We start from the raw sequence: 272,999 nt of genomic DNA on the forward strand, positions 1-272,999 counted from the left end.
ACCCAGCAATACTCGAGACACAAGCCGGTCTAAAGATCCAAAGTGCTTACAAACTGCCATAGTGCAACAAGAACAGTTAAGGTTACCATGTGCTTCTCCCTCAGGGCAGCTATTTTTTTTTTTATTTTTTATAAATATAATTAACTTTAAGTCTTAGAGCTATTAGTCATTTTTATGAGTTTGTCCTCCATTGGATGTTCAGTGATTGCATCTAAAGTTTGCATTAGATTAAAACTGGAAAACTTAATGGGATTTTTCTAAGGCCAAGCCAGATGTGCAAAAAAAGATGTTGAAACTGTAAGAATTTTGTGTTTTGTGCAGAAGTGAGAGTGCTTTTACATGCAAACAAAGGGTTAATGGACACAGCACCACTCATAAAGAAAAGGTACTGGAGTTATTGTCATGCTGATGAAGACTTTGAGGTGTAACATTTCATACAAAGGTTTCCCTCAAGTGTGTCAAAGGATTTGTTTTTTGTGATTTTGATGATGTTGCACCAGTCAACATTCCCAAGTCTGGCGCCTGACTGGTGACTGGAACACACTTGGGATGCCTTTGTCCAAAGGAATAGACAAACCTGGGTAATGCTTGAAAACCATTTAACTCTTGATAATGACTTGCATTGTTTTAAACATTTAATACTGTATTTTTGTATTAGTTGTAAGTGTTGTTGTCTTGACTCTTGTCACTGTGGCCAACACGTTTGGGATTATTTTGTTTTTTTCCCTGTTTTTCAAAGAGTATTTGCTACTGTCTTAGCTCCCTGATGCCAGATTTTGTTGGACTGGTGTATTCTGTTTGGTACAGTTGAGATAATATTGCAACACTTTTTTCTTTAATATTTAAATAATTTTGTTTTCTTATTTTATTAGGTACACATCATGTATGACCACAAGAAATGTTAACTTTTGGTTTTTTTTTTTTTGTTTGTTTTTTTCCTTTTGGTTAAGTGGGGATAAAACTGTATCTGTTTGATATCTGAAAGTGCTGATTGCTGGATGAGTGTTTTCACTGTTCCAGGATCTGTAATCAAATCAATGTGAATTTAATGCCTTGAACGCGCTCTGACGAGATGCCATCTTTTTCTATTCTGAATAATACCCACAGTGCCAATTCATATTTTCATCTCAAGTTATTTTTGAACAATGCTTTTTGTACTTTTTATACTTTTTGTATTGATAGAACTTTGTGGTTAGTTTTAAAATAAAAATCCAGCAAATTCAGATTTTTGGTCCTAGTTTTCCTTTGTTTACAAATATTGTTTTAGACAACATTGGACAATAGAGCATACCAGTAAAGGTAACGTAGACATTATCTCACGTCCCACAATCTTGGGTAAAATTTGGAAAGTGGTCCAGTTAAATAGATCCATCTTTGTATGTATTGAAAAAGGCCACAAGTATAACTCGGTTACTTTCCATCAGTGACCTGTACAGTGACTTGAATGATGTCTGTGAGGTCTAATACTTGCCAATTTCACCTGCAAATGACTAATCCAAGCTGATATGTCGGGTCACTTCTATCTACATTCACTGAATACCTGAGTAGCTACACTTACCGCTTTCAGAAGTGCACAGTCTGGCGACTGGAGGCCATTTGAGTGCACAGAAAACCAGTCAGAGGTGATCTGAGCTTTATGACACAGTGCTCTATCCTGCTGTCCATGCCACATTCAAAGTCAGTTAAACTACCTTTCTTCTCCATTTTGGTGCTCAGGTCTTGACCATGCCCAAACATTGAATTGGTATAATGTAACTGGCCAGTTAGATATTTGAGTGTGATCTAAAAAAAACCCCAAAAGGCCTCCAGTGAGGTTTTATCATTAAATAAATTATTTGGGGATTTGGCCATACATTTAATTTTCTATGAATAGGTTTTATTTGCAACTTAAATCAGACAGGGCACTGCCTCATAGCAAGAAGGTCCTGAGTTTGATTCCTCACTCGGGCCTTTCTGTGTGGAGTTTGCATGTTCTCCTCCCCGGGTACTCCAGCTTCCTCCAACAGTCCAAACACATGCGGTTGGTGGGGTTAGGTTAATTGGTGAATCTAAATTGCCCATAGGCGTGAATGTGAGTGCAAATGATTGTCTGTCTCTGTGTTAGCCCTGTGTCAGGCTGACGGCCTGTCCAGGGTGTATCCTGCCTCTCGCACCTATGGCCGCTGGGATAGGCTCCAACCTCCTGCGACACTGACAAGGATAATGTAAGACAATTGATGGTTGGACAGACACCATTATTGATGCTATACAGTATGGTATACATTTATTTTCAGTAAATCAGATTATTTTACTTTCTGGTACTGAACATTAGCGTAGTACATTTTATATGGCTACTTTAGACTTCTGCTACAACTCTGAATTATGCCACATTCAGAAGTTTGCAGACGACACAGCCATCATGGGGTGTATCTGGGATGATCAGGAAGAGGAGTACAGAAGTCTGGTGAGGAACTTTGTCGCATGGAGTCACACAAACCACCTGCAACTCAACACCTCAAAGACTAAGGAACTGGTTGTGGACTTCGGGAGGTCTAGAGCAGGTCCACTGCCGGTTCAGATAGAGGGGGAGGAGGTGGAGGTGGAGGTGGTCAACAAGTACAAGTACCTCGGGCTGTGGGTGGACAATAAACTGGACTGGTCATGCAACACAGAGCACCTGTATAAAAAAGCCCAAAGCCGACTGTACTTCCTCAGGAGGCTGAGGTCTTTTAACATCTGCAGGAAGCTCCTGAGGATGTTTTACCAGTCAGTGGTTGCTGGAGTACTTTTCTATGCTGTGGTGTGCTGGGGGAGCAGCACAGCAAAGAAGGACTCATCCAGGCTGGAGAAACTGATCAGGAGGGCTAGCTCTGTGGTCGGCATGAAGCTGGACACTCTGGTGACAGTGGCAGAGAAAAGGACACTAAAGAAACTGATGGACATTATGGACAATGCCAGGCATCCTCTGCACACGGCCATTAACAACCAGAAGAGTCTGTTCAGTGACAGGTTGCTTCTCCCCAAGACAAGAACTAACAGACTTAAAAACTCCTTTGTCCCACACGCCATCAGACTGTTTAACTCCTCTCTGGAGGGGAGAGGGAGGGGAGACAGGGGGACAAAGGAGGGGGGAACAACTAAGCTGTAGTGCCTCTTCACCTCACTGTGCAATACCTTTTTGTGCAATACTTTTGTAAATAGTCAACAGTGCAATAGACCTCAATACTCGAAATGTGCAATTCAGTTGTATTTATATTTTTTATTCCTATTTATTCTATTTATCCCCTTCATATATTTTATTTATATTGTCTCTGTATTTATATATGTGTGTGTGTGTGTGTGTGTGTGTGTGTGTGTGTGTGTATATATATATATATATATATAATGTTAAGATTCAATATTGAGGAAGGGTACAAGAGGTGATCGAAGAATAACCACACTGGTCCGGCCGGGTGAAGTCAAACGAAGATTTTAATGAATACACGCGTGGGAAGACACTCTGTACGCAGACAGCCAGTAGTCCTCACTTAATCAAAGCATGAACAGATATTTTATAGCATCAGGGTTTATTTACTGACGCCCCTTCATACGTCACAGATACATTTTATACATAGATCAGATCAACATCATCATTGACTTTTCACCTAGAAAATCATCTTCTATTTTCATGGCTAGCCCTTCCTGTCTACCTTTCAGTTCTTGTCTTGTTCCTCTTTCTTGCCGAGACACCAAGAAACGGTTCCTCTTTTACCAAGACAATTTTGCAGTTACAGCCAAACATAACTAACCTCTCCTCTAAATAAATCTAATTTAAAGTGTGTGTGTGTGTGTGTGTGTTGACCTCACATGCTCTTTGTGTCATCTCTTCACCTACTGTCTGTGTCTCGTCCTCAAATGCTCTTTCTCAATTCACCTGTTGCACTTCTGACCTTTTACCAGACCAGAAGCTCACTGAGACTATGTGTATGTCTTCTACTAAATAAATGTTTTAATCAAGAACCTCTCTTAAGGCCTTCTTAAAGCTATCTGTTATATTGTTAAAGCCTCGTCTTAGCCTGCGGCTCAAAATAACTTCCTGCTTCTTTCTGCATACAACTTCCTGTCAGCCTGCAACTCAGTCTTTCTGAAAGAGACACTGTTTAAACCTTGGAATGCAACATCCATGCTGCAGATTATATTATTAATGCAATGACAATTATTTAACAATAGCAGTAAAATAATTTCCCTCCTCGACACTCCCCCTTTTGACCTCTGGAACACCAGAGGTCACAATACATTGTGTCCTCACGCAGACCCTTCTCTGGTGGTCTCGAACCTCGAGATCTCCAGGATCCTCGCCCCTCCTGTGGTCGCCGAGATCAGTCTTCTGCAAAGGAAACAAAACACCTTTTCTTGCATCTCCCTAACTTATCCTATCTGGGACTCTTTAATTAAGAGCCTGATCCTAATTATCTTCTTAACTTATTGACTTGTATTTATGTATACTCTTCAACGTTACTCATCACTTTAAAATTCTTTTAAGCGCTGGTTTCACGTCCAGTTGCTCGCTCTACTTTCCCTTATCTGGTCATCAACATCCTATGCACAAGTTGTCGCTGCTGCAAGTTAATCTACTCCAAAAGAAAACAACCACTTCAATCAATTAAGTTTAAGCATATAAGCAATTACTCCTGTATACATTTCATCATAGCTAAATGCTGCCTTGAAACAACTCCTATGTGTTAACACTAACTTCATTTTAAAACCTCACATTTCCTATGTTATCACCTGTTTTGGTATAACCTTTTTATTTCATTTTGCTCCCTTAATGTAACAATACCTCCTAATTCTAGTTTATCAGACTTAACCAAAATATATGCTTTCCTTCCTCTTTGGTCCTTCTTTAAGTTCAGTTAAAAGCTAAATGAATTTAGGGCCTTTTGCCTGGAATCAATACTGTCATGTGTGTTTCTTAACTCTGTGTCTGTAAGCGTGTGCAATCCTTCATGAACTCATATTATCCTCACAGTAGATTGGCTAATCATAGCGCTAGCCAAAGGCTCATGACCCTCCAGAGACAAATTTGAGCCACAACTCCTTTAAAAGCACAAAATGCAATATGTATAAAATAGTTATAACTGCACCTGAAATACAAAGTTAACATCATCATAAACATCTTATGGTCATCAAAGCAATGGGCAGGGCTGCGACCCAATTTAGCCCTGTCTGCGCACAAATTTTAGCCAACTTGTTTTCCAAATTTAGGTTCATCCTCTCTACCTCTTGCAAATCTTTATTCTTGAAGTGAGTACCATTGTCTGATCTAATTCTCTTGGGAAACCCATGCCTTGGAATGTAATGATTAAGCACTTAATCACGCTTTTCGCGTCTTCACATTCGGTCGCCCATGCTTCGGGCCATCCAGTCAAAACATCCACACACACCAACAAATACCTCACCCCACCTGGGCCTGTATCAATCATGTCGGTATAATCAATCACGACCTCTTCTCCTGGCCTTTCTGGCATGAGAAACTTACCAGCTTCAGGTTTTACTGCTGGCTTTGGGTTGTGTGCCCCACAAATTAGGCACGTTCTGGCCTTTTCCAGTATCATCCTCCTCAAATCAGGATGCCACCATCGGCACAAATTTCTCTCCATCTGTTCCACTCCCACGTGACCAAGCCCGTGAGCCTCATTCACCTTTTGTTCCGCCATTTTGGCCGTTAAAGCGGGACGCCCATCTGGCCCCCTCCACAAACCGCCATCTTGCCAGGCTCCTTTGTTTTCCCACACCCCCTTTTCCTCTGGGGATGTCTCCTCCTGAGCCTGTCTAACTTCTTCCATGCTGTTAGTGCTAACCTCCTCTTCTGGGGTTACCTGCACCAGTTGTCTCTGTCCTTTGTAGCCCGCTGCTTCCTTTGCGGCTTCGTCAGCTTTCTGATTTCCTCTTGCCACCATACTGTCTGCTTGTGAGTGGCCTTTGCATTTTATAATACTTACCTCGTCTGGGTCCTCCAGGGCCTTTTTGTGACAGATGGGTGCATTAGTGGCCGTTCTGAACCCGGCTCTCTTCCACTGAGCCAGTTCCACATGAGCTGCTCCAAACGCATATGCTGAGTCAGTGTAGATGTTCACTCTCATGTTTTTAGCCAACCTCAGGGCTCGAGTTAGGGCTATCACTTCAGCTCTCTGGGCCGACTGTTGTCCCTCGATTTTTCCTTCAACCTGGGCTTTCTTAATACAGTCATATGGTTCTCCTGACCCCATTAGGTCTGCCATATTTATTCCTTCATGTGTGAATATCAGATTTGGCGCCTCTAAAATTTTGCTGAACCTTTGTTGCGTCAGTGGAGTCATTGTGAATGCCTGTGAGTTCACATAGGCCACTACACTGTGTGTAGTAAGCACTTTCAGTGGGTGTTCCCTCACTATATGTGCTGTTTTCTGAATTATCTTTGCTACTCCTGCTGCGTGTTGTGTGCATGTGGGATGCCTTGCTTCTGTTGAATTTAATCTTATGCTAACATACATAAGTACATCCCTACCTCCCCCTTTTTTCCGAAACAACACACCATTCACAACTCCCTTTGTTTCTGAAACATCAAGATAAAATGCCTCATCATAGTTAGGTGTGGCCAGATCTGTGGCTCTTAACAAATCCTATTTTAGTGAAATGAACGCTGTCTCTGTGTCCGGCGTCCAAGGCAATTCAGCCTTCAGATTTCGAACACCAACTTTCTTGATCAAGTCCCTTAAAGGGGCCGTTTTACCCGCATAGTTCGGAATGAACTGCCTGCTGTAACCTGTCAAGCCAAGAAAGGAAAGCAACTCCTTCACAGTTCTTGGTTTTGGATGTGTCAGAATTTGGTCTCTGTGTGTGTTCATTAACCCCACTGATCTGTGTGCGATCACCCGGCCCAGGAATGTTACCTCTGGCCGGACCAACTGCAGTTTTTCTTTGCTCACTTTGAAGCCACACTCCGCCAATCTGTTCAACACCACGAGCGATGCTGCCGTACAGGCCGCTGCTGACGGGGCTGCAATAAGAAGATCATCAACATACTCTATTAATGTACAGCCCCCTGGCAGTTGACATGGGGACAATGTCTCCTTCAACACCTGATTAAAAATTCCTGGTGAGAGTGCAAAGCCTTGTGGTAGGCGTGGGTACCTAAATTTGCGGCCTCTGTATGTGAATGAGAAAATGTCTCTGAGTGACTCGTGCAGTGGGAGACAAAAGAATGCATCCGCTAGGTCAATACATGTGAACCACTTTTGGTCTTCAGTTTTGTGCTTCTATTATGGTCTGTTAAATGGTATGTCAGACTTCAGCTGGAACAGGACAGGCGAACAGTTAGCTAGACCTACATCTGTGGGCCCTGCGGACCACAAAGTACCAGGCAATTTCGAGAGCTCAGCTACTGCATCAGGATGATCCATTCTTTCCCTGCCATATATTCTGGAGATTTCTTTATGTTCTAAGATCACTGCATCGTTGGACAAACAAGTTATGCGATATATTTTACATTTTGGTGCATACCAGACATTTGGAATTTGGGTGCTTTGCCAGCATGCGTTGTCCAGCGCCCGCTTGACCATTGGTCCCAGATCTCTTGGCCCATGACCCTCGTGGACCGCCAATGTAATGTGAGGGGCTGAATCCTCTCCCACATTGTACCAAGGCAGTTGTTCATCAGTAAATTTCACAGCCACGGCCACACCTTCTGGTCCAACATAAATGTTATGTGTTTGCACATTCCACGTCTGTCCCTCAAGATCAGACTGGAACTGTTCCCGATAGATATCGTTATCTTCCCTATCATAAAAGAGTGTAACGTGGAAAGGATCTCGCGGGGGAATAGACGGCCAGGCTCATTACCCAGGGTTTCCACAGCTGATAATGTCTCAAAATGCCTTCTTCCACTAGCCTCCCCCAGTAGATTTCGGCAGTGGGTTGTTCAGAGTTCTGGACTAGATATTGAGTCTTTGAAGGTGATCCCAGTTTCACAAGCAGGTCCCTGCCCATGAGATTTTCCAGGCACCTGTCAGGACACCACATATTGGTGCTTCAAAGTCTGTTTTCCCAGCTGTGTCAATGCTGGATCATCATCATTGACAGCATAGGTTCTGCCGTCCCCACGCTGTTCAGTTTCTCCGGGCTCCATCAGTATTGCTCCCCCTCCCAGCCCCAGTCGGCTACTGGGTACTGGGGGGCTGGTGCTGCATTCGGGTTTGGAGCCTGATGTGCTCCCCTGTAAGCAACTCTTTGTCTTGGGCCTCCTCGTGCCTGGGGTTGATAGCCTCGCCTCTGATAATTTCGCTGCGATTCAGGGCATTCTCGGGACCAGTGTCCTTCTGCTCCACAGCTGTAACAGCCAGTCCAAGACACACTGCCAGGATTCCCCGGATTCCGAGCCCTTTGTCCTCCCCTCACGGATCCACCACGCCCTCTCTGCGGTCCACCGGTCCCCCAATTCCCTACGGGTTGACGCTGCCTTGGTGCATTGGCGGGCCAACGGTCATCAGGGTAGAGACCCGGATCCTGAGATTAAGAGTCTCATGCTCTACCGACTGAGCTATGTATATATATATATATATATATATATATATATACAGTGGGGCAAAAAGTATTTAGTCAGCCATTGTGCAAGTTCCCCCACTTAAAATGATGACAGAGGTCAGTAATTTGCACCAGAGGTACACTTCAACTGTGAGAGACAGAATGTGAAAAAAAAATCCATGAATCCACATGGTAGGATTTGTAAAGAATTTATTCGTAAATTCGGGTGGAAAATAAGTATTTGGTCACCTCAAACAAGGAAAATCTCTGGCTCTCACAGACCTGTAACGTCTTCTGTAAGACGCTTTTCTGTCCCCCACTCGTTACCTGTATGAATGGCACCTGTTTGAACTCATCATCTGTATAAAAGACACCTGTCCACAGCCTCAAACAGTCAGACTCCAAACTCCGCCATGGCCAAGACCAAAGAGCTTTCGAAGGACACCAGGAAAAGTATTGTAGACCTGCACCAGACTGGGAAGAGTGAATCTACAATAGGCAAGCAGCTTGGTGTGAAAAAATCAACTGTGGGAGCAATCATCAGAAAATGGAAGACATACAAGACCACTGATAATCTCCCTCGATCTGGGGCTCCACGCAAGATCTCATCCCGTGGGGTCAAAATGATCATGAGAACGGTGAGCAAAGATCCCAGAACCACACGGGGGGACCTGGTGAATGACCTGCAGAGAGCTGGGACCAAAGTAACAAAGGTCACCATCAGTAACACACTACAACGGCAGGGAATCAAATCCCGCAGTGCCAGACGTGTTCCGCTGCTGAAGCCAGTGCATGTCCAGGCCCGTCTGAAGTTTGCCAGAGAGCACATGGATGATACAGCAGAGGATTGGGAGAATGTCATGTGGTCAGATGAAACCAAAGTAGAACTTTTTGGTATAAACTCAACTCGTCGTGTTTGGAGGAAGAAGAATACTGAGTTGCATCCCAAGAACACCATACCTACTGTGAAGCATGGGGGTGGAAACATCATGCTATGGTGCTGTTTTTCTGCCAAGGGGACAGGACGACTGATCCGTGTTAAGGACAGAATGAATGGGGCCATGTATCGTGAGATTTTGAGCCAAAACCTCCTTCCATCAGTGAGAACTTTGAAGATGAAACGAGGCTGGGTCTTCCAACATGACAATGATCCAAAACACACCGCCCGGGCAACAAAGGAGTGGCTCCGTAAGAAGCATTTGAAAGTCCTGGAGTGGCCTAGCCAGTCTCCAGACCTCAACCCCATAGAAAATCTGTGGCGGGAGTTGAAAGTCCGTGTTGCTCGGCGACAGCCCCAAAACATCACTGCTCTCGAGAAGATCTGCATGGAGGAATGGGCCAAAATACCAGCTACTGTGTGTGCAAACCTGGTAAAGACCTATAGTAAACGTTTGACCTCTGTTATTGCCAACAAAGGTTATGTTACAAAGTATTGAGTTGTATTTTTGTTATTGACCAAATACTTATTTTCCACCCTGATTTACGAATAAATTCTTTACAAATCCTACCATGTGGATTAATGGGTTTTTTTTTTCACATTCTGTCTCTCACAGTTGAAGTGTACCTCTGGTGCAAATTACTGACCTCTGTCATCATTTTAGGTGGGGGAACTTGCACAATCGGTGGCTGACTAAATACTTTTTTGCCCCACTGTGTGTGTGTGTGTGTGTGTGTGTGTATGTATGTGTATATATATATATATATATATATATATATATATATATATATATATATATATATATATATATATATATATATATATATATATATATATATATATATATATATATATATATATATATATATATATATATAATATTCTGTAACTCTGAAACTTCTGTCGGTGCTGTGCTTTTTGGAAATCGAATTTCCCAGAGGAACCCACCCGAGGGATTAATAAAGTTCTATCTAATCTAATCTAGACAGCCAGTGACCTCTAGAGGAATTAGGTGATACCTACACTCCATTTTTAAAAAGCTTTCTGAGAACAGAAAGTTGAAGAAACAACATAATATTCTAAATAGCACTTTTTAAACCCATTTTACAGCCATATAGACAAACTAATCCACCCTGGCTGACAAACTGATGATTTTTAACAGAAAATACTTGGCTTTGTTGACTAATACAGCAGGTAATAAGCTTTTGCAGGTCAGTCCTATATGTAGAAGTCTGAAAGTCTGATACTAAACAGCAAATGAAGAAATATTTTACTCAATTAGTCCCAAAACACACAAACATATTTTTACATGTACGCTTACGTGGTATCTCAAACTAAACGGACCACAGATCATTTTTAAAAATGATTTAAAATTGTAGTTTAACCTTGACAGTGACAGCAACATTATAGAAGAGGAAAAGAAATAATTTATATACCTGCAATTAAAATGCATCTGTCAATATGAGGGCTTTAATAATATGTCAAGTTATCTGCAATTAGAATGTTTTTCCACTTTTACAAATCTGATTTTTTGACTTAAAGAAGCAAAATGATGCACAAACAGCTCCAAACATTGCAACAATCAGAAGAGCAAATGTGACATTAAGTCCGGTCTCAGCATTGCGGACAGAGAGCTCCATACCAAGGAACCTCACAGTGGCATTGTTGTCAGTGATTGGTGGTGCAGCTGTTTCTGCAGAAAAGACACAGAAACCAAAGTTTTCGTATTATTTTTTAACATTTGCAGGCAGTAACTGTAAATCAAAGCCCTATTTTACCTGTTGTTAGAATTCCTCCACAGAAATTGCATTAAGGTTTAAATTTATTTGGTGTGGTGTAGCAGGTTTGACTACAACTACAGTTGCTAGCACTCTGCTAGCAACTGAACTGGACCTCTGAATTTTGTTCTCAGTATTCTGAGCACTTTTAATGCTATTATTTACAACAAGGTTTCTTGCATGTCTATACACCTCTAAGTAGCAGGTGTCTGTGAGCTGGTAAGAAAGACACTAACAAAATGAAAACATTAGCTTTCACTATGTCAGAGCATTATTTTTGCACCGTGTCTAATTATCATGCTAATTTTAGCTATTTGTTAGTAAGCTAGTGCTGTAAACTAACACACTTGCAAACATCTTACATCTGTCTAAATGATCTGCATTCATACAATACACAAGCTCAACTCTGCTATAATGCTTAAGCTCAACTTACAAAATGCTTGTATGCAGGAATAGATATTTAGGACCCCCTCAGTATCCCTGTTCCTTCTGATCATGGAACTGCATATCGTATTGCAGCTGTCCAGTTTAGGTGTCCTAAAAGGCTTGCTTTTGCACTGTGGAAGCACCTTGTTAGGTGGGAATTCCACTTCTCTTAACTTTAATGCATTTTGCAGTTTTTAGCAATGTAACTGTGTCAATGGAGAGCCAGCCTGGCTGGTTAGCATTAGCTGAAAACTTCCCACACAAATATATTGTGTTCTGACTTTAAAGTACCAAGTTGGTAATAGCCATAATGCTGAACTGATACAACTAAACATAGACTTTAAATATTTATGTTTACAGTAGGGTGGCCACGTACTTATCTTTTACGTACTATTTACAATCCATGGTGTCAATTTACCTTCCACAGGATTCAAGCACTCATGTCCTGACGCAGGGTGAGGGAATCCATTGCAGGTTATGATTTTAGAGTAGTCGGAAACAGATTTCTTAGCTACTCGAGAAATATTAGGGTCTGAATGATTCACGTAAAAAAACCCAAATCTCTCTGAAAAGCCTTTAGCCCACTCAAAGTTGTCCATCAGTGACCAAGCTGTGTAGCCACGGATGTCTACACCATCTAGTAAGTAAGCTGGGAAGAGAAAAGAGATAAGTTAACTTTTTTGCACTTAAAATCTAGTTTCTTAATGTTTCCACAAAAGAAAAGAAAAAAACAGCCACATTTTATCTGAGACATATTTATAGCCTTCTTCTCTAACTGTGCTGGTCCTAAATAGATTTAAAGATAAATTTTTCATACCTTTTAACGCCTGGTTGATGTATTTTTCGTAGTAGTGGCTCCTGTGAGTATCATTTAGATCAACAGTGCCCCGCTCTGAGATGCCATTCTCAGTGATAATAATTGGTGGATTTCCATATTCCTCCTTGATAAAATTAAGTATTCTGCGGAATCCAAATGGTGTGACTTTCAGCCAGCCTGAACCTGAATCCAGCCAGGTGAGATCAACAGTTGACCCTGCACCCCTGTGAAGATCAAAAAGGTTAGATTTTTGAGTTTGAGTAAAACAATGAAATAAGTTTCACATTTCAGTAAACGGCCACAGCAGAGAACAAAGTCAGCTGTGCTAAATCTGTTGGTTTCTTTTATTAGAAGAAAAATGAAAGATTACTCTATTAATATTTATCTAACGTTTGCTTACTTGTCTCCATCATAGTGCTGAAGGTTCTTATAGTCCACAGGGAATGTTAGGACAGTGGTGTAATAGTTGAACCCAAAATAATCATAAGTGCCTTTAATTCTTTTAACCTCCTCCGGAGTGAACTCAGGCAGCCTGGAAAATGGAAGTGAAACCAACAGGTTATGTGGTTGTTGAAAAAAGGACCAAACAACAAAAAAAGTGAAAATGTCCTGCTGCTTTTAAAGGTAACTTTATAGCAATTTTTTTTTTCCTTTTGGGGCCTAAATGTACTTTTTGAATACCTAGATTCTGACAGACCAGCAGCAAGGCTTCGCTCACGAATGACTGTCTTCATTATGTCATTGTAGTCGCCATTATATACAGGATGGGCAAACCAGCCAATGTAGAACTGCACAAAAAGACACACAAAAGACACTTGAAATAACCACTATGACATATTGCTTTAAAATATAAGAAGAACTGGTGTACCTGAATGGCGCGTATTGCAGCATCATAGTCCTCCTGCTTATAAGGATTTCTGGGTTCAGACCAGTCAGAGTTAATTGTGATGGAGATAATTCCATTCTGTTTGGCCCTGTACTTGTCATTGTAAATATGCCAGGCCTCAGCATGAGCTTTAAGCAGGTTGTGACCAACAACGTAGGGCAGAGTACCTGGTCGGAAACTGATCCCTGGAGACAAACAGACACATTTGCAGCCTCTTTATATTTTTTGTTGTTGAGGGTTTGGTCAAGGATTGCTTTATTGTTTTTACAGAAGACATATTGTTTGATGTTTGAAACAGTACATTTTGTTTTGAACAATTTTGGTGTCCTTATATACAGTTTTGCATGTTCAGTAACAGTACTATTCCTATTTGTTAAATAAAGCAGACAACCAGGAATACTAAAGCATAAAGCTCACCTGGGGCACCTACTCCATAACCATGTCCTATCATGGCTACATTGTAGGGTTCGTTAATAGTTATCCAAAATTTCACTTTGTGGCCAAGTCTGTCAAAGATGAAGTCAGCATAATCTCTGAATTTGGTAACAATAGTGTCATTTTCCCATCCCCCAATATCCTGCAGGGCTTGTGGAAGGTCCCAGTGGTACAGAGTGACCTGAAAGCAAAGGGAAAGGGTTTACTGACGTTATTGAATTTACCAATTCTAGTACAGTTCTTTTAGCTGTAATTATACATACATGAGGCTGAATGTTTGCAGCAATCAGTGCATCCACCAGTCTGTGGTAGTAATTGAGTCCAGCCTCATTAATGTAGTTGGTGGTACCATCAGGAAGGACCCTTGACCATGATATGGAGAATCGATAATGGGTCACCTTGAGTTGCTTTAATATGGCAACATCCTCTTCTACTTTATTGTAACTGTCACAAGCTATGTCCCCATTGTCATCATTGGAGATTCGGAGATGAGTGTGAGCAAACTTGTCCCAAATACTGAGACCTTTTCCATCAGCTCTCCACCCTCCTTCAATCTGAAAGGAATAAGTATAAAACAGTAATTTGAAACGAATGAAAATAGAGTAAGCATTGCAATATATGTGCAGTGGCCTTATCTAGGGTACCTGGTATGATGCTGTGGCAGTACTCCAAATGAAATCATCTTGAAAATGTCCATAAAGTACCTTCTCATCATCTGGCAATGGGAAACCATTATCCTTTATGATGTTATAATAGAAATGAGCTGAGTACTTGGGTGTTCTTGACCGATTTGGGTTACTGAAGTCCACGTGGTGCAGGCCAAATCCAACGTTGTACCCATTAAGCCACTCAAAAGAATCCATTAGAGAGGTTGCAGTGTATCCTTTCACAGTCACACCATCAACTTTATAGGCTGTAATGTAAACAAGCGCACAAAAAAATTAGGTACATTAAAAATACTTATAATGATCGTGCAATGTAGCTAATAAAATCACTTTGACAGTATACCTTTCAGAGCCTCATCAATATAGGCCTTGTAAAAAAACACTCTGGCAGAATCATCCCAAGTTGTCTGTGCTTCTGTAGCAACTCCGTTCTCAGTAATATAAATCTCTGGATCACCATACTCCTCCTTTATCCAGTTGAGGAGTCGCCTCAAGCCCCAGGCCACAACTTTTTGGTTAGGAATGGCTGTAGTTGGTGAATCATTTTCCTCTTCTTCCTTGAAGTCCCAGTCATATTCATAAGACGCAGGGCTAAGCCGAGCTGTAACATGGCTTACAATCTTTGTAGTGTAATGATTTACACAGAATACGTCAGCAGTTCCCTTGATGAAGTTCTTTTCTTCTTCAGTAAAGGAAGGAAGTCTTGACTGTGGAAGACTTTGGATTTCACTTTTGTTCCCAACTTGCCACTTCAGTGCATCAGGATAGTCACCATTCTTAAAAATAGGATGTGCAAACCATCCCAGTTGGAACTGCATCGCCCGGTCAGCAGCCACCACTTCACGGCGAACGCTGACATCTTTAGGTTCAGCCCAATCAGCATTGAGGGCTATGGAGATTAGACCACCCTGAGACTGGCGATACTTGTCATCATATGTATGGTAGGCCTTGGCATGGGCTTTAATGAGGTTGTGTGCAACTATGTATGGTCTATATCCTGGGTCCTTAACATTTGGTGGCATATTTCCAAGTCCATATCCAGACCATGCAATTGTCTGAGGCTGGTTAATGGTTATCCAGAATTTCACTCTGTCACCAAATGTAGCAAAGCAGAAGTCGCAATAGTCATTAAAAATGTCTATCATCTCTGCACTTTCCCAGCCATTGACCTTTTGCAAAGCTTCAGGAAGGTCCCAGTGGTACAGTGTTACCATGGGTTCGATATTGTACGCTATAAGACCATCAATGAGTCTGTTGTAGTAGTCAACACCTTTCTGGTTGAGGGACTTACGTGTGCCATCAGGAAAGATCCTGGACCAGGACAAAGAGAATCTGTATGACTTCACCCTCAGAGCCCGCAGCATGTAGAGATCTTCATTAAGTCTGTTGTAACTGTCACAGGCTACATTGCCGTTTGCATTATCAGGAATAGTGTTAGTTGTCTGAGTGAATGTATCCCATATACTAGGACCTTTGCCATCAGCATTCCAGCCACCTTCAATTTGGTAGGCCGACGAAGAAATTCCCCAACTGAAGCCCTCAGGAAAAGTGCCATAATGGTACATTTTTCTATCAAAGTTTGACTGTGAAGAGAATTTCTCCCAAACTACCTTTGCCTGAGATGGAACTTCTGAGGGTGGTAAAGCAGCTAAACGTCGAGTTAATGGCCTTTCTGCAGCTTTAAACTTCTTACTTTTTTGTGAACTGAAACCGTTTTGCTCGATAATCTCAGCGTACAAATATGCAGATTGCTTTGGGGTCCTTGGTCTGGATCCCACTTCAAAGTTGACATAGTGAAGACCAAATCTTTGGCTGTAGCCTTGGTTTGCCTCAAATCCATCCATGAGTGACTGCACTGTGAATCGCTGCACATCCACTCCATCTGTGAGTGTTGCTACAAAATGAACAAACAAAAACAAAATTAATATTTGAATTATTTTAACTCTCTCTCTAAAAAAAATGTGCCCTCAAATTGGGGAAATCTCCAACACTAACCTTTCAGGGCCTCATTGATGTAACTTTTCATATAGTCCATTCTGCTGGTGTCAGTGAGACTGTCAACACTGTAATCTGTTGGCATCCCATTTCCTGTTATGTATACAGGTAATTTGTTAGCACTCAGGTATTCTGTTGCAATGTAGTTCAGGAGCCTTCTAAGTCCCCAAGGAACAGGATAGATCCAGTCAGAAGCTGTGGAACTCCATGTGGGGTCCACAGTTGCATGGAAGTCACCCACACCGTCAGGACCAGGGGTGCACCCACCATCACTGTTGCTGACCAGCCGAGAAGTATAGTGATTTAAACCAAAAAAGTCAGCAGTACCAAGTATCCTCTTGCTCTCTGTGGGAGTGAAAACTGGGAGCTTTGCTGGTACAGAGTCAGGGCATGCTGTTTTCTTCTGTTCCACCTGATCTTTGAGTATTGCAGGATAATCTCCGTCTACAAATATGGGATGTGCAAACCAGCCCAGCATAAACTGCAGGTAACGGTCTGCAGCTGCTACGTCTTCAGGTTTAGCAGGGTCACTGGGCTCAGCCCAGTCAGAGTTCAAGGCAATGCCCACTTTTCCTCCTTGTGTTTTCCTGTAATTGTCATTATAGACATGCCAGGCCTCGGCATGGGACTTGAGAATATTGTGAGTGACCTGATAATGCAAAATCAAATGTTAAGTACATTAGTGCAATAATTACACTTGTAATAAAGTGATTAATTACAGTATTCTAATAACATCACTGTCACCTGATAGGAAGATTCCACATAGTCCTTTACTCCTGGGGCATGCACACCAGTACCATACCCGGCATGGCTCACTACCCAGGGACTATTGAATGTGTTCCAGATCTTGACTCTGTCTCCAAACCTGGAGAAGCAGAAATCTGCATAGTCTTTGAAGGCCTCTACAATGGAGGCATTGGTCCATCCACCATAATTCTGGAGTGCTTGAGGCAGATCCCAGTGGTACAGAGTGACAATGGGTTGTATGCCAGATGCAACGAGAGCATTTATCAGCTGGTCATAGTATTGAGCTCCTTTTTCTGATTGGCTCTGTCGGTACCCTGTGGGGAAAATACGGGCCCAAGAGATGGAAAACTGGTAGGTGTCGACCTGAAGACCTCGCAGAAGGTAGACATCATAATCTACCTTACGGTAACTGTCGCAAGCTAGGTCAGCTGTCTGATTTGCAAAGGCCAAGCCCTCATGACCAAACCGGTCCCAAATAGTCTCTCCTTTCCCACCTTCTGACCAGCCACCTTCAGTCTTAAAGGATACGCTGGAGGTGGCCCACTGGAAGCCAGAGAGGAATGATTCCTGAAGGAAAAGATCTCGTTCTGCTGTGGTCTGGGACTTAAATTTATCCCACACAGTCTGATAACTGTTTCTTAACCCTGTCACCCTGGTGTGGTGTGAACCTGCATGACTTTCAGAAAATAAAAAGACATAAATATCACACGTGAACTTAAAAAAAAATAGAATAACAATATATGTGAATCAGAAAATGAACTCTTACTTGACAAGAGCATCTTCCATGTCCAGCTTGCCTAACACGTCCTTCATGTCACACCCCACAATATTCAGGCCATTGTCCATCAGGACTGTGTTGTGGTCAAGAAACAGTTAAGTCTTGTCAGTTATAAAACAGTAAGTATAAAGAAATAAAAAATGCATTCCCTTTGGATGGGTTGCTACAGACGTCTGGTGAGAATGTCATGTTAACAACACCTTTAGAAATATATTTACTTAGAAACACACTTGGTAATGTGTTCAGTACTTATTTTACCCGCCCTATTTGTACATTTGGCAGCTCAATTGAGGACAAAATGCAGAATTTAATAGTATAGAATGTAATGTTATAATACATTATGTAATATCAGATTAGGATGGTGTATCCTAATAAAATGGGTCATAATATTTGCTTATATTTGCTAATACTTGGGTTACCAAAAGAAATTTTAGTCAACTAAAATCTACAGTGCAAACACTTTCTTCATTTAACCCAATATTCTTGGTACAATGCATCTGTCATAACAGTTATGCAGAGAGCATTGACTGTGGTCCAACATTTTCTATTAGCACTTTACTGGCTCATAATATGATGACATGACACTCATCACTTTCACTTGATAACTCTTCCACTTTTATGAGAGCAGTATTGTCAATTTTTACAGTGTTGACTAATGTTATATTAATGTGTTTTTTTCTTCAGTAAATACCAGAGGATTTCTTTATTTGACATAATATTTTTTTTATTTTTCCATGATTACCAGTGTGAGCACTGGTTTCAGTGGCGCTGGTCATTGTTTTGGTGTTAATATCTCTTAACAGTTCCACATATTATACGATATTAACTTCATCTTCTGGTTTAAGTGTAATACACTTCATCTACCTCCAGTCAGACGCAAAAGTTTGTATGGCAAATCACTGTCATATTTATGAAAGCTCATGGGGCTAGGAAACCTCACTGTCCACTTTTAGTCACCGGTGCTAGTTTCAGTCAGTATGCAAATGTACTCTTTATAAGGTTGGGGAAACCTGCATGCAGTTAAGACTGAAGAAGTCACTTGGATGAGTGATGAAACGTTACTCCAACTGAAAACTCTACATCCAGATGAACAGAATTAACTTTTTGAGATTATATGCTATATATCTGTAAATACAAATTTAGTTGTATAGCTCTTCATATTCATTGGTAATTTAATGGAAAATAACAGCATAAAATATAATTGTATTTACCATTTAAAAAATTTCCAAGAACCTGATAATTACTCTGGGAACAGTCATGAGCAGTCATCTTGTACAGCAGGATAGGCAAGTTCCCAATGGACATCTACAGTGTTACAGAATATGCAGATGCAGCAGTTTAACAGTAATGCAAAATCTGAAAAGCTAGGAATTTTTTCATCATGTGTTTACTCTACCTGTATCCTCCTTAGCTCGTTTTCAAAATTTGAGGAGATAACACAGTTATATTCAATGTGCACCGACAAGAAATCCATCTATTAAAAATAGAAGATACACAACGGCATACCATTACACTCAAGCCTCTTGATCAAAAAATAAACTGTATGTGATACTCTTTGATGTATATATAACACACTACTATTGTTTCAAAAATACACCATTACATAGTCATGTGAAACACAAAGTGCCAGAACATCATTGTTTAAAAAAAATTTATGGGGCGACCGTGGCTCAGGGGGTTGGGAAGCGCATCTGTAACCGGAAGGTCGCCGGTTCGATCCCCGGGCTCTCTGTCCTGGTCGTTGTGTCCTTGGGCAAGACACTTTACCCTACTTTACCCTTGGCCAGAGGGGCCGATGGTGCGATATGGCATCCTCGCTTCTGTCAGTCTCCCCCAGGGCAGCTGTGGCTACAACCGTAGCTCCCTCCACCAGTGTGTGAATGAACAGTGGCATTGTAAAGTGCTTTGGGTGCCTTGAAAAGTGCTATATAAATCCAATCCATTATTATTATAAAAATGTCTATTAAAAAAATTGTCAATTTGTCATATAAATGAATGTAAAGCTTCTTTTGTGAGTCACCACAATAGACAGTTCAGTATAATTAATTTGGCATGGATCTTTATGTTTTATGAACTGTCACAGAAATTTCTCTCAAACTGTGGACCTTTAACACATTGCTAAAACCGTATCAATTCATTTTCAACCATACCAAATTAGGTTGAAATATAATTTTTTATTTACATAGCATTAAACATGAAAATAGCACATTGCAACCCACAACCACCAAACATGTGGTCCTCTCGTTACATCAAACGGAAAACAGGCAACCATGTTTGAGAAAATATTCAAAGTGCACAAACCAGAGATAGCCATTTCTGAAAGTAGCATTAATACCATGCAGAAATATGAAACAGGAAAACAGGACAGCGCTGTTCACAACCACCAAACACGCAAACCAGGGGAAGTATGCTTCAAACGGTGATACAGCCTACTCTGAGCTGTCGCTTTCTTGTTCAAGTATCTGGCACTGGGTTCAGAGTAAAATCCTATCTGCCTCACATGAGAAGAATAAATGTGATGTTATTTTCCATCTTTTTTCATTGCATTGCAACTACATCTCTTATAAAGAAACCACACAATATCATATCTTAAGCCTTGGATTGTAGCCTCAGAGATGCTAAGCAACATCAACAAGCTTTTGATTTGGTTAAATCACAAGCTTTAACCATTGCCTGGTAGGCAAGACTGGCCTACCAGGCAATAAGAGTTTGGATTTAACAGCATGTCATTTTACCCCAATTCCTTTGGTCCCCCCTGATATATGAGGCATCTAGATCTTGGACAGAGAACTCACTTTGGTAAATGGCCTGCATTTGTATAGTGCTTTTCTAGTCCATAGGACCCCAAAGCGCTTTACACTACATTCAGTCATTCACACACTGGCGATAGCAAGCTACATTGTAGCCACAGCTGCCCTGGGACACACTGACAGAGGCGAGGCTGCCGGACACAGGCGCCACCGGGCCCTCTGACCACCACCAGTAGGCAAACACGGGGTTAGTATCTTGCCCAAGGATATTTGGCATGCAGCCAGGATGCAGCCTGGGATTGAACCACCGACCTTCTGATTAGTGGCTGACCTGCTCTGCCACCTGAGCTACAGCCACCCCCCACTTTCTTTATGCGCTGTTGCTTGAGTCTTCATGCAGGCTGAGCAGTGTTTCATACAGTGATCGAACAACTGTGATCAGGCTCATGGTTTAGGCTCAAGAAAAATCTGATGAGCAGAATGTGGGCATATGACAACAAGGTGAAAGGGTGTGTGATGGAGAAAGATCACTTGGAATTTAATCGGGCTGTTGGGTTGGGTTGCTGATCCAAGCTGTGTATGATTATCTTATCTAGGCAAGCTAATCTCCAATTCAAGGGTAAAGGTGATTCTCCCTGTACCCTCAAAAAGCTTTGCATATTTCTAATAGCTCTGGGCAAATAAGCATGTCTCATTGTTATTTTCAGATTGATTTTCTTTTCAATTTTAACAATAAAGGGACTTGGTCTTAATTAAAGCTTAAGGTATACATAACGTTTACATACATAATGAAATAGAGTATTTAACTTACTGCTGTTGAATCTTTAATGTGGGAGAGGGAAGTCATATCTGTTGCTCTCAACCCAATTGACAGACGTCTTCCTGTAAATGTAGAAGCATTTAAATCTTTTTTTAATATTTATTTTAATATAAAATGTCTGCTGTAAAAATGGCTTGTTGGGTCAAACTGTACAGTGACATACATACAAGATTATTTTAGTGAATTCAATTGCTGCTGAGATAATCATGATGGTAATATGTCTGATAAATAATGTTTTGAAGGCTTTCAGTATCAGTTGGCCATAAAGTATTTTTAACAGTATTTTAACTTCTTAAGACATACAGAAAATCTGATGTGTTGTGTAATATTACAAAAACGCCTAAAATACACATCTATGTGTTTATTTTATGACACCAAAATGTAACTTCTTGACATATATGAGAACTGGAAAACAGCAAATATGACATTTAATGGTCATTTATTTTTGTTTGTTTTATTTACCTTTTGATAGTAGTTTCCAATCAAACTTGATTTTTAAAATGCTTATTTTTTTTAGCAGTTTTCTCAAAATACTGATTTTGTGTTTTTAAAGGTGAAATTAAAAACTCCTTTTGTAAAAGCCTTTGCATCTGATTTCTCAGCAACATTTTTAAAATAGCTTATTTTAAGGAATGTTTTGGAGAAATTTCTCAAGATTTCTTACTTCTGATTTTTACTCTATTTGCTTAGTATCTCATCTTAATTGTCTCTTTTTCTTCTAACTCACCTTTGTCAGGAAAGCGCTGATGGTACATCTGGTAAATGTTCTTGTTTAGTTGAAGGAAGTTCTGCAGAAAACTGGGAGCATGTGCAGGCTGCCCGTCATGCCAAACACCATCCAGTGTCAACCATGAGTGTGCAAGTGGTGCAAACTCTTGGAAGGCAAACTCTGCATACTGCTGAAACATCTGTGCCAGCTCCTGGCTCTCCCAGCCTCCATACCTTGATTGCAGAGACTCTGGAACTGTCCATCCATGAAGGATGACCAGAGGCTGAAGACCTGCTTCCAGCAGCTGTTTCAGCAGGGTCTGGTAACATCTAACCACAGCCTGCTGGGGCTGGCTGGGGTGGCCTGTAGGAAGAAGTTGAGCCCATGACAGCAGTACTTTGAAGTGGGTCACCCCTCTGCTCTGCAGGTACTCAAAGTACTGCTTAGAGCCAGGAGGAACGAGATGACTGCAGTCAAAGGCATCATTTATGTTTCTGTCTGAGCTTCTGACCACCTGCTTTGTCAGAGGCCCTGCAAGAAGCATGAAGTCCACCCTTCCATTCACCTCACTGCTCTGACAACCACGGAGACAAAAAACGTACAGACAAAAGACCCACAACAACTTCTTCATTGTGGCTCAAAAGAAAGGAACGAAGTGAAAATATTCACTGGTTGCAGAGTTCTTTAAGGCAACTTTTGTTCCTTCTTATTGCATAATTACCCAATCAAGATCGTTATCTTGTGTAATTATTACAAGTGAACATGTTTATTGTAGCTGTGAAATATGGTCAGAAAGACTCTGGACTCAATCTACTGATAATTGAATCCCTATCTTGCAGTGATCTGAAAAGTCTCGAATTTGTGTAACAGAGTCATAAATAACATTGTTATAATTACACAAAATGTGTTCTAAACCCCCAAACTTCTCCTTTTATACCTGACTTTTAGGACCTCCAAGCCTGTAGTTGTGTTCATTATCAGTTAGAGCCCCTCCTCATTCTTTTCTTCTTCTTTGGTGCAATACTATAAATACAGTGTACCCCTTTTGCCTCTCCCGTTTTTCTACAATTCCCCTGTGGGAGAGGAGCTGGAGTGGGCAAATTATTTACTTGGAGGTCTTTCTTTCTTTTACCTTTTTTATCAGACACAACGCAGAATCACACCGGTTACACTTGGTGCCGCTGACCCGTCACATCGCCAATCCGCGATCCACCCCTCCTCCTTCTGCTGCCGCTGTTTTCCCGCCTCCTCTCTGCAGCTGTGTGCCAGAATCCTGTGCCCTGCGCTTTGACTCACAGGTTTTTATATAGCGTGTGTGATCGATGCCCCGTAATTTGGCTTGCAGGCATCTCTGTCACGTGTGAACTTAAAGGGCAAATACGTAGGTGATCATTTCTGTCACTGTTTCATATTGTTGCCTCAAATTATACAGGCACGGATTGTAATTTTTTTTTCTCTATTGATATTGGCTTTTACAGCCTGTTTTAATTGAGAGGAGAAAACAACATTTTATTTTCTATGGTGTTTTGATTCTTTGATGTTTTTTTTCTTCTCCCCACATTTCATTGTTTTGTGAAGTTTTGCATAATTGTGTGTGGGGGTTAGGCTCGTTTTTTTTTTGCTGTTGAACAGTGATATCTCACTTGGGCCAACATGTTAAGTGAGGAAACTGTGGATAGCGCTTTGCCTGATCTGTTCTCTGCGGGGAGTAATATGACCTTTGGTTTGGGGAGGGGTCATCAGATTGCTCCAAAGTTTTTTGGGAGGGGTAGGCCAGTAGTCCCGGGTATTGGTGCCCACACTGTAGACCAGCCAGTGATGCACTCACCATTAATGCCAGCAGCTAGCTCCACACCAGCTGCTTGCGAACGCCAAACACACACCCAGGCTGTCACTAGTGACATGTTGAGCAGCTTGATCACTGACTTAGCAAAGCAAATTGGGGAAAATATCACATCCTCTCTTGACTCTATGCACCAGCCAGCCCCCACCCAGCCACAGTCTCCCCAGAATGTGCCCTCGAGCTGCAATGACCAGTCCCAGCTGAAGGTTGTTGTTCAGTCAGACACCAAAGCTCCACCATACTTCAAGGGTGACAACACAGATCTATTTCCCATCGGTGAATGGGAGGACATGATGAGATGTTATCTGCACAGAATCAGCTGTGACACAGATGAAGAAATGTTTGCCATATTAATGTCTAGATTAACTGGCAAAGCCAGAGATGTGGTCAAGGTGTCACTTCGTTGCCGCCCTGAGTTGAATCGGAATGATCCTATTACTGCTGTGTTTGACATACTGAGGTCTAACTTCAGCGACTTGACATATTCCAGCCTGCCCATGAAAGATTTCTACAGTACTGTGCCACGTCCAGGTTTCATGCGGATGATGCTCAGCATCTTTGGTGATTTGAACTTTTCCAGCCTCCTGTGTTATCTTGATGACCTGCTGGTGTTTGCGCCTTCAGAAGAGGAGGCCCTAAGACGTCTTGAGATTGTTTTCTCTCGCCTGAGGACCAGCAATCTGAAGCTGGCGCAGAAAAAATGTCACTTTCTCAGACGCTCTGTGAGGTTTTTGGGTCATGTCGTGGATGCTGGTGGTGTCTCGGTTGATCAGGATAAAGTGAGGGTTATCGCCAATTTTCAGAAGACTGACCTTATGGATGGTGACGGTTGCACCCCTTCTCAGAGGAAAGTGAGATCCTTCCTTGGCATGGTGATGTTTTACCAGCATTTTATTCCAGGGTGCTCTCGTATTGCGAAGCCACTCTTTGCTCTAACTGCCGGTCAGAAGAGGACTAAAGGCTGCCATGGGAGTCGGAAACCTGGAACTTTTCGCAAGCTCACCCCTCAAGATTGGACTCCTGCTTGTGAGAAAGCATTTGAGGGACTCAAAGGTGCACTCCTCAGCTGTGCGGTGCTGGCACATCCTGATTTTGAGAGGCCATTCATCCTTTCAACTGACGCTTCCATGGATGGGCTGGGTGCTGTCTTATCCCAGGTGCCAGCTGGTGAGGAGAGAGCAAGACCTATAGCCTTTGCTAGTAAGTCTCTCAGCCGCAGTCAGGCCAAATACCCAGCACACCGGCTCGAATTTTTGGCTCTGAAGTGGGCTGTGTGCGATAAGTTCAGCCACTGGCTCAAGGGTCATCGGTTCACTGTCTGGACTGATAACAATCCTCTCACATACATTCTGACTAAGCCAAAGCTGGATGCCTGTGAACAGCGTTGGGTCTCTAAGCTTGCACCATACTGCTTTGAGATCAAATATGTTCCTGGAAAGCTGAACATTGTGGCAGACACCCTGAGCAGGGAACCGTTTGTGAGGCCGTTGGCCCAGCGGCTCCTGTCGGAGCCCTACTTTGAGCTGCTAGAGCAAGTCAGTGGTGTGAAAGATGCCAGTGTCCAAGATGCCTTCCGTTTGACCTGTCAACCTCAATCGATACGCAGTGCTCCACCCTCTGCTGTGCTTGATGTGTCTCTGTCAACTGATGACGTGTCTTCTCTCATGTCTTCGCTCTGTGAGTGGGAGTCTGCTTCTCGCCAGCGTGCAACATCCCTCGCTGGTCACCTAACCTCCATCAGTCCACCTGACTGTGATGTTACTCATGCGCTGTCCCGTGCTGATCTCCTGTCTCATCAAACAGGGGATCCTGTGATCTCCAGAGTAGCCCGCTATGTTGAGCGTAAGCGCAGACCCTCCAGACGTGAGCGCTGTCATGAGAACCAACATACGTTGCGGCTCCTGAAACAATGGGATAAGCTCACATTCCTCAATGGTGTCCTCTACAGAGTCGTGAGGGACCCACTGACCAAACACAAGAGATTCCAGTTTGTGGTACCTGACTCCCTAAAACAAGTGGTGCTGTCTGGCATACACGACAATGCTGGTCATCAAGGTCAACCTCGCACACTCTCCTTGGCTCGTCAGCGTTTTTTCTGGTATGATATGGAGAAGGATGTGCGCGGTCATGTGAGAAATTGCCGCAGGTGTGTTCTCAGCAAGACCCCAGAGCCAGCAGCTAGGGCCCCGTTGGAAAGCATTAAGACCTGTGCTCCACTGGAACTTGTGTGCATTGACTTCTGGTCAGCTGAGGACAGCAACAACAAGTCTGTGGATGTCCTTGTGATTACTGACCACTTCACAAAATTAGCACATGCATTCCAATGCCAGGATCAGACAGCTAAGAGAGTCGCTAAAAAGCTTTGGGATGGATTCTTCTGTGTGTATGGCTTCCCTCAGCGCATTCACTCTGACCAGGGAGCTAGTTTTGAGAGTGAGCTGCTTGCAGAGCTTCTGGTTTTGGGTGGCGTTGCCAAATCCCACACTTCACCATACCACCCCATGGGTAATGGTACCACAGAGAGATTTAATCGCACCCTTGGAAACATGTTACGGTCCCTCCCCCCCAGATGTAAGCAGAAATGGCCGCAGATGATACAGTCCATGACGTTTGTGTATAACTGTACGGCACACGAGACCACCGGCTTTGCGCCATTCTACCTGATGTTTGGGAGGGTGCCAAGGTTGCCAGTTGACCTCATGTTTCGGGATGTCCTTCATGATGACACCATTTGTGACTATGATACCTATGTCAAGTCACTGATGGATGACCTGCGCTCTGCCATGCTCCGAGCCCAGGAACACAGCACAATGGAGCAGAGACACCAGTCTGACCAGTACAACAGAAAAGTGAAGGGTCTGCCTCTTTCACTAGGGGACCAGGTGTTGTTGGCAAACAAGGGAGTCAGAGGAAAAAGGAAGCTCTCTGACAAATGGGAACCTGTTGTGTACACGGTAGTTGACTTGGATCCTGCTCTTCACATCTGCCGTATCAGAGACAAAGAAGGTCATGAGCGTGTGGTGCATCGCAACCTGCTCCTTCAAGTTAACTTTTTGCCCTTGGACACAACACTGAATGACGATGCTGCACATCCTGCTGTGAGCGTTGTCAGTGGCCCCGCTGAGTCTGACCTGGATGGGTCTGTGACATCTTTTGGGGGCACAGGAGCTGTACCTCCTGCCACCTGGACTGTGGATTCCGTCTCCAGCATTGGCGAGTGTGATGACCGCACACTATCATGGATCCATCAGCAATCTGCCGCTGACCCGGTCGAAGATGGCGTTCATGGGACCCCTCCCATAATGGGTGTTTCTGATCTTGGTGGGCTGGCTGGTGATGGAGCCTCCCCAGGCTCCCCTGCTGCTTTCCCGTCCCACACTTTTCATTCTCTTGAACCCAAAAATGTGGACGTGGATCAAGGACTTACCACACGTTTTGGTAGAATCATTAAACCAGTTCGTCGCTTGATTGAATCAATGGCTCAACTTGAAACACTCCTTGGTGTTGAACCTGTTCAAGCAGCGGTTATTGATGTGTGAATTTGCTTATTTCTGTATGTTTTTCATTGCTATTGTTTTTGGAAAAGAATAATACAGGCACAGAGTTCATTGTATTTTGTCAGTCTGTGCAGTCTGATAGTGACGCCCATAGATATTATGGCCTGTTTTGTGTGGTGTAAATGGCACCTCATTTTGTCTATAGAAAGTCCTGGGACCTTGCTAGGCGCCGAGCAGGTCTCAGGTCTCTTATCCTCCTTGGAGGAAGCTATGTTGCTGATCTAATTCATTGTATATGCGATGTGAATTTGTTTGAGGCCACTGTATCTGTTATTGTGGGTTTATATTTTTTTTTTGGTGTACCCTTTAGGATTTTGTGTAATTCTTGGGGGGTGAATGTAACAGAGTCATAAATAACATTGTTATAATTACACAAAATGTGTTCTAAACCCCCAAACTTCTCCTTTTATACCTGACTTTTAGGACCTCCAAGCCTGTAGTTGTGTTCATTATCAGTTAGAGCCCCTCCTCATTCTTTTCTTCTTCTTTGGTGCAATACTATAAATACAGTGTACCCCTTTTGCCTCTCCCGTTTTTCTACAATTCCCCTGTGGGAGAGGAGCTGGAGTGGGCAAATTATTTACTTGGAGGTCTTTCTTTCTTTTACCTTTTTTATCAGACACAACGCAGAATCACACCGGTTACATTTGCAGCTGCAATATACCTTTTAAAATGTATAATTTTTATATCAGTGTGAGTTACAGTATATCAGTTAAAAGGAAAAACCAGATAATTAGCAGAAAACAAGCATGAGAAGATATTTTAGTCAGTTAGTTCTGCAGTTCAAAAGACCAAGGGGAGTGAATTAAAACTGAGTATTTTTCTCACCAGCTTAATTTCTATGTAGATGAACTGGAGTATCAGCTACAGCTGTCAAAACAAAATATCCATCATAAACCACTATCAGCTTCTTGATACTCAACCTCCTGACTTGCATAAACAAGGCTATTAAAATCTCCCGAACTTTCAAGGTACAATGATAAGTAATGGTTATACAGCCAAAACTGTATTGCTCCGTAATACAGGCACGTGCAGAGGGGGGCTAGAGGGGCTTGAGCACCCGCCCCTTTCCTGATGAGTGCCCAAAGTGCCCTTTTGTTGAGGCAACTTTTTTAAAAAAAAATTTACTTTTTATTTTTATTTTTTTTATGTGTGTGTGCGTGCGTGCGGAGTCCTGTCTGTGCCCCTCAACAATAATATTTAACTATTAATCACAGTTTTGCTAAATAAAAGGATCTGGCTTGCATCAGTCACATGATCACATTTAACCAATGATCGCCCTTGACGGCAGAACGCGCTGGTTACGAGCCGGGAACGAGCTCACAAAGAGCACGCGCATTTTTAGCGGTCCGGAGCTGTAGGAGAAACACAAGTTAACTCAGAGACACAGACTGATGCGACAAACCCAGTAAGTAGGTGTACAGCGTACACTGTAGTGTGTAGCACCCAGGAGTATTAGCTTATTACGTACACGTTGGTAAGCTGTCTTGTGGCAACTGACGAACTGAAACAAACGAGCGTGCTGTGTGTGCAACAGCGCGACAAACATACCTGTCCTTTTATTAACTGCACAGGTAGTGCTGGTCATAGCTGCTGGCTACCTGGCTGTCATGGGTCTGTAGCTCTGTCACCGTTTTAGGGAACATATTTAGTTTTAAAGTATTTAGAAACATATTTAGTTTTAAAGTAAGTTTCCGGGCTTTTCCTGCCTTTCTGGAGGGATTATATTTCACTAAAAAACGATCTAATATGCATGACCACATAATTATGCATTATTATAATTATAATATATTAAAAAAGAACATACATTATATTTTAAAGAACATACATTAAGAAGCAGATTATATTAGATTTATATTTTAAATAAGACAAAATTTGGATTTTACAGCAGTAAAATTATTGTATTTCTACAGTTTAAAAATGTAATAACCCCTGCACAGAGTGGATAGTGAAACAAATGGAATCATCATAAATACATTATTTCATATTTATTACTTCCCCCTCCTCATTGCTTTATTATTGTAGCTCTAGTAATAAATAATAATGTAAGGATTCTGGATGAGCACCATGATGCCCATAGTATATACAGCAGGGCTCGCAAAATTTCAAAATCCCTGGTAGCCCTTCGGGCAGGGACGCTTCAGTTTTTGGTAGCCCAAAATAAATTTAAGTAGCCCAAATAAAAAAGAGAGCAATTTTTTGATTGATGTTTTGTTTCCTGTTTTGTTTCCATTACAATATTATACATTAAAGTATAATATTGTAATGGAAACAAAACATTAATCAAAAAATTATTGAAACACAAATTACAACATTGTATAAAAATTACAATCATCAACTCAAATATTTGGTTCTAATTGAACAGAAATTTCTATGAACTTGTAAGAACTGTAGAACATGAATCAGTCTGTGTCAGATCCTGAATATGAAATTTCCACTGAAGTCACGGGTAAGAGGCAAGTGGAACCAAGATCGAGGCCATTTGCTTTTTGAAGTTTGCAAAGACTGCTAAATTTTGCCAGAGGTAGTTCACTCTTTGCAACATAGTACGCTGTTCTAAACAGATTTTTCAGGTTTATTTTTAGTATGTTATTTGCAATTGGTGTTTGTTCTGGGAAAGATATTGCAGACTGAGCAATAATGCATTTCTTGCATTTCTCATGGGTTCTAATGGGGGCCTTTCTTAAAATGACTGGTCCCAGTAACAAAGGCGCTTGTCGACTCAGAAATCGAGGGAAAACCAACAACACACCCGGCAGAACATTAGGCCTATGTTATTTGCACGGGTGCACATAAGTGGTCCGCATGTGCGCATTCCCTGTCAAAATAAAAGACGCGCACCAGATAAGAAGTTTATATGGACGTTTGCGTCCATATAAAAGGCACTGTTTTTGTCCGCTAGAGTGGGATTTTCACGGCACATTCTGCATCACATCTCTGTGTGTTCATCATTTGTTTGAAGCCAGCTCACCTCCTGCAACCAGTTTTCCGAGAATACACGCTTCTTTTGTGGTTCTGACTCCTGACATTTCTTTGGAGGTAGAGGAACACCAAAGTAATTGCTTAAAGGAGCTTCTTCGACATCTTTAAGAGTTCTAAACAAATGTCTGTCCTCCTCCAGAAAATCTTATGTAAGCAAACAAGCGTTGCAACTTCTTATCTTGTGCACGTTTTTTATTTTGACAGCGAATGCGCACCTGCGGACCACTTATGTGCAGCCCTGGTTATTTAGCTCGTCATATTGCAGCCACAGAAATTCTTTTGTCCATGAAACCATAAAGCTGCACTTTCTTTTTGCCTTATAGTCTGATTTGTCATAACTTTTCCGTTTTGTGGTAAGCTTTTCTTTGGCTGTCACTTCTTCACCCTGACCTGTCTTATTTGGCTCAGCAGAACTGAAATATATATCCTGCTGCTTTTACACACGGACTCACATAAGCTCAGCGATTCTCTGCGCGATCAACCTCTCACATGTTTAAGCTGCGGGAGATTTCACTTGTCATGTTTGCATAGTAAGCTAACGATTAATAAGACGATGTCAGAGGAATTGGTGCACAAATTATCATCACTCACCAATCAGTACTGTCGCTCTCTCTGTATTACACTGCTTCATTCATTTACAGCTCCTGTTCATCTGTATTATTTTTTAAATGCAATATCTCAGTGAACTGGGAAATTTGGAGATCAATTTGGAATTAGAAACAGTATTCTCAGTTTGTTTGGATAAACAGTCCTTGAAATGGTTTAAGTACTATCTTTCTATTAGAACCTGAGTTTAAAGTCAAGTCCACTCACCAGTAATATACCAAAGGTGTTCCTCAGGGATCTATTTTTGGACCTCTTTTATGTATGTTTTTCCAAGTTTACAGTATTTTTAATGTAATGTAAACAGTCTGTGTGTGATTCAATTCGGCAATCACACACACGCACATAAAAGGACCCAGCCTACAGTTCATATTCAGTCCCTTCATGATCATAAAATTGAAACTGTTGATTGTTATAAATACTTTAGACTCTGGCTGGATGATAGACTCCTTTTAAAAACAATATGGAATGCCTTTCAAGAAAATTAAAGACAGAGATCAGATTTTTACATCTAAATCTTACTTCTCATTCACACGTTGTTGCATCTAATTCACAATTTTGTCTACATTGATTATGGTGATATATTTTATATGCATGCTTCTACATCCACTTTGAAGTAGATTTAGTGTATCACAGTGCATCATGATTGATCACAGATGATTCTTTTTTTACTCGCCCATGCATCTTATTTGACAGAGGGATTGTGCTGCTCAGCAATAGAGCGCAACATTTTATGATATTTATTTACAGTTCTGTACTGCATAGGACTGTACCTCTTCTTCACAGTGAACTTGGAAAAACCAGGTTTAAATACTTTGGTTCCTATAACAAGCCACAAAAAAATAACTACTCTTGCATGTGTTTTTTTTTCTTAATTTGTGATCATCTTTAATATGTTGTTTTATATTATATTTATAATTATTTTTTTACACAGGTCTCAGTCTTATTGAGACTACCTTCGTACATCATATTGATAATAATTCCAGTACTGTTCTGAACTGCTGCAAAATCCTACCTGTTACTAATTTCAGAGTTCATTAAAATCTTTTTAAGTGCGTTGTGCCTCTCAGTGTTTTGCACAAACAACTGTGACATTTTCTTTGATTAGACCCTGATGTGCCTTCTAAACCCCATTTCAAATTTTGCAGGATTTCCTTTACATAACAGTCTGGTTGTGGTTTCATGCAACAGAAGGTGAATGATGGATTTATTCACTTTATAACTCTTGCATAATAGCTCCTCATCGTGGCTAGCTGCTGCAATAACTAAAGTTGTGATACATTTTAAAACATGAACATGAGCAAAACAAATGAACAAACTGAAGGCACAGATGTTTATTATTGACTGCATTTTACTTACTTTTTACTTCATATTACTGAGCATATTTATGTCAGTGGGTTGGTGTGTTGTGAAAGATTCATTATAATTAAAAGTTATTGCTTTTATTTTTCTTTTAACTACCTTCAATAATTACCATCTTTAGTGAGCCTCGTCCTCCCGGTCAGTGATTGAACTGGTGGGGTAACAGACATCTCCGAAAATGTCAGAGCACTTTTACAAATATGAGTAATTAACAAGGGCCGGACAATTATGACCAGAAACACTAAAGTAGGGGCGGTGGGGATATGTGGTGTCTTGATAAACAGAGCAGATATTTGAAGTTTACTCAGCTACATTCTCACTTGAAAATATCTTAAAAGTTTTTTTTGTGACCTAGAAACAGTAATATTTCAAACTTTTTAGCCACTATCCTCCACCATTGCCACGTTTGAGTTTGGACAAAATGCATTCTGGGATATTTGGCTGCACGAAGTCCATGCTTGATAAAATAGGAGGAGCAAGAACACATTTGGCTTGATGCGTATTCTGAATTGGAACATTACTTTGTCTGTGACTGATGACGTATCACAAGTCCATGAGAATGCAAGTACACACAAGTACGCATATTGAGAATGGCCATTGTCACTGAAAGCTCCGTGTCAACTAATGAGAGAGAAGCCTATGAGGCAAGCTGCCAGTGCCTCAGCTTTTACTGTTCTGAGATCAGCCAGGACCTGCAGTTCATTTTGAAACATGGCTAGCATTAGCAAGTAAATGCACATAAGTGATTGAGCATCGTAACAGATGTCTTTCCTCTTGCTAACCACCTTGGCCAGTATGTGTGATACACAGAAGATGGTGTTTGAAAAAGTTATCAGTAACTGCTTTAGTGCATTAGCATTAGCAAGGAATCGCTCGGGCCCCTTTGGAGGTGGGGTGCCCCCGGCCTCTCGGCCTAGGGCTCGGTCACTCAGGCGCAGCTGGGGGCCGGCGGAGCTCACGGGCGCGTCACTGCAACTCCCCCTGACTTCTGCTCCGCGGCTGCTGGGCGAGCCCTCATCTGGGACTCTCCTCAGCTCTTACTGGGACAGTGGCGCGGCTGCCCCTCTGTTGGTCTTCCATGGTCTCTTGTGTTCTGGGGGCCTCTGGATGTCTGGAGTTTTGATCTCCTCCATACCCACTTCACACCCTGGAGGACGGGGCTGTGGCCCCCCCACACTCCCTAGCAGATCATTACATGGAGAAACCTTTGGAATGCAAGCATGCTGATCCACACAGGTATGCACACATGGGTATTCACAGACGCGGACTAAAGCTTTCTTGGCTGCTGCCTCAAAGCACACTGTGCGCTGTCTATCTTGCGTGCTGCACAATATCGTTTATTACTTAGTAAATACTGATATCTATGACTAGCTAGTTTATTGTGATGGTGCTTTGTTTTCTCTATTATTATGTTGCTCTTTGTTGTTTGCTGTCTCCTCTGTTTGTTTTTGTTTGTTTGTTTGTTTGTTTTTTTTCTCCATACAGGTGACCCAGGAGTTTTTTTTTTTTTTTTTTTGTCTCTCTTCCCCCCCCTTCTCACCGTCTCTTCTCCCCTTTGGTTTTCTTTCTTTCTCTCCCCCTCTCTCTCTCATTCATTCCCCCTGTCCTATTTATTAAAAAAAAAAAAAAAAAAAAAAAAATGACAAAGGATGAACTGAAGCTCTGCCATCACGTAATGTCGCATACTGCTGTTTCTGATGTCATTTAGACAAAAAAAAAAAAAAAAAAAAAAAAAGCATTAGCAAGGAATTAGCAAGGAAAGCTGAAATGATGAAGATGGAGACAGACAGCAGCTCTGACCATGTCCATCAAACAGGCAAGTTGAGCAGGTGCAGTCTCAGCAGCACTTTTAGATTAGCATCTATGAGAATGTCTGAATGGAATACATTTAACTAGCTGTTTTGTCAACACTCCACCTTCAGTTTTCATTCATATTTTAATTCTCTCTATAGATATTGATCGTTAACCTTATCATACCTCCCACCTACCTAGAGGTCATCACAGAAGAGCCACTACAAAAATATGTTTTATAGAATATGATGTTGAACATTAAAAAGCATCAAAAGTATTTAAAATCGGCTCAGTCTTAAACATGTGTAGCAATGGCATTGATTCATTTAACACTGATGGGGAACATGTTTTGAAGAATAATTATTTTAATTTTGATACTTAATGCACAATTTTCCAGTAATAGTTTGTGGTCTGAAGGGTTTTCGTACAATTGCACTGTTTGTTTTTCCAAAGGAATGGTTTAAAAAAATCCTCCACCACTTATCATTTTAAACTAATAACAAATAATTTTTAGTAATATATGATACTTACTTGTCTATAGTAGTAATTATATTTTACAATTCTTCAGCCAGGAAGGAGGGCAGAAAGATGAAGAGCCCATGTGGAGTGTACAGATGGTGTGTTTTATTTTAATCGTGTTAGATGAATGTAGTGGAGGAAGGGCAATCATCTCTGCTTGCCTTTCTGTAAAAGTCACGTCAGATATACTGGGCATATGATTGCTGACCAATGCAAGTGATGATGGACTTGGAGTAAACTGCATTTTGACTGACAATATAATTTTGTGTCACAGTTAGTTGAAGCTGACTGTGGAGGACCCAAGTGCTGACATGCGAAAAACAAAACTTTATCTTAACAGGAAGCGAGACGTTTATTTAAGGCTGGTTAACAGTAGAAAACAAAAAGGAAAAGGCAAAACTAAACAATAACCTAAACTGGGAGAACTAAGCCAAAACATAAAAAAATCTGAAAGATGAACATGGAAACCTGGCATGGAAAAACCTGGAACGTGAAGACTTGGCATGAGCAAATGAAGATCTTCATGGCAGACAAGCAACAAATGAAACCTTAGAGGCTAAATACACACAAGAGGTAATCAGGGGAAGTGCAAACACATGGGGAAACAGCTGATACGAATGAAAATAATGACGACACAGGGGAAGTAAAACTACAGGGAGTGCAGAATTATTAGGCAAGTTGTATTTTTGAGGAATAATCTTATTATTGAACAACAATCATGTTCTCAATGAACCCAAAAAACTCATTAATATCAAAGCTGAATGTTTTTGGAAGTAGTTTTTAGTTTGTTTTTAGTTTTAGCTATTTTAGGGGGATATCTGTGTGTGCAGGTGACTTATTACTGTGCATAATTATTAGGCAACTTAACAAAAAACAAATATATACCCATCCATCCATCCATCTTCATCCGCTTTGGCCGGGTCGCGGGGGCAGCAGCCTAAGCAAAGAGGCCCAGACCTCCCTCTCCCCAGCCACCTCCTCCAGCTTATCCGGGGGAATACCAAGGCGTTCCCAGGCCAGCCGAGAGATATAATCTCTCCAGCGTGTCCTGGGTCTGCCCCGGGGCCTCCTCCCGGTGGGACATGCCTGGAACACCTCACCCAGGAGGCGCCCAGGGGGCATCCTTGTCAGATGCCCGAACCACCTCAGCTGGCTCCTTTCGATGTGGAGCAGCAGCTGCTCTACTCTGAGCCCCTCCCGGATGGCCGAACTTCTCACCCTATCTCTAAGGGAGAGGCCAGCCACCCTTCGGAGGAAGCTCATACCCGTTTCAATTATTTCTTTTTACCAGTGAAACCAATATAACATCTCCACATTCACAAATATACATTTCTGACATTCAAAAACAAATCAAAAACAAATCAGCGACCAATATAGCCACCTTTCTTTGCAAGGACACTCAAAAGCCTGCCATCCATGGATTCTGTCAGTGTTTTGATCTGTTCACCATCAACATTGCGTGCAGCAGCAACCACAGCCTCCCAGACACTGTTCAGAGAGGTGTACTGTTTTCCCTCCTTGTAAATCTCACATTTGATGATGGACCACAGGTTCTCAATGGGGTTCAGATCAGGTGAACAAGGAGGCCATGTCATTAGTTTTTCTTCTTTTATACCCTTTCTTGCCAGCCACGCTGTGGAGTACTTGGACGCGTGTGATGGAGCATTGTCCTGCATGAAAATCATGTTTTTCTTGAAGGATGCAGACTTCTTCCTGTACCACTGCTTGAAGAAGGTGTCTTCCAGAAACTGGCAGTAGGACTGGGTGTTGAGCTTGACTCCATCCTCAACCCGAAAAGGCCCCACAAGCTCATCTTTGATGATACCAGCCCAAACCAGTACTCCACCTCCACCTTGCTGGCGTCTGAGTCGGACTGGAGCTCTCTGCCCTTTACCAATCCAGCCACGGGCCCATCCATCTGGCCCATCAAGACTCACTCTCATTTCATCAGTCCATAAAACCTTAGAAAAATCAGTCTTGAGATATTTCTTGGCCCAGTCTTGACGTTTCAGCTTGTGTGTCTTGTTCAGTGGTGGTCGTCTTTCAGCCTTTCTTACCTTGGCCATGTCTCTGAGTATTGCACACCTTGTGCAAAAAGCTAAACAATCCAATCCAATCCAATCCAACTTTATTTATATAGCACTTTTAAAAACAACAAAGTTGACCAAAGTGCTTTCCAATAATAAAACAGAGATAGCAGTTAAAACCATACTTTAAGCATACAATGAAATCAATAAACAAAACAAATATATAATTGAAAAAGAAGATAAAAATAAATCAATATGAGTAGAATAAACAATAAGATATACAATGAATAAGATTAACAAAGTAAAAAGATTAAGAATGACCAACAGCTGACTAAAAACTGACTACAAACTGGCTCTGATAACACTCCTAGAAGGCCTTTGAAAAAAAGTGTGTTTTTAAAAGTGATTTAAACATTTCAAGTGTTGGGGCCTGCCTAATATGGAGGGGCAGTTTGTTCCATAGTTTGGGGGCCACAACAGCGAAAGCTCGGTCTCCTCGGTGTTTCAGTCTCGACATGGGGACAGCAAGGAGTGACTGGTCAGATGATCTGAGAGACCTTTGTGGAGTGTATTGGTGTAAAAGGTCTGACAGGTAAGACGGAGCCAGGCCATTTAAAACTTTAAAAGCAAGCAATAAAATTTTAAAATGAATTCTAAAATGGACAGGCAACCAGTGTAAGGAGGCAAGAACAGGGGTAATGTGCTCACGTTTGCGTGTCCCTGTCAACAGGCGAGCAGCAGCATTCTGGACCATTTGCAAGCGTGATAGTGAAGCCTGATCAATACCAATATAAAGTCCATTACAATAATCAAGGCGAGTGGTCATAAATGCGTGCAAAACTCTCTCCAAGTCACAAAAAGAAATAAAAGGTTTTACTTTAGAGAGCTGCCTCAACTGAAAAAAGCTTTTTCTCACCACTGTATTTACTTGTTTGTCCATTTTAAGAGCTGTGTCAAATTTTACTCCAAGGTTGGTGACAATTGATTTGACACACGATGTAAGAGGACCCAAGTCAGATGGAGGGACACCAGGTCCATTCGGCCCAAATATAATGACTTCAGTCTTCTTTTCGTTAAAGTTTAAAAAATTCAGAGCCAACCATGCTCTGATATCCTTAAGACATTCTAAAATAGGCCTGAGGGGGTTAAGGTCATTGTGTTTCATCGGTAGATAAATTTGACAATCATCTGCATAAAAATGAAATGAGACTTTATGTTTTTTAATAATATGGCCAAGGGGAAGTAAATAAATACTAAAAAGAAGGGGCCCAAGGATGGATCCTTGAGGTACACCACATGGGAGGGGGGCGGAAGATGAATGAAATTTACCAAGTGAGACTGAAAAACTTCTATCAGAGAGGTATGACTTAAACCACTCCAAGGCAGTGCCTCTAATTCCAACATGATGTTCTAGACGATAAATCAAAATATTGTGATCTACTGTATCAAAAGCTGCTGTGAGATCCAAAAGCACAAGTAAGACAGACTTCCCAGAGTCAGCAGTTAATAAGATATCATTAAAAACTCTCAAAAGTGCAGTCTCTGTGCTGTGAAGTGCTTTAAAACCAGATTGAAATACCTCAAAAATGTTTTGACTCTCTAAAAAAGTCTGCAGCTGTGAGCACACTTCTTTTTCTAAAATTTTAGAAACAAAAGGAAGCTTTGAAATAGGTCTGAAATTACTCAACAAAGAGGCATCCAAGCCAGGGCGTTTCAGCAGAGGCTGGACCACTGCCTGTTTAAAAATTGCAGGTACATGGCCTAAAGTCAGGCTGCTGTTTATAAGCCTTTGAATATAAGGTCCAATAGTGCCCCAAACTTCTTTAAAAAAGCGAGGGGGAAGAACATCACTGGGAGAGCCAGACTTGATTTGGGTGACAATTTTACCCAGTTTAAATAGAGACACAGGTTCAAAATGGCTAAAAATTGCTAAAGGCGTAAAAATAACAGAAGGGTCATAAGAAGGGGGTAAAATATGTGCTCTAATAGATAAAATCTTCTCCACAAAGAAATTTAAAAAAGCTTCACAAGTTTCAGCAGAAGCTTCTATACAGTAGGATTGGGGAGGGTTAAGAACAGAGCTTAAAATACTAAATAAGACACGGGGCTTATGGCAGTTGTCATTAATAACACCTGCAAAATAGGCGGATTTCTGGTTCTTGACAATTTTCTGATATCTATGCCAGCTATCTCTTAAGATATCGTAAGACACTTGTAGCTTGTCTTTTTCCCATTTGCGTTCTGCTTTTCTGCACTCTCTTCGAGCAGCCCGAGTGATGTCGTTCAGCCACGGCTCAGACTTCAATTTAGGCCGCCTGACCTTCAGAGGAGCAACAGTATCCAGAATGATTTGACAAGTAGATAAGAATTTTGCAGTCAGCACCTCAGTGTCGGCACAGACTGAGAGCTCTGAGTCAACATTTAAGGCCTTATTAAAGGCGGTAGAGAACTGGACGGCACTTGATGGTTTAAACATGCGAGAAGCAGTAGGAGGGCCACAGGTAGTGATATTACAGGGAAGAGAAGTTTCAAACAATACAGGCATATGATCAGAAAAGACGACATCATAAATTTGAAGATTATAAACAGGTAAACCATAAGACAAAACCAGATCCAGAGTGTGTCCATATTTATGAGTGGGACCAGTGACAGACTGCAAAACATTAAAAGCATCAAGTAGGTTTAAAAAGTCCTTTGCCAATGGTTTAGTAGGACAACACACATGAATATTCATATCACCCAAGATTAAAACCTTGTCATACTTTGGCATTATTTCAGCCAAGAACTCAGAGAAGTCATTAACAAAGTTCCTATTATATTTTGGTGGACGGTAGATCACCGCACAAAGAACAGGATGACTGCTACCAAGCTCAAACATATTCAGTTCAAAACTGGAGAAAGTGACAGGTGACAGCTGGCGACAGTGAAAAGTAGATTTATAAACTGTGGCCACTCCTCCACCTCGGCCCGTAGTCCTTGGTGAGTTAAAATACGAACAATTTGGCGGTAACAAGGTCAAAATAGACTAAGACGTAATCATGATCAGGGGTATGCAATTCTGAATAATAATAATTATTATAATAATAATAATCAACAGTCTAGGTAAGGACAAAAATTGGCCTTATTTCACTCCAACATTTAATTCAACAACTTCCTAAGTATAAGAGCTTGCTGCATATTTTCAAGGCTGAAATAAAAGCATTAAAATGTAATTTAAAAATGCACACACACACACACACACACACACACACACACACACACACACACACACAGTCTTCTGGAATAATTCTTCTAGTCCCAAAGTTTATAACAGCCTACTATAAAAATTATCTTTGCTCCAGCCACAGGGAGTCGGATAAGCTAATTCAAGCTTTTATATGTTTGATGACAGTGGCAGAGACTCAGGACAAGCTGCTGTACATGGATGACGTCAGCCACACTCTGCATACTGTCATAAATGCACAGAGAAGCCTGATCAACGATGGGCTGCTCTTCCCCAGGAGTAGAACCAGCAGGCCTAAAAACACAAACTGCACAACTCAGCACTTGGGGTGAGGGGGAGGAGGAGGGGAGGGGTGTTGACCCAGTGAAATGACCAAACAAAACAAACACACTGCCAGTGTATTACACTTTACACTTTAATTCCTGGATTTGGTTTCGTTATTATCTTTCTAAATTCTGCTGCTGATTTTTTATTCTTAATATCCTATTAATTATTTGGTAGTACTTTATCTTACATCTCAGTAATAACGGGGTAATAGTAGGATTACAAGTGGGAGACAAGAGCATAATAATGTTGTTATTACCACTTAAGTTGTCGCTATACAACTACCAAAGTAAAAACCACTTAAGATCAAAGTAACATCATGGTAGCAACATTGGTTACAGTTGAATAATATTACAAAAAGTCTTATGAAGCTGGATATAAAGGGCCCCAAAACTGGTGGTAATAATGCGGAAATACAGCTCAGTAATAAAGTGCTAATAGTAGGGTAACAAGAAAATAATAATGAGGTAATTTCTAAGTTATTACCACTTATTTACCTCTGGTAGCTCTGTGAGGAAAAAGAGCTGCAAAATGCAAAACTGTTTGTTTCTATTTAATAACATATTAATAACCTATTAAAGCAAAGTGTTTGATTATTACCAGGAAACACCTGTGGTAGTTTCTTTGTAATAAGCCTAAATAGAAATAGCCTGACATGCCTCATATATCGATGCTTGCATAAAACAAAGTTTTATAACAATATATGTGGAATCAAACCCATATTCTAGGTACTGCTGTAGGACTGCAAGGTAAGTAATTACTACTAACTTTTTTAATTAGTTAAGTTGTATTTAAATTTCTCTTGTAGTTATTAACTTACACCAAATACTATCAACTTACATCACTAACAGAGTAGCTAACAGTAGGTTAGTAGCTAATGTTAGCTTAGCTAATAATACTCAGAGTAGCCATAAAAACTAAGGTTGCATAAAAGTAAGGTGGTCATGAAATAAGCTGACCATTTGTTATTGAAAATATAGACAGAGAATTAGATGTGGTTAGTTACAGGGCTTTGCAGTTGACGTCACGCCGCAATGTATTGTGGGAGCGCTGCGCCATTTTCCAGGTCCACAAATCAAAACAAACACAAGAAAGATGCTTAAAAGCAGCTCAAAAGAGAATGGACTGTATAGAGACCGATTGCGTCCAGAGCCGAAGCGGCGGTACTTGCAGAAAATAGCGTGTATATGAAATACGGCCGTGGAGTAGAAACCCTGAAGACCTACCTCTATTGACGTAGCCTGATATATTTTCGTACCTTGTCTGTGGAGTCAGCGTGTAAAAGTCATTATTCAAACAAAGTCAGCTTGAGTACTGCGAGTGAAATGCGTTTGATTTCCCTCTGAACATTCAGATTAGTGCAGCATAAATTCATTCATTCATGCAAATTACAGTGAGAACATGTGGAGGCTCTGTTAGAGGGATAACACAGTGCATTGATGTGACATTGTCCTGAAGGATTTAGTTATTTTTTATGGTTAAAGAAATTGCAATGATTTACTCATATTTATTATAAATAATTCTTATTATACATCTTGCTTCCATGTTTGTATCCTGTGTCACTAAAAATACATTTTTATTTTAGTTTTAGACATTGATTAATGACCTGCAGAATCTCCTTATCATATTAAGTGATTAATAATTGTCACTTTATGCTTTCTCCAGCTTGATAGTGATTACATCCTTGCATTACATACTTTAGGTTCATTTTCTGCAGGCAAGTTTCTGACAGAGAACAGGCAGATTTAGAATATAACATGCAGCGTTCTATAGATGGATACATAAAAAAATGAAAAATTACATGTATTGGCTAACTTTCTAAACACTTTGTTACATTTATGATAAAGTAGATAAAACACATTTGTGTCGGCCTTGTCTCATTAGTTCTTGTCTTTGAATTAACTTTGTCTGTGTGTGTTTCAGGTCCTGCACTCGCAAAGACTGAATGAACCAGCATTGTAGCCATGGGTCACTGTGAGCATCACAGGTAAGGTTGAAGCTGCCCACTGCACCTGTATGGCCGGAGTCGCGGAGACCTGCACCCATGTCGCTGCTCTTCTGTTTAAAGTAGAAGCAACAGTCCGGATCCGTGGCACAAGGACTGTTACAGATGAACCTGCATACTGGGTTTTGCTGGGTAATATGACCAAGATACAGCCAGAGGTTGGCCATAAGATAGACTTGTCCTCTTCAGCTGCCCAAAAAAAGGCTCCTGCTCAAAACATAAACAGACCACCCGTATTGAAAGGTAAAAGGAGCCATCCTCAAAAAAGAAAAATCCCACCTGCTACTGTGGAGGAGTTGTCACTGCTATTGGATACTTTGCTGGAACACAGTAAAGCTGTGGGTTGTGGGAATGACCCATAATGTTTTATCTAGGGGTCTAGATTTATGCCTGAAGTGCACTGCTGTGTAAATAATTTGCATTTACTGAATATCTACTGACTGAGTCCCACTGTTCAAAAGTTGAATAAAGAAACAAACTAATTTTTGACAGTTTTTTTTTAAAACCACTTTACAGAACATCACATCAGTTACAATGTAGAATCCATGTCATTTATAGTTTACAAATGACTAAACGTTTACACAAAGTCATGACAGTGTTTACATGATATCACTCACTACTAACATTACTTTAATTACTGTATCTTTTGAAAAAAGGCACAAGGCTTAAGAATATTTAACAGGAGCAAGTTTCATTTTTCCCCGGTTTTACTACCACACTGTTCACCAAACGCAGCAAACCTTCACCATCTTATCCAGAAGGGTCACCTCTTCACCCTCACATGGAAGAAGTAATCTGATTGGCATGGTGGTATGTTTGAAGCAGGTCTCTTGTGTAGCGCTGGAACCCAGTCATGATGTGTTTCATCCATTTCATAGATGTGAAATGGATGAAACAAACAATAATACCAATATTTGGCATTATTGTTTGTCTGCAATAATGCCAAATAATTAGCAACTCTATAAATAGAACGTAGTTCTGCAAAATCACTCGGTAGAATGCTTGTTCTAATTTGCTATGGCCTCAGAGTGCATCGAAAATAAAACTAATAGGCTATAAAGAGCGATATGAACATATTTAGAACTTACCGGAATGAGAGGAAGAAGGAGGTAAGTGACGGAAGTGACGGAAAAAGGTAAGCGACCCATGTTGTAGGTGACGTCAGAAGCCGGAGATTTGGTGGGAAAAAAGCAAATGGTAGCGTAGAATTTAACAAAGTTTCTTTAAGCTTCAGTATTGCCAAATAAACTAACCGATTGTCATATAACTAACAACATCTGTCCTATCATCTCTAACACCCTGGAAGACAACGAGGAGAGTTTAGACGCTCTCCAAGATTACATCGACCGGTGCTTCCAAGATTTAGTAATGAAGAAGGCCTAGAGGGCGTCTTCCCCGGCCAAAGTTGAGACGCCGTCATCTAAAAGATGTTGCCCGGCAGACTCCCCCGGCACAACATCGCCTGCCGGCAAAGACACCGTAGACATCCTGGAGTCAATCGATAAGCGATTGTCCAGTTTTGATGCGAGGCTGTCCCTGGTGGAGATCTTACACCGGAAATTTAAATCTCTAAAAGAATCCGTGGAGTTCAGCCAGCAGCAGGTGGAAACACTTGTATTAGAATTGCTACTGCTCACACTGTCTAGCAAATACACCGGACAATTACATCCACGCTCTTCGGTTCTGTCCACCAGTTCAGAAGTTTTGGCGCGAGATATGTGAAGACTTATCAAAGTGTCTGAAATGTAACATTCCAGCCTCCCCTTTAGTATGCTCGCTGGGCAACTTGGATGAGGTCACTGCAGAAATAAACACAGCCCACATTGTTTTTACGGCCCTATGCATTGCCAAGAAAATGGTCCTCATTAACTGGAAAAATAAAAATAATCTTAATTCTAACCAATATAAAAACCATCTAATAGATCACATTAGTCTTGATACAGCCTCTGCCATCACATTTGATCAATCCCTTGGGCTCCTTTGATCGGCTTCATCACCTAGTGGGGGTGGGGGGTCATGGTCTGGTCCTGCCTTCGCTATTGTGGTTGATATGGGGGTAGGGACGGCCTTAGGGCGTCTGGAGAGTCCCTAGGGACGTTTTCTCTGGAGGGCCTAACCCGGGGGATGTGGCCATGACCTGGTTAGGGGCTCTGGTGGCTCTTAGATGGTGTTTTCCTTGTGGCTGCGTACAGCGGAGATGGGGGAGGGTCTGTGCTGGCGGACGTTGGTTACTGGCCTGGTAGCCTGGCTGCCCCTGGGTGGGTCCAGGACGGGCGTGGAGGCTTGGGGGTCTGGGGGTGCGCCGCCCCCGGTCTGGGGTGCTGGCTGGGCCTTGGGGGCTTGGGTCCTGGTTGTTGTGTCGCCGGGGCTGTGGGCGGGTGGGTGCAGGGGGGCTCAGCCCCAGTGCAGGGGACCTCCGGTGCATCGGCCCAACTAGGGGGCTCTCTAACTGGTGGGGAGGCTGTTATATCTTTGCAGGTGGTCTCCTCTCTACAGGAGCTCACTCTGCAGGTGGGGGAGAGATATAGGAGAGGTAGAGAATGAACTCAACCTGGGTGTCTATTGTCTTGTGTAGTTTGGGAGATGATTGGATGATGGGGTGGGTGCAGTTTTCTCTGGGGTGGGCTGCCCTGGACTCTGTGGGGCTGGGCGGTGCTGCTGCTGTGGGCCCCGGTCCGGATGGGCCTGGGCCCCCTTGCCCTGGTGGGTTCCAGAGTGTGGGGGTGCCTACTGGGGTCAGCGGGGGAGCTGGCCCCAGGGAGGGGCCGCTTGCTCAATCTATTGACCTGGTTTTCCTGGGATCCAGGCCTGAAGGGTGGTTCTTCCCACCGTGACACCTGAGGCATAATCACACACACCTGCTGCTGATCAGCCTCATCTTGGGAGCTACTCAACAGAGTGGCTGTTGTGCTCCAGTCAACGCTGGATCGTTGTGATAAAATTCTTCAGTTTCGCAGTTAACTGTATGTTTGAGAGTTTACCACCAGTATGGAAGTTACTCTGTGGTTTCCAGGAGAGTTGCGGAAACGAGAAGATGAAGCGAGCACATTGTATATAGCCACCAAGAGAGTGGAAACACGGACCACGAACACTGGGAGAAGATACCACACGGGAATCGGGAATAGACACTCACCAGGAGCACACACAGGGATTTATCTGTATCTTGTTATCACTTCACTGTAAACACTGTAAAATGTTTACAGAGTCCACAGTGTTTACTGTAAACACTGTGTTCTATATCGAGAGTCCTGTGTTGGGGTCCTGACTACACAGCTGACAGTTTTACTTACAGAATTTTCAAGAATGGGTCACTGGGTCAAACCAGCAACTTTAAAGGCCGGCTTTTAGGCCAATGACCTCTGACTAAAATAATTATAGAGAAATACCTGTTTTTCAGGCATTTCTCGTTTGTGTGTAATCCACACATCCAGGAACAAACATACACCATTTCTTTGCTCACACCTGTGAAGATGCCTACATCTGGTCTCCAGGGTGACCCACCTCATCTCAACAGGATGTAGGCATTAACACACAGTAGGGGCCTGTCTCAATATGCGTACTTGTACGTACTTGCATTCTCGTGTACTCGTGATACGTCATCAGTCGGAGACCAAGTACTGTTCCAATTCAAAGTACGCATCAAGCTGAGAACGCGAAAAATTCCCAGACGTGTACTCGCTCCGCCGGTTTTATCAAGCATGCATCGGTGGTGACTTGTGTGTACTTAGTACAGCTAAATATCACAGACTGCATTTTGTCCAAAACCCAAACGTGGCAATGGCGGAGGAGCGCCGTTAAAAACCTTTAAATATTACTCTTTCTGGGTCACAAAATAAACTTTTATGTTATTTTCAAGCGAGAATGTAGCTGTGTAAGCTTCAAATATCTGCTCGATTTATCAAGATATCATATATTTCCAAATGTGCTCTGACGTTTTCAGAGACGTCTGTTACCCACCAGCTCCATAGCAGACCGCGAGGTCGAGGATCGCTAGAGCCAACGAGACCAGCGGACTCCCGGCACATCGTTTTCAACCCCCTGTGGTCTTTCACTACTCAGGTTAAACATGATATATAAGTCACTTAGATCACTTCTAAATGTTAATATTTGGTTTATTTCAGTGTATTTCATAACATATTAATCACAGTTAAATTAAGAGGGGATGGCAGTAAAAGTTCCGGACCTGTGACATCATCAAGTACGCTGGTGTTCCAATTGTACAAATCGCGTACTTGAGAATTGAGTAAGGGCCTAGGTGTCTTTTCTGCATGCTCCTCAGCAGCTCTTGTTAACAAGCAGTCGGTTTCTGATTCCACCCGTTCTCCATTTATAATGAGAGTGGAGTTTCATGGTTCGTGGGAGTGCCTGGGAGGTTTTCCACCTGTGGCAACTTGTCCTCCCCTTTTTATGTAGGACCTCCAGCACCTCACCTGCACTTCATAAACCTGTGCAACCTGCTTCCCCTCGCCTGTTCGCTAAGCTCTCCACGGCGAGGTGTTTGCTTGCACGGTTCATACTCACCTCAATATCTGTTTCTTCTCCCTGCCTGCTTGCCTGTTTGCCTGCCCTCCGGCCTTCCATTAGACCTCGGACTCTCTGGAAATTCCCACAGACCTCCCCTTCTCAGAGCTTGCAAACCTGGACCTGCAAATTAAGGAAAATCACTCACCAGCAAACATCTCTCACCTCCTGCCTCCCGTTCCTCTGTCTCTCACCATGACCATTTTAGTAACCCAGTTTTCTGGGACTATTCCCCATGGCAATTACTAACCTAAATCTCAAACTGTTAAACATTTTCTGTTATCAAAATAAACTTTCTTGTAAAGAGTTATTTTATGTGTTTTGGTGTCTGCATTTAGGTCCATTCCTTGAGTGAACCTTCAGTTCATGACAGGGAGTGGACCTGTCTGTGCTGTCTGAAGTCTATGAAAACTTCTTTTAAGGATGCCCAACCAACACAAACCTGATATTTGTCTGAAAAAAATAAAAGATTTCATTGTGGTGTGAGAAAGGGCTAAAAAATCTAGAACATGTTATACAAGATGGAAGGTTTATTTCATTTGAAGAACTTGTATCAACATATTGAATCAGCAACAATAAATTTCTTGAATACCTGCAACTGAAATCCATCATTCCATCATAACATCCATAAATTCAATTCTAGTCAAATGAAGCTTATGTGTAAGATCAATACGGAAGATCTATGGCCTCACATTTGTCCGCTCTTAGGTGGTGCTCTTAGTACTTCCAAACAGCAGGCCACCTGACCTTCTGGGTGTTTGAAGAGAGCAAGGTTAGGGAAACCTGGTCGGTGCAGCCGTTTTGTGAAGGGCAGTTGGTGGAGAGGCGGAGGGGCTGAGCAGAGCTGGTGTCAAAGCTGTGATGGACCAGTCCTGTCTGTCTGCAGTCTTTGTCACTGGCAGCGCACGCGTCTAGGAGGCACCTTAACCAGTGATGCTGGTCAGTGGTGAGACCTGCATTGCTGTGTTGCCATATGTCATGGACAGCTTGGGTTATTTCAGTCGAAGGAGGGTTATCAGACCCGGATGTTGGGGCTGACGTGAGCAGTGGTGGCAGCTGCCTGGTGACTGGCTTGTCTGTCCTTTTTCTTCCTCTAGCCACACTTGAGAGACAAATTCTCTGTGCCTAGGGTTATGACTGGCTTCAATGTGTCAACACAGGCCCTCCAGCAGGTCTGTGTTTACCAGAGATTGCAAGGCTGGTCATCAATACAGCTGTGCAGATAGAGCCCTTTGACGTGACAGAGTTGGCTAACTAGGGTGCATTGTTCTTGGAGGGGGGCAGGCAGCTGGAGTGGTGGCCACCTGACTCGACAACTCCACTGTTGTTTCCCTGTGGCTGAGTGGCTCTGGTCTTCACGGTTGGTGTTGGGCACTCATGTGGCCAGGCTCATCACACTGATAGTGACGGTTTACTGGTCGATGAGGAAGTCTTTAGAATGATGGAGGTCGAGGCTGGCAGACTTCAGCTATACAAATACAGGCCACAGGCCAGGCCAGTTTGTGAGGAGTCACCAACTAAGGAGATACAGTACCCTGACACTTACTCTCATCAGGTCTCTTTAACAAGAACAATTTAAAGTGCGTTATTCTGCTCCTTGTTTGTGAAACACTGCTCTACTTTGAAGACCGCTGAAGTCAAATGCACTGAAGTAAAAAACTGCAAAGGTTTAAGAGGCCACTGGATTTATAGCTAAATAACAAATGTTTAAACACAGTTTTAGACTTTTATTAACAAATGAATCAACCTACAACACTGATCATTATTTAGCTTAAATGCTGCACATGGCACACAGCAGCACAGGACATGATGGATGATGGATATATTGTTTAGATTTACATTCTAATTTTAATCACTTCAAGGTAACAGTATTAAAAATTGCTTATCACTGTACAAAAAAGTGAAGACAAAAAATCTGAAGAGGAAGAAGGTACTTACATTTAACAACAATCATGACATTATTCACTGGATTATTGTTTACAGTGTTTTATTTGATAAATTAGATTTTTTGATAAACATATACAAAAACATTATTCAAATATGAGGCTTATTATGCATCCTATACTATAACTGGAAAATTGTTTTTTATTACAAAAATCACTTTTATTTTTTAAATACAGGATAAAATGACACTTTAAATAATCTTGTTGGATTCTCAAGTGTTCATGTTGCAGCAGTGGTCAAGCAAATGATACATGATGGACAAGGATTTAATAACTGACTAAATCATGACAAACTTACAATTTTAGTTATAAGACATCTTACACATACTATGTCTGATGAGCCTAGGAGTTCAAGTATTGTTCAATTTTTAAGGGCCTGCAATCAAATACTGTTTACAGGGGCCTACACTGCACATCATCTTATTGGCAGTTACAGTTTTCACTACATTCGATACTGCCCCATGTTCACTATTCTTGGACCTTTTTTTTTCATCTTAAGGAAGAAAACAGAAACACAAATCATCCCTACTACTGCAACAATCATGTGGTGTAAAGTCCAGTCTCAGCATCATTGGTGGAGGGATCCAGACCAAGGAATTTCACGCTGTTAATGTTGACTGGTGGTGCAGCTGTTGGTGCAGAGAGACAGTGAAAACAATACTGTCATATTGTTTGTGAACATTTGCAGATAGTAACTTTAAATCCAACCTTTATTTTAACTGTTGCATGGCTTAGGAAATAGAGGGTTCATGAGAGAGTACTAACTAACCTGCTGAAAAGATATTTATTTGAACATTTAATTTAAAGGTCTATCATTCAAAGTAGGAATCTGAGCAAATCTTTTATCACTTTACCTTCAGACTATGGGTTCAGGCACTCATGTCCTGATTCAGGGTCGGGGAATCCGTTGCACTTAATCATTTTGGTGTAGAAGTTAACAGAGCTCTTAGGCACTCGAGGAAGATTAGGGTCTGTGCGATTAACGTAGAACAGACCAAATCTCTCTGAGAAGCCAGCAGTCCACTCTAGGTTGTCCAACAGTGACCATGCTGTGTAACCACGCACATCCACACCATCAAGCAAGTAAGCTGTGAAAAGAAAATAAGTACCTTCATATTCTTAAAATTCTTCTTTCTTTTAGAGAATGATCAGAACAATTTTTAAGCATCCATATTACACACAAAACATTATTTTCCTCTCCAGGACACTTGTGGCTTTAGATTTCATATAAGGGGAAGCTTTGATACCTTTCAACACCTCGTTGATGTATTGGTCATAGTAGTAAATCCTGTGAACATCATTTAGATCAACAGTCCCCCGCTCTGAAACTCCATTCTCAGTGATTACAATTGGTGGATTTCCATATTCATTCTTAATGAAGTTCAGCAATCTGCGGATACCAAATGGTGCGATCTTCAGCCAGGAGGAGCCTGTATCCAGCCAGGTACGATCAGAAACTCCCATGGCACCCCTGCAGGGGACAAAGTTAAGAGAAGTACAGAATAAAAAAATGAAGCTGTTCAGAAGAAGTAGTCCCAGCAGACATTTATTTTTCAAATGTTAACTTCTTACTTATCTGCCTCAATGCTTTGAGCATCTCCGTGGTCCACAGGGAATGCCAGCACAGATGTGTAATGGTTTAGTCCAAAGAAGTCATGAGTGCCCTTAATTCTCTTAATCTCCTCTGGAGTGAACTCAGGCAACCTGGAGAAATTGAAGTAAAACCAGACTTACTAATTTTAGTAGACTTAAAGTTAAATTATTCTACTATAAAGTTGTTTAGAAAATCGAATACAAAATTTTAAATATTTAATAACAGCGTTTTGATGGATGTTCAATCATCCAGATAAGGAAATCCCAAAAAGTTGATTCTGTTCATATGGAAGTAGTGTTTTCAGTAGGAGAAATGTTTTGTGAACAGAATTAGCTTTTTGTGATTTAATAATAGCCTTTGTAATACCGAGACTGTGGTAGACCAGCAGCTAGACTTCGGTCACGTATTCTTTTCTTCATAATTTCACTGTAGTCACCATTAAATATGGGATGGGCAAACCAGCCAAGGTAGAACTGCACAGAGAGAAACATAATAGTCATTTGAAACTAACTGCTGTCAATTTTTCTTTTGTCACATCTGAGAAGAAATGGCATACCTCCACCACACGTCTTGCAGCGTCATAGTCCTCCTGCCTATAAGGATTTCTGGGTTCAGACCAGTCAGAGTTGACAGTGATGGAGATTATGCCGTTCTGTTTGGCCCTGTACTTGTCATTGTAGAGATGCCAGGCCTCGGCATGAGCTTTAATCAGGTTGTGACCAACAATGTAGGGCAGAGTGTCTGGTCCTGAACTGATTCCTGGTGAGAAAAAAAAACAGAGCATATAGGCAGCAAATGTGTCATGTTTGTTTGCTTTTTTTCACTACGGTTTAGAAATTTGAAGAACTGCTATAAAGATTACAGCTTGTTTCAAAACAGTCAGAAATTTACCTGGACAACAATTTAACATTTTTTCTTTAACACTATATTACTCTGTAGCACTTATAGAACTTGGTTAATACCAGTGTAGTATTAGATGCAATGCATTACTTAAACCAGGGGTGTCGAACTCCAGGCCTCAAGAGCCCGTGTCCTGCAGGTTTTCGATGTGTCCTTGATCTAACCCAGGTGATTTAAATGGCTAAATGACTTCCTCAACATGTCTTGAAGTTCTCCAGAGGCCTGGTAACGAACTAATCATTTGTTTCCGGTGTGTTCCAGAGTGATATCTAAAACCTGCAGGACACCGGCCCTTGAGACCTGGCGTCAGAGATTCCTGACTTAAACCATACCTGGGGCAAAGCTTCCAAAGCCATATCCATGGTTGGCTGTCATGATTGGTTCATTAAAGGTGATCCAAATTTTCACCTTGTCACCAAGACGGTCAAACATGAGGTCAGCATAGTCCCTGAAAAGCTTAATAAAGTTCTCATTCAAAAAGCCTCCATAATCCTCTATAGCTTGTGGCAGGTCCCAGTGGTACAGAGTAACCTGAAGGGAAAAGGAAAAGAAAGGAAAGGAAAATGACTGTCTTACTAAATCTAATACATTTACATGTATCTTTTCTGGCACACAGGGAAATTAATACAATTATTCATACCTGTGGCTGGATATTTGCAGCATGCAGTGCGTCCAAAAGTCTTTGGTAGTACTTGATTCCAGCCTCGTTAATGTTATTAATGGTGCCATCAGGAAGGACTCTTGACCAGGATAAGGAGAAACGATAATGGCTGACTTTCAGCTGCTTTAATATCGCAACATCCTCTTCTATTTTATTGTAACTGTCACAGGCTATGTCCCCATTGTCATCATTTAATATTTTGGAAGGACTGTGAGCGAACTTGTCCCAGATGCTTAGACCTTTTCCATCTGCCCTCCATCCTCCTTCAATCTGGACACAATAAATGCAAAACAAAAATTTAAAGAGATGAAAACAAGGCAAGCAAGCCAGTATTGAGTAAAAGTAAAATTGCAGTAAAAGTATAAGTTACTTGGTATGATGCTGAAGCAGAACTCCACATGAAATCCTCTCGGAAGTGACCATAAAGCATCTTCTCATCATCTGGCAAGGGGAAACCATTATCCTTTATGATGTTGTAATAGTAATGAGCTGAGTACTTTGGTGTTCTTGGACGGTCTGGGTTTGTGAAGTCCACGTGGTGCAGCCCAAATAGAAATTTGTACCCGTGCAGCCACTCAAAAGAATCCATAAAAGCTGTTGCTGTGTATCCTCGCAACCGCACACCATCAAGGTTATTGGCTGTAATGTAACCACAAATGCAAACACATACATACAAAATAAATGAACAACCAGTCATGGCAGTGGTGGAAAATGTTAAATATCTTCTGAAATATTTTTATATCACTGCACCTTTGAGAGCCTCATCGATATAGGTCTTGTAGAACATTACTCTTTCAAAGTCATCCCATTCTACTGCTGCTCCATTCTCAGTAATATAAATCTCTGGATCACCATACTCCTCCTTGATCCAGTTGAGGAGTCTCCTCAAGCCCCAGGCCACAGCTTTTTGGTTAGGAATGGCTGTAGTTGGTGAACTGGGTTCCTCGGATTCTCTCATGTCTCGGTCCCATTCATAGGAGTGAGGCTGAAGTGCAGCTGTAAAGTAGCTCACTACCCTTGTAGTGTAATGATTTACACAGAATACGTCAGCAGTTCCCTTGATGAAGTTCTTTTCTTCTTCAGTAAAGGAAGGAAGTCTTGACTGTGGAAGACTTTGGATTTCACTTTTGTTCCCAACTTGCCACTTCAGTGCATCAGGATAGTCACCATTCTTAAAAATAGGATGTGCAAACCATCCCAGTTGGAACTGCATCGCCCGGTCAGCAGTCACCACTTCACGGACTACGTTGACATCAGCAGGTTCAAACCAATCAGCGTTGAGGGCTATGGAGATTAGACCACCCTGCAACTGACGATATTTATCATCATATGTATGGTAGGCCTTGGCATGGGCTTTAATGAGGTTGTGTGCAACTATGTATGGTCTATATCCTGGGTCCACAACATTTGGTGGCATATTTCCAAGTCCATATCCAGACCATGCAATTGTCTGAGGCTGGTTAATGGTTATCCAGAATTTCACTCTGTCACCAAAAGTAGCAAAGCAGAAGTCGCAATAGTCATTAAAAATGTCTATCATCTCTGCACTTTCCCAGCCATTGACCTTTTGCAAAGCTTCAGGAAGGTCCCAGTGGTACAGTGTTACCATGGGTTCGATATTGTACGCTATAAGACCATCAATGAGTCTGTTGTAGTAGTCAACACCTTTCTGGTTGAGGGACTTACGTGTGCCATCAGGAAAGATCCTGGACCAGGACAAAGAGAATCTATATGACTTCACCCTCAGAGCCCGCAGCATGTAGAGATCTTCATTAAGTCTGTTGTAACTGTCACAGGCTACATTGCCGTTTGCGTTATCAGGAATAGTGTTAGTTGTCTGAGTGAATCTATCCCATATACTAGGACCTTTGCCATCAGCATTCCAGCCACCTTCAATTTGGTAGGCCGACGAAGAAATTCCCCAACTGAAGCCTTCAGGAAAAGTGCCATAATGGTACATTTGTCTATCAAAGTTTGACTGTGAAGAGAATTTCTCCCAAACTACCTTTGCCTGAGATGGAACTTCTGAGGGTGGTAAAGCAGCTAAACGTCGAGTTAATGGCCTTTCTGCAGCTTTAAACTTCTTACTTTTTTGTGAACTGAAACCGTTTTGCTCGATAATCTCAGCGTACAGATATGCAGATTGCTTTGGGGTCCTTGGTCTGGATCCCACTTCAAAGTTGACATAGTGAAGACCAAATCTTTGACTGTAGCCTTGGTTTGCCTCAAATCCATCCATGAGTGACTGCACTGTGAATCGCTGCACATCCACTCCATCTGTGAGTGTTGCTACAAAATGAACAAACAAAAACAAAATTAATATTTGAATTATTTTAACTCTCTCTCTAAAAAAAATGTGCCCTCAAATTGGGGAAATCTCCAACACTAACCTTTCAGGGCCTCATTGATGTAACTTCTCATGTAGTCCATTCTGCTGGTGTCAGTGAGACTGTCAACACTGTAATCTGTTGGCATCCCATTTCCTGTTATGTATACAGGCAATTTGTTAACATTCAGGTATTCTGTTGCAATGTAGTTCAGGAGCCTTCTAAGTCCCCAAGGAACAGGATAGATCCAGTCAGAAGCTGTGGAACTCCATGTGGGGTCCACAGTTGCATGGAAGTCACCCACACCGTCAGGACCAGGGGTGCACCCACCATCACTGTTGCTGACCAGCCGAGAAGTATAGTGATTTAAACCAAAAAAGTCAGCAGTACCAAGTATCCTCTTGCTCTCTGTGGGAGTGAAAACTGGGAGCTTTGCTGGTACAGAGTCAGAGCATGCGGTTTTCTTCTGTTCCACCTGATCTTTGAGTATTGCAGGATAATCTCCGTCTACAAATATGGGATGTGCAAACCAGCCCAGCATAAACTGCAGGTAACGGTCTGCAGCTGCTACGTCTTCAGGTTTAGCAGGGTCACTGGGCTCAGCCCAGTCAGAGTTCAAGGCAATGCCCACTTTTCCTCCTTGTGTTTTTCTGTAATTGTCATTATAGACATGCCAGGCCTCGGCATGGGACTTGAGAATATTGTGAGTGACCTGATAATGCAAAATCAAATGTTAAGTACATTAGTGCAATAATTACACTTGTAATAAACTGATTAATTGTAGTATTCTAATAACATCACTGTCACCTGATAGGAAGATTCCACATAGTCCTTTACTCCTGGGGCATGCACACCAGTACCATACCCGGCATGGCTCACTACCCAGGGACTATTGAATGTGTTCCAGATCTTGACTCTGTCTCCAAACCTGGAGAAGCAGAAGTCTGCATAGTCTTTGAAGGCCTCTACAATGGAGGCATTGGTCCATCCACCATAATTCTGGAGTGCTTGAGGCAGATCCCAGTGGTACAGAGTGACAATGGGTTGTATGCCAGATGCAACGAGAGCATTTATCAGCTGGTCATAGTATTGAGCTCCTTTTTCTGATTGGCTCTGTCGGTACCCTGTGGGGAAAATACGGGCCCAAGAGATGGAAAACTGGTAGGTGTCGACCTGAAGACCTCGCAGAAGGTAGACATCATAATCTACCTTACGGTAACTGTCGCAAGCTAGGTCAGCTGTCTGATTTGCAAAGGCCAATCCCTCATGACCAAACCGGTCCCAAATAGTCTCTCCTTTCCCACCTTCTGACCAGCCACCTTCAGTCTTAAAGGATACGCTGGAGGTGGCCCACTGGAAGCCAGAGGGGAATGATTCCTGAAGGAAAAGATCTCGTTCTGCTGTGGTCTGGGACTTAAATTTATCCCACACAGTCTGATAACTGTTTCTTAACCCTGTCATCCTGGTGTGGTGTGAAATGCCATGGCTTTTGGAAAGAGAGAGACATGAAAAATATAAGCAAATCTTTAATACAATAAGAAGAAGAAAAAACAGAATTCCAGTACATATAAATCAGAAAATGAACTCTTACTTGACAAGAGCATCTTCCGTGTCCAGTTTGCCTAACATGTCCTTCATGTCACATCCCACAATATTCAGGCCATTGTCCATCAAGCCTGTGTTGTGTTCAAGAAATATGAATTGTTTTATGACTGATGATAAATAACTTATCTTGAAAAATATATTACTCTTAAAATAAAATTTTGTGTAATTAATCAGTTTATTTGTGAATTTCGCAATACTTCGCTTAGTTTATGTAAGGAATTTTATCTAACTAAATCTAGAAATAATCCTCTTTAATCTTAAATAAAAACCCACTTGCTGTTTCTTTGACACACCAGGGCTCTATTAGCTGTTTCAGTAACAATATGTATTCACTGTTACTGAAAAATAGTGAGCACAAGTCGTAAGCAAAGGCTAAGTCTACAGGTGCCTTATATAACATCACTGGCCCATAACAAGAAGATTTCATGACACAATAACACTCCCAAAATCTAGAACTTTATCTTAATGTATTCTGTTTGGGTAACAACACCAGAGGATTTGCCCAGATGTTGTGGCCTTTGGTTTTTCTTTATTCTGCCATCCCGTAATATCTTCAGATCGCTGTTTTACAAAGCCATTTTTTGACAGGATGTACACTGTACACATTATTTAGTGATGTTATATTCACAGAAACATTTAACATTACATGTATGAAGTATACATATTCATTTGGTATGTTCTTGGTAACTAGCTTATTAGGCACCATGAGTACGAATTTCATGTAGAAAAAAAACACAAATCTCTACTAAGACAGCCACTGGAAAGTCGTATTGTTTCTTTTATATATACAGCTGCACATTCATAAAATGAGGTATTGTTCTCATGTCTATTATGGGAAATTAGTTTTAATTAATTATTAATATCTTATATTTGCTAAGTCAAAAAGCTGTCATGACATTTACCATTTAGGAAATCTCCAAGAAGCTGGTAATCACTGGGAGAACAATCATGAGCACTCATCTCGTAAATCAGGATAGGCAAGTTCCTGCTCAAAATCTACAACATAAAATGAAACATATGCAGCTTTGCTGTATCAGCAAAATGTTAAATGCAACATTTTTAAAAAACCCCATCTTATTACAATTTCAATACCTGTAAGTTCCTCAGTTCATTTTCAAACTCTGAAGAGATGGCACAGTTGTAGTCAATGTGCACTGACAAGAAATCCATCTGTTTAAAACAGGAGATACACAACATGTTGTCACATCGTTATTCTGAGATGGGACATAATGAGAAGAGACTTAATGTGAAATGTATTACAGTAAACCTTTCCTTTTTTTGCACGACTGAATGTAATGCTCCATTTTTGTAGGAAATTGTTGTTTTTAACATAATTTTTTATATATTTTAAGGTGATTAAGCGGACTTATGTTGCCACTTCCATCCTTTAAATAAATACAAAAAAAACAAATTAATCATCTTTGAAACAAACAAAAAAAGTATATAATTATATGACCAATTAAAATCCATATAACAGCAATCAGTAGTTCCAGGTTTGGTGACAATGATTCCAATTTCCTTCGGGAATGATTAACCTCACGTTATTGCACATTAGTGCTGCTGTTCTTGTTACTTTCTTGTCACTAGAGTGTGTGGTGTAAAGAGGTGTTGAATGCCTTCAACAAAACCAAAATTAAAAATAAATGAAAAAATTGGATAATAATTAAAAATTTAAATACAAATTTAACAATTTATTTATTACATTTAATAATTATTATAATTGTTAATGATTATTTGATTCGTTAGAAATAGTTTAATAAAAGAGAAAAATCATCTACAAGAAGCAAATATGATTTCACAACAGCCATTTAATGTGCACATTATGTACATTTTTGACTCTAAGTGGCATAGTTTAACAGTTTCAATTTTCAGTTTTAAAATGGAAAAAATGTTTTATCCTCAGACAAATTTAAGATTTAATTGTTTGGCCACAGTAAAAATGGCCTCTGTGATACATGAAAGCTTTTTAATGTGGTCACTGATTGTGACCACACAAATTATGTGGTCACATAAATTGACCAAATAATTATATGTTCTCAGTCTTGTCAATTAGTGGTAAAGATCATATAAATGACCATCACTGGGGACGTTCATTGAAATAATCATAATAAGCAGATTAACAAATTCACCAGTGAATTGCTTAAAAAGCTGAATTTGAGGCTTGTAATATGTTGGAGAGATTTAAAAACAAGCTTTAAATGAACGAAAATCATGAAAAATCTCGCATCAGATGGAAATTTGCATGGTTACTTACGTGATTAAATTTCTGAAAGAAGTAGTCTATTACTGGCAGAAATTAACGCAACTTATTTCCTTCAAAGAGGACATTTGTCACTTTTGAGGCCATGGAAGAATTTTGTTTCTCATATATTTGGTAGGTTGGTTGCTACTATCAGGTCTCACATCTCCCCTCCAGCTTATGATTCCTCTATGAGCCCTCTATGTGTCACCTCGACATTATTATATTTCAAAGACACTATTGGACCCAACGTTTTAAACATTATTAACATCTCTTGCATTCAGTTCTTTAAAAACCTAATCTCAATGCATCAGTTCTGTCAAATTTTAGGCCAATCTCTAAACTCCCCTTCCTGTCCAAAATCCTGGAAAAAAATTGTTTTTCTTCAGCTCCAGGCTTTTCTGGAAATGAATGACATCTCAGTTTCAAAGCACTACATAGCACTGAAACTGTGCTTTTAAAAGTTCTTAATGATCCATCCATCCATCCATTCGCTTCCGCTTATCCACCCCCCTTACATATGGGGTCCCTCAAGGATCTATCCTGGGCCCAGTACTCTTTTCCCTTTACATGCTCCCATTAGACTCTATTTTCAGGAAACAAGGAATCTCATTTCACTATTATGCCAATGATTCTAAAATTTACTTTCCTCTTAAAAAGAATTCTACGGACTCTCTAAACGTTTTGCTAGACTGCCGTGATGACATTAAATCGTGGTTTGCATTACATTTTTTTAATGTAAACAACCAAAAAACTGAGATTGTACTATTTGAACCTTCTGACCCTTGCTTTTCTCTGAAGGTTGACCTTGGTCCTCTGGAAAAGACCAGAAATCCCTTTGCAGAGAATCTGGAAGTGTTCTTTGATAGCAGCTTTTTATTTGAGAAACAAATTCTGTTGTAAAAGCTTCTTCCAGCTCATCTCTCCAACACTTGACATTTTTAAAACTCATTTGAAAACACATTTTTTACTCTCTGGCTTTTAATTGTGACTAAGTGTGTGTGGTGTAAAGAGGTGTTGAATGCCTTCAACAAAACCAAAATTAAAAATAAATGAAAAAATTGGATAATAATTAAAAATTTAACTACAAATTTAACAATTTATTTATTAAATTTAATAATTATTATAATTGTTAATAATTATTTGATTGGTTAGAAATAGTTTAATAAAAAAGAAAAATCATCTACAAGAAGCAAATATGATTTCACAACAGCCAGTTAATGTGCATCGCTTTTCTCTGAAGGTTGACCTTGGTCCTCTGGAAAAGACCAGAAATCCCTTTGCAGAGAATCTGAGTTCTTTGATAGCAGCTTTTTATTTGAGAAACAAATAAATTCTGTAGTAAAAGCTTCTTCCAGCTCAGGGTCTTTGCAAAAACTAAGAACATTTTGTCATTTGCTGACTTCGAGAAAGTGATACATGCATTTATTTCATCCAGGCTTGACTACTGTAACAGTGTTTATTTTGGTATCAGCCAGGCTCTGCTCTCTTGTCTTGAGCTAGTTCAGAATGCTGAAGCCGAACTCTTGACAGGCACTCGTGAACATGGCCATATTTCCCCAGTCTTGGCTCATTTACACGGGCTTCCAGTATGTTGTAGAATTGGCTTTTATCCTCAAAATTAATTGTGACTAAGTTTTGTGTTGTTCTTTGTGTGTGTTTGATCTACTTGTTACTAGTGATGTGCGATACCACTGATTTCCTTTCCGATCCGATACCAAGTAAAATTCAGGGTGGTATCGACGATACTGATCCGATACTGATACTTTGTACAAAGACTGTTTCATTATATTTCATATATACTTGTATTATGTAATTGTAATAATATAATAATATAGCTTCATAATGATTACAGGACATCAGGACTATGAAAGGCGTAAGAGGAAGTAGTTCCTTCTAATTTAGACGATCCAAATGATATAGTTTCTTTCCATTGTGTTCCTGTTAATGATAAACTACAAATTTACCCCAAAGTACTAAAATATTGATATTTTAATATGAGAATCGATTCTAGAACATAAATTACTGGTATCAGAAGAATCGGTATTTCAATATCGATCCGCACCACTACTTGTTACTTTTTACTATGTGCAGCACTTTGGTAAACCTGTGTTGGTTTTAAATGTGCTTATAAATACATTGATTGATTGATTAATTGATTATTGCCAAAATAAGATCAACAACTGAAAATTTTATTAGGATCCTAAATAAAAATCATGCAAGGAGGTGAAATTCTGACTATACCTATATTATTGTATAGATTATGTATCTATAAAAGAAAAGAAAAAACTTACACTTGTTGAAGCTTTAATGTCGGAGAGAGAAGCCACATCTTTAGTTTTCAGTCCAAGTGACAGACGTCTACCTGTAAATATGCAAGCATGAAAGGCACTTTTACTGTTTGGAACTGCTGAACATGTGCTGAAGGATTTTATTAACTTAGTTTGGTTATACACTGATGGAAATTTATTTTTACAGGTGATTTCTCAAGACACTTACATATAAACAAAACCTTAAGTAAACTCAAGCCTCAGAGAAATAAGAACAAGTATTGACTTGTGAATAATTCTGAAAATATAAATTTAGTCATGTTCTTTTGTCTTTAATCTTCACTTTTTCCTGTTAATTTGACTCACCTTTGTCAGGAAAGCGCTGATGGTACATCTGGTAAATGTTCTTGTTTAGTTGAAGGATGTTCTGCAGAAAACTGGGAGCATGTGCAGGCTGCCCGTCATGCCAAACACCATCCAGTGTCAACCATGAGTGTGCAAGTGGTGCAAACTCTTGGAAGGCAAACTCTGCATACTGCTGAAACATCTGTGCCAGCTCCTGGCTCTCCCAGCCTCCATACCTTGATTGCAGAGACTCTGGAACTGTCCATCCTTGAAGGATGACCAGAGGCTGAAGACCTGCTTCCAGCAGCTGTTTCAGCAGGGTCTGGTAACATCTAACCACAGCCTGCTGGGGCTGGCTGGGGTGGCCTGTAGGAAGAAGTTGAGCCCATGACAGCAGTACTTTGAAGTGGGTCACCCCTCTGCTCTGCAGGTACTCAAAGTACTGCTTAGAGCCAGGAGGAACGGGATGACTGCAGTCAAAGGCATCATTTATGCTTCTGTCTGAGCTTCTGACCAACTGCTTTGTCAGAGGCCCTGCAAGAAACATGAAGTCCTCTCTTCCATTTACCTCACTGCTCTGACAACTACAGAGACAAAAAATGTACAGACTAAAGACCCACAACAGCTTCTTCATTGTGGCTCAAAAACAGAACAACTGATATTTTTCGAGTGTAGCCGAGCTATTTAACAGCAATATCTTTCCTTTTTTTTACATTGTTACACAATTATTGTTATTGGCACCTCATCTAGTTATCACAAGTGTTTTATTGTAGCTTTGAGAGATAGGCAGATAGACTCTGGACTCTAGAGATAACACCTTCCCCATCTTCTGTTCTTGAGCTCTGATATACTTTTTATTGCTGTAGAATCATATCATAGTCATTAATTTTACTACTCCTATCCTAGGTGCTTAATTTTAGTCTTTTAACTCTTTTATTTACTTTTGACTTATGTTGGTTTGTTTTTATGTTTAACATAGTTAACATTTTACTGTCGAAGTGTTGCAAAGGTGTTGAAAACATTATGTTGTTATAATTATTACCACTTTTATTATTGTTATCTGTGAAGCCTTTTTATGTGCAACAAGGTATCAAAAAGATTTATTTGATACAAGTTTAGTTTTGACATGTATTCATTTATTTGTATTAATAGTAGGGAAATCCTACCAGTGACTGGACAAAGATGGACTGAAAGACAGCACAGAGGCATTAATCATGGCAGTAGCAAGCCCTAAGCACAAGATCAACAGATGCTGGGGTCTACCACACCAGGCAAGACCCCAGGGGCAGGCTGTGTAAAGATGATGCTGAGACAATCTAGCACATAACAGCAGGGTGCAAGAGTCAGGACATACATGGAAGGCCATAACCAAGTGGCCGACATAGTAAACAGCAACATCTATACTGAGTATGGCCTGGAAGTCTTGATGTCAAATGAGTGGTTGAGAATTACCAACCAAATTAATATCCTTCCAGATATAAACAAACTGGTGATGGCTAACCAACTGGACATAGCAGTAACTACCATATTTTTCGCACTATAAGGCGCACTTAAAATACTTTTATTTTCTCAAAAATTGACAGTGCGCCATATAATCGGTACGCTTTATGTATGAATTCTGGTTGTGCTTACTGACCTCACACCGATTTTATGTGATAGACAGCGCTCAAAAAATGTTTTAGTATGACTTTGGTAAGCTACGAAACCGCACCGCTTGATGGATTGTCGGAGCATTACGGTTACAGTAGTCAGGAGCCTCACGCACTTGGAGTAATCTAGGTCCAAAATTCAGTCCGCTTCAAGTCCCAAAGTCAAACAAACACTGCGGCATCACTGAGAGTTAGCAAACTGTCTAAATTATTTCATCTTTAATAAAATGATCAGAGTTTCTCCTTTACCAGGTGTAACAATTAAGTTTAAATCCAGGCATCCATGAAAACAGAATTTAGTACATTTAATGGAGTTAAAAGTTAGCAGGAAGTTAGCTCGCTAGTTTCCAACTAAACATGACATACCATGTTCTGACTAGGAGATTTCTGAAAAGATTAAAACGTACACCTCTGCTATCACTTCCAACATAAGTGAAGACAGAAAACTAAACAGCAGTGGCGTTTGTAGGGTTACTGAAGTTGGTATATAATGTTGTGCTACATGATCGCTAGCGACACAGCTATGTTAGCATAACACTAGCACAGTGAAGCTGGAGGATGAACACCAACTTTTTTCCACTCGATAAAAGTTAACGTGAGGGTTCCCAGTGGTTAGGGTTGAGGGCATGGCAAGATGCTGTAAACAGACCAAACTTTAGTCAGGAGAACAACTGAGATAATACATAACACATATATGGTAAATGGTCTGTATTTCTATAGCACTTTACCAGTCCCTAAGGAGCCCAAAGCGCTTTACACATCCAGTCATCCACCCATTCAAACATTCACACAGTGGTGATGGCAAGCTACATTGTAGCCACAGCCACCCTGGGGCGCACTGGCAGAGGCGAGGCTGCCAGACACTGGCGCCACCAGGCCCGGGTGAAGTGTCTTGCCCAAGGACACAACAAACGAGACTGTCCAAGCCAGGGCTTGAACCGGCAACCTTCCGATTACAAGCCGACCTCCCAACTCTTGAGCCACGATCGCCCGTATATGTATACATATATACATAGCACACCATTGTTTTTCTTGTGACATTACCAATAAGTTTGATGTGTCACATGGCCCTCTTCCTATTGAAAAACCAAAAGTTGTATCCAAGATGGCCAACTTCTAAATGGCCACCATGGTCACCACCCATCTTGAGGAGTTTGCCCCCTCACATATACTAATGTGCCACAAACAGGACTTTAATATCACCAACCATTCCCATGTTATTACGGTGTATCCATATAAATGGCCCACCCTGTAGAATGGAACCAAAGGCACCCGCAGGTGATGATGTTTCGTCGACATTGTTGTGTTTGTTGTTATGTAAATTTGACAAGCTGAACGCATTCCTCGCTGTACAGGAGACACGGCACAAGATTGATTAACAATGGTCTACAGCCAATCAGGAAGCAGAACACAATGCGCTGAAAAAAAAGCATGCAAAATTGCACAAAAAAAAGCAGAAGGTGAACTGTGATATAGCAAGGGACCACTGTATTTTTATTTCTTCATTTGAACACAGTAACACACTTCAGTTTCCAATAAGTTTATTGATTGGTTTCAGTACATTTGTTCTATTTGTAAGGGCGCACATTTTGTTTACTTATATATTTATACTAGGGGTGGGCGATATAAACGATATACGATAGAAATGATATAAATTTGGCCAACGATAGAGATTTTGACTATACCGCTCTACCACGATAGCGCATGTTGATGATGTCATCAAGCTGCGCCTGTTTTGGTTGAAAGTATTGCAGCGGCTACAACCACTATCATCTGCAAATTATGCCAGGCGACAGTAATAACAAAGAGATGAAGCACTGTTGAAATATGGGGAAAGCCAACTACTGCGCTTCCTCCATTTACGTAACATTGATTCATTAATGTTGAATTCTCTCGCAGCTGTTCTATTCCCATGTTGTTGCAGTATATTAATAACTAACCTTGTATTGTGGATGAATTATCTGAGTTGTTCTCCTGACTGAAGTTTGGTCCATGTATAGCATCCTGCTTTGCGATTGCATGTGTCCCCAACCACCAGAAACCCTCACGTTAACTTTTATCGAGTTGGTGTTCATCCTCCAGCTTCACTGTGCTAGTGTTATGCTAACATAGCTGTGTCGCTAGCGATCACGTAGCACAACATTATATACCAGATTTCAGTAACCCTACAAACGCCACTGCTGTTTAGTTTTCTGTCTTCATTTAGGTTGGAAGTGGTAGCGGAGCTGTACGTTTTAATTTGTTTCAAAAATCTCTCAGTCAGAACATGTTTAGGTGGAAACTAGCGAGCTAACTTCCTGCTAACTTCTAACTCCGTTAAATTTAAATAAATTAAATTTAAATAAATTCTGTTTTTATGGATGCCTGGATGTTAAACTTAATTGTTACACCTGGTAAAGCAGCAACACTGATCATTTTATAGAAGATGAATGAATTTAGACAGTTTTTAACTCTCAGTGTTCGTTTGACTTTGGGACCTGAAGCGGACGGAGTTTTGGACCCAGATACTCCGCGAGGCTCCTTACTACGGCAGACGTAATGCTCCGACAGTCCATCAAGCAGTGCGGCTTTGTAGCTTACCAAAGTTGTACTAAAGCATTTTTTGACAGATTTCTGCACGCCGTGTATTACATAAAATCGGTTCGAGGTCAGTAAACACAACCAGAATTCATATATAAGGTGCACTCTCGATTTTTGAGAAAATTAAAGGATTTTTACGGTGGAAAATATGTTATACAGAAAAAAAAGAATATATCGCGATATATATCGTTACCGCACATGCTTCAAATTATACTGCAATATGGATTTTAGGTCATATCGCCCAGCCCTAATTCATACCAATTCATCTTATTCGTGGTTTGGTTTGTGACTAATCTTTGTTTCTTTCACCTGCTTCTTACCTTCTATGAACCCTATGAACCTGCTATTCCTGGAGTTACCAGACAAAAGCTGGGCTCAAAGCATCTAAAATACATAGAGGGGATGATTGGACTGCACCACCACTTCCTGCCGAAGGAGGAGAAAGTGTATTTTCAAAGATTTTGTATTTGATTAAATACTTGAGTTTAGGGTTTTAGTGGGTTTTGAGTTTCCTCTTTGGTGTTTAGTTTATTAATAAACCAGACTGTACTGCATCATTTATGTGGTTTATGATTGTGTTTTGTTTAGTTAGCCCTGTTGTGTCATAGTGATCTGATCAGCCATTATACATACCCCTGTGTGTCATTTCCTGTTTAGGTCAGTGATGTTCGTTTGGGCAGTTGTTTGGTTTGTTGAGTTCGCAGTTCTTTGCCTGAGTTTAGTTTTGTTTCTTTGACCTCTTTTATGAGCTCAACATTTATTACTTTTTTAAATATAATTTTTGGGGGTTAAATAAATAAAAACCGTACTTTTCTAATAATTCCTGTGACGACTCCTGCTTTTTCAACTCGGTCCATCACGCCCATATATAATTTACTTTATGCATGTATGTTGTCAATACAAATAATGGCAGTAAGAAACACAGCTTTTAATTGTTATATATAGCATTAATATCACTTTGACCTTCAGAGCAACCTGGTGATTTTGAGAGGTCAACAGTCAAATTTGAAATGATACTTTAAATCTTTATACACTAGTTTCTACATATTGACTAAACACCAAAGTTATAAAGCTTTTTGACCAGTTTTGACCAATAAAACATTAATTTGGCCTTGAAGTCCTTGATGCATGCAAGCCAAATTTTATCTCTACACCGCTACAAAGAAATTATTGCAAATTTTCAGAGCTCTTGTGTTTGCAGACAGAAAGACTCATACAAACACAAATGCTACCAAAAACGTAACCTCCTTGTTGGAGGTTACAAAGATCTGATCAGACTGAAACTAAACATTTACTTTCTCAATGTCAAATATAAGATAATTACATAATGTAACTAATGTAATCTTGCCATGATGTGTCCCAGATCACTTGAACTTTGATCCACACGTATAAAGTTATATCACTTTTTCTTATATAAAAAAGTAATCATCATAAATGCCTAATCTATACGGCTCAAATCAAAAGGCGACACCTGCACCCTAATCAATAAGATTCAGTTTATTGAACAGGGTTGACAAAAGAATGACTGAGAGATTTGAAACGACCTTGAGATTACAAGATTAAAAAAACAATAAAGCAAAACAACATGTCTTAATTATTCCTTATGTGTTTCACTTTTTGATTTGAATGTCCTAAAGTTTAGAATAACTTAGTATCAAACTGTCTTTGTTTGAGCCAAAACTTAGATGTACAAATCATTACATATCTTTCACACACTGAAATCAACAGAAATGTTTAAATATGAATATCTTTTAAAAAAAAATGTATTTCTTTATATTTCACTATAATGTAATATAAAAAAAAAGCATGTAGAATACTTCACATTCACAAGTAATGCATTTTTCAATCAACTTTCAGGTTGAAATGAGCAAACACATGTTGCAAAAATGAAAATATCAGTACATAGTCTACGCAATTCTGGAGTTTCTATATATTCGCTAAAAAAGGTGAGCTTCAGACCTTTTTTTCTACACATTGTTATAACGATTCCAGTTTGAAATGATGAAATAATTTTGTTAAATACGGGCATGTTTTGTCTCCAACTATATTTTAACCTGAATTAACTGACTTTTGCAGGACAGCACGTCTCAAAATCGTGGGTAGGTAAAGTAGGTGTTGAAAATAAAAAATGTGCACATATTTAACCAAATTATTTTCATAGATATCATTTGATCACCTCCTGGAAATTCCTACATTTGGTACTATGCGTGTTAATGAAAATAACATTTTCTTCACTTTTATGACTAAGAATTTATTTTTAAAACTATTCTGTCTCATTAGCATTATTATGAAATGTAGTTATATACTATTCAGAAATTGTTAGGTATAGGGTTAGGTTGGTCCCTACACAGCACCCTACACCTGTGACAAAGACAGGTAGAGCTATGTATGTTTTATTTATTTAGTTTTTTTCTTCATCATAGACACTAAAACATAGATACTGTTAAATTTGTAAGCGTAGTTATTTATTATCACCATAATTGTATTGGGTGTTACACTAGATTTCCTTTATCTTCTTTTGTTGACTTATCCACATTTATTTGATTGTTCAGAAATGATCACCCTGCTTTGTGAGATTATATCTTTCATGAACACCTGTCCCAAGGTCATGATAAGGAGTGTAGGTTATTCAAGCAGGAGAAAGAATATTGTAGAAAACTATATTTGTTTGTGTATATCTCAATCTCTCCGAGTGCATTTCAATCTGTGTGGAGATTTGTGTGAGCCTATTGAAAAGTGTGTGTCATCAGATCTCTATGTGTAGTATTAACTATATTTCAGTTCAATTACATTCAAATCACAACAACAGTCACCTCAAGGTGCTTTATATTATAAGGTAGACCCTACAATCATACATACAGAGAAAAACCCAACAATCATATGACCCCCTACACTGTAAAGAAATATGTATTATAAAAGTATTTTACTGTGTGCTTTACAGTTTTGTACTGTTCTTCTAGAATATCATTAAATTTACATAAATAGACTGTGATTTTACATTTCAAATGTAAATTAAGGTAAAATCACTGTAAATGTAATAAAACATAATTTTCTTGTTTTTTAAATGTATCTGTCTGTACATATGCATATTTAGATTGTTAAAATACATTCACAAATGTATCATAATTTCACAAATATTTATCCGTTATTTGAAAGATTGAACTGTTAAATTCAAATGTAATGCTATGGAAAAATATATAAAATGATTCTTATAAACTTTTTTTACATCGAATAATTATTATTATTACTGTTATTTAGGGCGATCATGGCTCAAGCGTTGGCAGTTTGCCTTGTAATCAGAAGGTTGCCGGTTCGAGCCCCGGCTCGGACACTCTCGGTTGTTGTGTTTTTAGGCAAGACACTTCACCTATACTGCCTACTGGTGATGGCCAGAGGGGAATTGTAAAGTGCTTTGAGGGTCTCAAAAAGCGCTATATGAATACAATCCATTATTATTTAAACCAACTGTTAACTGTATATTTCTGTACATTTAAGTATTATTATTCATATTGTCGCATTCATTGACCTTGTTTATAGGTAATTTCATTGTTTGATCACATTAAATGTACCTAATTTAAGGTTTAAAAGCAAAAAGAGATGAATAACAAGTATGATTGAATGCAGAGAGGTTTATTAACACATAGTGAGAAAGGTGACTGAAGTAGAAATACTCAATGCATCATGGGAATCCCCCAGCAGACTACACGTACTGCAGCATAGCTGAGGTTTCAGGGTCACGTGATTCACCCCTAACTATATGCTTTAGCAAAATGGAAAGTTTTTGACCTGTGAGTCATACAACGCTACTCAAGTCAAGTGGCTTTTATTGTCATTTCACTCTGTACCGTGGTACGGTACAGAGTGAAATGAGACAATGTTCCTCTGAGGCCCTGCTTAAAGTGCAATGTGCAAAAATTGCAAAAAACAAGATAAGACAGATGAGTGCTTGGTAGTGATGTGCATGAAGGTGTGTGTGTGTGTGTGTGTGTGTGTGTGTGTGTGTGTGTGTGTGTGTGTGTGTGTGTGTGTGTGTGTGTCATTCCAGTCACTGAGTGCTCAGGACTCTGACAGCTTGGGGGAAGAAACTGTTCCACAGTGTGGTAATGAGGGCCTGGATGCTCCATTACCTCTTTCCAGAAGGCAGCAGGGTGAAGAGTGTGTGTGAGGGGTGTGTGGGGTCCTCCACAATGATGCTGGTGGCTTTGCGGATGGAGCGGGTGCTATAAGTGTCCGTGATGGAGGGAACAGAGGCTCCAATGATCTTCTCAGCTGTTCTCACTATCCGTTGTAGGGTATTGAGATCTGATACGATGCAGTTACCATAGCAGAGTGATGCAGCTGCTCAGGACACTCTCGATAGTGCTACTGCAATAGAGTCTGAGAACAAAGAGCTGGAAATGGGCATGAAAGCTTCCCTTTAATTTATTTGAAAAGCAGTGGTCTGACAGCAAAGTGCATCTGTGTCAGTGCAACATGATCTGTACTAAACATTAATGCAACTGAGAAGAAGAAAATATATTTCCAATGGCAAAATACTTTCAGAAAGAAATGATGCTAGTTGATCAACAGGGCATGTGTTTGTGAAAGCCATAGCATAAAAATTTGCAGAATTTTTTATAATCATCAAACCATTCAATTCAATACATTTCAATTTTATTTGTATAGTGTATAGCAAAGTATAAGAGATTCCAGCATGGTATTTTCATAGCTAAAAAATACATTAAAATTTAATTTGAAAATACACACACACACACACACACACACTCACGTAGTCTTCTGGACAAATTCTTCTAGTCCCAAAGTTTATAACAGCCAGTAGCGGTTTTTGATACGGGCGACACGGGCGGTTGCCCGGGGCGGCATCGTGGTGGGGGGCGGAATCACGGGCATCGGCACAAAAAAGAAATGATCATACTCATGCCGCCCCGACATCAGCCAGTGCATAGTGGGAATGTCACCGTAGGCACGTATCGGCTTTCTATCGCCCATTTGCTGGGAGTAAGGGCGCCCTCCGTTTACGAGGTGCGCCTGCTGCTTCTGGCACAGGGAGGAGAGGACGGGGCGGCGGGGATTCTCTGGCTGGCTGTAGCTCGCAGAATAAAAGAAAAGAAAAACAAAACAACAAACACGAAAACAACAGACATCATGATACAGACTTATAATTTGCACCGATGTTTTTTCGAAATTCTGTACGCGAAAAGTGAGCGCGAGAGCCCTCGGTGCGCCTGCTCGCTGCTGGTCAAAGTAAACTTTATTGTCATCTCCGCTACAGTCCAGTATATAGAGAGACGAGACGACGAGGCTCCAGTTACAGCAGTAAACAAACAATAAATATAAGAAGGGTAAGAAAATAAATATACACTTTAGGACTCGGGGTAAAGGATCAATAACAATTTGAAATTTATAATTTACTTTGATGATTTAAAGTCTCACACACAACCCGTCGATGTTGCTTCCAAAAAGAGCACATTTCATTCATAATGTTGTAAATCCAAATCCATTATGTATTCATGAGTTGAATCCTGGGTTGTGCGAAATCCCAGAAATAAACCTTAGACAAAGTGAATTTGTGAACTAAGGTGTTGGTCTGTTAGGTTATTTTGTGGCGATCCTCGGGTTGGGGGATTTGTTTTCATACTGGAGTGCAAAATTAAAACCAGTGGAAGATGGACAAGAAAAGTTCAAAGTCATCAGGTGCTCAGTTTAGAAAAAAGATAAAAGAAGAGGAGGAGAAACGAGCAAAAGATGCAGGTAAGCAGATGTGTGATTGGATCCTGGCAGGTCATCCTGAAACAATCAGAATCAGAATACTTTATTAATCCCTAAAGAAATTATGTGGGTTACAGTTGCTCCAAGAAGAAATGGTAAAAAATAATAACAGTAACAAACTAAACTTCAAACATTATGTTGCAGATTTTAATATTAATTAGTCAGTGTCAATTGTTGATTTGTCCTGTTTTCATTGTATGACGAATTATGATGGCCGTTTGCATACTATGCATACTCTCTCTCTCTCTTCATATATGTGTGTGTGTGTTTCTCTGGTGAAATTCAGTATGGTTCCGACAACAGTTTTATGTTAATGTGTACAATCCTTAATATGTTTTACGTGTGTGTTTGGGGGGGGCAGAGGGAGTGTTCGCCCAGGGCGCCAAACAGGCTAGGACCGCCACTGATAACAGCCTACTATAAAAATTATCTTTATTCCATTCACTATTACTCAGATAAACTAATTAAAGCTTTTATATCTTTGATGACAGTGGAAGAAAACAGGACTGTTGCCAAACATGGATGACGTCAGCAACACTCTGCATACTGTCATCAAAGCCCAGAGATTCCCGATCAGCGATGGGCTGCTCCTCCCCAGCAGCAGAACCAGCAGGCCTAAAATCTCCTTTGTACCCTGAGCCATCAAACTGTACAACTCAGCACTCAGGGTGAGGGGGAAGAGGAGGGGAGGGGTGGATGATGTCAACCCAGTGAAATAACCAAACAAACACACTGCCAATGTATTACGCTTTACACTTTAATTCCTGGATTTCCTTTCATTATTACCATTTTAAATTCTGCTGTTGATTTTTTTATTCTTAATGTTCTATTCTTAATTATTTGTACCTGCTTGGTAATTTTGTTTTCTTATTTGTATTTCAGTTAGTGTTGTGTTGTGCTGCTGGAACCATAATTCCCCTCAGGGGAAATTAAAAAGGTATTAATAAGGTTCTATTCTGTTCTACAGCAAATAAAATCTACCGCCTGATACAGATAAAAGACAATTATAATAAGTGATGATTTTAAATCATCTTTAAAGGAAACAAGGTTCAAGGTTCAAGGTTCTTTATTTGTCACATGCATAGTTATACAAGTATAACACACAGTGAAATGTAGCCTGACACGCTCCTCGACATGTGCAAAAATTGGGGGGGGGGGTGTAGAGGAAGAACATTATATATATATATACATACATATAGTATATACATTGGGTGAATGTGCAGTAGTAGCAGCAAGCAGGTGAATTCTGTACATTAATATGAATAGACATCTGACTATTTTACAGGATAGACAATATAAACATATTTAAAATTTAAGGAATTGAAATGTACATTGTGCCTTGGTTTAGTGTCTGGAAGAGAGTCCTGTCTCAGTCAATTATAGATGATGTGAGAGGGCGGGTGTGTGTGTTTAGGGCACGGATGGCTTGGGGATAGAAGCTCCTCTTAAGTCTCTCTGTCCTTGCCCGGAAGATGCGGAACCTTCTACCAGATTGCAGAAGTTGGAACAGTTTGTTGCCAGGATGGGACGGGTCCTTCAGTATCTGCGCTGCTCTAGTCCGGCATCTCCTGGTGTAGGTGTCCTGAAGCGGGGGGAGAGCAATCCTGCAGCAGCGTTCTGCTGTACGGATCACTCTCTGGAGAGCTTTTTGGTCCTTCACACAGCTGTTCCCAAACCACGATGTCATGTTCTGTGTGAGGATGCTCTCCACAGCGCCTGTATAGAAAATCCCGAGGATCTTTGGAGAGACCCTGAACTTCCTCAGTTGTCCTCAGACACACATTTTCAGTTTGGTCGAGCTCAATATAAATGTTTCCTATTGCTGCTTTAGTTGACTGTGTTACCACTATTAGAATTTTTATATATAATATATTTATATTTTGGTTATATTTTGATTTTTATTTGACTTTTTTCAATTACTTCCAACTTTTTAACTGGGTTCTTGGAGACCCTGATTACAAATGAGGGTGACTGTAAAGCACTTTGTGTCAGTTTCTTTTGTTTTCAATTTCTTTGTTTAAGTATCTTTGCTTGTGTGTGTGTGTGCGCACGCACATGTTCTTTCAGGTTGTTCTTAGAAAATTTGATTACTTTGGTAATAAGAAATTAGATTACTCTGGGACACAGGTTTTATCTTTCTTGAAATGCAGCCCACAGTTGTTAGATGTGCAGAAAGTATGACGGTGCGTTTTCCTAATTGTTTACTACATGTCCCAAAGGTCATGATGACAAAGGACGATTAATGCAGCAGGAGGAAGGAGAAAGTGCTCTGTCATGGTGGAAAATATAAATAAACAAGAAGCACCTGGAGAGTACAAACCTCCAACAAGCTACTTCTCCACTCTCTGGACAATATTTACTTTTAAGGCAATAGTATAAAATTTTTGATATATTCATTCTATTTTGTCTCATTCTTAAACAAAGAAGTTATTTTCAAACTTCTTTGTTTAAGAAATTCATATCTCAAAGAAATAAATCCCACTGATAATGTCTGAGCCTAATGCCTCAAAACTCGAATGCCTTAAACTATAGTGATAATGTATGAATGTTAAAATGAGGTCAGAGGTCAAACGTGGCATGATATTTGTTGCAGACTATGATATTTAAAATCAATTAAGCTTTAATTTTATTTTCAGCTGGCTTCCTTTTATACTCTACCTGTTTCAGGTAAGCATCTGGAATAAGTTATAAGCAAACATGGACACATGGAAAAAAAAAAAAAAAAATATATATATATATATATATATATATATATATATATATATATATATATATATATATATATATATATGCTAGCAGGCAAGGCATACATGGAACGCCATAACCAAGTGGCCGGCATAGTGTACAGGAACATCTGTGCGGAGTATAACCTGGAAGTCCCGAGGTCAAAATGGGAGATGCCCCCAAGGGTGGTGGAGAATGACCGAGCTAAGATCCTGTGGGACTTCCAGATACAGACGGACAAAATGGTGGTGGCTAACCAACCGGACATAGTGGTGGTAGACAAACAGAAGAAGACGGCCGTAGTGATCGATGTAGCGGTTCCGAATGACAGCAATATCAGGAAGAAGGAACACGAGAAGCTGGAGAAATACCAAGGGCTCAGAGAAGAGCTCGAGAGGATGTGGAGGGTGAAGGTAACGGTGGTCCCCGTGGTAATCGGAGCACTAGGTGCGGTGACTCCCAAGATAGGCGAGTGGCTCCAGCAGATCCTGGGAACAACATCGGAGATCTCTGTCCAGAAGAGCGCAGTCCTGGGAACAGCTAAGATACTGCGCAGGACCCTCAAGCTCCCAGGCCTCTGGTAGAGGACCCGAGCTTGAAGGATAAACCGCCCGCAGGGGCGTGCTGGGTGTTTAGTTATATATATATATATATATATATATATATATATATATAACTATATATATATAATGTCTCTGGGAATTGGTGGTAAAATATATTTTATATTACTTTGTTAGTCTCAGGTGAGTAAAGCACAAATCATCAATACAAAACACTCTAAAAATGTGGGGGGGGGGGGTATTTGTTTGTTTTGTTCTGTATAAAACATGTGACTTCTCCACAGTGACCTATAGTGGGACTGTGATTTCTGCTGAACATAGCAACTCCAGTTTAAATCACAGCTTTTGAGATTAGCAGTGAGAAGCAGCATAAAAAAAAGGGTTTTCTATTTTAATTTTTGGAAATGTTTTTAAGAGATTGAAAGTAATCTTTTTTTTTTACTTTTTATTTTGTACTTTTTCCAAATTTATAGTACATGCAAACAAAAAATGTAAGTAATCTTTAATATAAAAATATAAATATATATATATATTTATACCCACACTCTAAACCCATACTTCATACTGGTACTCAGGTTGTTGCACTCTAGTTATAGTATTATTTATTGTAATGTCTTATTACTTGTCATTTCTGCTTGTTAAAAACAAACAAAAAAAACATAATAAACTTAACTATTTATTTATAACTTTAAAAAATGTAATAATTCTGTTTCTTCATTATTTTTGTTTCTTTTCACTCCGGGACTGTGTGTACATAATTTCATTCCACCTCATGTTAACATGTGATGCGCATGACAAATAAAGCTTTTTGACTCCTTCAGTCCTTGAAAATGATTTTAACGGAACACCAGATTCTTCAGAGTTCTCTCACTTCACTTCTCTCACTCTGATAAATATTAACATAATGATACCTTTACGTCGCCCATTTTTCCTCCTTTCGGTTCTGGCCTTGGCTGTAGAGTTTTTTGTTTTTTGGGGGGGGGGGTTTCCTATCCCCCGACAGACATGGCTGGAGGATTGGAAATGGAGAAAGAAAGAGAGGATGGAAAGAGAGAAGAAAAACAGATCTGCTAGAGGATGTAGGGAGCCATGGCCCTGTCCCCCAGGACATGAAGCAGGCATGCAGGAGATCCAGGCCCATGACATCCAGAGTGCAAAAGCCCAAGGAGGACCATTGGAGGGGCATCCGTGCCGCCCTCCTGGAAGGAGCTGAGAAGAGCCAGAGATATGGGGTCAACCAGCAGCCATGGAGCAGAAGCCAAAGGGGCCTGCAGTGATGTGCCCGCTGGCTCTGCCGGCACCCAGCTGCGCCAGAGTGAACCGAGCTGCAGGCCCAGAGGCCTAAGGGCCCCCAAGCAGCCACCAGGAGTGAGCCAGTACATACCTGAGCGCCCAGCCCCAGACACTTAGAACCACCAACGCACCGGCGCCTGGGGGCATCAGCCAGGGGCAGGGAGTGTGGTGAGGGCTGTAGAGTGCTGACTGAAGCTGGAAAACAAATACAAGTCCAAACCTTAGCAGATACAGTACCCTGACACTTACTCTCATCAGGTCTCTTTAACAAGAACAATTTAAAGTGTGTTACTCTGCTCCTTGTTTGTGAAACACTGCTGGAGACCGCTGAAGTCAAATGTATTGAAGTAAAAAACTGCAAAGATTTAAGAGATTTCAGAGGCCACTGGATTTATAGCTAAATAACAAATGTTTAAACAAATATAATAAATATAATGGATATATTGTTTTGATTCACAGTGTAATTTTGATTACTTCAAGATAACAGTATCACCATCAAAAATTGCTTATCACTGTACAAAAAAGTGAAGAAAAAAATCTGAAGATGAAGAAGGTACTTACATTTAACAGCAATCATGACATAATTCACTGGATGTTTTTGCAGTGTTTTATTTGATATATTTGATTATCTGATAAACATATACAAAAACATTATTCAAATTTGAGGCGTATGTTACATCCTGTACTATAACCTGAAAATTGTTTTTCTTATTACATAAATTACTTTTATGTTTTTTGAGTACAGGATAAAATGACACTTTTAATCATTTTGGGGGATTCTCAAATCTTCATGCTGCAGCAGTGGTAAAGCAAATTATAATGTACAAGGATTTAATAACTAAGTCATGAGAAACTTACAATTTTCTATGTCTGATGAGCCTAGTAGTATTTTTCAGTCTTTAAGGGTCTGCAATCAAATGCTGTTTACGGGGGCCTACACTGCACATCAGCTTATTTGCAGTTACAGTTTTTACTCCATTTTGATACTGTCCACATGTTCACTTTTCTTGGACTTTTTTTTTTTATCTTAAAGAGGAAAACAGAAACACAAATGACTCCTACTACTGCAACAATCAGTAGAGCAAATGTGGTGTAAAGTCCAGTCTCAGCATCATCGGCGGAGAGATCCAGACCAAGGAATTTCACGCTGTTAATGTTGACTGGTGGTGCAGCTGTTGGCGCGGTTGTTGCTGCAGAAGAGACACAGTAAAAACAATACTGTCGTATTAGTTGTGAAGATTTGCAGATAGTAATTAACCTGCTTTTCAGCAGGTAAGTTAGTTATTTATTTGAACATTTAATTTAAAGGTCTATCATTCAAAGTAGGCATCTAAGCAAATATTTCATTCTTTTACCTCCAGACTCTGGGTTCAGGCACTCCTGATTCAGGGAATCCGTTGCACTTTATGACTGTGGCATAGAAATTTACAGAGCTCTTAGGCACTCGAGGAAGATTAGGGTCTGAGCGATTAACGTAGAACAGACCAAATCTCTGTGAAAAGCCAGAAGCCCACTCTAGGTTGTCCAACAGTGACCACGCTGTGTAACCACGCACATCCACACCATCAAGCAAGTAAGCTGTGAAGAGAAAATAAGTACCTTCATATTCTTGAAATTCATAGTCTATTTTAAAGCATCCATATTACACACAAAACATGATTATGTTATTTTCCTCTCCAGGACATTCCTGGCTTTAGATTTTTTTTATAAAGGGAGGTTTTTGTTACCTTTCAACACCTGGTTAATGTACTGTTCATAGTAGTAGATCCTGTGAACATCATTTAGATCAATAGGTCCCTGCTCTGAGACTCCATTCTCAGTGACGATAATTGGTGGATTTCCATATTCATTTTTGATGAAGTTCAGCAATCTGCGGATACCAAATGGTGTGACCTTTAGCCAGACGGAGGCTGAATCCAACCAAGTGGGATCAGGAACTGTCGCTGCACCGCTGCGGAGGGCAAAATTTGGTAAATCACAGAATAAAGAAGCAAAGCTGTTCAGAAGAATTAGTTCCAGAAGACAGTTGTTTTTCAAATGTTAACTTCTTACATGTCTGCCTCAAGGCTTGCAATATTTCCATGGTCCACAGGGAATGCCAGGGCAGATGTGTACTGGTTCAATCCAAAGAAGTCATGAGTGCCCTTAATTCTCTTAATCTCCTCTTGAGTAAACTCAGGCAACCTGGAGAAATTTAAGTGAAACCAAACTTACTTATTATACTATAGAGCTACTTAGAAAATCACAGACAACTTTTAAAGATTTAATAATAGGGTCTTGATGGATGCTCAATCATCCAGGTAAGGAAATCCCAAAAAGTTGATTCTGTTCATATGGAAGTAGTGTTGTTAGTGAAAAATGCTTGTGAACAGAATTCGCTTTTTGTGATTTAATAATAGCCTTCATAATACCGAGACTGTGGTAGACCAGCAGCTAGACTTCGGTCTCTTATTCTTGTCTTCATAATTTCACTGTAGTCACCATTAAATATGGGATGGGAAAACCAGCCAAGAGTGAACTGCACAGAGAGAAACATAATAGTCACTAGAAACTAACTGCTGTTAATTTTTCTTTTGTCAAATCTGAAAGGAATTGGCATACCTCCACCACACGTCGTGCAGCATCATAGTCCTCCTGTCTATAAGGATTTCTGGGTTCAGACCAGTCAGAGCTGATTGTGATGGAGATTATGCCGTTCTGTTTGGCCCTGTACTTGTCATTGTAGAGATGCCAGGCCTCGGCATGAGCTTTAATCAGGTTGTGACCAACAATGTAGGGCAGAGTGTCTGGTCCTGAACTGATTCCTGGGGACAAACATAGACACATTTGCTGCCTATATGCTCTGTTTTTTTTGTTGTTATTGTTTTTATTGCAAGGTCGGGGGGGGGGGGGGGGGGGGTTGTCACTATGGTTTAGAAATGTGAAGAACTGCTGTACAGATTACAGCTTATTTCAAAATACTCCGATATTTACCTTGACCCCATATCCATATCACGGACAAACAGTAACAGTTGTTTATGTTTTAAACCCATTTTGCACAGAGAGGCATTTTTTTGGAAAATGTATTGATAGCAATGTTGAATATTCTTACACAATAAGACCAAAACAAAATAACTACACATAAAATAATTACACCATAAAGATGGTTTATTTTTCTACCTCCACACGTACATGGGTATTTCTGAAAACAGAGATTTTCTGTTTTTGTTGATAAAAAAAATCTCCACCATGGCAGGAGTTTTTAAAAATATACTTTTTCAGTGACCCAAACTGCAGTTTACGTGTGGACGAAAGGCCCACATGCATAGAATAAGCTGTGTTTTCAAAAATACCAGTGTAGGTGTGGACGTGGTGTAAAAGAGGTAGTAGTTGATGTTATTGCTACCTGTAATTTATTAGTTTACATTTATTTGTTTAATTCTTCACAAACAGTTTGAGGTGTGAAATAAACCGCAATTGAATTTGAAAACAAAATATGTGTGTGTGTGTGGATGGATCATGTGTTTGTGCCGGGAGGGGGCCTAGAAAAAAAAATTGGAAACCACTGGCTCAAACCATACCTGGGGCAAAGTCTCCAAAGCCATATCCATGGCGGGCTACAACGAGCGGCTCATTAAAGGTGATCCAAATTTTCACCTTGTCACCAAGACGGTCAAACATGAGGTCAGCATAGTCCCTGAAAAGCTTAACAAAGCTGTCATTCAAAAAGCCTCCATAATCCTCTATAGCTTGTGGTAGATCCCAGTGGTATAGAGTAACCTGAAAGGAAAGGAAAGGAAAATTGGCTGTACTTGCTGACTTGATCTACTTTCCATGTATATTTTCTGGCACAAAGATTTTCTGTTTGCCAGAAAGGAATTATTCATACCTGTGGCTGGATATTTGCAGCATGCAGTGCGTCCAAAAGTCTTTGGTAGTACTTGATTCCAGCCTCGTTAATGTTATTAATGGTGCCATCAGGAAGGACTCTCGGCCAGGATAAGGAGAAACGATAATGGCTTACTTTCAGCTGCTTTAATATCGCAACATCCTCTTCTATTTTATTGTAACTGTCACAGGCTATGTCCCCATTGTCATCATTTAATATTTTGGAAGGACTGTGAGCGAACTTGTCCCAGATGCTTAGACCTTTTCCATCTGCCCTCCATCCTCCTTCAATCTGGACACAATAAATGCAAAACAATAATTTAAAGAGATGAAAACAAGGGAAGCAAGACAGTATTGAGTAAAAGTAAAATTGCAGTAGAAGTATAAGTTACTTGGTATGATGCTGAAGCAGAACTCCACATAAAATCCTCTCGGAAGTGACCATAAAGCATCTTCTCATCATCTGGCAAGGGGAAACCATTATCCTTTATGATGTTGTAATAGTAATGAGCTGAGTACTTTGGTGTTCTTGGACGGTCTGGGTTTGTGAAGTCCACGTGGTGCAGCCCAAATAGAAATTTGTACCCGTGCAGCCACTCAAAAGAATCCATAAAAGCTGTTGCTGTGTATCCTCGCAACCGCACACCATCAAGGTTATTGGCTGTAATGTAACCACAAATGCAAACACATACATACAAAATAAATGAACAACCAGTCATGGCAGTGGTGGAAAATGTTAAATATCTTCTGAAATATTTTTATATCACTGCACCTTTGAGAGCCTCATCAATATAGGCCTTGTAAAACATTACTCTTTCAAAGTCATCCCATTCTACTGCTGCTCCATTCTCAGTAATATAAATCTCTGGATCACCATACTCCTCCTTGATCCAGTTGAGGAGTCTCCTCAAGCCCCAGGCCACAGCTTTTTGGTTAGGAATGGCTGTAGTTGGTGAATCAGGTTCCTCTGCTTCTCTCATGTCCCGGTCTGATTCATAGGAGTGAGGCTGAAGTGCAGCTGTAAAATAGCTCACTACCCTTGTAGTGTAATGATTTACACAGAATACGTCAGCAGTTCCCTTGATGAAGTTCTTTTCTTCTTCAGTAAAGGAAGGAAGTCTTGACTGTGGAAGACTTTGGATTTCACTTTTGTTCCCAACTTGCCACTTCAGTGCATCAGGATAGTCACCATTCTTAAAAATAGGATGTGCAAACCATCCCAGTTGGAACTGCATCGCCCGGTCAGCAGTCACCACTTCACGGACTACGTTGACATCAGCAGGTTCAAACCAATCAGCGTTGAGGGCTATGGAGATTAGACCACCCTGCAACTGACGATATTTGTCATCATATGTATGGTAGGCCTTGGCATGGGCTTTAATGAGGTTGTGTGCAACTATGTATGGTCTATATCCTGGGTCCACAACATTTGGTGGCATATTTCCAAGTCCATATCCAGACCATGCAATTGTCTGAGGCTGGTTAATGGTTATCCAGAATTTCACTCTGTCACCAAATGTAGCAAAGCAGAAGTCGCAATAGTCATTAAAAATGTCTATCATCTCTGCACTTTCCCAGCCATTGACCTTTTGCAAAGCTTCAGGAAGGTCCCAGTGGTACAGTGTTACCATGGGTTCGATATTGTACGCTATAAGACCATCAATGAGTCTGTTGTAGTAGTCAACACCTTTCTGGTTGAGGGACTTACGTGTGCCATCAGGAAAGATCCTGGACCAGGACAAAGAGAATCTGTATGACTTCACCCTCAGAGCCCGCAGCATGTAGAGATCTTCATTAAGTTTGTTGTAACTGTCACAGGCTACATTGCCGTTTGCGTTATCAGGAATAGTGTTAGTTGTCTGAGTGAATCTATCCCATATACTAGGACCTTTGCCATCAGCATTCCAGCCACCTTCAATTTGGTAGGCCGACGAAGAAATTCCCCAACTGAAGCCCTCAGGAAAAGTGCCATAATGGTACATTTTTCTATCAAAGTTTGACTGTGAAGAGAATTTCTCCCAAACTACCTTTGCCTGAGATGGAACTTCTGAGGGTGGTAAAGCAGCTAAACGTCGAGTTAATGGCCTTTCTGCAGCTTTAAACTTCTTACTTTTTTGTGAACTGAAACCGTTTTGCTCGATAATCTCAGCGTACAAATATGCAGATTGCTTTGGGGTCCTTGGTCTGGATCCCACTTCAAAGTTGACATAGTGAAGACCAAATCTTTGACTGTAGCCTTGGTTTGCCTCAAATCCATCCATGAGTGACTGCACTGTGAATCGCTGCACATCCACTCCATCTGTGAGTGTTGCTACAAAATGAACAAACAAAAACAAAATTAATATTTGAATTATTTTAACTCTCTCTCTAAAAAAAATGTGCCCTCAAATTGGGGAAATCTCCAACACTAACCTTTCAGGGCCTCATTGATGTAACTTTTCATATAGTCCATTCTGCTGGTGTCAGTGAGACTGTCAACACTGTAATCTGTTGGCATCCCATTTCCTGTTATGTATACAGGTAATTTGTTAGCACTCAGGTATTCTGTTGAAATGTAGTTCAGGAGCCTTCTAAGTCCCCAAGGAACAGGATAGATCCAGTCAGAAGCTGTGGAACTCCATGTGGGGTCCACAGTTGCATGGAAGTCACCCACACCGTCAGGACCAGGGGTGCACCCACCATCACTGTTGCTGACCAGCCGAGAAGTATAGTGATTTAAACCAAAAAAGTCAGCAGTACCAAGTATCCTCTTGCTCTCTGTGGGAGTGAAAACTGGGAGCTTTGCTGGTACAGAGTCAGGGCATGCTGTTTTCTTCTGTTCCACCTGATCTTTGAGTATTGCAGGATAATCTCCGTCTACAAATATGGGATGTGCAAACCAGCCCAGCATAAACTGCAGGTAACGGTCTGCAGCTGCTACGTCTTCAGGTTTGGCAGGGTCACTGGGCTCAGCCCAGTCAGAGTTCAAGGCAATGCCCACTTTTCCTCCTTGTGTTTTTCTGTAATTGTCATTATAGACATGCCAGGCCTCGGCATGGGACTTGAGAATATTGTGAGTGACCTGATAATGCAAAATCAAATGTTAAGTACATTAGTGCAATAATTACACTTGTAATAAAGTGATTAATTGTAGTATTCTAATAACATCACTGTCACCTGATAGGAAGATTCCACATAGTCCTTTACTCCTGGGGCATGCACACCAGTACCATACCCGGCATGGCTCACTACCCAGGGACTATTGAATGTGTTCCAGATCTTGACTCTGTCTCCAAACCTGGAGAAGCAGAAGTCTGCATAGTCTTTGAAGGCCTCTACAATGGAGGCATTGGTCCATCCACCATAATTCTGGAGTGCTTGAGGCAGATCCCAGTGGTACAGAGTGACAATGGGTTGTATGCCAGATGCAACGAGAGCATTTATCAGCTGGTCATAGTATTGAGCTCCTTTTTCTGATTGGCTCTGTCGGTACCCTGTGGGGAAAATACGGGCCCAAGAGATGGAAAACTGGTAGGTGTCGACCTGAAGACCTCGCAGAAGGTAGACATCATAATCTACCTTACGGTAACTGTCGCAAGCTAGGTCAGCTGTCTGATTTGCAAAGGCCAATCCCTCATGACCAAACCGGTCCCAAATAGTCTCTCCTTTCCCACCTTCTGACCAGCCACCTTCAGTCTTAAAGGATACGCTGGAGGTGGCCCACTGGAAGCCAGAGGGGAATGATTCCTGAAGGAAAAGATCTCGTTCTGCTGTGGTCTGGGACTTAAATTTATCCCACACAGTCTGATAACTGTTTCTTAACCCTGTCACCCTGGTGTGGTGTGAAATGCCATGACTTTTGGAAAGAGAGAGACATGAAAAATATAAGCAAATCTTTAATCAAATAAGAAAAAAAAAGATAACAGAATTCCAGTACATATAAATCAGAAAATGAACTCTTACTTGACAAGAGCATCTTCCGTGTCCAGCTTGCCTAACATGTCCTTCATGTCACATCCCATAATATTCAGGCCATTGTCCTTGTCCATCAAGACTGTGTTGTGTTCAAGAAATATGAATTGTTTTAAGTTCAGTTCTGATATAGTTCTGATATATGTTATTGTAACAATATGTATTCACTATTACTGAAAAACATCATAAGTGTGTGCTAAGTCTATGGGTGCCTTATATAACATCACTGGCCCATAACAAGAAGATTTCATGACATGATAACACTCCCAAGATTTAGAACTTTATCTTAATGTATTCTGTTTGGTTAATAACACCAGAGGATTTGCCCAGATTTTGTGGCCTTTGGTTTTTCTTTATTCTGCCATCCCGTAATATCTTCAGATAGCTGTTTTTTGAAAAGGATGTACACTGTACACAATAATAAGTGGTATCATAGTCACAGAAACATTTAACTGGTGTATTAGGCACCATGAGTACGTATTTCACAACACGAATCTCTACTACAACAGCTACCGGAAAGTAGTATTACATATACAGCTGCACATTCATAAAATTAGGTATTGTTCTCGTTTCTGTTATGGGAAATGATTATTAATATCTTAAATTTGGAAAGTCAAAAAGCTGTCATGACATTTACCATTTAGGAAATATCCAAGAAGCTGGTAATCATTGGGAGAACAATCATGAGCGCTCATCTCGTAAATCAGGATAGGCAAGTTCCCGCTCAAAATCTACAACATAAAATGAAACATATGCAGCTTTGCTGTATCAGCAAAATGTTAAATGCAACGTATAAAAAAAAATCTTATAATGCTTATTGTACCTGTAAGTTCCTCAGTTCATTTTCAAACTCTGAAGAGATGGCACAGTTGTAGTCAATGTGCACTGACAAGAAGTCCATCTGTTCCAAGCAGGAGATACACAACATCAGGTTGTCACATCATTCTGAGATGGGACTTTTTTGAACCGTTGCGTCATCATTTTTTAGAAATCTTAAGGTAATTAAAGTGACTTATTCTTTGTTTTCATTGGCATCATTTAAATAAATTGAATGTCATGGTTCAGGGTCAGTATGACCCAGCATTTTGAGTTTCTTGTGTTTTGGTAATATTTTGTAGTATGGTTTATGTTCTGATTCACTGATAGTCTTATATGCTGTTTTGAGTCCTGTATTCCCTGTTTAACTCCTTGTTTGGATTCTCTCTTGAGTCTTGTTTATTTGTTAGGTTCTCTGTGTATTTTATATTTCCTAGCCCAGTATTATTATACTCTTGACTTAGTCTGTATTTGTAGTCTTGGTCTTGCCTCTGTTAGGTCTGTTGTGTTTCCACGTCATAGTGTTTAGTCTGCGTCTTTGTGAACAGTCCCTTGTCTCTTGTCAGTGTTTCTACTTTTACTTCCCCTTGGTCGCGCCATGTTTGCTGACAAGACACAGCTGTGCTCTCCTCCTGTGTCTCATTCCTTCGTTATCCTTCAGTGTATTTAAGCCCCGTGTTTCTCTGTCAGTGTTGCGTTGTACTGTCACCGTGCTGTGTGGTTTTCTTGGTTTCTTAGTTTTTAGATTCAAGTGTGTCCAGTTTATTTCTAGTTTTCTAGTTTGAGGTTTTGGTTTGTTTTTTGTGACGTTTACTTTTTATGGAAGGTCTCCCTGATATAAACGCTGCCGCTTTAAGTTCAATCTGAAATATGAGTCCTGAAATTGGGTCCTATATCCTGCCTACCACACAGCACTCAACATGACATAAAAAACCAAATCAATCTTATTCTAAACAAACAAAAAATATATAATTATATGACCAATCCATATAAAATCCATATAACAACAGTCAGTAGTTCCAGATTATGAGAAAATGATTAAAATTTCCTTTGGGAATGATTAACCTCAGGTACGTTAGTGCTGCTGTTCTTGTCACTAGAGTGTGTGGAGTAAAGAGTTGTTGAATGCCTTCAACAAAACCAAAATAAAAAGAATAAAATATTAAAAAATTGGATCAAATAATTATTTAAATGGCTTGAAATAATTTTATAACAAGGGAACAATCCTCTACAAGACGCAACCCCCCGCAAAAACAGCCAGTTAACGTGCAATTTATGCACGTTACTTGGAATGGAAATAAAGTTTTGTCATGAGACAAATGTAAGATTTCATTGTTTGGCCACAGTAAAAATCGCCTGTGTGATACATGCAAACCTTTTAATGTGGACTGATTCATTTACAGACTTTAAGTTATCAATGAGTGGTAAACATCATGTAAGCGAACATCTGTGGGGACGTTCACTGGAATATTCATCCTAAGCAGATAAGCAAATTCCTTAAAAAGCTGAATTTGAGGTTTGTAATATTTTGGAGAGATTTAAAAACAAGCTTTAAATGCAAGAAAATCATTAAAGGGGATATTTGTCAATTCTGAGGCCGTGAAAGAATTTTGTTTCTCATATATTTGGTGAGTAAATAACTGGAGCTTATTGTAAATATAAAATATTTCATTGCCGATTATCAAAATAATATCAACAACCGAAAATATTATTAGGATCCTAAATAAAAATCATGCAAGGAGGTGAAATTCTGACTATACATATATTAGTGTTTAAAAGATATGTATATATAAAAGAAAAGAAAAAACTTACACTTGTTGAAGCTTTAATGTCGGAGAGAGAAACCACATCTTTAGTTTTCAGTCCAAGTGACAGACGTCTGCCTGCAAATATGCAAGCATGAAAGGCACTTTTACTGTTTGGAACTGCTGAACATGTGCTGAAGGATTTTATTAACTTAGTTGGTTATAAAATATGATTTATTTTTACAAGTGATTTCTCAAGACACTTGTCTATAAACAAAACCTTAAGTGAACTCAATCCTCAGAGAAAAAAGTATTTACTAGAGAAGAATTCTGAAAGCATAAATTTAGTCACGACACTTTTGTCATTAATCGTCATTTTTCCTGTTAATTTGACTCACCTTTGTCAGGAAAGCGCTGATGGTACATCTGGTAAATGTTCTTGTTTAGTTGAAGGATGTTCTGCAGAAAACTGGGAGCATGTGCAGGCTGCCCGTCATGCCAAACACCATCCAGTGTCAACCATGAGTGTGCAAGTGGTGCAAACTCTTGGAAGGCAAACTCTGCATACTGCTGAAACATCTGTGCCAGCTCCTGGCTCTCCCAGCCTCCATACCTTGATTGCAGAGACTCTGGAACTGTCCATCCATGAAGGATGACCAGAGGCTGAAGACCTGCTTCCAGCAGCTGTTTCAGCAGGGTCTGGTAACATCTAACCACAGCCTGCTGGGGCTGGCTGGGGTGGCCTGTAGGAAGAAGTTGAGCCCATGACAGCAGTACTTTGAAGTGGGTCACCCCTCTGCTCTGCAGGTACTCAAAGTACTGCTTAGAGCCAGGAGGAACGGGATGACTGCAGTCAAAGGCATCATTTATGCTTCTGTCTGAGCTTCTGACCACCTGCTTTGTCAGAGGCCCTGCAAGAAACATGAAGTCCTCTCTTCCATTTACCTCACTGCTCTGACAACTACAGAGACAAAAAATGTACAGACAAAAGACCCACAACAGCTTCTTCATTGTGGCTCAAAAACAGAACAACTGATATTTTTTGAATGTAGCCGAGCTATTTAACAGCAATATCTTTCCTTTTTTTTACATTGTTACACAATTATTGTTATTGGCACCTCATCTAGTTATCACAAGTGTTTTATTGTAGCTTTGAGAGATAGGCAGATAGACTCTGGACTCTAGAGATAACACCTTCCCCATCTTCTGTTCTTGAGCTCTGATATACTTTTTATTGCTGTAGAATCATATCATAGTCATTAATTTTACTACTCCTATCCTAGGTGCTTAATTTTAGTCTTTTAACTCTTTTATTTACTTTTGACTTATGTTGGTTTGTTTTTATGTTTAACATAGTTAACATTTTACTGTCGAAGTGTTGCAGAGATGTTGAAAGGTTTGTGTTGTTATAATTATTACCACTCTTATTATTGCTATTGTCTGTGAAGCCTTTTTATGTGCAACAAGGTATCAAAAAGATTTATTTGATACAAGTTTAGTTTTAACATGTATTTATTTACTTTTTATTAATAGTAATCATGTAGAATTCATATCCTGAGGTATTCACTAAGTGGGGAATTTATCCCCACTTAGTGAATACCTCAGTCAGCAGAAATCTAAGATGGATGAGGAGCAAGAAGAGGAACTATCATGGAAGGACCGTCCTCTCGACTAAAAGACAGCACAGAGGCACTAATGATGGCAGCACAGAAACAAAGACCTAAGCACAAGATCCATAGAGGCTGGTGACTACCACACCAGGCAAGACCCCAGGGGCAGGCTGTGTAAAGATGAGCCTGAGATGATCCAGCACATAACAGCAGGGTGCAAGAGTCCGGGCATATATGGAACGCCATAACCAAGTGGCCGGCACAGTAAAAAGCAACATCTATACCAAGTATCGCCTGGAAGTCCGGATATCTTCCAGGCCAAGGGAAGGTGATGCCTAACCAACTCAACATAGTAGTAACTAGTAGATGGAGCTATACTGAGGGATAGCAACATCAGGAAAAAGGAATACGTGAAGCTTAATAAGTACCAAGAGCTAAGACAAGATGTCAAGGGTGAAGGTAACAGTGGTCCCATTAATAACAGCACTCAGTGCAGTGACCCCCAAGCTGGGCGAGTGGCTCCAACACATCCCAGGAACAACATCCAAGATCTCTGTCCTGAAGAGTGCAGTCCTAGGAACAGCAAAGATGACCCTCAAACTCCCAGGACTCTGGTAAAGGCCCGAGCTTGAAGGACAAAGAATGAGAGCCGGAATTTTATATATTTCTTACAGAGAAAACTGTTATCGCAATTATATTCTTGTCAAAGTAAGTCTTTCAAGAATATAATTCTGATAAGAGTTTTGTCTGTAAGCAAAGTGCATGTAATATTACTTCTAAACTACAATGAAAATGATGTTATCACAATATCATTATCAATATTCAATTTTTCCTACATATATATATATATATATATATATATATTTTTTTTTTTTTTTTTTTTTTTAATGTAGGAGAGGGTAATGGGTCATAGGCATTATTTGTAAATAACTTATCATGAATACATTTTGCTTTTTATATATGACACATTTTGAGGTTCACTTGACAGTACACACTCAGAAATTAAAGTACAGAAATGTACCTATAGGGGTACAATGGCTTGTCACTGGGGTGGTACCCTCTAAGGTACCGTTCTGTACCCTAAACTGTGGGTACTGATTTGTACCCTTGTAATTTGTACCTTTTACACGTCAAACCTGTACTTTAAAGGGCAAAATTGTACCCTTAGTATAAAGTACAAAAAAGAACCCTTAAAAGGAGTACAAAAATGTCTTTCTAAAGGTTCAGTATCTACACACAGATTTCCTATATTTTTCCTCTCAAGATTTGAAAAATTGAAGATACAAAGTCAAAAATACTTGTCACATTTATTACCTTCTTAAATACATTGCTTAACTGTTACATACAAACTGTTATCAACAGAGTATGTGTCATAAGCTGCAACATCAATTTCCTGTCCAGGTTTTAGCAACGTCCATTCACTATCAACTCTAACACTGTATGAATGAAAATGGTTGTCATATAACAGAGGAATGAGAATTTTTCCACAAAAGACCCACATTGTGTCAATATTAACACAACACCTGTTCTCTGTGTTTCCTATACACATGTCGTCTGAAAGATTCATATTTTTTGAAGGAAGAACAGCAGTCACTGAGTCCACAGGTTATATCAAAATTGGCATCATGGGAATGAATAAGTCCTATGTGCTGCATAAGCTTTGTCAAACTAAAGGTTCTTCTGCCACATTTGGAGCACTGATATGGCTGAGGCATGGTGGTCAATACAGAAGATTTATTTGTCTGGTGACTGTGATTGGCAGAGGCCGGTCCTCACCCTCATCTATTTTCACAATGTACTTTTGGAGAAAAATCAGGGTGTTCTTCAGATGTTTTGGATAAGCAAGGTTGAAGACAAAATACAAGCAGAAAGAAAAGATGATTCCTTCAAAAATACACAAGCTTCTGCACACTTCACTGCCATCCAACTTCACAATGTTTGGAGCGCTTCTGGAGAACACTGGTTTCCAGTCTTCATGAAGTAGCTGAACAGTTGGATAGGGGGTTTTAGGATGAACCTTTGAAGTCAAAAGAGAAGGTAGAGGAAAGCAATATATTAGTCTCTTAACAAAAGATACATTTGTTTTCCTTTTATATAGACTAAATATTTTAATACACACACCTCTCCAAGTATGACAAAGAGATCCAGTTTCTCCTTGAAGACGTATGGCAGGAATAAAAGTGCAGCCCTTGTGTCAAGATCTGCCAAAAAAAACAACAAAACACAAGATCACCCATGCATTTTATCTGGCATTTCCAGTTACCTATAAAAATTATATAAAATGGAAGCCTTGAAGTTAAAAAAAAAAAAAAAAAAAGCAAATACCCGGTAGGTCATCAGTGAGAGCCTCCTCTCTTGCATCAAGGTAGAGCTGGTAGAGTGGGGTTTTCCCTTGTGTAAGGTCAATCACCTTTGCTGCAACACATGAGAGCCCTTCACGAAATCGCTGGCTTACATTACCCGTTGTTGGTTGGATCCACCCGAGTTCGTTGCACAGCTACAAGTAAAAAATTCATTTTCAGTACAAAATAACAGTGTATGAAAATGAAATAATCTAAAGTTGATATTAATTATGTATGGTGCTGCATAATTATTTTTTTTAATAGAATTTAACAACAATACTGTAAGAAGTTACATGAACATACAAAAAAAGGAAAGAGGGACAGATGAAGAAAACAAGGTCAAGGGCAAATAAAATTTACTACTATAAACATGTTAAATGTGACAGCTATTTCCAAGTTCAATTCAGCTTTCTGACTTACACCAGTAGGCATCCCTAAGAAGGGGTACTTCTTCAACACATCCTCCACAGGCATACCATTTGCAATTTCTTTCTGCCACCAAGCAAACGTTTACTGCACACGGTTATGAACCACCATGGTATCTGGTTGCATCTTCTGATATTGGCACTGTAAGACCTTTAAGTGGGCGTCTATGGATAATAAATCCTCTCCTTGGACGCATGGTCCCTTGAAAGAAAGCAAGAGTGAGAAGAGAAAGTCAAAACAGATTAGAAACCCAACATAAGACTAAATATACAATTAGAGCTGACACGATCTGTGCATCACAAAGAACTTGTATCGGTTAAAGTTAACCGATACCATGAACCAATATTTAAAATATGGAAACTCTGAAATAATTTCACATAAAATCTTAATTGTTAACTTGAAATTTTAGTTTTGGAGTCATATTTAAAATGTTTTTTGTTTTTTTTTAAATCTAGTTCACCCTCTTTTAGCGCCTTCTAATTAATAATATTTTGTGAGGTAGAAGTATTAGCACTGGTACTTTGTATTAGCAAGTGCTCTAATCCAAGTATTGGTATTGTTTCGGTTTGAAAAAAAAGGGGTACAGTTGCATCCCTAATCCTTAGTTTTAGATGTAATAACAGAGGCAAGAACATTTTATAGCTCAAGATGTCCCTCACACCAACCTGACAAACATTTCTCTGACTTGTTCATTGACATTTATTAGGCTGCCCTCTCCTCGTAGAACCAAACTTCTCCTTACAACGCCTCACTGCCTCACTGTCGACTAGTGGTGCCCGCTCTGATTTGAATTTACGTCTCAAAGACATATGCCATGTGTGCTTGTTGAACAGAAACATAAGTTACTGTAAAAACAATCTACACAAAATACACCCAACAAAGAATCAGTAAACATACTTCATACAAACCTACTGAGAGGCTACAGATTGTCTTACTAACAAAACAAGATTGAAAAAAGCTTCACTTTTACTTTGTAATCTTGAAGGAACCTTATGCAAATTTTAAATTTAACTTACATAACCATTTCCCTCACGATCCTTGAGGAAAGGATACTTCATTACCAGCGTCTTCACAGCTTGCACATATTCAGAATTTGTGGGATACCTGTAATATCAGAAGAAACATAAGTGTTAGAGCAACTGCTGACAAACAAACTTTATCAAGTGTCAGTTATTGTTTCTTAGTAATGTAGCGTTTATTTTCAATATGACAGATTCAGCTTTTTCTAAAGCAACAAGCTAACATTACCCTGATTAACTTACATAGTATACTGTGCCACAGCTTCATATAGAACTCTGATTATTGTGTGTCTGTCCCTTGGATTTTTATGGCACGGTTCTTTGTTGTCCAGTTTTAGTTGGAGATTTTTGGGAAATCTTGGAATTTCAAAAGAGGCTGGTAGTCTCAAAGTATTTTCATTGCTGTGAAAACAGTTAAGCGTTTGTTTTTATTGCATGAATTGAAGTATAAAACACTACAGTAACAATACATATGGTAGAAACAATGATCATATTAACTAAATCCTAAAAGTGCATAACGGCCAACATGTATGTTTCAGACATACTAACTTCATTATAAATAAGAAAATACCTTATTGAAGTTGACGAAGTAGATGGTTGCCAGTCTTCTGGAGAGACAGTCTGTAGAGTCAGCGTCACTGAAGATTCCTTCATCCTTGACACAAATTGGTTGAATTTAACCTGCATTTTGAAGGATCCTTGGAAAAGGTATGCAACCATAGTCTCAGTAAGACCGCAGTCAACTGTGTCACCATCAACCTCATTGTCTGCAAGATAAATGGTAGTACAAACTTTAAATTCAATGTAAGGATATTTATCACCACATTTTTACATGGGTAAAAACCATATATCACACACATTAAAACCTTTTGTACAACTTCTTTCAGTTCAAAGAAATATTCATTTAAAAAAATCAGTAAATTAAATAAAATAAAGCAAATCTTTAGAGTGAATCCTCTTGATATGCAAAGTTTTCATTTTTAAATTTAGATGTTTGTTTGGGACTACTGGACACAGGAGAGCAGAGTCTGAGCATGCTTTTGTGCCCTTTCAAGTTTGGAAGAAAAAAAAAAAAGACTAGAATGCTGTAATTTGTTAATATTCACTACTAAGGTGACTCCTTTCTCCAGATTTCCGACAGTTTCTGCCGTCTGTTCTTTCAGACCGATTACTTATAGCGATAACACCCGCAGGACCGTATTACAAGCTCAGATTACATGCTGAAAAAGTTCCCACATTGCTTAAAACGCGACTATCAAACCCCAGCTGCGACACCCTTGTTATATTTTAAACAAGTGCGGCGTCAAGATATTTCCTTTAAACGTTATATTCAGCCGCCCATGTGTGTTGATGGCCTTGGAATGGATGTAAAAACGTGATTTTATTAAACCATTAATACACTAACGGTAAACTGCATTCAGCTACCAGGGAATCAAATTTCGCGCCGTTCCGCTGCGCAGGGGTTACCGAACCCATAGACTGTGGCCGAACCACATATATAAGTTCAAACTTATACAAATACTATGTGTACACATTTTTCATTTTTCAGAACTGTGACCTCAACTTTACACATGAAACGTTTGTAAAAACGTTTGTAAAAAGACATAATTTGAGCTAAGAGAGTGCCGAAACTAGCTAAATTGCTAATATACGTTAAGCTAGGCTAAACCAATAATTAGTAATTACGCTACATTTTTCTTTAAATAAAACTTACCTCTGAAATGCTGAGCTTCAGCTTCGGTGACATCTAAGCCCCACTCTTGTATTTTTGTTAAGAGTTCCTCGGTTGAAAGTGAACAGAGCACACCAGGACTTGCAAGTTCGTAATCCATCTCCCTCCGTTGATAAAACAAAATGGCACCTGCTGCATTTACAGAAAATTCTAGAATCCACCAGCTATTCGTTGAGTTTCTTCTTCTACTTTTTGTTTGATGTTGTGAGGATGGGCTCAACTCGCACTCCGAGTTCAATAAGGGTGCTTTTTTGCAATTCATCCAAATAGTTATACTTTAAAAAAAACACTCTCTTAAAAAAATTTTTAAATGCATTTTTACTTTTTTTTCTTTCAAATAAATTCATTGTTCTTAAAGCAGCTTAAAAATAAGGGGGGGGGGGGGGGGGGGGTTCAGGGAATACAAAAACAACAACAGCAATGAAAATAATAAAAAATAAAAACACTAAAATATATGCTTATATCAATACAGTTGCAAATAAATTACTGTCAAAAAGAATAAAAAACAAAAAACCTCTAATCAAAAAGAGCTTAATCAACCTGTACTTTATCTTTTGAAAGAATGGGTACAAATAAGTACTTTTCACAATTAAGGAACATGTATGTACCTTTCAGACGCTAAAAAAGGTACAGATAGTTACCCCGAGGTCCAATATTTGTCCTTAGACTGTATTAATGTCATTTTTGTACCTTGGGGCACAGTAATGTACCCCTTCCGTACCCCTATTTCTGACTGTGTAAGGCAGATGTGAAATGTAACAGTAAGTCCACCTATGACCTGAAGTCCTGACCTGAATCCAATTGAGACGCTGTGGCACGACTTTAAAAAGGTTGTTTAATGCTCTAAAACCCAATTACAACAATTCTGCAAAGATAAGTGGGCCAAAATTCCTCCACAGTGCTGTAAAAGACTCATTGCCAGGTATTGCAAACACTTCTGTGCAGTTGTTGCTACCAAAGGTGGCCCAACCAGTTTAAAGAGAAATCACTTTTTCACACAGGACCATGTAGGCTTGGATTTTTTCCCCCTTAATCATAAAACTGTCATTTAAAAACAGCATTTTGTGATTCCTTGTGTTTTCTTTGTCTAATATTTAAATTCGTTTGATGATCTGAAACATTTAAATGTGACAAACATAGAAAAATTAGGAAATCAGAAAGGAGCAAAAACTTTTACACACTACTGTAAAAAAAACAAACTAAAGTGATTCTGAACTGTATCCAAATAATTGTCCTAAATGTTGCCAATACAAACAAAGACCGTTGAATTTTAAGCAGAGTTTAAAGATAAAATACATTTTGTGAAAGTTTGACCTTATATGACATTAAAGAAGTGCTCTATTTAGACTTATTATCACTTCAGTGTCATGGTCCGGAGTCTGTGACTCCGTGTTTATGTTAAGTTTATTATTATTCTGTGGTTTTGGTTATCTTGGGTTTTTGTACTCTTCTGTTTCACGTTTCATGTGCCGATGTCGGTGTCCTCCAGTCTGTGTTTAGTTGGTGTGTGTTGTGTTTAGGGTGTGTTTCCTGTTTTACTTTGAAGGTCTCTGTCTGATGTCAGTGTGTTCTGTTTATGTTTCCCCTGCCTCGTCAGCTGTTATGTCTCCCAGGTGTGTTTCCCTCCTGTTCCCCATCCCCTGATTACTGCTGTGTGTTTTTATAGTGTGTGTTCCCTCGTCCTCATTGCTGGTTTGTCTGCTTCTGTCCGTCTGTCTTCCGTGTATTTCCTCGTACCTCCCTGCGTCTTCGTTTCTGGCTTGTTTTGTTTTGCCCAGTTTAGGTTTGCCTGTTTCATGTTCGCCATTGCTGTTTGTATTTTCTTTTGTTATTAAACTCACTTGCACCAGAGCTGCCGCTTCCTGGGTCCTAACTAACTCGCACAACTTGCCCCGGCAACCCGTGACAATCAGAGGAACCTGCTGATTTTGAGAGGCCAGCGGTAACTGTTAGTTACAACATGATGTAACTAACGTTATCTTGCCATGATGTGTCCCATACCACTTGAACTTTGATCTACATATCACTTTTTGTTATGTAAAAAAAAAAATCATCATAAATGTTTAATCTGTACGGCTCAAATCAAAAGGTGACACCGTCACCAATAAAATTCTGACAAAAGAATGACTGAGAGGTTCAAAACAACCTTGAGATTACCAGCTTGAAAACCAATAAAGCAAAACAACTCGTCTTAATTATTCTTTGTTTCACTTTTTTAATTTTAATGTCCTAAAGTTTAGAATAAGTATGAAACTGTCTTTGTTTGAGCCAAAACTTAGAATCTTAGAAATCATTACATATCTTTCACACATTGAAAGATATGTAATGCCCAGTATGCCCGATGGCCAGTCCCGCTATGGTCTTGCATCAGTTAATCCTTGGCACATGTGCCCTGGGTTGCTGACCCCTGCTCTGGACAATATTAACTTTTAAAGAAATAGTATAAAATTTTCTATATATTCATTCTGTTTTGTTATTTTTTTTAACAAACTTCTTTGTTTAGCCTACTGCCTGAAAACTTGAGCAGGACACATGTTTGTTTTGATTACACAAACATGTAGGAGTAACTCATGGATAATAGATATTGATTTGTAAATAACTGATCATGAATAGCTTGAGCGTATTAGCTTATTAGCTATGATATTATACTACAGTGCAGCTCTCTGTCTCTTGAGTGGGGTCAGCTTGAAGGAAAGGCAGGATTGTAAAAGTGAGGTCAGAGGTCAAACATGACATTTTTTGCAAACTATAATGTGATTTTAAAATCAATTCATTTTAATTTTATTTTCAGCTGGCTTTCTTTTATACTCTACCTGATTCATGTAAGCATCTGGAATAACAGAAGTTATAAGCAAACATCAAACCGCAATACAACACATGGAAAAAATATATATATTCATAAAAAGTTCTATAAATAATTTAATAACACACACGCTTGAATCCGTCTTCGCCTTCCACAAACAGTCACTTAAATAGTAACCCAAATGTCAAACCTGATAAACCTAATAAACAATCACCAAGCCATGAATGTGTGTTTCTTTTTTTTATGCACCTTTTTAAATAGCAATCCCTCAAACTAATAAAAATATAGGTAAGGGTAGAGGAAGCCCTGGCCTGCATTACAGCCTGGTATAACAGCCACACCAACACCAACAGCTACGACTGATGAGCGCGTGGCCCAGTGGGTCTGACTAACTTCCAAGCAAAACTTTACTCCTCCTGGTCGTGGACATCTTCTGGAATCATCTGTTCTACACCTTTGAGTTCTGGAAATATTATGAACTCCTTCAGAATACTTGAATTTTAAATTTTAAGTTCTTTAAGTGGCCAGCTGATTACAGGTGGGGCAGTCTGAATGACACCAAGAGAATGGAGTACATGAGCAGTAACATCAATGAGGCATTAAAATGTTATGTATATGTTCAGAGTAAACAAAGTTGTTATCTTTAAAAAGTCATAAACGCACACAAATCATTAACTTGTGTGTGTGTGTGTGTGTGTGTGTGTGTGTGTGAACTCCTACACCATTCCTCACATCTATAAATTGTGTCTTCACATCTCACGTCATATTATCAATGTTTAAACCAGTCCAATCACTGTAGGATGAAGGAATTGCTGCATTTTCTGTTTAATATAAGCTTGTGGAACAAATGCACGTCTCTAACAGAGGAGAGAGACAGTGAAAAATATAGCTGAAAAAACAAATCGATATTTTTTTGTTTTGCTCCCTTTTGTAACAGTAGAATCCCAAAGTCATCACATTACACCTGTACACTGCCTCTCACCAAACTTACTGGCTTGTGGCTTCCTTCGTATTTGTGGCTCCTGCATAAATATGAAGGATGATCTTAAAATGTTGTTACCTCCTGAATGCAATAAATGAAATCTGTTAGGATGAAGAAAAATAAAGTCTTGATAATAAGCCACGTTTCGGGGCACCTCTTCTTTGTCCAGACTAGAAGAAATGTTTTTTTGTTTGTTTGTTCTCTGAGTTTCTTCTTATTTCTAACCAACTTATAACTTCCCTATTATGACAGCAGCTTTGCTAAAGCAGTAAAACAGGTTTGCTCACGTGTGCCCTGAATTTATCCAGCTGGCAGAAGAGCTTCACCTTTTCACATGCCAGTGTCAATGATTGACCTCTGGATGGCGCCAGTAAATTATTTTCTAACGAGGCTTTTGCTGTGACTCTCTACCTCTTACTACAATATCACGATTTTATAATAATATTTCACAAAAATCTGAGTTGAAGGTAAAAGGATGATAAGCTAATGAGGGCATTTTAAAAGGCATTTATGTGCTTGTGCAATAAAACATATTTCTTTGTTCTGAGCTGCACAACGTGGTATATTTCATTCCTCCACTGGTCTTTTATTGTCATTTTACTGAAATAACATGATGGGAAATTTTGATAAGGAGTAAATTTGTTCGAATTGATTTTTTGAAATGTGGAGTGAATGACCTACTTTGTTCTGATGCAATGCTTACTCACTTTCCCGAAGGGATCACTGAAGCACTTAATTCACATTACTGAGTGTACATCATCATTCTTAAACTGTTGAGCTGCTCCATGAGTTAGTTTTGCATTTCGTTTTACTTCCACTATTTTCAAGGATAGGTCACTGGGTCAAACCTGCACCTTTAAAGGTTTTTTGGTCAGTGACCTCTGGCTAAAACTATTGTGGAGAAATGCCTGTTTGTCGACTCAGTAATCCACACATCCAGGAACAAACAGAGCACATACACTGTTTCTTTGCTCCCACCTGTGAAGAAACCTACATCTGGTCTCCAGGGTGACCCACCTCATCTCAACAGGATGTAGGCATTAACACACAGTAGGTGTCTCTCTTCTGCATGCTCTTCAGCAGCTCTGGTTAACAAGCAGTCTGTTTCCTCTCTGAAACCTCAGTCACTCTTGATGGGGTATGGGTCAAACTGAGGAAACCATGTTGGCTCATAGTTTCATGAAATGTCTTTAGGTCAAGTAATTAATATACATAAAAGTTTGATGACATGTACATGTGCACCTGCTGATCTCTGTTTCATAAACACTTATTTAAGATACTAAATAATTACACTGCATGCATCTTTTCCTAGTTTTTCTCAAGCATGATGAAATGAGGACCAAGCCCCAGCATAAAATAAATATTATATTGTACATAGCAGTATATAGTAGTCCAGTATATTTGAACTGCGAGTCATGCAAAGCTGCTGTAAAGAAAAAAAAATATGCAGCTCGAGATGAGCGTCCAAAGTTCCCTTTAATAGCAATAATAATGCAGATGCTCGTTTTCACCACAACTTATATATTAAACACACTCAGAAGAAGAAAAGAATTGGCAAAATGGGGCGACCGTAGCTCAGGGGGGTAGGGAAGCGTATCTGTAACCGGAAGGTCGCCGGTTCGATCCCCGGGCTCTCTGTCCTGATCGTTGTGTCCTTGGGCAAGACACTTTACCTACCGCTTACTGGTGTTGGCCAGAGGGGCCGATGGCGCGATATGGCAGCCTCGCTTCTGTCAGTCTGCCCCAGGGCAGCTGTGGCTACAACTGTAGCTGCCTCCACCAGTGTGTGAATGAATAGTGGCATTGTAAAGCGCTTTGGGTGCCTTGAAAAGCGCTATATAAATCCAATCCATTATTATTTTTAAAAAGAAACCCTCTGGATCAAAAATATTCTTACTGCAAAATTCATAGCTTTGGATTCACTTGATTTGTATAATTACAAAGTATTTGGTATTCACTGTAGGTTCAAGGGTTTGGTTTTGATATCATCCCAGTTCAAATAAATCTGACAACAAGATCTTTTTGCTTCTTAGTGAATATCATCAGCTACAGTTACTCCACGAAAATACACTTACAGTCGGTCCAACATCACAATAAAAGTCAGGTATAGCTTTAGAATACAACACCCATCTGCTGCTGTGTACGACCTCTGCATGCTGTGTTTTGCAGCAATACAAAAAAGGAACTTGATGTTCTTCTGATGCTTTAATCAAATGCTTGCTGAGTGAAAGTCTCCCCTTTGTGTCATGAAGGGAGAGTGATGGTGATTGCAAACTGCTGTGTGCCATCTTTGCTTCCTGTTATAGCCTCAGCTGTGCGAGCGCATGACAACAGTTAATCTCTTTAAGAGTTTTACAGATTTTTTTTTAAAGTTAGTTTACCCTCCTGTGCCATTTGTTATTGCTGTATATATTAGCTATGTGTCATGTACTAATCCAATCTGACATACAAAAGTGATTAAATGATGCTCCACAAAGGCAAAGAACTGTGGGAGTCTTCAGCTCTGTCTCTCTTCCAGGACAGAGGCTGAGATCTTCCCATTTGAAACACTAGGAGAGGAAAACATTACTGTTGAAGAACAGTGTGGGATGAGACTCCGGAATGGAGGAGGAATATTTTCATTCCAGTAATAGCAATGTGATACTTTAAGAATGTTTCCAGCTGAGCAGTTGGAAGCAGCACCTCCTGCAAGACCGAGCTTTCTTTTGCAATTAATAAAATATATCGAAAATCACCTCGATGAGAAATTTGCAGCTACTGAACATCACCCAAAAATCCTACCAGTGATTTCCTTCATCTGCGTGAATCCAAACAAAGGTGCTTTGTATTTTATTTTGGCTTTAATTAAAAAAGACTGAGTGGCTAACACACATGTCCCATTAGAGATTTCTACTAATTTGTCTCTCCAATAACTCCACTGTTTTGGAAAATTTGAGTTATAGCAAAAAAGCCTCATAAATATTTACACTCATACAAACATACATCTGTAAAGAATAACACTAATTGTTGGGAGTTGTTTTGTCTGTTTCCTGTGGCAACCTGAGATTTGGAAATCCAGTTCTGTGTGTGTTACTTTTATGAGTCTAATTAGTGATGTACTTGCTCACTCTCTGCCTCACACACACACATTCCAGTATGAAACTCCCATTGCTATGTCTTAGTTTGTTGGTTGTTTTGAGGTTACCACGGCATCCAATGAATTACACAACATGCATACACATTTAAGCTGATAAACAGCTTGAACGTGCATGTTAAATTATGTCATTTGCCTGTACGAACAATAGCAACCTTGTTGTGTGTTTGCAGAGATTTTTCAGGCCACTTTGAGAACATAAAGGAAGTGCAGTTTGTTTTTATAGCTCAGTTCATTCTCACTGCCAATTCAAAGTGTTTTACATGTAGGCAGGTAGAAGAACAGAGCAAAGTGCATTAAAACAAGAAAAAGATTACAAGATTTAATAAGAAGAGAGCACTAGCTTTCATTTCACTTCACTTACGGAATAATAACTTTAGTGACGTGAATCCTGGAAAATATCATATACAGTGAAAGCAAGCAGGCCCCTCTGAGAAAGACTGTGATGTGACAGCGTGGAGGAAAAGCCTTTTAATGGAAATAGAGCTTCAGCAGATCCAGGATTAGGGTCAGTGACTGGTGGGGTGAGAGGAGTGTGAAGACAGGGAGAAAAAAGATCTGAGCAGGTTGATGTGGCCAATCATCTCAAATCAGGACTTCTCTTCAGCTCCTGAGTCAAAGATTTCTATGGAAAATTACAGGAAGAGGGCACAGATTGAGATAGCTGTATGAAGTATGCTGCAAATGCACAGAAAATGAAAGAAGGAAGTAGGAAGAAGAAGTGCTCAGCCCGTCATAGGGTTTTCCACAGTAGCCAAGGCTTATGGCAGTATAATTGTTCATTTACATCAGATTAATTATCAGAAGTTGAATAGGTCTGTTTTGCTTCTCCACGAACTCCTGATCGAACAGCAGTCATAAGCTTGGTGCTACACAGAAATGCATAAACATAATTTATTATCTTTGTTTCCCCAAATATGATCCTCTGCGAGCTGTAAAGTTGGGGTTTAATTGCAACTAAGTTGCAATCAAAATGTAGAAAAAAATAAAAATAAAAATAAGAAAGAGTTGCTCAAGACAAATCAAATCTTTCTTCGTTTGGTCTCATCGACTAATAAATGCTTCATATACAATACATATGTTATTCCTTACCAAGACCAAAACAACGGCATGTTTTCAATAAGGTTCCTTAATTAATAAGATTTCACGTAAAAACAAGCAGCGTGAATTGAATCACGTTGTAGTGTTCCATCCGAGAGCCTAATTGGGAAATAAGACCTTGGTGGTGAGGGTGGTCTGATTTTAGTTCCTTTTTGTTGCACTTTGTAGCTTGTCATCTTTCAGCGATACACAATCTTTTTAACATTTTATCACATTTTCTGTCCCTGTGTGTTTTTATGCAGTGAGCACAAAAAGGTGTGTATGGAAACCCACCAAACTAAACGCTCATACAAACATGACCAAAGTCTGAAAGACTGAGGTCAGCCGGTGTAAAATCTGGGATCCCAAAGCTCAGGCAGTTTTTTCTACTCAGGGCTTTATGGTGTCACTGAGAGGGGATATCCCTAATACAGTTTTCACAGCACAGGAGCCAGTGCCACCTGCTGTTTGAACCTTCTGTCTGCACCAGTAGAAAAAAAGAAGAAGGCTGGCCTAAAGGAAACGTGTCTTTAAAAGGAGAAATGCTAAAACAGTTAAAATAAAAGAATAAGGGGTTTTAAATGAGCAGAGTAGGTTTCCTCAGCCCTGTTACCTCAAATGCGTCATATTTGATTTGAGTTTTTATGCAAAATCTGAGTAAATGACATGATGAAATTAGCAACAAATTGTGCAATGTAATAGAAATTGGTACAAATTAGAATACAATTAAAACAAATTGGTAATCGTATCTTTAAGAACAATCGTCATAAGAAGGTTCAATAAACACTCCATTTTCCAAAAAACTGAATTTTCTGTGTATTTTTTAAAAATTTGATTTAAATGATAAATGGGTGTCAGATTGTCTTTGTTAGATCATTTCTTTCACTGCATGATAAAAATGTTGAAGGTAGCCTTTAAGGGATAGATGATGTTTTGTGATCTATCAATATTTTTATTAAAGTTGTCAAATGAACGAAATTGGTGTCAAGTGCGCGCAAAGATCTGTTTGCACGACGACATATATGCAAACAACTGTAAAATTTGCTTGTCTACATATTTGATAGACGGCATGGATCATTTAGATGCAACATTTTAAAAAAAGGTCTGGGCCTCTTGACTGTTTCAACTGTGTCGCTGCTAAAACAAGCAGAGGAAAAGCATGTATGTCAACAAGTCTTAACTCAGCTCTGATATCAAGCTTTACTGTGTTGAGGGAACTAGATTATACCTCAGGCACTTGTTTTAAAGCCTGTTAGAAACAACTGCTGCGCTAGGTGTGAAATCTCTATAGGGACTTGTGCTAACCCTGTTTGAAATCATCCTATGTTTTTATTGAGATCATTATCACAAATATTGCCTTTGACAGAATCAATTTCCTTGTTTTGTGCTCTGTGGTGCCATATCGGCTAAATGTTACATTCTGCATTAGCGAATCCCTCTTTACAGGTCCCTGCACGAAATAAAGCAGGAATGGAAACTGGTGCAGGAAATTGGAAAGAGGGTTCCCGTTGTGCTGCAGAGACTGCTGTGCCTACTGCTATTTCCTCGGAACATGCCGGCCGTGTACAGCTCACCAGATGTATGTGTGCCCTCCAATAATCCTCTCAGTCCTTGAGGGGGAAATTCTGGTCAGGCGTGTAATACAGCGTTACCCATAACTCTGCTGCTGCTTCAGAGCTCAATTACGCTTTATTGTTGGGACAATGACCTGGCAGTAGTCTGCCGTTTGGCACCTTCAGTCCATCTTGGCTCATTCATCATGAGGCCTGGTTGGCTTTGGCACTTCAAAGGACATGCGGCAGTATGCACACAGCAGCTGGTATACAGCTTGGTGTTTCTCTGAGGCTTACAGACTGCTCGCTAATGTTTACTGAGTGCCAAAACCAGTTTAGAGTCTCTGCTGATTATAACACTTAATTTTCAGAAGTGAAAAGGGAAACATGAGTTACCACAGTCTGGATTTATTTAGACTTTTCTTCTGAATTTGCTGTCAACAGACAGGGACACAGCCATAATATGAGAGCAGGACTTTTAATAAAAAGGGAATTACTGTAATATTGTACTTGTATGCAAATACAAAGTCTTCTCACAAGCCAGGACTCTATGTAGTAATCTGTGATGTCTCTACAAAAGTATAAACTCAACTTGTGAGTGTTGTGTACCTGCTCGAGGGTTTGTACAACTTTGTCGGGCAGGTTGGAGTCTTTGAAAATCCTAATTAGGTCTGTCTGTCTGGCGTGCCACTGGTCTCAGGGAAACAATTAGCAACAGCCCCAACATGACAGGATGTAGTGTGCCATTCTCCCACCAGGCTTACTCACCCTGCTGAGGAGAACCTGTGCAACTGCCTCCTCATTCTGCAAAACAAACTAGCAAACACTTTCAGGATCATCAGGTAGGAGAGTGATTTCATTAGTTCTATGAGAGCCTTCCTGCACAGAATAAAGGTATATACCAAATGCTGCACAGCTGTGTGCTGTAGTATCGCCTCCTTTTCCCAGTTATTGGAGGTTTGCACTGTGGCGCCAGGGAGCTCTGTTCATTTGAAATTCCGAAATGAAGCTATTATAAAAATGGTAACAGGTAACTGCAGAGCACCCCTGTATGTTTTTCTATAAGAATCGAGATTATAGAAGCTCGCAAACAAGTGGTTGTTTTGAATGAATCAATTCGTCCAAGAGCGAGTATCTGGGTAAATGAAGAGTGAGTTTGAAGAATCACCTTCCCCCTAAAAGTTGATAGAGTTTGGAGTAAAAAGGTTTTTGCCACTGATGCATGTATGTATGACTTCAATGCTTTAATTTGCTGTAATCACAGAGCTCAAGATTCAGCAAATGGTTACAAAGACAAATAATTACATGAAGGCCAAAACAAAATGTGATGGATATGACTAACACTGTCACTGCAGCGGCCGCCTTCACATGCCATTTAACCGCACCACTCCGGCTCCTGACCTTTGCTACTTGTCATCTCTCGCTAGTTCCCTTTCACAATGCAACAAAGACAAAAATGCAGAACGTGGAAAAAACTGAAACCCGGTTACACAAAGAGTTTTTATTTTAGAGCCGATTGAATCCAAATGACTCACAGACTGACTCATATACCATTCACTGCCTCCGCTGCTGCAAATGTAAGACAGAGTCAAATGAAGTTACTCAAAAGGACCTGTAGACATTTTCAATAGCTAGCCAAAACCTGATTATTTACACAACTTTAAACACAGACATTTAAGCCTAAATCCATCAACCCTTATTTGATCCATTATTGATACCTGCAGTATCAGTTAAACTATAAAATGACTAAACTTTGGTGTCCCGGGAAAAGCAAGTCTTATCATAGTTCTTTCTTTGCATAGACCTCCAACAGACTTCCAACAACAGAATGAGCTACTCCTTAGGTTAGCAAGTAAGCGCTTGTAACTTAGTAAACTGGCATCATCTGCCAGAAATATGCATGTCACGTTATTTAATCTCAAAGCATCAATTTCCCTTAATTCAACCTCACTGAACTTCTAGCACGGTTCTTTTGTTTTACTCTGACTCACAGGCAGTGCTTTGGTGCTTTGCTCTACCACAAACAGAAACAAAGCACCTACTGACACACATGCAAGAAAATACTGGAAATGAAGCATTTTGTCATCTGCCTCAACCAGTCATGCCAGATGGCTGCATTGAACCCAATTCTGACATTATTTCCTGTTAGAAGGGAGTTTTTCCTTCCCACTGTCGCCAAGTGCTTGATCATCTGATTTGGGGGATTTTCTGTGTATTACTTTAGAGTCTGTACTTTACAATATAAAGCGCCTTTAGGCAACTGCTGTTGTGATTTGCTATAAAAATACAACTGAACCGAAGTGAATCGAATCATTCAGCAGTTATTTTTGGTTTGTACTGAGAAATTATCTGAATTAACTCTAATTTAAGCAGTCACTAGGGCATCTGCATCAAAATCCTTAAAAGGTTTCCTGACTTTCTTACAATTTTTTTTACCTATTATTTATATTTCTACTATTTTATTTGCTACTGAGGAATTATTCTATAGATTTCAATTTTGAATTCTTTGAGAGTCTTTTGCTTATAATGTATTAAAACACACACACACAAACACACACAGCTAACAAGAGCTCAGCTGGACATTTTGACTAAAGCAACTGAACAAATAAAACTTCCTGTTGCAGCACGAAGTTTAACCCCACTGTGAGCAACAGCTTTCTGCTCAATTACCTTTACTTGTTTGAAAACACAATCAAAATGTTTCAAAAGGGCTTTAAGTTAAAAGTGTTTTTAGAGAACAATGACTTTAGATTTCTCCAGGGACCTTAGTAATTAGGAGGTAAGAGGTATGCCTGCCCAGGTGGATTTCACTGTTGACTCGATTGCATGGTGAAATTCCCAGTAGGCGTTTGCTGTTTGGCTCCCAGCATGTGCTGATTTCAATACAATATCTGTAAAAACCGCTACTTTGAAACGTATACTTATGCCTGCAGACTGTTTGACATTTGCCTGTCTGTTAAATCAGTGCACATACTTTGTAGTGAAGCACTTCTGTTATTAGCAAAGGAGGTGGATGATTCGGGCTCTTATTCGTAAAGGTCACCCCCTCAGGCAATCAGACATGATTTGTGTTTGAGTGCATAGATGTGTGCATCTGTGCAGGAGACTGTCTTTACTTTAATAATAGAGTTTTTGTTACACTCGAGATGACAGCTTACAAAAACACGGCTACAATTTAGTATTTTATTGATAAGCATAATGTCACCCCTCACCATGCAAAGACATCCATCTGTACATTGTCTTTACCAGTTATCCAGTTCAGGGTCGGGAAGAGACTCAAGTCTATCTAATGCTAACGATTGCACCACCATGCCAACCCTGTGCAGTAGAGTTTAACAACAGAGGGTTATATTTTACCTTCATCAGCCGAAGCAAAATTTAAGACATGCACATATTGGCTCTATAAGCAAATATCTTCATCTGCAAAATGCTGGTTGCTTTCTTGGTTTTTATTTGTAGACTCTTGTAGTCCATGTTGTATTCCCCAATCAGATTTCAGCAGGTCTGATTAGTATTTAAACAAGGGGAAGCAGAACAGTGCTTCTGGATCAGAGTATCTGCTGGCCACACTGGCAGCAGATTGTGCATATAGCATGATGGCAAGCTTAAAATGCAAGCTGGTTATATTTAGCGCACATACAATGAAAATGGACTCCAGGGTGTTGGTATAAGTCAGCAGGAGCAATCTCATCGTGAGCATTTTCAAACGTCCAACTTCATAAGCAGACGCAGATTGTGTTTCAAACCTGAATAATCCTAAATACACGATGTAGTGCATTTTAATTGGCTTTTGAAGTCAGATAATTTAAAATAATCATGATAAGGGGTAACTTTACAAACACAGATGCACTGAGAGTTCATGCCATTTGGTGTTTTTATGTTTTTCTGCCTGTCTTATCTCAGTGTGAATGGAGAAGTAGGACATAATTAGAGGGTACAATGAGAGCTTCCTCGCTGCAGAGTTTCTTCTTTGTTTAATCTTTAACATTTTAATTTTTTATTATTTTTTAATGAAGGATCCGTCTATATATTTAATAATGGAGTATTTTTGCAAGGTTATGAAAACAGGCATATTAGGCCTTGAACACTCAGTGATCTGTCTGTTCTTGAAATTCTTCTTCTCTGAACCATCAGGACCATATGTCCCACCCAGATCTGTACTGTACACACTAGCAACAAAGGCTGCACAATGTGACTGTTTATCGTGTGGGTTTAAGTGCACAGCCCCTGTTATGTAATCACTGATAATCCACTGTTACCACAGTAATGCTGCTCACATCTGGTGTGGAGATTGCACTGCACTGTGACAGCATCAAAGCGTCTTTCCCACTTCACTGTCATTCCTCGAGTTCTCTTTATAATGGATCAGTGTTGTTAGTAGCTTCTGTTTATCACACCGTCACAGGACGTTATCTGTGCCACAATGTTCTTGGTTCTTTTCAGATATTTCTTAGCAGCATTACTGTGCAGGCTGGCAAACAAGCATATAGTATGGAACAAGCCCTACAAAGCTTTGACTTAAAGCTTAAAAAAAGGCATTCTATATGTCATGTTTCACATTTTGCACTGGTATTGGGAGGGGGTGGAATTTGCAGGAATAAGCGTGGATGCGCCATTAGCGTGGATGAACACGAGGACAAAGAACTTAAAAGGGGAGGGTGTTTATGGAGGGATACACTACAAACCAAGCATCTATGTTACTGGTTAAAGCAGAAAGGATGGAGCCGGTGGTGACTCAGGATCATGGGTTCAGCATTTGTAGTCTGAAAGAGGAACTGGATTTGAGTTGGGGTTGTAAAATGGGATAAACTGGCGTGTACGCACCGTTACAGGAGAAAGCGTGTAGGGCGTGATCTCTGTCATCAGAGCCATCGTTGGTGTCAGGAGATGTACGAAGGATCGCCAAAGCCACACACATTTGCACTATTGCAACCATGCTCGGCTTGGATTACAGGATTGGCTGGTGTTTTAAGGTTTAGATACCATTAATCCCTCTTATCCACTTGCTGCACCTTAAACTGACGCAAAAAGATAAGCAGTATAGCAAGCAGTCAATATTTACTGGTGGTTATCCCTTCTTTAAACATCAAGCAACAGAAAAGCTACAACAACCAACAACACTTATGTGTGTAGAGCGAATTACGCTCTACACCTCCAGTCATTCAGCATCATGTTTTTAAGGCAGTAAACAGCAGTTTTGACTAAACATTTGAATGCCACGTACCGTGATTGACATTTCTATTGCATTGCACTGTATTATACTCTGCTCAGGGGTTTTTTGCATCTGTTATCTGCTCCCACACAGGAAAAAAAACCCTGAATGGATGGCTTTGTTACACATTTATACGACTCTGACATTTGGTTAAAAAGTGAAAGGTGAAGAGCTGCTCCTCTGGTCAAGATGTTGAGTAAAAGCATCATCACATCTAAATTTTGCTGAAAAGGGGAAAGAAACCCTTCCTCTTCAAGACCTCTGCAAACTCCTCGGGGGATTGGCGTATTTTAACCCAGATCCTTCTCGCTGTGATGCAACATTGCTTATTATTATTAGCACCTTACTGCCCTGATGTTGCACAAATAAGCGACACACAATGATGACTAAGCTTTTAAAAATAAAATCTACATCTACGTGTGTTTTTATAATGGGGAAAATGTTCTGTCCAGTAAGACGAGTTTGTTTACCCATTGTTGTGCAGCTATCTGATCACAACTGTTTCATAACCAACGAGATTTCAATCAAAAGAGCCAAAAATAATACAACGGAACAAAAGGATTTACATGTTTACATATTTGAGATGCCTTTCCAGTGTGTCATGGTCCCCCTTGTCCTCCAGGTGGAGACTTGGCTTGTGCTCTCTGTCCTCTACCTGTATGAATGTGGGCGTGGCTATGACTAACCAGTCTCTTACAGTGTCAGCGTGGTCTTCTGATTTCTAGAAAGCACAACTTTTCAGTGCAGCACCACCACTACTTGCTGGACTGTTGTCTGATGTGTGGTAGTGTAGCTTTTACATATCCGGGATATGGAGACCTGAACACAAAACACACAACCCCAGGTCTGAAGCACAAACGGAAGCCTAGGTATTTATATACTTGCTCTCTACGTCACACCACACTTAGTTGGTTTCCCTTTCTAGCTGGAAAAGCATGTAATTTCCCGTCAGCCTGCAGCCTAGTTTTACACTGAAGTCTGGGCCTCTCTTATATAAACCAATATAATCAGCATATAAGCATTTAAGATTATATATTTATTACCTAACACTGCTTTACATACCTTATATGAATCCTTACTACTCACCTGGCCTGAAACTCTGGGCAGCGGAGGTCAGCCCTGCAGAAAGAGAGGAGCAGCTGTGTTTCCTGCTGGATCCTGTTGTGACGTTCATTGTTACTGCTCATTTTGAAAATTCTGTTCATTAAAACTGATAAACTTGTCAGCTGTTTCCTACATCTGAATACTTTAGTGAAACCTTGACACAGTTACCTGAAGGGCCGCTTGACTGTGCCTGGCTGACAGGATGACTGCTTGGTGTTTTTTTTGGGGGGGGATACCATCATATTTGATAACAAAATAAGATGATATGTCACATAAAACTAATTCCTACAACTATTAAAAAAAAATCTGAGATGTAGCCAAAGCTATGAAAGCATGATATTTATCATCTAGACTCACAATGTGCCTCAGGACTGTTTCATCAATCACATGTTTATGCCCACGATTCATAAACTCCTTAAATGATGTGTTTTATCTCCTTTAGCATGCCTACGATGCTCCAACACCTGAGTAACAAATCACAGTCTGCAGACCTGTTTCATAAATCTTGCTTTTCACCGTCTTGGATTAAACTGAACATGCATCGTTTGACATTAATCGCTGACACAAATTGTCTGTGTGTTGGACCAAAGAGCTAAATCGATGGGCTGAACATTCAACAACAGAAAGAACTAAAAGTCGGGCTCTTAATCACATTAGCTAGATGCACAAACACACGCCCTGTTAGCTTTTTTTCCTTCTTCTGTGGGTGGAAGAAATCTTAAAATTAAATAAGATAATGGCAAAGAAGATCATTATTAGATTATTCCTACGCACAAAACCCTGTTCCCTGCACACCAGTTTACAGCAGTACCAGCAATTTCCCCACTCCATCATGTGTGCCCCATTTGCATTTGCAGGCATCTACACCAGATCCTCTATCCCACTTTGAATTGCATTAACCTACAGTGTGTGAATGTGCCAGCGTTAGCTTATCTCTTAAAAGATAATGCTGTGCTCTCTGGAGAATGCTCTGCTATCGTTGGATTGCGAGAATTGATCTTCCCGTCATAGCGGGCAGGAAATCCATCCGCTGCTGTCAAAGCAATATTACAATGAAGGCATACAGTGTGTATTTCCTCAAGATCTTGGGTGACTGCGGAGCTCAAACACAATTACCAGTCAATGTTTGGAAGAAAAGCAGCAAGATTTAATGAAGCAGGTATTTTGAAAGGCCCGCACTGGCATTTCTAAGGAGGGTTGTTGACAGTGATTGTGTGGGCAAGCTGCTTCTGTTAGCAGAGAGGGATTAGCTGTAGCTTATTAGGATTTTTATGTGATGAAGATGGAATACGTATGATTTTTACAGACAAAAATAGAATATAGTCATGCACTTTTGTTGCAGTAGATGATTTATGGATCATTTATGGAAACTCAGTGCTTCTGGGACTTCTTGTTAACTACTATAGCTCCACAGTTTTAAGGCTTTGTTTGAGTCATTTGCCACGAGTTGTTTTGTTGATCTGCTGGGGATTTTGAGCAATTACATTTTACAGACTTTATCTGAAGTGGTGAAGCGGTGTCTCCCTGTCAGCACCCTTATGTTTTAAATCCTATTACAAACCATTTTTCTGTTTTTTGGCATGCTATTAGATATCATACTTATGTCTCATATGATGCAATAAAATGCTGCACAAAAAATTTAAATTTGCAGACATGACATGCAAAATCTGCTTTGAGTTGTGAACAAAAAACTTACTGCGACGGGCATATAAAACTCCAGAACATTAGCTGATTCCCGTTCAAGATCATCTGCCAAGAAGAGCAAGTAAGGAAGCTAAATTGTGTTGGTGTGGCCCAAAAACTCCTGTTTTCAAATGAGCGGTTGTTTTGCTCGGTGAGATGGTGAGATGACAGAGGTTTCTTCCTGTTAACAGGAAGTTTTTCCTTCCCACTGTCACCAAGTGCTTGCTCATCACGGGTCATCTGATTTTTGGGGTTTACTCTAGGGTCTTTACCTTACAAAATAAAGCACCTTGAGGTAACTGTTGCTGTGACTTGGTGCTATATAAAAAATGCAATTAAACTGACCTGAATTGAATTGAATCATGAGAGCTAAAGTTTAAATGCAATGCCTTCCTTCCAGCCAAAATGTCACACAAACTTTAAGCGAATCCATAATACTCGGAGTTTGTATGAATTTCTCTGACAGGTCTCAGACAACAAGAAAGTGATATTACAAAGAATGTCACTTACGACAGTTTATGCTGACATTACTTTGTTGAATTAAAACTAAACATCAAGTTATGTCTCAAAGTAACAGGTTATTTATCATCACGATTCAGATTTGTCACACAGTATTTAGGAATCCTTTTACATTCAACAAGATTGAGAGCTAAGCTAAGGAAAACTCTTCTATTTTGTGTCATTCTCTTTTTCTGAAGCCCGCAGGCTGTTGTCTCTCGTCCTGACAAGGGTGACAAGATGAGTATCAACCCAAGTGAGAAAAATGTCTCTCTTGCCCCATTTTCGTGTCATTCAAACTCTTGAGAGAGTCTCTTATGTCACTTAACTATGTTGGATGGTGTCATTCTGACAGCAAAAACTTTCACAAAGACGTTGAAGGATCTCTGGTTTCTTTTCATGCTCTCACCCCGTAGTGCGTCATAACAAATATTGGATATGGTTACATTTTTGAGCACACTGTGGAATTAGATGTTATCTCAAGTAATGAGGTGAAATGCACATTATCCACCATGAATCTTGATTTTCTGTTTCAAGGCTAAGCACTCCAGTTATTGTTGAAATGTTTGAATGCAGACACAAAAAGGGGGCTGAAAAAGTCAGGGTTCATCCACAGGCACACAAACATGTGCAGCTTAAGTTTTTTATAAAAAAAAATAAAGAAAGAAACACTTTAATAGTTCAAAAAGTTCAAAGTTGGCGTTACACTCTTGTTTTTCATGCTCTGCACAAATTGCAGCTCTTCCAGACTCCTCTATAATCTTTTAACCTCTCCTTTTTCTTCCTGCACTCAAACACAGGAAGCTCCACTTTGTCAGCCGTCCATGTTCAGGAGAACTTAGCAAAGATTGATGGGTGAACAAGTTGACAAGGAATGAAGCTCTGGATATGATCAGAGGAAGGGAAACTCAAGATGAATCGTTGCCACAGAGAGGTGAAAAGCCACAGGAAGTCTTCACCTCATCCCTCTCTCGGGGAAGACGATGACCGTATGAGTTTTTCTAAAAGCCTAAGAAAGAGATGAAGCCCAAAAATGCACCCATGCCAAACATTTCATTTTTTTTCTGTAAAATCGCCATCATGCTAAAATACAAAAGCAGATAATTACTTCTATGCCTACTGTGTTTGCAAGCGGAAAGTTTCAGACACTGTGCATGATTTCAGTTTGTTTTTTGAATGCATTGTTTATTACAGCATGAGCATAATTTCACCAAGACATTCTTTTCACATATGTCTTTGTTACACAGTAAACAGAAAGCAATCTGTCTCTTTTGTCTGCTTGTAGTGAAACTGCTTTCAAGAGCACAAGATCCTCCTAATACACAACTTCATATCCTTCTGCTGAGGGATTCTATTCTTTGTACAGGCTGAAGATCTTGGCTCTGTGTGAGTATAAAATCAGCAAATCTGGAGACAATATGGCCAGGAGAGTCATGCAAAGTAAAAAAGATTTTGTTTGTTGACGAGCAATTGATAAACTGTATTCTGATTCTCTTTACCACCTACACTTAGATCCAAGCAGGAATCCTGTGACTACCACCTGTGGCCACAGAGGCTGCTATTGCTCCTGGTCAGAAAAAGCTGCATGTGTTGCTTGACATCAGCGTCCATGTGCACGAGCTTGAAAACAATGATGTCAGCCACCATCTGTTCTGCCATTAAAGGACAGCGTGCATATGCTGCTCCATCACACCGAGAAAAGAAACTCTGGTGTGAAGCAGCAGATCTCATCTCAGCACAAAATCAAAGTGAGTGTACTCAGAGAGCTAGGAGATGGAACAGGCCATCAATGACCCCAAAGGATGAAAGATGCTGCACTTGACAAGCTCGCAAACAAAGAGCATCGCAACACGCTGCTGGAATTGTTCCTTATTCTTACTTTTCAGTCAGTCTACCGATACATCAGTATAAAGAATATTTGAATGTGATCATGGCTAGAGGTACACTGCAGGAAATTCTTAGTGAGAAATGGACAAATCACTTCTTTCTTTATTTTTTTATTCCAAAATATGCAGAAGCCAGACTGACCCTCAGGCTACGGTGTCACTCAAGGCCAGATGTAGACCACATCTGGCCTTCTCAGAAAACCGTGTAGTGATGTCGGCTGTACTCTTTGGCAAAGGGCAACACTGAATATGGGTGCGAACTGGTCAGTTACTCAAGAAAAGTAATATATCGCACATTACTCATTACTTTTCCTTAAAATCATGCCAGGGATGGAAATTGATAAGTATTTAGCAATTCTGATTCCATTATCGATATCACCTATTGATTCCTTATTGATTCATATTGGATTCTCATTGGCTCCTCATTGAGTCACCAACATCGCTAAGCGCCATATCAAAGACATTACATTCATGCAAATTAATCATATGCGGTGGGTCAAATGTTTGTGCATGTTGGGAGTATTTCCCTTCTTCGTTCTGATCAGTTTTGTGATCATTACTCAAAAAGAAGTCATTATTATACATACTGCACTGAACACTTTTCTTAAAAGTAATGAAATACATAATTACTCGCAGGAGAAAGTAATTTGTTATACTACTTGTTACTTTACTTTTGCATTTCTCCATAAAATGATACGAAACACATTGTCTCATAATTATCATTTAACGATATAAACCTACATGATACAGTTTCACACACCAACACAAATACCTTTCATATTGAGGACACATATATCATCTTTCTCTTAGTATTTTGTAATGAACAAAAAGCCGACAACACAAATATCAAAGATGAAAACCAGCACAAAGAGACTTTAGTGCAATCGCCATGGCGATTCTACTATAGAAACATAAACAGGTAGAAACTGAGGCTGCAGCCTGACTGCCCATCAGTTTGTTGCCTAAATTCAGGGTCTGGCTGCTGGGCTGGGTCGGCATTCACTCAGCTTTAACTTCACTCTGGGTTCTTTACTAGCTTAGCGTTAGCATGCTGTCCCTGCAGATGCTTGAAAAGAGCCATTATGTTGGGTTAGCAACATAATGCAGTTTTTCTGTCCTGGATGCAGTTTCTGCATTACTATCACGCTCTTGTAGTTTTTCTGGAAAAACAAAACAAAACAAAAAACAAATGTTCATATCTCAAAAACTGTATCGCTGTACTGCATTTGATCAGCTCACTTTCTTTTAATGCAGTGCAGATTTAATGCAATCTATGTTGCTGTGGGTCAAAGAGTTGTGCCATTTCTATTCCATAGTGCTGAATGAATGAACATGATCCTAATGAGCTCTTTATAACTATCTAGCTATATCAAATAGCTTGGTGTGGCATCTTGTGTTGGCCCTATCTGCTTCCACTGCAGCAGATAAACTCTGGATGCATCCCATTCTTAAATGCCGTGGACGGGTTTCAAGAGAATACTTATTATGCTGTCAGTGGAGCTTGTGGCCGGGTTGAGCCATCCCATCGTTGTTCAAATCAGCTTCCTTGCTTATGTGGACAGGCCCGTGTGAGAGGATGCTCATTATGCTGTCAGTGTTGTTCTTTAGCGAGCAGCTCCACTGGGTCGAGTTGTTTCATTTCTCTTTGGGTGAGCCCACACTCTTAAAGCTGGAGTGTTTATGTAATCCCAGCCTTGTTGCTGCTACATCTGTGGCAGCATCAGGTGTCCTTTCAAGCCTGACAGTAATACAGTCCACTGTTGTGCAGTACTTGCATCAGTGCAACTGCTTATTATGACCACACACGGTGCACTGCTGGGTGTCGGTTATTTAAGGACAAAGTTACCACATAACAGCAATTCATCACATTTCTTTGACAGCCTGGCTACATTAGCGAGCATCTTCAAAACTTCTCTGTTTTGCTTCCAGCCTGCATGAGTACTTCCTAGTCAATTTGTCCTTTAAATGGAAGAAAAAAAGTCACAGGTTCTGTTTGCTCCATGAAAAATAAAGTACGCCTTTATCGCCTCATAGCCATAATCGCATCCAGACAATGTGTTTGGATAATAAGTAGATGAATGATGTTTAAAGGGGATGAGGTGATTTACAGCTCACTGTTCTATTTTATCCACCTAATTAAACCTGCTTTCCCACTGAGCGTTTTGTTTTTGCCGCTATTGTGTCATTTTTATTTTCATGCTGCCGCTTGTTATTGATGTCTTTGCTCCCTGTTTCAGCTGCTGATGTGTGTTAATTCCCCAAACGCTGGTAATTAATGGCACTCGTCAGAGTTACTGGCTGTGTACATTCATAATGTTGCTCTTCAAAGATAAGATAAGATAAGATAACCTTTATTAGTCCCACACGTGGGAAATTTGTTTTGTCACAGCAGGAAGTGGACAGTGCAAAAGTTATGAGGCAAAAATTAGAATACAATAAGAATAAATACAGTACACAACTGTACAGAATAGAATAAAATAAAATACTATATACAGTAGAATAAAATAAAATAAATATACAATAAGATAAAAATAGAATACAAATACAAATGCTATATACAACTGAGTAAAAATACAACGATGACAGAAAGGATTATTGCACTTAGTATTATTGCACATGTATGGATGTGTGTGCTTGATCAGTTAAAGTCTTTATTATGGAGTCTGACAGCAGTGGGGAGGAAAGACCTGCGAAATCTCTCCGTCCCACACCGTGGGTGCCGCAGTCTCCCACTGAAGGAGCTGCTCAGTGCTGTCACAGTCTGCTGCATGGGGTGGGAGACGTTGTCCATCAGGGATGACAGCTTAGCCGCCATTCTCCTGTCACTCACCACCTCCACTGGGTCCAGAGGGCATCCTAGAACAGAGCTGGCCCTTCGGATCACCCTGTTCAGTCTCTTCCTGTCCCCAGCAGAGATGCTGCCGCCCCAGCAGACCACACCATAAAAGATAGCAGAAGCCACCACAGAGTCATAGAATTTCTTCAGGAGTGGGAGTGACCCCCTCCCCCCTCCAAAAGAGTGAAAACATTAGATTGCACAATCAAAAGGGAACTAAGAATGGCACTTTTTCATGAATTGTGCAACATTTTAATCTACGCGCTGTGATTCATAGCGTCATTTTACTAGATAAATCAGGGAGTAAGCCCTATTGCTTAATACTGATACTGACTAAGGTACAGCGGAAGGAAAGAAGATTAATGGGAAAAAGAAGTGATAATAGTTCCTGGAGCACCTGGTGTGGTCTTCTGCTGCTGTAGCCCATTTGCCTCAAGATCTGAAGCGTGATGTATTCAGAGATGCTCTTCTGCATACTTTGTTTAGAACAAGTGATTATTTCAGTTCCTGATCCCTTCCTATCAGCCTAAAGCAGTCTGGATGTTCTCCTCTGACCTCTTATGTCATCAAGACATTTTCACCCAGAGAGCTAACAGTCACTGGGTTTGTTCTTTTCCACAGATATGGTTGGTCTCAACCATATCTGAATGCCTACATACACTGAGTTGCTTGGCTGATGAGATATTTACATGAACATGCAGTTGAATAGGTGCAAATACTGTAAAATAAAGGAAAATCCTTCCATGGCCTGTGTAGCTTTCCTGCTGTTGGCACACATGCTGTCTATAGCAGGCTATGAACTCATCTCTTTTGTGCTGTAGTTTCTTTTAAACATCACAGTAATGACTTTAAATAAACTAAACATCTGTTTGTAGTTAATATTATACACAAGATGAACTCACTGTTCGCTGACTTATTTTGGGATGCTGTGTAAAACTGACCGAGCCAATAAAGCTGTCACAGGGATTAATCGTGGCGACCAGAGATGGGCAGTAACGCGTTGTTACTGTAATCCGATTACTTTTTTCAAGTAACGAGTAAAGTAAGGGATTACTATTGCAACTTTCCCGTAGGAACGCTGCGTTACTGCGTTACTAAAACCGTGATTTTTTGCGAGAATGTCTCATGACAGTGACTTAGGCAAGTGCGACGTTCGTGACAACAGCTGTGTGCAGATCAACAATGGATCACATATCGAGTGCAGAGAGAGTATGAGCGTGCAGCGTTTAAAGCGTGGAAGTACTGACCTTACTTTGAGTTTGATTCCATAAAAAGTGACAAAAACATTAGCGTCCGCTGTGCGTGGGAAGAAAACTTCTTTTTACAGCGAAAAAAAACCCTAAACTTCCAAACAAGCACCGAGTAGCTACAACGTAATGGGAAATTCACAGAGAAACTCGTGGATTCTTCCACTGACTGCCGCGGCACACCTGCACCAGGGTAAACCTCCGCCTACCCTGCTCCTGCTTTACAGGTGAAAATAGAGCAAAAGGACCACTGAGTCTTTGACTTTATTTATTTTCTGCTGTGTTTTACTTGCATCTATTTGAAAGACTGAGTGTAAACACAAAAAATATTTTATTTTATGTGCTGGAATGTGCAGAAAATAGGTTTAAATGTTAAACTAATTAGAGAATGTTGCATATAATAAAATTTTTGCTTGATACATAAAGTTAAAAGATTAAAACTAATAAAACAAGTTTAAAAAAGAGACTTTTCCATTTGATTACATTTTGTATGATGGATTATGCAGAAAAAGTAGAATTGGGCTGAAAGAGCTATCGCTTTATCACCTACTCAGGTTGTAAATTGTGTTTTTAAAAAGTAATTGAGTAACTAAGTAATTAATTACTTTTGAAAATAAGTAATCAGTAAAGTAACTGGATTACTTTTTTGGGGAAGTAATCAGTAATTAGTTACTGATTACTTTTTTCAAGTAACTTGACCAACATTGGTGGCGACTGAAGAGGAAAAACTATGAGACAGATGTATGCCATGCTCCAGTTTGTTAGAGGAAGTTGGAGTTGCACTTCTCAGCTTACGGAAGTGTTCCTTTAACAAACAAGGGGAATCAAGAGCACTACCCCCTGGTGAGAATTAAGCCTTTTGGTGCTGTGCAGATATCAGTTACATATGTGGTTTTGTGGCTATTGAATGTCTCCTTGGACACTATAAGGCAGCTTTATACACACATACACACACACACACACACATATATATATATATATATGTGTGTGTAATTTGAAGTGTATATGGTTTTAGAAGGCTCACTTCCAGGAGGGCAACTGCAGTCCTCCAACCCCTTCTGGAAAATCTACTGTTGCCACATATCTCTCCACCTAAGTATTAAACCAGCTACTGCGTGTGACAAGTTGACACATGTTATCTGCAGTTTGGGAAAGTCGACCCGGAGTGGGAAGAACCAACTGAAACAGCAGACTGAGTTCGCACGGGGATTTCATTCTTCGGTACCAGTGGGTGCATTATTTTTCCTGATTAAAAAAAAGTACAGGCTTGTTTGTGTTATATATTAAAGTAAGAGGAGTGCCGAGCATTCCAGTGACATTAGAAACCTTGTTTCTTTAGTGCAGGCTGGGTTTTGCTTGGCCTGTACTTTGGTATTTGCCTAAAAATACCAAAGGTTTGAATCAGCACTCAGGAGCTGTTTTACTGTTTATTGTAATTTAAACAAAATTAGGACATATATATATTTGCTGAGCACATACTTGGATATCAAATGAATCCTCTATTGAATGTAAAATACATAAAAACCCCATTAAACAAGTTAAAAATAAAAAAAGCTTAATGTACTTGGTAGTAAAGGAGGATAAGGACGGGTGATGATACCTGTGTGTCAGAATGGTGGTCTTACCTCGTGTCCACTTAGAGATTTTCCCGTCAGCTGTCAATCATACTGCCCGCAGACCCCGCCTCCTACGGAAACACAGGGGGTTGTCTGACACGTGATTAATTCAGTATGGCGGATCTGTTGGATGACTGATTTTTTTTTTTAACGGCACCGACGGGTCCTAAAACCCTGCTCCGTGGATGCTGTTAAGCAGCGGGAGAACAGCAACAGCTCCCAGCCAGCACAGCTCGGTTCAGGTACTGTTTCTGTTCCGTGTTTGTGGAAAAATAAACAGTGTTTGCTTTGAACGTTTAAGGCACATGATTGAAAAAAAGTTAGCGATGTTTATCTCTGGGGTCGCTGCGCTTTGCGTCTCCCCGAAGTGAGCTGCAGTCGTGGGGCAACTCCACTTTACACTGTTTCGTGTGGGTTTGTGGGTGTTTTACAGTCAGCTGAAGGAAGCCGTGAGTGTTGCGCAATAGATGCGTTGTTGCTCACTTTCAGCAGTTTGTAGTAGGTTATCAAAAACAGTGTGTTGTGCAACATTGTTGCTCAGCTTTCAGTTCGGTAGAGGCAGACTGCGGTGAGAAGCGGACTGTTATTAAAGCGTATTCACTGTTTCTGCCTCGTGTTGGCACACTGCCTTCATGATGACTTTGAGGTTACAGCGAAGGGCTGCCAGATGTTCTGGGGAGGTTTCGGCGCAAACAGCCGCGCTTCCAGCGGAGCTGTTCGAGCTCACATAAAGTTTTGTTCTTGTAGTTAAACGCACCGCTTTGCTCCATAGTTCCTCAAGTAACACAGAGACAGCACGGGTGTCCGTGTGCGTGCGTGCGCGCGCGTGTGATGGAGGTTTCTGCTGAGGTCGGACCGCGCTGCCGCAGTTCTGGCTGTAAACTTTGTCTCGGTGAAGTGTAAACAGAGCGGAGCAGCAGCAGGGCTGTGCCTGTGCTCTGCTAAATCTCCTGTAAGCCTTCACTAGTGGAAACTATTCCCTCAGCATTACAAGCTCTGGAGCACTGCTGGCGCATGCTTGTAAACTCCAGGCCCCACGGGAACAAGGTCACAGCAGTCCACTAAAGAAATGTCTGAGTTGTCCTCCTAAAGGATGAGTCTGCCGAGAGCACAGGCCAGACTGGTGAAGATGTAAAACAGCATCATTGAATTATGGCAGGATCTCTTTCTACAGCCTGCTGCCTGTTATATTCTTACTCTTTAAGAGCTGATGTTCAGCAGTGTCTGTGACTGAGAACTCGTTAGGCATGTCTGATCTTCTGCAGCTTCAAAACGTCCTCATGTGGTCTCATTCAGTTGTTTGGTGATGACGGATGTCATTACATCATGATCTCAATCCTTTGAAGGTAACAGCATAGTGAAGATGATGGTGTAAAAGAAATAAATGTTTGTGAGCCAAACGCTCGGGCTTCTGGCATCTCTGAACGATCAGCTCTAGACTGTTTTTCACTCTTGGCTTCTCGTGATGTCATGCAATCTCAGACACGCCACACTGATTGTGAGCACAGCAGCTGCAAACTTGAACCTTCTGACTGAGACGGGCAGCCAACCAGAAGAAAGCTGATTTGGGGAGTGAGTTAAATGGGTTGTTAAGACAGTGGATAACCTGAGAGGTTACACCAAGGCCTACTGTAGGATAAAAAAAGGGTTATTTGAACGTTGGAAAAGTGACTTCTCTAAGGAGTTGAGTCCAAGTATTGAGCTGGAATAAGTGGGAGAATAAGATGGTTGGAGGATGGGTGTCCCCTTTAAGAAGCATATGCAAAGTCTTGTTGTACAAAACAAACTCTAAACATGCCTAATAAAACTCCACGGGGCTGGCAGCCTGTAATTATTCTTTGGCCACATGAAAAATTCCAGAGGAAGACCATATTATGGCGTTTTGGATTGCAACGCAAAGCCGCCACAAAAAATGTTTTTGTTTGAAATAAATGGTTTTGCATTTGCACAAAGTTTTTCTTTGTGGCGATTACTGCCATTTTGCATTCTACATGCAAAGAGGAAATGTTGACATGGTTGTAGTGCGTGGTAATGATTTCAGTTATTATTATCTAAGTCTCTTTCTTGTTTTCTTTGTAATGATCATGGGGTGTGAAATATCTTGCAGTTCCTCTGGATTTTAGTCTTTGTAGACCAGTGATGATGATTTGTGTGGGTTATTGTAGAATGTGAGTGCGAAACGGAGTCGGACCCTTTTGCTTTCTGGCAAGGACGACCCTACAAGAGTTGATCGACCCACCCAAGACAGTTCTTGGATTTTGACCAGATGCTCTGTATCCATCTGTATCTGCATCTCCGTGATGGGGGTGTACAGTAAGCTACAGGAGAAGCATAAATAATCTGGTCAGATTTCAAATGAAACACCTGTTGTATTGCTTGTATTGACTTTAAAAGACAAAAAGTCACCTGCACATTTGATTTTCCCCTTTCGACAGCTTTACGTGGACTAAGGACTTAAAGGATAACTGAGAGTTTTTAAATCACTGTAAATTAATTGTGAGTCCATCTAACAAAACATCTGCATGGCTTAAACACCTGCAGTAACTGTCTCACATTTTAGACTTTTGTGTTTGTGGAACTGAATTATTCCTAATTGTACTGTGCAATGTGGGATTTTGATGTGGGCAGCACAGTGGTGCAGTGGTAAGAACTGATGCCTCACAGCTGGTCAGCCGGGGCCTTTCTGTGTGGGATTTGGGTGTTCTCCCTGTGCAATCCAAAGACATGTGCATGTGTTAGCTCTGCGATAGACCAGCGCCCTTCCCAGGGCGTAACTCGCCTCTTGCCCAATATCTGCTGGAGGGTGTTGGATCTTAGGCGTTAGTGTTTAAGAAAATAGTTTTTTTTTCTTGTAATATTTAAGCTAAATGAGACTTAATAGCACAATACAGACTGGAAGTCCCGCTATTGTTATTATGTCAGCCATATTATGTCCACTTTAAAGGAATCTGTTGCAGTTAGTGCCATGTGCAAAAGGCTGTAATATTAGGAAGTCTGCATTTTCAAGCAGGACTTTGGGTTTGACAGTAAAGAAAAAGAGAACTTCTGTCTGTCTCTAACACTGGGCTGATTGGGGTAAATGCAAAGTAACCAGTCTTTTCATCTTTTCATCAGGGAAAAAGCTTTTATATGATGGCCTGCAAGTTGTGCTTTTGTTTGTTTGAGTATGAACCGAGAGTGCACTGTGAGATTGTTTTGTATTTCTATTAGGAGCTATTAGGCGGATTAAAATGCTGGTTTTGGGAAAGTACAAGGAAAAAGAGGTTTTTTTTGTTATTTTTCTTCAATCATCTAGTTGATTCAGCCTCTATTTTTTCCTGGAATTTCCCAGACAAAAGTTGACTAACAAGACAGGTGATATGTCATGCTGATATCTTTTGGTCGTTACTCCAAACTCATGGTACTAAGTCACGTAATAAGAGAGGTTCAAAGTTATATTGGTCTTTAAACCAACCAAGCCTGAGGCAAAATTCATAAAGTACCAGAAGTGTAGGATAAGCATTTCACAGTGTGACTGCTGACTACCAACTGACCAATAGGAATGCAGTGTGAAATGATGCACTGATCAACGAGCGCTTGTGAAAGAGCCAAAACAAACTCAAACAGTATAGATGGAAGTAAAGCATGCAGAACAAAATAGTTGAGATTCCAACAAAGAAGAAAATCTTGTTGAGAAGCTTTGTTTGTATGATTTGTCCCCCAGCTGGTATCATCACTGCGCCAAGGAGGGTGTAGCACGGAAAGATATAGTGGATGTATAACAGCTGTACATCTTGGCCCCAATTCAGTACTACGCATTAATATCATAGGGAGTACATGCATCAAACCTCTAAGTTCCATGTTGGCTTGTAGTATACTCAGAGGAGTACAGAAATCTCAAGATGTGTAGAATAGACTAGAATAGCCCTTTATTGTCATTGCACATGGACTATGAAAATGTAGGTGCTCCGCATCAACTGTGCTGGGATAAAATATAAATAGCAAACAGGAGAAATGTGTAAAGTCAAGAAACAAGAGAAATGTAGACAAAAATAGGAGAAAGGCGCACATAAGAGAAGTTGCAGTAAGTGACCTTAGACCAGTAAGCACACGGGCTACCTACATCATTACCTTACCAAAGTTCATGAGCACTTCTGTCCTAAGTTTGCCTCTTTTAATCTCTTTAATAAGCTCATTTATCTTGGTTCCATTGTGCTTTGTGAAATTCTGGGTCTGACTTTCCAATTTCCTTCTATTATTTAGGACAAGCTGGCGCTCAGAACGTTTGCTTGTTTGTGGACAGTTTGTGGACGTTGTTGGATTCTAATGGGTTCTATTAATGCGACTGTTGTGCTCGGAGACAAATAAAACCCAGCAATCCACAGTCACCCAGTAGGAATTTGTAAACTGGGAAGGTCGTTCCACCAGCTCACTGCCGTTCTGAATACTACTGTATCTTTGATTTCAGTCTGTATTCATTTATTCTTTTATTTTGTCCTTCTCTTGATTGCACAGTGTTTGAGAAGACACTAATATAGTTTGAATGACACTTGGGGAAATCGGCTGCACATGAATCCTTCAACTAAAGCAGCCAACCAGTCAACAGATGGTTACAGTACATTGTTTTTTCTCATTTGGCTTACTGTTATGCAAGTTTATAAAAAGAAAGGAAGCTGGATATTGGCCAGAAAAACAGCAAAAGTAAACAAGAGGAAGATTGAAGGCAGTAAAAAAAGGACTGTGAATTTTCAATGGCCAACTGTAAAGAAGCTCTCAGCCTCAATTGATGTGATTTGAAGCTTGATGAATCCTTGTGTTGACCCCCTTTGGGTGCTGTATGAGTTCATTGCTGTTGACTATTCTCCAACATTCAGCTCTATCCCCAGTTGGTGCCTCAAAACTCCAATAAAAAAACCCTGTTTAGCTCTTTTGTTCTTGTCCTGACTTTGAACCTCTAAAATCAGTTAGCATGTGGTTGGTATTTGGGACAGGCACCCCTGTTTGTTCACATGTTGTTTATGTTACACTGATTGGCTTTGTAAATGGCATTGGAGCTTTGGTTTCATACTCAAGCAGCATGGTCCAAATAGTAATTTGTCTATCGAACCAAAACTGCAGTTGACAGTTGCTTTTCAAATGAGTGTAGTTTAGATTTTAATTCCTCTTAATCACCATATGTTGGTTTTAGTCTCACTTCAATAACCTTCATTGTGCCATGTGTATTTAGAAAACTAGATGCAGATGGCAAAAGTTGCTTCTCGGTATCTGACAGTGTTAAAGTTGGCACATGCTAACCATTCAGTGTTTTCCACATGTAAACTTGCGCGGCTGTAGGTCTAACGGCCTCAGTATATTAGCAGTATATTTTTCATTATAATTTCTTTAGCTGTCTGTTGGAATGACACCATCACTTTACTAGTAGATGATCCCTTTGCGTTTTTTCTCATTCTTCTGCTGCTAGCCGCCTTGTTGCTGCCCTTAACAGTTTGGGTTTTCCGCACAGGTCGGGCTGGCTGGCTGTTATAGCGGTCCTCAATGCCATTCACCTGCTTATGCACCAAGAGTCTTCTACATCTGTATTTACTTCAATATCACCATCTGGGACTGACGCTGGCAGTGGTGGTCTTTCTTCGTCAGCAGTTGTAACCTTTTTCTGTAACCATGACCTGGAGCACATGGACAACCGGTTCACCTGCTGCTGTGCCAGGCTTACTGATTTAAAGTCAGAGTTGGAGTTACTTGCGTGAAGTATATTTGAATGAATGAATGAATCAATGAATTTTAGAAAGCAAGCATGCACACACAATACTTGCAGACTACTCCCTCCCTCCACAATACCTCCTACCTCTGTTACGGTTGTCAAAAAAATAGATTCTCAGATACTAACTTGACTGATAATACTGCAAATTACTTTGTGATTATGTTATCATTTGCAGCAGTACCAATACAAATGACAGCATCTTGGCCTCCTCCAGTTGACACAAAACATCACACAGAGCAGTTGCAGACAGGTAGGTACACAGCTCCTCCCCTTACCAGCAGCTGAAGTATTTGATGTCCACAACACTGAACAATTTTGAGAGGTCATGAACCATCATAAATGTTAACTTGGCCACCAAACAATAATTTTAGTTGCTTAACTATTAGGAGTTACAAACCCAGCCTCAGGGGATCACAAACTAGTGTACGCCTAGTGTTGGTGTTGGTCCCATGCCTCCTTAATTGGGAGCGCTGCTTTAGGAATTGCATCTGGTATTAAAATCTTTGCCAAATCAAAGGTGGATCTTTCAGCTGAAGGTATTTTCATTTGATAGCAATGTTAGCCATCTGTTAAGTTATTAATTATGATGTTACAGACAGACAAAATTGATAACATTTGTCTCCTGGCTTAAAATTGTCATTAAGGTAGCGGGCTAAGAATGAAATCATAGCATTATCGTTCTTGCCTGTCTGTAACATTATAATGACCACTGTCATGTTTTAGTGTTTTGGTGCTCCCTAAGACAATCTTAAAATATTTGTCACATACATATTTTACAATTACTTTTTTGCACTATATACTATATATAGTCCAATCAAAAATGGTGTTGTCACTGTTTGCACGATTCTAACATTTCTTTAAAAAACAAATGGCTGTATAAATGCTATAGAAGAATCCGCCCATTTACCATTTACAGTATCAGTGTGCTAATGTTTGGATTTTCTAAACCAGTAAGAATGTAGGGAAACGTGCAACCTGATAAAATCAGCACACATTGCTTATATTTTGATCCAGAAAACTTTCAGTACAGGTATGTTGATGTTAACCTTCCAGGAAAGACAGCTGTGCATGCTAGGACTTTTCTATTATTAGCAGAAGAGTGCTTTGTTACGTTCAGACTTGTTCATTAGTATAGATTGAAATTTCACTTTAATCAAAGAAAATGGATTTTGGCCCGAAAAGAAGACAAAGATTGAAAGCAGCAAGAAGGATGCTGGGATTTTAATGGGCGGCTATACAGAAGCTCTCATCCTCAACTGATGTGATTTTGAGGTTTGATGAGTTCTTGTGGTCACCCACATTATTCTCCCACAGTTCAGCCCCTTACACCCTGTTGGTGCCTCGCAACTCTAATAATAACCCGTATTAGCTCTTTGTGTTTTTCCAGGACCTCCTCCTGACTTGGAACCCGTCCTAGCGCTCTGAAATCGGTTATCAATAGGTTTGCAGTTTGGAAAGACATCCTTATTAGTGCCCATTTTGTTTTCCTTTCACTGATTGTGTCTATTAATAGCACAGCTGTGTTGGGTTAGAGCTTGGCACCTGTGATGGACAGGCCTGCACACTCAGCCATTGTGCAAATAGCCATTTTTTTAATAGGCAAAAGAAAGACCATTTCAGGTAATCTGTCTGTTCTTGTGATGGGAATTTTGGTTCATATTCCCTTCCTAGTTGCATTAATATTCTCAAACTATTAATTTAAAAAAATAACTCAACATAAAAAGTTGCATCTGGTTGAGTCAACCATCAGCTGAGGATGCAGGAAAAGTGAATTTTCGGGCATTTAGCTGGTGTGCTTCACCCACGTCGGGATATTTTATTTGACATTTAGATGAATTCCAGCATTTTGTGACGTTAACCCAGTAATAAAAACTGTGACTGAAGATGAGTCAGTACATGAACAGAAGTAATGCTAAAATGGTATGTTGTTGAGAAATAAAACACGACCTCCACCACTTTAGGCTTGAATGTTTAGTAATGATTTGCCTTCACCGTAGCTGCATTTAAAACATTTTAAAGTCGCTTAATTTAAAAGACTTTTAATGCAATATCCGTGATGTTATTTGAATTTGTGTAGAACTCCGGTACCAGGTCTCGAGGCTGGTCTCATGATTTTTATCTCCAGTCATTTCATTAACATGTACTCGGTTACTGTTTTGCATTTTGATGTGGAACATTGTGTGCTGTATTGAAGTTGATATGAAGGGAAAGGTGTCAGTAAAATGAGGACTTTAAAGAAAAGATGATTTAAAGAACTTCAAGTGGCCGAGGCTTGTGTCATTGAATAGACTTCATCCAAATATCCACCCGCTCCTGAACCAGAAACACTGTCAGAAGTGTCTTACCTGGACTGTTCCTCAGTAGTCTAGCTGCTCTTTTCAGATAAAAGTACATTTTGGAGTAAAGAGGCACAGAATCCAATGGATTTGAAGTCCAGCGTGACGTTTCTGTGATGCTTTGGGGTGTGATCTGCTGGAGTTGGCTGCTGTTGGTCAGCTGTGCTTCATCAAGTCCAAAGTCAGTGCAGCCTTCTACCACGAGATTGTGGTAGAAGCTCTTCATGCTTCCATCTGCTGATGAGCTTCATGGAAATCCTGATTTACTTTCCAGCAGGACTAAGCTCTTGTCCACTGTGCCAAAACTACTGTCAAAATAAGAGCAGTCATTTCTGTGAAGGTGCACGCAGGCAGATATAATGCAAGACCTGTTTTAGGGTTTACGCACCCAAAAGTGATGGAGTACAGGTTCTAATTCTTATGACCACAATCTACCTTTTCAAAGCAATGACGGTTTCAGGCTTTTTGGAAGCAGTGGTGGTGCAGTGATTCAGCTGTTCTCGTAGGTCTTTGGCATGTACAATCTAAAACTATGAGATTTGAATCTTTTTTGTTGTTGTTGAGTATTTTGGCTTTGAAAAGAGCAGTTTTGTTCTTAGTGTCTCGTTTAAATAAAGCAGGAAACCTCATCAGCTTCAGTCACAAATGCAATTTTAACATTCAGTTAACGAATGCCTCAAACTTTAGTTATCACTCACGTCAGGAGAAACTGCAGAAAGTGAGAGTCTGCATAGAGAGCTTTATCTAGGGCACACTTTATATACCTCAGCATCAAAGGACATTCTTATATAAACAGGACTGTCTCATTCGGTATATGTTTTGAAATTATATCAGCTGTACATTACCCAGCCCTTGTTTTACACCCTGAACTTCACAGTAGAGCTGGGCGATAGAACGATAACGATATGTATCGCGATATAACTTTTACTCGATAGAGAAATTAAACTATCGCGATAGACCTCGCCGCTCTTGTCCTCTTTAAAAAAGAAAAAAAAAAAAAAGTCAGCCAATCCAAATTAAGTAGCGCAGAGCCGAACCAATCACAGCCGCAGCGTCACGTCGCGTTACTTGTTACGTACAGCACAAGTGCCAAGCCGCACGTGTGTTTGTTTGGGAAGCAGCCAGCGCGTAATGGAGGAAATGAGTGCGCCGACTAGAAAAATCAACCGAGCGTGACCGAAGAGAAAACAGATGATGGTTCCAACGCCGGAGAGATTGTCGAACGGAAGAGCCATAGAAGTTCCGTAGTGTGAAGGTATTTCGGCTATTTCAAGTCTGACAAAAAACAGAGTAGCGTTCACTGTAAATTGTGCCGAAAGCAAGTCTGGAAATACAATAAACTGGTGCATGCGTCACACTGTGCGCCACGTTATTGTTTCGGTGAAATGAATTTCTACAATACTGTTAATTCTACTCTCTGCAGTGTTTAAATGCTTACATATACACACAGTTACTGTCCCTCCACACATACGACTCGGTTCTGCTTCTATGCCCCAGCTTTGTTTACTTTTCCCCACCGAGGCTTCTAGACTTCTGATTGGCCAACATTTCTGCACGGTTAGGAATCTAGCGCCACCTGCTGCTTTGGCATGTTCATAGCAGCGTTTTCCTTCATTTCTGCCTTTATGTGTGGACGGGATTATTTTTTAAAACGAAAACGGAAAATCTCCGTTTTCAAAAATACCCGTGTACGTGTGGACGTAGCCTCAGTCTCTGACTGGAAGCGCTAATTCGTCATTCGGCTTTTGTCAGACTAAAGTAACTGTTAAAACTGTTTGAAAAGCTAAGCTATACAACAAGGAGAGATTGAGAATTTCCTTTTAGTTCTCAGTTTATTTGATATTGACAAAAGTTAGTCAGTTTTGTCTGTTCTTCTGTAAAACAAACTAAGATTTATTTTTAGAATTAATATTTTGTTTCTAAGTGGAATTGACAATTTAGTCTGTTTTGTTTGTTCTATTTTGAAACTTAAACGCTTTGTGTAGTTTGCAATATTTGCCTTTATCTATCTGAAAAAGTCTCATGTTCCTTAAGTACATCTACCCTGTTGAACTTATTATGGGAAATAAATATTTAAATAAAAACAAGCTGCTGATTATTTCACATTTTACTTGTGAGCAACGGCACATTTAAATCTTACAAATATAGTTATTTGGCTTATATCGTGATAGATATCGTTATCGCCTGAAATGAAAAAAACATATCGTGATATGAAAAAACCTTATATCGCCCAGCTCTACTTCACAGATGGACCGACCAGCTCCTGTCAGACACACTACAATATTCTACTTTTGTCTTGGTGGTAATAATAAAGCAAAAAGCTTCCTGTTGGGCCATCCACATCTATTTCAAGAATACTGAGCTGCTATCACACTGTAAAGACTCTACACCTCAGAAACATGTCAGTCCATGGCATACAAGGCACTAATCCCATCGCCAGCTGAATAATTCATAGTCAATTAGGGCTGAGAGGCTGAGGCGGTCTTCATGGAGCAAATGCATTTTCAATGATTCATTTCATGAGCTATGCAAGGGGTCTCTTAATTGTTGTTTACTGCTCACTATCCAACCACATGTTATTTTTATGCTATCGTGATTACTCCCGGCAGTGCTCAGAGTGCTTGGGAAATGAAGTCCATTAAGGGGTCCTGAGAGCTGTTTTCCTGTCAAGCGCCATGAAACGTTTCCAGATCCAAACTTCACTGCATGAGAATAATAAATCTTATCCAGACGAGTTAGCCGGTGAAAATGAGATGCTTGAAGAGATGCAGGTGATGTGTTTTATGGTGCCACAGTGCAGGAAAAAGAAATATCTGCAGTGTTGTACAAAGATCCATTTTTAATGGGATCCCCGTAGAGTAATTAAGATTCCAGGAGAAAAAAAATGAAGTCATGTGGAAGTAGCATCACAACTGACAACAGATCAGCTTTACAATCTGCAACTGGCTGGAGTCGGTAAAGGCCTGTCTTTGAGCTCCATGGTGTATGTGTTTGGCAACAGAGAGAGCAGGAGGAGAAAATGCCTAAAGTCACTGCTGTCACACTATAACAGACTGTAAAAGCACATTGTGTGTGTACGTGTACGTGTACGTGTGTGTGTGTGTGTGTGCGCGTGTGTGTGTGCGCGTGTGTGTGAGACAACTCGTCTGACAAAAATAGGTGGTTTGAGCTGAGAATAGCTCCACTGCCCTCCAGTTGGCACCCTGGCGACTTTTTCTGACACCCCATGCCTCAGCAAATCCATCAACACCCATTTTCGGTGTCCCTCACGGTCATCCAAGTGTCACCAGTGTACATGTAACTAAACACACACCCTTATCAGGAATTCAGACTGACATCTAAACCTCTTCCATTGTTGTTTTGCCCAATGGCTTGAAAGATGCTATGAAGAGCACACTCAACACAAAGAGTGGAAATACTGTGTTTTGACTTTTGTCAGAGCAACACATTCATCTTTTTCTCAAAGTCACAAGTGGCAGTTATCCCATCAGTACTCTGACACTTTTTCCCCTCACATTTGACGGCAATTAATAATCTGGTTTCTCAGATTTTGTTCTAGACTTAAGGGACCGTTATGGTGTTTATGGTAATTCCTGATAGCTGAGGTAAGAGCCTGGAGACTGTTGGCAGGAATACGTTTCCATGAAGTTTTATTTTTCTGCGCAACAGAACTGAACGTAGGTATGTGACAGTAATTCAGTTTAGCAGCTTTAAAGAGCGAGCGTGTCTGTTTGAGAAAGAGAAGGGAGCGCAGACGCACTTTGCTGCGGCCGCTGTGGGGTTTAAACGGACTGATTGCAGCTCTCATTACCACATGTTTGTTTTCAGCTCTGCCGACACCTGTTAGACGTGACAGAGGTGAGTTTTAGTTTCTGCCGGTTAAAGTTGAAGAGCCAGAGGCCTCTCTGTGTGTTTGTTTGCGCACCGCTTGCAGTTTTGATTGCATAAGACACACAAACACCAGGCAGTATGAAAAGTTTTCTTCCCCTCTTTCTTCTGCTGTTGACTCAGAGGTGAGTCTAAGCCTTCATGAAGCCTCTGTTTGCATTTCATTTGGGGCTCTACTACAGCCTTTCATTTAGGCAGTGACTTTCCCAGGCCGACCATGCAAACTGTGGGAGCAAACACGGTAACAGTGTAACAGTAATAGATGTGATCAAATCTTAAAATGCTTGCAAAGGCGTGTGCCCCGGTAAGCTCTGATGCATAAATGTGAAAAATGCGGTGTATTATTGTTGCAGTGCTTAATCACCGATGTACACCTGCTCAATCTCTTTGCTGGGTGTGGCTCAGGCAGTGTTGTGATGACAGTTCTGATAGTGACTCGCATTACTCTGTAAACATGCTGTGATTTTACGTAAAGCCAGATGGTTCAAATGAATCATTTTGATTTGATAAAAAAATAAACATCTTATACAACTTGCCAGTTTGCTTTCACTCCGTTCTCTTTCTTTTAGTCTCCGTTTTAAATTTGCTCGTGCACTGAAAGTTTGGAAGACCCACATGGACATGTTGTAGCCGCCTCCTGTCACTTGAGGGCAGTGTCAAAAATATGTGGACCAACCCGCCCTGTGGGCTACTCTTGTTGCTGTTTGCTGTGTTGTTGGTCCTTTGGTTTAGCCCCTGCTGTGGAGAAGAGATGCCAAAATATACAACAGAGTGTTAAAAATGAAAACGAATGTCCAGTCTGCCTTTTTTGTACTTTTTCCCTCTTCGTAGTTAGCCCCACTGTTGCTCCCTTGGCTGTTCAACCATCAGCATTGGAGAACATCAGTCCTGTAAGCCCACAAGCTGTTGTGGAAGTTCATCTTCACAGCCCCTGCATAGACTGAATTCCCACTCCTGCTTTTCTCCACCAAATCCAAGCTGTCTAACACCTGCACTGCTGCCCTGAACTTTTCTCTGTATAACTGAGCAGAGTTTTATGTCAAAATGAAAATCTCCAAGCCAGTTGGATTGAATATTAAAGAGTATTTACTGAAGCAGCTCCCCAGAGCAAAGGCTGCGTGATGTCCGATTGTGAGAATGGAGAGGGTATTTGTCCGGGAAATTCTCTGCAAGCCATGTGTGTTGCCTGCCGAACACACTCTCACCTAAACTGAACTCTGTGTTTCCAGCATTGTTGCAGACCGTCTCCTGCTGTGTGCTGCATGTGAGAAAGTGCGACTCAGGACCGTGTCCTAACTTGATTCTTGCCACATTTTCTTCACCTTATTTCTCACTTTTAGCAACAATTGTAATTGTAAGACTGTTTATAACAGATTTACAACAATTAGGAAGTTGCTGTTGAATATTAAACACTTGGCTTTGTTTTGTAACAGCAATAGCAGAAATTGCAGTGCAGTTTATTTTCTAATTGTCAGTGGTTTTCACCAACTATGTGTCAGAATGTCCTGGACAGTTTTGTGCAAGAGACTTAACTGGGGCTGAAGAGAGGCAGAAACTTTGAACTGGGGTCATCAGTTCTTTGAAAGCTGGTTGGCATGCAGGGCTGTCTGTGCTTTGTTGCCTGTGCAGGGAGGAATAAATGAATGGCAAAAACCATAAACGTGTTTGTTTTAAGTTTGTTTAAAAATTTGGAGCATATTGCAGTGATAAATGAGCGCCTGCATGAAATCCCCCGCTTTTTTTTGTATCTCCTCCTCACAGGCTGTTTGGTGAAGCAGTCCAACGAGGTCTTCTTCTGTGGCACAGTGTGATGAATCCATGTTCCTCTTTGGTCGAGCTGGGTAGCGAACGATGGTGACCATGACAGAGGCGCACTGACGCCCTCGCTCCTCTCTTTCCACATCAAGTCTGCACGAGCAACAGCAGCCATAACAATGAGCTCTCACAGTTGCCAAGGTAAGAAATAAGAAATGTAAAATTTAAACACGGCAGTTTATTTTGAATAGATTTATAGCTGCTGTGTTATGGGAAAAGTATATATTCTTTTCCTCCTTAGCACAGGTCTGGATTTTCTATTTTACTTAACTGGACAAAAGGTCCATTGTGTCCTCACTTCCCATCAAGCTCTGCTTGTGTTGGTCATGTTCAGCAAATTGATTTCACAGGCATTTATTAATTGTTGCAGTACTAAAGATTCTGTGTGACACAATGTAGCTTGCTGGCATCACCTTCTATTCTTTTGAAAAGTGTTTGGAGAAATGGTTGAGTCCCTGCCAAAAGGCTTTTCAAAGGGGTTTGCGTCAGAGGGGATTCATGTCGTCACATTACGGGGAAAACTGGCACAGGCCAAAGATATTTACTGATTTCTTTCTTGGTCTTCTTCCTCTTTTTTCTTTTTCTTAAATACGCTGCGTTATGCAAGTGATCGTTGGAGTGGGCCGTGTTTTCCTGTTTCATTTCCTTTTTATTTTGGTCATTTCTGTTCCCTGCTCATGCTCAGAATATATGACATAAATGTAACTTAGCAGTTTTGGTTTTTTTCACATAATAAATCTGAATTGATGACGTTTCTCCAGTGTTTAGTTAAAGGAAGAGTTGTATTCGTCGCATGTTTTTCATTTCATTTGGGGAGGTGGAATTTTTACGTCACAGCTAACAATCTGCTGATGGACAAATCTTTTGAAAAACAAGTGTCAGCTGTTATGAAATGAAATAAAAAATAGGTGAGGGATGATTGTGTTTGCATTAGGCCAGAGCATTCATCCAGTGCCAGACGTTCCTTCTCTTTGGGGAGCTCAGAAATTAAGCTCTCATTGCTCAGTTTCACTTCATGTTAGCAGTTCATTTTCTCCTTGTCGTCCTTCAGTTTGTGCAGTTCTGGTAAAGCCTTTTTCCACGTATGACAGATCATCATTTCCTATTTTTTCAGACCACCACTTAGAGGACTAAAGAGCCTTTTGTCTGATTTAAACTTGGGTGGCAAAGACTGGCATGTTGACATGCTACTTGGCATTTTGGAACTGGGTTTATGGCCTTGGAGGCAGAGCTAGAACACACACACAGAAAAACTCTCTTATCCCTGCAAGACCTTCCCCTTCTGTCTACCCCCCTCTCCCTGCCCTCGTCTCCTCTCTCCAGCAGCAGTAATCGGTGGCAGTCCTGGCTGAGGGGGATCTTGCGTCAATAAATCGTCATGCATAGCGACTCGCCGGCCTGGAACACAAACAGAGAGAGGGGCCGTCTGGTGCTGGAGGCCTTGTATAGCTGGTTAAAAAAGCTTTGAGACCTCTAGAGTCTAACCAGAAAAAATCCTGGATGTTTTATGCACTTGGGTCAGAGTGTATTGTGCAGTCTCAGTCTTGTTCTTGCCTCTTGGACTGGCCCCAGCCTCCTCTTCTGTGATGATATGGATGCTGCTGTTTAGTACTTATGCTTTATGTTTGCAGTCTGGACAGAATGTGTAAACAAAGCAGCCACAAACTTTGACAAAGTGAGACCAAGAAAACTCCCCGCTGGATTTTTTTCTTGCCTTGAAACCATGAAATGCTGGCGGCATCTTAACGGGTCTGCTTCATGTCCGCAAAAGCACCTTAGTCACTTTAACGTAGTAGGTGTGATGACATTCTTGACTAACATATCACTTTCAACATGACAACCACTTGCTTTAAAGTAACTGATAGTTGGAGCTCTGAAGATCGCTTTTTATGGTGTGGAGCTTCAGTGCTAATCAGCAGTGAGGCTTTAACAGCCTTTAAAAAGTTGGGGGAGATAAAATGATCGCAGCGTTGTTTAACAGACCATTCACATGGTTAAAGGTGAGGTTGTTGCTGTTGTCTTAGGCTTAGTTGTGAGTAAAATAATCACTCGGCCCCAAATTTGAGAACCAGCAGCCTTACTGATAATTACACACGTGATCATTTTGGAGACTTCCACTAACCTCATACAACAGTCACCTGTACATAATAACATTTTACATCTAACATTTCATTTCTAATTTACTGCAGACATTGGCTTAAATTGTCGAGAAGGTAGAGACGTGTTTACGTCTCCTGCTACTCTGGCTTTCTCCCACAGTGCAAAGATATGCATGGGTTGGGTTAACTGCGAATTCTAAATTGCTAATTATTTAAATCTGTAGGTGTGAACGTGAGTCCGTCTCGCTTCCTGTGACGACGTAATAAAGTGAATCAAAAGCAGACCCACACTTCCTTTCTGTGACACACACAAACACACACAAAATAAAAGAAGTGATCACAATAAAGGAATCGCACCTCCTCGGTCTTTTTTTAATTTAGACTGTTGGTTTATGGCAGATGGCTGTGAATTATTCATGTTTTTGGGATGACCACAGCCATGTGTAGATTTTATCCCAGAGATTATTCAGTATCAGGGAGGAAGGACGGCACAATAAGCGCCTCATAAATGATGCTGGAGTTGAAACCAGATAAGACTGTTTTGTTTTGTTTTCTCTACTGATCGAGGCAGTGCGTTCTTCATGATCTTAATGATTTTTTTTTTTCCCTTGGCTCTCGTCAATTTTGTCTGGTTCTAGCATTTCAGTAGTGGTGCTAATGTCGCAGTTTTAAACTAAAAATGCAGGGTTTCATTCTGTAGTCTTTCCTGGAGGGTCTGTTTCCTGTCAGAATATGAGATACGTGTTTAGGCCTTTGGGGTCAGCTCATTCCTCTAACAAAATTTAAGCCCAAGTATTAGATTTAAAGGTAATCAAAGGCAGCTGCTCTGCAGTTTACGCTCCTGCATTTGAAATAGGAGTAATTTTTAATTCTTTCACTTGCCCTTCCTTCTCCTCTGTCACTCTAATTTCTCAGTCTGTCTCGTTTTCTCTCTGGCTCCAGGTTTTAATCAGAAATTGTAATAAAGACTCTCAGTGGGAGCTATCAAAAGCTTGCAGTGGTGGATTAGAAGAGAGTGGCTAGCCTGGGCCAGGCCACTGCAAGTGAAGTATAATCTTCAAAAAGGGAGCTTAACACCTGCCGGTCCACGCCGATGATTCCTCATTTACAGAGGCCGGTGTCGCTGTATTGGAGAAGGCTCTGGTGTTAATTGATGGTTTAAGTCTGAACGTTTTGAAAGTTGTCTAAAGATGACTGAAGTCGACAGAGTCGAGAGGCAGAGTGAATTAAGCAGGAGCTTAATCAGAGGAAGTTATCAGGGAAGTCGAACACAGAGCGAGGTGGTTCAATTCATCTGGGCTTGATTGCAGCCGTGCACAGAGCAGCTACTGCTATCTAGTAAGAGCTGGAGGAGCACAACGGTACTCTCTCCTATCTGAGCCTGATTGCTGCATTCAAATCGCGCAGCGCGGTTATTGTTCTAATTTATCCTTGGCTCTGCAGAATATTTCTCAATGGAGTGATGGATTGGAATGAGAGCTGAACCGGACTAAACAGAAGCATTTTTAGGAGAACAATGGGAGCTGCTGTGGAGAAATAAGATTACTGCTTCATGATTGTGTTCCCCTCTACAGTTTTCCAGACTATTCCATTCAAGTAGTCTCATTGTCAGATGAAACAAGCGTGCGGTGCAGCCTTCAGAAGAATTTATTAAGCATTCAGAGCTTTGCTGCTGCCGCTGCTGGAACAAGAAGCTCGGTACTGAATTGCGGTTTTGTGTTTTTTGTTATGCATAGTGTTCTTTCACGTAATTAAAGATCATTTCATAATTAGATTATTTTTAGGGCTGTTTTTGGTAGCAGTGACAATGTGGTAATGGATTTTTAACGTCCTCTCATACCCGGCCTTTTGTGTTGATTTTTTTTCTTTTCTTATTTAATCTTTCAGCAGCCGTGCTAGTAAACGAGGCTGTCCTGAAACTTAATACTTGCTGCATGTGACGTTGCTTTGTGGGGAAAAGAAATGAAATGACAGCATGAGCTGACCTTGTATGTAGTTATGGGGTTTTTCCCAGATGTCCGGTCTGGCATAAGTAGTGAAATGAAGAAAATGATTGACCTCTAAGATTAACATCTAGAAGTGAAATGCAAGAGGGCCCCATTGTCTTTAAGACCTCTGCCCAGCAGAAAGCTCTGAAAAGAATATCCGTGTACTGCTGTATTTCCCATCTGGCTGTGGGATGAAGTCCGCTGAGTTCAGCAGGGGACAGCCGAGAAGAGGGAGGTGGGTCAGGTGGGTCTCTGAGGATGTAATCCTCCTGCTTCTATGAACAAAACAAAATCAAAAGTTCCAGCAGTTACACAATCCCTTTTAGGAAGGACTCGGTGCACCCTGGATCTCTCAGGGCAGAATGAACTTTTCCAGGCATTAATCCGAGGATAAGCCCCGAGTCCCTCTAACTCTGTGTGCCACGGCGTGCTAAAAATGCATGAAATACCCCACGGAGCCGCCACGCTCGCTATGATTGGCATTCCCCTGCAGATTTGTACTTGTGGCACCAATTTGGTGGTTTGAAAAAGCAGGTCTTGCCTTGCAGGAAAGTTGCTTTAAAAATAGAAACTGCGTGTTTCAGAAACAGTTGGGTGGTTTTGCAGCGACTCAGTTCCATAGATTAAGATTAACTGATAAGCAGTCATCCACTCAGACCACAGTCTAAACACTCTTATCTCAACTCTGCCTCTTAAGGTTTTAATGCAGGTCTGATAAAACTGACATTTAACAAGGTTTCTATTTGCTTTGCTGATTAATCTCATGGATGATGAATAAACTTTTAGAAATGACTAATTCATTTAGCAGAGGAAGGTTTATTTTTAGATTGAAACGTTTATTTTAATACTAAACCGATATTTAGAGACTGTCGCTGATATTAGAATACTCTCATACTTTTGTAAACTTGTTTGTAATAGTCTTGGTTTATCTAATGGAGCTTTTATTTTATTTTTAGTGGATCAGTTATGGTTTTTTTTTTCCCCCCAGAAATATACTCTATTACAGTTATGCATATCAAACATGGTCAAGATATGTACGAGCAATCTCAGGGAGCTAAAAGCTCGGCTTTCAGACTCTAAATGCTTGCACTGCTTTATCAGTTGCTTAAAGTCAGTCTGTCAGTAATTTTTGAGGTTATTAAATACATAAAAAGGTTTGTATTCTTAATTATAGTGTGTAGTTACATTTTCCAGCAAACATATGCATTCTCATGAGCTTGTAATTAATCTCTTAAAAATACATAGGAGTTGGGTTTGTAGTTTGTGGAAGCTATCATCTTGCCCCACCATATTTAAATGCAGTGGCTGGGACAGAGATTAATGCAAATAGTTGTGTTTTTCGTATGTAGCTAAAACTGACCACATACATGGAACACCAAAGGTGGAGGAGAAGAGAACTCAATGGCCAAAGGGCAACAACAGGTTATAAGCCAGTGGTCCCCAACCTTTTTTGCGCCACGGACCGGTTTATGCCTGACAATATTTTCACGGACCGGCCTTTAAGGTGTCGCGGATAAATACAACAAAATAAAACTAGTACCGGTACCGAAAAAAAGAAGATTTATTCATAACACACGTGAAAAGACCCAGGAAAACCAAGTTAACGATAAAAACGATAACAAAATAACGCTGAAAACCGATAGAAACCCTGAAAACCATACATTTCACACCTGAGCCTCAACTCTCGCGGCCCGGTACCAAACGACTCACGAACCGGTCCCAGTCCGAGGCCCGGGAGTTGGGGACCGCTGTTATAAGCTAACGGTGCCAGCTAGTATTATGCTCAGGTATCCTAAAAATCACACTTTAGCTCCCACAGTTTGATTACATCCTCACATCATATGAGAGTTTATTCACTTAGCATCAGAGCCCAACAATGTTACGTTCACTTTATTAAAGACAGTTTTATTAACGCTGGCTAACAGCAGCTAATGGGGACTAACAGCAGCTAACTGAGGCTAATGGCAGATAAAAGCAGCGCTTATTGACAGAAAACAGCATATTGCCATCAAAACATCACTCATCGACTTCTTTCACAAAGTTTAAATGTGGATGTTTGTCACCAGAAATTGAGAGCTGAGGTATAAAATGATCACTTCAAATGTTTTGTTTGTGAGAGACAGCCAATCAGATGAAGGTAGGGGTTAAAGGGAAGAGAAGGAGGTATATTTAGAGATTCAGGATATGACTAATAATGATTTTTGTAATGTGAATCCTGCATGGAAGAATACCAAAACTATGGAACTGGAAATGAGTGTAGCACATGCCCTTTAAATTATTTTTTTCCCCCTCTGTGTTTGTGGAACTTTTGACTGTTCTTGTCTTCTCATTGTGATACTCCCCAAACAATCTGATCCTGGTTAACATCATTTAAAGTAGCAGCCTAATCTTCAGAGTTTTGCTAGCTGACATCATTTCACGGCATCTTATTCATGATTAATTCACAGAAACCTCCTTCTCTCTCATTCCTTTCCTCTGTGAGAAGATAATGTCTCTATCAGCACCAGCCAGCAGCAGTAGGGCGTTGTGCCACGATTCTGCCATGTGACAGCTCTACTTTGAGTGGGGCCTTGGTGCTTCTAGCCTGCTCAGAAGGTCATAATGGAAACAAATTGGCCCTAAACCTTCCTGCCTGTTGCTTTTACTGAACAGTACTACAAACCAACCCATTCCAAGAGGGACTTGACATTTTTTTAAGCAGCACTACTCAACCAGTTCTCCAGTTAACTGATGAAATTCAGTCTGCAGCAAGAGATGATTCCTAATATGGCACAAGTGACTTTGTTGAGGTAGAGGAAGACGATTTCAGACGTGGAGGTTTCTGGCTTTATAACTCAGATTCATCTGGGGAAATCAGGGTTGTTTAAGTGAGTGTATTATGTTCCTCCTTCTGAACCGTGTGCTCACCAAGCCTTTTGAACTCCTACTGCTCCAATGGAGCTGCTCAGCTGCCAAGAGTCGACTCCTGTGGTTGCACTTGGCAGCTTGCATGTGTGAATGTGTGCAATCTGAAGCCTTTTTTGAGACATACTGGCTTCTTATTAAGAATTTCTTAAATAAATAGCAGGTAAGATTGCTTTTCATAAAATTTCTTCCGTATGACATTGCAATGATGTTGCTGGTCAAATTAAAAGCAAAGCTATATTTAGATATCTTGTTTCCATTGCCATTCGTGTGTGTGTGTGTGTGTGTGTGTGTGTGTGTGTGTGTGTGTGTTCCATCTTTTAATGTAATATAAAAAACAGATCTTTGTGGAATGGAAAGATCCTCGATTTGTGATATTTTTGTTAGCATCAAGCTGCTTGTTGGCTGCAGCGCACAAAGCCACAGTAGTGCTGCTGCATTATCTGTGTTTTGGATAAACACACTTGCTATTTTGGATGTGGAGTGATACATGAGTGGGTGGTTGATATGCAAAATGTCAAGTTTATGTTTTCAGGTATATTTAGCCGCACAGAGTGAACTGAGTGAACATTAAGGCTACGTTCACACAGAGTGACCTGTGAACTTTTAAAGAGTCAGATAAAGATGAAAACGCGACCTTAGTCCGATCATTGGCGAGCTGAGGGGAAAAATGGGAGGAAGACACTTTGAAATTAGTCTGGTGTGTCACTGCTTGATTTCATATGCTATAACAGCATTTTAAAATGTATTATACTAATGATATTAAGCTGTCTTCTCTTCTCATCTTTGGTCAACTGCCACTAATTTCACTATATGAAATGAAATTATATTGGCTGTGGTTAATCTGGCTATAACTTGGAATAGAAACTAAACTCTTGGGTGCTGTCTGGTTGTGTTTTAGTGCTCTAGGTTGAGTTGATAATGATAATTCAGAAAGAACAATGGATTGGCTGATTTTTTTTTTTTTTTTTTTATTGATTTATTTGATGAAGTCCTACTTTTAAAAGCAGAACCTCATCAAGAGCAGCAATATCTTGTTCAGCATTTCTTGACCAAACAGGAGAAAGGACAAATAACGCAAAAATATTGCTCTTATGAAATATATTCCAGCAGGCGATCTTTGAAAACTTTAGCCAAGTCTTTGAGAAGCAACAACTGGCTTCCTAATGTGATAGAAGTGGGATTTTCTTTTTTTTACATAGGTTAAGACAGGAAGCCTTGGTGTCTCGGACTAGCCACAGCCCAGTTTTCATCCAAATATATTATCATAAACTCATAAGATCGTAAAACTCTGCATTATCTAGAATACCCATATCACCAGAGGCTACATGAAGCCTTTACTCTGGGGAACAAGGAAACTTCCTGAATTAATCTATGCGAGATCACCGAGTTCAGCCACACTCGTCATCAGTCAAATTGCATGTAAATGAGGTTTGTCGTCCTCCCACTTCGTAATTTACCAGATTTCTCTTACATCCATTACCACAGCGTAGCACGCTCATTTCTCCAGCTTTCAGAGGCAGCAGCCTATTAGATGAATGAAGCAGCAAGAGTCTGCTTAGACTTGGTGTTGGCTAGATAAATGAGCTAGTTGGGTAAGAAATATGACTCGCTGTGACCCGTGAGTTTGGAAGCTTGTTAACTGGAGTTAACTCCAACTATGAGAAAGATTGTAGTTTATGAAAGGTGTATTTGCTGTGAGTGTGTCTGTGTACGCATATATCGAATATAAGGACTCCTCTGCTGTAGCTCAGTGAAATGTCACTGATTGTTGACCTCATGCTAAACTATCTCCTCTTTGTCAGGCCGACAATGCTTTTGTCTTTGTGTCTGCGTCTATCAGGCTCTCTGTCATTCTCACACGATTGCAACGGGAGCTAAAACTCTATTAATGAGCATCCGTGCAATGACAAGCCACTTGGCAAGCATTTCAATGCAGAGGAAGATGCTGACACAACATGTAACGCACACAAACATTTTTTGGTGGGACTGAACAGTTGGTTAACACAGAAACTAACACTTGGACAGTGAAGACTGCTGTGGGTGTTAGAAAGTTAAATATGCAGGTGTTTTAAGGATTTTAAGAGGGTATTTCTGAGTTCTGATGCTGTGACTTGTCCTTCTTCTAAAATATTTTATTTTTGAACCATTGGAGATGTCACTTGGATGAGTGACATAATGTTTCTCCCACTGAAAACGCGGTGTTCAGATGAACAGAATCAACCTTTAGGCATTTCCTTTGTTGAGCATGGTCCAAGACAGATCTATCGAGAGCTGTGCAGAGCAGCTCATCCTTTCAAGATTGAAATATTTGACATGTAAGACATTTGAACCTAATATGAAAAGTAATTCCTCCTTTATCATTAGGCTAACCATATTCATCTAAATTCGCTCTAATGAAGTAATCACAAGTTTATGTTAGTGCAGGGTGCCTTGAGGATTATTAGTGGCAGGGCTAAAAAACAAAACAAAAAAACAGGGAAATATGCTTTTGATCTATTTATAGACCCTATTACTAGACACCAGTTATCCACCCTCCCCAGTGTTTTCCTCTCCCACAACTGTATTTTATTTGGAGAACAAAGGACATTTTGTTGGGAGCACAGATCTAATGGAGCTCTTATTCCTTTTTGTTCACACCAGAAACACACAGTAGGCTCATACCAAAACATAAACAAGCCACATCAGAGCCCAGTCCCACTGCCGTCTTCGCGGTGGTAGTTTTCCATCATAGAATTGATTTAATTGCACTGCCAGCACCTTTGAATACCGCTTTAAGGTCCAGGTGCACAGTGTTGCTCTGGTCTCACCCCGATGATGTTATGAGCTTGGTGTTATGTCTTTATAGGCGGATCAAGGCAGCCTGTTGCATTACCCAGTGAGGTGAAGCCCTGTAATAATGTTGGCAGCAATCTAAAAGCAGCCCTAGATTACAGTGCCTGAATGACATCATTACTCAGCCTTAGTTGCCGGCGAAGTGTCACTTAATGTGCTGCAGGTAAGACAGATGGCTACAAATATTTGCACACGGTGAATCATAGATTCTTAACCATTTTCTGGCTTTCATGTATTGTTGTTGTTGTAGATATGTATATGTTTGTTTAAATATCCAAATAAAGGTCAGGGCCAGATAGACTTTAAAAGTCTTTAAAAATGTACATTTGCTCCTAGAAACTTGTGGTCATTTGGAAATCTTCTAGAGCTTCCTGATAAAATAGTTTTGGTCCTGAGCTCTTAATTAGAAGATGTAAGGCTGTACTTACTTTTTCACATGACTGCAAACTTTCTGTGAAAATTTCTTCATCATGTGACGTAGGGCTGTTCGATATAACGATATAAAAACGTCTATCGCTTCATTTTACGCTATCGTTTGTTTTGTGGTGTCGCAAAATAAACTGTTTACGGCAATATTTTTTTCACCGTTTTGATGGTCACTGTAGTGGCTATATTAATTTCTTAAAGTTGTCTCATTCTCTTATATTTAATATAACCACACTACAGACGGACAAGCGCCTGTTTTTATGCGTTGTCGTTGGCAACAACGCCGGTAAAACCATCGCGTGTCCGCTGGTTTAGTTTCCACAAACCTTTCACAATAAAGCTCAAGATCCTGTTGAGACTTTTCAAAATAAATTGAATCACATGAAAGATGCAGAGTGTTTACGGATGAGAAGCAAAAAAAGAGCCGCCAGGTGCTAAAAAATAAACCTTAGACTCAAATGTTAGAACAGGCTTTTCCCCGCAGCACATTGTGTAATAAATACAAAGAAAACGGCGGGCGTCACAGCTTATGTCTAAAAATGTATAGTTTCAAGCATCGGTTAAAACACTCAACCCCAGGTACACGACGCCCAGCTGGAAACACTTCACGCAAGTCGAGCTGCCCGAGATTCACCGAATTTACAGAAAATGTTCAATTTTTGTGATTTATATCGTTATCGGGACGATAGATGTCTTATATCGGGATATGAGATTTTGGTGTGACGACGCATTCGTCCTTAAAGTTGTTAGATGTGACGATTTGGTGTCCTGGATTGTGTGGCGTTGGAAATACATTTCCTAAAATGGGTTTGAACCAATAACCTTTTATCCCCTAGATAGATTGCCTCTGAATGTCATATTCAGAGGCAATCTACCGGTACTAATATTCAGGTCAGAGAAAATAGACAGCTTTCCATCTCTGCTGGCAAAGGTCAGGCTGGACACAGGCCTCCGCTATTGAAGGCCCTTTTGTTGCGACCACAACAAACAAGCAAGCCATTCTCAGCTCTGTGCTGGTGTAATTATGCTGCATAAAAACAAGCGTGACGATTTTAATTGTAATTAGAGGGGGAAAATTGGTGAAGGGACTGAGCCAACGGTAAGCAACGCATTACTGTATGTGTGCGTTAGTGTGTCGGTGTGGGTCTATTAGTATTTGAGGACATACTCCTTGTGTTTTTGCCCCGGGCAAGCACAGTCACAGGCCCTTTCATTTTTCCCTTTTATGTGAATAATGAATCCATCGCGGCTGACACTTATTGAAATGGTGCTTCAAAATCAAGCGGTCAAAGGCTGTAATTGTAGCATGTTTAGTCATACTGTGGTTAGAGCAATGACTGTGTAAAAGATGGATGACGTGACACCGCCTCCTCCCATTGTGCAAAAATGAAGCCAAAATATCCCACTTGTGGAGGCTGCCATCTTGCAAATTTGGAGCCAGAGTCTGCGCAGTAGTGACTTGAGGTGGAGCAACTGTGTAACGCTCCCGCCATCACACCCGCTGGACGTGACCGCAAACACGTCCCTCTACACTTTTTACGTAGCCCGGTGGCGTGAGTTTTTTGCTGGTTTACCGCGACTGACGACTCGTTTAATTAAGGTGTCACTGTTATAAAAATAAGAAACACAGCTTATCATCTTATAGTTCTAAAATCACTCTGTTGTTAATTCGTTCGCTAGATTAGCCGCTAGCATACGCACTGTGTTGGAGGCTTGTTGCTAGCTAGTTAGTGATGCTACACACCTGTTACTCTAATAGTCCGTGTTATTGAAGGATTCAGCACTTCTTGTGTTTTTTTTGTTTTGTTTTGTTTTTTTTAAATCCATTTTTAGACAGCGGTGAGATCAGCTGCACACTCCACAGAGGCCCAGAGTTACTGTTAATATCAAAAATATAACGGTGTCCTTTGAGATTTTAACATAAGACTGTGAGTGCAATGGATCTAACACTGTTTAAATCTCTACATCCTGGTAACATGGAAACTTTAAAAACATCAGCAGAACGTTTCAGTAGTGTAGTCTAATTTGTTCTTTTCATTACAGGGAGTGCAGAATTATTAGGCAAATGAGTATTTTGTCCACATCATCCTCTTCGTGCATGTTGTCTTACTCCAAGCTGTATAGGCTCGAAAGCCTACTACCAATTAAGCATATTAGGTGATGTGCATCTCTGTAATGAGAAGGGGTGTGGTCTAATGACATCAACACCCTATATCAGGTGTGCATAATTATTAGGCAACGTCCTTTCCTTTGGCAAAATGGGTCAAAAGAAGGACTTGACGGGCACAGAAAAGTCAAAAATAGTGAGATATCTTGCAGAGGGATGCAGCAGTCTCAAAACTGCAAAGCTTCTGAAGCGTGATCATCGAACAATCAAGCGTTTCATTCAAAATAGTCAACAGGGTCGCAAGAAGCGTGTGGAAAAACCAAGGCGCAAAATAACTGCCCATGAACTGAGAAAAGTCAAGCGTGCAGCTGCCAAGATGCCACTTGCCACCAGTTTGGCCATATTTCAGAGCTGCAACATCACTGGAGTGCCCAAAAGCACAAGGTGTGCAATACTCAGAGACATGGCCAAGGTAAGAAAGGCTGAAAGACGACCACCACTGAACAAGACACACAAGCTGAAACGTCAAGACTGGGCCAAGAAATATCTCAAGACTGGTTTTTCTAAGGTTTTATGGACTGATGAAATGAGAGTGAGTCTTGATGGGCCAGATGGATGGGCCCGTGGCTGGATTGGTAAAGGGCAGAGAGCTCCAGTCCGACTCAGACGCCAGCAAGGTGGAGGTGGAGTACTGGTTTGGGCTGGTATCATCAAAGATGAGCTTGTGGGGCCTTTTCGGGTTGAGGATGGAGTCAAGCTCAACTCCCAGTCCTACTGCCAGTTTCTGGAAGACACCTTCTTCAAGCAGTGGTACAGGAAGAAGTCTGCATCCTTCAAGAAAAACATGATTTTCATGCAGGACAATGCTCCATCACACGCGTCCAAGTACTCCACAGCGTGGCTGGCAAGAAAGGGTATAAAAGAAGAAAAACTAATGACATGGCCTCCTTGTTCACCTGATCTGAACCCCATTGAGAACCTGTGGTCCATCATCAAATGTGAGATTTACAAGGAGGGAAAACAGTACACCTCTCTGAACAGTGTCTGGGAGGCTGTGGTTGCTGCTGCACGCAATGTTGATGGTGAACAGATCAAAACACTGACAGAATCCATGGATGGCAGGCTTTTGAGTATATATTTGTTTTTTGTTAAGTTGCCTAATAGGGCAGCACGGTGGCACGGTGGTTAGCACTGTTGCCTCACAGCAAGAAGGTCCTGAGTTCAATTCCACCATCAGGCCGGGGTCTTTCTGTGTGGAGTTTGCTTGTTCTCCCCGTGTTTGCGTGGGTTCTCTCCGGGTACTCCAGCTTCCTCCCACCGTCCAAAGACATGCAGCTTGTGGGGATAGGTTAATTGGATAATACAAATTGCCACTAGGTGTGAATGTGAGTGTGAATGGTTGTCTGTCCTTGTGTGTTGGCCCTGCGACAGACTGGCGACCTGTCCAGGGTGTACCCTGCCTCTCGCCCTATGACAGCTGGGATAGGCTCCAGCGCCCCCCGCGACCCTGAAAAGGATAAGCGGAAGCGAATGGATGGATGGATGCCTAATAATTATGCACAGTAATAGTCACCTGCACACACAGATATCCCCCTAAAATAGCTAAAACTAAAAACAAACTAAAAACTACTTCCAAAAACATTCAGCTTTGATATTAATGAGTTTTTTGGGTTCATTGAGAACATGGTTGTTGTTCAATAATAAAATTATTCCTCAAAAATACAACTTGCCTAATAATTCTGCACTCCCTGTATAAATAGAGTCCATATTATATCAACAGCTACATTCATCCTGGAGAGAAACTAGTGAAGGAGACCATCAGGACCAAGCTGGGTTTCTGGGTCCAGAGGTTTGGAGAAACTTCTTCCCTTTCTTTCATCACAGCTGTCCTGTGCCAGAAGTTCTGTTGACCCACTGAAAGAGGCATCATTTAAGAAACACCAGGAACACTGAAGCTCATGGCATTGATCAAGCAGGACTCATGATCTTCACCAGCAGCTCCCTCACAGGGAAATCTTCAGTGCTCCTCCGTAGGCCCGCCCCAGGAGATGGATAAACCCAGCATTTCATGAACACTGTGATGGAGACCTTTGCTTTGTGTAATGTTATAAATACTCGTATACTCCCCAGAGGCTCCAGGTTTTTACATAAAGATATTATATTCAGTCCTGTAGAAAGTTATATATTTAAAAATATACGATCCTCTCTGGTTACTCTGGTATGAATAACTCTGCATCACTTTATGGTAAATAACACTATCTGCAAAAAACTGAGAAAGAACTCCAGACCACAAGTTTGTAGTTAAACATACAAGTGACGACCTTTGACCTTCATCAGGTTTTATTTGATTGTGTTAGAGAAAATTTCATATGCTCTTCATGCAGCTGAGTACATCAAGCGTTTAAAACGGAAGCTGTGCAGGTCTGAGATCAGCAGCTTTGTGAAACACCAAACTGAGGTCCTGTTAATGCTGATATATAGTGACACAGTTACATGAGTGATTAATCCTTTTGTTTTTTTGTCTTTAACTTTATCAATAAAACAGCTGCAGCTTTCACTACAGCACATGTGGTATTTTAACCTTTGCACTGTTTTCATCAGTTCATTTTGCAGTTAACATGTGAACATGTTGGATGATCTGTCTGCTGTCACTGGGTGGTGCTGAGGTCTGAATCTGAGGGCAGCTCCTGTAATCACAAAGAGAACAGAACCATCACAAACTCAAATATAAATTGTATCCCTCAAAATTGAAATAAAGCTGATTCTTCTGTCCTCACACACTCAGGATCTGAAGTTATTCTCTTACATTTTTTTCAGTATTACAGTACACTACAGTACTTTAATCCATAGTTCCTGATTAATGAGGAGTTACTGAAGTACAAGCTTTTAAAAAAATGTTACTGTCTTTACAGATGTAGCAAGAGACTGAAAACATGCTGTTGTTTGCACATATTTAGTATTCAGCTCTGCACAGGAGCTGAAGCAGGGTGCAGCCTCTTGCTTTTACAGTATAATACTTGTAATAAAAGTACAGTAACGGTAATTAGTGACTGAGTAGCCCGGGGCGTTTCTCTTGATTTCTTTAGTCAGGGTAAATTCATTCACCTGCATGGGTTAGCTAAACGAACTCTGACAGCCGAGTGCTCATTTTAGCTAGCTAAGGTCTCAGGAGCTAGCTAAGGACAGTAGTTATGGAGTAGCTTACAAACACATTTAACTTACCGAAAAAGTGCAGCGGGGGCCTCGGGTCCTTCAGTCGGGTAGTCCAGTTTAGTCAGTAGGGCTGGGCGATATATCGAGTTTTTAAAAAAATATCGATATATTTTTATACGAGATATAAGATGTGACAATATCTTTTATATCGATATAGTCTATGTTACGTTATAATTATAGTTGTGGAGCCACAAGTTTGCCTCTCTTTCGTCCGCTTTTGTCTTTCCACAACGTTACTCGGCCTCGCCCCTCCTTCACTGAACACAACTCCCCCTCCTCCCCCATCGCTTCACCTGCAGGCAGCGACAAGATGGACACGGCAAATCTCCGTTAACGAGTTACTGCGCATGGCCCCGTGCGTGGGGCTGGACGGCGTCAACGTGTTAACGAGCTAACCACGCTAACGAGCTAACCACGCTAACGCCATGCACGGCCTGAAATCCTTTCATTTTCTCAAAAATCGACAGCGCGCCTTATGTATGAATTCTGATGTGCTTGATGGCCGCGAACTGATTTTATGTGGAACACGGCGCTCAGCAATCTGTCAAAAAATGTTTTAGTACGACTTTGGTAATTTACGGAGCTGCATCGGCTTGATGCCTTGTCGGAGCATTACGGCTACCGAGGAGCCTCGCGGAGTGATACGTACTGTGCTTCAACGTAATATTACCGTATTGTGTGTGTATAAGGACCATAAATGGCACCTGTTAAGAGACACGGTTACGAAGCGGATTTCAAACTCCAGGCTGTCAGTCACAAACTTGGGAACAGAGCAGCTGTGAAATCTGCCCTTGTTATTATGCTCAGCGTCTTTTAGTTTACATTTTGACTGCACAATTGTGAGCTCTTTGTTATGCACAAAAACAAAATAGTTTTCTTTTATTTATGGAGCACTTTTATTATATAATAAATGCTCATAATTTATTTTTGAGTAGTTTTTTTCATGTACATCTATGCTGTATCAGAATCAGAATCAGATCAGAATCAGAATCAGAATGGGTTTATTGCCAGATGTTGAGGTTTACAACATTAGGAATTTGCTGCGGTGCTTCAGTGCAAACAATAAGAATTAAAGTGCTATGTAGAAAGAAAGATATGTGCATGAGATATACATGAGATATATACATGAGAATAAGAATTAAGAGTGCTACGTAGAAAGATATATACATGAGTGCAGGTGGTGATCAGTGCCAGACATGAAATGATGCAGTGACACAGCGTAGGGTCATGTGTTAGTGGCGGGGACAGTCATGTGGTTATTGTTCATGTGTCCAACAGCAGAGGGGAAGAAACTGTTCTTGTGGCGAGAGGTTCTGGTGCGAATGGACCGGAGCCTCCTGCCTGAGGGGAGCAGGTCAAACAGACTGTGTCCAGGGTGAGAAGGGTCAGCTGAGATCCGGGCTGCACGCCGCAGTGTCCTGGAGGTGTACAGGTCCTGCAGAGATGGGAGTCTGCAGCCAATCACCTTCTCAGCAGAGCGCACAACACGCTGCAGTCTCTGTTTGTCCCTGATAGTGGCTCCAGCGTACCACACGGTGATGGAGGAGGTGAGGATGGACTCGATGATTGCAGTGTAGAATTGCATCATCGTCCATGTTGGCAGGTTGAATTTCTTCAGCTGCCTCAGGAAGTACATCCTCTGCTGGGCTTTCTTGATGACGGAGGTGATGGTGGGCTCCCACTTCAGGTCCTGGGTGATGGTGGTACCCAGGAAGCGGAATGAGTCCACAGAGGTGATGGGGGTGTCAGTCAGGATGATGGGGGGGAGTGGGGCTGTGTGCTTCCTGAAGTCCACAATAATCTCCACTGTCTTCTGGGCATTCAGCACCAGGTTGTTGTGGCTGCACCAGGACACCAGACGTTCAACCTCCCTCCTGTAGGCAGACTCATCCCCGTCAGAGATGAGCCCAATGACGGTGGTGTCATCTGCGAACTTGATTAGCTTGACAGACTGGTGGGTGGAGGTGCAGCAGTTGGTGTACAGGGAGAAGAGCAGAGGAGAAAGAACACAGCCCTGAGGGGAGCCGGTGCTGATGGTCCGGGAGTCCGAGACATTCTTCCCCAGCCTCACGTGCTGCTTCCTGTCCGTCAGGAAGTCAGTGATCCACCGGCAGATGGGATCAGGCACATTCATCTGGGAAAGCTTGCCTCGGAGATGGTCTGGAAGGATGGTGTTGAAGGCAGAGCTGAAGTCCACAAACAGGATCCTGGCGTAGGTTCCTGGGGAGTCCAGATGCTGCAGGATGAAGTGTAGGGCCATGTTGATGGCGTCGTCTACAGACCTGTTGGCTCTATATGCAAACTGCAGGGGGTCCAGGAGGGGGGCCGTGAGGGTCTTGAGATGGGAGAGAACTAGGCGCTCAAATGACTTCATGACCACAGATGTCAGAGCCACGGGTCTGTAGTCATTTAGTCCAGTGATCCTAGGTTTCTTGGGGACAGGGATTATGGTGGAGGACTTGAAGCAGGCAGGCACATGACATGCCTGCAGTGAGGAGTTGAAGATGCCAGAAAACACTGGGGCCAGCTCGTTTGCACAGTGTTTGAGGGTGGCAGGAGACACGCCGTCTGGGCCGGGAGCTTTCCGAGCAAGGCCGGGAGCTTTCCGAGCAATCTTTCCGAGTATGTTAATAAAAGTGCCCGTGTGACATCTGGGACACAGCTTTGACTAAGAACTCTCTTTTTGTTCTTACCTTATGGCTTTAAAAAAATATCTAGATATAAATCTTCTATCGCCATCCAGCTAAAAAATATCGAGATATGAATTTTGGGTCATATCGCCCAGCCCTAGCTGTCAGGTTAAAACACTCGGTCTTGTTTTTGTAACGTAAACGCTGGCCCTCCTCTCAGAGCCTACGCTCTATCTACTATTCCCGGACAGAGATACGCAAGTTTCTCCGTGACTGCAGCTGCCAGTCAAAGCTGCTATGATGACGTTTCACCCCAATTTAACATCACCGCGGTAGGAATTAGAATCAAACTTATGGGAAAGGAGACCCCTAGGACATAAATCAGCGTGATGAGAACTATTGAAAACAAAAGAAAGAATCTTTGGATAAAAATTATCTGAGGAGAATAAATTTATTTTAGTCTGACCCCAGTCCCATCCGCTAACATGGAGGAGGCGGGGTTTATGACCTATACTGCAGCCAGGCACCAGGGGGCGATAGAGAGATTTGGCTTCATTTTTGGGGTGCTGTCGCGTCGTCCATCTTTTATACAGTCATTGGGTTAGAGTGAAAGTGTTCCAGAGAGGTCTTTCTACCTTTTATTCAGCCAGTTGTTCATTGGTATTGGTACATTCTAACATTTCATCGTGAGCGTGTTTTCTTTCTGTCATAAAATCTGTAGTGAACTGAGGTGAACTAGTTGTTAAGTTGGTGTTGTGCATGGACACACGGGGAATAGTCAGTCATTCACTACATTGTGTATTTTGGGACCAGATCCAGCGGTAAGGCAGCACTTTTATCAAGCGCACGTTGGCAGTACGATTGATTAAAGATGTCTGATAGCGGGAGAAAATGGAGCGCCCAGATGAGACTAGAGCCAGCTCTTGGCAATAGTGGGAAGGGAAACTCCCTTTTAGCTTAGATTCTTAACCATTTTCTGGCTTTCATGTGTTGTTGTTGTTGTTGTTGTTGTTGTTGTTGTTGTTGTTTGTTGTTGTTGTAGATATGTATATGTTTGTTTAAATATCCAAATAAAGGTCAGGGCCAGATAGACTTTAAAAGACTTTAAAAACATACATTTGCTCCTAGAAACTTGTGGTCATTTGGAAATCTTCTAGAGCTTCCTGATAAAATATTTTTGGTCCTGTGCTGATTTATGTATTTGAATAGTTTGGTGGTTCGTATGAAACCTTTGTGCTGTTTGGGTTTTTTCATCAGACGTGGTGCCGTGCACGATGGCCAAACATCAACACTTTGGTCTCATCTGTTAAAGCGACATAGTTCTAGAAGTCTTCTGGTTTGATCTGAGGCAACCTTGCAAAACTAAGCTGTGATGCTATCGTCTTTTATTAGACAGAAGAATCTTTCTCATTGCAACAATTGCAAACAAGCTATATGTACAATTTTTTTTCTTTTTTTTAAACATCGTATTGTCATGAATTTTAACCTGCTGATTTTCTGCTTTTGCAGAGTTGATCATACGTGGTAATAACCAGTTAATAAAGTGATTTATTAGCAGCACCAGGCTGCTGCTCACACTCTTAATTAGAAGATGTAAGGCTGTACTTACTTTTTCACATGACTGCAAACTTTCTGTGAAAATTTCTTTATCATGTGACGTAGGGCTGTTCGATATAACGATATAAAAACGTCTATCACTTCATTTTACGCTATCATTTGTTTTGTGGTGTTGCAAAATAAACTGTTTACGACAATATTTTTCATCATTTTGATGGTCACTGTAGTGGCTATATTAATTTCTTAAAGTTCTCTCATTCTCTTATATTTAATATAACCACACTACAGACGGAAAAGCGGCTGTTTTTATGCGTTGTCGTTAGCAACAACGCTGGTAAAACCATCGCGTGTCCGCTGGTTTAGTTTCCACAAACCTTTCACAATAAAGCTCAAGATCCTGTTGAGACTTTTCAAAATAAATTGAATCACGTGAAAGATGCAGTGTTTACGGATGAGAAGCAAAAAAAGAGCCGCCAGGTGCTAAAATATAAACCTTAGACTCAAACGTTAGAACAGGCTTTTCCCCGTAGCACGCCGTGTAATAAATACTCACAAAGAAAACGGCGGGCGTTACAACTTACGTCTAAAAATGTATAGTTTCAAGCATCGGTTAAAACACTCAACCCCAGGTACACGACGCCTAGCTGGAAACACTTCACGCAAGTCGAGCTGCCCGAGATTCACCGAATTTACAGAAAATGTTCAATTTTTGTGATTTATATCGTTATCGGGACGATAGATGTCTTCTATCGGGATATGAGATTTTGGTCATATCGCACAGCCCTAATGTGACGACGCATTCGTCCTTAAAGTTGTTAGATGTGACGATTTGGTGTCCTGGATTGTGTGGCGTTGGAAATACATTTCCTAAAATGGGTTTGAACCAATAACCTTTTATCCCCTAGATGACATTCAGAGGCAATCTACTAATATTCAGGTCAGAGAAAATAGACAGCTTTCCATCTCTGCTGGCAAAGGTCAGGCTGGACACAGGCCTCCGCTATTGAAGGCCCTTTTGTTGCGACCACAACAAACAAGCAAGCCATTCTCAGCTCTGTGCTGGTGTAATTATGCTGCATAAAAACAAGCGTGACGATTTTAATTGTAATTAGAGGGGGAAAATTGGTGAAGGGACTGAGCCAACGGTAAGCAACGCATTACTGTATGTGTGCGTTAGTGTGTCGGTGTGGGTCTATTAGTATTTGAGGACATACTCCTTGTGTTTTTGCCCCGGGCAAGCACAGTCACAGGCCCTTTCATTTTTCCCTTTTATGTGAATAATGAATCCATCGCGGCTGACACTTATTGAAATGGTGCTTCAAAATCAAGCGGTCAAAGGCTGTAATTGTAGCATGTTTAGTCATACTGTGGTTAGAGTGAGAGTGTTCAGAGAGGTCTTTCTACCTTTATTCAGCCAGTTGTTCATTGGTATTGGTACATTCTAACATTTCATCGTGAGCGTGTTTTCTTTCTGTCATAAAATCTGTAGTGAACTGAGGTGAACTAGTTGTTAAGTTGGTGTTGTGCATGGACACACGGGGAATAGTCAGTCATTCACTACGTTGTGTATTTTGGGACCAGATCCAGCGGTAAGGCAGCACTTTTATCAAGCGCACGTTGGCAGTACGATTGATTAAAGATGTCTGATAGCGGGAGAAAATGGAGCGCCCAGATGAGACTAGAACCAGCTCTTGGCAATAGTGGGAAGGAAAACTCCCTTTTAGCAGGAAGAAACATTTTCCAAAACAAGGCTCGGGAGGGGCAAGCATCTGCTGCCATGTAAAGAGAAGTCAAGGGAAGTAGTCAAGGTTTATAGTTCTGGACAGATGCAGATATTTCAGTTTAGACCAAAGTAGTAAGAGAAAGGCAAGGCAAGGCAAATTTATTTGTATAGCACAATTCAACAACAAGGTGATTCAAAGTGCTTTACAGAGACATTAGAAACAAAAACAAATAAAAAGCATGATTTAAAATTGATTAAAACAAACAAACTAACTAAACACACATATTTCACACCTGTTCGCGCGATCTGAACCCTTATCGTAAGGGGAGCTACCAGTCCTTCTGTGGACGAGCTACTTTCTATTTTAAATTCCCTGAATTTAAAATACTCTCTAGACCCAGTCTAGACCCAGTTGGCACATTTTCAAATCATGGCGTATATTTACTTGGTTTACGGCACAATAACACCTAATGAAATTGAAAGGAAACAAACTATCCTAAATGGCTGTGTGTGTAGTTTTCTGTCAGTATACAAAATAGACCATGAGATAGATTTAAGGTCCTACTGCATCACCTTACAATGAACATGTTCTTAAACCTGTGTGCAAAACTCAGCTTGTGTTTCCATGGGATTGTATTTTCTCCTCCTTGCCACAGACAAAGCATGATCTTACTCAACCCACCCCCTCCTCCACATCCCCACATTTGCTTCAGTCAAACGATTTATGTCTAATTACCGGGTATAAGCTCTCCACTTCCTCTGAAAGGCTTCATATTAGAAACCAAATCTTATAATTAACCCATCCTTTCACATGAAAGTAATGGCAATGCTCTGCCTTGTCAGAGGCCCATGTTGACAGTTCTGTGATCTCAGCACAGCCCTTCCGAACACTGCCTCTCTAAATATGCCAGGCGTTTAGGGAAAGATGAGCTGGCTAATGGACTGCTTACTAGTGGAATGGAGTGAAGAGATTGACCTTGAAGGTTTTTGTTTAGTTAAGTTGTCTGAACAGAGAAAATCTCCTCCGAGTAGGAAAGTAAAGGAATATGATCCACATACGCTTTCATATGTGCCTAAATGTCTGTTTAGTTTAGATTAATTACACATTCTATACAGCTGCTGACTTATGGGGCAGAAAAATGAAGCCACCTTGCATGTGCCAAAAACTGCAGTTCCTGAAATGTCCACTTGAGGCTAAACCTTGTTAATATCCATAAACAAGGATATTAACAAGTTTGCAACCGTACTCAACAAAAGAAAAAACAAGTTACTTGCTGATTTTTCACTTTCTGCAAACCAACATGGAGGATGGTGCAGCCGTTAACATTGTTGCCCTGCACTGTCACAGTAAGACGATTCTGGGTTTGAACCTTCTGATCACCGCGCCAGGGTTGTGTTTGCAGTTTGCACGTCATCCTGTCCTTCCTCCCACAGTCCAGAGATATACATGCTAGCTTAAACGGTGATTCTAAATTAGCTGTAGGCACGGATGCAAGCAGGTAAAGCACTTAATGCATGGGGTAAAGTGGTGTACAATTGCCTCACTAATTTAGTAGGTTAATATGAATTGGGAACCTTTATTATATAAAAGCCAAAGTTTCCATCTCAGTAAATTGTATTAAGAATTAAAGTGTGTATTATTAGAGGTGGTGCTACTTTGAGTGGTGTTTTAGCCACAGATCTACACCCTTTCAAACATGTTTATGCTGTTTGTGCCATTTTCAAGCATTTATAGTACAATTATAATTATCTGACAATTAATTATGACTTGATGTGTCGATATTTTGGACTAACAGTCTGTCTGTGTTCTACGTTTGGTGAGCAATACTCTCCTATTTTGTACTAATTAGCAGACGTCTGTCTCTGAGTGTAGACTCGTACCGTCTATGTGCTGCATGCTGCTAACCAAGCTTGCTTGAATTAACTGATATTTTGGCACGCTACCCTCTTGTCTAAATATAGCCTTGTCTGGCTTAGAAAAACCAACATGGAAATGGCCATAAAGATAAAGTTTAGACTTCAGAAAAGCAACTTTTATAGGCTGTGCATATTTTATGTTTCTGAAGTAATGTTTTAAATTTCATTCGGAATTTAATCATAAATGTGTCTATGGTTTTTTGTTTGTCCCCCATGTCTTCTTTGACAGGTGGACCAATCTGAGTGAAACATGAACTTCATCATAAATACACTGACTATTCTATTTTTTTGAAAGAAAAAAATGTGATTTATTATTAAAAAAATTATGTTCATTCATCATCCCTCTGCAAATGCGACTTTACTTTCTTTTGCGTGAATTCGTTTTTTGGGTCATGTTCACCGTACGTAGCTTGTATTTAACTCAACGGTCACAAACGTGTATCTGACTGTGACAGAATTTTATTTGACTCATAACTAAACATGGAATGAAGAGTTTGAAAGAACACCACAGTTGATCTAAACCGATGAACACCGGCATAAATTTTGGCTATTTTTACACCAGTTTAACTTTTCTGCTTCTTGATTTATTGTCATCCTCTAAATTTTGGTGGTTTTTTTCTTGTTTTTTTTAACCTCATTCGTTCCTGTTTACATACACAAATGTGATTGGCAGCACAGCATGTGAGATGAGTCCCAAGTTATTTACATTTTTATGAGGTGATTTCTCGAGTTCTAAACAACACTTGTGTGAAAGTTGGCTCTCCTTCAGTTTGTTTCCATTGCTAACTGATCTAGGGGAGTTTCAGGAGTGGATTAGTGTTGCTGAAGGAGCTTGTTGACATCAGATGGCATGGGAACTATGAATCCACACACAAGGCTCAGTGAAGGAGCTCAAGCAATCCTGCACCGGGCACGTAGAGAGAGGGGGGAAAAACAAATAAACTAAGCCTAAAGTAAGTATCTCCACAGTTGGCTTGTTCCCATAGACATTTGGTAGAGGAAGAAGATGGATACAAGGACATTCTGGTTGTCAGTGATAGACTTGGTTAAAAAATTCCCAGTAATTCCCAACAATCCGAGTGGCTTTAATATAAGCTATTGAGATATCAAACTGATAATTTGATTATTAAAAGTTTATCAAATAAACTGGACAAATTATATCATTAAACATTTTTAAAACCAACTGTGATCAGTCACACCCTCTACATGCTGCAGAACAATCCAAAGATAAGCCAGTTATGACCCATCTGTGTTATCTTAGATACAAAAGAATGAAGTTACTTGTGTATCAAGACGTGAAGTTCAAGTGTAGTGCGTTATTTGGTGCTCGTGCAATCAGAACACTCAATGAAAGAAACATACAGTGTAAGTATGAGCCCAGTATGAATATTAATAATTGTAATGACAGTGCAATTCACTCAGCATCAGACTGGTCTGTAATCCTATAGTAAACTCTTCTAAAACCCAAGTGAGTCACTATTATTACAGATAATCCCCTAGTCTGGTTTTGTGTGACATGCTGGTGAATGCAGAAGTAAACTACACACACACACACACACACACACACACACACACACACCATTCTGTTTACAAACTGATTGCATTTCAGCTATTATCTTAGTTGAACAGAAAACAGCACAAAGCAGATGGCTGCTGTGTATAATGTTACAAGATTGCTTTTATCTTATTTATGTTGTGCTGCATGAATGCTGTCAGCGGACTGTCATCAGCAGAATGTATGTCCCAGTATGCACTCGTGCTTAAGCAGATCAGGTTATTACACAGAGATCCACGATGCAGATATTCTAGTTTAGAACTTGAGCACAACAGGAGAATCTTGTTGCTTTTAAGCGGTTTCCACACGTGGAGTCTGGACAATGTCAGGAGGATCAGGTTGGGAAATTGTCCTGATTTGCCCTTTTTCTTACCTGTAGCATCAACAGTAGGTAGTCCACATGAGATGTGTTTTTCTGACAGTTAATGCCGTGTTTTGTTAAGTGGAGGGTTAGCAGGAGTTCAGACTCATTGTAACCTGCTACATTAATAGACTTTGTATCATAGAGCTCCCTGGATAAAGGATATTCAATGTTGAGTCCAGATGATTGGAGTCAATGTCCCACATACATGTCTTCATGTCCTCCACGTGATCTCTAGAAGAAGCCAGGACTGTAATAAAACTATTACAGTTAAACAAGCTGTGAAGAAAGATTTGTAATAAAAATGAAAACTAACTGAAATTATTTTGTGAACTTGGAAAATTAAAGTATTTTAGTATTTGTTAGTTTGGTAAAAATGTTAATTCAGTTTGCCTGATGAGGTATTGATGGACAAATTTATTCAGACTTTGGGTCAGCTGCTTTCAAAAAGTTCTCTGTTTTTATTCTAATACTTGAACTTCATTTCCTCACAATAAGTCCAATTTATTTTATTTTCAGGAATAGGGTAAAGTATCAGGGAATCTAATCTGGCAAACATGGAAAGAATGAGATTAAAGATTTTGTTGAGGAAAAGCTAAGAAAAGCTCTTGGGTTTTCAAACTGCTGTATGTTCGTGCACAATAACAAGTGCTGCAGTTCAATTCATTATCACCAAATGTTCTCCCTTAAATACCTCAGGACGTCACACTAGAACTGTGCTGACAGCATGGTTTCATGGGGAACTGTTGTTGCACCTGGCTGCATGCACCTTACCGAATGGTCCACTTAGAGCTTGGACACTTTGGACTCTTAAACTGTTGATTGGTGTTTTGTGAAGCTAGGGAATCAGGTTAGTTTGACATGGAAATTAATGTTTGGGCTCTGTGCATGGCAGAAAACGCAGATCTGCACATGCAAGTGTTCAGAATGTCACTTACAGTGAACGTCTCATAAATATCAACTCCATTTAAAAAAAACAAAAATGAAAAAAACAAAATCGACAAGTGGAGATCAGCCAAATTTAAATCAGCTGTGTTTTTTGATTTTTAAAAGCAGAGCAACAGGATTTTATGATTGCAGGCAGTCCAGAATGAATTTACATAATTACTGTTGGATGAATGGACTGTAAATTTTCCCTAAAGAGGACTTTAAGCAGAATCAAAAATCTAAACCTTCTCACAGGCTGGGGCCAAACGAACACTTCACATGGACTTTATATAAGAGTGTTTGAACACACCAGTCCAGTATTTATTGGTTCTCATGTCTACAGATTTTTTGCACTCTGCTTGAAATATCTGAACTTTTTGAGTTTGTTAAGATGTACTTATTTAGCAATCGCCAACATACACAATAACAGTGCATTAGCACAGGAGAGCCAAATACTTGAACTGGGGTTACCTTGCTCATCTCTGCTTGCTATTCAAACAAGCAGAGAAACCCCACCCTTCCCCCTAAACCTCTCTAGCACCCAAGTCCAGGAGGTTTGCCAAAAGCAGCCTAACACTAAACATTCACAGCACCGGGGAAGAGAAAGCAAACTCTGGGAAGGTACAGGATTGACGTCAGAGAGAGCCACATGTAAGAAATTCCTTCCTAATTACTGGGAATGCACAGGCTTTTTGTATAAAAATGTTCCAGTTCATATTCATGTTTTAAAACTTGTCTCTTTGTTTTGTCTTTTCGGTGTTGTGTTAGTTCTCTCTGGTAGTATACATTAGCCAGCCCTAAAAATGAACTACCTCCTTGTTGATTCCCCCTTTATTTTTTTTCCCTGCACTGTGGTTGCACTTAATTATTCTCTCCTTCAAACTGCTTTATTTCTTATGCTCCTCTTCCTTCCTTCCTTTCTTCCTTACTGGTGTTGCAGCGAGTCTTCTTTTCAGGAATGTACTGAAAGGTCATCGAGTGTGTTTAATGCTCATGTTCCCATAATTGCATGAAACTAGACTCAGACAATTAGTTGTAGTGTTGTTGCTTACTTTTACCTATAAAGTCTTTGTACAGTAATGGATATAATCAGTGTCACAAATGTCATTGTGAGAACATGAATTAAGAAAAGTATTAACTATTAATTGCGTTCCCAGTTTCAGAAAATGTATGAAACTTTACTAAACAATCAATGATTTATGCAGCAGGACACTAAGACACAAAAGACCTGTGTGCATCCTGTTTTTACAGGATTACATTGGTTCATTTATAAAGTTTAATTTACTTTAATCTTACTGTAGCTGTAGATCTTTGTCTTCTGTGAAATCACATATTTTTGCTAAAGCCCGACAGAGTTGAGGCGGGGCAAAAAGTGGAACACGATGTGTCTCTAAAATCGATTTCCTTTTCAGGGTCCTTGATAGAGTTATACTATAGTGCTTTAGTTTAAAGAGGAAGGAGATGGGCTGAGTGGCGAGAGTTGATTTAGGAGAAAGGAGTTTGATGGCGAGGTGCGAGTAGGTTTCACACACTCACAGGGAGGATTTGTGCTGAAAATGGAGACTGTAGGAAGCTCGGGGATTTATGGAGGATCGCATATCGACTGGAGGATGACTTTGAAGCTTCTTCTTTCTCCCCCAGGAAGCATTTTATTAGTAGGGGAGAGCTACTGATCAGACACATTTTGGTGGACGATATATGTTGGAGCCAAAATGAATGTTAGGGACTTTCCTTTCCTTACAGGCTCCATATTTGGTTTCAGTTTCGGTGTTTTATCTTAGAACAATTTGTGAAAATGGACAGATTATTTGTTTTTAATAGTCAACATCAGCCCAATAATACAGCAGGCTTGTATATTTCTTTGCATCCAGTGTGATCATGTGACATCTGTGAGCTGTAGTCTCAGGGCTGCTTAATGTTTTGGGCATGACACACACACACACACACACACACACACAATTCCTGAAGGATGTGTAGTGTGTCACCCTAACCCCTGACCCTGCCTTATAACTCTACGCTGTTGCCAACAGCACCTGAGGCTATGGGACAGTGGGATCACTCGCTCCGTCCCTGTGTGCCTTACTGCTCTTCCTTTCACCATCTCACTCTCCTTTCCCTTCTAAAGCCTTTCTTAAATTGTGGTTTTATTGCTTTTATGATGAAAGTGTTAAAAGGATTTGTTGGTGGATATGAAAGTTGATAATATTGTTAATTTTGGTTTAACTTGCCCTCAAATGGAACTACAACGTAAATGAATTTAAATGATTTTAATCAAATTACATTTAGCAGATAACCCCCCCCCCCCCGTTAGCATCTCTTTGGTTCATTCTGGATTGGGTTTCAAATGTTTTGTACAAAGTTTGTGGTTGTTTGATTTATTAAGGCGTAATGACTTAATTAAATTTCACCGTGATTAACAATAAATGATCACATCACCAAGGTTGCTCATCCGACCGAGCCTTCTAGACTCCTTTTTTGCTCATTATATTGTTTTTAGCAGTCATTTTATAATTGAGTTTGACTTGCGCTCATCAACAGTTGAGAGGCATCTGGAGGTCTGATTAATATAGTAATTTACAATATGTGAGAAGCATCAAAGTTCGGATCATTAAACCCAGATGTGAGAATGTGTGTTTTACGCCATAGCTATGAAATAAGCACAAATACCCTCTGAAAGCCTGAGCTGTAACCTGACGTGCACGGCCCTGTAAGTGGAACTTCACATCACAACCTGCTGATTGGCCTGTTGAGTACAATTCATTCCTCATGTGCATTTCCGGATACATTTGTGCCACAGTTCTTTAATTTATCACTGAGAGAACAACAATCATAGCCTCAGTATGATGAATAATAGTCAAAGCATCAATGTAAGGACTCACAAATGTCAGCAAATTCCTGGAGGAAACTGTTGGAATGGACTTGAGGGAATGTGCAAACATAAAAACTGACCGCAACAAAGAGCAGGCAGTCGGGAAGGAAAGAAGTCCTAGCGTTGATTTGTTTGTCTCGACTGACACTGTACATAAAACACTGCGACATGACCACGCAGTAATTAACACATAAGTTAATTTAATAAGTTTGCGGACGACACTACAGTGGTGGGTCTTATCACCAACGGTGATGAGACGGCTTACAGGGAGGAGGTCAGCGCCCTGACCCACTGGTGTCAAGACAACCATCTCACCCTCAACGTCGCAAAGACAAAGGAGTTGATAGTGGACTTCCGGAGGTGCAGAGAAGTACACACCCCCATCACCATCAACGGCGCTGCTGTGGAGAGAGTGAGCAGCTTCCGGTTCCTTGGCGTACACCTGGCTGAGGATCTTACGTGGTCAGTACACACAAACAAAACAGTGAAGAAGGCGCAACAGCGCCTCTTCTTTCTCAGGAGACTGAAAAGATTCGGCATGAGCCCCCGCATCCTCAGGACCTTCTATCGCTGTGCCATTGAGAGCATCCTCACTGGATGCATCACCACCTGGTATGGCAACAGCACCGCCTACAACTGCAAAGCTCTCCAGCGAGTAGTGCGGTGCTCTGAACGGATAATTGGAGGTGAGCTTCCCTCCCTCCAAGACATCTACAGGAAGCGCTGCCTGAGGAAAGCGGGGAGGATCATCAAGGACTCCAGTCACCCCAGCCATAAACTGTTCAGACTGCTTCCATCAGGAAGGAGGTTCTGCAGCATCCGGTCCCGTACCAGCAGACTGAGAGACAGCTTTTTCCATCAGGCCATCAGACTGCTGAACACGTCATAGACACCTCAGCTTCACTACTGGAACTTCAACATTATGCACTCCACACTGTATATAAATGCCACTTGTTTTGCACATATTCAACTCTGTATATTTTATATATTTTATTATTATTATTATTATTATTATTATTATTTTATTTTATTTTTTTACTATTTAATTTGTAAAAATGTGTGTACACACACACACACACACACACACACACACACACACACACACACAAACACACACACGTAGGAAAATATTTAGTATACACATCCAGAAATGCATACACTATTATATATTGTACATATATTTATTAGTTTCAGGTTGGCCATTCTTGTATTTTGCTCGTTTGTGTTGTTGTGTTTGCACATCTCTGTTGCTTGTGGGGCTCGCACACAAGAATTTCACTCGCATGTGCTGTGCCAGTGTGCCTGCACATGTGATGTGACAATAAAAAGTGATTTGATTTGATTTGATTTGACATAATTCACCAGCACAAACATTAATGTTGGCAACAGTGTCAGCTTCTTGTGCTGGTTACGTCGTAGGCTCTACAAAGATTCCCCACAGAGGTCTAAATGAGGCCTAAGGTCTTAGTTTCTAACTGTGACCTGAGATTGTAGTGCTGAGACAAATAAAAATCATTCAAAGTCTAATGTGAATGCAGTATCTGTGATACCACAGTAAAAACTGCAGCAGGGTAGAATTTTGGCTGTCCAGATGTCCTGGATGTTTCCAGGTTCAGTAGCTTGTGGGTTATTATAGGCCTAAAAATGTAAATGATAATACAGGATAGGGCGGAAAAAATCCCCTCCAGCTTTTTAACCAGCGTTAAACATCGGGTTTCTTTTAAGTTTACCTATTAACATAATGTAAAGAGAATCAGGGGCATGCTATTGACTTTCACTATATCTACATATGTAAACGCACAGCCTATAGAGAGACTAATAACAGGTCTCAGCAGCATACACACAAAATCAACAGGAGTCAACATGACTTTACATGCTGAGAATCACACCCATATTCCCGGCATCAACACACACAGTGAATACAGTTCTTGTAAAAACAAACTCTGATACACAAAAGGTGCAATTAACTCCAGCGGTTTACAGCCTGCTGGTGTAGCTAGCTTGTCATGACGGGTCTCTGTTCGTCTCACTCTTTTGTCTTCATCATGGTGGCTTCAGTCCTGCATTTTAAACTGGTGGTGCCTGCATTCAGCGTAGGAGAACTTATCAAGCCTCTATTGTCCTTATCGTAAGAAAAAGTCATTTGTCTCTTTCACAATAGAATGGTATGACAAATGAGTTGAGGTTAGAGGGTAAACATGGTACTGTGTAGAGTTGTGATGAAACCTTGGGATTTCTCTCAGTGTTACATCCTTTGGATTTCCTGCTCTTTAGTCCTTTGTGGCTCTCAAGGCTAATAAAGCACAAACGTGTTTTGAAGTCAAGTTTAATCGCCACAAAGCTGGTTATAACATTTTAGACAAATATCAGCGAGGTACGGCAGATACCGCGGTTAAAATAGTTTGCCTTCTTTCTTGTTGGTGCAGCTTGGAGCACACATGGTAATGACGCAACATCTCTAAAGTTAGAAATATCCTGTCTCAGAGTGACGCTGAAAAGCTAATTCATACATTTATTACTTCTTGGCTGGACTCCTGTAATTCAATATTATCAGAGTGTGCTTAAAAACTCCCTGCAAAACTTTCAGCTGATCCAAAATGCTGCAGCAAGAGTCCTGACAGGGACTAGAAAGAGAGAGCAGATTTCTCCTGTTTTGGCTTCCCTTCATTGGCTTCCTGTTAAATCCAGAGTTGAATTCAAAATCCTGCTCCTCACATACAAGGTCTTAAATAATCAGGCCCCATCTTATCTTAATGACCTTGTAGTACCATATCACCCTATTAGAGCACTTCGCTCTCGCTCTGCAGGCCTACTTGTTGTTCCTAGAGTATTTAAAAGTAGAATGGGAGGCGGAGCCTTCAGTTTTCAGTGGAACCAGCTTCCAGTTTGGATTCAGGAGACAGACACTATCTCTACTTTCAAGATTAGGCTTCAAACTTTCCTTTTTGCTAAAGCATATAGTTAGGGCTGGACCAGGTGACCCTGAATCCTCCCTTAGTTATGCTGCAATAGACGTAGGCTGCTGGGAGATTCCCATGATGCACTGAGGTTTTCTTTTCCAGTCACCTTTCTCACTCATGTGTTAATAGACCTCTCTGCGTTGAACCGTACTTAAATCTCTGGTTTTCTTCAACAGCGTCTTTTGTCTCATCTTCCCCTCCTTACTCCAACTGGTCGAGGCAGATGGCCGCCCCTTGTCTGTGGGTCTATGTTACAATATAAAGCACCTCGAGGTGACTGTTGTTGTGATTTGGCGCAGTATAAATAAAATAGAATTGAAGTGAATGACATAGCCTCCCTGATGATAGCACACTATAACAGTAGTATATATATATTCATTTTCAATGTTTACATTTTTTTTTAGTTAAAGTGGATATTTTATACGCTTCCTTATTTCTTTATTTTCTGTCAGACAGAGGAGGATAAAATTATTTCAAAAATTATCTTCAAGTTTACACACAGTGTAAATATTTCAGCAGAGGTTTGAGCTGTCACTGTTAAAGCATCATGCCCAAAACAGAAAAAAGAAATGTTGATGTTCACAAAGCAGGAGGTGAATATACAAAATTATCACAGAGTTTCCAAAGTGGATAGAACTGGAGTGAGGAGTATAATCGGGACATTCAAAGAGGGCCATTCAGCACAGAAGGAGGAAGTGAAGGTTTCAAAGATCGACTCTGCTAGAAATGTTTAAAGACCCCACAAGGACTCCTAAGACACTCAGGAAAGACTTAGCCAAGTTGTAGATTGTAGAAATTTTAGCCTCAAAGAAGACAATCACATCAGAATCAAAATCCTGCACGGGGACGGACTGTGATGCCACAGACCAAGACAAGCTTATAGTCTGGCTTGATGTCTTCTGCAGGAGAGACACATCAAGTTGAAAACTACAACAATTTGTTGCTGTGTGTAAAATTATCATTCATATTAAATATGAATAAGCACTCTGGGAAAAATCTGTCAGAAACAATCTTGGGGTCTGTATGATGTCAGCGAGAGAGGAAAGCCTTAATAAGGTAAACTCGGGAGCAGCTCGGACTGCAAAGCTCACAGAAGCCCCACCTAGTTTAGATTTTCTGCTCGTGAGGAGCAGCAAACCAGCAAAACAACACTTAAAGTTTCAGATAGTGAATGGACTGAGCACAGTATAATGCAGAGTATAAGATGAATTCAGACTATTTGAAGTGTAACTGCTTTAATGAAAGAAAAACATGTATTAACACTTGTGTCTGTGGGACTGTATTAACTTCTTTTTACTTAAAATTCAGCAGAAATGATCTGTTTTGTTGGAGTCCACACTCTTTCCTCCACACCTGTATATTTTACAATCTTGTGGACTCTGCCGAGTGCTGTGCACATGTTGTAATGCTCTTACAAACACAAAGGTCCTTCTCTCTTCCCAGTGACCCCTTCAATCCTGGACAGATGTCACTCTCTCTCTTTTTTTAAATTCCTTTAAATGCCTTTCTCGAACATGCGCACAATCTGCTGTCTCTCAGTGGACTTACTTCATGTTGCCTGCATGCTGCCAGCCCACATGGACTCTGTTTGTGGATAGTTGGTGTGTGTGTGAGTGAGACACAGTAAGAGTGGTAGATTGGATCAGACCGTTTGACCTAAAATCCGAATTGTTACTTTTTTAGCTACAAATATCCTGTCGAGGATATCTGGATGCTCACGCGTGCTCCTGGTTAAATGTGTACACAGCCCTTGTTTCACTGAGCACTGAGTCTTTGTGATGAGTTGCACCTAAAATGTAATGAGAAACATGGGCCCGAGTGTCACCGATGCTCTTTGTCATTGTTGATGGCACAAAAACGTGTAGTAATTAACCTCTTTTCCAGGAGCATCTTTACAGAAAAGCAGGCCTCGCACACATACGCAGATCACTTCTTTCTGTGTTTTCAGCTGTGACGCTGCTGCATTTTACCACAAATCTGTTTTCCTGTTAATGAATTTGAGAAGGTGGCTTTGTTTCTGTGGAGGTTTTAAGACAGTTGCAATGAAAATAGGAGTATATAGTACATCATATTGAAACTATATAAGTTTTTTAAAAAATATATTAGGACAAGCATTTGGCTATTCCTCTCTGCAAAAACTGCTTCTTAATTAAAGCAGCGTACTTGGACAAAACAATGATGAAAATAAGCTTTTTTAACTTTTTATTGTATATAAATATCAGAAGCTCTGTTATTCTTCTGTTTAACAAGTAAATATACTTTGGCCTTAGAAACTAGTATTTAAGTCTTAACGTGATTGTAGTACATACACATAAATGCATATTGTGTGTACTATAAATACCTAAATTATGTTGTTTAATAGCAGCCAAGCCACACAAATGTATGTGTACACAAACAGTACACACATGTGAGTGCAGTCAGACAAATGTAAAAAGGCTCAGCAGTAAAAATAAAGTCAAAGTCTGTGGTTTGTCTCGTAGGTTTAAAATGCCCAGAGGAAGGGCTGAGTAGTTGGTAAACATGGCCACAACACCAACAAGTGGTTTGCAGCATTGCAGTGGTGAGAAGTTTTTCATGGATTTAGCCTGCACATAGATGGATTCAACAAGCAATACAAGGATTTGCTGTTCTGTGCATTGCTAATTATTAAAGCATGAATGAATAATGTAGAGGTCAGTCTCTAGAAAGTTCCAGTAGGTTTGATTAGAATCTGTCAGAGGGGCACCATCTCAGAGTTAGCTGAAACTCTATCAGGCATGCTCTGTAATTGATCTGTTATTATATACAAAAGTCTGCATCAGTGTGAGTGATTAATCTGTGCGACTTTAATTTATAGACTGTGATTGTTGGAACTGTTGAACTTTTATTAGAATATGATATATTTGTACACAATTTTTCTCTTTATCTTAGTTGATATAGTCTTCAGTGGTAATAATATCTTACTGAGGCTAAACCTCGGCAGACATGGGGTCAGGGAGAGACGCCCATCTACTGCGACCGGTTGGTGGTGATGGGACGGAGACGGGACAAAAGACACGCGGTGGAAGAGAGCCAGATATTAATAATAACTGATGACTGAATAAAGAGAGGTGTGAACACGTAGTGAGTGAAGACGAAACACCCAGTGCATCATGGGAGTCCCCCGGCAGCCTACGTCTATTGCAGCATAACTAAGGGAGGATTCAGGGTCACCTGGTCCAGCCCTAACTATATGCTTTAGCAAAAAGGAAAGTTTGAAGCCTAATCTTGAAAGTAGAGATAGTGTCTGTCTCCTGTATCCAAACTGGAAGCTGCTTCCACAGAAGAGGGGCCTGAAAACTGAAGGCTCTGCCTCCCATTCTACTTTTAAATACTCTAGGAACAACAAGTAGGCCTGCAGAGCGAGAGCAAAGTGCTCTAATGGGGAGATATGGTACTATATTAAGATAATATGGGGCCTGATTATTCAAGACCCTTGAATAATCAGGCCCCATATTATCAGGATGTTTTTCCACACAGAAGTGGCTGATTCTACAGCTGGTGACTTCTTGTTAAGCTCAGGAGTCATGTTGGTTTGACCTGTCCTGTGACTCTTTAATTATACAGGTCATTTTAGACAGTATGAGCAAACAACAGATAAAACCCTTTAGCTGGAGACTGCTTCACATACACTATAAGCTAATCTCCTAAATAAAGCTGATGTCAAGGAAAGGGGGAAGAAAAGAAGCTTCCTTACCAAATACAGAAACTGCAAGTTTCCATGGAAAGTCATTTTTTCAGTCACATGATTGAGATCTCATTTTGGATTGAGTCTCCTCATATGTTGGCTTCCCAGCAGATTATCTTGCGGTTTAGAGTGGCGATGACAGGTTGGCGTTGCTGGCACCCTCTCGGACTGGCTCGGAGTTTGGTTGTAGCAGAAGGGCAGTTTTGGTGGAGCCTCGGCAGACAGAATGGCATAGTTGGCAGAGTAGAGGGTGGCAGGGCTCAGAATACACCAGACTGAGTTGTAGTGGACTAGACAGGTTGGCGTGTATGGTAATGGTGCAGAGAAGCGGCCCTGAACAAGGCAGGTTTGACACCTTCGGTCTAGCGGGAGGAAAGGTGTGTGCGAGATGGGTGTGTAAATGTCATCACATTGTCTTATGTGTTCTTATGAATGTTCATGTATTCTTTGTGCTTCTCTTATTACGCTGTGGAAGGGCTCTCCCCTTAGCTTAGTACACCGGGTGTGTATCCACTGAACCAGGCACTCCTGCTTCCTGTTGGCCTCGGAGCCAACTTGTCGTTCTGCCAGCCATCGGTAACTTGGCACTCCTCCTCTTCCTTTTCCATGTGGCGATCACGTATGTCTGTCCACAAGGAAGGCTGTTAGGCTTTTACAAAAGGAATATGACATAAGGAAAGAGAGCGAATCATTTTCCTGCCTGAGCTTACGGGCACACATGTATTTTTTAAATTTTATGTCAGATTTATTTTTACATACCGTATGTACTCTGTATTCCTACTTGTCTCTGAGGAGTATGGTCAGTCTTTGTTAGGAGGTATGCATATGGCAAAGGTCACAGGTCTGCACATTAAAATAATCCATTACATACACATAACACATATAACTTATGCACAGCATTAACACCCCGCAGGACATTACTTACTTTAATAACGCTTTGTGCATTATGCTGCACAACAAGCACATCCTCTAAATACTGGTGACACAAAATGTGTCATAACAAAATAAATAATTAAGCCGTTTCGAGTGCTCCTCTTCCCATTTGTTCAGCAGCTGAGCCAGAGCTCGGACCACCGAATGAGCTGTGAGTGGTGGCGAACCTCTTTGCCTCGTCTCTCTTGAACTTTAGCTCTTTTCACCACCGTAAATGCAGATAATAGTTGTACTGTAGAGAGGACAACTGTTCAATAAAACTCTGACACAACTGATGTGTTATTTGGACAGTATGGATAAGTGCCCTCCTTAAAATGAATTAAAGGGCTTGGCAGGCAATTTTGCAGGTAGCACTTGGTATCTTCTCCAATGGACTCGATGTAGGTACTCGATTGATTAATGCTGGCCTTTGGAGAAAGTAAATCAGGAGCAAAGTAGGACATATTGGACCTGGTTAGCTAGAACACTGGCGTTCCAATTTTTGTGTCTAAGGGACATCAGAGGTCAAGACAGAATTTGAAAGCATATCTATAATACACGGTCAGATGAAGGTGCTCTTTGAATGTGCGTATGCAGGATCTATCTAACACGACACCTAAAACATAGTTCTGCGTGCTTTGCTCGGCACATAAAATTAATCTCTTTTATCTTCTTGCTACCAATCAGTGCTTTAATGTAATGTAATGTTATGCAGGGCTAATAATCATGTATGCTTGATACAAAAGGAAAAACTGGACTTGCTAATGGCCTTTTAAACAATGAAAGCTATAAACCGATATAATGGTGATTCAGTCAGATTGCCGAGTTAAGATCTGAGGTTTATTGTCAGTCTGTTTGTTGATTATTTTGATTTACTGATAATTTCCTGATAACAGGAAATGCCCTCAAGTAGCCTGTTTTGTCATATCAACAATCCAACCTCAATTCATCGGTTGAGTTTATCCCCACATGTGTAATCCTGTGACTTGTCGATATGTTTTTATTTTATTTTTTTAATCATAATTGTAAGAAAATTAAACTTTGGCAACATCATTGCCGTCACACATTTTCCCAGAAACACCAGGTGTTTATCCTGTGCTTCGTGGATGTGCCTGTTCTAAGAAAATGAACAATATAATTTAACACGCAAAACCTAAATAAGAATGTAAAGAATGGGAGACGACTCAAATGAAGATTTAATTACTGCTGTTTTTTTTTGTTTGTTTTTTGTTCCAACCCATAATCTCATTAACAATACTAACCTTCCTCAAGTGTTCCTATGTCATGTTTACTTTGGGCTTTTATCAGTTTCTGCACAACACTATGTCATTTGTTGTGCTGGAAAATACATTAACAACAAGCACTGTGACTGCTTGTTGAGCCGAGATATTCAGGCTATTTAAGGGTAGTGCCATGAGTATTGCAAACACCAGGTTTAAAACAACACGTTCTCTCTTTCTGCCTATTTGTTTGTTCTGGTTCCCATGGAGACCTTCTCTCATCACTGCGTGTTATGGCAGAAAGCTCTTGACCCGTCTTCCCGCTCAGGCGTTAAGAGGTCATACCGGTCATAGTCGACAACCCAATGAAGCTGGTTGGTTTCCGCGAAATACATTTCCTCTGCACATGCAGATAATTACACACATTTCTGAGCCTTATATTTGTCTTCCTTTTTAAGTCACTTCCTCCAGTCACACATAAAAATCGACTTCTGTAAAACTGCTCTGACCAAGACACAATAAAAACTGAAGGTGAACAGCATTTGTGTTGCTGATCGTTGTGGCAGATAAAGAGTCATAAAATCTTGCAGCATAGATTTCCCCCCATTACGACACACTATACCAGGTAAAAGTAGACCTTAACTGTCATGCACAGCTCCCACTTTGTCTGCCGATCTTAAAGCACCACCCCATGACTTCTTTTTCAGGCTAAAATCAGGCTGTTATACACATCTCTGCATATATTAAAGAGAAAGTCATACACAGAGTTTCCATGAGGCCAAAGGCAAAGAGGTTAAAATGAGGTGGTGGAATTTAGCGTAACAGAGGGAAGATGTATAACAGCCCCTCACACGTTCAAATCTTCCTTTGTGTGTGTTTAAGTGTGGCCTGTCTCTTGCCCATCAAGCTCTGGTGTCATCTTTCTGCCATCTGCCACTGCCATCCTACTGACATGCACGCACAAGCGCACACACACACACACGTGTGCACACACAGCTTTCCTATAATACTCTGTCTATTCAAAGCTTCTCTTCTCTTTAGTTTTGTGTCTTTTCTTTTTCAATATGTTCTGTTAAACACACAAAGGAAGCCGGCGTTGCCCAGGAATTCAAGAAATGCATTTACTGTGTTTGTATGTGCGATATGAATATTTAATTCAGCCCTTCCCTTCATCATGTATTAGTCATAGGACAGTCTGCTTAGGCTCAAAATAGTGCCTAGCAACCCAGAAAAACAAAATCCATAGTAGCTGTGGGTATGTCATGTACTGCTGCTCGATCATGTGGCCACAGCACTTGGTCTCCTTTCACATTTTCCTTTTCTTCCACACTTTCTCTTTTCTTTCCGCATGTCTGTCTCCAATGATTCAAGAAAACGATGAACATTTTTTTGATGTTGTGATTTCCATTCACACTTACTATTTGCTTTTCAAATTTGCTAAGCATTGTCGATTTTATATCGTGTGTCAGTTTTCGTCGTTTTTTGCTCGTCTGGCACACATTTTTAACTCTGACAGCCTGCTGTGTTTGTGCTCGCACCCACTGAGTATAGACAAAGTTAGACATTTACTACATTCTAAGAGTTTGCTTCCCGAAAGTGGTGATAATTGCAGGATTACTGACCCCACCATGCATACCAGCTGCCAGTCTTAAAGATAAACTAATGTAGGCTGAACGAAGCTGAGTAGAAATATGGCAGCAAGCTTGTATTCAGCACAAGAGCTTGAATTCAAGACCACGGAGCGCCAGAGTGACAGTTTGTAAAAGCAAGCATAAACTGTTTGCCGTTTGACGGTGTCGCCCAAAAGCTGAAATTTCTTCATTGAGGTAACCTTGGAAACGCTCTAAAATGTATATTAGCTGCCTTCTTAAAATTCAGTCCAGCAGGCTAATTATAACTCTGTGTGTCCTGTACAGTCAGTAAGTGTTGGTGATCACATCCCTGTACTGAACTCATATAACTTAGTCATGAAATAAAACATAACACTGTTGTCACTTGATGCCAGTGTGACTGATATTGTGAATCACTTGCTAAACAAGGCTGCAGTACACAGAAGAAGAGCTCGAATATCTGTTGATAAATGTTGGAGGGCTGTTATGAATAATGGAAGATTAAATGTGATGTTTGCTTGATATAAGTTTATGTTTAACTTGCCTCTAACAACAGTGAACAAAAGGGTTTACAATTCACTACATACACTGACGTGAAAGCTGAGAGTCGGCACTGCTTCACTTTCACTATTTCATTTATAAGCCCAGCATACTAGAGCCCCACTCCCACACACTGTGAGAAAAATCCCCATACTTCTTGACCACACTGCTCTTGCTGCAACTACAGTACATGGTATAATCTTCTTTTTTCAAGGTCTTAGCACCTGATAGTAGGTCAAAGTCTTAGGCCGTATGAGAAAATTTAAAAATGGATAATAAATACAGTTTAGAAATATATGTTAGCAGCAGTAAGAATGGGAATACAGGAAAAAAACCTGTGTTTTTTTAAAAAAGGGATATGTGTAAAATGTAAATAAACTATATGTAATGTGTGTGCGAAATTATCCAGGCTAAAGAGTGAAAAAAGATATTAAAGCTAAATGATATTAGAACTACATTAGTGTATATGGCATGAGTAACTCACACATCTGTGAAGGCACCTTTAATGCTTAATGATTTATATAAAGGTTGTGGAGAAATATACTGACACCCACGAATCTCTTTTCTGGGGAGGATTTTATTGTCTCATTCTACACCTGATACAGTACAAAAAGAAAGTTTCTGGGTGCAAAACGTACTCATTGAAAACTTCCTCAGTATGTCCTGAAACTATCAAGTAGAAGTAAATTAGAAACAAAGTAAGCTGTAAATTGTTGAGCAGCTGAAATTCAGACAAGAGTGGAGGTGCGGGGAAAGCTCTTTAAAAACCAGGAAATCTTCCTTTCAAATCTCAAATGTATTCATCGTCTCTCATGTGTTTTGAAAGCTGTTGCACAGATCCAGTCCTCAGTTTCAGCAGCTGTTGTCTTCCAATTAGTTTCCAATTAAATGTAGAGTTTTGGAAATTACTGAATTCTCTTTTATTACATTTTTTAAAGGCTAGTCCATGACTGAATCAGTTGCTAATTGTTTTATTATCACATGCAGCTAATAATTACACATGCACTCCATCATACGACAGGGGCCTGGCATGGAGGACGTGTAATGGACAAGGCTTAAGTCTAGTTCTGGACTTCCAGCTTTCTGTACTACATCATGCAGTTTGGATTCCTAAAAGAAGCCGGAAACATTGTTAAAATCTCCTGACATATTGATAAGTGCAGTCATAAGTACAGCAGGCCTTCTTTTGAGCAGATATCTGTAGCAATGAAGCCAGATTAAGAAAGCCTGAAGACTGATCCATTTAAGAAGAGACTTTGACATTGTGCTTGTGAATGCTTTTAAGTCATCTTCAGTACTTTTCTTCTCAGATTTCACTAATGCTAATTTCATAAGCATCCCAATATAAATATTAATACTCTCACTAATGAGGGCTTGCAAAGATGACTGAAATTAATCCTACTTAACTTAATCCAATCCTGCACAGTCCATGCCAAATTGAGAATTAATTTTGAATTCTATTTTAAAGTTAATTTTGTTGCCACATTAAAGACCATATTTAGCCCAACTTTTCCTTCTCTCCGACAGGTGGATTAACCAGCACGGAGAAGCCTCTGGAACTTATTAAACCAACGGCACACAACCATTTTGGTAGGGCTTATTTGTCTGTGTAACTGCATGTGTGTGAACTGTGTTTGGATCGGTGTTGATGGCTTGGATCAGTCTTGTCATTGTTTGGATTCACCGTATAAATTTTTATTACAGGTTTTTACAGGTTGGTCAGAAATGATACCCGGGTAGTCGATGACATTTAAACCAAGCTCTCAAATGGTAATAAGGGGCCAAAAAGTTTGCAGGGAAAATATCCCCAAAATTCATTACACCACCATCCAAACTGTTGGTTCCAGGGGGGGCTGGGTACCAGGGTACCAGGGGGGCTGGTTAGCCTCAGTTTCCTGTTCTTGGTTTACAGGAGAAGCACACGGTGTGGTATGTCTGTGAAGGTTCTCAGTCATGGTCATCGTAGTCTAAGGAGCTTGGAAAGAAAAGCGTCTGGACTTCTTTAAGTTGCTTGAAGATATTTCACCTCTCATTCGAGAAGCTTCTTCAGTTCTAGGGTCAAATGGTGGAGTCCTAGATTTAAGCCGTGTGGGAGTTCCCCCCCCCCCCCCCAAAGAGGGACAGTGGACCCCCCCCCCTGATGATCCTCTACCTAATCACATGAGCCAAGGTGTGAAAACGGGTGTAGGCCACAGTCAGCCAAGCCCCACCCTATCATGGGATTTTCTGAGGTCAGAAGGCCCAGGATATGAGCGGGCGTTAAGGCGTCTGGGAAGGAATCTCAAAACTGGATTATAGATGGCAGACAGTTTGTGCCGTAAACCACCGCCTCTGTTCAAAGAGGGTCGCTCATAGTGGACATACATAGCTTCTTCCATTCCTCTTTCAAAACCATCATGATGTGGTGTTCTGCTGCTACAGCGCATCTGCTTCAAGGTTAGACGTTTTGTGTGTTCAGAGATGCTCTTCTGCGTATCTTGGTTGTAACGAGTGGTTATTTGAGTTCGTGTTGCTTTCCTATTAGCTCGAAACAGTCTGGATAATCTCCTCTTATCTCAATGGGGCTTTTTCACCCAGAGAGCTGCTGCTAACTGGATCATTTCTCTGTGTTGGATCATCGTAGAAATGGTTATGTGGTGAAAATCCCAGCAGATCAGCAGTTTCTGAAACACTCAGACCAGCTTTTCTGGCACCAACAACCATGCCACGTTCAAAGTAAATTAAATCACTTTTCTCCTCTCTGTTCTGTTGCTCTGTTTGAACTTGAGCAGGTCATGTTGACAGTGTCTGCGTGTGCACATGCGCTGAGTTTCTGGCATGTGATTACCTGATTAGATACTTGGATAATGAGTATCTAAACCTGTTCAGTAATGAGCAGTTGAACAGGTTATCCAGTACAATTAATTCAGTGGTGTACATCTTACATGTGTTTACTGAGAGCTGAGCAATTGATCCAGTCTTGTCTTTGGGTGGTGTACACCACAGGTGATTACAGAACATTAATGCTCAGAGGTGATCAGGTTTCTCTTGCTTGCTAATATGTGGCTTAAGAGTACACCCTGTCAGTGTCTGATTATGAGGGAACTTATCATTTAGGCCCAGCCATGCAATCATTTCCACTAGCTGACGTTGCGTGTTGTTTTTAGTACATGACAATTTGCTATTCAGTGACAGACTCCGTTTAGAATTCGCTCTGCGTGTGTCACTTCACGTGAAAGTGCACGTGGCACAAGCAAATTTGGTTGGAACTTCATCTTCTTGTTGACTGGAACGTAGGATGATCGCGCCACATAAGCATGTCATCAACCCACAAGCGGTATGTTTGTCCCATGTGGCAGGACGAAATGCTGATGCAGCAGTGATGTCACAGATATGGGTGCCAAGGCTCGGAGCTGTAGTCTGCTAATAGTATGTTTCATTGCCTGCAGTGGTGACCCACGTAATGGCATAAACACACAGACAGACGCATGCACATAGACAATGGTGCAGAAGTTTTAGGCATTCGTGATCTTTAGATTGGTATCCATCCCGCAGTACTTTGAGGCGGAAAGCTTACTGGTGCCAAATACAAAGCACGAGAGTGATTGTAAAGGACTAACTTCAGTGACAAGAAGAACCATGAATCCTCCGGATTGTAAGGCCTCTGCTTTGATCTCACCAGCAATGAGTCAGTCCAGGAGACACGAAAACAACTCAACCGACTGCCTACATCCATGTATTTAATAAAACCCAAAACAACAAGTGGCTCTCAGAGGCTTTCAAGTTTCATTTTAGTTTTCATTTAAGTATAAAAAAATGTTAAAACCCCTGCTTTACGAATGAAATTGAAATAGAGTGTTTTTAGAGTTTCTTAGCAAAGCTGTAAATCTAGAAAGTTTTAGTCTTCCATAAAATTTGATGTCTGCAAGAAAGCTTTGGTGTAATTATGCGTTTATTGGAGCTTGGAGCATAATATAATGCATGTACAAAATTATACCCCATTAGACCAACACACTTTATCCCCTCCTGCTCTACTCCTCGGTTAACTTTGGGCTAGATGCCTGCCTTTGTTGAGCTGGTATCTATAATATGGAGAGAAATGAACTTAATGATATTGACATTTACAAGTCTTTAACTGACTCCCTAATGAGAGAGCGAAACAGAAAGAATATGAACGTGTGGGCGAGTGAGCAAACTGAAAGGGGAAGTAAATGTGAAACTTATTAATGTACTGCAAGTCTGAGATTTGTAGAAAGTGTTAGAGCTCCACTGTAGCCTGTGTTCTCTGCTAATAGTGACAAGCAGGGATTAACCTTTGACCCCTTTCTCATGTGGTGGATAGGACCAATGGGGGTTAAACCTGTGTTATATACAAAATCGCATCACTGTGTAATGATACATTGACATTCACAAAAATGGAGAAGAGAAACTAACCCTGTGTCATATGAAAGAAGTGAAAGTAGTTTCTTAAAGGCACTATTTTTTTGTGTGTGGTATGACTCATGTTTGTCACCATATCAACAAAGAAGCAGTTAAAAAATAAATTGTTTGAATTTATTTCAAGGCTTTAGTCACTTCCTCCATACAAATTGCTATAAATTGAAATATCAATAAGACCTCACTGACACAAGCTTACAGACCAGTAAATGACCACCTGGTAACCTCCAGCTTCTAAGAAAAAATTTGGTTTTCCTGATTGGTTGGCAAGTGGTTGCAAAGAGAATGCTGCACCAAAAAACTGATTGCCTCGGACGCCTGCACTTCCTACAGAAGACGGAAGGCGCCCACGCACTTGCAAACCGTAAAACTGAAAAAGACATGACACATACTGGAAAGTGGGCACTTTAAAACTTTTTAAAAAAATGTGACTTACCTTTCCAAAGGTGAAACTTCAGAAGGTGGAAGATTTCCATTTCTAGTTTGGACTAGAGATGGACCGATCCGATATTACGTATCGGTATCGGTCCGATACTGACCTAAATTACTGGATCGGATATCGGAGAAAAATAAAAAATGTAATCCGATCCATTAAATATCACGAAAGCACCTCACAAAACTTGCAACACGCCGTAACTCACCTCAGAACGTTAGCACGTCGGAGCAGTATGCATCACGTGATAGAGCGGCTGTGGCATGCGGGACCTGTTGGTGGTCTGGATAGCATGTGGAGCTTCGCTAGCAACCCAGCATTTCATCTCCGACAAAGTTATCCCGAGAGAAGTAAAGCAAGTGTGTAAGTCCATCTCTGAATGTTTGTAAAGCATTCCTGCGTTAAGCTTAACAAGCGACTGCGTCTTCTTGCTGCTACTTCAATGATGAAACTGCTTAACGATCAGCTGATCGGCTTTTCTGTCGCGAGTCCGTGTCTCTAGTTTGCTTTTGGCCCACTTTGCACCAGAAAGAGGAAACCAGCGGCTGAACAACAGCAGCACGTTTAAGCTTGATCAGCTATTGTTAGAATTTATTTAATATTACTTTCTACTTGAGGATCTTTTTCTACGTAGCTGACGCTGGTAACTGTGCAGGGGCGGATCTAGCAAAGTTTAGCCAGGGGGGCCGATAGGGCATTAACTGGGAAAAGGGGGCACAAAGACATACTTTTCTTTCTTATTCTCATTTAAAATGTCGAGCTTTTAATAAATAATTATCTGACACCCAAAGTTTTAATTTGATGTAAAATGAATAGAAGTCAATTACTGTATATAGTAACTATTAAGTCTAATATATATACCCTAGTAAGCTATAGTACTTTTTCCTTTGGGAAGGTACCATCTGTGCAGTCTGCAATTTTGTTGAAGAAAGATGTTGAATCTATTTAATATTTCCTGAAAAATAATTGATTTCTGTGCATTTTTTTCACACTGCATCAAATTAAGGTTGATTACGTTGATTAAGCATCATGAGGTGGAGCGTGAGGGGTGGTTCCCTATTTTTTATTTATTTATTTTTGTTGTTGCTGGGAGTTGGAACCCTATTAGTTAGGTTGCTTAATATTTATGCTAAGTACTCTTTAAAATACCAGAATAGGGAGGATGGTGTAGGTTTAAGTTTATTAGATTGATCAGTATTGCTGAACTATGAAATATTTTTTTTTGCATACAGGTATAACAGAATAGCTTTAGTGTAGTTGTTGTTTTAAACTTGAGTATGAACTTATACAAAATGCAGCAAGATATTTAAAAAACAGTTTTGTTGATTAAAAAACATTATATCGGATTCATATCGGTATCGGCAGATATCCAAATTTATGATATCGGTATCGGTATCGGACATAAAAAAGTGGTATCGTGCCATCTCTAGTTTGGACCACAGTCTCCTGTTTCACAACTGTTAGACAAGTTAGTACCTTCCATACAAACTACATGTGACTATAGCAAATGCTCATTTCTTTCCTCTTGTGGTGGTTGTAAGGTGGTCTCCAACTGGTCTCTACGTCTGTGTGACTGGCTCCATAAATTACAATGTACATTACACTTTAAATGCTGAGAAGCTGTACACAAAATGTCCCACAGTGTATTTAGAGTGGAAAAAATATTTCTAGGGCATTATATTACATTACTTTCTCTTGTGATGATATTTCAGTTATATTACACCAATTCCCTGTGAGAAAGAGTTTGGCGATGGTAGGAAGGAAGATCTGTTGTCTAACAGGAAGAGACCTGGCAGAACCAGCATCAGGGAGAGGCATCCATCTGCTGGGCCGGTTGGTGGGTGAGATGAAAGGGGAGGCAGCACAGAGAGGACACGGTGCCTCTTTTGACTGTTTTTATTGAAATACACAGGTACTCATAGCAGATTCCATTGATAATTTCACTTGCAGGAGTCACTACTTCATGGCTCTTCATTGGGGTGCTTATCAAGTCAATGAGGTTAAAGTGAAGGGAAGTAGCTGTAAAAAGGATAAACTAAATAAAAGGAAAATCAGAGATCCGATTAACTGAACTGCCACAAAATTGATGTTGAATAGTGTCGATAGTACGCACACTAACAACAAAGGGCAGTGAAAAATGCAGAATTCCTGCTTTTTTGCACTTTCAGAGGTTGTTTTTTTTTTTTTCATTAAGACATTTGATGTATTGTAGATAATTTTCTTGCAGAGCATCGAGTATTGCAAAACTGCTGTCATGATACCATCATTGTGGGCAGCACACAGAAATAGTGTTTCATCACAGGTTGCAGCCACCCATACTGTGTATACCACAAAGGATCCGCCATAGATGGAAGATTAACCGGTTCTCTTCAAAGCTAGTACAGTTGTATTTCCACAGTTAACTCGCTGGACTGAGATGCTGAATAAATTCACTTGAAAATGTGGAGACTGTTCCAACCCTAAGAATAACTAAATGTTTAAATGCCTGCCAAAAAAAGGACAACAGCATTTTATTGGAATAGGTACAGTACAATGGTCTATTAACACATTCATACGATGTGTTAGAATTAATTAAGTGGGTGCCAAGAGCAACAGTAACACTTCCTCTGTGTGTGTGTGTGTGTGTTTATTTGATTCTGCAAAGTCCATTTCAACACAGACCTTAATGAGATGCTAACAGCATCAGTGAGTGGTGCCGACCTTAAAGCCACAAGTCTGTGACTGTGCATTTTCTTTCTTTTTAAAGTTTCAGATCAAAATTTGAGTCAATCAGGCGACATGATGAATGCTACTGAAATTTAAAAATGAGGGAGATAATGAGGAAGACTCTGATAGAAACAGATTTGGGTGCATATTAATCAGGATGACTAAATTGCACCCAGGAGGAGGTACTGTAAGAGGAACAGAAGTCTGCACCTTCCAGAGTCACTTCCACACTTTGGATGTGAATGTAGGTTTGAGCAGCTGCTTCTATCAGTAAATGCACATGTGACATTAGACAAGGATGTGAAAATTACAGGCTAAACAAACGTGTATTAAGTGAGTTTTTTTGTGTGTGTGTTTGTGCTTAGTTTGGCTTATCTATCCATCCATCCATCCCATCATATATGCTAAACTGGGCTTTTTTTTCCCCCCTCGGTGAGCCAAAACAGCTTTCTCCCACTCTGCACAAATTAGCAGCAGCCCACGCTCCACTCACACATAACTGTCAGAGCACAGACGCTGCAGGGAGCGAGGAGGAGGGAGGGGAAGGTGAGAGAAGTGATGAGGAAGGAGGAGGAGAGAGGAAGACAAATTGAGAGAAGAGGATGGAAAATAGAAGAGTAAAGTGGGAGCAGAAGTGACAGATTATGTAGACCAGAAATGCTTTTGTAGCTCACAGAAGGACTTCGTTATGGCTCCTTTCATCATTGCCTGCCTGGCATGCACCGTCGTAATCGGCAAGAAATTTGACAGCAGTATTTCTTTTTTTCCTTTTCAGTTTTTTAGTCTTAAGGCTTTGTGCAGTGTCCATTTTCCGTCTGCACAGTGCTGATATTAGGGCTGAGCTGAATGAGAGGCTTTGAGCAAGCCTGCTAAGAACGAGGAGCTGTTCACACAGGAAGTGGCAGACCTGTTGGTCAGCTCCTGTTGTCTGGCTGAACTGCTTATCTTATCGTATCTTTATTTAGAGTTGTCAATAATCTATGAGCACTTAAGAACCTGAGAGCAGGTTAGTGGGAGGAGAAGAATAAATGCAATGAAAGGAGATGGTAAGAGGCAGGAGAACCGCAATTTGAGTAGAAGAGAGCCTGGATAAGTAGAAAAAGAGGAACGAGGAAAGGCACATTATGCAAATACCAGCAGCCTCATTACCATTTCAAAACTCTGGAAAGGAAATCAGAAAAAAAGTGGAGAGAAACATTTTTGGACTACACCAAATTCTTTCCCCCTCTGCATCTGCATCTCTCTGCACATGCACAGGATGCTCATTGGCATAATGCATTTCCTAGAATTAACCGCTGACAGCTAAATCGCTAACCTCAACCTTAACCCCGCAGAAATGTTCTCCCTTCAGTGATGCTGAACTCCAATAATTTAGTGCAAATTTGGAAATAACAGCAAAGCAAGGACAGAAGAGAGTGGAAACGCAGCCGAAAGAGGGAAAGGGTTGGTGGTGAAAAGCCAGAGATGGAGAGCGAGGTGTGTTCCAGAGGACACCACTTGTGTAGGTCACCATGACCAGACACTTGTCTGCCAGCCAGACCCCCTGCTGCCTCCCTCCCTACTCGCTGGAACAGAGAGTTTCGTGTATCTGCGCATGAGTGTATGCTTGACCTTAATCCTGACATTGTTGTTTTGTGTGTTGGTGTTAGCTCCCACTCTGTTAATGTAAAGGAACATGCTTTACGTCACAATGGGTCAGATTTGCTTGTGGTACAACCTCATTTCTTTCTTTCATTCTGCTCGTTAACTTCTCATTTCTCTTCCGTACGACATCCTGTCATCACATCCTTTCATGTTTTTTGCTTTTGTATGCTGAAGAACTCATTAGGAAAACAAACTTCCCTTCAGGAAAACCTTTGAAGTATCGCCACACATTATCATCACATTACCCTTTTCTTTTTTTTAATCACAATGAGTGTAAGCACTAAAACATACAATTTCAAGACTTGAGTCATCCATTTAAACTGAGGACGTAGGTCACAGATAAATAAACGGAACATTATAACCTTGTGAATTTTTAGTCCTAGATCCCAGCAGTGTCACTTAGAGTCCACACCTTTTCCTAATTCCTAACCGAAGGCCACCTGTTTAATACGTACATGCTCACCAGGGAACCCACAAGGCTGTCGGGTCCTGGTTCCAGCCCCCCATATGGGCCCCCAGAGCCACCTACCAACCCCCTCCCCATCCTTGTCACTCCCTGACCTGGCATGGATTCCCCTGCTTGGTGCCAGGTTGGTGTAGGCAGGAGCTGGTGGGCAGCTGCTACTTTTCTGCTTAACCACCATCACTAGCAGAAATACACACACACACACACACACACACACACACACACACACACACACACACACACACACACACACACACTAACAAAGACGATGCTCAGGAGATTTTTCCAATGGGTTCTCTGAAACTTCAGATGAGCTAAGATATAATCCTCTGCCCTTTGCTTCGTCACGACTTATTTTTCCCAAGCGGAACAGAATAATTTAACTATTTTTAATATTCCTTAGAGGCTGATATAAAGTCCTCGGAGCATACAGCCACGAGTTTAAGGCAGAATCCTTAAACAAACCTAAAGCTGTCGGAGAGCATGAGGTGAAATCAAATCTGATCCTGAGCGAAAGATAGGCGTTACAAAGGGAATACAAGGCAGTGTATTAGAGCCTGATTATATTTACAGACATAGCCTGAGGTTGTGGCCTTCATGTCAACCCCCTTAAAGAGACACACACACATACACACTCTTCACATTTGGGCATAAAAAAGTATGGCGGAGTGCTTCGAGCCAGACTTGTTTTCGTCTTCCAGCAGAACAGGCATTGCCTTAACCTACTTTGTCTGCATCAGTGCCATTATCCTGACAGCCTCGGCAGGTTCTGCATGAGACTTTGTGCGGATGTCGTATAGGGAGAAAGATTTTACCATGTTACCAGGTTATAAATATTGCATTTGGCCCTGTTACGGCTGACTGTCATGGCTTTCAAAAACCTACCAGACGTCTCAAGAGTGAGGCTGTGTTAGTCAATGTTTGTGTACGAATACATAAATAAACCACAAAAAAACCCCAACCTTCATTTTTGATGTGAGATAGTAACATTTTGGGGCACAATGGGAATTGGTGAAGAGGAGAGATGTGGGGATTTGAAGTGCCAGCGAAGGTGTGGTTGTGTAGTATTACAGGACAGCAAAATGGAAACGTTTTTTAATGATGGTTTTTCTACTTTTGCATTCTGATCACAAGGGAACCAACCCTGATCGTAACACTTTTAAAATTTGTTTTTATTTCCTCGTGTGTTTGTTCACGTCACAGAGTTGAAGGGGAAATTCCACAGGAACAGTTGAAGGTAGGCCTGGAAACTTTGTGACCAAATCACAAACATTTTAAAACGGTCCAGTGAAATCGTCACGCCTCCGCTATATAAACCATGACCCGTCTGCACCGGGCACGACTTTCTGTTTCGGCAGAGCAAAGTTGTCTAAATTCTGTGTTTGGTTTTTGGTGTCTCCTGCGATTGTGACGCTTTGGGTCGCATCTTCGCTCAAAGTTCACCATGGTTCAACTCTGTGGGAAAGTTCAGCCTGGGTGAACTTCCCCTGAGGAAGGTGGAGCTTTTGAGGTTGTATTGATTTGCTTTCAGTAGAAAAAGTACAAATATGTGCATTGTGGCTTCATGCAGATGAAGGAAGTGTTATTGCTGCTGTGGGGCTCTTGAATGAATACAGCCAGGCTGTGAGTATAGACTGCATATAAAGTATATCTTTCTGAAGGTACTTGATGAGCATTTCCACCTTTGCTCTCTTGGATCATAATAAAAAATAGCTTAACCTGTGCACTTTATGCACGAGAGAGATTTCACTGCTCATTAGGTGATCTGGCCTTCAATGGTCTGAAACATTGTTTGTGTGTTGTGTGACAGCTAAGCAATAAGACGGCCTGTTGCCGTCAATAAATAGGTTGTTTTTACTGTTTTTCTGCAGCTATAAAAAGCTCAAGAGTGGGATAGACGTAGTGCATCAATAATGAGACTTTTTCAAAATGATTTTGCCTGTTTGCTCTTTGCGGGCAATGGAAAAATAAAAATGCATTGTTTGTGATTAAACCTGGAGTGGTCAGAGATATAAAAGTCCCTGAACACAAAGAAAAGCATGCTTACATAGGGAGTTGGTACCACCGCCTTGAACACAACTTGAATGCAGAATACAGATTGTGGCATAACCAACAAGCTCTGCAGACTTTCTTTGTCTTGCATTGATTCTGTTAATCTGCAGCTGTGGTTTCCCTCGCTCTTTCCCTCTGCCTGTTTAAGAAAGACTCGAACGGTAACGTATTAGCATGTGCACGCTAGAATGCGATATAATCAGCAGGCAGTATTGCGAATACTCTTTTTTTTTTTTTTTTTCCCTCCTCTTTCTAAGTTCTCATCAATTACCACATCAGAGTCTCCAGTTCCTTTAAAGCCATTTGTAAAAGTAGTGTTTGTCTGTTTATATGCAAATGGATATGTTTCACATTTGACTCCAACTATGCATTGCCCTTTCACTTCCTGTCAAACTCACTTATTAATGCAGAGGTGTGTTTTGTAAAGGCTTTTAAAAGCCTTAGTAGAAATATATGGCTCTGGAAGAGTCTTCTGGAAGCTATTATGGATGACCACTCCAGGGCTCAGACCTTTGCTTTCTGCTCGCAAAGAATTTGTTACCATTTGTCCAGGACACCATCACAACCAAAGGTTAGCTTTCCTTGGTCCTGGAAAAGGAGTTCATTATAAATAAGCCCACAGGCTAATGACTACGGCATGGCTGTCAGTGATAGACTGTACTTTACCACAGACTCATTTAAGAGAAGAAATAGACAATGGTTTTCTGCCTGCACCAATTTTCTAAGTAGAGTAGAAGATGGTGCCGAGAAAGACGAGAGGTGGGCGTTTTGTAGAACTGAAAAAGTGAATATCAAGAATAGACTTTCTAATCTGTGTATCTCTTTATCAGATATCTCTAATCTTCTATGCTTACAGTTTCTGTAATAGAAAATAATCAGAGTAAAAACTAAGTATAAATAGGTATTTGAAAAAAAAAAAAAAAAAAACCTTTTAAAGGGCAACAAGTCCTTAATATACCCCCGCAAGATGATATTTGTTTATCCTCCATTTACATCTGTGGTCATCTTTGTGTTTGTTTGTCTGTGGTTTTATTTTTCCTTCATTGTTGACAAGGCCGTAGTAAACAACAGCTTCATTGCTCATGAAGAGTCTGAGATTTGAGCGGTTGGTGTTCTTGTGACCCATGTGATTGTAAGAGCACAGGGAGCAGTGCGGTGGGCTGACGTCTTTCATAAGTTCAGTTTAGCATCACTGAAAGCTAATGGGTCTCTGTCTGCTGTGAGCTCGGCGAAGGCATTACAATTGAGATGGAGCGAGACGGTATAAAATATGAATGAACGGAGTTCCTCGCTGCAGCTGGCAGCTCGAAGCCTCTCTTTCTGTTATCTTTGCTGCGTTTTTAAGGTGTTTTTAAGCCTTGATGTTTTCAGTTCTTCAGAACTGCCAGAATTTATATTTAACACACACTGTGCGTATTTCTGTGGAGCTTTAACACACACACACACACACATCCAGGCTGTACAGTGGGCATCATTTGGCCCGAGCTTTTTCCAAAAACAATGCTTTTAGCTTTAAACAGTGAAAAGCTGAGATTCATCATTATCGTTCTTCTGGATACAAACCAAGTAAATGGTAAATGGTCTGTATTTGTATAGCGCTTTACTTGGTCCTAAGGACCCCAAAGCGCTATACACTATACACAATCATCCACCCATCCACACACACATTCACACACTGGTGATGGCAACTACATTTTAGCCACAGCCGCCCTGGGGCGCACTGACAGAGGCGAGGCTGCCGGACACTGGCGCCACAGGGCCCTCTGACCACCACCAGTAGGCAACGGGTGAAGTGTCTTGCCCGAGGACACAACAACCAAGACTGTCCGAGCCGGGGCTCGAACCGGCAACCTTCCGATTACAAGACGAACGCCCAACTCTTGAGCCACGATCGCCCGAAGAAGAAATATCTGTGGATGCAATGATTTTATTTTTGAATAATAACTTTCATTGCACTTTCAGCTCTTCTCAGAGTGTCTTTTACAATATGGCTGGATAATTTTATCTCTGTAGGCCTCCCACTCATATAAATTATTTAGCTCTATAAGGTTTGTGTTAGCAGCCTAACACAGCTAGAAGCGTTTAAGTTACATCTCTGCTGGATGACAAATCATTTCACTGTGTATATGTATTCATAGTGGATCTTACAACCATACTTAGAAACAGCGAGACAGCAGCTCGAGACGTTTTAGAAAACTGATGCTGCTTCCTTGTGATTTGTCCAGTCAGCGTATGTGTGTATATTTACGTGTATTTGTGTGTTTGTGTATGCAAAGAAAGGCAGCACCACACAGGTTTATAGCGATGGTATTGATTTCTGTCACTTTTGCTTTTATGTGTATCCACATGCTGTTCAATAGACAGTAAAAAGAAGCTGATCTCAATCGCTGTAAACATTTTTAAACCTCAGTCACTTCTGACAACATTCAGTTCACTCCAGTATATCAACAAAATATATATACACACTATATTTTGCCACCTTGTAAATTCTGCTGCCTCTGTTGCCATCCTAGTGGCCCTTTTGATATCTAGTACGTTCTGGGCTCTGCAGAGGGACTGGCTTACAACCCATCTGCATCCCCCTTCAATTCACCTGCTTCTTCCCCCATTTTACTTTTGGAGGCTTCTTTTAGCCAAGTGCACTTTGTCTTTTAGTTTATTTATAGTTTATCTGGGTCCTCTTAGAGACCAGAGAATAATCTGACCGGGGGTTTGGGATCAGACTGGGTGTTACCCTGTTGTAGCAGGTGGAAACCTAAGATGCCCCCTTTCTTGACTTTCATGGCGTTAACTAAATCTGTGTTGATATTATTTTGAAATACTTCGTAATACTAATTTTAGTTATTATATATTATTATTGTATTGTTATTATAAGTTTCAGATTTAGTGCCTCAATTTTGAGATTTTCCCAGTGTGCCATTAAATGGGAACGCTAAAGGGGAGAGAAGGGAAGGTAAAGGGGGATTACAGAGAGAATGCGTGTGTATTATAAATAACTCAAATCAATAATAAACGACATAGTATTTTAAGTTGGGTCTGGAGTTCTCTGGGGAGATGGATGAAAAAAGCAAAGCCCCCCATCACTATGAAGAGGAGGAGGGAAGACGAGAGCATACCAAGGTACAAAAATACGACTTGGTGTCTTTTCTTCTTCCTGAGCTTGAACAGGTTCGTTTATTGTTTAGTGTGTGTGTGTGTGTGTGTGTGTGTGTGTGTGTGTGTGTGTGAGCAGCTCTCGTGTGTACATTATGAGTCGGACACCATCCATTACTTATTCATCAGTTCTGTCTGCCTGCTTGCCACACTGTGTATTTCAGCATGCCTTGCGATCATTATGCCACATGCATTATTTAAGACACATGTGCACACTGACTATGATGCAGATAGTTATTTATCTGTGAATCACTCACTTATTGCCTCGTCTGTTTCTCTCTAAGGCTTCTAAATAACTGCAAAAGCCCAGTTTCACAGGAATTCATTGCCTAACTTGTATGAAGGTTCTGGGCTTTGACTAATACGAGTTGGTTTTACTTGATGAGCACTCGTCACATCCAGCAGTCCCAAGGATGCAGTTCGGTAGAAGCAACACTTACTGTATCTGCATGCAAACCTGTTGTGTATTTGACCTGATTGTTGCTGGCTGGCTATTGTCAGACATCAGTGATTTTGGCAGCGCGTCTTACGTGGAAGTCCCATATGTAGTTGTTATTACATTTGCTTAATATGCAAAAAAGCTGCAGTCTGAGGGGAGGAGGCACAGATGCTCAGGAGGGAGACTGCGGGAAGGGCAGCTGACGTAAAATATTTCCAAATAAAATATGTGGATCTATCTGCTGTGGTGATCCCTTGTGACTAAGGAAGCAGACAAAAGTCCCAATAAGACACATATTAACAACAGGAAACAACATCTGCTGTGGCACCACAACATGGTTTGAACAACTCCGTGTGGAGCAAGAGAAGTTCTGTTTGTGTTGAAACTCTTTGTGAAGAGCTGTATATGGCACTGCAGCATGCTCCTTTATTTCAAGACTTTTGTTGATTACAAAACAAATTTGCTTTAATTGCTTCTTTCTTATGTTGTCCATCCAAACAAGCCCAATAATGCATGAGTGGTCTGAAAACAAGTCGTCCTTTTTGTATGCGGTGTTGACCAACAAACATTTTCCAAAGCCGACTACACGCACCCCGCTGTTCATTTTCATTTGTTAAGTTGTCAGATCGTTGCTGCTGCTCTTTGACCGTCGTCTTTCCCTCCCGGCTTTTCTCTGCACGCTGATTTCGCCGCGATGTGTCAGCGGCCTGTACGAGGGAGATTCTCCCTGTTCTAAAAATGACACGGTGTTTGTTTGCGTGCGTGTATGCCATTGCGGTTTGGGATCAGTAGCGTTAGGTGTTATCAGTGTCATGGCTGCATGATGCTTAGCTAAGCCTTTGACGTCAACACTATACAACAAGCTGATAAGGCAGGCCTTTATCGCAGCCAGGTGTGTAGGTGGGTTGTCTGATCAAACAAAATTGGCTTCCTGGATTCTACACTGAACTTCAAAAATAGCTTCTGCAAACACGCACACACAGGAACAGACCATGCTACACACGCATACATCCACACGTGTATGTACATGCACATTCATGGGAACATATGCAAAAATAGGACAGTATGCTGCATGCTGGTATCCTGTGTGCTTCCATGATCTCTTTAGTTTCAAACCTATCAGTGTAATTCCTTTTCCCCCCCGCTTCTGCTCTGTCCGTTTATTCTTATCTTTTCTCTTTTTCTTTTTCTTCTCCTTGTCAGCTTGGGCATTGCCATATTCCATATGCACTAATGTGAATAATAATAGAAATGAATAAATAGATAAAGAAAAGAAAAGAAGAAGAAAAACACGCAAGGAACCTTTAAAGAGTTTACAGAGCCCGTCTTGGAAAAGCAAGATCATGATGATTGCAAAAGCTGCCAGGCTAGACGGCCGTTAAAGAAAATAATTCTTTGTTATTTTTTGATTTTTTTTTTTTTCAGACATAAAAACTGCAAAGGACATCTCTGACCTTGGACTGAGCAGTCCTAACCCTTCAGTGTTGTTTAACTCCATATGCAGTGGATCAGAAAACCATCTGTTTCCCATCAGAATCAAAATGAAGACAATTGTTTTCAACTGCCTTGCAAACGGGGTTACTCATAAAAGTGAAAAATTGAACATTCTCCACAGTGGCAGTATATCACTCATGTTTTTCTAAATGCAGTCCCGCGAATTTCAACTGAAAAAAACAAACAAAAAACAAACACTGGCGTGAGAGCCGAAGAAAGCCGACGCCATCACACCATCATAAAGTTGCTTGGCCCAAAGTTGCACCACATACCTGCGTATATGGGAGGGGCCGTCTCAAGAAATCGACCTGTGACTCAGCCCACAGATTCTGTTCACCATGATTCCTCTGTGCAGCGCTTGGTCCAGTTTGATTTTTGAACTTGTCAAAACTTGTATTTATTTAAAGAAATTAAAGCGTAACTGGCTCCACCCGGGCTCTGAACTGGCACCCTGTCGGTGAAAGGCAGGTGTCTGATTCCAGTTCACAACTGGCACCCTGCCTTTACTCCAGTGTAATTCAAGGGGAGTTGGAAAGCAGAGTGTTAGAGCGCAGAGGACAACTAACCCACTTGGGGCAAACAGTCAGGTCCATCCTGCCTGTTTCTTTTAACACATATCGACTGAACCTTCATTGAAAGAACCAAAAGGCATGTCAGGTGTTGCCCCCAGAGGAGCACTTGTCTTAAGTGGACTGATTCCACTCAGTAGGCCAGTCCTTCAGCCGTCCCCTAAACGCTCCCCGTTATCATTCAATCCCAAACTCATCACTAATCTACAAATAAGGTTTCAGGCCTGTGATTCAGCGTCTCTCCTGTTTACTAGTCATGCATTCTTGCTAAGATTTACTTATTTAACTGCTTCAGTAGAACTCCTTAAACAGATGAACCTCTTTCCGTCTTGTGTAATAATAATCCATTATTTGCATATTTAGGTGGCGATGATTCACTGGAATAAAAGGTACTTTTCTTTTTAAAAACAGAAAGAGTTTCCAGAACAAAGTTACTAACATCATAAAGTTTCTGGGGTATCAGTCTCCACCAGTAAACAGCTCGTTTTGTTTCTATGTGCGTGTTTGTAGTGAACAGAGACAATGTCTGTGACGTATGTGTGTCTTCAGTGGTTGTAATGTATTGCTACTGTCAAACCAGCTTCACAGAAAGCGACTGTCTATGCTGTAAGGTTCCTGGTGTGTAGGAGGATTTTACATAAAGTGTGTGTGTGTCTGTTAATAAATGTGTAAGCGTGGGTAAGTACAACTTGGCTCTGTTTAGTCCAAAAATGCAGATTTAGTGCACGAAAGCATAGGTGGTGTAGGGAAATAGGAATGTAGACAGAGTGTTTGCCGGTGTGTTAGAAGAGGGAGAGTGACTGTAATAAAATGCTCAACATGCCCGAGACTGCCCCCTGATGTCACTGAGAGCCGAGGGAGAGAGAGTGGGAGAGAGAGTGAGTGGGAGGGGACCGGAGGAGCAGAGGGAGGGAGGGAGAGTGGCAGCTGGAGGGCAGAGCAAAACACGTCAGTGAGAGGAGCAGAGAGAGGCGACAGAGTGAGAGACGGACTGTGTGAAAGACCGAGAGGGAGAAAGATTTGTTGTTAGGACCTAACCCAGGCCGGTCTGCTGTGTCTGTGTGCTGCAGTGGACTTGAACGCCATCTCTTCTCACTCGCACTTTTGGCTACAAACGCACTTTCTGTCTCTCTCTCGCTCAGATACTGTACGCCACTCTCAAACGTGCAAGAACAGCGCAGCACGGCATAACTGATGGGTAAGAGCTATTCCTGTTATGCAGAGAATTACTGTTCAAACCGCATGTAGTGAAGTGCTTTATGTTATCCTCGTGTAGTTGTGCTCGGCCGGCTTGTAGGTTTGTTGTGGTTTTCCTTTGTGTAAAGGATGTGTTGTTGGAGTCTTCTTTCACAGAGTTTATTCAGTGCAGTGTGCTGATTGTACATTAAGTGATCAACAGGCGTGCATCTGTTTATGCAGACTCTTGTTTTGCCTGTGGATGTGTTGCTGTGTTACGTATATATGTTCACTTAGGGAGTGAGTGCATGTTCGTGTGTGTGCATGTTCATTTGCTGTGTGTGTGGGTGTGCGGCTTGGAGTAGTGGCAGTGTTTATTGAATGGCACTGATGTATGGAGGCTCGCTCAGCGCAGCCTTTAACTGAATGGAGCAGATGGCAGTGGCTGCGTCTGTCCTTCCGCACAGCCTATTGTGCACATAAGTGTGCATGTGTGGAGCAAAATGCATGGAAGTTAGTGTGTAAGCTCACTGGGACTACTGCTCGACATATAAACAGAAAGGACTGAATGTTAGATTGCATCCCGTATCACCATTTGACTCTGCTGCTGCCTGCCTTGGATCACTTTAATTTATCTCAGTTTACTCCAGCTTTGACATTTAAAATCACAGCGCTGTGACACAGCTAGATAATCTCCTTGAAAAGTGCTAGTATACACTTTTTGTATCTCTTTATCTCCTAACGAGAACACTTTAGTACTAAATGCATTTTGTTTTTTTATAAGTTAATCTGGGGAAATATCGCCAGAGAAAGGAGGAAGCAGAAAAAACCCACAGGTTTTTGGTGGCCATGTTACCATGCTACTGGGACATGCAGCGAGGCATACATCAACAGTCACACCCACCCACCCCGGACTTGACAGTAAAGCACTGAGCTAAATGCACATGCAGATCGTTTGTTGAATCGCTTGCCTACCGTCATTGGTTCACCCTCCACCTCAAGCCCCACCCCTTCTCCACTGTCCGACCAACCACTGGCCACAGTCCCAGCAGTCACCATGGTGTTTGCCTCCCTCCTCTGTGAGCACCTGAGTCTGCTGGGCTCGCAGCCGGTTGACATTATGTCAGCGATTGCTGTTCATTCTAAATTTGTGAGGCTTGTGTTGACATTTGCTCATTCTGTTGGAACTGTGAATGAGTTTGCATTCTTAGTTTCTCATAAGCTGTGAGTAAACATACATGGGAGTGCACAGGAGCCCAGTGGGGCGAGGAACTCCTCTGGGAGTCCTCGTCTATAAATAACTCTGTGTGATCCATAATCTTAGCCTGATTGGGGGGGTGATGATGAGCGGAAGGAGGGAGGGGTACATCGAGGGACACAGTGATGAATGAGGAGATAAGAGAGAGAGAAGAGGAGGCAGAGCCTGGCATTTCAAGAGTTTTGTTTATGTTGGGTTTCGTTGCTTTCAGTCAGGCCGTAGTCATGAACTCTCTCGATCCTGAACGATTTCTACAAAGTAAACACAATTTCCTGTCCGGAGTTTATCTTACGTTTGCCTTTTATAGTTTTAAAGAGACGTCCTGGGGCTTAAGGACATTTAGAGCCAACTTCATTTGTGAATTATTCGAAAAAAGACTTTTTTTTATTTATTACAATTTGCAGTGTTTTGTGCAACAAGGTTGCAAGAACCGCAGCAGTAGTCTCCACACGTGCACATATACTCGAGATAGAAATCAGTGCGTAATAATAGCGCTAGTATTTTTATTCGTTTATTTCAGGAAGCATCTGTTAGCATTCATTCTGAATTGCTCATCCAAATCTGCAGCGAGAATCTTTGCATTATCACGTCCGTTGTTGTCGGGGTGAGTCAGCTGTTATGAAAGCACCTCTCCTCCCCGTAAGCCAATGCCATATTCACAGAGTGCGATCAGTGTAAGCTGGGCTAATTACTTCACAGGTGGCTTCTCCCAGGGCTGTATGTCGCCCTGTTTGTCTGCCGCCATTGACAAGGCTTTGTTTACTATAAACATGCCTCTGAGGTTTGTTATTAGGAGAGCTGCTGGTGTTTTTGTCACGGTGCAACTGTAACAGTACTGCGATCCTTGAGAGCCGTGTCAGCTTGACTGTGAACTGTTAGTGACGCAAATATGTTTCCTTGGAGCTCCAAACTTTTGACAGCCCTCTTTTTAATGATCCAAAGCATAATTGTGTCTGGATAATTAAAGAAAATAGTTTCAGCCCCTAAAGATACACAATCCCGACAGCATTACAGTCTTAAGTGCATCTTCTCTCATGTGAGATGCATTTATCCAAGAGGATGAAACCATAGGAGCAAAAACATTCTCTCTGGGCACTGGAACGACTTCTCCGAGTCTGTGCAGTTTGGGTATAGACTGTGTTGGTACATGATCCTTATTTATCTTCCTGTGTCTCTTTGTGTAGCTAACAACACAATCTGTAGCCAGCAATAGCTCTCAGTGCAGTCTTAATGTGGCAGCCCAGTGTGGTTAGCCTCGGAGTAGCTGGTCGAAGCGATGATTATTACACCGCCTCCCTATTTCTCTCCATCTCTGTCTCTTCCTGGCCGTCGGCACTAGTAGCCCCTCAGTTTGAGGATAAGTAGCTGTAATTAGTTTATTTTGCTGCCTGGCTTTAGCCTTGCACTTGGCCATTGATCACAGCTCCGTAAGTGGCCGGCCGTGTTAACATAATAAAACATACAAAGGCATTTGGCTTTTAAAATTGCTTCCCATGTAGACGCACAGAGGTAACCCAGTGCTTCTAAAACACTGTTTGCACAACACAAACCGCACAAAGGAATATGCATCACAGGGACAAGGGTATATTCAGGACCAGCTGCTCCGAGGTGGGGAGAGGGGGACTGCTGTGGCACAAGTTTAGCACCGTTTTTGGGTAAAAATTATTTTGGTTCTTTGGCGCATGTTTTTGGCTGAGAAACTCGCTCTGCTGTGTTTGAATCGTGGCACTAAGTGTCAGCTTGTTGGCAAAACGTGTGTGTCTGATAAGTTTCATGTGTTAGTTTACTAATCTGTGCTGCGAAAACACGAGTTGCTCCATATTTCATTTCAGGTCATGCGAGACAGCTGCGTTTGTTGTTTTATTGTTTAGTAATAAACATCTAAGGATTCCATAGGGTTGCATTGTGTGTTTGAGTGTTTGAGAGCGTGTGCCAGAGGCCTGTTTACAGGACATTTGTGCCACTCAGTTCATGTGGAAACATTTACAGTTGAGGTGGCATTAATTGAGGTCCAGCTCCATTCATGTTTGTCACCACTGATTGTCAAACAAAACGTTTTGTTTTGTTTGACCTTATTAAATATGTGTGTAAACAGCTGACATGTTTGTGTAAATGTTTGCGTGAGAGGCGAGAAGGGGGCTGAATTTGAACATGGTTCAGTGCGGCTGGCTTTGTTTGGATAACATGGTCAAATCAAATCAAATCAAATCACTTTTTATTGTCATGGTTGATTGGGACCGACTCTTTACTCAACATGGCAGTCACTGTGGTCCTCTAATGAGGCTCCTGCATGTAGACACAGATGACTCACCCGTCACAGTAAATGCTGCTAAATTCACCTGGCGTTATGTTTTTTTTAAGAGCAGCAAGAGTGGCACAGCTGGATGGTAAACTCTTAAGTCTTTAAATAAACCTCCACCCTTGCCTAATTAATTCTAAGCCTAGTCCTTTTCATCTTTTCCAACTGAAGGATTTAACAGAACTTCTAATGTCCAGCCTATAAACAAGTCCCTGCAAGAGCAGTGATACAACCAAACACACACACGTGTGCACCAGCGAAGCACCAGCAAGTCTGGCCTAGCCACACCCTTCTTCTCTCCCATGCTGTCCCATTGGGTGGTGTCAAGTTTCTCCCCGCACTGAAAACCTGCCCAGTACCAAAGATGTCATTGGACCTTTCCTGCAAGTAACTGCAACTTCATCGCCACCTCATTGGCCACCAGGGATGCCAGAACATCCACGATAGGCTGGGGAGCCTTCGCGCTGGTTTTAGGTTATTGATCGCTGGTGGAGGGCTTGGCGTGGTGCAAGCTGCTTCTCCACACAGCAGATATTGATCCGAGTAGACCAAATGGTGCACGTGAGGTTTTGATGTATAAGTCAGAATTTACTTGCATAGATAAAAGGTTTATTTCAAAAACTGAATCTGCAATTTGGATTGAATGGAGTAGCGTGCTAATGGTGTTTGATCACAGCATGTTTTATTCAAAGATCAAGGCACAGAATTTGATTTTTTTTCTCGTTTCCCTGGTGTGCTACTTTTTGTGTGTAAGCTGCTGTGTTGTTTGCTTGTAGAGAACTAATCTGATTGCACTCGTACCCTGAGCTGTTGCATGACAAGCAGGGCATTACCTTTCATTTACCATGGGGCCCTGTGCGACCTCGCTGGATTATTCATATAAAGCAGATTAAATGATGCAGACTGAGTAAATCATAAAGGAAGCAACAACAGATGGGTCTTTACGGTTTATTCCTGCCTGCTAATATTTTAACACCTTGTCGTGAGGTTTAAAAAGTCGATTCCTGCGACCTTTTTCTTTACGGTGTCACGTCTGAAGTCGTGACGGCTGTGACACAAGCAGTTCTGCTCACACACACACACGGTAACAAACCGAAACGCAGACACGCACAAATCCTTGCTGTGAAATTCATGTTGGGGTGGGATGGGCGGTGTTTTCGCGCTCTGATGTTTGTATGGATTTACATAAACACGTTTTCTCCCTCTGCCGCTTACACTGATGCTCTGATGATCTCCGGCTTTCAAAATCTCAGACACATTTTATGCTTTCGCTGTGTCCCTAATGCTCTTATCTGCTGTGTACAGCTATAAAAACAGACTTAAGTTCTCAGTGCTAACGTTACAAGCAGCCGCGAGCACCATGAAGTGTAATGATGAGTGCAGCTGGCACGGCCACAGAGTTTGGACATCTGATGTAACAAGTGTCCGTCTGTCTCATTTGGATCAAAGAGGACATGATGTTTTGGCTGCTATTAAATGAACTTAAGATGATCTTTAAATAATTACAAATTTAATGTGAACATATAATAAAATTTCCTGCTCACTGTTCCCTGCTGTTTCAGTGGACGTGAGCACAGCGGCGCTGCCCTCCACCGCCACAGCCATCCTTCCCATGGATCTGCGCATAGTGGACCACGCTCACCACCACCAGCAGCAGCCCTCCTTTGGCTTGGTTCCTCCACCCCACCCCACGCCACCCACCTCCACGTCTACTGAGACAGGCCGCGGACCAGTCATTAGTAAGTCTCCGCTTATCTTGCGGCATTCCAGCCCGTAGATGTAGATGCGCTGAGTAATCGCGTCTCCAAAACCTCCCACAGGCCAGCAGGAGCAGCACCTGCAGCAGGAGCTGGTGGCTCTTAAACACAAGCAGCAGCTCCAGAGGCAGCTACTCATCGCAGAGTTTCAGAGGCAACATGAACAGCTATCACGACAACATGAAGCCCAGATGCAGGAGCATGTCAAGGTGAGGTGTTGTGATGAAGATGGAGAGGAGAAAATTTCCTCTCCTCCCTTCTGTGTGTGTGTGTGTGTGTGTGTGTGTGTGTGTGTGTGTGTGTGTGAGAAAGCTGGATGGGGGTGAGGCGGGAAATCTTCCTCGGATACTGTAGAGCTGTACTCAGCAGAAATATGCCTGGTGAAGGGCAAACAGAAACAAATTGAATTTAAGTGTGTATGCTGGTGTAATCTGATCTAGTGCTGGTACGTTTTTCAGCAAATCACCCAGCTGAAAACGCCCCAAAAAACCTGACTGTGTTGCCATGACCACAAAACCAAAAGGTAACAACGACTGTCATTTTGGCCTGACTGCATCTCTAATGGGCGTAGCTACCTCGATGCCACCCGCTTTGAACCTGGATGTGACAGCAGAGTGACCGTGAAACCCTCATCCTTACTGGCTAGTGACACACAGGTCGTTACAGGTTGCTTGCCAACAAGTATATTCCGGATAATCCAATATAAAATAAAATAACAAAAATGAGTGACTGAGCCCATAAATTCATCAGGAGAGTGTTTACAGAGAACCGTTTCCCCATAGACTTCTGTAGGACTGGAACCACAGCTGTCGCCCCCTTGTGGCCATTAAAAATAATGCCATTCTATATTAGCTTTGCTTTTCAGACTCAGTCTTTCTTGCTTTCTGTGATGTTATTTATTTATCTGCAGATCACCATGGCTAAGTCCTTTCAGCTCATACTGATTCTTCTTTACTCTCCTCGTCCTTCTCTCAGCACCAACAGGAGTTACTGGCGCTCAAGCATCAACAAGAACTGTTGGAGCACCACAGAAAGATGGAGCAACAACGTCACGAGGAGCAGCTGGAGAAGCAGCAGCGGGAACACAAACTCCAACAGCTCAAAAACAAGGAGAGGGGACAAGAGAGTGAGTAGCGACTGCCACAGAGAATTATTTTTAAAGAAAGCGACCAAGAGATCTTCATCAAAAATGTGCACAGTGTTACTGTAAGAAGGTAACGTATGGCCAAAATAGTCAGTTCAGTGCTTGGATTTACTCCGCAGTGGGATCAAAGGTGTTATGAACAAAGTCTTCGTGTTCGACCGAGCGCATATTTGCTCTGCTGTGCGCTGCCAACATCTGCTGTACCTGTGCAGAAACACTGTGCCATATTATCACAGCAGGTGTCAGAGGAGCTTGGCCCTCGCAGCCCCTCTGTCACAGCACCTGCAGTTACAGCACAGCAGTCAGAACAGCCTGACCTCACACATTCACCGCAGGGAATATCATAATAAGACAGCCAAGACGGGGTTAGAGGGGCGAGACGTCGTGCAGAAAGACGTGTCGTCAGTTTTTCTACAGGCGGACTGATTGTGAAATAAAATGACAGCAATAAAGCTGAACCAGGCAATGTTCTCTCTCTCTCTTTATTCCCTTTAAACATATTTCTTGGTCTGGTATCATTTCTTTAGACATCATTGCATCAGTTATTTAATCTCTGTGCTCACCAATAACAACTGGGACAGAGCAAGATCATCTCTATTGTTTCCTCTACTCAAAATATTCGAACTCTCCTTTAAAATAAAATGTGATTCCTTATTATTTTAGCAGCATCAAGCTAATTGTGTTTCTAATTGTTACAGCTAAATAGTACTCGTATGAAAGACTCACTGCGTAATTGACTTTGAATTTCCTTGTTGAATGGCGCTTTGTTTATAAACTTGCCCTTTCGATGACATTTCTGAGCCACACTTTACTAAATTGCTTCTTCACTTGTACTTATACTTGAATCAGTCTTGTAATATAGGAAATATGCATCCATCCATGCTGCTGTGTGTTTGTGCGCATTTTCATGTCTGTAAATGAACAAAACGAGGTTTTGGATACGACCGTAAACACAGTTTAACGAGGAGGAAATGGCTCACGTATTCCTGTATTTGTACTGATATAATACTAGAATATATACACACACACACACACACACACACACACACACACACACACACACACACACACACACACACACACACACACACACACACACACAGTGTATGGACCCCCACTTTTCAGAGCCATTATTTTTTTCCAGTAATGCCCTTTTTCTCAATCATTCTGCGCTGAGCAGAGTGAGCCTACAGTTTGACGTCTATGGAAAAAGCATTGGGTTGCAAACAGAGGAAGCTTTGTTAAGTACTGCACTAAATTGCATCTGAGGCAGTCTCATAAAAGCCAATTTGCTTCAGTGGCAAAGCAGACATTTTGGGATGTCAGCACTTCCAGCTGCACCATGATTTAGGGAACATGTATTAGCTGTTGTCATTTTCACACAGTGAATTTACCACTTCTGCTCTGAGGCTCGACACGTCACCTGTTATCACTCCTACTGTCACATTCTAATGAAAACACACCTCTACTCTATTCTCTACTTTCTGAAACCAGTTTTTTAAGCCCGGCTTCCCTCGCTCTTCATCTCTCCTTCCCTCTCACCTGCCTCTGTCTCCCTCCCTTGATAATTTGTTTGTTGCTGTGAGAGGAGGTTGGTAATTGAGGAGAGACCAGGAGCGGAGTGAAACTCGTGATGCACGTCTTCGAGGCAGGTTACGTAGCGCTGCAGTGGTCTCAGTGGGATTGTGCACTCTGATTGTAGAACTCAGATTGCCATTATCTGTCAAAGTATGGATGGATGTAGTTATAATCTTCCTAGTGTCACAGACTGGAGAATATGGCAGCAGCTCTCGTAGGGCAAAAGGTTCTTTGTGTTTTGGTTGGGAAGGACGTGGCTGTGCTGAAAAATGTTCGCTTGCTTACTGTTCTGCCCGTCTCTGTGTTGCTGTGCAGGTGCAGTCGCCAGTACAGAGGTAAAGATGCGACTTCAGGAGTTTGTCCTGAACAAAAAGAAAGCCTTGGCTCAGCGAAACCTAAACCACTGTCTGCCCAGTGACCCACGCTACTGGTATGGGTGAGTGTCATTGTTTTTGCACACGTTCTGCAACAACCGCGTCACAATTTGTGGAGGAATTCCTGAATATCTGTTTGGCTGCACTCGGAGTGTAAGTAGTGAAAGTGAATTTCTGAGTGTTGCATGTTTTTTTTTTTTTTTTTTGTTTGTTTGTTTTTGCCAGTTCATCTCAGTGAATAAACATTTTACCACAAATGCATTGCATTAATTGCCAACTTGACCCAATTCGGTGGAAAACTGATAGCAGACTAAATTAATCTTATTGCTGTTTTGTTGCTGTCTTGGCACAAAGTCAGTTTGAAGATGGTGGCTGCCCGCGAGCAGTCACAGACTTCCCCCACCTTCAAACCAACCATTTCAAGTTCATTGCACACGGAGGTTGCAATGAATCTCCAACCACTGTGTTCCTTATTGTGACTGTACCATTGTGAACGTGGTGCCGGGGTTACCACCGTCCATCTGTGTGGAGTTTTGATGTCCTCCTCCTCCTTCTTCCTTCTAAAGTCAAACATTTTAAAGATGAAAGAATTTTAGAGCAATTTCTTCACACGGGTCAGGAATTAAATGACAAACCCCTGAGCCCTACACTGATGGCTCTGTTATACCGCGGTCCACTTTTCTACTTCTGATAGAAATCAGGATGCGACGTTTTGGATTAACATGTCATTAACAGCTCTCGCTGCCACCATCAGACTGGTCTTTCATACATCAGGTGGTTTAATATAGACTTTGTAGATTGATTGAAGTGAAAAGACTTTGTTTTAAATGCTTTATGTTGACTTCTTTTAAAACATTTTCACATCAGTATTTCAATAACCTTAATATTCAGAGCTATGAAACATCAGCATGTCATATTTCTCATGCATTTACGAGAGTTTGGTTGCTGCTTTTTTTTTTTTTTTTTAAATCTAAGCAAAAAAAGAATCGACACTAGGAAAAATATCAAACATAAAAACCAGTGATGAGCAACATGAAAGTCTCTCATCATCCTGGCTTTGCAAACATGGCGAACCCCGTGGTGTTATGAACTCCTGTTGTGTAGGCGTCTGTCATTGATGTGCTTTTGTGTTCACATCAAATTTCCAACATCAGCATTAGCCTCTCTGAGTCGAGCTGCAGAGAAAACGTTGAAGCGATGAGGCTTTTTTTCCTGTCAGTGTTTGTTGTCAGTGATTGACAGCTAGCTCTCTTTGAGGTGTGTGCGCATGTTTGAAGTGGGCAGAGAGAAAAGACAATGGCACCTCTCCTGTGCTTTAAATATTTGAAGAGGCTTTAAGCAGTCAAACATTTCTGCCAAGGCAGGAGATGATGGAATAATCAGGAGGACTGTGCTGCCAGTCGCTATAAATCACGCTTATCACGGTTTCCCCTTTCTTTAGGGTTCTCTCCGTTTGTTTGACCTGTTGGCATTCTCCTCACTTCTCTCATGCGTGTATTCCCTCTCTGTTTCACCTCTGCCTCTGTGCATTTTCAGCCCGTTTACTTTCCTAAAATGGAAAAAAAAGGTTTTCAGCTTTCAGGCTTTGTCCCTCTAGCTTTACCTCTTTCTTCCTTCCACCCACGTCATTGTCCACGCTCTGAAGTGTCTAGCTGACTTTGGAGAGAAGACACAAGCTTGTGTGTGGGTATGCAAGTATCAAAAGTCACGTATAGTAATAGATTGAGCTGGGAATGTGTCGTGTGTACAAAGCCGGCGGAGCAGAGTTTCCGCATTCATGTAGCACGTTATACTGATACTGTTTAGTGTTTTTAATCGTCTATTTTGTGTTGTTTTTTTTGTTTTTTTGCAGAAAAACTCAGCATAGCTCTTTGGACCAGAGCTCACCTCCACAAACGGCACTGTCAGCGTACAACCATCCCATGCTGGGCACATACGACTCCAAAGATGACTTCCCTCTCCGCAAAACCGGTACAGAAGGCTTTGCTGAAGTTGTGTTGATTGTTGACATTCTCCACACTTCCACAGTGCTGCACTGATCTTCCTTCTTCCTCATTTAGCAACGTGAAAGTTTTGTCTTACCGGTTATCAACCACATGAAAAATTACGGGAGCTCTTAAAATTGTTGTTTAAAAAGATAACACGGAAGATTGAAGATAATAGAGCCCTCTGTTTGCTTAGTAGTCCGTTAGCTTAGCATTGCGTGAGGACTGGAGGCGGAGTCTGTCTAGACACACACTAGATTTTGCTGTTTTGGGTTTGGTTTTTTTATGAAAAGCCAAAGTAGAAATGACAACAATGGGCAGGTTGTCAAGCAACCAGCACAAACTCAAAGATAAGAGACCTGAAATGGTTCTGAAAAAACATTTGTCTTGGTTTCAAGGTCTTACAGTAAATGTGAGTGGAAACATTTTTGTTTACGGTCAGCTTCTCCTTAGAAAAACTCTGTAGGCTGTTTGCATTCTTTAAGATTTTAACCCAGTCATTCGGTCACACGTCTTCACAGACACCATGGATCGCTCCGGTCAACAAAACAGCGCTGAAGGAAATGTAAAACAAACTTACTGCCTTTTGGTTGCATCAGATTCTGTCCATCTGTCCATATTAAGCACAGCCAAGCTGTGATTATTCACTTAGCGTCAGCAGCTGCTTTGGCCGTATCACTGGCTGCTTTCACAGCTGGAGGCCAAACTCTGTGTACTCTGCACTCTTGCCCACCTGCTGCGCATTGGAGGCAGGAATGATTTTTCCTGGCACACAAACTCACACTGCGAGTTTCAACTTTCAGGGACACTTTATGTAATTCAGGAATTTTCCCCTGAGAAATATCCACAACTTAAAAATTCTTCCCACTGAGCACTGACACAAAGCTTAATGAGGAGTTAATTATATATCAGAGCGCGCGTGCAAAGACCTCTTTAAGATAAGTGTTTTGGATTTTAAGGTATTTCTGCTTGCGCGATATAACCAGAGAAAGAGATGGAAAACTCGATTGCGTATAGACATACAGATACGGCTACTGAGGAACTGTTGTGTCAGAAGTGAGCAGGACTGGCTGAAGTGAATATGTGAACTGTGTTCGGAGGAAGTGAGTGAAAGCAGTCGCCGCTGTCGTGGACTCTGCTGACGCTGGAGCTGTCACACATGACGTTTTTGCCCTATTATGTTCACTGAATGTGCATTAAAAATTATTTTTTGACTAGCAAGTTCAGGCACACAGTATATTCCAAAAGGGGCTCATTGTCCAAGTATGGAGGGCTTTGTGGTAATGACTCTCAGAACACAGAAGGCCACTTTGAACGCTATGGCAGGAAGTCTGCAAGGCCTTCACGACAGAGGCAGACTTGTCATGCTGACCCCATTTCTCCCTGTCTCTTTCATACGAGATCACACACTGACATTCCCATAACACACTTTGCACTAATGTCGAAGCATGCAGGATATCCGCGTGCAATTCAGAACTTTCCTTTTTCCTTCTTTTATCCTGCTCGGCTTTACATTTTGACACTCCTTTATGAGCTGCATGTCTCTGGTGACTGTAGTCAGGAAGGTCACGTCCTAGCTTCGAGTTTAACTGCGTTCTTTATTGCTCCTATCTAACCCCAGGATGAACACTTAGCACTTCTACATATTAAACTAAACAAAAGGTAAATCAAGCAAAAGACTGACTGTTCGTGATGTTGCTGGAATGTGAATTGGTTGCGCTATGCTCTTATGGGTCGCTCTGGTATGTTACAAATGGCGGTAAAATAGCTGAATTGTAAAAATGACTCCATTCTTTCATTCTCGCTTCTCATATACGGCTCGGCTGTCGCTGGTTTTAACAGTTGTCTCTCCCCTGAGAAAACCTCAGTGTTTATAATCAAAGGGAAACTGTTGGCGAGCTCTTTGGTGTCTTATGTTCATATTTATTTAATGTGCCCGCAAGAAATCTTTTCTTGAATTATGGTTTTTAATCACAATGCTGTCTTTTCATGCCATAAAATGGCTTTAGTGAACTGCTTAATCAAAGTTGATTGACTTTATTTTATTTTTATTTTTTGTAGAACACATGCAAATGAGACAAAGGCTTGTCTATATGTCTTTGTGTCTGTGTCCATCTAATCCATTTATCTAATGTAGATCCACATATGATGTTTCTCGGAAGCTCAGTTGATGAGTTTCAGCAAACTGCTCTATTGATTTCCATAAACCTCCCTCCCTCCCTTTCCTTGGCACAGCAGCACGGCTTCCCCCAGCTTGACTCCTTTAGCCCGGGACTCCTCTGTCAAAACAAATGAGCATCTGATCAATATGTTTTAGATCTGAGAACCGGTTTCCCCGTCACCTCCCTATTAAAATATTAAATACCACATATGCAGATGTTTAATCTGAGATATAATGGATAACTTGAAGTGTAAGGGATCAGAGTTTTTGTCCTGTTCCGTGAACAGGAAACCATCAGCACGATTCATATAGCCACGTGACGTCAGGGAGTCTTGATGCATGGTCAAGCATCCAGGTAGGACGTTTCTAGAATTTCATCTGGATGTTTTGAGGGGGTGATAAAAGATATAAAATGTGCCTTAAATTCAAATATGTTATGCCATATCACATTTATCATGCTCGGACTGTTGGTTTTTTAAAGTATGTGTTATATAGGTTATAAAAGTCCTTCTGGTCCCATCTATTATCACACCTACAAGGCCACACAGTTATGCTGCCTAATGTCCTGCTCTGGTGGGAGATTATCTAAATCTGAAAAAAAGAAAAACAAAATCGAGGCAGTACTGTAACAAGCAGTGTGTCCATGAAGAGTCAACAATAAGGAGCAGGAGAGGAAATAATTCCAGAGAAATGGGCTCTTAGACTAAGCCAAAGAAAGAAGGGCATGGATGGAGGTGAAGGAGGCACAAAAGGCTGCAATAAAACGCTATCATCAGCAGAAAAAAGAACAGTCTGGGCCCTCTGCAGCGAGTGTGTTCGCACGTGTGCACACTGGTGTGCTTCTGCCCAGTCGGCATTAACACCCTTCAAAGTCACTGTGTCCTGAGGTGAACACTCCCATTGTGAATGGTGCCCAGCAAAGACATACACCCTGCTTCACCCTCCTTCCTCGTCTCTTTAACGTCCTTCTAATCTCCAGCTTGTCCTTCGGTAGCGGTCGCACTCTAGCCGCTCCCTTTAGCACTCCATATCGTAATAATTCTCACACACAAAAAACAACCTTGAATGCGTATCTCTTGTGTCTGCTGTAACTACCTTTGTGGTTCTTTCTTCTCAGTTTCCATCGCCTGGCTGCTCATGTACACAATCTACAGACCAGAGGGATTTTTGATTGCAGAAACTTTTTGGTCTATTTTTAGTCTGATTATAGTTCAAATCCTACTGACCAATCGTGTTTGAGCAAGCTTGCAGGGAGGTAAACGCTCCAGTTTGAGAGCAACAGAGTGGCTCAGAAACATCGGCTAGCATCTGATGACTATTTAGCTTTTTCTTAGTTATTACTAATGTATCAGTAAACAAGCAGGGGCATGTGACTCAGTCCACAGGTAGACCTTTGATGGAGGTGGATCAGCTCAGTTTCTCATAGGTTCTCAGCACACGGTTATCTTACTCTTGCCAGTATTTAAACGAATAATTGAATCGTGTTTAAACCAGACAGAGTCAGTCAGGTAAACCAGTTATGTTGAATGCTTTCTTTTATGACAGCTACAAACTTCATCAGTGAATGCTGGCATTCATACAAAGATAACACTGATTGCCTTTTTTAATGGCTGAGAACTACACAAAGGCCAACTTTTGTTCTGTTTTGTTGATTAAATCAGAGATTATTAAAGCAGAGAAAATCTGACGTGCAGTTATTATCGGGGTTTTTTGTCAGTTATCATTATCGTGTCAGCACTGAAAGAATGGTCAGGCTGTTACAGTTCAGCATGTCATAGTCTAAAATATAACTTTAATGCACTGCGCTCCTTTTCTCACAGGGTCTCCTCCTGTTAAACTAATGCATAGCATTTTATCCTCAGTCTCCCCGTCCCTCTTAACAAAGACTTTGGAAGAGTGCCCTCCACTAAGAAGGTCTTTTTTAAATAATTGACTTTCATAAGTTCTGCAGCACTGTTCCCCTTAAAATTGAGAGTGCATTTGAAAAAGTACTTAGACATTATAGATTCATGATAGTTTATCTCATCCCCGCTGACCAGGTGGTATAATGAAAGCTAGCACCTCTTTGAAGTACATTAAAACTTGGTGCATTATCCTACTTTGATTAGCATTCTAGGGGCCAGAGGGTTTGTAATGACCCAGAATAATTCTTCTGCTGCAGAATAAATCTCCACATTACACAAAGAATCAATCGCTTCCACTTGGCTGTACCAAAAAGCCCCGCCTCCTTCTCTGAGGCTAATGAATGAGGCATGGTCTGTTTGATACTAGGTCAGGGGACGAGCATAGGGTCAACTGGTGGTCAACCGTCCTGCTTTACCTAAGGGAACGGAAGGAAGCCAGTGGAGTAGAGAATAAATCTGCCTTTGTTTGGTAAACTGCCTACAACAGAGACACCAAAGCAGCACTGCGCAGAAAATGTCAGGCGCTGATCGTGACATGACAGGAATCCCGGATATACCGTACGCCTGCCTCTGACAAGCCTCTGCACCTCATGTAGCGCCTTCCCACACCACACACAGCATTTGCGTAGTAACCTAATTGAAAACACTGTCAGTTTTCTTTTCATTTTTCGTGTTTGTATTAAATTGGAAGTGTCTGGAAACAAGCAGTGTTCATTAGCAGAGCGTGAAGGCAGCATCATTAAGCGTGGGGTCAAGGAAAATACCATTTGGCTGCTTCCCCTGGTGTTGCACCGCTTCCCGCTGTCACATGATGATGGCAAACCTCAGCTCCCAAATATGTCAGCCAGTGCATACAGTGTGGTCTATAGGGACAAGCTCATTAGCACCGCTACACGCCAACAAACGAGCTCCCACTCGTGTGACCCACAAATCTGAGGGCCAGACTGCCAGGTTAGAGAAACTGTGTAAACTGTAAGTCATTTATGGGGCGAGCTTGAGCTGTAACACATTTTATTTTTAGAAATGGTGTTTTAGTTGGAAATTAAAGGCCTCTAGCCCTGTCGCAGCTCAGCTATTTCAGTTATAGACATTACAAACAGACATGAGTTTAAGTCAAAGAAAGTCTGATTTACTTTAGGATGTAACATTTTAGCGTCTTTACATTGCAATATGAAATTCTTTGAGGTGACAGTTGTAGTGACACTAAATCGTTTAAACTGGATTGAAATGTATGGACATTTGTGTCTTTTCAGCCTCTGAGCCCAACCTAAAGCTTCGTTCTCGGCTAAAACAGAAGGTGACGGAGCGTCGCAGCAGCCCTCTGCTCCGTAGGAAAGATGGACCCCTTGCTACTGTTAAGAAGCGTCCCCTAGACGTCGCTGGTAAGGACTCCTGTCACTGTTGTTTTAAGGTGCTATCACAAATAGTCACCCAGTTTGATGCATTTCAGTGCAGAAAGTTGATTCATTTTTTCTTCATTGTATGTACTCTAGAGTCTGCATGTAACAGTGCACCAGGCTCAGGTCCCAGTTCCCCCAACAATGGCTCCAGTAACATCCCCACAGAGAATGGGATCACAATCTGCAGCAGTCCAGGAGAGGTAAACATCATGGCATCTCTAATTATAGCGTATGCACATGTGTGTTTGTGAAGCAGGACACCAGGATTTGCAGTGTTAATTTATTTTAATAGAGGCGTCAGCCTGTGAGTATATTTAATCCATACACTGTATATGAAAGATGGACTTGGCCACCATGACTAGGGATGGGTATCGGTATCCCGGTTCTGACATAAACGGTAGTAACCAGACCGAAAAACAGCGCACATTTCGGTGCTTTTTTCCTGAGATGTGATACACTTCAGATTCTAGCCAATCATTTTACGTTTCCAAGGATAGTAGGCGGGCCCAGGTGCGTCCGTTCTTTTAGAGCAGAGCTACAGATTAAAAATGCCCAAGGCAAAGCGGTTTTGCTGTACTTCACAGCAAAAGATGCAAACTCAGCAGCCTGCAACAAGTGCTTTAAGCTGATACTGTGATACTGTGCAAAGGAGGTAACACCAAGAATCTGATAAAACACCTGGCGACGCATAGCGTTTTGTTAAAAGGCGAGAAATGCACCGTATTTGATAGCTTGCTGCGAGACCTCACACCGTGCACATCTACTGCGGGCGTGGTGCATGTTATCGGACGCGGAGTTAGCAACATCCCCCAAAAACCGGAAGAGGAGAGTCCTGGCCCCTAGCCCTGCCAATGTAGAAGAAATGATGATGGATGGTGATGCAGCAGCAGCCGTTCTTCTCTGGGCGAGTAGCTTAATGTTGTCCGTGTATAATTCACGTTGAGTAGGCTAACCACGTTATTACATTAATGCATGTAAGGTGAACTAGCAAACACCGTCGTGGGTACATGCAGCTGTCCTCTTGTTTGATGGCAGGTACTCCCTCCACCCTGGCCAAAAAGGCTAAAATGACCAAAGAAAAAGTGGAAAACAGTTAAACATGAGAGGTTTTTGGACAAAGTTTGTGTTTTTTCCATTGTTTAAGCACTGCTTCCAGCCAAGAGTGATACCATATATGCCCCATAGCTGCAGAAAAGGCTAACATTGTTATCTTTTTACAAAAAAACAGCTAAACATGAGAGGTTTTTGGACAAAGTGTGTGTTTTCCATTCTTTAAGCACCATTTAAGCACCGGCACCATTTTAAAAGTACCAGTTTGGTACTGGTATCAGATAAAACCTAAACGATACCCATCCCTAACCATGACATCAACCTCTGCTACCAAAAGTGGTTAGCAGTTTGTAATAGTAAACTATACAGATGCACAGATAGCTGCTTATTAGTGATAAGTAACAAAAGAACATGATACTAGATTTTCACTCTTCAGAGAAACCTGTCGCTTCAAACAGCCACACCTTTTATTTCCACATGACTCTAAGAACATTTAACTGGGCGATAGAGTCTGCGTCAGAGGACAAAAGTGTTCAAGGCCCAGAGAGACAACCAGCTTTCTTAGAAAAGGGTCTCACTGCTGTTTCAATAAATAACAGCAATGAGACTGAGAACTAAATTCACACATAATCACACAAAACTGTGTTATTTATAGTACTCCAGGAATCAGTCCTAGATAATACAGTCATAATGTGTGAGTCATACAGGCTACACAGAAAATTCAAGGACAAATAACCCGCATCACAAACTTTCTCAGGTGCAAAAATGGTGAACTCTGCACATCTTGAGACAGTTGGAGTCTCCGAATGTGATTCCTGGAATCCCATCGACATTTTTTTTAAACATTCTGCAATTTTTAAGTGATCTCACATTTTATAACGAGCCGCACGAGTGGATAAAAAACATGTTTTACATCCAAAGAGACACGAGGGGTACTTTCAAAAGTCTTGCATGGGCTCTTCAGCTCCAAAATCATCAGGTATTCATCAGTGGCCTTCAGCCAGCTAGGTTAGGTACACTCTGAAGTTAACCCTGTTGCTTCTGTCTCTTTGGGTCTGTAACCCTTTCATGACCGAACTCTGTGTAAAAGAGCCTGGACCACAGCCTGACCCTGTGGTGTTAGGTGAGGTATAAAAAGCTCCATACAGTTGACATAATGGGGAAAGTAAGTAGGAAGACCAAAAGAGTTGGTGCCAGGATGTAAACATGTTTATTTCTGCTATTCTGTTATTCTCTGTGGACTCACGTGCATTTGATGCCAGCCTCAAGTGGCAGTTTGAGGAACTGCAGTTTTTGGCTGTTAAGCTTTGGCTTCATTCTTCACCTGCAGAGAGACCCGCATCTGTTTAATCAGTGTCATCATTTAAGTCTTCATAAAGCAAGTCAATTTTAATTTTCGGGGGAAGTTTTGATTTTAGGTTAATGTTATATTTGGATTATTCATGTCATAGCTGTGGTTACATATTATGGTAAATAGATTTAAATGAATCTAATATCCATGACTGTGTGCCCGTGGCTGCGTGTGCATTTGTATGTGTGAGAGAGATGGAAAAGTCTTGCACTGTACACAGCACTGTTTTCTTGGATCTGCACTGTATTTATGTCAATGTGGATGTGTCTGCAGACCTCACTGCTCCAGAGGCTGGCAACACGGGAAGGGTCAGTTAGCCACCTCTCTCTCTACACCTCTCCGTCTCTGCCCAACATCACCCTGGGCCTGCCAGCCACAGGACCTGCTAGCACTGTGAGTCCATTTAAAAGAAAATACCACAGAATCAAACTTTTAGATATCAGAATCAGAATCAGAATACTTTATTCATCCCGAGGGAAATATGACATTAGTTATAGCGAATCGTTCATTAGTTGTACTGTAATTACTCTCATCACTGTGGAGAAGGTTCATTGGTTAGTTTCCTTAGAAATACAAAGGATATTACAGAGCCTGTAACTGGATTTGAACTCGTCAGTCTTGTCATTGCCTTCATTCTTTCCTTCTTTCCCCACCTTAACATCTCTTTCTCCCTCTCCCTGCCTGTGTGTCTTTGTAGGTGGTATCGGGACACCAAGATGGCGAGAGTCATCTGGCATTGCCTGCATTGCAGCAGGGCATTCCACTGACCCCTCCTTTCCTGCCCTCCCACCTGCCCTCCTACTTGGCATCTTCAGCACTGGACAGGGAGGGCCCAGGAGGGGGCACGGTGGGTCACAACCCCCTCCTCCAACACATGGTACTGCTGGATCCAAGCCACAGTCCAGTGGGTCAGTTTTCACTGCAACATTTGCAGGATTTTTATTTTTCTCTCTTTCAAACAGTGGGTGAGGTCTGAATTATTGATACTGTGTGGTCCACCGAAAGAATCTACAGCCCAAATATTTTGCTGTTTCTTCTCTAAGCTTTAGCGATAACAGTATTATGTTTCAAAGTGTGCTAAAATAATTACTGGAAAGATTACATACACACAATTCAAGGTTCTAATGATTTGGGCAGCTTATAGTTTTGAGAGCATCACTGGAGGAAAAAACGTCAACGATTTTTAAGGAATAAAATAAATACGATTTTTGTTTGAGATTATTTGTCGTGGATTCGGAAAATGACCTCACAGTTCATTCTGTACTGCTGCAATCTGTGATCTCATTGGCTATTGTCTGCTGAATCTGGCCTCTAAAGATGAAGGCCGATCTTTTTTGGAAAGCTTCCCATGAAGCTGGCATATATGAGGGCCAAGACTTCCTCTTCCTTCTGCTGTTCATTGTTTATGAATGGAGATGACTTAAAAACACTAATAAAGACCTAAATAGCTGTCAAAGGATACATTTTGCCAAAATCAATCCTTTTTTGGCCTTTTGATTGCTCAGATGTGATTCAGCCTGAGGAGTGAAACTCTGTCACTTACAGTACATTTAATGCATGATCTATTTTACTGTTTATATTGCAGGGGCTGCTTGAACCAAGCTACTGAAATTTATAAGTGGAGACAAATGTGGCAAACTTGTCTGACATCATCTTATTTTAAAATATCACTTCAGCTAGAAAAAAGCAGGACCTGCACTGCATTGCAGCTAAAATGTGCAGCCGGTATTCCTGAGTAACGGTTTCCATCCGTCATATGAGAGGGGCCCCTGTGGTTCCAGTTGTAAAGCCTCCAGTTTCTTTTAAGTAGATGAAATAAAATCACCTAAAATTATCACCTAAAATATGTGTGAATGATGAGTGGAGCTACAGAAATAAGACACAGCTTTTGGAAAAAAATGCTTGAGATCATTTCCTGCAACCGCTCTGTGTTTTCTGTAGTTGGGCTGGGTGGCCTACCGCTGCCATCGTCCTCCGTCTCCAAGCTCATGCGCAGCCACCGTCCCCTGGGGAGAACGCAGTCGGCGCCTCTGCCCCAGCAGCAGTGCGGACAGACACAGGCCCTGCAGCACCTGGTGGTCCAGCAGCAGCACCAGCAGTTCCTGGAGAAGCACAAACAACTGTTCCAACAGCAGCAGCAGCAGCACATCATCAACAAGGTATTTCAACACATGTCTGTGCGCAGTATCAAAAGTAACTCTGAACAGCTGCGGTATTGCAGGCAGCTGTATGTCTGTCCATATACTGTGTGTGTGAGTGTTTGTCTATCTACATGACACTGACTTGGTTAATGTTTGTGAGTCCTATTTTCTTTTCTCCAAGCGCTGGATGATTCAGCCTGCAATTAGCAATTCTTTTAGCTAGTTTTTTTCTTTTCTTTCTGTGTTCATGTGTCCCTGCTTCTCACTGTCACCCTGGCAACTGTGCACTAGAGGAAGCATCTTCCATATATGGTCACACAGGAAATATGACTCACTGCTTCATTGTTGAAGAGTGTGCGTATGTGCAAGCTTATGTGTGAAGTTGCTCTATGATACAGTCATAATTTATGTGGCTGAAATTCATAATTTCATATACTGTGTCACATGGCTGCATTAAATGTGCCCAAAGGTTCAAATAATCAGGTAAATATTTGTAAAAGTAATCAATGTGATCGAAAATCTGAGGCTTTGTCAGCTTATCATGGACGTGCATTCATCTACTCAAGGCATAGCAGCCCCCCCAAAAAATATATTTATATCCTTGCACAATAGGGGAAAGTTATTTGACTCCCTGCTGAATTTGTGCATTTGCTCTCGTGCAAAGAAATTAACAGTCTCTAATTTTAATGGTAGTTTTATTTTAATGGAGAGAAACAGATGTTTCTTATAGTTGCTCACCAGGTTTGCACACCCCTCAGGAGAGATTTTGGTCCTCTCCTCTTCACAGAAACTTTAAATCCTTTAGGTTTCTTTGCTTGTCAGTGGGGTTGGTGTTCTGTGGGTCATACTCAGCATTTTCCTCCCAGTAAACATGGTTTCGTCCGACACCCAGGCCTTTTCTGAGTCACTGAGATGTTCACGAGGAAACCTAAGACCAGCCTGTGTGTGTGCCTTCTTGAGCAGGGGGACCTTGTAGCTGCTGAAAGATTACCAGTGGTGGTGTTCTTGGTGACTGTGGGCCCAACTGTCTTAATAGTTTTGGGCTTATTCACCACCTTTTCTCATGATCATCCTCTTGCAAGCTCTTGCATGGAGCTCCAGACTGAGGGTGACTGTTGGTCATTTTAGTTTTCTTCAGTTTCACCTCCTCACCAAGCTTCTTACTGATGCTTTTGTTGTCCATTCGACAATTTTGGACAACTTTTTGGTCTTGACATGATGGTGGAGAGGTTGGAATAAACAGGTGTACTTTATATACATAACAAGATGAGCTCTGGCGTATCTTTAATTGACTGGTTGTATCCCTAACCCCTAGTCTGTGGGATCTAGAATTCTGGCTGGGTTGCAGAGGATCACTGAGTGACTTTTATTCTGTCTCTCTCCATTAAACCGAAACTGCCACAAAATACAAGACAGTTTGTTTATTTGTAAGTGAGCAAACTTACAAAAAAAATCCCCCATTGTTTATATATGATTAAGATACTAAATCAATAGTTTTATCACATAAAAAGCAAGCAGTGAGTGTCATACTTACCAGAAACATCCTCCTGTAATCTTTCTTGTTGTGGATGTCACCTCAATATTTCAGGTTGGGAATCAGGCTTGAACATGTATCTGCAGAAAGAGTTTTTCCCCACATAAAGATTTATACACTAGTAAGAGGAAGAGATGGACAAAGCATGCATATTAGACGGAGGCGCTGAGGGAGACTGGAACTAAAATGGTTTGAGTTGCACAGAGGATGAGGTGAGGAGCTGCCCACTAATCACTAACAATCAGCAGCCAAAGTTTGCGGTACAACCAGAACAACATACTGTATATGCATAAAAATGAACAAGTGTAAAGTCACCAAAGCTTGTGGCAATTTCTGTAAATCCCATTAGGTTATTTGTCGGCAATTATAATGAGCTATAATGTTCTGTGTAATTTTGCGTTGAGTTCTGCTACATAAGTCTTCCAATTAAGTCAGTTCATTTTTATTATTATTAGGGTCTAATTGTAGCTTACTGTTTTCCCGACTTGCCTCATGGGAAACAGATACTGGATTTAAAGCTGCTGGAACGTTGAGGTCTTTGTACAGTTTGCTTTATTTCCCTGGGTTGGCGTGGTTACTCGCAGCCTATTTTCTCCTGTGTGGCTTGAAGGGATGACAATTGTGTATTTGTGTGTGTGGTGTCCATGACGGGCCTCGGATAGACTTTCAAGCAATCCCTTACCTGATGATTTCCTCTTCATATAGCAGTGGAATTATCACACAGGATTAAATAAAAGGCGTCCAGTGAGGTTTTCAGAAGAGGCAGGAGTTCAGTGACTGCATGAAGTTGTTAAAAGACGCAGGACAGAAAAAGGATGGTGGTTGTTTAGTTAACTGGAGCCATTCTGCGTAGCTTTAAAAAGCTGTAATGGCACCTTTAACTTTAACGATCTGCCCTTTTTCAGCAAGAAATGTAACCTGAGTCCATTACTCAAAATATCACCTGAACACCTGAAGAGCTAGACTTTAAGCTTTAGACCACAACAAGAAAATGCTTTGGCGTGTGATGATCGCTGAGCGTTACTATAGTGCTGTGTATTATTTTACCAAAGTCATGCACAGAAGTAGATTAATGAATAAAACCTCGAGCTACTGAATGGTGTAGTTGTTCTCCTGCCGTCCGTGTCTGACTGCCGTGTGTGTGACTTGTTATCCTGATATTTGTGACTGTAATTATAGCTCCTGCATTAACCGCAAAGCAGGATTATGACAGTGCTATTTTAGGTGTCTATTCATTTCCTGCTTTTTAATGTTGCCTAATATCATTGCACCATGGAAGTCATTGGAGAAGTTCCCCCAGCGGACTCCGTAGTTACTCATTGCCTTTGTTTTGTTTTTGCCTCATAAAGATCAGACTTAATGAGGAATTTAACATTATCCCCAAGAAATATTGATTGCTGCGAGCTGGTTTTAATATCTGCTATATTTCTGTTTGACGTGGGAAAATACGCGACTAAAGTTAGCAGCGTGGGACGAATATGTTTCCAGTGATGCATGTAACGCCTACCATTTGACTCTTAAAAGTGGTGCTAACTATTATGTAGAAATATCCTGTTGGCAGGAGTTATTTCATTTACCCTTTTCACCCTTGGATATCCACCTCTTGACTCATCTGCAGTCTTCCTTCCCTTCCCTATTTGCATCTATCAGTCAAGTCAGCAGGAAAAAGGGGTCTTCCTGAAAACTTTTGGCTTTTTTCTGCAGCAGAAAGAAAGAAATGAATGAAAGAATCTTGAAATGGTTCCAACCTGAGCTTGTTGTGTGCCACTATGGCGGTACAGCGGTGTGCTTAGGGGAGAGAAATAAACGCACAGAGTCCGAGTGTATCAAGTGTTTCCACCACCCCGTCTCTCCTCTCCCTCTTCCAGCTGATTTAACAGGGTTATTTAGTGTCTGTCCCCCTTATGGTTCACGTCCCAGCCACTATTTCCTCTGTAAAAGAAGAAGGGTTAGACAGAGGGAAAGAGAACAAATTGAGAGAGAAAGGAAGAGAGTCAGTGTGGCAGGAGTGTTTTGAGTTTGTTTGGAGAAGAGGGACTGGGATGAGGCAAGAGCCTGCTCTCTCTGACGTCAATGGACTGTTCCCTGGGCAATATGCCAGCCGTGTGTGTGTGTTCCAGGCACAAACAGTGGTCCTGTCCAATCATGACCTGCACATCAAGGTTGAGGTCTGTGACGACAGGGACGAGGGCAGCTGCCAAAACAAGATTATTACAATCCCCCCTCTGCGGTGCTTCCACTCTCTTTCCTCGCTTTTTCTTTTCTCTTACATGTTCAGACACGACGAACTTAGCAGTAAAATTCATCCATAGTCTCAGGAGATTATATCATTAGTTTGAAAACAAATAACTAGCCTATCAGAATCCAGAGTACAGATGTGGTTTATTTCTGTGTGTGCAAAAAGTCAAAAGCCCCGGCTAATGTTAGCTTTTGGTGGGTTTATCTAAGGTTGTTTTCATTAACTTTGTACGCGGACTGATTAGTCAGTTATTTTTGGAATGAAAAACATCCAAAGTGTAGTTTTAAATTGGAGCATGTTGTCCCTGATGTTTCCTTAGTGCTTTCCTCCCTTCATGCTTTTGAAACTCTCGGTTCTGTCTTTTTTCTGTTTTCTGGAACGTCTTTCTGTTACTGGCTCCTAACATCATCAGTTGACTCCCTAATCTTGGCCGAATGTTATGTGAATATTTTCTTTTATGTCCAAAGTGTTCCAGTTTTTCCTCTAAAAACATGCATAACACCGTCAAATCACTGCGTCAAAAGTTTGACCTGGCCGTGTCTTTTTGCCCTCTAGATAATGTCCAAGCCCGGCGATCAGGCCTCAGCTGCAGGCCCGGGAGCCTCAGGACCAGGCAGGCAACACCAGAGTCACCCGGAAGAGACGGAGGAGGAGCTTAGGGAGCACCAGGCGCTCTCCTCGTCATCATCGTCCTCCTCTCCTACCTCTGGGCAAGAGACGGGGTTGCTACGTGGGGTGGTCATCAAGCAGGAGCCTTCGGATCCCCAGGAGCAAGAAGAGAGGGAGCAAAGAGAGAGGCAGGCTGAGCAGGACTTCCTGTTCAGACAGGTAAGCACGAATGGCGGGGACCAGTTGGAGTGGAAAAGACGGACTGGGCATGAAATTCAAATTCCACAAGTTTAATCTGGCATTTATAAAAAGGGAGAAAGTTTCTTCTTTTGCATGACTCTAAAAGCAGTGTCAGATTCATATGTTTGACATAATGTCTTCATATATGTGCATGATGATTCAAACTGGCAGCGATTACACAGTATGGAGGATTCTTTTTGTATTACAGTAATCAGTAAGTGGTTGTAGCTGGGCTGAACAACACACTGATAGCAGTGACAGATGGAGCTTCTTGTGACTGAAACATTACACTCCACATTTGTTTGATCTGCCTTTCCTCCCGACTGGACTGACTACCCAACCCGCTTCCAGTATAATATGTGTATAAATATCCTCGAAATTAGTCCGTAGCACAACTTCATGCGGGCATACACGTGCAAGTATTTTATGTAAAAGCTGTTAGCAGCAACAAATCTCTCTGTTACACGTGAATTTGTACATCGCAGTCTCTCTTTGGCCACATCCCTGCTGTCCGCTCAGCCAAATTCAATCAGACACTCCTCTCACTGTCGCCATGGCGCCCATAGTGTAGACAGACACACCCATCAGAGCAGGAAAACACGACTGCTTAGCGAGCACTGAAATATTCCACTCAGGTGCTTAAAGATCATTTTGAAAACAATTACATAAATAGTTACATAATAACTTTTCTTTTCTGTAAGCAGTTTAAAATAATTATGACGCCTTAATGTGAAACACTCATGTTTGGCACTATGTCAGCTAGAAAATGTTGCTTCAACAACCAAATGTAGTTTGGTTCTTTGCAACAGGAATCTCTTTATGGAAGCTGATTAAACTGGGCGCTATAGCAAGTAGGAAGATGTTGGTATTTGGTGCCATCTTCTGGTGGGAAACTCATATTGCAGCCCAGCTTTCTGTTGAATATTGCACTGTCTGTGTTTGTGAGCAGCAGGCTCTGCTCTTAGAGCAGCAGCGGATCCACCAGTTGAGGAATTACCAAGCCTCGATGGAAGCAGCCGGGCTTTCGGCCAATTTTGCTGGCCACCGGCCTCTGTCGAGAGCTCAGTCATCGCCAGCCTCTTCCTCCTTCCCCATGGTCGTGCAGGAGCCGCCAGCCAAACCTCGATTCACTACAGGTCTGCTGAGTTACATAATTATTTCTTTGCACATACACACACACACAGCAGTGATGCTTTTTATTGTCATGAGCACCACAGTAATCAAACACAATGCAGAGAGTGAGTAGCTGTGTGCAGTGTTTAAACATCCTAAACAGGGTTTTTGCTTATTGCACAATGATAACCTGTTGCTTTAGAAGAAGCAGGTGCAATAGATGATAATCACACCACGTCTTATGGTGTGACCGTAAAATGTCATCGTGACAGCTGTTTCTATCCTTGTTGTCAGTGGTGCATAATCACCCATATGTTTGTGCGTGGTGGTGTGTGAATTTCCCAGGTCTTGTGTATGAGTCTTTGATGCAGAAGCACCAGTGCATATGTGGTAGCACAACGAGTCATCCAGAGCACGCTGGCCGCATTCAGAGCATCTGGTCCCGACTGCAGGAAACAGGCCTCAGGGCGCACTGTGAGGTAAAGACAAAGTTAGACTTGTGTTATTATTGAAGGACAATTAGAAAATGTACATGAGTATTTAGCTTTCAGAGGCAAACAATAAGAATCGTTGTCAGTCTTTGGAAACGTTGAGAAAGCAAATGTTAACTTCACTGACGTTTATGCAGGCGTCTCCTGTTTGATTGATGCTAAACGCTTTACACTAGAAGCTACGCTCATATGTTTTCCCTCACATTCATAATACACTCATCTGTCGCACACACACCCTCTAAAGTAGTCAGGTGCACTGGGACAATTCCGGGTTCAGTATCTCATCTAAGAACACTTATGGAGCAGGCCAGGAATCAAACTACCCACCACACCTGCCCAAATTTAAAAAACAGAAAAAAACAGCACATTTGTTGTTGTGTCATTGGAAATTGTTTCATTTATTAGTGTTTGTGTTATTTTCCCCTGACAGTGATGTTTTACCACTTTATTGCAGGTTGTTGTCGTAGCCAGAAGGAGGCAGTGTTAATGCACTTCTTTTAACGTTTGTCCTTATAGGTGAAAACTCTCACATTGAGGTTTCGAATATGATCTAATATTAAACTGACTCAGTGACAACACTGGGACGCCCTGTATATTATTTCTTCGGACTAACAATATGATAAAACTTCTGCAGAACTCTGCTCTCCTATCCTGTTTTTGCGGGGAGTTTAAATGCGGAGCATGAAAAGCTAATCAGAAGTTGTGTATCTTTTTTTTCCTCTCTGTTTTCAGTGTATCCGTGGTAGGAAGGCCTCATTGGAGGAGTTGCAAACAGTCCACTCTGAAGCCCACGTCATGCTATATGGAACTAACCCGCTGCGGCAGAAACTAGACAGTAAGACATGCTTCCTCACACACATTCACACATTCACAAACACACTTTTTCCAAGCGTGCACTGCTTCACCTCCTAGACTAGATTACTCATTAGTTTAGTCTAAAAAAATTGTGGATGCTTTAAGACTTACTGGGTTTTTGAGAATTGTAGCGTTTCATGCATTTATTCACAAGTCTGAAGTTGACCGCCTGACTCTGCAGGGTCCGTTTAAAGGAATCTGTTCTAATGCTTAAATCGTATCATAACTAAAGGTCCTTCTAATAAAGTCCTCAGAGGTGTTACGATAAGACAAGGACCAACTAGAGCTGCTAAACTAAAAGTCTCGCAGGCTGCTTAGTCACTTATGTCTGGCCTTAAAGTGCAGGTGTAGTGAAGTAGTCTGCATTATGTGAAAAAATCAAAGGGGCGAGCCCCAGTGGCGATCTTCGCTTTCACTCAGTGGAGGCATAAATTCCTCTTATTATTACTGCTCACACAGGAGTCTTACCAGATACTCCTGTGTGAGCTTCAGCGTACAAGTGGGATAGCCTACAGTAAGAGCTGGAGTAAAGGAATAAACCACAAAGGTGGCGGCTAATCAGGAATTAAAGTATTCACACTATATTAAATATTTGTTAGTGGTGTAGTGTTTAACTCTGGATTAGGATTATGTTAAGCAGTCAGATTTAATTTCAAAAGAAATTACAAATAATAAAGTAAGCTGATGTTGTTTTGTTTGAAAGGAAATTAAAAGTGTAAGCACACATTTGAAAAGAGTTCACTCGGGGTCAGTAACTACGTCAGCTTAGTTTGTTTTCAGACATGTCAGAAATGTGAAGTTTATTGATTTTCTTCTTCAGTGACAAACTGACCCCTCTCTGGCCAAATCTAGATTTTTTTTCCTGAAGAAGGCTTGATTGAGAGGTCAAGCAGATACTTTTTTTTCTTCACCTCACCTAATTAAAGCATGCCCTTGTGTACTATTGCTGTTAGATAAGGTCACAAAGTCAAATAGTTGGTTTTAAGGGTATCTGTGAGTCTGCAGTGCAACCTCTTCCCTTAGTAACCTTTCACTTTTGCTTTCTCTCTTTCTAATTCTTCACTTCATTTCTTTCTCTTCAGGTTCAGTAAATCCCATGTTTGTGAGGTTGCCGTGTGGAGGCATAGGGGTAAGTCACTTACTCTGTTTGTTAATTCATGCTTAAGTCATCTTCCAAATATTCACTGTCTAATTAAGTATTTGTAATTTGCGCTCTTGATATTTCTTGGAAAAGGCCATTGTTAGTCATACTGGTTTATTCAGTGGAAAATTGTTGTAATAGACACTTGTGTTTTTACAACACTGTTAGTCTAATCAATACCCATCTGGCACAACTCCATCAGACTCTGGAACGAAGCAAATAAGCATAGTTTCAGCCTTATCAAATAGCAGTATAATAAGTGTCTCCTTCGCCCACTCATTCTGCCCCCTGCCTAAATAATGGTCCCATTTGTTCTCTTTGCACCAAACAAACACACACACACACACACACACACACACACACACACACACACACACACACACAGCCTTGACACACTAGCACGCAGATGCACACAAACACACACAAACACCACCCCTCAAGGACCAGAGGCAACAAAAGCTGTTGCTCGCCTTTCCGCCGTGTTAGTAATTGTAACCAGATGTTACGAGCTGTGTGTGTGTGTGTGCGTGCGTGCGTGCGTGCGTGCGTGCGTGCGTGCGTGCGTGCGTGCGTGTGTGTGTGTGTGTGTGTGTGTGTGGGGCAGGGGGTATGACTTTGTTTGTGTGCATTGCATAGTTTGTGTTTGGGGATTCTTGTGTGCTAAGGCAATGATTTTGATGGCTGCTTCAAGTTGGAAGTGATAATGTATCTGAAAACTGATACATTGGAACAGTTGTGCACCTGTGTGTGTGTGTGTGTGTGTGTGTATGTGTGTGTGTGTGTGTGTGTGTGTGTGTGTTTCCATGCTTTTTTTGTTGTTGTCTTCACAATATTGAGCATTTGAAAGGCTACATCATGCCTACCTTGCCACATACCTGATCTCTCTACATCGTTCCTCATCTCCTCATACCTCTGTTTCCTTTCTCCTCTTCTTGCCTCCTTTGGGGCCACCACTCCTGCTGCTGCGGTGGGAACAAGAAAAGCCGGAGTTCTGCGTTGCTCCGTTCTGCTCTTTATAATGGCAAATGGGACTAAATTGTTGTTTTCCTGTCATACACACACATACAAGTCTTACATACACACACTCACTCGCTTGCAGAGGAAGGGGGTTCAAATTAAGCTGTCAGCCTGTGGAGAACCATCATTCTGTCATACCAGCACGTTCCCGCTATTTTCTGCCTCTAACACATACACTCACTCACACTCACGCACATGCACACACACACCACTTCCCTTTCACTTTCCCCCGACGAGCTTGTGTCCCCCTCCAGGCTCGAGGCAAAACTAAACATCAACATGGGAAATAATAAAGCACTCGCGCTGCTTCAGAGCAGCATCTGTTTGCGCTCATTAACCTGACTTGTATATATGATTCAGTTTCCCATTCACTCACTCACTTGACTCTTGATTTGCTCGCTCGCTCAGTCATTGACTCGGCTACTACATACTGTCATCCACTTACACCGCGTTCCCCTCTCTTCACATTGGGTTCCATTAGTCACTCATCAACAATGCACTCCCCTTTTTTTAGTATCTTTAGTGTATGTTGAGCGCTCCACAGTTTCATTTCATGACAAATTCTTTCTTGGCGCAACTTTAAAAGAGCCCCTTTTCTTCTCCGTGGATGTTATTATGGAGTAATCATCCGGCCTTGATCAGTTTCGTCACTGGAGACCGGAGGAAAAGGGGGGCGGCTGCCTGAAAGGCTGTCGACTCGCTCGGCTCGCTGACTGGTTGAAGGACCGAGGATCTGACTGGGTGGCTAAGGTTAATGTTCCACTCGGTCAGTTGACTGACTGAAAGGCCAGCGGCGTGGATGAAAGGGCGAGCGACTGGCAGGTTAAAGTTAACATATTCAAAGACCCCCAGGTTTACATCAGGAAAGCCTCGCTTAGAGCTCTGGCGTCGGCCGCTCTGCACATGTGTGCACGGTTCAAAACACGCTGACACACAGGCCTTCACTTTCTTCTTTTCCTCAGCCAGCTTCTTCTCTCTGTGTTTATCGTGTGCTCCATCTGCCTGCAGTATCTGCCATGCCTGATGGAGGGTGTGTATATTATCCTGTGCGTGGCCCTCTGCGTACAATCAATCACACAGACTATTGTGGTCTGTTGGGCTTGTATGCATGTGTGTGTAGGTACTGTAGTGATTTGGGCTGGGGGGGGGGGCGCTGCGCTGCGCTGCCCGTGCTTCTGCATTAATCAGGCTTGACCACTGAATAGTTGCCCTGTGTCTAAGCATGCTCAAACACACACACGTCAGGTATTCATATCTTATGGGTATATCTAATTGACATAAAGCTTTCCCTATCCCCTCACCCTACCCCTAACCATGATATATGAATGCCTAACCCTTACCCTATACCTAACCATAACCCTATTGTAACCCTGTCACTAAAGCCACATTTTGAGTCTCAGAAATGCCTTCAGACTTGCAGGAACCAGGATTTTGGTCCTCACACGTATAGTAAACGTCCATTTCTTGGTCCCCACAAAGATATGATCACACACACGCACATTTTAGTCATTTAAAAAAAAACAAAAAACCTCATGTTCTATACCAAAAAAAAAATTTTTTTTTAATCGGCCTTTTACAGTTTTTTTTTTTTTGTCGTGTAATATTTTAAGGTGGATAAATTATGGAATGTCTCTAAATATCTGTAAACGTAATGAGTGTTGTTTGCCTGAAAACCCCTCTATATGGTTTAACCTTAAAACTGACGTATAACTGACAGCTTACTATAAATTTGCTGCTTAACCTGTTATTAATTAAGGCTGTTGTGTTTTCATCATATTATACTTAAGTCTTTGATTGGTCTCTGGAGTGCGGAGTTACAGTGTCATATCCTTACGGATCAAAGGGATTTTTAGAAAGTCTGTTGTGTTATACACAGCGCGATGAATCCTCCAATTTTATGTCTCGTAGTGTTTCTCTCTATTGTTTTCCTCACAGTGAATAAATTTTCCAGCCCTTCTTGCACCGCTGCAGACAAACTTTCAAAGAGTAACTCTGATGCTGTGAAATGACACAAGCTAAATGATTTCAAATGTGCTCAGTTTTACGACTTCTACCCCACTCAAGTGCTGTCAGTAACACCAGCAAAAAATAGATAAGTGGAAAACAGTATGAAGTTGCATATTTTGGCTCCGTTTGAAAATGTTATTTAAACAATACAAGGCCTCATGTGTGTTTGTGTGTGTTGGCAGGTGGACAGCGACACCATTTGGAATGAAGTCCATTCATCCAGCGCAGCGCGTCTGGCTGTTGGCTCTGTGGTGGAGCTCGTCTTCAAAGTAGCATCGGGAGAACTGAAGGTTGGTTTGGATGCTCCGTGGAGTTCGATTAGTCATGGCTGTTTGCAGGGCTGCAGTGTATTTTTAGGCATTGGAGCACTTGTGGCCTTTAGGAGCGGGTAAATGTGCGTTAACCTTTAAATGCTATGTAACTCAAATGGACTCTGCAGTATAATTGGTCCCCTCCAACTTCGAGGGGTTTGATTTTAATATCCTTGTTAAGGTCTTACTGCTCTAGTCGATTTTCCACCTGAGTTCCAGTCACATAGGCTTACAGACAGAACAAGGCCCAGCGCAAAGAGAGCACTATATCAGGTCACCTCTAGTAATGTGCTATCCGGCCGTACTTCCAGACACCTTAAAGGAAAAAAAAAAAAACAAGGAAAAAGTTCCAGAACCAACTTTCGCACCTCCCAGACAGACATCCCCACCCCATCACGCCTCTCCCCATCCCAGCCAGACTCGTGCGTCTGTGGCGGTGGCGGCTTGCTGTTTGAACCCAGCAGGGAGACCCGGTGCACACGCACCGCAAGCGCCAGCAGTCCCCATTAACAGGCCCCCTTTAGAAGTGTTGCACCAAAGCCACCTGCAGACCAGGTTAGCGTTAGCTTTGCACCAGTATAGCACACTATCTCGTGACGTTCTTCAGCAAGAAACAGTAGCACACCATGCTGATACCCAGCTGAGTTTTGGGTGGGGTTGCTAGCATCCTGCCATCATGTTGAGTGGGCATGAGTGATTGTGCATCACTTTGCACAATTAACAACAACACAGTTTAGTTTGAGTGATTTCCTGCTTAAAGTTTGCTGGTATTGACTTACCCTCAAATTAATGCTTGTATACACATGCACACACACACCTACACACACGCACGCATGCTTACACACATGCAGACGGTTCTCCGAGGATCCTTCATGGCCAAATGACCACATTCCACCTGCACCAACAACTCTATGAACTCCACAGAAAGCCATAAATCTACTGAAGGCACACATTCACACTCCCTCTCTCTCACACACACACACACACACTTCTGTCTCTGTGGCTTCTACTTTCTGTTTCCCCCCACGTCTGTTTTAATTTAATTACTTTTTTCTTTGTATAGAGAAACTTCACTCGCTCACATACATATGGTACCGTACAGAGTTCTTTAACCGTGTGTGGGGAAACCAGTAGAGGCAGTTGTCGCTACAGTAATCTTCCGGCTGGCTGCTAATCCGCTGCAGCTGACTCAACATCATTAGTCCAGTTTGCAATCGCTCTACATAAGCTCAAACATCTATCTAATGTCCCCACATTGCGCTGGGACCCTCCAAAAACAATTGCTCGGAGTCCTGCCTTGACAAAGCTCGCCTTAACAGACTCATTGTTCCCGTGAGGACACGCATGCACTTTCAGTGGGAGAAGCTAACATCTGTATTCTTTAGAATACAGAAATAGATTTTAATACTTCTGAATGTATTTGTGTTCTTTCTGTTCATCGACACATTACTCGTCCTTACGGGGTAAATAGCGATGCTGGGAAAATAATGTGTTCGTTGTTATAGTCCAGTTGTGTTAGCATGCTTTTTAGGTTAATTTGTGATGAGTTGTAAGTATGAATGTGAGAGTGTGTGGTTATGCGTCACTCTGTGTTTGCCCTGTGATGGATTGGACACCTGTCCATGGGACCACACGAGGGGCTAATTCAGCCTGTGTAGGCCCACTATCCCAAGCCCCCACGTTAAATAAGCAATTAAGAAACTGTCCAAGCGCAGTCTTTATGGATTTCCATGTGTGGGTTTTTGCATGCAGCAGTGGATTTGTGAAACTATTTTTTACTAGTCTTTTAAATGAAGTGAGCAGGCGTGTCATCTGTGATCTGTTTTTGCCGACAGAATGGCTTCGCTATCGTTCGACCCCCTGGACACCACGCTGAGGAGAGCACACCTATGTAAGTAATCTCATCTTACAAAGCTGTTTTCCTCTTACTTTAGTGTTTCTGTACTTTTTATACAGCACTTACTGCATGATGCAAATAATATTGCTTAAGCATGAGTATAAAATTTAAAATGTCATCATTTTGTTGCTGTCTTCTTCTCTTTTTTTTTTTTTTTTTTGTTCAATCCTCAGGGGTTTCTGTTATTTTAACTCAGTCGCCATAGCAGCCAAGCTCCTGCAGCAGAGGCTCAATGTCAGTAAAATCCTCATCGTAGACTGGGTGAGTTTCTCAGTGGGATGTTTGTTACATGACAGCATACCTGTATGCACAGGTACAATATTAGACACGATGTACAATATTAGACACGATGTGGCTCAAGGTTCTTGCACGGTAGACGTCTGCTCTCACTTGAAGGACAAAGAGTTGAGAGAGAAACTGACAACGTTGGCTAGCTACTCTTTGTTTCTCTTTATGCTCGTGTTGCATCCCAGAATAATCCCTTCTGCATAACTACTTTAAAATAATTTTTTATACCATAAAGTGTGAAAGAAAGAGACTGTCAGCTGACAAAGGCACAAACGTCTCACTAACTTCTATTAACAAAGAAAAGAAAATAGCTGCTAGATTTATGAGGCAGTAAAAATATAAAAATCCTCATTATGTTATCTGTTCCACTTGTTTTTAAATTGCGACGGGCTATGAACATAGCAGCCGCAAACTGAGCTCTTGTCTGGCTATTTGGGTCAGATATTATCCCTTTTTTCTTCACAGAGAAAAAAATAAAATTTATAAGAAGGTATGACGGAGCCTTTGTCGTGTCCAGGAGCGGTGCTGTTCAGTGGCATCCCTGGCTGGTCACGGCCATTCCCCAAAGCCTTTGAAGGGCCTTTTAATTTCCTCTCTGTCTGTCACAGGGGGACGCTGAGTGCAAGCTCATTGTCATGGCACTCGCCTCCAGCCGCCGGGACATTTTTAGAAATTGTGTACTGTAGCATTCATAGACATAGACAATGAGGTCATTTATAACTGACGCTTTTGGCAAAAGTGAGCAGCTGTTGAAGTCGAGTGTTTTATTGAATCGCGCTGAATCCTTTTGTAACATCGCAACAGGCTGGAAGGAGATGATATAGTCTGGCAGTATAGGACTCTCTCTCTGCATCAGTCAGCTGGTCCAAGTGGAGGTGCAGAGATTGATGGTCCCGTTTCTGTGAATCTCATTAATTTCCTCAAACCTATTCATCATAATCCGTCTTAATGACGAGGCAGTCTCTATGTGCCCCTGGTATTTGGTTTTTCTTTGACCGAAGAGATTTAAAGGATAATTACACTGAAAATATTATTATATGCTTATTTTTTAATAAAAAAATGCCCATTATAATCTTTCCAGGATGTCCACCATGGCAATGGAACCCAGCAGGCCTTCTACGCTGACCCCAGTGTCCTTTACCTGTCACTGCATCGTTACGATGATGGGAATTTCTTCCCGGGAAGTGGCGCACCCGATGAGGTAAAGACGACAAATGCTTTTAATAAACCTTTCAGACCCAGCCTTCGGTCAGCCCACACATAACAAACCCAGTCACGTGTGTTTGCGCTTCCTAGGTGGGCAGTGGAGCAGGTGAAGGTTTTAACGTGAACATGGCCTTTACTGGGGGACTGGACCCTCCTATGGGGGATGCAGAGTATCTAGCTGCATTCAGGTAAGACAGTGATGTCACTCACTGCAGTCTAACTCTTCCTGTCATAGCCTTGGAGTATGAAGTACAGTGTGTAACAAATTACCTGTTGGTAGCTGTTAAGAACTTATGGTGCTCACCCTTATCCCATCTGATTCCCGTTAGGCGCGCTCCTATAACTATACATAAGCTTCCACAGATACAGGCATGCACTCGGTGCAGACATGTACCTGTCTCTCATACATTTTTAGTTCACACAGCTGGAAAGGAGAAGGCCTGGATTGGTTCCAGCGCTCTTTGAAGATGAGTCCATGTTTGCAACTGTCTGTCCATCTGGCCCGAGCCCGACACATCAAACCAACAGGCCACTGGCTCATCGCGGCTTTAGGCACGCAATCCCCCGGAAGTACACCTTAGCTTCTTAATGCACCCCAGAACCCAGGGTGCTCTCGCTCCCCATCTCTCTCCTTTGTATTCTTCTCTCTCCTCCTCATCCTCCTCTTTCTACCCTGCTCTTTGCATCTGCGTTGATGACAGCCACGTAATGTATGTCATACTGCAGCTATTACTTATAATCTATGACTGAAGTCAGTAGCTGCTGCCTCATTCTCATTCCCTCTACCATCATAGACGTGCTACTCTCAGGAATTTATAAATAAATAAAACCACAAAAAGAGACTAGTAACCGTGCTCTGTATTAAATCACCTTTTAAATGTTAATGACTGTGTTGACAGTTGAGATGAGTATAACTGAGAGCTCTCCAATACTAACAGCACAAGAGACCATTAGGAAGACCTTAAATTACTAAGTTATTACTTTTATAACTCTGTATTTATATGTTTATTTGCGTTAGGAGGGGAAAGAATTAACCCTGCACACTCATTTCAAGTTTTAGAAATTCTTGAATAGTTCCAAAAATATAATCATGAAAACACAGTTAACTGAACCAAAGGGAACTTTCACTCAAACTCTGGCTTCCTGTGATTAAGAATTTGCCTCAGAAAATAGAGTTCACGCTTTTTTTTTCCTCATTTACAATTATTTAATATTTAATTTTACACTCTTAACGCACACTGGACTAAAAGTGTTGCTGTCATCTGGATCAACTTTTCTTATGCCCTTGTTTTGTGTGCGTTTGTCCTGGAGTGATGAACACAGATACGTGCATTTGCATATCAGCCTGTGCATGCTGAGGTTGTTAATGCGATTGCGATTCAGCCTTCTTTGCGTGAGGCAGAATAGGAGCTTGGTGTTCATGAACCTCAGGTCGTGTCACCATTAATTCCCAGAGGCTCCAGAGGTATTGGACAATTTATATGCCCCACGGGGGCACCAGCAAACCTGTGCGCAGGTCATAGATCTGTCACAAATGCACGCACACACACACGCATGCATGCACTCATTGTCAAACAAATGCATCATGCCCTGATTCAAATTTGCATGATTGTGTGCAAAATGTGCACAGTGCAACAGATGTGCAAATGCACACCTTTCATATCTGTTTGCTCACACATCTACAACCCAAAATAAACACCTGGTGAACACAGTTGCTCTTTCACTCTTATTACTTGTGTGTTTTGGTCTTTTCCTTCCTCTCTCTGTCTTGAGGAGGGGATGCGTGCCTTGCAGCCAGTACCTTCCCATTCCTCCTCTGGCCTGTGCCACGTTGCATTTGCAGGGGATCAAGTCTGAGCCTCCAGAAAGCACAGAGAAAAAAGATAAGAAAATTGGCCCTAATGAAAACCAGAAGCACCGTCTCTTTCCCCGTCTCTCTCTCTCTCTTCCTCTCTCACCCCCATCCCACCCACCCCCCTCTTTTTGCCATGAACTTGGAAAGACGAGAGAGGAGGAGAATTAAATTTAATTCAAACCAGCTCTCCGCAGAGCCAGATGACAGGGCTTTGAAGTGTAAGTGTGCGTGTGTGAGTTTTTCGCTCTCTTATTCTCCCTCTTCTCCTGCTCTCCTGTTCATTTTTTATGAACGAAGGGGGGAAGCCTGCAGTTTAACCTTTTGTTTGCTGGTTTGACAAGTGCTGCTCCCTCTGAAGGATCTTTCTTTCCTTTTTTTCCCCCATGAGAATGAATTTCTCTGAGCTTTAAAGCTTACAAATATCTAATTTGGTGGCATTTTCATCTAGACCAGAGCCAGTCATCCTATACAAAATGATAGGATAGTAATACTTTTTTTTTAATATATATTCTGTACATGACAGTACTGCTATTCATGTTACAAAGCTGAAGTACATGGGATCACAGGGCATAATCAAGATCTGGCAATGTATAAATTCAGGACTAGATTAATTACATACAGATGTGTAGTCCCGAGAGAGGAAGTTTTTCTTGGCTCAAAAAAATGACAGCTATGCCGAGACCTATTGCCGCGTTAACTTTTTCGAGTGTGCACATTTGATATCATGTTGGGTGACATGTGCCAAATACTAAAAGTGCTCACTGGAATCAGACAAGGAGAAATTACTTGGAGCAGAGTAAATGAAAAAGAGTGTGCATTATAAGGTTGAGCATGGTCAAGTCTTTTAAAGCGGTGCCAATCGAAGATATGTGTTCGCCTCCACAGATTTTACGCATGGAGATCTGTTCATACAGCTGAGGGAATGCTCCTCACTCTGTGGACAGGAGCTCCTTCTCTCTGAAAAGACTGAGAAAATACCCCCAGTGATGTCACCAGGCTTATTCTGGCTTGCAGAAACAGGAAGTGTAGGATTCGTTGTTTTCCCGAGCTCCGCTGCATCTATTTTGAGTATTCTTATTAAAGCCATCTCATAGCTGAAGTGCAACAGCCATTCAGCATTCCTTTGTGCTCTCTGTGCATGCAGACTCAGCTGCACCTGTTGCTAGGTAAGCCAAACAATGCTAAACAAAAGTTTAGACCACATAGCTGTCAAGTAATTGCATTTGTAGTTAAATGTAACTGGGAGACAGCCAGCAGTGGTTTAGATTTCAGCCTCTTTGGTCAGGATGTCCCATCGCTTACGGCTCAGTCGTAAACTCTCCCCTCCCTTAATTAACAAAAAGTCTTTTTCATCTCAGCGTGCATAGCCTCTGATTCACGCACAATTAGCCCTTCTCAAAACCACTTACTTCCCTCTCTGCCAGCCTGGTAATTGATCACTGCGGCTTTTTATTTGTTTAAATGTCAGGATATTATTCCAGTGGGGTGGGGTGTGGAACTGTCGACACCAGCAGTTTTCAGCATTGTGACCAGAACTAGTTGCTGTTTGTATTCAAGGTTGGAGGGGAGAGGGTGGAGGAGCCCTTGGTGGTTGAGGCATATCCTCGGCAGTCAAGGTTTCCCACCAAGTCGTGTGTCAGGCCACATAAGCGTCTGTGGCAGGCTTCTTTTAGTGTGGGGTCTTTATGGCCCCCAAATGTTAATGGGCCAAGGCTGTATGCTTAAATAAATGTAGCAGTTAGTCAGAGGGTTTAGCAGAAGTCCTTTTTAATTTAACATAAATCCAAACATAATTATCTGTGTTGCTCGTGTACACGTTTGTGTTGTTTACGGCTGTCTGACTTGAAGTATATGAAAGGCTGGAAAACAGCAAAAAAAAAAGATGCAGTATGTCACGTCTTTCGCCTCATTCATCCACTCTTCATTTATGTCTTTACTCAATTAAGTTCACTTTGTTTTTCATCCTATTCGGCCTGACGTTTTCATCTGAAACGCTGCCAGCTGCACGATAGCGCACAGTGACGCTCACACTCTGCGTATACTTACTGTCTGGGACTCCCAAAAACCTCCCAGTGCTACCTCCCACCTCTCCCTCAGACAGCTGTGTGTATGTAGGAGTGTTGTGTTGTGGTGGGGGGTGGGGTGTGCACAGCTAAGGGTTATAATTTGGTGGTGAGCAAGAGATGGAAAAACCTGCGGCCTACGGAGCTCAGGGCACGCTGTTCACCCACAGCTGGCAAACCAACACCGTGTTCCTGAGGTCAGCAAAGTACAGGGGACCTACAACGAAACCCTGTGGTACTCCATCAGTCACAGACCTCACTAAAATGCTACTTGCCCAAATATCCCAGGCCCCAGAAAAATTGTTGTGCCATGCCAGAGGTTCCACAGCGAATGACAGAGACACTTGTTTTGCCATCTGGGAAGTCCTATTTATGAACTCAGTTAGACATTGTAAATTATGCTAAACCAGAATGCTATGTCACATGATACGTCTGTGCCCCTCCTGTTATTACTAGTTCGAGGATTGATTATTACAGGTTCATAACTTATGGAAACCCCATAAACATCTAAAGTTTTCACTTCTTAAAAGTTGTGTTATTGTTATTTTGTGATAGGACGACAAAAAAAGTTAAATATAAACAGCTCTAATCTTATTTTATCTAATCTGCTTGGTCAAAAACCCTTTCTTCAAAACAAGGTCATCCTATAAACCGACTGGATTTTCCAGCCACAGCTTGCAGTGAATCATTCCGCACTATTCCACTGTTGATTTGATTTCTGTGTATGACACATTGCACACAAGCAGTCAGATGAAGGTTGTACACAAGCAGCCCTCATTCACCACACCCATCCAGTCTTAGTTATCCTCCGTACTTAACACGCATACACATATGCAATTATATCTGTCCTTCCGTTTTTCCTTTTTACTTAAGGTTCATGCGGTTCATTGCACTAAATTTCCAAAACTTCCACTTCAAACATTTATGTGGCAGTTTTCCTTACCACACACATACTGTACAAACAAACTGATTAGTTGGATGTTTGCTTTGAAAACCATGAAATGGAGAAAAATGACCGTTTAGAAATTTAAAAAAAAAAAATACTGCAATTCATTGACAGTGCGAGTGAATTGTAGCATCCTCAGAGTGGAAGAAAGCAACATCACGAGGGCACTAAGAACACTGAAGCCATTTCTTAGTATATTGATTTTATAGCAGTCCTTGTTACTCTTCTTTTAGTCATCAGAGCTAACACAATACTGATGCAAAGCCATATAGCAGTCCATATATGCCTAAAGACGATGGCAGTTATTAACATAGTTTTCAGCAGCTCTACATACTATTATCATCACTTTGTCCTTCAGATCAGTCCATCGATCTCAAAGCAGAGGTCAAATCTGACATGATACTTTAAGTCTATATATGGTACTTTCTATAAGCTGCCAATTTATAATAATTTTTGTCAATTTTCAAACAATAAATCATCAAGTTAACCTTGAAGACCTTGGTAGATCTAACCCAAATTTTAATGGATTATAAACATGACTGCAAAGTTCAACCTTCCGAGCTATCGTGTTTAATAACCTTGGCTGAGGTAATCGTTATTTGGTATTTATAAGTCTGTCAGACCTGAGTTTGTTGATGTGAGCACTTTGGTTTTTGTGCTTCTTTAATGTCCACGTATGCTTTGTTGTGAGTTCCTTATCCTTTGACACAGTTTCATGTATTGGAAATATGGCAGTGGGAAAAACGAACTGTTTATATTCACATGGGACAGCTTCTAATAGTGTTATAATTTAATCTTGAAATCTCAGGCTTGGTGGTTTTGATTCTCCTTTTGGTGGTTTGAGCTGCATTTCTTTCTAATCTAAAGTATTTGCTGTATTTAATGCATTTGTTTTTTTTAAAATACATGTTTCATACAGTAAGAGCAGCCCGGTCACCCTGTCATTTAGATCAAATATTAACCATATGTGGCAGTTTAAGAATATCCGGTTGCAAGAATGCCAGTGAAATGTAGTGTGACACTTTTTATAGCCTTGCTTGAAAAATACAATATAATAGTGAGAATTTTCCACAAGGCTGTGTGACAAAATCTAACCTCACTTATCGCCAAGATTTTGTGATGTTTTTGAGAAACACTAGACTTTAAAATTACTTCTGGTTTCTGGCCTTCGTGTGTGGGGCAGCAAGCCAAATAAGAAGCATGCATGCAGATGCTGATGTGTAAGGTCGAAATATAGACATCAGAAGCTGAAAAGCTTTGACTGACTGAGATTTAACTAAAGTGTTTTTACGGATACATTACGTTGCCTATTGTTTCTCCAGGACGGTGGTCATGCCTATTGCCAATGAGTTTGCGCCTGATATGGTTCTGGTATCTTCTGGCTTTGATGCAGTAGATGGACATGCCCCACCGCTGGGAGGATACAAACTGACAGCCAAATGTAAGTGCTGATTCAAACTGTCCATTTCATTTCTTCTAAATCAGTTTTTTCTTTTTCCTATGAGCTGAATCATATATGCACATCTTAAGGCGTGCACCACGTCACTCGTGCCGTATGCTCTGTGATGCTACACTGCTTTCAATGCTAGGAAAGACTCAAAAACATAAACTCGCCCCTTTTGTGTGCAGTGTGCATATCTAACTTACATATTCAGATAGAGACCCTGGCGTGACAGCAAAGAGCTTTTCTAAAACCATCCAGCAGATCTCAAATAAGAGCTAGGGGTCTTTGTTGTCAAAGAGGGGGGGTTATGGGTGGGTTAAAGAGGATTGCAGGAAGAGGGGATATGGTCGAATTTAGGGGGACTAAAGTATGGCTGAATACATATATAAGAACGCCCCTCATCCTGAGAGGAAAAACATCAAAGGCTGTGACCAAGACTAAACGCAAAGCCACATTTATTAAAATTAAACCTGGCTTATATTAGGGCTTGTTTTTTGCCCCCCAGTAAATCCACAGTGCACTCGCTTTCTCTTTTCCTCTGTGATGCATTCACCCCTTCCTTCATCCACGCTCCAGCCGCTTTTTTTTTCTTTGATCAATATCCAGAAAGGAAGTTAGAGGCTGAATACCATTTCATTCTTCGTCTTTCTTTCTTTTCCTGCTCTTTCTCTCTCCCTCCCTTTGCCATTTCTGCTGTGATTTCCTGTCTGTCCAGGCTTTGGCTACCTGACCAGGCAGCTGATGGGTCTGGCAGGCGGTCGGCTGGTGCTTGCCTTGGAGGGGGGTCACGACCTCACAGCCATATGTGATGCCTCTGAAGCCTGCATCTCTGCTCTGCTTGGCAATGAGGTAAGATGTGCAGAGAGAGAAGGAGAGAGTACTTTAAATATTTGTCAAGTATTGTCAAACTGTTCTTGATCAGCACATTAAAGATGACCGTTTGCCTGTGTCAGCTGATATGTGATGATATGTGAGCACTCATATAATTCTTGCACTGGAGTTTGAGCTCCAGTGCAAGTAGGCGGTTCAGTAACACTGCAGACTTTTTGTGTACACTTTAAATGAATGACGCTAAAACAAAAAGTGTTACAAATGAATCACTGAGCGATGATTTCGGTTCTTGATTTGCTGTTACAATGTTTTAGGATTGAATATTTAAGTGTTTGTCATGTATTTTCTTACATCGCACATAACGGCAGTGTTTTGGTTCATAGTCCCTGCTGAAGGATGAACCTGTTTTCAAAAGTATTTTATTACTACACCACAAGTTTGTACAATTCTGCAACAACAGCAGGCTGATTTTTATTTTTAACTCATCCAAGCCCAAGCTCTTCACATTTTCTTCATCTACCCCACCACTCAGACAGGAAGTGAGCACCAAACACACACACATACGTCAGAGGGAGGATTTCCAGGCAGAAGGTTAATTGTAGAGTGTGTAGGTTGTGGAGTGGAGCAGCTCTGTGATTCATGGCTACCCACAGATTTCTTCTAGCTGGTGTCTGATTCATTGCAAAGGAACCAGCGAACTGCGGTTTCAAGTGGAGATTCTTGAGAGACACTTTACATCGAGGATTAATATCCAGACTGACATATATTAACATTTATTTTAAAAATGGAACAATCTAAACTGGAGTCTTTGCCACACGCACAGGCTCAGATCGTTGTCATTGGAGTTGTTTCTGTTCCTGCTAAAACCGTCATCTTCTGCAGTATCAGCAGTATAGAGCACCTTGAAATACAAATACATCATACCATGTGATGTAACAGTGTATTGATGCAGTGTTATTAACATTTTCCTCGGGACACTTTAATGCAAAATACTAAAAAGCAATAATAATTAAAAATGTACTTTTATTTTATAAACTCTAAACAAAGCCTGCATGAAAAACAAAATAAAAATGGCGTTTCTAAAAAGAATCGTAAAGTGCATCGTGAGCACGCTGGCGATGTTTTAACCGCTGACTAAACAGATCAAAGAAAGCTTCCAGCTCATGGGAAATGGCTAAACTTGGAGGCTAAATGTAATAACCTGCCTCTCTGTACCTGCATTTTGCCCACCAATGACTTGAAGCTGCAGTACATAGCACTGCCATTACATCTGTTAAAGCTTCAGGAATTCAAGGACACTTCAGAAGGGCGGATGCTTTTTGCTGTCACGAAGGTTTGTGCTCATGACTTCCAGCTTGAAGGACACTTTCGTTACTCACAGTACCGCCCTGAAGCAAAAATAATATTTTAGGCCAGGGGCTTTGCTTCTAAGGTTTCAGCCGCCTGTAGAGCACCAGTCTCAGCAGGGGTTTGGAGGAGGTACCTGGACGAGTGCCATGGGGAGCTGAAAATTCGAAAATAGGCAGGAGGCAGGGAGCGTCAATTGCCTCGGCTCTGCAGGGCATCCCTCTCACCCGGGGCCCTGTCATTGATACACATCTGAAAGTGGTTACCCTCACACCTCTGCAAGCAGGGTCAGCCTTGGTCTTGGAATCCGATAATAAAAGGAAATGGAGCAATCATTTGAAGTCGGGAGGGAGGAAGCTATTGTTATTAAGACGTGTGTAAGTATTGTTGTACCTGTGCAGGTCTTCGGAGTCTTTTTCAATAAACCTGGCCACTATACACAAGTCCCAACAACTTGGCTTCATCTTTAATTTAAAAAACAAAATCTTGAATAATGATTTTAAATATATTTATATATATATATATATAGATATAGATATATGGCAGGAGCCTGACAGGACATGTTGTACAGAAGGCCTTACTGGCATGTGTTGAATGGGCAGACTGGTTTGAGTAAAGTTGTGAAGAACACAATGATGTTTTTCCCTTTCAAAGATAGAACTAGAGTTTGCATGACCTGCTCCGGCTGGCTCTTTGGCAGCAAGTGATGTCAGCTGTTTGAACAAAGGCAGATCACACGGTTGTTTGGTGCTTTGATAGCTGATAGCAAAGAAGAAAAAGTAGACTAAAATGTCCCTGATCGGATCAAAACAGCAGGAAGCAAGTGTTTCTAACGTAATCTCAGCAAACGTTTCTGTAATGGACAAGGAATGTTGATGGAAAACGTCAGTGGGGGATGGAGCTGGAGGGAAAGGATGGTGGCCTGTTTTCTTGTTTTGTTTTTCTGTCCTGGTAATGGCAAAAACAAAGTTTAGGAACAGTGAAGCCTTGCCAACCTTTGGGTCCAAGGCCAGCTGGGCATCAAATGAATAACAGTCAGAATAAATCCTTTTTTTTTGAATGACTGAGTACTTTCGTTCTCTTTCTTTGAGACTGTTTCAGTTTGTGCATGTGTGCGTGTTGGAGGGATGGACTGAGGCATACGATCACTGCTGGTCAGCTGTGCATTTGTTTATGTTGCTTCCAGCTGCCTGGGGGGGGGCGAGGGGTTTGTCTGCAGGTATCATGAACCCAATGCACGACTATAACTGAAACACTGTTCATGCTGTTGGTGCTCTTTAGTTGACCATCATGGACTGGGAGGTAATGCGCAGGTACTGCAAAAGACTCTGTATGTTATACATCATCTTCTCTTCCCCTGTGTCTCGTACTTTCTGTGTTTTACTCGAACTTGTGTGAGAGTTCTAGCCGTACTTTCTTTGGCAGGTTAAGACAAGCTTTGCTATAATGAGTATTGGGTTTCTTTTGAAAGCAGCTCAAATTAGCTGGTGGGAAGAGTTAGGGAAGAAAATTGCTGAATGGACTTTACAGGCTCTTTTATTCAGTCTCACTGCTGTAATGCATAATGCTGGAGTTTCTCTAGTTAAATAGCTCATGAATGATGCATTGGCAGCTCCACTAGTCAACTCTGAACTCTGGACTAATTGATGATTGCTCACAAACAGATGTTGGCCCAGCTCGAACCACGGTTGTTAGCAATTATTTGATAAACAACTGGCTAATATGCTAATTGTTACCAGCTGTCAATGAGGTTATTTTGTGCGTTTACACTCCAGTTACAGTAAGACACTCGACTTCACCTGTCCCCCTCTTTGGATCTGACTGTTCCCCCACTAGAGCAAGGCTAACCCACACCTTTATTCCAAAAAAGGTGGCCTGCTTTGCACAGTGCACGTCATTTCCTTGTTTACTTAGCATAACATAATCAACTGGTTTTAGCGACCGCCGACACATGCACACATACACAACAGTAAACAATGGATGCCTTGTGCACTTTTTCTTTGTTGAACAAGTGGAATTCCTCCTCTTTCCACTGTTTTGGTTTCAGCCTCTCTTAGGAATGTTTTTACCGGGCCACGTTCCTTTCGCTCAGCTCATGGCTTTCCATGGTGTCTCAGTTCCTTTGGGCAGGAGTTTTTGTATTTTGGACCGCTGTGTCACAGAGCGATGCAGACCTCCTCAGAGATTATTCAAACCATCATTCTCTCGCACTTATCTATCAAAGACTGCGACACATTTATAAAGACATCCGGCCAAGGCCAGTACAACCAACTCAAATAAGCAGAATTATCATCACAGAGGATGTCCTGGAGAAAGTTGGGCTTGTGTTAGAGTACGCTTGCATATCTGTATGTGTGTGTATATGTGCGTTTGCCACACCTGCTGGGTGGGGCCCCTGGACTACCCTAACAAGAGCCATTAAAGTTTATAAGCGTGAGGCCCAGCTGTCAATCAAGCTGACAGACTGCCCCTATCCAACTCTGCTCTAACGTGAACCTCACGAAACCCCAGAGAACCCCTGACCTCGCTCTGACAGGGAGCTGACGCACGCTGGATTTGCACGGGCTGGGTAGTTCTGGGCTGGAACTGGCTTGGGTTATGGTGGGTAGATGGTGGCTGTAGCCTGGAGGTTGGAGGAGTTAGTTTTGACTAAAAGATTAATGATTTCAGTCTACAGACTTGGAAATTTTGAGATGGGATAATAAGCACTGCTGTTTCCTTCTCCGCCACAACTAAAGTAATGTTACACCACTTTTAAGGAGCAGAGCTGCATATGACTCGGGTCATTTCATGTGCTTCTCTCCCTCGTTTCTTTGTCCAGTCAGTTAAATGACATTTGAAATTACAGTATCACATAAATGTGATTTCATTTCTGTGAAATGGCAACACCAGAGAAAAAATCCAGACATTTATTCCGAGTTCAGCTCTGCTGAAGAGGCGGGATATGAAGGAGAGCCGGCTGACACGGGTTGACGCGTACATCATTGCCAGACTAAATGCGGCGCTGAAGAACCGAACCTTCTGCGGTAATTGAGCTCCATGGCTGTCGATTATTGAGTGCAGCAGCTCGTTCTCGTAGCTGGGCCTCACTGCTGTACCTATAACGGCAGCGAGGCAGATCTGTCACTGAATCTTAGGTTAGTGTTGAGGAAAGGTGTATTTTAACCCTAAATTGAAGCAAGCCGTGAATTAAAATGAAATAAGAAGTGAACAGAAAGGAAACAAAGAGGTGACTGAAAACCATCAGCAAGGTCCCGAACGGCGTTGAGGGTTTTGTTTGGATTTAAACAGTATGGAAAAGTAAGGCCGGCTTTGACTTATTACATAGATAAATAGTTGGAGTTGATGGACGGTCATTAAGCTTTAGGAAGCTTAATGACCGTCCATTGTTACTGTATGTTACTCTGGATGAAAGTGTTGGCCAAATATTAAATAGGCCAATGAAAATATTGTGCTAAAACTGTGTGCGCGCGCGTGTGTGTGTGTGTGCGCGCGTGTGTGTGTGTGTGCGACCTCTGTCCATTCTTCATTGCATGATGTAGCCTGTCGTGCCACAGTAGGATTAAAGTATCCCTCTCCCCAGACTGCCTTTTCCCTCTTCCCTCTGAACTCCTCCCACACACTATTTGTTTTAATTATAAGAAAACTTCCAGCCTCGGCCAAGCGAGACCAACCGACAATGACTTTTTCCTCTTCTCTCTGGCATTCTGCTCACAAATCTCAGGCCAAACTGTTTTTCTTTCTCTCCGTGTCTCTCTTTACATGATTCTCAGTCAGTGCTTTATTCCGTTGGGGTTATGACTGAGCAGAAAAGGGATGCATGTTGTCTGTGGTGGAATGTGGAGCTGAATGAGCCTATTTGACAAAATGGGATGAGAAAGTGTCGTATGTGCAGTTGGCCAAAAGGGAAATTGAATCATTCCGGGTTGGGAATGCACTTTGGGGAATAGCCCTGTTTTCTGTGTGTTGCGGTTGGAGCTGAGCTCTCTGAGGATTGCATTTTTCGTGCGTGCACGTGTGTGCCAGTGCAAGCGCTTGGGTGAACTGGCAGTTTCTGCTTTAATGCATCTGTTGCACTAGCATGTGTCCTCGGAGTGGGACGCTGTACAAAGCACGCATTGTCGATTGTGTCAAAGAGTAGCAGAGCTGCTGATGAGTGGGAGGTGGTGTGCATCTGCAGGCCTATTTTCTATTGTGTCAGCAGCTCAAACTTGCTCCCCACCTCTTGGATTGACTCAACTGTGGGCCGTGGGCCACGATCAAAAACGATCCCTTAAACCTGGAGGGACTCGCATTAGTTCAAGTGAAGTTTTGGAGGGAGGCTTCTGAACAGCTGTCAGTCACATTTATAGAAAGGCCTATCTCGCCATATGCAACTCACCAGAAGAAACGCTGTGATACATTTAAAGCGCTTAACCGATGTTCCCAGTAGACATAGCTTCATCGCCAAGTTAGAGCAGTTTTATTTCAGCAAAGGTGCCATAAGTAGTCTGACAGATGACTCTTCTGATGGTTCAGCGCTGATACTGTAAAAATGTGCATGTTTTTCTTTTGATAGACAAAAACATTTCATGCTTAATTTTTCTATCGTTTTCTGTTCCTTTCAGTTGGACCCCATTCCCGATGAGGTGCTGCAGCAGAGACCAAATGCAAATGCGGTACGGTCTATGGAGAAAGTAATCGAATTTCACAGTGAGTAGATCTTTTACATTTTTTTCCTGCTGGCATTAGAAATAATAGTTAGGTGTAACTAGCTTCCCTAAGGGTAAGTCAGGTAGTTGGTAAGCAAAGCTTCTAAATGCTAAACTTCACATTCAAACCCAGTTAGCGGAACATATTATATCTCTGCACACACTCTATCTGCATTTCGTTATTAGGTAAATACTGGTGCTCACTGCAACGTTCTGCCTCCTCGCTGGGTTATTCTTTGAGTGAGGCCCTCAAGCGTGAAGCAGAGGAAGCTGAAACTGTTTCTGCCATGGCCTCATTGTCTGTTGCAAACAAGCACGTTGGAAAGAGGTAAGTTGATTGTCGTCATTTACAGTCACTGGTTTACATTAGTGTACATTTGGCTCAGGAGGTAAAGCAGGTCATCACGATATCGCAACACCAGAGCCAGAGTTACCCCTGAAGAAGCTTTGCTTGTTTAGAGGGATTGCCAAGAAAAAGCCTAAAGTTAGGTTTACAAAGTTGCTTCTGAACAACAGAAGGTGTTTGCCCATAATGCACAGCACCTTGTTTAATGAAAACAAACACGGCACATCAGCCCAAACACCTCACACCAAGTTGTTTTTCAGTCAGAGGACATTGGGAATCTTGTAGTTAGAATTAAATGTGAGGCTACAGTAAAACCGTTGCCCCGACTGGGCCAGGACACAACAATGATCCCAAGCACAATGGGATTGCTGAAAAAGAAAAGAATCAAAGTGCTGCAGTGGCCCAGTCAAAGTCCAAAGTGATTGAAATGCTGCTGTGAGAGATAAATGAATCAATGAATGACTGCGAATCTAAAAAAACTGAAGCAAAGCTGCAAAGAAGAGTGAGCCAAAATTCCTTCACGATGTGAGAGAAGGAAAAAGTCAAACAGAAAATGATGACTTCTAGTTGTTGCTTCAACACGCTACTGAATCCTGTGAAAACTTTCTTTTACAGGACTCTTTCAATGCAGCCTTTTCCTGCTGTAACATTATATGTTGTATTTGTTGTTAATTAGTTGAAAGAGTTTTAAGCATCTGTTACTTCTCCTTTGTTCATAGTGTTATCTTTTTTTCACAGGGCTGAAGAGGAACCGATGGAAGAGGAAGCTCCTATGTAAAGAAACATCCACGACCTTTTTGATCACTCAGACTCGTCTGTGGCATTTTATCGTGACAAAAATGGACCACTGAAGATGAGCGACCCTTTTGCTGATCAGCGGTGCACTGAGCAATCAGCATAAACGCGTTGCATTGCATTGCACTTAAAGACTTTTGGATATACGATTGTTTCAGCTATCCCGTAATGACAACCTCCAGTGCCAGTGCTTTTAAAACACTAGACAGACATACTTTTGATTGCCAGTGAGAACCATGCAGAGGACCTACAGTCATCTACTCTTCGTGTAATTCTGCTCTGTCCCTGCTTTATCTTCATCTCTTCGCTTTCGTGAAGACCACCATAGCTATTGTGATTGTTACTCTGGACTAAAGATGGGTTCTTGCTCTTTCCAGATATCTAAACGAGAGGGAAAAAACGTCAGTTTTCCATGTTGTTGAAGGTTACAGATGAGAAAGGTCACAAACCTGTTAGAGTAAAAGACATTTGTGCCTTTCCCCCCACCCCGTCTAAACTTGGTGGAATTTTTTTGAACTCCACTGGAAGAGTTTTGCCTTAAAAATAGTTTTGGGACTGAGGCCTCTTCTCCCCAAGCCCTCACACATTTCTATCCTGGCAAGACATCCACTGCCTGCATGTTGTTGGCACATAGACTGAAGGACTTTGGCATGTTTACCTATAATTCCCTGCAACCAGCCTACTGTCTCTGCCCCCACCTTTTCCCCTCATTTTCAGTGTCAGCTTGGAAGGTAGTTCCCAGCCACAAGTTGGAGGTGGCTCCTTTAAAAAGGAAATTAAGAGTTGGAATTGTATCGTTTAATCACATAGGCACCAGTTCTTCTTTGTCAGAGAAAGATATACGTAGCATGCACTTTACTGGAGCACTTGGACTTATGAAAGATAGAATCCTGTTTATATCGTATGTAGTAGTTACATAAAAATGAAGCCAAAGCATGACAGATTATTGTCTCTGTAGAGTATAACCACTTACCGCCCCACACATATAACAACGACTGAGCAGTGTCGGTATTTACATTAGAATTTGTCTCACTTTTTCAGACATTTGCCGAATGGAAATAAACTAATCTCACATGGGCTCATTTGTTGAACCAGCCCTCTCTTTAAGACAAGGACCATACCACCTGGGATTTTCCAGAGGGGTGTTCTGGAGCTTTCACAGCTGGCCTAACATCTTTCGATCCTTTCGATCAAGAACATCTGCTTTGCAAATGTCAGGTGATACGAGGCAGGTGTGAATGTTTCTGCCTCTTCGTTTTCAATAAAGCACAAACTGTTCTCTCTATATTTTTTTAATAGTATGCAAACATTTTTAGGTGTTCTGCATTATAAAATGCAGTCCTCTTTTTGACAGCCCTTGGCTCAAATGCACATATTTGAGCTTTAAATAGCACATGTAGCTCAGCCTGTCCTCCTGGATTCTGAATCGTTTCGTTAGGCCGGGTCTCGTTACTAATCTGAGCATCAAATCTTTTTGAATCAGCATTTTTATATGTTATAATATTTTAGAAGACAAGATGTAAAATTTTCCTGCTCTGACTTTTTTGAAGTCAAGCCCATGATATAGCTCCCAGTCGCTCTGCACCACACACACAGCCAGCAGCTAGGTCGTAGTAGTTTAATTTAATAATTAAACAGTCCCAGTTTAGGACTATAGTGGCCCCTCTGATCAACATGCTAACTTCCTTCCAGCTTGTGTTTGGCCCTCTGGGCAACTACCTTCTGCTGCCTTTATTTGACCTAAAAACTAATCGTGTCTTTAATGTCGTTTTTAAGTGAACAGGAAACGGAGCGCTGTGGTATTTACTGTTATTTACTGTACATAGGACACTGATCTCCTGAGTATTCCTGCCACACACATTCACTATTTTTGTGGTTTGTTTTCCTCTCTTTCGCTTTTTTCTGCTTTTGAGCTCTAGTGACTTATTTTTGTACAATTTTCCTGTTGTTTTGTGCGTGTTGTCCACTCTCTGTTTCTCTGTTATGTTGTAAAGCTGACATACTTCACAGCAGGTGAGGGTTCAGACTCTGTTTTTAGTGGACGTTACATGAGTACGTTTTCTGGGTTCAGGGTTTTTGCGGGAGCGTTGGGATTCAAATGTTTCTACTTTGTATAATGATGGACAATTGTGTATTTACTGTCTGTTCATAGTAGATTTATATATAAAAAGAAATGAGTATATTATATATCTATACATTACAAAATGCTACGATCTTGTTTTTGAAGTTGGTATTGAAAAACAATACTTTCCGTGGGTCTTAGTTACAGTTGGCCCTTTTCAGGGTGTTACTGAAGGCACCTTTTGCTGTTGATCATGTGTTGAGCAGCATCTTTCTGGCTTTTTTTTGTCTCTCAGCAGTAATGACTTTTTTGTTGTCTGTTTTGTTTATTTCATTAGTTACCCCATTGGTACCATAACACTGTTACAGTAGGTGTGCAGTCGCCCTCTGCTCAGCCTTGCATTTTAATGCACATATTTGTCAGATTCCATACCTTTTCTTTCTCGTGCAGATGTTCTTGCGCGCATATCTTGCCTGGCATCTGTTAAGTTTCAGTATTTCAGGAAATTTGAGTCTTTTTTTTTTGTTCCTCTTTGTTAAAGATTATCATCTGACGTATTTGAAAGAATAGGAAGAATAGCGAGGGCGGATTAGAATTGGAACACAGCCATTGCTTTTCCCCCCTGTGTTAAATCACCACGACGGGCCTTGCAAATGGTTTTGTATGATCAACGTTTATTTCCTTATCAGGCCAAGTATGCTTAGTTTTTAATTTAAATTAACATTTTTCAAGTTCACAGCTGAAGTCTCATCAGCTTTGGTATGCAAGTTATGTTTCTGTATCTAAAAATCGCAGTTTGATCACAGTAACAGCCAAGCAGGACCGAGGTATCGATGCCTTAAAAAAAAACAGGAAAAAACACGTTTGATTTTCTTTTTTGGGGGGGAATTTCAATCAGATGTACAAGAAATAAATTTGCTTATTTTAACTGAATGTATCTAGCAGAGATCTTCCCTCTCCTTACTAATGCACCACTAATGTCTTTAAGTCTCAAATCCTTTCCGTAACTTTTGTAGATGAGATATGGATATGGTAGATTGTTTCCACCATCATCTTTTTTTAGTAAATTTCTAAAGATAATGTCTATACCAATACAGTTTGCATAAAGTAAATTCTGCCAAAACAAAACCTCTGGTCTGGTTGCAGCAGGGCATCTTTTATTATCATTTTTTAGCTTTTTCTGTACATTCCCTTTTTGTGAGACACACATTGTTTTCTTCTCCTTTGTAGATGTTGGCCAGCTTCTTTGTGTGTGTGATACTTGCGTACTTTCATAGTCGGGATATGAAAATGCATATAATCGGGCTATCCTGAATATGACCTCAGCTGGGATATGCTGACATCTCGGCTCATTTTAACACACTTGAAGAGATGCCTTTCAGTAACCCAGCCCAGAACATTCCCAGAACCTTTGCACAACAGTGCCAGTCATGGCTTTTCTTCTGTTTAATGCTTTCGTTTCTCAAACGCTGCCAAAACTAGCACTGTCTGGCTACTCTGGCCATCTGTCTTCACTGTTAGTCTTAAAACAATGTCCAGTAACCAAAAAGAAAAAAGCAGCATTCCATTTTGGTGTAATTTCCATTTATTATAAGGTAAATCTTTTTTCTTTTTTTTTAACCCTCGCAGGTCTGAGAGCTGTCTTGTTTCTGTAGATGCCCCGGTCTGACCCCACGCAGCTCCTCCTCTTTTCTTCCTGCATGATCCGTCTGTCTGCATGCATTACCTGTCTGTCTGTCCCCTGCCACACACCAGCACAAGGGATCAAGCACTGAAGGACTTTCACTGTATCCAAACTATTTTTATCTCTTTGCTTCTCTTTCTGTTTCTAATATGGAGGAATTTGGGTGCTTTCCATGTTGTGCTTTCACCTGTAGCGAATGAATCATCAAACCTGGCAGACTTAAGTTGAATAAGTCACAAAAAGAAATAGTATCAAGCACAGACAATAGATTTTATTGTATTTATGTAGAAAATGAATTGTTTGGTGGGATGCTTTGTAAACTATAAGACCAGAATGGACTGTCTTTTTTTTTTTTTTTCCCAAACCAGGCGAGATGTGACTTTGGAGGATTTTCAGAAGATATTTGTGTTTTCTGTCACGTCTGAACTCATCAAAGGGCTCCATCCAGACGCCAGGTCATTGTTACAGTTGTCCATTCCAGTAAATAAGCCAGTTATCTCTTTGACCACTGTGGTTCAGAAACAAACAGTTCTAGGTTTACATATGTATAAAATGCATATTCTTTTTTTTTTATCAGTTATGTTTTTGACTTGTTCCACCATTGTTACAAAAATAGTACATTTTTCTCGGGAACCTTTGCTCTAACATGTTGTCTTTGACATGTACATTATAAAGTATTGTTTTGGAAAAAAAAACCTCAATGTGTGTTTTTATGCTTTTACTGTTTGCTGTAATTTCGAAGAAAAAGCATGAAGGCAGACGTTCAGGATGTGTCCTCATACGCGATAAAAGAAATACTACAGAGATTTAAAGGGATTGCACTTAAAAGTTCGAGTGCAACAGCATATCCGTATCTGCTTCCATCGCTACTTTGCAGCAGTTTGTTGTGGTGGGTAATGGTTGGAGACTAGACAGAGTTTAATCCTGCATAAACATATCATATGGTTGCATATGAATGCCACGCTTGGTAAAATTTCCAAAAAAGATGGAGCCTGAGAAAGGCTTGTGTTTCTGAGGATATTCTGATGAGGTTGATCTGGCCTTGCAGACATGCAGTTTCCAACTGGCAACTTCCAAGTGAGTCAATACCATAGTTAAAATGTAAATATCAAACTTTACAGCATTAAAAAGCTCACAAGTCCAAGGCTAGTGCAAAAAACTCATCCATCTGGATCTGTTCAAGGTCAAAATCAGGAGGGTGGATGGTTTGACTGAGAGGTGTGCCAACACAGCAGGGTGTAGCTGATGGTTGAATCTGCCAAGCTTCGCCTCCAGTAATTCCAGTCATAGTCAACTGGACCTCATGCTAATATTTATGATGATGGTCCATCCATGCATTCATTTTCTTAACTGGTTATCCAGTCCTGGAGCGTATCCCAGTAGATTCGCCAGTTAAACTAATATGCTTTTGGCCAAATCTCCTGCGATGTATATTGACCGCAGACTGTTTGGTCAGATATTCTGCTCTAACAGAAGCTAAAGGTCCGAAAATCCCCAGATTAGATTTTTCTTTCAAGCTTGTAATCTTTAATCCAACCAACAGCCAAAAAAACAGAGTCAATTTATTTATATTGCACATTTAAACACTACAGACGACGACCAAAGTGCTGCACTAACAAAGTCATCAAAAACAAGCAAATGATTTAAGACCAAAAAATTTTTAATTAATAAAAATATAAATGACAACAGTAAATAATACAAATTAAAATAATGAGAGTGAAAGATGGCACACTAAATTAAAGCTAATCTGAAGCTAAAGAAGCTATCACACTGCACACAGCTCCCTCTGCAGGCACACAAGTTTTTATAAATGTTAACATTCAAAGTTGCGCTCCCCAGTTCCTGCAAACAGCCTTCAGTGTAAAATTGGGGTAGTGTGCCTTTACGTCCAGAGGTGGGCATCATTGGCAAGAACGACAACAAGGGCCCCACAGTAGCTTTGACCAGGATTAAACACCCATTTGGAGAGGTCAAAGGTCTTAACCAGCGTTGAATCCCTGATGGTGGTGGAACTAACGCTAAGACAACAGTCCAAAAACAAACAAAGCCAATCCCGACTTTCCTCCCCTCAAATAAATATACATCGCTGTGCTTTCGGTCAGAGTCTGAATTCAGTGAGTAACAGTGTAAATAACACCACTGCGGCAGGATTTGTAGACTTGTCAGGTTTGAAGCACCATGCAGTGTAAAAGACAAATGAGAAGACAACATCTGGTTTCTTGAGAAAATGACATTCAGCTGAGGCGTGAGGGACAATATTTACCATCTTAGAGATGCTGAAAAGAGCTCTGAAAGCGCTACTACTAAAAACAACGACAGTAAAGCTGGGAATGTGCTCTTTTATGGTTCCTCTGTGCCTTGAGATGCTCTAATGGCGTGCCTGTGACACACACAGACTGCCCGTCTCACCTTAAGTTCACCGTATTCCCGCTATGCAGTGACACACAACCCCCGTGGCCTCTAAGTCAGGTCAGGTCAGAGAACGGGTGAAGCCCTGCTAGTTGAACTTTCCCCCCTCCTGAAGCTCAACCCACAAGATGGTTTCTTCTTCCACAACAAAGAACTGAAAAGTCAGAACCCCCCACCCCTTATTTTGTTTCCCTCTCATTTCCCTGCAGTGACATTCTGGTCTGCCGCAGCTTTCTTGCCTTGCTCATCTTCCTCCAGCGTCAGCCGTTATCAGTCAGCTCTGTCATTACCCAGCCGCCCGTATGCGTAAAAAAAGGCCTCATCCTCCCAGCTGTGCTCATCGCCGCACTTTTTAATTGCAGGTTCGAGTGACTCCAAATGGGCGATGAGGCTTTGGCCAGTTGCTTGGATGACATATAAAACTAATTATAGAAGAGAGTCATTAGAATTAAATTTGGATCTTCAGCACACAAACATCAGCTATATTTAACAGGTCCTAACAAACATGTACGTTGGGATCACAGAGGCGGCCCAGTCGAGTAATGTCTGTGAAGTCTTGGAGAAGGAAAGGTCGACGAAATGTTAGACACAAAATTAGAACAAATCCAGCAGTTTCTCTCGACTTCTTCTATTCCAAGCATGACTTTGGAAACAATGGAAATGAACGTGAGGAGCCTGTGGCCGTTTGCTGTTCTTTCCATCGGATGTTCCGTCAGTCCGGCTGACACTTCTGATCCATAGTGTATTTGAAAAGCTGTGCAGCATTTGCTTATCTTGCTACTGTATGTGTTTAGTCTACTGTTCGGTGTGCGCTGACATCAAAAATGGAAAGACACACACATGGCTGGAAGGCTCTGCAAACAGAACAACAGTAGGTCACTCTCAGCTTGGGTTTCAGGACTAAGTACGAAGTTCAGTGACGGACAGCAGCACATACTGTACATCCACTGATCAGCCACATTAAAACCACATGCTTAATGTTGTGTAGGTCTGCCTCTTGCCAACAGAACAACCATAAACCCATCTGGGAATTTCCACGGGACCGCTGTGGACGTCCTGCGGTCGTCTATAACAAGGACATTAGCAGCGGATCCTTTGGGTCCTGTGGATTGTCTGATGGAGACTCCGTGGATCAGGCTGTTCTTCCACATCCCACAGATGCTTGATTAGTTTGGTATTTGGGGATTTTGAGGGCCAGATCAATGCCTCGGGCACTGTGGTTTGTTATTCAGCAGTTCCTGAGATGTCGTTGAGGTGTGGCTGAGCACACTGTGGTTCTGGAGGAGGCGAAGGACAATTTAAAATCCTTCGATCGTGGCTCAAGAGTTGGGAGTTTGCCTTGTAATCGGAAGGTTGCCGGTTCGAGCCCCGCAGCCTCGCCTCTGTCAGTGCGCCCCAGGGTGGCTGTGGCTACAACGTAGCTTGCCATCACCAGTGTGTGAATGGGTGGATGACTGGATGTGTAAAGCGCTTTGGGGTCCTTAGGGTCTAGTATAGCGCTATACAAATACAGGCCATTTACAATTTCTCCTCATATACAGGGTCTTTAATTGTTAGACCCCATCTCAGTGCATTATCACACCCAAAACAGTATTTTGCACTCAGACTGTGGGCTTACTTGTTGTTCCTAGAGAACTGGAGGCAGAGCCTTCAGCTTTCAGGCATCTCTTCTGTGGAACCAGCTTCCAGTTTGGATTTGGAAGACACCTCCTCTACTTTCAAGATTAGGTTTAAAACTTTCCTTTTTCATAAAGCGTATAGTCAGGGCTGGATCGGGTCACCCTGAACCCTCCCTTAGTTACACCAACTTAGGTCATTGCTGCTGGGGAGTTCCCATGATGCCCTGGTTGTTGCTTCTTCACTCACTGTGTGTTTATACACCTTTCTGCATAATTAGTTATTATTAATCTCTGGCGCTCTTCCACAGCCCATCTTTTCCCGTCTCCCTCCCTCCCAACCAGCAGATGGCCCCGCCCCTCCCTGAGCTTGGTTCTGCCGGAGGTTTCTTCCTGTTAAAAGGAAGTTTTTCCTTCCCACTGTTGCTAGATGCTTGCACATAGGGTTTTTTTTTTAAATTGTGTTTGTCTTCTCTGTATAATTGCGGGGTCTTTATCTTACAAAATATAGTTAAGCGCCTTGCAGTGACATTGAAGTGACTGAGAAAATTGATGCTGTTATTATTATTTACAAATGTTCTCTAGATATGCTACTAATAACATTATTGTCTATTGTTTTTAATTCCACAGTAATCGTAATCATGAATCCGAATGTTGCTTGTTTGAAGCCGTGCCACCAGCGGCGTCTCCAGGTCTTCAGACGGCTTGAACTGTGATGTGGATTTAACCGCTGTGTCCTACAGATGGACCTCAGCGTTTATAGTGGTGCCTGTGCAGAGTGGAAAAAAATACCAACAAATTCCTTTTGGGTTTTCGAAGCAGTGAGTAAATATTTTATTTTTGCCTTAAATTATATATGAATATATTAGCTGTTTAGTTCTCATTTCTCTTGAATGTAGTGAAAAATAAACGAGAAGGTTGGCTCCTGAAGTGGCGTGACCTGGTGACTCCTGCTGACCCTGCAGTCATCACTAGTGCTAATGATGCGCAAAGGAAGGTGGGGGCACATCACCCTACAAACACAGACCCTCGTCTCCTCCCCGGCCTGCAGACAAATCAAATTTTACTGCGTTGTCTGTGAGCAGCTATCAGCCTCGTTACTGGCTCTCAGCCACGGTGAAGGGAAATTATACATATTCATATTTGTAAACTGTGGTTTACCAGCAAAAGCACTGATTTGTTGGTGTCTGGCCGAACTCACTATGGGGTGAGTTAGAAATATTGATCAACTGTTATTATAGCTAATGTGTTTTTTTGTGTGTATTTGTTTGTGAGTAAAAAAAAACAGTGAAACCTTAAAGAAATGTTTCGTTCTTCCACCGTCCTTCGCCTGAACCTGATAGCAAGGCTGCAATTATTGTTTGGCTGACATCACTGACGCTAAAGTTGGATATTTTCTAACTTGGTGTGACGATTCACACAATTTTTTTTCAATCTTATGAAGGGATAATACATATTTAAATGCACAATAAAAGATGTTGGCTGTGTTAGTCAGAAATGGATGCAGTTTATATATATGTGTGCATGCATATAAGCTGAGGTCAGATGGACTTTAGAGAACACCAGAGGTTATGTATAATAAACACACATAATGCAGCTCCAGGCCACAGCTGCATGCATATTTGTGCTCTGCAATTATACTTTATCTATTGCTTAATTGATCACATTTATTTCTTAATGCAATCCAGACCTGATATCAATTGATGCTCCAAAAAAAAGCTTTTGTTTTGACAGTCTGTCATAAAAGACTCCTAAATAACACTTCATACCCCAGAGAGGATTTCAACAAAAGCATCTGCCTCCACATAAATTTGGAATTTGGTCTCTCTGCTTTCCAGAACTGAGTGTGATTGCCTTCACTGTTTTTATAACAACAGTAATCTCATACAGAGAGATACGAAAACAACATGACAGATCAGACGTTGTCTTTTTTTCACGTGGCAGCAGCATCAGATCGGGTTTTTTTAGTACATCACAAATCAGAAGTGAAAGGTGTTTTCAGAACTGCACTGCAGATGTGTTTGTCACACAAAATGGGGAAATAAAATACCCCAAAGAGACACGCAGTGAACGGCAGCAGTGTGGGGATGAGAGGATGATGTGCACACTACGACTCAGAGCTGTAAAATGCAGGAAACCCTTTGATAAGCACGGAGATGCCAGAGAGTAGGTATGAGACCTGAACTATGTGCATGCAGTGAACTTTTCTTTTTATAGGGCCGATGACAGACACACAAAATCGGGGTTATGAGGATACTTAGGAGTGCTTTAGAGTGCCACGCCCTTTAATGTAGGATTAATGGAGGATGAACCTCAGCAGTGTCGTGTAAAGTCTGTTAAGTTTGAGGCTGTAGGTCAGGATCGAAGCAGACTGAGGGAAAAAAAGGGTTTGCTGGTGGAATTCAACGATCAGTCATTACAAACTATCCCATACACCAAACGCTTTCTGTTAGTGTAATCAGCATAATCAGCAATCAGCAGATGCATGATGAAGAGGAAGGAGCTGACTGTGAGTGACGACGTGTGGTGACTGTAAGAGGCATAAAGCTGCTTAAGAAAAATCTAAAATATTGAGTTTCCACCTTCTTTGAAGAAATAAAATCCTCATATTTAAGAATATGAGCCTGAGATATGACAGTAATGCAGGCACATGCTTCTGTGTAGGATCTCAGGGCGCCTGAATAAATGATGGAATGAAGGAAAGGTGGAGACGAGCTTAAGAAAAATGCCAGAATCTTCTGTTTTTTTCAGGGCAGCCTCGACAGCTCAGTCTCTGCCAGGTTTCTCTGAACTCTCAAACTATCACACACTCTCTCCTCGCATTTGAACTTCTGCTCATTTACCTTATACACAGCAGTTTATTGCTTTGTTAGTGAAGATGTCCATAATGTCAGCACCGGTTCATATAAACACAGAAAGAAACGCCTGCAGTTTCATTTTTATTTGTTTTATGACAGATGGAGGATCTTTATGTGGCTTGTTTGCAGCTTTTGTTGTGTTTGCATGAAGCATTTTTCTCCTCTAGTGAGGCCAGTGTATGCATAAAATACTGAATAATAAAGAGCTGTCTTGCTCAAAGTAGTTTAATTTCTTAGCAAGAATACCTTTTTAATCACCCGTTTCATCAGTCTTAACTTGATAAAATAAACCTTCACAACAGGGGAACTAAAGAGAAAAATCAGATATGGCTCAAAACTTTGAGGCATATTTGAAGCCTGACTAATGCTTTGTGTATTCCCTCAGTGGCAGCCTACACAGCTGACTTCCAGCCTTGCCAGCAAACACATACAAACAAATACACACACACACACACACACACACACACACACACACACACAGAGAGAGAGAGAGTTGAGCCAACATCACCCTTCAAAGTGGTAAAAGGTTAACCTTTGATTTTTTTTCTTTTACTTAACCAGACGAACACACAATACCGTTTGAGGCACACAGAGTGTAAACCTTTACTTTATTCCGTTTTTTAGTGCAAATTAAAGTTTTGTAGCTTTTTCCGTCTGATTTTACGGGAAACATCTGGATCTCTCGCACCACTGGAGCGGTGGCCCCGGGTGATTCTGTGCTGCTCAGCTGTGAAGGCCTGGGATAATGAGCAGGTATCAAACGGGCTCCTATGGATAAGCCGGCCTTGGTAGGAAGGGCTGCACAACAACGTCCAAGACCACCATGCCAAAAGTGACTGCACACTGTGGCGTCTGTTCATATTTTTTTGAAACATTGTGAAAGATTTAGAAAAGGATTCTGGCTATTATTGCTTAAACTCTTAGAGATTAATTAGTTAGAGCTCACAGGAATATGCGCTTGTTATTATACAGAAACTCCAGTGAGTGTGTTTTGGCTGCCATGCGGCTCAGGTATAGCATGTGTAAATTCACCACATTTACAATGGCCTGATCCTTACCCTTCATGCAGGGAGGGTCGTGCCATTCCTCGAGCAGTAAGACTGGGACTGGTCACACCGTCTTTATCATATAAACCAATCTATTTTAAAAGGTTGAAATAAATATAGGTCACTCTCGGTTTCTAAGTGATGGAAAGCTCTTGATTTTCAAAATAAAAGAGGCTCCCTGCTGCACAGACTCCTCACACTGTAAAACAGTAAAAGTGTTTGACGGCAGAGTGCCGCATTACCATATTCACAAACCTACAGGAGGATAAAGCCACGGTGGCTGCAGGTGGCTCCTAATTGAGGCCGCGTTCAAAGACCATTAAGAAAAAATCAGACTCAGCATCACTCATGTAGAGGGTTAAATATTTAGTAACACAAGTATTTTATAAGACCAGCTCAGTGAAGATCGCTGATTCTTTATACAGCTTTTCACCGGAGAAGCCGGCGGTTCAGTGCGGGAAAAAGTAATTTGAAAGTGCTGTATTTAAACCAGGGGGCAGGCGTTTGTTTTACTGGTTGATAAAATTAGGCTACCCAGTTATTCCAGCAGCAGACCCACAGTGCACTGTACACAGCTGAAATAGCCACAAAGAGTCAGCCATCCATTTACACTAACAGCCCCACGTTAACAATGAGGTCCTTTTAGTGTTTAGATTGCATCTAACCACGTCTGGGAAAACGACATGTAAACAGTTTGGATGTATTGACTGAGCGGAGATTCAAAGGAATTTCTTCAGTCATTTAGGAGGGGTCTTTGGTTTTTTTTTTTCATACTACAGGCAGAGTTATTGTCCTTATCTGCGGTTTTTTGGGGGCTCCCTGCTCGTTAGGAAGCACAAAGGCATCGCCATTTGAAATGATTACTCGTTATTTAAGCGTACAAACATTTTATATGACCCAGTTTGAAACTGGCTCGAGTTTCCTGCACTGTTAATGAAGCTGTATTATTTTATGGTCTGTTTTTTTTCTCGGTGTTTTCTTTCCATAACAAGAGGAGGGGCACGTTCTCACACCCAGCGGAGAAAGAGGGAAAGAATGTGGTTTACATGGGAGCCGTATTCTTTTACGCCCATCTAAAAAATTGGCTAAATTTTTTTTTTAATTTTATATTTATTTCTTTGATGTATTTTTTATTTGAATTTAATCAGCAGAACTACATGTTCTAGCCTAAAATATATAACTCGAATAAAAAAAAAAACCGGAACGTATTTCTTTCAAAAAATACGTGTTTTAATAAATAAGCAAAACAAACCAAAGAAAATGTACACTGGACGGAGTTTGGATGGAGACTTGCTAAAGAAAGTCGATGAACTAAATCCATGCAGCGAAAAAAAAATCTAAATTGCATTGGTCCCTTTACAGGCTATAGGCGTACTTACACAAGTATTTACAAAATGCATTTATTTATATATATTTATAATTTGGTTTAGTCTTTAAAAAACAAAACAAAACACAAAAATATATTTACTTCTAAAAACGATTAAAGGATGGCTTTGGTGGAATACAGGCCGTGAATCCGAGCTATTCGCTGTAACATCTTTTAGGCCTACACACATCACAGGGCTCTGGCTCTTTTCCTGCTTCCCCCGCTCTCTCTTCCACAAACTGCTCCGGACGATCAGAAGCAGTGCGATGGGTCGACATCCACACTCACTCCCAGAGAGTTTGTAGTTGTGGCTCGCATTAAGTCTCTGCGCCATGCCTTTGAGGTCCATGGGTTCTTCAATAATCCCTGTGGTCTTCATACTTTGTAGAAGTTAACAGTCTGCAAAAGAAACAGGGAGAAAGAAATGTGGGGGAGATGTTATTGATCAGGAGGGATCACGTGTGTGGAAAGTGACAGGCTATCTATCGGCTCTGGCTTTTCGGGGGGAGGACATCTGGCGTATTTTACGCATGTAAGGGCTCAATTAGCACGTGCGAACTAATGAATGAATCAATTATTAGCCACGGAGCTGAGTAAAACCACATGGAGGCAGGGAAGCAGCGTGGTTTTGAATGCGAATGTACTTCCACAGCTGCTTTTATTCTGGGCTTCGGTTTTAAAGCACCTGAGTAAATTCGGCGTTAGTGGACAAGCCTGAAACAATAAAATCCAATTCCTCGGAGCAAAGTTAAGCCCCGAGTTATTATTGAAATAAATCACGCGGCTCACCAAGGTCGCAGTTTGTTTTGAAAGGCCCCGCAGTGTGTCCACAGCCCGGTGTGAATTATTCATTTTGCTGCTAAATTAAAAAATGTTTGTTGTTACTTTTCATTCCAACTATATTTTGGATAAACCTGAAGCCCGTGAGAAACCCCAGCGCCGGTTTAACTCTGCCTTTTTAACGCTATCAAGCCACACGTCGGAATATTTTGAATCTAGCCAGCATGTCGCGGATGCGCCTTCAAATTTAAAGCAAATCACGGTGAAGAGCCTGATATCAGATTCAGAGGAGCTCCGAGGAGCAGTCAGGACCGGACAGGCTTCGATCTTCACATCGGGCCCTGAGCCCTGTCGGATATTTAAAGGAAGGTTACAGCGACTAAAACAAGACGCATTCCTGATTACTGACATCACTAATAGAGTCACTGTTACTCCCTCTTTAATACCCCTTTGCTAAAATAAAAATAAAAAGCTCAAATTAAAAGTAAAACCTCCAAAACAGTGCCATCTGTCCCAGCTGCAGGTCAGCTGTAGAGTAACCAGTCCACCAGATCAGGGAGCAAAGCAAGCCCGAAGAAAGTAACGAGCCTGCGTGTTAATGCGGGCTCTGTTTTTGTTGTCTTGCACTGGCCTGAACTTCCCCGTCCAGCCGCAGGAGCTGCCCATTCCTGCGGTCTCCACACAGGAAGGCGCTCTGTTGTGGATATAAATTACCCGTAGTGGCACTACAGCTGCGTCTTGGCCCTTTAAAAAAAAGAAAAACTAGGGTCCTTATAAGAGGGACTACAAAAGTTAAAAAAAACAAAAAAAAAAACAACTTAATTTTTTGGCAATAAATAGAAGAGAGCAGCAGATGTGGCACCTACTTAATGCCTGCATGTAAACAACTATTATTTGTATTCATTCCTCCGCCTAATCCTTCAAATAAACACGAGCCCATTTTTCACATCCCTCTGCTTCACTCAAGTCTCGGAACATCAAATTGATATCATGGATTATTCTGTCCCCGAGAGTTTGCGCGCGGACAGGCAGGGTTTAAAAGATGCTGCGGCCTCGTGCTTAAAGTTTGAACATTTAAAAAAAGGGATGGAGACACGTTTGACGCACTGGATGCCTGTCACCTACACATCTGGCTACAGTTTCCCTCCAGACACGTGGTCAAGTCGTCACCTGATAACGACTCTTTTTTTTAAGTAAAGTTCAAAGTGAAAATAAACAGAATTTGGGGGATGACTCCCATAATGCGCTTCATAACCGTTTTACCATAAGGCGTTATATCTGCCTACAGCGGCGCCTTTACAAACGAGCCCTTCATCGTTATTACTTCTTTTTCCTGCTGTAAACACTGACATCATCGACTTTTTTCTTTCCGGGCTTCGTGCTACCCACCGCTTTGGCATTGGAAGTGACGGTCTGTGGGTGCTAGTGAGATGCTGACATAGACCAAGCGCCCTCCATCCTCCACACAGAGAACGCATAACTGAGTCTTTCGTGCGCTACGTAACTGCAACTGGACATCTTGCTGTCCATCTCGTCGCTCTGCAGCACCTGACAGAGAAAGTCGATGTATCTGGAGGCCAGCTTCAGCGTCTGTATCTTGCTGAGTTTGTCCGACGGCAGTGTGGGGATAATTTTGCGCAAAGACGCAAAGGCCTCGTTCAGAGACTGAGTCCGTTGCCTCTCCCGGACGTTGGCCAGGACCCGCTGGTTCTGCAGCTCCTCGAACGACTGAGTGCTGCTCGGACTCGGCTTCTTCCCCCGTTTCACCGGACCCGGGCTGCTGCCGCTGCTGTCGTCGCTGGACTTTTTGCTGTGCCTCCTCTTTCTCGCGAAGCTTTTCTGCTGTCTGTCCAGCTCCTCCTCGCTGGTCACCAGACTATCCACAGGGGAAACCGGAGAACTGGAGCCCTCTTCCATTTCTTTCTTGAAGAAATGCAGAAATAGAGAGGAAAACACGCTGTCCACCTTTGAAGCCGTGGTTACAAAAATTGTATAGATATCCTTGAAGCTGAGGGGAATAATTTCGAGATGGGTCTCTGCGCGTCTTACTTTGGAAGGAACTATGGTCAAAGTGGCGGTTGGCACGATTCTCCTCGTGCAGGAAGTTTTTTCCTTACAATATTTTTGGAAACGGTATCCCGGCGTCAGATGCTAAATAGGTTTAAGAGTGGAAGGGGAGGGGTTTTGAGGTGCGGAGGGGGAGCTAGTGTGCGCCTTGGTGTTCAGCAAGCGGGAGGGACCAGTCATGGTTTCGTGTATCATAGAAGACTTAAACAAGACTCGTATTTACTGTCAGAGGCCAGGGATGACCGACTTACTCTGCTCTTATTTTCTTTTCCCTTTTTAGCATCGGTGGTCCCTAGAAGGAAAAAAAAGTACAGTTTCTTTACGTGGAAGAAAATTACGTTCACTATTTTTACTGAGATGATGAAATGACTCATAATTTAACAAAAAATAATTTAATAAAAAAGAAAAAAATTGTCTCGTTCTTCTTGGAATATTTGCAATGATATTTTTGACATATATCTATAGTTAGTTTACATCTTAAAGTTAAAGTTTAATAATAATAATAATGATAATAACAATAACAGTCTTTCCTCATAAAAATATTTTCCAGATTTCTTAAAAGGTCGCTGGATTTGAATTAAAGTAAAATATGAGCCAGAGCCTTTAGGGTCAATAAAACTATCAAATTAACTGCAGTATAAAATCCATTTGTTCTTGGAGAGTGAAGGCTTTGTGCCACAGTCGCTCCCTGCGAGGCCTTTTACAGCCACACAAACCTTCCGTGTACCGTAAAAACAGAGTTTTAACGCCAGTGTAAAGTATGCGCACCGCGGAGGGCGATTTACGCACAGACTCGTCGGACCGGTGGAAATATATCCGCTTGATATTTAATCGAATCAAGTCTGTGCGCACTCGCAGCTCCTATAATGTGGAAGTCAAACAGGAAGGAGGCTTAAACTAACCATCGAGCTCTCCGGTTTCTGCCGATACCTCCAATGAACGGTTTTCCATGCGTTTTGTCAGCGGCCCACCTCTTCATCTGTCACGTCGTGTTTTCCCTACACAGAGCGGCGCACAGGTGGCTCATATTATAGAGCTGAATTTATCCACTGCCAAAATCTCAGTTTGTCCAAATCAGCTGACTGTGACCTCTGGAGATTTCTTTAACTTCTTTGTTATCAGTTTCTGACTGGAGAGCATTTCAGCTCCCATAAAGCACCAAAATATAACCAGTTATTTTATTGTTATTGAAAAAAGAGATCGGACAAAAAATATGACAGTCGAATGAAATAAGATGTTCTATTTCAATCAAATGCATTTTATTCGACTCTTGGGGATAAAGCCGACTTTCACTTAGTTACAGGAAATTGGACTAATATTAGTAACAAGACTGTGTTGAAGATAAAACAAAACATTTCCTAATGAAGATTAATGAACGAGAGCGTGTATATTTTACTTTTTTGCAGCAGGGGCTATATTTATAACCGGTATTGCATGATGTTCATGTATTTATTAAAGAAACAGAAATTTAACTGCTAATGTAAATCCAACGAAAATCAAACTGGTCCAAGAATGACATCATTAACAAGCAATTTAGCTAATTTACACACACACACACACACACACACACACACACACACACACACACACACACACACACACACACACACACACACACACACACAAAGTGTGAAAATAATCACGTTACAGCAGCTCGACTGTTAGGCGTGTTAATAAAAACAGAATGTAATGATTTGCCCATTATTTAAGATTTATATTAATTGAAATAGTACAAAGGCAACATAAAATATCAGAACTGAAAATATTTATTGTTCTGTGTTAAATTACATGCTCGGTTTGAATTTGATGGCAGTGGCACGAGGAGCCGTGAAGTTTCAAGTATGAAGTAAGCAAACGTTAAACTCCTGAGAACTTGGTGTTGCTTATGCGAACCGAGTGTGCTTTGTGTTTTAGGCGTCACCGGTAACGGTTAGTGTCACTCTACTTTTACGTAGTGCCAGATGCATTAATTCAGACCGTGGCATGCCCCGGGCTAGGTCCAAGTGTGGTTTCACATTTTACTGGCCTCCTTCATACAGCTTCTACACGAAGAAGGAAATGTTTCACACATGCAAATATGAAAGCAATGCTCGAATATGCACAAGAGCAAGTATGAAAGAGGGAACATGCACCTGAAGGAGCGTGCACAAAATTGCACACACTTTCCCCCAATTATGACCTCTGACCTTCTGCTCCCTTGCTGGGCTGCAAGAGGCCCCTGGGAGAAGGGTTGACTTGCAAAGTATGAGACTGATCCTGTGCAGTGACTATGAGGTAGGCTTCTCAACCACACACACACACACACACACACACACACACACACACACACACACACACACACACACACACACACACACAAACTTCACAAAAAGAAGAAGAATGGGACCTTAGCTGACACTTTTCCACCCACTGTGTGCTCTAGGCAATGCTAAGCAAGTGCCCACTCAAAAGTCAAGCAAAGCTTGCAAAAACACTTTTCACACTAACAGAGTAAAAATAATTCAGCTAATCAAAAAACCTTTAACTTGATGTGCTGCTGAGGTAGTTTAGTTACCATGTGTTGTTTCTTTATTCATAATTCAAATACATCTCACCCAGTGTTCAATGACATCGAGAGAGGCTGTTGGCTCTTGGAAGATAAAAACACAGCCAAATACTGTAAAATGAAGTGAGACAGGGGGGAGAGAGAGGGATGACTTGCCTCTCAGATCAAAGGTGAGCTTGGGCCGTAACTCAGCGTAGCAGGATGACGTACTTCTGTCTCGTCTGACACCTTTAAGACCAGCTCCACATGAGCCGAGGGCAAGGCCTTAATAAGCGCAGAGCCTTTCTGCTGTCACTGCAGCAAGAAATGCATCCCTGCTGCATGCACCGCCTCATAAACAGAAAAGGACAGAGATGAGGAGTGAGAGTGAGAGGTGTTGAGAGACCAAAAGCAGTTTCAAAAGAAAAAGAAAGAAAAGAGATGAAATGGCAAACAAAGAGGCCAAATGTACGGACGTGTGATGATTCACAGAAGACTTTGATCTGACGTGGAGGGTCACGGATGTGTGAGGAAAGTCAGGAAAGAGATGATTTGTTAGAGGCTGCGATGAGTGAAGTTTTGCTGTGTGTCTGACAGATTTGGTTACCTTTGACTTCACCACTATCCCGCCATCCCCAGACACTCGTGAAGTCTCACCCCAAATGATCTTGGAAAGAGGAACTAGCTTTGGCCTGCATGCAAAGTCGTGTACAGTCTACATTATCACCTGATTACGGCATGCATCAGTGCATCCACATTTGCCTTTTTATATGTGCACTTAACATGTGCGGATCTGCGCGTGCGGGTGTGCCAGAAAGTGATTCAAGATGAACCAGAGATCAGCAGAGGAAGGCCCAGCTGCTTTTCATTGCACAGAGTACGGTGTCTATTACCAGGAGTGCAATCGCTTTTAAAGCTACTTGTAGCACCACTGCTTCCACTGGAGGAATCCTTTACATATCTATACAGGAATCCAACCCTGCGACTTGAACCAGCCACAAAGCACCTAACGACAAGGAATTTTCTCCGAACAGGCTGTGAAGACCACAAGCAAAAAGAAGAGTACAACATTTCCAAAAGGTCAGTGCTATCTATTGACAAAAAGAACATGAGTGATCACCGCTGATTAGTATTGGAACAAAACAGAAAACAAATGTTAGCCATCTCTGCCGCTGCTGTTTTGTAAAAGCGTGTCTGTTTCCAGAGTTTGAGAAAAAAAACATGAATGTCTGTTTTATTGCACAGTTCTCTTCCAGTAAGTTGTGAAAATATGACTCACAAGTCAGCTCCGAATAAGAACTCGCGCGTCATACTTACTCAAAGTCCTTATTTAAGGTCGAATGAATGCAAATACATTTAGAAAACCAACAAGACATGTTTTGTAACTTCAAAAGGCCGATAGCATCAAGGAGAGAAAATTACACATCGCTGCCTTTCCTGCTAAAACATTTCTTTAGGGATACATTGTCCCAAACGTGCAATCGCAGGCTTGCGTTTCTTTGAAAGCACGAGACTGCCACTTGTTTCTAATAAGAGCCCGTATTTAGCAGAGGCCTCCACAGTGAATGAAACAACAGGTAATATCAATGAGTGGTACATATTGGACTATAAAACCATAGGGTCACCTGCACTCACAGAGCGAGTCCTCAGTAACGCCCAGAACCCATTCATTCATACATCCACACTGCACCATTCCTCGGCCCCGGGGCTGATGACAAGGTGTTTCTGAAATCGCATTAGGGGCCCTTTCATAAAGGTTTCACTGGGGAGTGTGTAACAGCTTGAAGCATTTAGACTTTGTTTAATACGATGCAGACTCGCTGCTCGATGCTTTGTCTCCTGGGTGGAAAGGGGCCCGGGATGCCAGAGACCCCCACTGTTAGAGTTTGCTTTGATATCTGGAGGTGGAAGGGGAAATAGAGCAGAATAACCCCTGTCCTACACAGACACAAATACACGCCTATACGTATACACACCATCAGCCCACACCCACACCAAAACCTGTGCACGCAGTACCTGACTCTGCCTGGCTGCCCTGCAGAATTATGGCCATCCGATGAAAAAGCCAAGCTTTGAAGTGCAGCTTTCAGCGGCTTTACACCCTATGGGAGAGCTGCCTTAAGAAAAGAAATCATGATCTATAGTCACATGGTGCATGCTGTATCTGTTAGGTAAGGTACCCTGGTTCCAAAATGCTGTCAGTCAAAATTAAGCTGAGAAATATAAATAATTTAAAAATAAAATAGATTTTCACAGATGCTTTTTGTCTAAAGTGACTCGCATTTTTCTCCATGCAGGCAAGAGGATAGATTTGTGGTTCGGTGTGTGGTTTGAGGACTCGGCTAGTTGTTGAACCCAGTGATTAATGGCTGACCTGCTCTACCACCTGAGCTTTGTATTTATATATGTATACACAGATTGGTTGTGGGAGGGGGGCTCAGATGGATAGGCTGTTTATTTTATCAGTTTTGTCCAATAAGAGAACGCTCTTGGCACAAAGTAACGGTCCCTAAGTTCAGCCACACTCAACTCAAATGCAACTCATTGACTTGACAGTTACAAAAAACAGAGTTGTCAGAGCAATTATGTTGGCCATAACACAATTATATTCATTATGCATGTACAACTTCCAGAATCTAAACTTTAACCAGGCCAGAGAGAAGGGAAAGGGGGTGGGTCGCGGTGATCAGGTCAGAGTAAATTTGCTGAACAAATGACAGAAAGGCCGTGCACTGGGGTGATGATGGGGCAGCCTCCTGCACAAATAACGTAGAATAATTAGAGCTGCACTTGTGACCCTAGTGCCAAGGTTAGCACGATGGTTGGCCCAAGTTTGCAGTGCGATGTGTCAGCCAGCTGGGCTAGGCTACAGTGAGTTTTGGGGGAGGCAGTGCATTAAGGTTGGGCAAACAGTGTTGTTTGATCTGCTGATTGGGCTAGGACAAGCTGGGTGGATGTCAACACGAGGGTGGCGTTTACAGCCTGCTGCCGCTCAGTGTCACCTGTGTGACCAACGCTCTGCATTAGAGCTGATCCTCAAGGACAATAAATCTTTTACATGTGACCAAAGCTAATGCAGAATTCCTACAGCTCATCTTTATCTGCCTTTTCATTCGTATTTCACAGATAAATCTGACAGCAGGGGCAAGCAGGCCTGCCCTCAGGGTCCTTCTGCATCAGCCAGAGGGATGCTTGAGTGATTAAAAAGTGATTGTCAAAAGTGGAATAGTTCACTGGCTGTGTGAAATGTAATGATCGGCTGTTAGATGGACTAGTGTGCCCCCCCTCCCCATTCAGGGCCCTTGAATTCGGGCCCCTGGGACACATTGTAAAGATGACACCACATTTTTCCTTCACGCACTCTGAGGGTGAAAGCGCTGAAGCATGAAGGGCAGGACTGTGAAGAGGAGCTGTAATGAGGAAAGCAGGTGAGGTATTTAGCCAAAGTTTCACAGCTATTAAAGTGCCAACACACTGGACCCTCACGGTGCTGGTGCTTCCGAGGAATCAGCATTTAGAGACAGACGGATGTTTGGCTTATAGAAGTTGTTGATGGTGGAGTAGTAGGGTGGGATTACATTAGCGGGTTTTAAATTAGCAGAATAACCCAGATGTTCTTAGATGTCATATTTATTTATTTACATCAAACTGAACGCTTTTGTTTTACTTTCTCTATCTTAGCTCACAGAAAACGTACGTTATTACGGTTGGTGCTCATATTGTAGGGACTGTAAGTCACAAAGTAGGCGTGCTCTGAAACATACCCTGCTTTATCCTACTGGATACTCATAGCATGAATTGAACATCATGTTATGTTTACTTAAACTTGAAACTAGCGATTGAGATCGTAAGCATATCACGAAAACGTCTCCTGAGGCCATGAAACAAGAGACCCGAGGGTTATTTTCCCAAAGACCTCTTACCACTACAAGAGTCCCCCCGCTGTCCATCTCTTACATACAGTCTATGGTTCCTCATCTAAGTAACACGTGTGGTTATTTTTACACCGTATTACGTCTATTCTACCTTCTTTTTCTGCTAGAGTTTCATTAGTAAAATGGGAACAGCTGACCAGGATATGTCTTTGAGCAACTGCTTTCTTTCATCTGAGCAATATCTAAAATTACAAACATCCCATGTCAGAGTGATGCAGAAAGAATTACTCCTAGGCTGGATGATTGCAACTGCTTATTATGAGGCTGTTTTAAAAGCTTCCTGAAATCCTGAGTTAATACAAAACACGTCAGATAAAGTACTGTCAGGAGCTAGAAAGAGTGCCCTACTAAAATCTTTCTCCTCACATCATAACTTGAAGACCTCGTAGTAACATGTTATTGATTGATTGATTGATTGAATCTTTATTTTGAACATGTTGAAAAAGTATAAAAAAAATAGAATTAAAAGAGACAAATGAACAAAGCAAACAAAAGGAAAACGAGCAACCACAACTCCAAATAACGTCCATGTTCAAAAAGGAGCAGGAAGAAGCATAAGCTTATTTAATCCCACCCCTTTTCCACTATCTAGTATCAATAGACTACAGAAATACCTCCTTGTAATTACATTATATGTTATGTGTAATTTTTTTTTTTTTTTTTTAAATATATACACATATATGTTTCTATCTATCCATACCTACGTATATACACACATACGCACATATACACATTTTCAATAACCCCATTAACACCTCAAAGATACACAGCCTACAATTATATATATATATCCATACCAACAAACCCATGCATGCACACACACATGAAAATATTAGACAAGAACACCCAATCAAATCTCTACCTTTTCCCTGTACCCTGTAAAAACCATATCCTTAAACCGCTTTTTAAACTGCGCCATGCTTGGACATTGCTTCATATCTTTACTTAGTCTGTTCCACAGCTTCACTCCACACACAGAGATGCAAAAACTTTTTAATGTTGTACGGATACGAGGATGTTTTAAATTTAATTCCCCCCTCAAATTGTATCCCCGTTCCCTTTTAGAAAACATTTTTAGAATATTGTCAGGAAGCAGGTTATTTATTGCTTTATATATAATTTGTGCTGTGAGAAAATGAACCAGATCTGTGAATTTTAGAATTTTTGATTTTAAGAATAGTGGATTTGTATGATCTCTGTAACCAGTTTTATGGATTATCCTTATGGCCCTTTTTTGTAATATAAAGATTGATGATAGCGAACATTTGTAAGTATTGCCCCAAACCTCTGCACAGTAATTCAAATACGGTGCAATCAGGGAACAATAGAGAATGTGGAGTGATTTGTGGTCCAGAATGTGTTTTACTTTACTCAAGATTGAGACACTTCTTGAAATTTTGTTATGTATATGATTTATATGAGACTTCCAGTTATCCCTGTTATCCCAGTAGAGCCTGCGGGCTTATTAGTGGTTCCTTGTTTCTGAAAGTAGGATGGAGGCAGAGGCTCTCCTGTGGACCCAGCTCCCAGTTTGGATTTAGGAGACAGGCGCCCTCTCTACTTTTAAGATTAGGCTTCAAAGGTTCCTGAGTGATAACTCTTATAGACAAAAGTATTATGTTACAACTCTTAGTCTTTGAATTCTGGTGATTTTCAGTCCCATTGCCACATGTGCATAAAGTCAAGCACCTGGCTAGGCAGCGCGCCTTTACAAGCATTAGTGAAAGAAGGGGTTGTTTTAAGCAGCTCGCTGAATTGGAGTGTGGCACCATAATAGCATGCCACCATTACAATAAGTCACTTTATGAAATTTCTTCCCTTCTAGATAGATCAACTGTAAGTCATACTATTGCAAAGTCAAAGGGTTTAAGGACCACAAAACCTCAGCCACAAAGTGGCAGAGCACATATTGTTACAGAGTCATCAAGTGCTGAGCCACATGATGCTTAAAAGTCTCCTGCTGACTCAATAACTGCACAGATCCAAACCTCTGACATTAACATCAGCACAGAAAACTGTGCCGCAGGAGCTTCGTGGGATTGTTTTTTCATGACCGAGGAGCTTCTGTAGGAGTAACATGTGGGCTGCTCACCAGTTTTGTGTATAAGCCTTGGACCAGGTGACCCTGAACCACCCATTAGTTAGGCTGCAATAGGCTCCAACTGCGAGGGAACTTCCCATCATGCACTGAGCGCTTTTTCTCCACTTCCATCTTTTCACTCCCCGTGTGTGATTGTTGGAGCATTCCCTCTAATATTAAACAGTAATTAATACAAAAAGAAATAAAAAAGGACAGGGAAAAAGGAATGCTCCTAAAGCAAATAAAAATCTAAACATTTCAAGACAGAAGCTTGACATTTATGTCTTTATGTGATGTATAAAGTCATCCCCAAGCCTGACTCAGTGCATGCTATAGCTTACTTTCCCCCCTCTTTCCACTTCTTTCAAAATGAGACGTCCAAGCTGTTGTTGCAGGAAAGAATTTCTTTTATGTTGTTGTTTTTTTGTATAAATTTTGATCTACGTTTTTAGCTACATGTAAAGTACGATTGACTGTATGTCAAACAATCCTGAATTGGATAAACAAGTAAGAAAACGGATGGATGTCAAACAAAAAGGCCACTTTCAGAACGTGTCCGTCTTTTCTGTTCTCCCTGATTTGTGACCTTTGGACAGAGCTGTTGCAGAGCGTCTTTCACACAAACACCTGCATTATTCCAGCAGGATGTGATGTACTGATTGTATTTACAAGCGCACAACCCAGACTCCACAGTTACACTAACATGATAAACACACCTGCCGGCTGATGGCAGAATGGCCTCACAGTGTTTGTCAGTGTAAGACTGCCGGATGTTAAATCAATAAACTACCTCAGTGCAAAAAAAGAGAAGACGTCCGATCCAGCCCACAGAGTGGAAGAATGTTACTCATTCTGGCCACTAAAATTTTCCGCTTGGCTGAATCATATCTCATCCGAATGGTATTCTGAGCTGTTTTTGATGATCTCCAAGTGCAATCATTTGAAAATGCAGCACGGCGTCACTTAATGGGGATAAGCCAGATCCTTATGTATTTTGAAGAAAGTTCATAAATAACGACACAAAGTGAGAATTTCACATTTTAACAAAACAAGCTCAGATTCTTCATTGTGGCTGTCACACAGTGTTTAGTTTATTTTATAAAGATTTTTAAGCTCTTAAAGAGACATAATTATCATTATTTAATGATATTTCTACAGATAATATTATCCCACTTATGCTTGTTTAATTTATATGGAAGATTGTTTGTATTCATCTGATTTAATTTGGCACACATTTCATCTGTTTTTAATATGCACTGTATAACTTTTTAGTGCTTTTAGTCCTTTTTATCTCAATATTTAGGTTACAGTGGAACCTTGGAGATGATGTCACTGAAGACAAAATGTGAAAAAATAAAGTAAAACACACACAGGACACCAAAAAGGGGAAAGAATTAGTTAACTAATACCACTAGAGGGACCCAGGGGTCACCGAACAGCAGAGTGGTAACAAAGGTGACTTATCAGTACGACTACAAAAGGTCACGGGCTCATTTATACTCTTCTTCTCTGTTTTATCAAATCTTGTTCTTCACAGGCAAATATTCAAGGCTTTTGGGTGCATTTGCATTGTCCAGCAGGTGCACCGCACACAAATGCGACTCACATGACTCGTGTAACACTGGAACACTTCCCTAACAGAATAAGCTATCGAGCAGGACGGTTTCTCTAACGCGGCATTATTTATGCTCCACACATCTCGTTCCATGCACAGAGAAGTGCCGTGAATGACGTTTCCACGTGAAGGTTTGAATCTCACCGGTCTAACAGAACAACTGGGGACTTCATTTTAATTGACTGTGACCAAAATTCCCACAACAGAAATTCAGCTACACATCATCCATAAGCTGTCATAACCGGGCTGCTTTGTAATGGTTTCCTATGGGCTCCATTACTGGCACTAGAATTGCCTGAGCAAAAGAAAAATGGGTGTGTTGTTGACTCCCTTCGCCTGTTTTACACATCTAACTACACCTGGAGCGGCATCTGCGGACTGCTGAGAGGAAAGCCGAGCACCATCATTACATGGTGTGCTACAGCCTGATAATGGGGCCATAATGCTGCACTGTAAGACAGAAAGGGTTGGCTGTATGCTGGACCAAAGCAAAGCTCATCTGTTGGACAGTGAAGTAAGAATTACAAATTTGATTGGGGTTAACACCCAACCAGCATGTCAGTTTCAAGGCTGCTTGTCTGGCCCTGCTCAGTTTGCACTTGTGTTGCAGTGTGTGTCAAAATGACTGTCAGGACCCGGGGTTTCCCAGCAGACCATTACCCTGTAATGACATCAGCGATGTTATTCTCGTTGTCTTTGAAAGGTTTTAATGTTCAGGCTTGAACTGTGCATGAAGGCCGCAGTGGAAAATGTAGGTAATGTGTTGCCTTTAAGTAGAGATCAGTGTCACATCTACACAAAATTGCTCCACTGATGGGGCTGCACTTGTCTGGAAAGAAAGAATACACATTTACACGGGATGGAGTAACTTAAAATGCACAGAAAGCCTGAAAATCACTGCATTCTCCAAGTTGCAAACAATTACATGATGATATTTTCCACGAGTGTTTTTGTCATAAATAAGAAATAATTACAAATAAATAAACACAACAGATGACAGATGACAACCGGCCTTATTGCCATGTTTGGAAACAGCACCTGACACGCTACAGCACGCCGCACCGATCTGCTTCTCACGCCCATCGTCTCATTTACATGATCAAGGCTCTTTTTAACACATCAGCTCGCAGCCTAATGAGCCAGAGTCCAGAAAACACTTCAGCACCGTGTGCAGAAGTATGAGTCCTTTACAAGTCCATTCAGTCTCGTGCCAGTGTGCCTCTCTGTGGCAACAATGACGACCCTCTTTCTCGTCTTTGCCCCCAAAAACAATGGCTCTCAATTACCAGTCAATAACAAATTAGAATTTTAAAAGCTTCCAAGAACAAAGTAGTGGATAAGACTAAGAAAGCCTGAGGTGTGTGACCTGGTGAGAAGTCTGCAGATGTCTGTCGGCACACTCTCTCCTGCTGGCTGGCTGTCTGTTCTTGACATGCAGTGAGAGGAGAAGGAGGAAAAAAAGTCTGAACCACCTCCTCGCTGAAGCCTGTACGCTCAGGGTGCCCCGTGTTCCTCCGTTAATCCCACTTTATCCAAGAGAGGCGGGCTGTCAGGTCTGGGAAGGGCAGAAAGAGACAAAAGCAGGACAAACACATAAGTTTTGTTACATTTTAATGACTGTTTAACAAGTCCTGGTCTGGCCTAACCCCCACAAAAGAGGCTTCAGAGACGATCGTCACAGAATTAAGTGAAAGGGGGGCAAAGGAATACAACTACTTGAGTTAAGATTACATGAGGCTCATTTAAGAGCAAATGCCCCAAGGAAACACACCTGGGGATAAAGGTCTGTGCTAAACACACAGAAAGTTGCTTATAATGACATTTCCTTTATGGGATTACTGTGAACGACTATTAGAAAACTACTACATTAAGAGCCCAGTGAAAAACTGAAAGGGGATCTTTTCACTGTGCATTGTATAAAAGAGGCCATATTACAATATATTCTAATAAGGGGGGAAAAATGAACTCAATCTTTATAAAGAAGTTCTGATGTTTTTATAAGCTCCTTGAGGCGACTGTTGCTGTGATTTTGTGCTATAAATAAATATAGTAAAACTGACTTGAATTGAACCAGGTCTGTTTCTTTCATGTAAAAGTGAATTGAATGTAAAATAAATGTTTTAAAAAACAGGCTTTTGTCACAGTTTAGCATATCAGTTATATGATGAACGATTAATGAACGGCTTCCTAATGATACATGCCATTTTCCTCTGTTTTAATTAGTTATTTTTTGTTTGAATTATAAATTAAATAATGATAATAATAATAATAATAAATACTGTATTAGGACTCTGTAGGATTTAAGTAAATTTCATCCAGTTCCAACGTGGGAAATTTGATTAAATCGAAATATATCTCAAACCAAAAACGATGAGTTTGTGAGGTAGGGGGGCTTTCTCTATGTGGTGTCGTTGTATGTAAACATCATTTAGCATTATGTCTAAATATAAAATCATCATAATAAAATGTATAACTCGATCTAACTTTGATTTACTTTTACTTGGACAGGTTGTCATTTATAAACCAAACTGACCCTGGTTAGATTTACCATGTGGAAATATTACATATTATTATTACAATTATTATTATTATTATTATTAGTAGTAGTAGTAGTAGTATTAGTAGTAGCTTCTCTGCTGGCTGGATCTGAATCGTTATAAATGACACCATCGTGAGCTTAAGGAGCACTCAGCCCACCGCTTGTGTTCCAGATGGCGTTGGTTTGATTCTTGTAGCCGCTCTTCATGCACTCGTCCACATAGGATTTGGGGTCGCAGCCGGACATCAGGATCTCTCTCAGCAGGGCGATGTAAGCTATGGCCAGTCTCAGGGTGTCAATCTTCGACAGCCGCTTTTCGTAGGGAAACGTCGGCACGTGGCAGCGAAGCTCCTCGAAGGCAGAATTGATGCTGAGCATCCTCTTCCTCTCCCGGATGTTGGCGGCATGCCGCTGCACCTTGTATGGCTGATGAGGTGCTAACGTCCGCGCACTGAGCTTGGTCACATCCAGAGACTCTTCGGTGGGGGAGCTCTCTCCCCCAGGACAGACGCCAGGGCCTGGAGACTGAAGGTCGAGATCGGTGAAGGTCAGCTGTGCGTCCGGGAACACGGACTGACAGCCGAACGAGGACCAGGGTGAGAGCTGGCCAGTGGCTGCTGTGCAGTCCAGCAGGAAGGTGTCCAGTTGGCTCTGAAACGGGAAGTTCTGGTCCATCTGCCCCCATAATGCAAAGTCTGCCGTGCCATCCTGGTCGAAGTCAAAGAGTAGGTCCTCCATACTTTAAAACGATATTTTCCTGTCAGGGAAAATAAACTGTGCAGGGGTGATGGACAAAGTCCCTACAGAGGAAAACAGACGTCTGATAACTACCTGCCTGCCTGCTCAAATCTGTTGTGTGGTAGCTTCATGGGCACATCTCCTGGATTAAATACTTCACGGCCTTCATACTTCCCGGCGGGTCGCCCTGACCAATTCTAAAGGCTGAAAGAGAACTCTCAAGAACTCCTTACCCCTCTTTGTACGGCCATCATTGCTGTAAAACAAATTACAGAGGGATCAGTGGATCTCCAACTGACAAAAAGCGGAGAAAACACGTGTCTAATTATAAACTTCCCCTGAAGTAGGTCCGCTAATATTGAGAACGACACTCAGTGTTTAGCAGTGACTGGAGGACTTGTTTAGAGCATTGTGGCGCAGCAGGCCGCGCAAACCCGGCAACCTCTGAATGAGACTGTTTTACCTTTAAAAGCTCAGCTGACAACAAACGTCGCTGTCAGAAACACATGAGAGCTCTTTGTCACCGCAGAATGTAACGAGATGTAACGAGAGGGGCGCCTTTTCTGTTTGGCCTCGGGTTTATTGCGCGTTTTTACGCACTGGGCTTAGATCCCAGCGAGACGAAAAATATTCCAACGGTATCACCGCAACTCGTCTCACATAATTTGGGTCCAGCAGCCACATTAATAGGTTTGTAATTTGTAAACGATATGACTGACAAACCGTGGAGAGGAGGCACGCTGTAATTACGCCGGGGTTAATCAAATACGCGGGTTCTTTCTTCGAGGTTGGATGAAGGGCAGCTTTGGGGTGAACTTCAATTCAGCAGTGCTGTGCGCTTGCTAACACGTGGTTTTAATTTGAAAAAGTCCTCCAGGACACAATTTTAAAGAGAATATGCTTGTCGGAGTAAACACAAGCGGCATGAGGCAGAAACACTTCCTCAGACGACAACCGATCAGGTGAAGTCTGTGGCTGACAGTCGGTGGTGGAGCCAAGCCTCGGACCTGTGGACAAATTGTGCTTTAATAACAGCGCACTCACATAAGGTGCATGGATGTTTTCGTCACCGCCGTTTATAAATTCCACTAACCTGCCAGAGATTGGAGATGAAAAGAGCCTGTATACAGGCATGACGGACCCAACTGCTGATTTTAACTGATGTGCTCTGTCCTTTTTTAACATACATAAAATCTCAGACTTGCTGAAAAACTGTGCTTGTGATTGTTTATCTAATCTATTTTCAAGGGATTTCATAAAAAGTCCCTTTAAACAAATTTCTTCGTATATTTGGCCCCGTTTCCTGATTATTTCTTGGCTGTGTTGGAGAAGTTAAATAAGGCGTTGAAATAATTTATTTGAAATTTTTCAGATGTGAATTTTACTAAAAACAAGTGATCTCCGAAGACACAGTTGTTGGCTTTTACTCAAGAAGGAAGGCCACAGCCCTATCGCCATTAATCTCCAGTAAGTCTGATTTCCCTGAAGGGACTTTAATATTTATCTCAGGAAACAAATTCAGCTCTTCTGTTTTCCACAAGATTGAGTTTCGATAGTAAATGGACCTAAAGGTTCGGTGTTGTTCTAACTCCTTGCCATCACGCACCAAATTCCCCCATGAGACCGTCGCGGAGGAGAAATATGAAAGGACGGGTGTACCGACTCCAGAAAAGTCACTTATTCTGGATTAATATGTAATCCTTACAATATAAAGTGCCTGAAATTTCCTTTAATCTGGGGTGAATGTTAGACTGGCTGTTAGAAACGTGAATGGTTAAGGAACAGAGTACTGGAACATCAGCAGCAGGTTCCAGTGTGTGAAGCTGCATCAACCACAGCAGAAATCAATCTCCACGCCAGGCCTCGGCTGGAGGTGCGATATCATGTGTGAGTTGTGGGGTTCAACCACAAACATCAGAGTTTAACTAAAAAGCTTAAAAATGTCACATTTTCACCACCTGGATTAAAATAAAGTTCGTCCCAGTGACGGAATATTTAGAGTTTTAAAGCTCAGTAGCTGCATTATGCGATTAAATCTTAATAAACTCACATCAGACACATTTAACAATAGGATCCGTCTGCTTGGCTTTCTTAGTGAGTCCTGTCAAGACCTTCTGCTGTTCTGTCGGCAGCACTTCCCCCCCAGCTGACGCGCGTTTCAGGATCAGATTGGCATTATTGTTTCTACAAAGCTTTGAGAGCCCTGAAGGCCCGAGGGCTTTGAACGAGCCATAGAATCGTCCAGAAAAAGAAACAAGATGTTAAAAAAAATTCTATTTCCTCCTCAGTGTGTCGTGATTTTTATTTTGGGTTAAAGTAGCTATTAAACCCAAACCCCTCTGAAACATATAGGCAGGTCTGCGGCACTGCGGTGCCTGAATGTTTGGATATGGATGGGATCTAAAATCCCTTTTTTAGAGCTTTAAGCTCAGAGGACCGGACAACACGGAAAAGTCAAGTGCGCCTTGGACGCTGCGCAAGCCACATGCTTACAATTAGAGCTGCGGTTTTGAGGCCGTTTCCCACCTGGGAGTTACTGTGTGGAAAACAAGGAAGGTAATGAGACCAGGAATAAAACTGATGCGCACCTGCTCTTTCATGGTCTTTAAAATATTATGAATTCTGATCAGTTTCACAGTGGGGGGGGGGGGGGGGGGGTATTGTGGAGTTAGCTCGCTGACAAGTTGTGTCATTTCCTTCGACTCCACAGAGCTGCTAAACTCTGATTTGGTTTCAAGAATACTTTGGTGTGTCTGAGCCCCAGCACCCTCTTTATTATTATTAATCTTTATTCTTTCTTATAAAACTTTCACAATCTCGCTCAATATTTAGTCTTCTCCACCCCCAACCCCGCTCCTCACTTCAAAGGGCGTTATTTGGACTCTCATGTAACCCCGACTCCAACCGAAACACCTCCACATCCCCACCACAAACTCATTACTGAAATGTAATGATTTCTATTATAGGGTCTTGTTTTCTGTCCCCCCCAAATGAATTTTGATTCCC

The 272,999-nt window shown here is 41.2% G+C and overlaps 7 protein-coding genes, 1 long non-coding RNA gene and 2 pseudogenes across 17 annotated transcripts in view; 2 read left to right on the top strand and 8 right to left on the bottom strand.

The window, feature by feature from the left end:
- Positions 1 to 1,223, top strand: part of gjc4b (gap junction protein gamma 4b) — a 7,495-nt gene extending 6,272 nt beyond the window's left edge. Inside the window, exon 3 of the mRNA XM_085434672.1 lies at positions 1 to 1,223. This exon is cut by the window's left edge and continues 203 nt beyond it. The gene's annotated coding sequence lies outside the window, so the exon portion shown is untranslated.
- A 9,684-nt stretch (positions 1,224 to 10,907) lies between these two features.
- LOC146691309 (lactase/phlorizin hydrolase-like) lies at positions 10,908 to 18,052 on the bottom strand. Its single transcript, XM_085435110.1, has 13 exons — positions 17,973 to 18,052; positions 17,204 to 17,882; positions 16,460 to 17,108; positions 14,808 to 16,358; positions 14,444 to 14,712; positions 14,063 to 14,353; positions 13,782 to 13,980; positions 13,347 to 13,549; positions 13,160 to 13,266; positions 12,879 to 13,010; positions 12,479 to 12,702; positions 12,080 to 12,310; positions 10,908 to 11,150 (listed from the first exon to the last, which is right to left on the bottom strand). Exons 1-13 carry the CDS (start codon positions 18,050 to 18,052, stop codon positions 10,954 to 10,956), a joined length of 4,812 nt encoding a protein of 1,603 aa, XP_085291236.1. The 3' UTR covers positions 10,908 to 10,953.
- A 4,188-nt stretch (positions 18,053 to 22,240) lies between these two features.
- Positions 22,241 to 22,894, bottom strand: LOC146691310 (lactase/phlorizin hydrolase-like). The gene has a single exon (XM_085435111.1). The coding sequence runs from the start codon at positions 22,892 to 22,894 to the stop codon at positions 22,241 to 22,243; it is 654 nt and encodes a 217-aa protein (XP_085291237.1).
- Positions 22,895 to 49,427: 26,533 nt separating this feature from the next.
- Positions 49,428 to 70,052, bottom strand: LOC146691311 (lactase/phlorizin hydrolase-like). The gene is made up of 19 exons (XM_085435112.1): positions 70,049 to 70,052; positions 69,261 to 69,435; positions 60,926 to 61,488; positions 60,584 to 60,654; positions 57,143 to 57,220; positions 56,953 to 57,046; positions 56,037 to 56,121; positions 55,253 to 55,931; positions 54,509 to 55,157; positions 52,869 to 54,407; positions 52,489 to 52,757; positions 52,098 to 52,388; positions 51,790 to 51,988; positions 51,114 to 51,316; positions 50,924 to 51,030; positions 50,536 to 50,667; positions 50,211 to 50,434; positions 49,818 to 50,051; positions 49,428 to 49,592 (listed from the first exon to the last, which is right to left on the bottom strand). The coding sequence occupies exons 1-18, from the start codon at positions 70,050 to 70,052 to the stop codon at positions 49,825 to 49,827; spliced, it is 5,589 nt and encodes a 1,862-aa protein (XP_085291238.1). The 3' UTR covers positions 49,428 to 49,592; positions 49,818 to 49,824.
- Positions 70,053 to 76,072: 6,020 nt separating this feature from the next.
- LOC146691312 (lactase/phlorizin hydrolase-like) lies at positions 76,073 to 86,981 on the bottom strand (annotated as a pseudogene). Its single transcript, XR_014915691.1, has 18 exons — positions 86,977 to 86,981; positions 86,257 to 86,819; positions 85,926 to 85,996; positions 84,121 to 84,198; positions 83,935 to 84,028; positions 83,289 to 83,379; positions 82,503 to 83,181; positions 81,759 to 82,407; positions 80,119 to 81,657; positions 79,739 to 80,007; positions 79,348 to 79,638; positions 79,040 to 79,238; positions 78,081 to 78,283; positions 77,891 to 77,997; positions 77,532 to 77,663; positions 77,207 to 77,430; positions 76,835 to 77,057; positions 76,073 to 76,669 (listed from the first exon to the last, which is right to left on the bottom strand). The product of XR_014915691.1 is annotated as a lactase/phlorizin hydrolase-like (transcript).
- Positions 86,982 to 88,756: 1,775 nt separating this feature from the next.
- On the bottom strand, positions 88,757 to 93,249 carry LOC146691313 (sterile alpha motif domain-containing protein 3-like; annotated as a pseudogene). Its single transcript, XR_014915572.1, has 8 exons — positions 92,970 to 93,249; positions 91,827 to 92,022; positions 91,499 to 91,657; positions 91,253 to 91,340; positions 90,231 to 90,437; positions 89,794 to 89,965; positions 89,590 to 89,669; positions 88,757 to 89,485 (listed from the first exon to the last, which is right to left on the bottom strand). The product of XR_014915572.1 is annotated as a sterile alpha motif domain-containing protein 3-like (transcript).
- A 25,495-nt stretch (positions 93,250 to 118,744) lies between these two features.
- Positions 118,745 to 243,510, top strand: hdac4 (histone deacetylase 4). Of its 3 annotated transcripts, XM_085434677.1 has the most exons (28): positions 118,745 to 118,862; positions 132,346 to 132,540; positions 173,986 to 174,048; positions 196,126 to 196,302; positions 196,384 to 196,529; positions 197,296 to 197,446; positions 199,358 to 199,478; positions 201,269 to 201,387; positions 206,720 to 206,848; positions 206,960 to 207,066; positions 209,541 to 209,660; positions 209,965 to 210,175; positions 211,209 to 211,426; positions 215,737 to 216,009; positions 216,980 to 217,166; positions 217,489 to 217,622; positions 218,367 to 218,469; positions 219,572 to 219,618; positions 222,837 to 222,944; positions 224,801 to 224,856; positions 225,036 to 225,123; positions 226,232 to 226,351; positions 226,447 to 226,544; positions 232,543 to 232,661; positions 233,380 to 233,513; positions 239,450 to 239,534; positions 239,720 to 239,861; positions 240,618 to 243,510. In XM_085434677.1, exons 2-28 carry the CDS (start codon positions 132,519 to 132,521, stop codon positions 240,655 to 240,657), a joined length of 3,318 nt encoding a protein of 1,105 aa, XP_085290803.1. In that variant the 5' UTR covers positions 118,745 to 118,862; positions 132,346 to 132,518; the 3' UTR covers positions 240,658 to 243,510. The 3 variants fall into 3 exon arrangements, with proteins under 3 accessions (XP_085290803.1, XP_085290804.1, XP_085290805.1); XM_085434678.1 differs by lacking the exon at positions 173,986 to 174,048; XM_085434679.1 differs by lacking the exons at positions 118,745 to 118,862; positions 132,346 to 132,540; positions 173,986 to 174,048 and adding an exon at positions 190,784 to 191,028.
- LOC146691315 (uncharacterized) lies at positions 207,060 to 214,950 on the bottom strand. Of its 5 annotated transcripts, XR_014915576.1 has the most exons (5): positions 214,755 to 214,950; positions 212,943 to 214,640; positions 211,227 to 211,369; positions 209,543 to 209,658; positions 207,060 to 209,240 (listed from the first exon to the last, which is right to left on the bottom strand). It is a non-coding gene; the product is annotated as an uncharacterized LOC146691315 (long non-coding RNA). The 5 variants fall into 5 exon arrangements; XR_014915575.1 differs by lacking the exons at positions 207,060 to 209,240; positions 209,543 to 209,658 and having other exon boundaries at positions 210,744 to 211,369; positions 212,943 to 213,719; positions 214,026 to 214,640; XR_014915574.1 differs by lacking the exons at positions 207,060 to 209,240; positions 209,543 to 209,658 and having other exon boundaries at positions 210,744 to 211,369; positions 212,943 to 213,022; positions 213,625 to 214,640.
- Positions 243,511 to 252,557: 9,047 nt separating the features above from the next.
- twist2 lies at positions 252,558 to 256,475 on the bottom strand. 2 transcript variants are annotated; one of them, XM_085434682.1, is made up of 2 exons: positions 256,001 to 256,475; positions 252,558 to 254,114 (listed from the first exon to the last, which is right to left on the bottom strand). In XM_085434682.1, exons 1-2 carry the CDS (start codon positions 256,410 to 256,412, stop codon positions 254,107 to 254,109), a joined length of 420 nt encoding a protein of 139 aa, XP_085290808.1. In that variant the 5' UTR covers positions 256,413 to 256,475; the 3' UTR covers positions 252,558 to 254,106. The 2 variants fall into 2 exon arrangements, with proteins under 2 accessions (XP_085290808.1, XP_085290807.1); XM_085434681.1 differs by having other exon boundaries at positions 255,885 to 256,475.
- Positions 256,476 to 267,357: 10,882 nt separating this feature from the next.
- LOC146691317 (pancreas transcription factor 1 subunit alpha) lies at positions 267,358 to 270,278 on the bottom strand. The gene is made up of 2 exons (XM_085435391.1): positions 269,414 to 270,278; positions 267,358 to 268,271 (listed from the first exon to the last, which is right to left on the bottom strand). Exons 1-2 carry the CDS (start codon positions 269,991 to 269,993, stop codon positions 268,234 to 268,236), a joined length of 618 nt encoding a protein of 205 aa, XP_085291517.1. The 5' UTR covers positions 269,994 to 270,278; the 3' UTR covers positions 267,358 to 268,233.
- Between the last annotated feature and the right edge of the window lie 2,721 nt (positions 270,279 to 272,999).

The sequence above is a fragment of the Copadichromis virginalis genome, linkage group LG16 (genome assembly GCF_057382275.1).
Source record: "Copadichromis virginalis isolate Kocher_CV1m ecotype Utaka linkage group LG16, C_Virginalis_male_GT1.1, whole genome shotgun sequence".
NCBI classification, from domain to species: Eukaryota; Metazoa; Chordata; class Actinopteri; order Cichliformes; family Cichlidae; genus Copadichromis; species Copadichromis virginalis.

What these genes read in the sequence shown, in the direction of transcription:
- LOC146691309 (XM_085435110.1), bottom strand. Translation starts at nt 18,052, where the DNA reads ATGGACAATGGCCTGAATATTGTGGGGTGTGACATGAAGGACGTGTTA. An exon ending in GCTGGTCTGTCAGAATCTAG is followed by an intron (nt 13,011 to 13,159) that starts GTATTCAAAAAG and finishes TCCATTTTCCAG; the next exon opens with GCTGCCTGAGTTCACTCCGG. An exon ending in CAGCACTATGATGGAGACAA is followed by an intron (nt 12,703 to 12,878) that starts GTAAGCAAACGT and finishes TGATCTTCACAG; the next exon opens with GGGTGCAGGGTCAACTGTTG.
- LOC146691310 (XM_085435111.1), bottom strand. Translation starts at nt 22,894, where the DNA reads ATGAAGAAGTTGTTGTGGGTCTTTTGTCTGTACGTTTTTTGTCTCCGT.
- LOC146691311 (XM_085435112.1), bottom strand. An exon ending in ATGAACTGAGGAACTTACAG is followed by an intron (nt 57,047 to 57,142) that starts GTATTGAAATTG and finishes TTTATGTTGTAG; the next exon opens with ATTTTGAGCAGGAACTTGCC. An exon ending in CTGCTTCAGCATCATACCAA is followed by an intron (nt 52,389 to 52,488) that starts GTAACTTATACT and finishes TATTGTGTCCAG; the next exon opens with ATTGAAGGAGGATGGAGGGC.
- hdac4 (XM_085434677.1), top strand. Translation starts at nt 132,519, where the DNA reads ATGAGCTCTCACAGTTGCCAAG. An exon ending in AACGGCACACAACCATTTTG is followed by an intron (nt 174,049 to 196,125) that starts GTAGGGCTTATT and finishes CTGCTGTTTCAG; the next exon opens with TGGACGTGAGCACAGCGGCG. An exon ending in CTTCCCTCTCCGCAAAACCG is followed by an intron (nt 201,388 to 206,719) that starts GTACAGAAGGCT and finishes GTGTCTTTTCAG; the next exon opens with CCTCTGAGCCCAACCTAAAG.
- twist2 (XM_085434681.1), bottom strand. Translation starts at nt 256,412, where the DNA reads ATGGAAGAGGGCTCCAGTTCTCCGGTTTCCCCTGTGGATAGTCTGGTG.
- LOC146691317 (XM_085435391.1), bottom strand. Translation starts at nt 269,993, where the DNA reads ATGGAGGACCTACTCTTTGACTTCGACCAGGATGGCACGGCAGACTTT. An exon ending in CGCCATCTGGAACACAAGCG is followed by an intron (nt 268,272 to 269,413) that starts GTGGGCTGAGTG and finishes TGCCCTTCCCAG; the next exon opens with ACCTGACAGCCCGCCTCTCT.